Here is a 288358-nt window from a genome sequence, read left to right on the forward strand (position 1 = left end):
TGGGTTGTGGGGAGGAGAGAGGAAAAAGTAAGAAGTGTGTGCTGACACCGTCTGCAGCTTGTGAGTCAGTAAAGATTGTGGGATGGGGGAGAATTGGGAGGTGAGAAGGTTTGCAGAGACCCTCATCATCGATCCCTCCAGCACCACCACTGGCCACGGCCTCAGCGATGCCCCTTCCCATCATGGCCAGCACTGTCTCCTCTATGGGAGTTACGACGTGTAGGCGTGCCTGTCCTCCTCCAGTTCTTTCTCGCTGCCTCCTGTTGTGCGCCACCTTCTTCTGCAAGAAAGAGGGAAGTGGGTCAGTCAGTGTCCTGCAAGATGTTTGGGTGAGGTGGCTGCCATGGTTGAATAGCTGCCATTGTGTGAGACCCGTGAGTTGCGGGTGTGAGGCTTACAACAGTGCTAAGTGTGTGAGGGTGAGATAAAGCATCTGATTCGATTGGTTGAGTACTGATTGATAGTGATTGTTGGTAGGTGGGTGATGGGGGGTGTAGTGAATTGAGCAGTGGGTGATGGGGGTGTAGTGAATTGAGCAGTGGGTGATGGGGGTGTAGTGAATTGAGCAGTGGGTGATGGGGGGTGTAGTGAATTGAGCAGTGGGTGATGGGGGTGTAGTGAATTGAGCAGTGGGTGATGGGGGTGTAGTGAATTGAGCAGTGGGTGATGGGGGTGTAGTGAATTGAGCAGTGGGTGATGCCAGTGGTGCAGTTGGTACGATATGCCACTTGAAACTTGAACTCACTCATCTTGACAACTCGTGTTAAATCATTGAACTCCTTCCTGCACTGCATCCATGTTCTTGGAGCTATGCTCCTGGCACTGACCTCGTCTGCTACTTCCTCCCACTGCCTCTTGAGCATATGTCTGGAGGGCCTCCTGCCCCCCCCGCAGATACAGGATGTCCCTCCTTCTCTCCGCCTCTCGCACCAAGGCCTTCAGTGCATCATCACAGAACCTCGGTGCATGCTCTATCCCAGGCGCAGCCATTCTTCAAAGTATTACACCATTGGATCACTTCACAAATGACTCCTGCCACTTCTTGGAGCCACAATGAACCTCCCCTTTAAGAGGTACAGGCTGCCTTTAAGAAGCGCGGGCCACTCGTGACATCGGGGCCCCTGCTGATGCGTGCAGCCAATCAACAGCGCAGGTGGTGCTGGCTGCACGCAGCAATCATTTGAAACAGCAGGCAGCACGAATGGAACGTACTGACTGCATCATAACGACCGGGCGGGGGTTTTCAGGGGCTGTCCGATTTAACCCCCGATGTCCCTCCAAGACTTTGCTGAGAGAAGCTGCAAGAACGATGGACTCTTTTAAACAGTTGTGCGTGGTGGTATATATGACTGGTTTTCTGTATAGTATTTTGCCTGTGTTTTTCCTCCTGTGAATCATTTTATTTGCAAATAAATCTGGTCAGTGGTTTAATCTGCACAAAGTGGACTAACTGTGTCACACTTTCTACTGTCTGAATTGACGGGAGATGTAGTGGCCGTGCTCTATATTCGTGGGATGAATCAGCCCTTCAAGGCCCAACTTTCCGGTTCATGACCTGTTGTGTTCAGGGTGTAATTATCAGGGTGATTGTTGCATTTTGGGATTTGTCACTATTTGACTTGGCAGGAATTTTGGGGTAATTTATAGTAAGATGTTTTTATTAAGTTAAATTTAGCCCACAGGGTTACCCATGCCTTTGTCACCTCCAGACTTGTACAGTCCAATGTTTCCCTCGCTGTCTCCCTTACACCACCCTCTGTAAATAAAAAAATCTGCTGCTGTATCCTATCCCACAGCAAGTACTGCTCGCCCATTGCCCCCCCCCCCCGCAGTCCTCACTGACCCACATGGGCTCCCGAACCCCCATCACCTCTAATTTAAAATTCTCATCCTTTGTTTAAAAGAAAGAAAAGAAAGAACTTGCATTTATTTAGCGCCTTTCACGTCCCAAAGCACTTTACAGCCAATGAAGTACGTTTGTATCGTGTGGTCACTGTTATAATATAGGGAACAGGGCAGCCAATTTGCGCACAGCAAGATCCCACAAACAGCAATGTGATAATGACCAGATAATCTGTTTTTTTAATAATGTTGGTTGAGGGATAAACATTGGCCAGGACACCGGGGAGAACTCCGCTGCTCTTCTTCGAAAATAGTGGCCATGGGATCTTTTACATCCACCTGAGAGAGCAGAGGGGCCTCAGTTTAACATCTCATCCAAAAGGCGGCACCTCCGACACTGCAGCACTCCCTCCGTCCTGCGCTGGAGTGTCGGCCTGGATTATGGGCTCAAGTCTCTGGAGTGAGACTCGAACCCACAATTTTCTGACTCAGAGGCGAGAGTGCTACCAACTGGCCTTGCCCCTCCCTATCTCTGTAACCCGAGCTCCCCACTGCTCTGACTCCATTCTCTTATGGACCCCAACCCCCTCTTTGCTCCAATATTGGCGGCCGTGCCTTCAGCCAACTAACCCCTAAGCTCTGGAATTCCCTCCCTAAGCCCTTCCACCACTCCGCCTCCTTCTACTCTTTTAAGACCCTCCTTGAAACCCATCTCTTTGACCCAGCTTTTATTCACCTCTCCCAATCGTTCCTTCTTTGGCTTGGCATCCAATTTTTTCGCCATGCCTCTGAAGTGTCGGGATGTTTTTCTATGTTAAAGGTGCTGTGTGAGTGCGATCTGTTGTAGCAAATCCACAGAATACCCACGCTCTGGGAATGCAAACTAGACCCAGTCAAAGTGTCTGTGTAGAATGGTGTTTCCTGCGTACCACATCAGCCTGGGGCAACGGGGGTTTGTTAAGACATTTCGGTAAACTTTCAAACCTATGGTGTCAGCCTTGGCTCAGTGGGTAGCACTCTCGCCTCTGAGTCAGGAGGTTGAGGGTTCATAATCCTACTTCTGAGACTTGGGCACATAATCCAGGGTGATACTCCAGTGCAGTACTGAGGGAGTGCTGCACTGTGTGTCAAAGGTGCCTTCTTTCAGATGAGACGTCAAACTGAGGACCATCTACCCTTTCAGGCGGACGTAAAAGATCCCAGGGCACTATTCTAAGAGTTTCCCCCAATGTCCTGGTCAATATTGATCCCTCAACCAACATCACTAAAATAGATTACCCGGTCATTATCGCATTGCTGTTTGTGGGATCTTGCTGTGCGCAAATTGGCTGCTGCGTTTCCTACATTACAATAGTGACTACACTTCAAAAGTACTTCATTGGCTGTAAAGCGTTTTCAGACGTCCTGAGATGGTGAAAGGTGCCATGAGAGTGCAAGTTGTTTATTTCTTTCTATATTATGTTTGAACGGCTTCACTCATGTGAGACCAGTGATGGGGAGCAGGGTGCAACTGCCAGGAGCCCACACCTAGGAGGGTGGTAGTGGGTCGTCTTCAGGATGTCCCAAAGCGTTTTACAGCCAATTTACTTTTGAAGTGTAGTCACTGTTGTAATGTAAGAAGCGCATCAGCCAATTTGCGCACAGCAAGATCCCACAAACAGCAATGAGCTAATGACCAGATCATCTGTTTTAGTGATTTTGGTTAAAGGATGAATATTGGCCCAGGACACTGGGGAGAACTCCCCTGCTCTTAACTAATAGGTGGACCGCAAACTGGTTTTACATAGGAACAGGAGGAGGCCATTCAGGTCCTTGAGTCTGTTCCACCATTCAATTAGATCCTGGATAATCTGTACCTCAACTCCATTTTACCCGCCTTTGTTCCATATCCCTTGATCCCCTTACCCAACAAAAATCTATCATTCTCAGTCTTAAAAAATCCAATTGTCCCAACACCCACAGCCTTTGGAGGGGAGAGAGGTCCAGATTTCTTTGTGCGAAAAAGTGCTTCCTGATTTCACTCCTAACTGGCCTCGCTGTAATTTTAAGATCACACCTCCTTGTTCTAGATTCCTCCACCAGAGGACATAGTTTCTCTATATCTACACTATCGAATCCCTTTATCATTTTAGGTACCTCAATTAGATCATCCCTCAACTCTCTAAACTTGAGGGAATACAAACCAAGTTTATGAAACCTGGCCTTACAATTTAACCCTTTAAGCCCCGTATCATTTATATAATTGGCGGTGCATGCACGCTGTGGTGTTAATCTAGGTTATGTGCTGAAGTCCTGGAGTCGGGCTTCAACTCACAACCTTCTAAATAGAGGTGAACATGTTATGAACTGAACCAAGCTGATACCTAAATGAACATAATAACAGACACCGGCCTTCAAAGGAATTAAATATTTGAAGTCCTGATGGATGTGATAAGGAACATAGGAACAGGAGGAGGCCATTTCAGCGCCTCGAACCTGTTCCGCCTTTCAATTAGATCACGGCTGATCTGTGTCCTAGCTCCAAATTACCCACCTTGGTTCCATAACTCTTGATACCCTTACCGACCAAAAATCTATCAATCTCGGTTGTGACATTTTCAATTGACCCCCAGCATCCACAGCCTTTTGGGGGAGAGAGTTCCAGATTTCCACTCCCCTTTGTGTGAAGAAATGCTTCCTGATCTCACTCCTGAACGGCCCGGCTCTAATTTTAAGGTTATGCCCCCTTGTTCTGGAATGCTTTGAATGCAAGCCTTTCTTTTTCACATCCAGTTTTCTCTCCTTTCCTGCTGCATAATAGTTCCACGTGCGCTGGCATCCCTCTACTATCTCAAGTAGTTATTTTTTTCCCCAATGGGTTGGCAGGCTATTCAACTGCAGGGGATCAGGTTTAATCTTCAGAAAGAAAGAAACCCAAAATGAGTATAATTCCCAATGAGTGGCACTTGACAGGTTTGGGTGACATCATTGCCCCGCCTGAAATGGAAATTGGGGGCAGGCTGTTTTGGGGGGGGGGAGGAGGAGAGAGGGGGTCAGGAGTCAAGGTCTCTCTCTTCCCCCGGCTGCTTCCTGTCTGCGCGGAACCCGAGTGTGAGGGGCGGGTGTTCCAGTGGGAGCGCTTGATGTGTGAGGCCGAGTTCCGGTGCGGGCTCAATGGCGGCGGCGAGTACCTGTGAGGAGATTTAAAATCAGAGAAGAATTTAATTCGGATTTTAATCAAATCCCCGAGCGAACGGAGCGGGGCCCCCGCCGGGGATCGAGCGGCTTCCAGTCCCTCCCTCGCACCCACCGTCCCAGCGGGCCGAGCGGGGCCCGCAGGCCGAGGCCCAGGCGCCATGGCCGGGGACAGGCCCTCGCTCACCGTCGTCTACCAGGCGGTCAAGGCGCTTTACCACGACCCGGACCCGGCCGGCAAGGAGCGCGCTTCCGTCTGGCTCGGCGAGTTCCAGAAATCGGTAAGGAAAGAAGTGGGTGGGGTGGGGTGGGGGGGGGGGGGGGTTGGCGCGGTAATCGAGCCCCAGGCTTCAACCCGGGGCCTGCGGGGCCTCGCTCAGTGGGGCAAGAGGGGAGGGGAGGCCGAGCCCCAGAGAGCCGGCAACAGGCACCGCGGGGCGGGCGGGCGGGGGGGAAATGGGGACGGCGAGTTGCGAAAGTTTATTAAATTTGACACAACTTCACTTTAATGTCAAGGATTCGAGATCAAAACCCGGTTCAATGAATTAAAAAGGAAACTTGTCACCGAGTGGAGGTAAAGCGGGATCGTTCCGAGCGCGGAGCCGCCGAGCTCCACCTTCATCCCCATAACTTCATCGTTAATATTTATCTAAACTTATCACCAAGTGAATATCAGCTGGACTCCTGATAATGGAGCCCGAGGAGAGGGAAACACTTTCAAACAAATCCCCGCCTGCACTTTTAATATCAGTGATTTTAGATTTCATATTTAATGTGAAGGTTTAAAGTTGTCACGAAGTGAAAATTAAACCGGGATCTTTCTAATACTGGAGCCGGAGGAGAGAAGGACAGGTTTTAAAAAAAAAACTTCACTCTCAGTCAGCTCCACTTTAATATCCGGAACCTTATAGTTATTATTTGTCTAAATCAAGTGACAATCACCTGGGGATCGTTCTGATACCAGAGGAGAGAATATCAGTTTTAAAATTCAGTGAGCTCCATTCTGATATCAATAACTTCATAGTTTAATATTTATTTAAAGGGTTAAACTTGCAACAAAGAGAGCAATCTAGGTTTATTTTCAAATAATGGAGCCAGAGGAGAGGAAAACAGTTTTAAAAACTTCACTGCATTCAGTGATCTCCACTTCAGTAAAAGTAATTTAATATTTAAAGGGTTAAACTTGTAATGAAGTGAAAATAGACTAGGGTCGTTTTAATAAAGGATCCAGAGGAGAGGAAATCAGCAGAGCCTCAAACTTTGAGTTCAGTTCTTCCAGTTTCACTTCCAGTAATTTTATATTTTAATGTGTGGAAAAAAATATCAACTTGTAATAACATGAGACACTTGGTTATTTTGAATAATTAGGATCCAAGAGGAGAGGAAACAGTGTTTTAAACCTTTCCTTTGTTTTTAAATTTTTTGTGTCAAGACCTTTTGATTAAAATCTTTAAAAAGAAATCCGAATGATATAATCCGAGGGGTTGCACTCCCAAAGTCTGCAGTATTTCCAAACTTTAAAAAAAAATTGATTTAAACAAACCCAGCATTAAACCTGCTCCCCTTTTTAATAATTTCCTTGTTTCAAATCTTGGATTGAAATATTGATGACAAAATGGAGGATCAATGAGACTGTGCATCTCTTTTTAAAAAAAAATTGATTTAGTCTATTAGAAGTGAATAATTATTTGGATTCTTTCAGATCTAACTGGTAATGGGCTCACAGTTTCACTATAGTTTAATGTGTGTTGAGTTCAATTCCAAGCCTTTTCATTTGTTTTTGGGAAGTTGATAATGCTGACAAGGCCACATTAGTTGTCTTGAGGTAATGGCAGCCTTGTGCTCAAACTGCTGCAGTCCTTGCGCCAATGGTACTTCCTCAAGGGTGTTGGGTAGGGAGCTCCAGGATTTTGACCCAGCGATGATGAAGGAACAGGGTACATGTCCGAGTCAGGATTGTGTGATAATGGCCGATCTCCAATTGGATGGATAATGTTTGTGTTGGCAGGAGAGTTGGTTGCCCTGTTTTGGCCTGACGTGTTGCAGGGTGCACAGATGGCGGGAAGTGGTAACATTTTTAGCCGTCAGCCTTCATCTCTGAGTTAGAAGGTCGTGGTTTCAAGCCCCACTCCAGAGACTTGAGCACATAATCCAGGCTGACACTCCACTGCAGTACTGAGGGGAGTGATGAACTGTCAGAGGTACCGTCTTTCAGATGAGACGTTAAACCAAGGCCCCCTCTGCCCTCTTGGGTGGATAGTTGTAAACAATTTTACAACACCAAGTTATAGTCCAGCAATTTTATTTTAACTTCACAAGCTTTCGGAGGCTTCCTCCTTCCTCAGGTAAATGTTTGGATCTTTTACATCCTCTTGGGATCTTTTACATCCTCTTGGGTGGATGTAAAAGATCCCACGGCACTAGTTCGAAGAGGTGGGGAGTCCTGGCCAATATTTATCCCTGAACCATTACTAAAACAGATGATCTGGTCGTTATCACATTGCCGTTTGTGGAATCTTGCTGTGTGCAAATTGGCTGCTGCTTTTCCTACAATACAACAGTGACTACGTTTCAAAATTACTTCATTGGTTTTGAAGCGCTTTGGGACGTCCTGCGGTTGTGAAAAGTGGTATATAAATGCAAGTTCTTTCTTTTGAGTGTTCTAAAGGTTTAATTTATCCAAAAATAATATAAACGTTAAGAATATTTGCTAAAAGATAACCTAATTCAGGTTATGTAATAATACAAAGTTAGTTAGGTTTAATTTTGAGTTTGGGAGTCAGAGAAAAGCAGCATTAGAGTGTGTAATCAGGTAGCATTCTGGGCACTTCACATTGCTACATGCGATGTGATGCAATTAAGGGTTTACTTTAACTTGCCTTTCCCTTAAAGGGTTTTGAGATAGAGAGGCTTAAATTAATTTCTCCCTGCCTGTAGCAAAGGAATTCAGTTTTGAGTTTTCTAAGGAAGCAATAAAGAATGTTCCATGTCTACGATATTGGTGGTTTATCCCACCTCGATTTGCCTGCCAGCGAGATGTGTCCACTGCCCTACTCTGTACAGCTGTTGGATCATCTCTTCTGGGCGATGGGTTGGCTGGTTCTGAGCCATGCAGAGCAGGGACGGTCTAGTTTCGTTCCCCAGTTTGTGCTGATCTCCGGGGTACAGCAAATGGACCAGGGAGGGTAAAATTAGCCAGGGTTCATGTTCCTGATTATCATCCAGGGAATTCTGTCATTAAATCTGATGTCCTGAGCAGGTTTCTGGGGGAATTGGAAGGCCCTGAGCAGGTTTCTGGGGGAATTGGAAGGCCCTGAGCAGGTTTCTGGGGGAATTGGAAGGCCCTGAGCAGGTTTCTGGGGGAATTGGAAGGTGTTCAACAGGCTCCACAGGAATTGAAAGGTCCTGAGCAGGCACGGCAGGGCGCTTGAAGGACTTGCAGAGGAGAGATTCTCTGTGGGGCTTAAGACAGCAGATGAATGGTTGATACCATCGTACACTGCAGTAAAATGCTTTTAAAACATGTTTTTTAAGGTTCTTACAGCAGTTGTCTGTCACCTGTAATGTGCATGTAATCTTGAGTATGAGACTTTTGCAGTGACTTGCTAAGCTGCTACAATGTTCGCCATGAGTCAGAACTGCTCATGCCAGATCTTTGAACAGGTTAAGAACAAACATGACCTGGCTTGCTGGGCACTGCTCCTAGTGCGGTGTTCTCACATGGGTTTTACTGAAGTGTAATGGGTATGTAAACTGTGTTCATTTGAACAATGAAGAATACCTTTCAGTTTAACAGTACATTGTCCTTCCAAACTTGGCTGATGTCTGGAGAGAACACTTTAAGCTGTGTAATATGAGTGAGAACGGGTCTTTCAGCGATGCTGGGACCAATCTGAGATGATAACTGATGAGCATCACATAAGACACCTATTGCATGTTAAAATGGTGAAATTTACCGTGCTACACATTGGTATCGATGTAGTAAGGTTGATGGGACAGCGTAGAGGGAGGTTTACTCTGTATCTAACCCATGGTGTACCTGCCTTGGGAGTGTTTGATGAGCCAGCGTAGAGAGAACTATACTTTGTATATACAACAACAGCTACTTGCATTTATATAGCACCTTTAATGTAGTAAAACGTCCCAAGGTGCTTCACAGGAGTGTAATCAAACAAAATTTGACATGAGCCAGATAAGGAGATATTAGGTCAGGTGACCAAAAGCTTGGTCAAAGAGTCAGGTTTTAAGGAGCGTCTTAAAGGAGGAGAGAGAGGCGGAGAGGTTTAGGGAGGGAATTCCAGAGCTCAGGGTCTAGACTATTGAAGCCACAGCCGCCATTGGTGGAGCGATTAAAATCAGGGATGTGCAAGAGGCCAGAATTAGAGGAGCGCAGAGATCTTGGAGGGTTGTAGGACTGGAGGAGGTCACAGCGATAGGGAGGGGTGAGGCCGTGGAGGGATTTGAAAACCCATTATATACTTGCCCATGTTATACAATGTGGGAGCGGTGTGATATGCGGGAGGGTGGGGAGGGGGTGTTGTACAGTGGGGAATGGAGTGAGGTGGGGAGGGGGTGTGTTGTACAGTGGGGAATGGAGTGAGGTGGGGAGGGGGTGTGTTGTACAGTGGGGAATGGAGTGAGGTGGGGAGGGGGTGTGTTGTACAGTGGGGAATGGAGTGAGGTGGGGAGGGGGTGTGTTGTACAGTGGGGAATGGAGTGAGGTGGGGAGGGGGTGTGTTGTACAGTGGGGAATGGAGTGAGGTGGGGAGGGGGTGTATTGTACAGTGGGGAATGGAGTGAGGTGGGGAGGGGGTGTGTTGTACAGTGGGGAATGGAGTGAGGTGGGGAGGGGGTGTGTTGTACAGTGGGGAATGGAGTGAGGTGGGGAGGGGGTGTGTTGTACAGTGGGGAATGGAGTGAGGTGGGGAGGGGGTGTGTTGTACAGTGGGGAATGGAGTGAGGTGGGGAGGGGGTGTGTTGTACAGTGGGGAATGGAGTGAGGTGGGGAGGGGGTGTGTTGTACAGTGGGGAATGGAGTGAGGTGGGGAGGGGGTGTGTTGTACAGTGGGGAATGGAGTGAGGTGGGGAGGGGGTGTGTTGTACAGTGGGGAATGGAGTGAGGTGGGGAGGGGGTGTGTTGTACAGTGGGGAATGGAGTGAGGTGGGGAGGGGGTGTGTTGTACAGTGGGGAATGGAGTGAGGTGGGGAGGGGGTGTGTTGTACAGTGGGGAATGGAGTGAGGTGGGGAGGGGGTGTGTTGTACAGTGGGGAATGGAGTGAGGTGGGGAGGGGGTGTGTTGTACAGTGGGGAATGGAGTGAGGTGGGGAGGGGGTGTGTTGTACAGTGGGGAATGGAGTGAGGTGGGGAGGGGGTGTGTTGTACAGTGGGGAATGGAGTGAGGTGGGGAGGGGGTGTGTTGTACAGTGGGGAATGGAGTGAGGTGGGGAGGGGGTGTGTTGTACAGTGGGGAATGGAGTGAGGTGGGGAGGGGGTGTGTTGTACAGTGGGGAATGGAGTGAGGTGGGGAGGGGGTGTGTTGTACAGTGGGGAATGGAGTGAGGTGGGGAGGGGGTGTGTTGTACAGTGGGGAATGGAGTGAGGTGGGGAGGGGGTGTGTTGTACAGTGGGGAATGGAGTGTGGTGGGGAGGGGGTGTGTTGTGTTTAATTATGGGGTAATGTGAAGTAGGGAGTAACATTGTTGTCCTATTTGACCCTGAGATGAGCTTCCGACCACATGTCCGCTCCATCGCCAAGACCGCCTACTTCTACTTCCATTACACATTGCCTGTCTCCGCCCTTTCCTCAGCTCATCTGATGCTGAAATCCTCATCCATGCTGTTGTTATCTCCAGACTGGGATATTCCAATGCTCTTCTGGCCGGCCGGCCTCCCATCTTCCACCCTCCATAAACTTGAGATCATCCAAAACTCTGCTGCCCATGTCCTAACTCAAACCAAGTCCCGTTCACCCATCACCCCTGTGCTTGCTGACCTACATTGGCTCCCGGTCCGGGAACGCCTCGATTTTGAAATTCTCATCCTTGTTTTCATATCCCTCCATGGCCCCCCCCCCCCCCCCCCCCCCCCATCTCTGTAACCTCCTCCAGCCCTACAACCTCCGAGATCTCTGCTCCTCCAATTTTTGTCTCTTGCGCATTCTCGATTTTAATAGTTTCCGCTTTGGTGGCCATGCCTTCAGCTGCCTAGGTCCTGAGCTCTGGAATTCCCCCCCATAACCCCTCTACCTCTCTTTCCTCCTTTTAAGACGCTCCTTAAAACCTACCTCTTTGACCAAGCTTTTTGTCATCTGTCCTAATATCTCCTTATGTGGCTCGGTGTCAAATTTTGTTTGATAATCGCGCCTGTGAAGCGCTGTGGGACGTTTTACTACGTTAAAGGCGATATATAAATGCAAGTTGTTGTACGCTAGTGCTGTGTTTCTCCTGTTTGATTGTGGTCAGATAACTTTGGACTCGTTTCCTCGAAATTGATTCATCACTGAAGAATATATCCAGCTGTAGAGACTCCCATCTCTCACCGCTGGCCATATGACTCCTTGTCTACAGTTTGAGCCTCACCGTTGTATGTGAGTGATGTGCAAGATTCCGAAGACTGATGGCAGTGTGGAAAAGAAAATGTTCTTTATGACATGAACAAAATGAAACGATGAATCAATTTGTATCAGAGGGCATTGTGCGGAGCAGAATTTTATAGTTTGTCTGAAATTGAAGTTAGGTTGGGAAGGTGTCAAAACGGACAGCACCGTAAGTTGAACGTTGGTTACTGCTATGTAACCCCGCGATTGAAATAGACACGCTGCTTGGGGAATCTCCACAACGTTTTAAGTTGTTGACAGGACACTGAAGAAAAGAGGCACTTTAGAAGGGGCATGTGTTGCTGGCCCCTTTTGGGTCAGACGAAGGATCAATAGGGTGGAGGCCTACAATCAATAGGGTGGAGGCCTACAATCTGCATTAATTCTTAATGGCTGCTGTCAAAGCCCACCAATCCTTGGGCTCTGTATGCTGTCGTACTGCCTGCATTGCTGCTCATGGTACAACCATTATGGATGTAAGACCCTCACCCTGGTGTGAACTTGTCTCACCTCTTTGTGGTAAGCATTGCTGGATCCAGCTGATGGCCCGCTCCCCTGGTGTCTATTGCAGAAGAGGATGCAATGTCAATTTTCTGATCTGTTCAAATCACGCCCTCATTTATTTTTTTTAAGTTGTAGGTTGAGTAATGCGGCGAAGCCAACCTAGAAGGAAGTATCAGGAGAAGTTCTAATGCTGGACGAAAGAATTTTAATTAATTTTCCTCCAGCTTATTTTTGTCTGTTGTTCCCTTCAACAACTCTTTCTGAAGCCGATCGCCCTCTGCTCCCATAACCGAGGAGGCTGATGGTCCCACAAACACAGTGATGTTTTGGGCGGAAGAAGGTCATTGGGCCGCTTGGTCTGCTTCCAAACCTCCGATCAGGTTCCTTTCAGTGATTTCTGGGATGAATCTCCTTTCCTAATAGGAATTCACCCCATCTTTTTAAACCCTGCCCCGGTTTTCTGTTTTACCAGCCCTGCTGCTAATCCCTCTCGCCCCCCCCCCCCCCCCCCCCCACCACTAAAACAAAACTGTTGCCAAAATTTCCAAATTTCTTTTGACGGCCTTAATTTTAAACTCCCAAGTTCTCGAATCCTGTGCCCGTCTTTTCCTGGATCTTCACACCTGTGGGAAATCTTAACGATTTCTATCAGATCCTTCCTCAAAGTTCAGGAATCGCCCTCATAGTTCTCCCTCGCTATCCCTTCGATAATGCTACAGCTTTCCTCGAATATGAGACACCAAAACGGTGTGGCCTCCCGATGTGGCCTCACCAAGACCGGATGCAACTTCAGCATCACCTCGTTAGCCCCCAGCCATACACCCTAACATTTTCTTTACTTTCTTGGCCACCTGCCAACACTGCACCACTTCTTTAAATTATTTACTCAGCAAACCCACCTGATCTTGTCCCTGTTCTTACCTGAAACACGTTGACGTTTAAGGTGTAATCTAAACTGTTGCTTTACTCTTTACTCATTTGCCATCTTACCACCCATTCAACTAGCCTGCCCTGACTCCTTTGAATTATTGTACATTGGTTGGCATCGTTGGTGCTGAACCCAATTTGTTGTCTGCAAGCATAGACAACTTGGGACAACTATAAACACCCCCATCACTGACTCCACTGGCACTGGTGTCCAGTCTGACACCTCCCATGTGCCACTGCCTTTCGCTGTCTACTTTCCAGCCATACATCAATCCAGCCTATTACTTTGCCATCTATCTCATGGGCTCCCAACTTGTGAATCAGAATGTTACATGGGACAGTGTCAGATGTCTTGATAGCAAACATCCACTGCCTCACCCTTGCCCACCAGATCTGTAACCTTCTCAAACAAAACCAGTAAATCGGTCAAACACAACCTACCTCATCCAAACCCATTTTGGCTCTCTAACCGGAACCTGACCTTCCAGCTGATCCCTTATACTGTCCCTCATCAATGTCTCAAGCATTCTCCCCACAATTGACTTCAGGTCTGTAATTTGATGGGTCATCACTAAAGTTGGGGATCCCATTTCACATATTCCAATCCATGGGGACGTTTCCTGATTCCAATGAGCTTTTTAAGGATGTCGATGAGGGGATTTGCAATCTCCTCATCCAGTTTCACCAGCACCCTTTGATGGAAATTGTCCGAGCACAGAGTCTTGGTACCCTCCAGCTTTCACCCTTTAATGTTGAAAACGTTCCATGGTGCTTTAGAGAGGGGAGTTAATAATAGATAAAAATTTCCCTGCTTAATGTTATAGCTGTCCCTCTCCTGTTTCATCGCTGCATGTATCAGGATTTTAGAATATTTGTTCTTGGGATGTGAGCGATATTCACAAGGTGGGCAACATTTATTGCCCATCCCTAGTTGCCGTCAGGGCATTAAGAATCAGCCACACAATATGGGACTAGAGTCAGTTCAGGTCACGGAAGCAGGTTCCATTCCCTGAAGGTCACTTTCAAGATTTATTGAATTCAATTTAATAACTGGCCATCATTGGATTTGAACTCTCGACCTCCCGGTTGCTAGTCCAGCACTGTAATCACTAGGCTATCTGAAATCTGTTTCTTTCCGTTTTTCTTAACTGCTCTGTCCTCGTTGGTCTAATGTCCTCTTGTGATGCCGCTTAGTGATGTTTATGTTGCACTGTGCAACTAGTTACAAAAGTCTAGGGTGGGGTGGCATGGTGTGGACTGTAATATGTGGGTGGCATGGTGTGGACTGTAATATGTGGGTGGCATGGTGTGGACTGTAATATGTGGGTGGCATGGTGTGGACTGTAATATGTGGGTGGCATGGTGTGGACTGTAATATGTGGGTGGCATGGTGTGGACTGTAATATGTGGGTGGCATGGTGTGGACTGTAATATGTGGGTGGCATGGTGTGGACTGTAATATGTGGGTGGCATGGTGTGGACTGTAATATGTGGGTGGCATGGTGTGGACTGTAATATGTGGGTGGCATGGTGTGGACTGTAATATGTGGGTGGCATGGTGTGGACTGTAATATGTGGGTGGCATGGTGTGGACTGTAATATGTGGGTGCAGCTCTGATATTACAAATTGCCCATCCCTGTCCTGCCCTTGGGTGGGACCATGTAGGGTAAACCTCCCTGTACTCGGCCCAAAGAATGTACCTCAGTCCTCATCTTTGAACGAACCCCTCCCCATCTTTTCAGTTTCTGCAACAACTCTCCTCCTTGTCTTTGAGTGAGACTGTTTATTGCTGTCTTGTGTTTCATATCTGAGCCTGTGCTTAGCAGGGGCCTGGTTGAATGCACCCCAAGGTCATTCCGTGTAGGAGCCGTCCAGCTGGCAGTGAGAGAGACTTTCATCCCATTAGTAGTCTATGTTCCCAGTACTGTTGAGTTTACAGTGTCATTTGCAAATGTAGCTTCACCTCTGGGCTGTCAACTCTTGAAAGGGAATCTTGCCTTCAGTACCTGCTTTTTATAGCAACTGAAATGAGTTGTTTTCCCTCAACATCCTTTTTCTTTCTTCATGCTCTCAATATTTTGACAAAAGCAATGCAAATAGCCTTGTTGGAAGAATTGGCTGGTGGGAGGTACTGAGCCCGATACAATGAAGGAGTGGAATTATCCTGCATACCCTGAATGGCTCGGTGATTCTGCACTTTCACAACTGACGACCATCTCCGTCGATCAGTTATCGGGAGATTTTGGGCTAGCATCATCCCAGCCAGTGGCCTGTGCAATGCCTGTATCTCTGATTGATGTTAATCCAGCTTCCAAACATCTGGCTTGGGAACTCCTTCCAGCCAGCACACTGCGTTACTGATTGTCTGTACTGACGCCAATCCAGCTCCTTTGTACTAAATGGGCTCCGTATCCCTTGCTAGTATTAATGTCTATCTCTGGGTGGGACAGTGGCAGTGCAGGTTGGCAGTTTCACGTTGAAGCCAGGCACCTTACCCTGTGTGGGGAAGGGGAATGTTTAAAGGAGAGTGAGAAAATGAGATACTGTTGGCAGATGCCCAAGTATTAGCCATTTGCTTAAGGGATGTGGCCGATGAGACCTATGCAGGGAGAATGAAGGTATTTCACAGAGCCATAAAAAACACACATCCTATGCGTACCAATGTTCAGCTTCCTCCTGTTCTCAGTTCCGTGGTCGTCTTCACCGTTGTATTGGTATATTCTGAAGGTAACTCTGGAGCACTGTTTTGTGATGAAAACCTATTTGACTGATAAAGACCTGCATTTATATAGCGCCTTTCATGACCTCAGGGCGTCCCAAAGTGGTTTACAGCCAATGAAGTAATTTTGAAGCATAGTCACTGCTGTAGTGCAGGAAACACGGCAGCTAATTTGTGCACAGCAAGATACCACACAGAGCAATGTGATAATGACTGGATAATCTGTTTTTAGTGATGTTGGTTGAGGGATAAATATTGGCCAGGACACCGGGGAGAACTCCCCTGCTCTTTTTCAAAAAAGTGCCATGGGATCTTTTACGTCCACCCGAGGGGGGCAGACGGGGCCTCAGTTTGACGTCTCATCCGAAAGACAGCACCTCCGACAGTGCAGCACTCCCTCAGTACTGCATTGAGGTATCGGCCTGGATTGTTGGCTCAGGTCTCTGGATGTTGGGAAGTTCTGCTTCACACACAATGTGGACAGCTCATGGAAGGGGCTCCCAGGTAAGGCCGAGGAGGCAAAAAGCCTGGGATCATTTAAGGAGCAGGTGGACGCTGTGACTAGGTTTTTGCAGATGGATGAGCTACGATACGGCAGAATGCCCTTCCTCTTTAACGTGCATATTTCATAAACCTGGGCCGGTAGCACCAGTGAAGTGTGAGTCTGTCCTCCCTGAACTTAATGCCCTTTCTCCTCGGCACAGCGTTGTGTAAACTGGTTCCTGTTAACAGGTTTTAGATTTTAAGAGGGGAGGTTGGTTTTTCACCGAGTTATTCGGCTATATCGGCTTGACAGCAAGCGGCAAGTGAAGCAGAGTCAATCGGGACATTTACAAGGGAGTTAAATATTCCATCCATTGGGGCTGTTGGCACAGGGACAAGGGACTGAATGGCAGCCTTGTGCTGAAAGTTTTGATTGTGTATGAAAGGGTAGTGCTTTATATATGCTGCATTTGGGTATTCTCCCAATGGCTTTACTTTCGTTGGCATCGTGTCCATCCGTTGTTGCAAACATAAAAGTCCACAGCAATGCCACATCGATATCTAGTTAAATGGCACAGATTTGTCTTGAGCTTCTTCCTGTGAAAATTAAGCCCTGCAAATAATCCAGTTTATTTTATTGTAAATACTTGTTACAGTATAGTTGGGACAAAATGGAAGGAGTTATCCTGAAATTTATGTCTACACACCGAAACTACAGTGTGATGGGTGCCTTTGGGAGGGCCCTGACTGAACTGGGCACCCCACAATGCCTGCACAGTATGACCCCATTGATGATATTAAAATCTCTCACTCTCTATCTCTTTCTCTCTCTCACTTTCTCTCACTCTTTGTGTCTCTGTCTCTCGCTCGCTCTCGTTCTCTGTCTCTCTCGCTCGCTCTCGTTCTCTGTCTCTCTCGCTCGCTCTCGTTCTCTGTCTCTCTCGCTCGCTCTCGTTCTCTGTCTCTCTCGCTCGCTCTCGTTCTCTGTCTCTCTCGCTCGCTCTCGTTCTCTGTCTCTCTCGCTCGCTCTCGTTCTCTGTCTCTCTCGCTCGCTCTCGTTCTCTGTCTCTCTCGCTCGCTCTCGTTCTCTGTCTCTCTCGCTCGCTCTCGTTCTCTGTCTCTCTCGCTCGCTCTCGTTCTCTGTCTCTCTCGCTCGCTCTCGTTCTCTGTCTCTCTCGCTCGCTCTCGTTCTCTGTCTCTCTCGCTCGCTCTCGTTCTCTGTCTCTCTCGCTCGCTCTCGTTCTCTGTCTTCTCGCCTCGCTCTCGTTCTCTGTCTCTCTCGCTCGCTCTCGTTCTCTGTCTCTCTCGCTCGCTCTCGTTCTCTGTCTCTCTCGCTCGCTCTCGTTCTCTGTCTCTCTCGCTCGCTCTCGTTCTCTGTCTCTCTCGCTCGCTCTCGTTCTCTGTCTCTCTCCGCTCGCTCTCGTTCTCTGTCTCTCTCGCTCGCTCTCGTTCTCTGTCTCTCTCGCTCGCCTCTCGTTCTCTGTCTCTCTCGCTCGCTCTCTCGTTCTCTGTCTCTCTCGCTCGCTCTCGTTCTCTGTCTCTCTCGCTCGCTCTCGTTCTCTGTCTCTCTCGCTCGCTCTCGTTCTCTGTCTCTCTCGCTCGCTCTCGTTCTCTGTCTCTCTCGCTCGCTCTCGTTCTCTGTCTCTCTCGCTCGCTCTCGTTCTCTGTCTCTCTCGCTCGCTCTCGTTCTCTGTCTCTCTCGCTCGCTCTCGTTCTCTGTCTCTCTCGCTCGCTCTCGTTCTCTGTCTCTCTCGCTCGCTCTCGTCTCTGTCTCTCTCGCTCGCTCTCGTTCTCTGTCTTCTCTCGCTCGCTCTCGTTCTCTGTCTCTCTCGCTCGCTCTCGTTTCTCTGTCTCTCTCGCTCGCTCTCGTTCTCTGTCTCTCTCGCTCGCTCTCGTTCTCTGTCTCTCTCGCTCGCTCTCGTTCTCTGTCTCTCTCGCTCGCTCTCGTTCTCTGTCTCTCTCGCTCGCTCTCGTTCTGTCTCTCTCTCGCTCGCTCTCGTTCTCTGTCTCTCTCGCTCGCTCTCGTTCTCTGTCCTCTCGCTCGCTCTCGTTCTCTGTCTCTCTCGCTTCGCTCTCGTTCTCTGTCTCTCTCGCTCGCTCTCGTTCTCTGTCTCTCTCGCTCGCTCTCGTTCTCTGTCTCTCTCGCTCGCTCTCGTTCTCTGTCTCTCTCGCTCGCTCTCGTTCTCTGTCTCTCTCGCTCGCTCTTCGTTCTCTGTCTCTCTCGCTCGCTCTCGTTCTCTGTCTCTCTCGCTCGCTCTCGTTCTCTGTCTCTCTCGCTCGCTCTCGTTCTCTGTCTCTCTCGCTCGCTCTCGTTCTCTGTCTCTCTCGCTCGCTCTCGTTCTCTGTCTCTCTCGCTCGCTCTCGTTCTCTGTCTCTCTCCGCTCGCTCTCGTTCTCTGTCTCTCTCGCTCGCTCTCGTTCTCTGTCTCTATCGCTCGCTCTCGTTCTCTGTCTCTCTCGGGCTCGCTCTCGTTCTCTGTCTCTCTCGCTCGCTCTCGTTCTCTGTCTCTCCCGCTCGCTCTTCGTTCTCTGTCTCTCTCGCTCGCTCTCTGTTCTCTGTCTCTCTCGCTCGCTCTCGTTCTCTGTCTCTCTCGCTCGCTCTCGTTCTCTGTCTCTCTCGCTCGCTCTCGTTCTCTGTCTCTCTCGCTCGCTCTCGTTCTCTGTCTCTCTCGCTCGCTCTCGTTCTCTGTCTCTCTCGCTCGCTCTCGTTCTCTGTCTCTCTCGCTCGCTCTCGTTCTCTGTCTCTGTCTCGCTCGCTCTCGTTCTCTGTCTCTGTCTCGCTCGCTCTCGTTCTCTGTCTCTGTCTCGCTCGCTCTCGTTCTCTGTCTCTGTCTCGCTCGCTCTCGTTCTCTGTCTCTGTCTCGCTCGCTCTCGTTCTCTGTCTCTGTCTCGCTCGCTCTCGTTCTCTGTCTCTGTCTCGCTCGCTCTCCGTTCTCTGTCTCTGTCTCGCTCGCTCTCGTTCTCTGTCTCTGTCTCGCTCGCTCTCGTTCTCTGTCTCTGTCTCGCTCGCTCTCGTTCTCTGTCTCTGTCTCGCTCGCTCTCGTTCTCTGTCTCTGTCTCGCTCGCTCTCGTTCTCTGTCTCTGTCTCGCTCGCTCTCGTTCTCTGTCTCTGTCTCGCTCGCTCTCGTTCTCTGTCTCTGTCTCGCTCGCTCTCGTTCTCTGTCTCTGTCTCGCTCGCTCTCGTTCTCTGTCTCTGTCTCGCTCGCTCTCGTTCTCTGTCTCTGTCTCGCTCGCTCTCGTTCTCTGTCTCTGTCTCGCTCGCTCTCGTTCTCTGTCTCTGTCTCGCTCGCTCTCGTTCTCTGTCTCTGTCTCGCTCGCTCTCGTTCTCTGTCTCTGTCTCGCTCGCTCTCGTTTCTCTGTCTCTGTCTCGCTCGCTCTCGTTCTCTGTCTCTGTCTCGCTCGCTCTCGTTCTCTTGTCTCTGTCTCGCTCGCTCTCGTTCTCTGTCTCTGTCTCGCTCGCTCTCGTTCTCTGTCTCTGTCTCGCTCGCTCTCGTTCTCTGTCTCTGTCTCGCTCGCTCTCGTTCTCTGTCTCTGTCTCGCTCGCTCTCGTTCTCTGTCTCTGTCTCGCTCGGCTCTCGTTCTCTGTCTCTGTCTCGCTCGCTCTCGTTCTCTGTCTCTGTCGTCGGCTCGCTCTCGTTCTCTGTCTCTGTCTCGCTCGCTCTCGTTCTCTGTCTCTGTCTCGCTCGCTCTCGTTCTCTGTCTCTGTCTCGCTCGCTCTCGTTCTCTGTCTCTGTCTCGCTCGCTCTCGTTCTCTGTCTCTGTCTCGCTCGCTCTCGTTCTCTGTCTCTGTCTCGCTCGCTCTCGTTCTCTGTCTCTGTCTCGCTCGCTCTCGTTCTCTGTCTCTGTCTCGCTCGCTCTCGTTCTCTGTCTCGCTCGCTCTCGTTCTCTGTCTCGCTCGCTCTCGTCTCTGGTCTCGCTCGCTCTCGTTCTCTGTCTCTGTCTCGCTCGCTCTGTTCTCTGTCTCTGTCTCGCTCGCTCTCGTTCTCTGTCTCTGTCTCGCTCGCTCTCGTTCTCTGTCTCTGTCTCGCTCGCTCTCGTTCTCTGTCTCTGTCTCGCTCGCATCTCGTTCTCTGTCTCTGTCTCGCTCAGCTCTCGTTCTCTGTCTCTGTCTCGCTCGCTCTCGTTCTCTGTCTCTGTCTCGCTCGCTCTCGTTCTCTGTCTCTGTCTCGCTCGCTCTCGTTCTCTGTCCTCTGTCTCGCTCGCTCTCGTTCTCTGTCTCTGTCTCGCTCGCTCTCGTTCTCTGTCTCTGTCTCGCTCGCTCTCGTTCTCTGTCTCTGTCTCGCTCGCTCTCGTTCTCTGTCTCTGTCTCGCTCGCTCTCGTTCTCTGTCTCTGTCTCGCTCGCTCTCGTTCTCTGTCTCTGTCTCGCTCGCTCTCGTTCTCTGTCTCTGTCTCGCTCGCTCTCGTTCTCTGTCTCTGTCTCGCTCGCTCTCGTTCTCTGTCTCTGTCTCGCTCGCTCTCGTTCTCTGTCTCTGTCTCGCTCGCTCTCGTTCTCTGTCTCTGTCTCGCTCGCTCTCGTCTCTGTCTCTGTCTCGCTCGCTCTCGTTCTCTGTCTCTGTCTCGCTCGCTCTCGTTCTCTGTCTCTGTCTCGCTCGCTCTCGTTCTCTGTCCTCTGTCTCGCTCGCTCTCGTTCTCTGTCTCTGTCTCGCTCGCTCTCGTTCTCTGTCTCTGTCTCGCTCGCTCTCGTTCTCGGTCTCTGTCTCGCTCGCTCTCGTTCTCGGTCTCTGTCTCGCTCGCTCTCGTTCTCGGTCTCTGTCTCGCTCGCTCTCGTCTCGGTCTCTGTCCTCGCTCGCTCTCGTTCTCGGTCTCTGTCTCGCTCGCTCATCGTTCTCGGTCTCTGTCTCGCTCGCTCTCGTTCTCGGTCTCTGTCTCGCTCGCTCTCGTTCTCGGTCCTCTGTCTCGCTCGCTCTCGTTCTCGGTCTCTGTCTCGCTCGCTCTCGTTCTCGGTCTCTGTCTCGCTCGCTCTCAGTTCTCGGTCTCTGTCTCGCTCGCTCTCGTTCTCGGTCTCTGTCTCGCTCGCTCTCGTTCTCGGTCTCTGTCTCGCTCGCTCTCGTTCTCGGTCTCTGTCTCGCTCGCTCTCGTTCTCGGTCTCTGTCTCGCTCGCTCTCGTTCTCGGTCTCTGTCTCGCTCGCATCTCGTTCTCGGTCTCTGTCTCGCTCGCTCTCGGTCTCGGTCTCTGTCTCGCTCGCTCTCGGTCTCGGTCTCTGTCTCGCTCGCTCTCGGTCCTCGGTCTCTGTCCTCGCTCGCTCTCGGTCTCTGTCTCGCTCGCTCTCGGTCTCTGTCTCGCTCGCTCTCGGTCTCGTCTCGCTCGCTCTCGGTCCTCTGTCTCGCTCGCTCTCGGTCTCTGTCTCGCTCGCTCTCGGTCTCTGTCTCGCTCGCTCTCGTTCTCTGTCCTCGCTCGCTCTCGTTCTCTGTCTCGCTCGCTCTCGTTCTCTGTCTCGCTCGCTCTCGTTCTCTGTCTCGCTCGCTCTCGTTCTCTGTCTCGCTCGCTCTCGTTCTCTGTCTCGCTCGCTCTCGTTCTCTGTCTCGCTCGCTCTCGTTCTCTGTCTCGCTCGCTCTCGTTCTCTGTCTCGCTCGCTCTCGTTCTCTGTCTCGCTCGCTCTCGTTCTCTGTCTCGCTCGCTCTCGTTCTCTGTCTCGCTCGCTCTCGTTCTCTGTCTCGCTCGCTCTCGTTCTCTGTCTCGCTCGCTCTCGTTCTCTGTCTCGCTCGCTCTCGTTCTCTGTCTCGCTCGCTCTCGTTCTCTGTCTCGCTCGCTCTCGTTCTCTGTCTCGCTCGCTCTCGTTCTCTGTCTCGCTCGCTCTCAGTTCTCTGTCTCGCTCGCTCTCGTTCTCTGTCTCGCTCGCTCTCGTTCTCTGTCTCTCTCGCTCTCGTTCTCTGTCTCGCTCGCTCTCGTTCTCTGTCTCGCTCGCTCTCGTTCTCTGTCTCGCTCGCTCTCGTTCTCTGTCTCGCTCGTCTCGTTCTCTGTCTCGCTCGCTCTCGTTCTCAGTCTCGCTCGCTCTCGTTCTCTGTCTCGCTCGCATCTCGTTCTCTGTCTCGCTCGCTCTCGTTCTCTGTCTCGCTCGCTCTCGTTCTCTGTCTCGCTCGCTCTCGTTCTCTGTCTCGCTCGCTCTCGTTCTCTGTCTCGCTCGCTCTCGTTCTCTGTCTCGCTCGCTCTCGTTCTCTGTCTCGCTCGCTCTCGTTCTCTGTCTCGCTCGCTCTCGTTCTCTGTCTCGCTCGCTCTCGTTCTCTGTCTCGCTCGCTCTCGTTCTCTGTCTCGCTCGCTCTCGTTCTCTGTCTCGCTCGCTCTCGTTCTCTGTCTCGCTCGCTCTCGTTCTCTGTCTCGCTCGCTCTCGTCCTCTGTCTCGCTCGCTCTCGTCCTCTGTCTCGCTCGCCTCTCGTCCTCTGTCTCGCTCGCTCTCGTCCTCTGTCTCGCTCGCTCTCGTCCTCTGTCTCGCTCGCTCTCGTCCTCTGTCTCGCTCGCTCTCGTCCTCTGTCTCGCTCGCATCTCGTCCTCTGTCTCGCTCGCTCTCGTCCTCTGTCTCGCTCGCTCTCGTCCTCTGTCTCGCTCGCTCTCGTCCTCTGTCTCGCTCGCTCTCGTCCTCTGTCTCGCTCGCTCTCGTCCTCTGTCTCGCTCGCTCTCGTCCTCTGTCTCGCTCGCTCTCGTCCTCTGTCTCGCTCGCTCTCGTCCTCTGTCTCGCTCGCCTCTCGTCCTCTGTCTCGCTCGCTCTCGTCCTCTGTCTCGCTCGCTCTCGTCCTCTGTCTCGCTCGCTCTCGTCCTCTGTCTCGCTCGCTCTCGTCCTCTGTCTCGCTCGCTCTCGTCCTCTGTCTCGCTCGCTCTCGTCCTCTGTCTCGCTCGCTCTCGTCCTCTGTCTCGCTCGCTCTCGTCCTCTGTCTCGCTCCGCTCTCGTCCTCTGTCTCGCTCGCTCTCGTCCTCTGTCTCGCTCCGCTCTCGTCCTCTGTCTCGCTCGCTCTCGTCCTCTGTCTCGCTCGCTCTCGTCCTCTGTCTCGCTCGCTCTCGTCCTCTGTCCTCGCTCGCTCTCGTCCTCTGTCTCGCTCGCTCTCGTCCTCTGTCTCGCTCGCTCTCGTCCTCTGTCTCGCTCGCTCTCGTCCTCTGTCTCGCTCGCTCTCGTCCTCTGTCTCGCTCGCTCTCGTCCTCTGTCTCGCTCGCTCTCGTCCTCTGTCTCGCTCGCTCTCGTCCTCTGTCTCGCTCGCTCTCGTCCTCTGTCTCGCTCGCTCTCGTCCTCTGTCTCGCTCGCTCCTCGTCCTCTGTCTCGCTCGCTCTCGTCCTCTGTCTCGCTCGCTCTCGTCCTCTGTCTCGCTCGCTCTCGTCCTCTGTCTCGCTCGCTCTCGTCCTCTGTCTCGCTCGCTCTCGTCCTCTGTCTCGCTCGCTCTCGTCCTCTGTCTCGCTCGCTCTCGTCCTCTGTCTCGGCTCGCTCTCGTCCTCTGTCTCGCTCGCTCTCGTCCTCTGTCTCGCTCGCTCTCGTCCTCTGTCTCGCTCGCTCTCGTCCTCTGTCTCGCTCGCTCCTCTCGTCCTCTGTCTCGCTCGCTCTCGTCCTCTGTCTCGCTCGCTCTCGTCCTCTGTCTCGCTCGCTCTCGTCCTCTGTCTCTGTCTCGTCGTCTGTCTCTGTCTCGTCGTCTGTCTCTGTCTCGTCGTCTGTCTCTGTCTCGTCGTCTGTCTCTGTCTCGTCGTCTGTCTCTGTCTCGTCGTCTGTCTCTGTCTCGTCGTCTGTCCTCTGTCTCGTCGTCTGTCTCTGTCTCGTCGTCTGTCCTCTGTCTCGTCGTCTGTCTCTGTCTCGTCGTCTGTCTCTGTCTCCGTCGTCTGTCTCTGTCTCGTCGTCTGTCTCTGTCTCGTCGTCTGTCTCTGTCTCGTCGTCTGTCTCTGTCTCGTCGTCTGTCTCTGTCTCGTCGTCTGTCTCTGTCTCGTCGTCTGTCTCTGTCTCGTCGTCTGTCTCTGTCTCGTCGTCTGTCTCTGTCTCGTCGTCTGTCTCTGTCTCGTCGTCTGTCTCTGTCTCGTCGTCTGTCTCTGTCTCGTCGTCTGTCTCTGTCTCGTCGTCTGTCTCTGTCTCGTCGTCTGTCTCTGTCTCGTCGTCTGTCTCTGTCTCGTCGTCTGTCTCTGTCTCGTCGTCTGTCTCTGTCTCGTCGTCTGTCTCTGTCTCGTCGTCTGTCTCTGTCTCGTCGTGTGTCTCTGTCTCGTCGTGTGTCTCTGTCTCGTCGTGTGTCTCTGTCTCGTCGTGTGTCTCTGTCTCGTCGTGTGTCTCTGTCTCGTCGTGTGTCTCTGTCTCGTCGTGTGTCCTCTGTCTCGTCGTGTGTCTCTCTCGCTCGCTCTCGTCGTGTGTCTCTGTCTCGCTCTCGTCGTGTGTCTCTGTCTCTCTCTCTCTCCGCTCGCTCTCGTCGTGTGTCTCTCTCTGTCTCTCTCTCGCTCGCTCTCGTCGTGTGTCTCTCTATGTCTCTCTCTCGCTCGCTCTCGTCGTGTGTCTCTCTATGTCTCTCTCTCGCTCGCTCTCGTCGTGTGTCTCTCTCTGTCTCTCTCTCGCTCGCTCGCTCTCGTCGTGTGTCTCTCTCTGTCTCTCTCGCTCCGCATCGCTCTCGTCGTGTGTCTCTCTCTGTCTGTCTGTCTCCAGATGTATGCCTGGGAGATCGCGGACCAGTTGCTTCAGCTGCAGCAAGAGGTGGAGCTCTGCTACTTCGCAGCGCAGACGATGAAGATGAAAATTCAGACGTCTTTTAATGAACTTCCCCCTGAAACACATTCGTCTCTGAGAGACTCGCTGCTCACCCACATTCAAAACTTGAAGGACGTGTCTCCTGTGATTGTTACACAGGTGAGTTGTTGACTAAGGAGGGGTAGACAAGTCCTCGTCCCTCGAATCTATGGTACAAGATATCTACGTGTAAGTACTAATGGGGGCGGTACTAAACTGAAAGACGATCGCCACGTTTATTTAAAAATTGCTTTATTGCTTTTCTACCTTGCTCGTGTGAAGACCCTGATTGATGCAGGGCGCGCGCTTTCCACTGGCACCTCACCCAAGTTTCCATTCTCCGTGTGTGAACATGGGCAGTGCCAAAGGGTTATTTGACTGTGGTGGGCACCATGACCTGATGCCGTCCTCGCCCAGCACGGCAATTTCTCAAAGGTATAAACAAGTGCCATGTGGTGGTGAACTGCGTGTTGCACCAGCGTCTCTAACTACAGCTGCATTAAGACGTCCTTTTGAAAATGATTTAAAGAGCTAGATTTAAGGAGATGTTGATTGCACCAGACGTGTTAAGGGAACAGTGTTTCACACAAAGGCAAATGGTTCCAGCGTGAATTGTTTCTGTAAGTTTCCTCCCCCCCCCACCCCTCCCAAATTTCCGTTAGCAGATACCGTGACCCTCACCCTGCTAAATTATGCGAAATTATTTACATTTCAACAGTAAGCAACTGTTACCCCCATCGAGCATACCGTGACTCTACAGTCACAAAGACAAACCCGTACCCTGCTGAATTATCCTTTCAACTTCTCTCCAAACCCCTGTGGATGCAGCTGGCCACAGTTTGGGAGCTTTCGCCTGCCCTTGCGGTGAGATTGGGAATTTGCCATATGGTGAACTGCAAACTAGAACCCGTGTCAGTGGACTGTGAGCAGTGAAGATGGTTAAACCATTGCCACTCCTGAGAGAGTCTCTACAGAATTAGAGAACTGACGAGATTTTATGCTAGATTATAGTTTCTGAATCACAATTTCTTTCTTCTCTTCAGCTGGCCCTGGCGATTGCGGATCTTGCCCTGCAAATGGCCTCGTGGAAAGGATGTGTGCAAATGCTAATTGAAAAGTAGGTGTCTATGGGTTTGGGGTATGTTAATGTAAGAGCTGAAGGAGCCGTGTCTCTCCTCGGCAGCGGTGGGAGAAAGATGATGCCCATTACTTCTAGTCTTGTTTCTCGCGGTTCCTTCCTGCATCCATGTACCATTTCACTGGAATGGTGGTGGGTGTACAGCTACCTGTCCCTGCATCCTATTTCAGCTACACCAATGACCCAACTTCCCTTTAATTTCAGGTATGGCAATGACCCGTCATCTCTTTCCTTCCTGTTGGAAATCCTGACTGTGCTCCCAGAGGAGGTGCACAGTCGTTCCCTTCGAATTGGAGCCAACCGTCGCACTGAAATAATCGAGGACCTGGCCTACTCCTCAAGCACAGTGGTATCCCTGCTGGTATGTATATAACGTCAATACCTGGAGGGGAAGGAATGTTTAGAGGGAGTACTTCTTATTCATTTTCTTTTTCTGCTCATTTTCTCCCCCTCCACTCCTGAAGGGGCTCTCTGGCACCTCACCCAAGTGACCATTCTTCATGTGCGAGTGTAGGTGGTGTGTATCAGCAGGCTGCTCTCGACCATGGTGGGGAGGGGGAGGCCAATCAGAGTCGTACCCAACCTCCACCTATAACTGCAGCAGGAGTCACTGGGTCGAGATCAGGAGAGGGAACCTTGCCCGATTTTTCCCACCTTCCTCGCACTGGGGCACTGAGGCCAATTTTACCAACTCAGCTGGCACTCTGGCTGAGATCAGCTAACTCAGCACAGACCGGGATGGAACGTGGGGGTTTTCTCATTAGTATGGCTCAGCGTGAAAGGTAAAGGGAGAGTGATTTAAGTTGCTTCTTTTATCTAATTTCTGCACAATAGCTGAGCTGTCGACGATTAGCCCCAGCATGCATTCTTCCGAAGGAGGTGTCAGTCGAATACAAAGGCATCTTGCATCCATGCAGTTTTATATTGAAGGAAGAAGCTGCATTAATATAGTGGCTTTCATGTCTTCGGGGTGTCCCAAATAACGTCACAGCCGATGAATTACTTTGAATAGTTACTATGTAGGGAAACAGCGAGGTCCTACAAACTACATTGCTGCATTGGGAGCCAACGTAGATCAGCAAGCACAAGGGTGATGGATGAGCGGGACTAAGTGCGAGTTAGGATACAGGCAGCTGAGTTTTGGAAGAGCTCATTAATGATTTTAACATCATTATCAGGTCCCTAGTCAGTCACCTCGTCTCAAGGCTAAAGAACACTGGCTTCTCCAATCTTTCCTCATAATTCAGTCCTCAAGCTAAGGAGTTGTGTAGCCCTCGGTGAGCAGGAAATACGTGTTACTTGCAGAGATGTTTGTGATAAATTAGCTTGGGCGGTTCTCTCTCGGCCTGTAGGTTGTTGCACAGTGTAACTGTTGTCAAATGTTTGCGTGACTGAATTTGAATATGCTCGCGTTTTGTTTATTTGCCTGTTGAACTGAGGCTAGTCTTAAAAATAGTGTCAGAAGATACCTGGCGAGTATTGTGCCCCTCAGCGCAGTGACCGGTGCAGAGCGTGTGCCTGAGAGTGTTGCCCCTCCTGTCCCAGATATAGCGGGTTCTCCAGCCCTGGCACAAATACTTTGCCTCCAAACAAAATTTGTTCTGAAAATAGCTGTTCATATCCCCTTATTGCCACTTCTTTGGTGCTAAAATGCTTGTCCTTCTGAATTTAAATCTTTTAACCTTATTAACTTCAAATAATAACTAATGAGTTCTTAAAACAATTGTGTCCAAAGATTTAAATCATTACACAGTGCACTCTGGATTCCCTTCTGCCAGTTTTCTTACCTCTCCTGAGGCTGTCTCTTGCTGGGTGAGTTAGTCCTTCTGGTTCACTGACTTTATTTCAAATGCTTTGTATATTTGCATATAAACACTGCAACTCTGACTTATCATACTGCTCAGTTACCCTTTTCCCTTCTATTAGTCCCATCTTTGTAAACTCACTATTATATGCAGTAAGGTAGCTTTCTTTATTTGCCAATCCCCCATTCTGCCCCCCTTGAACGTACTATATTAAACTGCTTTGCCCATCACTATACTTATAAACATCACTATAATGGACTATCTGCTCATTATCTCATTGCTGTTTGTGGGACTTTTCTGTGTGCAAATTGGCTGCCGCATTTCCTATTACAACAGTGACTACACTTCAAAAGTACTTCATTGGCTGTGAAGCACTGTGGGACGTTGTGAAAGGCCCTAAATAACTGCAAGTTTGTTCTTTCCTTCCATCCACCCTTCCTTCCTGCCGTCTTCCCCCAGATGGGGTGGCCATCTCCCAGCTGTACGCTTACAGATGCTGTCCTTCCAAACTCGGGTTTGTCTGGTGAGAGCATTTTGTGCTGTACAACGCTCGACTGCTGTTACATTTTTGTTGGGGGCCACATTGTTTTGCCCAAGAGCCACCCTGAAGCATATTGAGGGATGCAGCATGAAGCAGTGAGACACAGGCCTGTGCCCACGAGTCCGCACATGGGGAGTTGCTGCGAGCAGTGTGAAGTCGGCCACTTCCCCAAAGGAAGAGAGTAAAAACCATACAACCAATACTTCTATCTTAATAGGGCCCTTCACTTGGCGTGTAGAAGCTGTGTTAACCCTGCCTCGCAATAATCTTCGTTCTCTTTTCTTGCTGGAGAGCACGAAAGAGGGAACAGCTCTAAATTCCATTATGGTCAACACCCGAAGGCCACATAGGCCAAGAATGAAGGATGAAACTCATGGGAGGAGACAGATTTCTGCTCAGAGCCGTGGTGATGAATTGAGTATCACACTATCAATTCATTTTAAATGTAAAGCTTGTGGTCAGTGTAGTGTCCGTATTGCTGGAGGTCCTTGAGAGTGACATAAGAACATAAGAAATAGGAGCAGGAGTAGGCCATATGGCCCCTCGAGCCTGCTCCGCCTTTCAATCAGATCATGGCTGATCTTCAACCTCAACTCCACTTTCCTGCCTGATCCCCATATCCCTTGATTCCCCTAGAGTCCAGAAATCTATCCGTCTCAGCCTTGAATATATCCAATGACTCAGCATCCACGGCCCTCTGGGATAGAGAATTCCAAAGATTCACAACCCGAAGAAATTCCTTCTCATCTCAGGCTTTGAATGGCTGCCCCCAAGTTCTAGACTCTCCAGCCGGGGAAACAATCTCTCAATATCTACCCTGTCAAGCCCCCTCATAATCTTGTGTTTCAATGAACTCACCTCTCATAAGAACACAAGAAGTAGGAGCAGGATCCGGCCACTCAGCCCCTGGGTCTGCTCCGCCACCCACAGGGCCTTGACCGATCCGAACTCAGCTTCATGTCCAATTTCCTGCCCGCTCCCCGTAACCCCTAATTCCCTTTACTTCTAGGAAACTGTCTTTTTCTGTTTTAAATGTATTTAATGATGTAGCTTCCACAGCTTCCTGGGGCAGCAAATTCCACAGACCTACTACCCTCTGAGTGAAGAAGTTTCTCCTCACCTCAGTTTTGAAAGAGCAGCCCCTTATTCTAAGATTATGCCCCCTAGTTCTAGTTTCACCCATCCTTGGGAACATCCTTACCGCATCCACCCGATTAAGCCCCTTCACAATCTGATATGTTTCAATAAGATCGCCCCTCATTCTTCTGAACTCCAATGAGTAGAGTCCCAATCTACTCTACCTCTCCTCATATGTCCACCCCCTCATCCCCGGGATTAGCCGAGTGAACCTTCTTTGTACTGCCTCGAGAGCAAGTATGTCTTTTCTTAAGTATGGACACCAAAACTGTATGCAGTATTCCAGGTGCGGTCTCACCAATACCTTATATAACTGCTGCAATACCTCCCTGTTTTTATATTCTATCCCCCTAGCAATAAACACCAACATTCCGTTGGCCTTCTTGATCACCTGCTGCACCTGCATACTAACTTTTTGATTTTCTTGCACTAGGACCCCCAGATCCCTTTGTACTGCAGTACTTTCCAGTTTCTCGCCATTAAGATAATAACTTGCTCTCTGATTTTTCCTGCCAAAGTGCATAACCTCACATTTTCCAATATTGTATTGCATCTGCCAAATCTCTGCCCACTCACCCAGCCTGTCTATATCCCCTTGTAGGTTTTTTATGTCCTCCTCACTCTCTACTTTCCCTCCCATCTTTGTATCATCTGCAAACTTTGATATGTTACACTCGGTCCCCTCCTCCAAATCGTTAATATAGATTGTAAAGAGTTGGGGACCCAGCACCGACCCCTGCGGAACACCACTGGTTACTGGTTGCCAGTCCGAGAATGAACCATTTATCCCAACTCTCTGCTTCCTGTTAGATAACCAATCCTCCACCCATGCCAGAATATTACCCCCAATCCAGTGATTCTTTATCTTGAGCAATAATCTTTTATGTGGCACCTTGTCGAATGCCTTCTGGAAGTCTAAATACACTACGTCCACTGGTTCCCCTTTATCCACCCTGTACGTTATGTCCTCAAAGAACTCAAGCAAATTTGTCAGACATGACTTCCCCTTCGTAAAGCCATGCTGACTTTGTCCTATTAAATTATGTTTATCCAAATGTTCCGCTACTGTCTCCTTAATAATAGACTCCAAAATTTTGCCCACCACAGATGTTAGGCTAACTGGTCTATAATTTCCAACCTTCTGCCTACTACCCTTTTTAAATAAGGGTGTTACATTAGCAGTTTTCCAATCTGCCGGGACCTTTACTGAGTCCAGAGAATTTTGGAAAATTATTACCAAAGCATCCACAATCCCTACTGCCACTTCCCTCAAGACCCTAGGATGTAAGCATCAGGTCCAGGGGATTTATCCGCCTTGAGTCCCATTATTTTACTGAGTACCAATTCCTTAGTGATTTTAATCGTATTTAGCTTCTCCTCCCCCCCCCCCCCCCCTACCTGGAGCCCCCTGTTTGTCCAGTGTTGGGATATTCTTAGTGTCCTCTACCGTAAAGACTGAATCAAAATATTTGTTCAGCAATTTTGCCATCTCCATGTTTCCCACCATTAATTTCCCGGTCTCATCCTCTAAAGGACCTACGTTTGCCTTAGCCACCCTTTTTCTTTTTATATAACTGTAGAAACTCTTGCTATCTGTTTTTATATTTTTTGCTAATTTATTTTCATAATCTATCTTCCCTTTCTTAATCAATCCTTAAGTTACTTTTTGCTGTCTTTTGAAGACTGCCCAATCTTCTATCCTCCCACTAAGTTTGGCTACCTTATATGTCCTTGTTTTTAGTCGGATACTATCCTTCATTTCTTTACTTAGCCACGGATGGCTATCAATTCTTTTACACCCTTTTTTCCTCAGTGGAATATATATTTTTTGAAAGTTGTTAAGTAACTCCTTGAATGAACACCACTGCTCATGTAACGTCTTACCCTTTAATTTATTTTCCCAGTCCACTTTAATCAATTCCGCTCTCATACCATCATAGTCTCCTTTATTCAAGCTCAGTACGCTTGTTTGAGAACCAACCTTCTCACCCTCTAATTGGATATGGAATGCTATGGTCACTCATTCCAAGGGGATCCTTAACTAGGACATTATTAATTAATCCTGGCTCATTACACAGGACCAGGTCCAAGGTTGCTTGCCCCCTTGTCGGATCAGTTACATACTGCTCAAGAAATCCATCCCTAATACACTCAATAAACTCTTCCTCAAGGCTGCCCTGCCCAATTTGATTTGTCCAGTTAATATGATAGTTAAAATCCCCCATAATTATAGCTGTTCCCTTATTACATGCCCCGACTATTTCCTGATTAATACTTCTTCCAGCAGAGTTGCAACTATTAGGAGGCCTATATACTACGCCCACGAGTGTTTTTTCCCCTTATTATTCCTTATCTCTACCCAAACTGTTTCATTATCCTGAACCTCATTCTTCTAAGCTCCAGAGATTATAGGCCCATTCTACTCGACCTCTTTTCATGGGACAACCCTCTCATCCCAAGAATCTAGTGAACCTTCGTTGCATCGCCTCCAAGGCAAGTATATCCTTCCTTAGATAAGGAGACCAAAACTGTACACAGCACTCCAGGTGACGTCTCACTAAAGCCCTGTACAGTTGCAGCAAGACTTCCTTACTCTTGTACTCTAACCCTCTTGCAATAAAGGCCAACATGCCATTTGCTTTCTTAATTGTCTGCAAGATAAGATACAGATCAGCCATGATCTAATTGAATGACGCAACAGGTTTGAGGGGCTGAACGGTCCATTCATGTTCCTATGGTTTGCAAAGTGTGTGTATGTGAACATTGGGTGAGGATAGGGTGGCCCACCCTCCAATGTTGAACAGCTTGCCCATCAAGAAGTGTCGAGCCTCCTACATGAGTAACGACCACGATGAAGGTACTGTAGTACAGGCAACAACTGTAACCGTAACCCTGCATGGATCACCAGCTTCAGCCCAGGAGGAAAAAATGTTGCTTTGTAAAGAAAATCCATAATGGCCGTTTCTTTTTCCCCAGACAGCCTGTACAGAACGTAGCGGCAACGAGGAGAAGACTCTGATGAAGGTGTTCCGGTGCTTGGGGAGCTGGTTTAACCTGGGTGTTTTGGACAGCAACTTCATGGCAAATAACCGACTGCTACTAATCCTTTTTCAGGTTTTGGTGAGTGCCTCAGGACAAGCTGCCCAGTCGTAATCTGTACGGTTCACTGACGCAGAGCAAGTCTGAAGGACCCGTGTGTATTAAACTGAGACCCCGTTTTCATTGTTTGAAAATTAGTGTAATAGGAAGCAATATTTAAACAAGTGATTTCACAAGGCTGTAATCGTTAAGTAATGGGATCTGAGTAGGCTGTAATCATTAAATAATGGGACCTGAGTAGGCTGTAATCATTAAATAATGGGACCTGAGTAGGGTGTAATTGTTAAATAATGGGACCTGAGTAGGCTGTAATTGTTGAACAGTGAGACATTAGGTTCGCAATGAGGTAGCTGACAAAGCAAATTCACTGAGAATTGCTTTACGAGGTGTGATGCTCGTGGGCATTTTGAATATTGTTTACCAACCCAGGTTCAATGCCCAATTAGCCGATCTGAGTTAGTGTGCACATTTGGTGCTACAATTGGCCTCAGTTTTCTTGGGTTAGGAAGGGTCCCTGACTGCTCTCCAGTGGCTCCTGCTGGAAAGTGGTGTATGTGGACAGGACTAGATTCACCAGTCAAAGGGCTCATTGATGCTTAACTGTTTAGACTCATTCACAGCAACTGGCTGCTGGCGTAGTACTGGAACACCTGGTGATTGTAGAACTGTACCCCAGTGAGAGTCCGCTCGTCAGAAAACTTGGGGGAATTTGTTTAAAATATTTGTCTTTGGTTGTCAGAAGTTCCTCCTGATTCTAGTGTTTCTTTGATAAGAACATTAAAAAGTAGGAGCAGGAGTAGGCGATACGGCCCCTCGAGCCTGCTCCGCCATTCAATCAGATCATGGCTGATCTTCGATGCCTGTGTTAAAGGGAAATGTCTCGCATTGCCCTGTTAGCTGCCAGGGTCAATTTGACCTTTTTTTATTTTGCTCTGCTCCCTCTTTACCCTCAGGTGCTTGGCTGAGATCACGAGCGTTCGTGCAGGTGATGCACTTAAGCCATGTAACGTAAGCATGTCAGCGGATAGTAGGTTCACAGGGTAGGTGATTGAGGCACATTGCCTGTGTAGTTTGTGATTTGTCCTTCCTTCCACTCCCAATGTTTTTGTTTCTCTGTTCTGACCTGTGCAGGGGACACTTGCCAGGGAGAGCATCACAATCCTGTTCTCACCCGGCTCCCCCCCTCAACAATTTTTCAGTGAGGGTCACTGTTCGTTAATCAGGAGTGGGAACGCTGGCTGATTTCTCCCATGCTAACCCAGGAATGCTGATGCGGTGTCTTTTTTGTTTCAGCAACGTGATGATACCTCGACAAACCTGCACGAGGCTGCGTCTGACTGTATCTGTTCAGCGCTTTATGCCATTGAGAATGTAGAGACAACCCTACCTCTGGCTCTGCACCTGTTCCAGGGCGTGCTAACTCTAGAATCTGCATATCACATGGCTGTGGCACGTGAGGATCTCGATAAGTAAGGACCCCGTAAACGTAATCATTGTAAGGCTCTGCTATAACATGACACATTGGCACCAGAGCTTCCTGTGACCCTCAGACACTGGCCTGTCCTGATGTGAATTGTGTTGTGGGCATGGTGGCAAGTAAAAGCAGACTTGAATTTCTTGTCCTGTACCTGTACTGCAGAGCTGGTGTTGGAGGCAGCACTGAAATATAGAAGTTGTGTTGCTTGAGCCTTCGGGACCGTGAGGCTTACCTCCGGAGGGGGTGTCTCCCAACACTGCTGCAAACGAGCTGTCACCGACAGCAAATACAAACGATTGCTGCCTCCCACAGTTTGATCTGGCCGAGTGTCTGAACTGTCAGCCCGTCTGTATCAGCCTACAAACTGGTGCCTCTGTTCCTGCTTTGAACAGACCTCCCTCTCAACTTAAGAGGGCCCTGCTTAATCGCCAGATCACTTAAAAGATTTCTCCGTTGTCTTTCTGGTATGAGGAGAATTTTGAAAGTGGGGAAAGATGTAATAGGGTGGCGAGGTTTAGGAAAGCCCCACGGTGTGTGACGCTGAGATGGGTAAAAGAGTGTGGGGACAGCTGTTAGAGAGAAGGGGGCACACAGTAATGCAGAGTGATGGGTATGAGCTGGGATGTAAGGCTGGAGGAGACTGCAGTGATGAGGTGGACAAAGGCCTTGGAAGGATCAGGGTGATGGGGGATATTGTGAAAGCGGTTACTGAATGTGGTAGTGTGCGGGAGGTGAAGGTGACAGCAGGAGACGCTCTTGTCAGTGCAAAGCAACTCTGAAATGACTCCCCCCACCCCCCCCCCCCCAAATTCAAGTCCCCGCACCACTCTGTGCCACTTTTCCTAAACTTTGCATGTTCAGAAAAGTGAATTCAGAAAATTTGAGTCAAGAATGAAAGGGAAAACAATCTGAATGTTGGAAATCTGAAATAAAAATGTCAGGCTGGGCATACAGAGCAGGTGCAGCAGCTCCTGAAAGTGAAAGACAGGTTCATGTTTCAGGTGTAGATCCTTCATCCGAATGAGAAACTGGGAAATGAGCACACCCTCTTGAAAAAGGGCTACATCTGAAATATTAACCCCTCCTTTTCAGATGCTGACAGACGTGCTCTGCAGTTCCAGCACTTTCTCTTATAAACTTCAGTCAGTTTGAAAGGGATTCTCTTCTCTGAGGTTTCCCGCTCATATTCATACAAAATGAGTTTGATCTCGTGTCTTTCTGCATGGCTACGCAATTTGGTTACAAACGCTTCCTGGGTTCTTCCTCTATCACTGACTCAGTCTGTCTCTTTTTTATATTCTTGGGATGTGGGCGTTGCTGGTAAGGCCGGTATTTTATTACCCATCCCTGGTTGCCCTTGAGAAGGTGGTGGTGAACCTCCTTCTTGAACCGCTGCAGTCTGTGTGGTGAAGGTGCTGTTAGGGAGGGAGTTCCAGGCTTTTGACTCAGTGACCGATGAAGGAACGGCCGATATATTTCCAGGTTGGGATGGTGAGACCTAGGGAGGGTATCCATAAAACACTATAAAATGTGAAGTGTAATAACATTTTCTTAGGGCCAATATTATTTCATCTCTCTCTTTGCCTGTGCTCTCTTTGTCACGTGATAAATTTTGCTTGTTCTCTTGCACTCCTTCACACGAAGTAGCTCCCACTCTTTCCCGCCCCGCCCCCCTCCCCCACCCCTCCCCCTGCGCACCCCTCCTCCCCCCCCCCCCCCCCCCCCGCCTCGCGCGTCAATGGGGAGTGAGGAACTTTGGCTGATTTTCACCACCCTAGCCCATAGGCACTGAATGAATTGTAGCTTCCTGGGTTGAGATCAGCTCAGGACTTAGGACAGACTGGGGATCACATCTGGGACCTTGTGGTTTGAATGGCCTCATAGTTTACCATGTAAGGTTTTCAATTAGTCAAGGATCAGAATGCTGAAAATGCCACGTTGCTCTCTAGAGTGTGATTGGCTTTCCACTCTCTGTCCATCCCTGATTTAATGGATTCATTTTTTTTAAAAAGAGAGAACCGAAAGGACCAGATTTTACTGTTCTGATTTCTAGCCATCCTTCCTTTGCACAGGGTTCTGAATTACTGTCGGATTTTTACCGAGTTATGTGAGACCTTCCTAGAGATGATCGTGCAGACCCCTGGACAGGGGCTCGGAGACCTGCGGACACTGGAACTACTACTGATTTGTGCAGGGCATGCGCAATATGAGGTAAGGAGGGCGGGCAGATCCTGGCAGCGGTTTTACTGCTTCAATTTTGAAGGGTCGCACTACACTTTTTTCCCCCCTCCCCCCCCCCCCCCCCCCCCCCCCCCCTTCTGAGGGCAGGGACTTGTGATGGACATATTTCCTCTGGCGTCAACTGCCCTCCTGTTCCCCAGCCAAGGTGCAGCGCTGCATGGGTGAGCCTGGAAGCAAAGTGTTGGGACGATCAGCCCTAGTTACAGCCTGATCCGGTCTTCACCTGATGTGCAACCCCCTGGGGTATCCCTGGTTGACGACCCTGCCGAACTCCTTATCTCTCCTCAGCATGGCGATGCTGAGATGAGTTGTTGTGCACTGAGATCAGCTAACTTGCCAAGGACCAGGGACTGACTCCCTCACTGAGTCCCATGACGGGCAGTGCAATTAAACACTGAGCCATTGGAATCTGAATTGCTTTTTTTGAAGAAAAACTGTGCGTGTGTGTGAGACCCTGAGTACTCAGGTCACAAACAAACTTGCATTTATATAGCACCTTTCATGACCTCAAGACACCCCAAAGCGCTTTACAGCCAATGAGTTACTTTTGAAGTGTGATCACTGTTGTAATGTAGGAAATGCTGCAGCCAATTTGCGCACAGCAAAGAGATAAGTGACCTGATAATCTGTCTGTTTAGTGATGTTGGTTGCTTAGCAGGACAGGAAGACTTAGCACAAACATGGAAATTCACAGAGATTAGAAAGAACATGTGTTCTTTTGTGAGTAAACTGTAGTATTATAGTGACTGGTGGAATGATGTGCAGTAACTCATCGGTGTGTCACACACAGTTTAGCAGGTTGCTGGAAAATTTGCATGAATATGACATATATTGGACCAATGATAGTGTTGTTACCAGGATAGTAAAATACAATGATGGGCGCTGAGACATTTTCGTACAGTGTACTGTGGGGGTGAAAGCATCAGTACAATTATAAATTGTGGCCTGCTAAACTTGCTTTGTATCTGGAGAGAGCATTTTGAGATGTTTCACACTGCGTTGAAAGAATGAAGAATACTTGCATTTATATAGTGCCTTTCACATGCTCAATATCCCAGAATGTGTTGCAGCCAATGAAGTACTTTTTGAAGTGCAGTCACTGTTATGTCTGAAACTGCAGTAGCTATTTTGAGCACAGTAAGATCTCAGACAGTGAGTGAGACATGACCAGATAACCTGCTTTTGATTGAGGCAGGAATGTTCACCAGGGCACTCTGGGTAAACGCTTCGCTCTCTGTTGAATAGTTCCAAGGGATTTCTTGCATCTACCTGAACAGGCCGCTGGAGGCCTAGGATTGACATCTCGTCTGAAAGACAACGCCTCCGACAATGCAGCACTCCCTCAACACGGTCCTGGATTGTAGGCTGAGGTTGTGCTGAAGTCCTGGAGTAGCATCCCAGGTGGTTACAGGTTTGTCACTGGTGGTAGTGGTAGGAGCAATTTGAAGGGGCGTTGAGGGCATTCTGGTAGTGTTCAGGAGGAATGTATGTCCGTTTAAGTAATGTTCCCAGCTCCTTGGCTAGTTTTTCTGTGTGATACCTGTCAGTATTGTCTCAGTTGTTTTTTTGGAGGACCTGTGAACTGTATAGAAGCAGTCACTGTCCTGTTTCTCTGATTGCTGAATCCTCTCTCTCTTTACCCAGGTAGCGGAGATCAGCTTTAACTTCTGGTACAGATTGGGAGAGCATCTCTACAAGATGAGCGACCCGACACGTCACGCTGTCTTTCGCCCATACATCCAGCGGCTGCTTCACGCCCTGGCCCGGCATTGCCAACTAGAACCAGATCACGTAAGTGTTTCAGGGAATCACGTGTGACCATTTTAGCCTCCTGAGATGGGATATTGGTGTGATCTTGGTGTGGATGCATTGGAGTGACAGGGTGTGTTCGTAACCAGGAGGTGTGGGTAACCTGGAGAGTGTAGCCTGGAGACATGAAAGCTTTGCAGCATTAAAGGAACTAAATATGATTGGTTTCCAGTTATATTCCCTCCCCGTCTCTTGAAGCCCTTCCCAAATTGATCCCTCTATCTGTGTGTGTCTTGACCGTGAGTGTTGGTAGGCTGGTCAACTGTGGGGGGCATAGCAGCCCATCTGAGCTCGATCTTGTGCTCACCCAGTATGTACATTTGGTGAGTTTCCAGCAAGGGTCACTGGAGTGATCAGAGCAGGAACACATTTTTATTTTAAATGGGTGGGTAGAGTCCACCATAGGGTAGAAGTGTACATGGGCAGTGGAAGGAGCAGGTGTGAAAATAAAATCTCAGTGCTATCGATATCTCTAACCCTCAGTCCCCTTCTCAACAGGTGTTGATTTTGTTGACCCTGAATCAGCTCCCTCCTCTGGGAGCCTGTTCCACTCTTTCACTATCCTACAGGAGCAAAATGAGGTTTCTTCCTGTCTGTAGCCCTAGTGAAGGCTTGTGAATTTTATCCTTGTGTCTAGCCCTGTGCTCATTGTCTAAGCTTGTATATTTCTACCTCATCTGCGTCGTCATTATTTTGAAGTCCTGTCCTATGTCTTATCTGCAGGAAGGAATTCCAGAAGACTCTGATGACTTTGGGGAGTTCCGGATGAGGGTGTCGGATCTTGTGAAGGATGTGATATTCCTGGTTGGGTCAATGGAATGTTTCACACAGGTGATAAACCTGGTTCTCTAGGTTCAGAAAGAGTCTGAACGTGGACTGTAATTTAAGGGGAATATTGTGTGCGTGCTTTAGGTTTGACTCCAAAAGGTACTGATTCACGCTGAGGTACAGTTTTCTGGGTGTGGCACAGGCTCGAGTACTTTTCCCGATCGATCATCCTTCATCTGTGAACCCAGATAGTAGTGGTGAGGCCATCATGGCTGAACCGGATCCTGCCCTCACCAGATGTCCACATCTGTCCTTTCCAGCAGGGGTCACTGGATGGTCATCAGCAGAGAAACCTTGACTGATTTTATTCTTCCTGAGCCAGAGACACTGAAGCTATTGTATTGAGATGAGCCAACGCAGCACTGACATTCCTGGTCTGTGACGGTTCCTGTTGCATTGGGAGGTTCCTTTCCCTCCTGAACCATAGGTTTAACAGGAACAGGTAAGGGTGCGGTATCCTAGTGGTTATAGTACCGGACTAGAAACCCCCGAGTTCCACTCCCATCATGGCCAGTTGTGAACTCAAATTCAATAAATTGGGCACTTTACGGGCTAGCACGAGAAAAATGTTCATGAGAGCTACTGGATTGTTGTAGAAACCCAACTGTTTCACTAATGTCCTTCAGAAAAGGGAACCTGTTGCCCCTACCTGTGACTCCAGTCTCTCACTGCTTGGTTGACTCTTCATGCTCTCAGGGTCAACTAGGGATAGATAACAAGAACAAATCATCAAAAAAGCAATTTAGTCAACCACTGTTAATAATCTTTAGTGTACCCTTGGTTGGAACCCTAGGATGTGCAGGTTGATGGGTTTTGTTGTGTAACACTGTTTGTATAAATCTCTGATCTGCAAACGTTATTCAAAGTCCAGAATATTCATTCATCCTCAGATCTCCACTGCTCAACCTGACCTCCTGCCCTCCATGGAAGGTGTTACACATGATATCACCAAGCACATCATCAGAGCTGCCTGGGGAGTTACTGAGTTACGCAGACAAGGAAGGTTCCCCTGATTCCATCCCTAGTCGGTGCTGAATTAGTTGATGCAGTGGGCCTCAGTCCCCCTGCATTAGGGAGCGGGGGAGAAACAAAATCAGCCATTGTTCTCGCTTCTGATTGCTATCCAGCAAGCCTTGCCGGAAAGCTCATGTGTGGCTAGAATTGCATTATACTGTGGAGTTCCTATAGTGCTCTGGGCTCACACGAGGAGAAAGGTTCTGCGGTGAGGTACCAGTGAAAGGCGGGCACCATTGGAACTAACCTGGCAGGATTCAGAACGTTCAGGAAAAGAGAAAATTGGGACTGTAAAGAGAGAATTCTCCCTTGAGATTAAAGCCTAGAAATAACACACTGCAAACATGGGTGTATGAACACTTGATGTGTTTGTACGAAGTTCTTTTACCTGCTATTTTAGCAGCCATTAACCCATTTATAATAGAGATTAATGCCCCTTTTATTACGCAGACTGGGAAATCAATATGAAAGTACAGTGCCATTCCAAGGTCCAAGTGTTTTGAAGAAGAGTGTACACGGGCTATGGAAAGACATAAATCGGTGGGTAGTGTGTACATGGGCTGTGGAAGGAGATTAATTGGGTGGGTAGAGTCCACGATAGAGTAACAACTTGCATTTATATTGCGCCTTTAACGTAGTAAAATGTCCCATGGCGCTTCGTAGGACAGGTGACTAAAAGAACAGTCAAGAGGTAGGTTTTAAGGAGTGTCTTAAAGGAGGAGAGAGAGACGGGGAGGTTTAGGGAGGGAATTCCAGAGCTTGGGGCCTAGACAGCTGACAGGTGGGGCGAAGGGAATTGGGGATGCGCGAGAGACCAGAATTGGAAGAACACAGAATTTTCGGAGGGTTGTAGGACTAGACTTTAGATGTGAAAGGTGATTAAATGGGTGGGTAGAGTCCATGATAGGGTAGAGCGTATACGGCCTGTGAAAAGATTGCATTTGTGAGTGGAATACCCTTCACCTGTTCCATTTTTTTTAAATCATAAAATAATTTTTTGGGTTATATGCTGAATAGTTTTTTTGTGTAGGTTTTTATTTGATATTGTAATGTCTTATTTATCTTCAAAGCTCTATTCTACACTGAAAGGCAGTGGGCCATCCTGGGAGATCACTGAAGCTGTCCTCTTCATCATGGCTGCCATAGCAAAGAGCGTAGATCCGTAAGTAGTTGCAAAATGGCAAGATTTAATAGAATTATAGAAATATCATTGCAGAAAGGACTGCATTTTGGGCCATTGTGTTGCTCCCCATCAAGCTATCCATCATTTCAACGTTCTTTCCTCATCCTCTTCAATATTTTTCTTTGTCTTTTTTATTTCCCCCTTAAATGTGATTGACTCTGCTTGAAGCCGCTTGTAATATATTTCAATTACCCGTTGGATGAAAAAATTCTTTCTCTTAACCCAACCCCCCCCCCCCCCCCACCTTTTATGTTTTTAGTACTAATCCCGAGTTCATGCCCCTTGTCATTGATTCACCAATCAGTGGAAATAATCTTTCACTATTCTCGAGCCCTTCTCTTGTAAACTTATTCCATGACTCGGTGAATCTTTGGGTGACAATTTTTTGCATTTCTCCTAACTTTAATTTTTAACTTGTGTCTCCTGGGATTTGAACCCTTTGCCCCAGTGAGCAACTTGCTAAGATCGGCTTTGTTAAGACCCTTCGCAATCTTTAAGATCTTTATCAGGTTACCTTGAAGAAAATAAAAGGGAAGTTGAGAGAGAGAGACCTTTTTGTTCAAAGCTCACCTGTAATTATAGGGATAAGATTACATTGTTACCTAAACACACAAAAATCAGCCCTGATCATATTCCTGATCGCTGTCTCCTGATTCCCTGTTGGATTAGTTGAAGATAGGATCGCACTCAGCTGTTAAGCCTTCTGGTCAAAGTGAAGTTGTGGGTGTTTGAGTTGGTTCACTTTAAATTGGCCTGATAACCATTGTGAAGCTGCCCACCCCTTGGATACCAGGCTACCGGCTGTGAGGTTTACTCAGTTTCTGGGTTCAGGCAGCTCAGGCGCTGCTTTCAGGCTGGTGAGAAGTTGCAACCCCTGGAACAACAACTTGCATTTATATAGCACCTTTTAACGTAGTAAAACGCCCCCAAGGCGCTTCACACGAGCGATGTCAAACAAAATTTGACACTGAGCCAAATAAGGAGATATTGGGAGTGGTGACCAAAAGCTTGGTCAAAGAGGTAGGTTTTAAGGAGTGTCTTAAAAGAGGAGAGAGAGGTGGAGAGGATTAGGGAGGGAAGTATTGGGACTTTTTAAAAAAAAACAATCAAAGAAATTTGAGCTATTTTCTAATCGTCAGATTGGCTCAGTTGGTATTGCGCTCTCACCTCTGAACTCAAAGGTCGTGGCTTCAGGTTCCAATCCCAAGACCCGAGCACACAATCTACGCTGACCCAGTATTGAGGGTGTGCAGCTTTGTCACAAGGTCCACTCTTGGGATGTTATGTTATTGCAGAAGGCCTTGTCCTATCCGCCTGTTCAGGTGGACATTAAAGATCCCATGACACTATTCGAATAATAGCTGAGAGTTCTCTTGGTGTCCTCCCACAACCAAGACCACCAAAAACAGATTAACTGGTCATTCATCCAATTGCTGTATGTGGGATCTTGCAGTGCACAAAATGGTTGCTGCATTTCCCTACATAACTGTTACTGCGCTTGAAAGTGATTCACTGCATCTGATGGGCTTTGGGTAGCTTTTGAGAGACGTGATGAGGTACTTTATAAATAGTCTTTAAGAATACTCGTATAACTATCGCAAGAGATTATAATGTAGCAAAAAAAAATTCCTTGTTTGCTAACACAATTCTTTCTGTGCGTTTTCTTCTTGTTGCAGTGACAATAACCCTACCTTGGCTGAAGTGCTTGAAGCTGTGGTTCAGCTCCCAGAAACTGTGCACATTGCAGTCCGATACACTAGCATTGAACTGGTCGGAGAACTGAACGAGGTTGTTGATAGAAATCCGAGATTCCTAGGTGAGTAAAATCATTGTACAGTAGAGCAGCAGCGATGGGTGTAATAAATTGGATAGCCAGGTGGTGAAGGATAGAATACTTGAGCCTGATCTTCAGTTGCTTCCAAGCCTTTATTCATAGAGATCCACACGGTCCACACCCTAGATAAGCTCTCATATAAATGGATACAAGAGAAGTCCCCAAATGATACGCACCACCTGAATACAGTTAACACTATAAATCACATATAAATCACATGGATACAATCAACAGTGAGTAAAGTTTTGTTTTTGTGTGCTGTGCCTGTCTTTGTCACAGTATTGGATGCGAAGTCGTTTGTTGGGGCAGGTCGTGGGTTTGGAAGGTGCTGCTGCAGAGCAGGGAGTTCTCCTGTTTTCCCTCAACCAAAACCTGCCATGAAACAGGTTAACTGGTAGATCACATTTAGCACTATCACCGTGCTAAATGGGATAGATTCAGAACAGATCTAGCAGCTCAAAACTGGGCATCCATGAGGTGCTGTGGGCCATCAGCAGCAGCAGAATTGTATTCCAGCACAATCAGTAACCCCATGGCCTGGCATATTCCTCACTCTACCATTACCAACAAGCCAGGGGATCAACCCTGGTTCAATGAGGAGTGTAGAAGAGCATGCCAGGAGTAGCACCAGGCGTACCTAAAAATGAGGTGCCAACCTGTTGAAGCTATAAACTCAGGACTACATGCATGCTAAACAGTGGAAGCAACATGTTATGGACAGAGCTAAGCGATTCCACAACCAACGGATCAGATCAAAGCTCTGCAGTCCTGCCACATCCAGTCGTGAATGGTGGTGGACAATTAAACAACTAACTGGAGGAGGAGGCTCTGCAAACATCCCCATCCTCAATGATGGCGGAGTCCAGCACGTGAGTGCAAAAGACAAGGCTGAAGCGTTTGCAACCATCTTCAGCCAAAAGTGCCGAGTGGATGATCCATCTCGGCCTCCTCCTGATATCCCCACCATCACAGAAGCCAGTTTTCAGCCAATTCAATTCACTCCACGTGATATCAAGAAACGGCTGAGTGTACTGGAAACAGCAAAGGCTATGGGCCCCGACAACATCCCGGCTGCAGTGCTGAAGTCTTGTGCTCCAGAACTAGCAGCGCCTCTAGCCAAACTGTTCCAGTACAGCTGCAACATTGGCATGTACCCGACAATGTGGAAAATTGCCCAGGTATGTCCTGTCCACAAAAAGTACGACAAATCCAATCCGGCCAATTATCGCCCCACTTCCTTTAAGACCCTCGGATGCAAGCCATCAGGTCCAGGAGACTTGTCAGCCTTTAGTCCCATTAGTTTACCTAGTACTTTTTCTCTAGTGATGGTGATTGTTTTCAGTTCCTCCCTCCCCTTTGCCCCCTGGATTTTCTACTATAATTGGTATATTATTAGTGTCTTCTACTGTGAAGACAGATACAAAATATCTGTTCAATTCCTCTGCCATTTCCTTGTTTTCCATTATTATTTCCCCAGTCTCATCCTCTAAGGAGCCAATGTTTACTTTAGCTACCCTCTTCCTTTTTATATACTTGTAGAAGCTTTTACTGTCAGTTTTTATATTTCTTGCTAGTTTACTCTCATTTATTTTCTCCCTCTTTATTCTTAAATCGACGTCCTCTGGTTGCTGACCCTCCTGCCAGTTGTAGAGCCATTTTTTCGTCTGAGATCAGAGAGCTCGGCACAGATGGAGGAACTGACGCTGGGACTTTGGCCTATGGGTCAGCTATTAGCTGGCTGAACTCGGAGACTTCAGGGAGCACTTTCAGCTCGTTTTCCTATCTGTTAAATCTTCTTTCAAAAAGATCTCTAGAATAGAGAAGGCTGAGGGGTGACCTAAAAGAGGTCTTTAAAACTATGAAAGGGTTTGATAGGAACAGGAGTAGGCCATTCAGCCCCTCGTGCCTGCTCTGCCATTTGATAAGATCATGGATGATCTGTGATCTAACTCTATATTCCTGCCTTTGGCCCATATCCCTTAATACCTTTGGTTGCCAAAAAGCTATCTATCTCAGATTTAAATTTAGCAATTGAGCTAGTATCAATTGCCGTTTGCGGAAGAGAGTTCCAAACTTCTAGGGTAGACATAGAGAGGATATTTGCACTTGTAGGGGAGTCCACAACTAGGGGCCATAAATAATCACCAATAAATCCAATAAAGAATTCAGGAGAAACGTCTTTACCCAGAGAGTGGTTAGAATGTGGAACTTGCTACCACAAGGAGTAGTTGAGGTGACTAGCAGAGATGCCTTTAAGGGGAAGCTAGATAAACACATAAGGGAGAAAGGAATAGAAGGGTATGTTGATGAGGGTTAGATGAAGTAAGGTGGGAGGAGGCTCATGTGGGGCATAAGCACTGGCATGGACCTGTTGGGCCGAATGGCCTGTTTCTGTCCTGTAAATTCCATGAAATTTTATGTAAATTTTTTTTTAAAATGCAGAAGTAATCTTGTGTTTTGCTGCCCGTCCCAGATCCGGTGTTAAATTATTTAATGAAGGGACTGCGGGAGAAAACACTCGCATCAGCGTCAGCCAAAGCCATTCAAAATATCTGCTCCTCCTGCCGCGATCACATGACTCAGCACTTTGAGGGCCTCCTGGAAATTGTTCGTTCCCTCGACACCTTCAGCCTCTCGCACGATGCTGCTATTGGCCTCCTGAAAGGTATTTTAAAATCTTAATCTGGAGAATGACTCGCATCGTGTACACTGGGCATCGCGTTGGATAGTGGCTGTTGCAGTAGAAGTGCTCGCAGCCTGACCGAAGTCCAAAAACTATATGTACGTACGCTGTCAATTCCCTCTTTCCTCTTCTTTCTCGTCGCTCCGATTGTCTGGATAAATCTAGTAAGTCTCCCAATAAGGTGAGTGAGTTTGAGCGGTGGATTTAGCGGTCGGGTGTGGAACGAGAGAAGAGGGCTTAGCGTTTCCCCTGGTGTTTCAGATCAATCAGTTGGAAAGGACTAACCTTCCACTGCAAAAAATTACACGAATTATCAGTTGATTATGGTCAGGAGTTCACTTACTTAGCAGTGGAAAGATTAAATTGAAAGCAGTGCTGTAATTAGAATTTTATTCAAGTGTGACGGTGGGTGTGTGAGATCGTATTTCCACTGGGAAGATATCTAGCAGCACAATTTACAGGTTTTATACTTTCAGATTCATCTGTAAAGAGTATTGAAAGCGCTAGGTAAGAGTAAGTGAAATAAGCTTAGTGACAACATTGTTCAGCGTTCAGGCAATGCCAGTGAGCACAGGCTGTGTTTGTGCTTATGTTTGGTGTTCAATTTATTTTTAAACTGAACGAACACATTATCATGTGTGTGTAGTCGTGGCTCAATGATAGCACTCTCGCTTCTGAGTCAGAAGGTTGTGGGTTCAAGGTCCCGCTCTAGAGACTTGTGCACATAATCTAGGCTGACACTTCAGTGCAGTACTGAGGGAGTGCTGCGCTGTTGGGGGTGTACCGTCTTTCGGATGAGTTTTTCGAAGCCCCGTCTGTGCTCTCAGGTGGACGTAAAAGTTCCCATGGCACTATTTCGAAGAAGAGCAGGAGAATTCTCCCCGGTGTCCTGGCCAATATTTATCCCTCAACCAACATCACTAAAAACAGATTATCTGGTCATTATCACACTACTGTTTGTGGGATCTTGCTGTGTGCAAATTGGCTGCCGCATTACAACAGTGACTACACTTTTTTTTTAAAAGTACTTAAATGGCTGTAAAGCGCTTTGGGGCGTCCCGAGGTTGTGAAAGGCGATATATAAATGCAAGTCCTTTTATTTGCTTCGGCATCTGTCGGGGGCAGGCGACGAATTCAATGTTGCACTATTGTAGAGCAAACCCCAGACTCTCACTGATGTAACTGAGCAGCTTTGACCTAACTCTGTCTTCAAGTACTTCCCTGTGTCAGTCCGGGCCCAAAGTCGAGGGGGCGGAGAGGAGGGCCTCGGCCACCTGCTACGAAATAATAGGGAGCAAAAGGCAGTGTTTATGGAGAGAGCGGAGTTTGAGGGACCTCGAAGGATGGTAGATGGGGTTGAGATCAATCCACTGAGGGATGTGATTTGTTGGGCTTGATTACCTCCTTTTGTGCCTTTTAATAAAAAAATACTGACGGTAATTTTAGTCTCACCCGCCGGGCGGATTCAATGAGAGTAAAATGGGGCGTGGTGTAATATGGACGTCCGAGCTGAACCTGCCCGGCAGGTTAGGTTAAAATGACTTCCACTGTTTTTGTAACTTCCACATGTATCTTTACTTGGTGTATTTAAAGGACCCAAAACCACTAATACCTGGGCAGAGAGCTGGTTATTATGCTGTGTATTGTTCGATGTGTAGCCGTAGTTTATTTATTATTATATCAATTTTCTTGCTACAGGTACAGCACTTGTTCTCTGTCGGCTTCCCCTGGATAAGATCACCGAATGCCTCAGCGAGCTGTGTGCCGTACAGGTCATGGCACTGAAAAAGGTAAGAGAGCAGTGTCAGAAAAACGCCAACGGCCAGCAGGTTAGCACACTGTCCCTCCCCCACCCCACCCCCCCCCCCCCCCCGCCGCCAAGACTTGCGTCCAACCCAAACTCATGGCACAGAGCTTTGCCCCTCCTCTCTGCTGGCTGCTGGTGTTCTGTGTGAAAGGAGCTGGGGGACAGTCCCGACCCAATTTCTGGTGGGCTTTCCATGTTCTACTGTCTCTCCTGTGCGAAATAATGTCTTCAGACTTCCCTCCCTTTTGCCTGTTCAAGCCCCGGCTCTTCGTGTTCTAAGCACTGTTTCTTTACTTGCAGCTCCTGGCACAAGATCCCGGCAATGGCCTCGCTACGGACCCTACCATATGGCTGGATCGGCTGGCTGTTATTTTTAGGTACGGCATTGGTTTAGTTTTCTAAAATGTTCCCTTTTGTAATGGTGCAGTTACATTCCCGGTCGCCCTTTTGTAATGGTGCAGTTACATTCCCTGTCGCCCTTTTGTAATGGTGCAGTTACATTTCCTGTCGTCCTTTTGTAATGGTGCAGTTACATTCCCTGTTGTAATGGTGCATTTATATTCCCTATCGTGCTCTTGTAATGGAACAGTTACGTTCCCTATTGTGCTGTTGTAATGGCGCAGTTACGTGCCCCGTCGCCCTGTTGTAATGGCGCAGTTACGTGCCCCGTCGCCCCGTCGCCCTGGCGCAGTTACGTGCCCCGTCGCCCTGGCGCAGTTACGTGCCCCGTCGCCCTGGCGCAGTTACGTGCCCCGTCGCCCTGGCGCAGTTACGTGCCCCGTCGCCCTGGCGCAGTTACGTGCCCCGTCGCCCTGGCGCAGTTACGTGCCCCGTCGCCCTGGCGCAGTTGCGTGCCCCGTCGCCCTGGCGCAGTTGCGTGCCCCGTCGCCCTGGCGCAGTTGCGTGCCCCGTCGCCCTGGCGCAGTTGCGTGCCCCGTCGCCCTGGCGCAGTTGCGTGCCCCGTCGCCCTGGCGCAGTTGCGTGCCCCGTCGCCCTGGCGCAGTTGCGTGCCCCGTCGCCCTGGCGCAGTTGCGTGCCCCGTCGCCCTGGCGCAGTTGCGTGCCCCGTCGCCCTGGCGCAGTTGCGTGCCCCGTCGCCCTGGCGCAGTTGCGTGCCCCGTCGCCCTGGCGCAGTTGCGTGCCCCGTCGCCCTGGCGCAGTTGCGTGCCCCGTCGCCCTGGCGCAGTTGCGTGCCCCGTCGCCCTGGCGCAGTTGCGTGCCCCGTCGCCCTGGCGCAGTTGCGTGCCCCGTCGCCCTGGCGCAGTTGCGTGCCCCGTCGCCCTGGCGCAGTTGCGTGCCCCGTCGCCCTGGCGCAGTTGCGTGCCCCGTCGCCCTGGCGCAGTTGCGTGCCCCGTCGCCCTGGCGCAGTTGCGTGCCCCGTCGCCCTGGCGCAGTTGCGTGCCCCGTCGCCCTGGCGCAGTTGCGTGCCCCGTCGCCCTGGCGCAGTTGCGTGCCCCGTCGCCCTGGCGCAGTTGCGTGCCCCGTCGCCCTGGCGCAGTTGCGTGCCCCGTCGCCCTGGCGCAGTTGCGTGCCCCGTCGCCCTGGCGCAGTTGCGTGCCCCGTCGCCCTGGCGCAGTTGCGTGCCCCGTCGCCCTGGCGCAGTTGCGTGCCCCGTCGCCCTGGCGCAGTTGCGTGCCCCGTCGCCCTGGCGCAGTTGCGTGCCCCGTCGCCCTGGCGCAGTTGCGTGCCCCGTCGCCCTGGCGCAGTTGCGTGCCCCGTCGCCCTGGCGCAGTTGCGTGCCCCGTCGCCCTGGCGCAGTTGCGTGCCCCGTCGCCCTGGCGCAGTTGCGTGCCCCGTCGCCCTGGCGCAGTTGCGTGCCCCGTCGCCCTGGCGCAGTTGCGTGCCCCGTCGCCCTGGCGCAGTTGCGTGCCCCGTCGCCCTGGCGCAGTTGCGTGCCCCGTCGCCCTGGCGCAGTTGCGTGCCCCGTCGCCCTGGCGCAGTTGCGTGCCCCGTCGCCCTGGCGCAGTTGCGTGCCCCGTCGCCCTGGCGCAGTTGCGTGCCCCGTCGCCCTGGCGCAGTTGCGTGCCCCGTCGCCCTGGCGCAGTTGCGTGCCCCGTCGCCCTGGCGCAGTTGCGTGCCCCGTCGCCCTGGCGCAGTTGCGTGCCCCGTCGCCCTGGCGCAGTTGCGTGCCCCGTCGCCCTGGCGCAGTTGCGTGCCCCGTCGCCCTGGCGCAGTTGCGTGCCCCGTCGCCCTGGCGCAGTTGCGTGCCCCGTCGCCCTGGCGCAGTTGCGTGCCCCGTCGCCCTGGCGCAGTTGCGTGCCCCGTCGCCCTGGCGCAGTTGCGTGCCCCGTCGCCCTGGCGCAGTTGCGTGCCCCGTCGCCCTGGCGCAGTTGCGTGCCCCGTCGCCCTGGCGCAGTTGCGTGCCCCGTCGCCCTGGCGCAGTTGCGTGCCCCGTCGCCCTGGCGCAGTTGCGTGCCCCGTCGCCCTGGCGCAGTTGCGTGCCCCGTCGCCCTGGCGCAGTTGCGTGCCCCGTCGCCCTGGCGCAGTTGCGTGCCCCGTCGCCCTGGCGCAGTTGCGTGCCCCGTCGCCCTGGCGCAGTTGCGTGCCCCGTCGCCCTGGCGCAGTTGCGTGCCCCGTCGCCCTGGCGCAGTTGCGTGCCCCGTCGCCCTGGCGCAGTTGCGTGCCCCGTCGCCCTGGCGCAGTTGCGTGCCCCGTCGCCCTGGCGCAGTTGCGTGCCCCGTCGCCCTGGCGCAGTTGCGTGCCCCGTCGCCCTGGCGCAGTTGCGTGCCCCGTCGCCCTGGCGCAGTTGCGTGCCCCGTCGCCCTGGCGCAGTTGCGTGCCCCGTCGCCCTGGCGCAGTTGCGTGCCCCGTCGCCCTGGCGCAGTTGCGTGCCCCGTCGCCCTGGCGCAGTTGCGTGCCCCGTCGCCCTGGCGCAGTTGCGTGCCCCGTCGCCCTGGCGCAGTTGCGTGCCCCGTCGCCCTGGCGCAGTTGCGTGCCCCGTCGCCCTGGCGCAGTTGCGTGCCCCGTCGCCCTGGCGCAGTTGCGTGCCCCGTCGCCCTGGCGCAGTTGCGTGCCCCGTCGCCCTGGCGCAGTTGCGTGCCCCGTCGCCCTGGCGCAGTTGCGTGCCCCGTCGCCCTGGCGCAGTTGCGTGCCCCGTCGCCCTGGCGCAGTTGCGTGCCCCGTCGCCCTGGCGCAGTTGCGTGCCCCGTCGCCCTGGCGCAGTTGCGTGCCCCGTCGCCCTGGCGCAGTTGCGTGCCCCGTCGCCCTGGCGCAGTTGCGTGCCCCGTCGCCCTGGCGCAGTTGCGTGCCCCGTCGCCCTGGCGCAGTTGCGTGCCCCGTCGCCCTGGCGCAGTTGCGTGCCCCGTCGCCGTTACGTGCCCCGTCGCCGTTACGTGCCCCGTCGCCGTTACGTGCCCCGGCGCCGTTACGTGCCCCGGCGCCGTTACGTGCCCCGGCGCCGTTACGTGCCCCGGCGCAGTTACGTGCCCCGGCGCAGTTACGTGCCCCGGCGCCCTGGCGCAGTTACGTGCGATCAATCCTCGTTACAACAACTGCAATTAAAGAGGGAAAAGCAAATGGTAGAAATCTGAAATAAAAGCAGAAAAGAGTATTAAAGCAAGGAAGTTATGCTAAACCGTTATAGATCAGTGGTTAGGCCTCAGCTGGAGTAATGTGGCTAATTTTGGGCATCACATGTTAGGAAGGATGTCAAGGCCTTGGAGAGGGTGCAGAGGTTCCAGGGATGAGGAGTTATGTGGAGAGACTGGAGAAGCTCGGATTGTTCTCCTTAGAGAACAATCCCAGAGAAGGTCAAGGGGAATTTTAATAGAGGGTTCAAAATGGTGAAGGGTTTTTATAGAGTAACTAAGGAGGATCTGTTTCCACTGGCAGGAAGGTTGATAAACAGAGGACACAGATTTAAGATAATTGGCAAAAGAACCAGAGAGATGAGAATTTTTTTGCACATCGAGTTATGATCTGGAATGCACCGGGCAGTGGAAGCAAATTCAAAAGTAACTTTCAAAAGGGACTTGGATAAATACTTGAAAAGGAAAAATTTACAGGGCAATGGGGAAAGAGCAGGGGGAGTGGGTCTAATTGGATAGCTGTTTCAAAGAACCAGCACAGGCACAGTGGGCTGAATGGCCTCCTGTGCTATAAGGTTCTATGAAATGGTCACTGAGCATCCGAGAGAGAAACCAGGTTCGCAGTTTGAGTGTGGACTTCCAGCACACTGGTTCTGATTAACTGAGGCAGGTCCCACCCAAAGTGTTAATGATACTCTTTCAGATGGTGAGCAACTTGCTGTGCATTTGCACTATTTTTGGCTTCTGTTAAACCTTTTGTAGGCTAGCCTGGTGGAGTCTCAGGAGTTCAAATGTTCATAAGATGAGCTGTTTTAAGTTTCTTCCCCTCCCCCCTCATAGTTTCTAATGACTGTGTGTGACGTTGTGTTGGGGGAGAAGGCGCTCATGCAGCCTGTTATATAATGTGCTGTCTCAGTGATGGCCAGTTTATATTGGGCAGTAGCAGCAATGCTGTAAACCTCCACCTTTCTGAAGTAGATGGCAGAAGGAAAGCTTTTGTATATTACAACTCTGTCCTTCAAATTAAACTTCCAAAAACACATCAGTATTCTCTCCGAACTGGTTTAATACATCGGCACCAGTAAAGTGCAGGAAACAGATTGAAACACTACACTTCAGGCCAGTACATTTCAGTGATATGGAATGTGCTTAATCCATCGTCTGGGATTTCTCCCACCACCAGTTACAGACCTGTACCCATACTACACCATTCAAAATCCCTTCTCTAGATACAACTCACATTTACAAGACCAAAATCTACAGTTGTGTTTCTTACACATTTAAACGACCATGGTATGAAAATTTCTACCTGCCATCGTTATGCTATACCGAGATCCTAGTAATCATTGTCCGTGGTGCATGCCATTCTGTACCCACGTGGGTTGTACCAGCCCCTGATGTTACACCTGCCCATTCCATTGTATCGTTTTCCCATGTTCTTGGTCTGATGCCGTCAACTCTTCCAGATACTAAAATCCCAACGCCTTTCCCGACTCCCAATTAACGTGCCCACGCGCTTTCTCATGGTAATCGGCCTCGTCGCTTCCCCCTTTCCTTGTGTTAGTTCAGGGACCGATTCGTGGGCCACTCTTCTTGTCCAGCCAATTTGAAGTCTCTGTCTGTAGTACCAGAACTCGACCATAATCCAGTTGTCTTAGTTCAACGTTCACGATCCCGCTGTCTCATCCGTGCAAAACTAATCAGTGTCAAGAACGTATCATCCACATTATTGATTTGTGAGCTGCTCTACCATCGCCGTTATCACAAGAAGCTGTCTCATTGTTTTTCAAGGTGCAGGAATGCGCTTCCCCCTGTAATGAAGATGTTTCTCCCTTTTCTGTACTGCGGGTAACCCACATGCAGGTCTCTGCTTGGGGCAGTCGATAAGAGGCACGAGAGTGTAGCTCCGTCATGGTGCCCGCTACAATTATCGCTTCTCTGGAGGTGCCCATCCAGTTCTCCGAGCCTTTCCACAGTGACCTGGAGATGGAGCCAGCTCCCACATTGGCACAGCTCCCATACCTTCTAAGGTCGGTTTCTCCTCTTCCTTTTCTCTTGGTCTCCACGTGTTAGCAGCTCTCCTGCAGTGTGGCTCCGGTACACAGTCACCAACAGGTGGCCTGGGAATGGTACTCCATTCTGTGCTCCCAGCACCCACTGTAAATGCCGTGCCTCCCCAGGGCAACAAGGCTGAAGTTGGGACCTCGGCTCCTGGAACTATGAATCCACATCCCTGCCCTGCGTGCTGCACTGAGCTTCATTCTTATTCAGTCCCTTACAGCCTCGCAGTTACTAGTTTTACGTTCCTCCGTAGTCCTTAATGAAACAGCCAGTGATTCTTCCCCTACTCCGACACTATCACAGCCAGACTGATGGTCTTATCAATAATAGGATGAAAGTGATTCATTTCTCTTCCCTTCTAATTCCCTTCCCCTCTCCTGATGGAGTTAACTCTTGCAAGCTACAGTTCTATGGATGCTGATTTCCCTGCCGCTGTAATTCTTCGTGTGTAGTTGATGAAGTGATCTTGAACTGTGGGGGGTATCACATGTCTTTATCTGCAGACTACATGTACGCGCGCACACTGTTCCCAGCAGCGGGCACGAGCATTGTGGCTCGTCGCTACACCCGGCGGAGATCAGCTAACCCAGCACAAGAGTGCCGATTGAACCTGGCGCCTCCCTGGTCTGTAAGACTCAGCGACTCACAGCCCGAACCAGCTGAACCATCATGGGAACGCCGTAATAAAAATCATCTTTATAAATCATGTGCCCGCGTTTTGCACATTCTCGGGCATCTTGCCAGCATTCACTGCCTTACAAAACAGGAACTACGCAGAATGATTAACCCTTACCCTGCTGTGCAACGGGGCACAGTGATTAACCCATACCCTGCTGTACAAACTGTGGAACGGAGCACGGTGATTAACCCTTACCCTGCTGTACAAACAGGAACTATACACTGTGATTAACCCTTACCCTGCTGTACAAACTGTGGAACGGGGCACAGTGATTAACCCTTACCCTGCTGTACAAACTGTGGAACGGGGCACAGTGACTAACCCTTTCCTTGCTTTGGCACTACACACTGTTCCACTCTCTGCAGTAGCTAGCAGTTTAAATGACTGTAGAAGTGAAATGACTTGGTGGCGTTGAATTTTATAACTGATTTATACTGTATAGTGCGACCAAGGCCTCACTGAGCTGCCTCCTCTCAGCCGGGCATTTTGTTGGTTGTGCGTAAGGTTTCACTTCCTTTTCTTTTAGCAAATTTCTTTTGCCCCGCTTGCATACGATTGGCTCAAATTTTATATTCATAAAACAGCCACAAATCGCGATGAATCAACAACACCACCCTGCATTTACATAGCGTCAATAACATAGTAAAACGTCCCACGGTGCTTCACAGGAGCGATCATCAAACAAAATTTGACACCAAGCCACATAAGGAGATATTAGGACAGGTGATCAAAAGCTTGGTCAAAGAGAGAAGTTTTTAAGGAGCGTCTTAAAGGAGCAGAGAGTGGTGGACAGGTTTAGGGAGAGAATTCTAGAACTTACGGCCTAGGCAGCTGAAGGAACGGCTGCCAGTAGTGGAGCGATTAAAATCAGGGATGGCAAGAGGCCAGAGAATCTAGCGATGAATTAGCAAGCAGGGATGTTAGCCACCATTTTTTTTTAAAAAGAAAAGATTTGAATCAAAAATCAGTAGTTAGTAAAGCTGCCAATAGAAAAAAGGGAGCAAACTACTCAAATTGTTCACAGTACGTTTTGAAAATCCTTTTTATCCTTCTTGGGCTCTCCATGTAACTACCGGAAGTAAAGTTTGTAACATAAAGACTTAAGTGGCTGGGCCTTGTGCCTAACACGTGGGAGTGAATCTGAGCTGCAGCTATGTATTAGGCAGACGATTTCTGTTCAGCGTATTAACCATCCTTCGTATGGGTGCCCTTTTTAAAAAAAAAAACAACTTGAATACATATTGCTTTCAAAACCCAGCTTTAAAAGTAACTCTTTCCCCCCAAATCCTTTCTGTGGAAAAGTGGTCAAATAGTCCTGAAACGCAACAGTTGGATTTAAATATACTAAATAAATGTTGCAGAGATATTTGGTTTAAAAAGTAAAGATTATAGTAAAGTTTCATATATTTCTGGGGCTTTTCTATGAAGAGCTACTTTCTACAGAAATGGACGGCAAAGAACTCCTTCTCATATTGAGCAAAAGATTTATCTATATAAGTATTGCTGATGAAGGAGTACATTTATTTATATACCGGCTGTTGGTAAGGAAAATGCTATTCATTTTCCAGGAGCTAATTTTTTTTAAAAAAACACTAACTTCAATATCTGGGCGATCTCTTTGAAACTTCTTTCCAAATTCTTTCTCTCGTGCACACTTCTGGACTTGTGACTCCATGTCACTAGTGTGAGTGTGCACTTGCATACCTGGCCTTATGACTCTGAACACTCACACTGGTGACACTATGAGGTAAAATGCTAGGTGTCCACATGGGGCAGTGCGATGATGCTGCCATCTTGCCATCATCACCATTGATTTTGGCAAGATGGCAGCATCATCACACTGCCCCTCAGATAATGAAGCAGTCTGTGCCCGCATGCAGCAAGATCTGGACAACATCCAGGCTTGGCCTGATAAGTGGCAAGTAACATTCGGGCTGGACAAGTGCCAGGCAATGATCATCTCCAACAAGAGAGAGTCTAACCACCTCCCCTTGACATTCAACGGCATTACCATTGCCGAATCCGCCACCATCAATATCTTGGGGGTCACCATTGGCCAGAAACTTAACTGGACCAGCCACATAAATACTGTGGCTACAAGAGCAGGTCAGAGGCTGGGTATTCTGCGGCGAGTGACTCACCTCCTGACTCCCCAAAGCCCTTCCACCATCTACAAGGCACAAGTCAGGAGTGTGATGGCATACTCTCCACTTGCCTGGATGAGTGCAGATCCAACAATACTCAAGAAGCTCGACACCATCCAGGACAAAGCAGCCCGCTTGATTGGCACCCCATCCACCACCCTAAACATTCATTCCCTTCACCACCGGTGCACTGTGGCTGCATTGTGTACCATCCACAGGATGCACTGCAGCAACTCGCCAAGGCTTCTTCGACAGCACCTCCCAAACCCGTAACCTCTACCACCTAGAAGGACAAGAGCAGCAGGAACATGGGAACAACACCACCTGCACGTTCCCCTCCAAGTCACACACCATCCCAACTTGGAAATATATCGCCGTTCCTTCATTGTCGCTGGGTCAAAATCCTGGAACTCCCTTCCTAACAGCACTGTGGGAGAACCTTCACCACACGGACTGCAGCGGTTCAAGAAGGCGGCTCACCACCACCTTCTCAAGGGCAATTAGGGATGGGCAATAAATGCCGGCCTCGCCAGCGACGCCCACATCCCATGAACGAATAAAAAAAAATCTGCGGCAAGCCACGGTAACTCGGTGTGAGCTGGGCTTCTGACTACAGACCTCAAACACTATTACTAATTTCTCCTCTCCGTCCGCGATTGTCTATTTTTCTTCTCCCTATATTTAACACTTGCATAGAATGTGAGATGTTTCACTAATGATTTAATTTGGTCATGTTTCAGACACACAAATCCTATTGTCGAAAATGGACAGACTCATCCATGTCAGAAAGTGATACATGAAGTAAGTGCATGTGTCAGAACGACACAGTCAGTGCTACCGATGGGTGAGTTGTTTCTTGGGGGTAGGGGATGTGTTTTTGGGTTGTTTGACTTACTACCTTCTAATTCCTCCCCCCCAATCTCATCTTGGAATTGATTCCTTCCTGACATAGTCCGGGGGGGGGGGGGGGCGGAAGACTGTGGTGTGACATGTCCATGTTGAACAAAGACCCCTATCTGCCTGTTCGCTGGTTCAGATGGATGTCAAAGATCCCATTATATTATTTGAAGAACAGGGAGTTCCTCTGATGTTGTGACCAACCTTCACCCACACCACCAAACATCAGATTAGCTGATCATCCATCTCACTGCTCTTTGTGGGATGTTGCTTGTGCAGATTGGCTGCTGTGTTTGCTTTATTAACACAAGTCACTGCACTTGAAAAGTAATTCATTGTGTGAAGCGATCTCATGCTTTGACTCGATAAAGGCACTCTATAAATGAAAGTATTTACCCCTTTGTTTCTCCCACAAGCCGAAATGCGTGTATAAATAAAGCAGACAAAGGCTCTGCAAGCCCAGGTTTGCTCAGACACCGTGTCCTGACAGTAGATGTGAGTAGCCCACTCGAGCACTGCAGGCCTCTGCGCTCTACTCTTCATTGTTACTGTGGGAAGAGTTTTGTGCATCTCATAGGAACTAGGAGTAGGCCATTCAGCCCCTCAAGCCTGTTCCGATGTTCAGTTAGGTCATGGCTGATCTGTATCTTGGGGGGGGGGGTGGGGGGAGTTCCAGATTTCCATTCCCCTCTCCTAGCACAAAAGAGAGAAACATTATCAGGAGCTATCCTTATTATCAGATGCCTTATCCCAGTTTTCTCACCTCTTTTTCCCTGAAGACCTTGGCTCTAGCTGACTGCTGGGCACTTACCCGATACCTTGCAGGGACGCGAGCCCCGTCTGAATTTCTGCCCCCCCACCCCACCTCCAATCTTATCTAGGGACACCAAGGCCAGATGTCGAAACCGCAGAGCCACCCTAATGGAGATTAGCTAACTCAGCATGGACCGGGGATCAGGTTTAGGCTCCTTCCTGTCTGAATGGCTCAGCTGCTCGTTGAATAAATTGGCTGAGCTGTCAGGGAGCTCCTTTTGTCTTTCTGAAAGAGCGTGCCGATTGTGTGGCATGTTGCCAAACATACTGAAACACCAGTACACGTTCCCACAGAGTGCATTCACAATCTGGATCTTTCCCTTCACTATCTCTCCATTCCCTCCCACCCTCAGTCTCCGCTGAGTTCCCAATGTACACTATGATGCCGCGGGGAGGCGCTGAGCAGAAGCTATTGGGAGATGAAGGCCTTTCATTTCTGAGACCTTGGCTTCAATCCAGCCCAGATGTGATAGGATGAAAGTGTCTACGTTCATTTTTTTTTGTTCTCAGGATGTTGGCAAGGCTGGCATTTATTGCCCACCCCTAGATTCCTTGTTTACACTTAAGAGGGCGTTAAAAGTCAACGATATCCTATGGCAGTAGAGTTGTGTTTAGGCCAGACCTTGTAAGGGTGAGAGATTCACTTGCCTGAAGGACATTAGTGGCCCAGTTGGGTTTTTGTAACAATCCGGCAGCTTTCATGGTCATTTTTCTGGTTATCAGGCCCAACGAGCCTATCCCTTCAATTGACTAAACTCAACCCCACCTACTCACCTTCCCATCATATCCCTCAACCCCGCCTACCCGCCACCTCACCGTATCCCTCAACCCCGCCTACCCGCCACCTCACCGTATCCCTCAACCCCGCCTACCCGCCACCTCACCGTATCCCTCAACCCCGCCTACCATCCACCTCACCGTATCCCTCAACCCCGCCTACCATCCACCTCACCGTATCCCTCAACCCCGCCTACCATCCACCTCACCATATCCCTCAACCCGCCACCTCACCGTATCCCTCAACCCCGCCTACCCGCCACCTCACCATATCCCTCAACCCGCCTACCCGCCACCTCGCCGTATCCCTCAACCCCGCCACCTCGCCGTATCCCTCAACCCCGCCACCTCGCCGTATCCCTCAACCCCGCCACCTCGCCGTATCCCTCAACCCCGCCACCTCGCCGTATCCCTCAACCCCGCCACCTCGCCGTATCCCTCAACCCCGCCACCTCGCCGTATCCCTCAACCCCGCCACCTCGCCGTATCCCTCAACCCCGCCACCTCGCCGTATCCCTCAACCCCGCCACCTCGCCGTATCCCTCAACCCCGCCACCTCGCCGTATCCCTCAACCCCGCCACCTCGCCGTATCCCTCAACCCCGCCACCTCGCCGTATCCCTCAACCCCGCCACCTCGCCGTATCCCTCAACCCCGCCACCTCGCCGTATCCCTCAACCCCGCCACCTCGCCGTATCCCTCAACCCCGCCACCTCGCCGTATCCCTCAACCCCGCCACCTCGCCGTATCCCTCAACCCCGCCACCTCGCCGTATCCCTCAACCCCGCCACCTCGCCGTATCCCTCAACCCCGCCACCTCGCCGTATCCCTCAACCCCGCCACCTCGCCGTATCCCTCAACCCCGCCACCTCGCCGTATCCCTCAACCCCGCCACCTCGCCGTATCCCTCAACCCCGCCACCTCGCCGTATCCCTCAACCCCGCCACCTCGCCGTATCCCTCAACCCCGCCACCTCGCCGTATCCCTCAACCCCGCCACCTCGCCGTATCCCTCAACCCCGCCACCTCGCCGTATCCCTCAACCCCGCCACCTCGCCGTATCCCTCAACCCCGCCACCTCGCCGTATCCCTCAACCCCGCCACCTCGCCGTATCCCTCAACCCCGCCACCTCGCCGTATCCCTCAACCCCGCCACCTCGCCGTATCCCTCAACCCCGCCACCTCGCCGTATCCCTCAACCCCGCCACCTCGCCGTATCCCTCAACCCCGCCACCTCGCCGTATCCCTCAACCCCGCCACCTCGCCGTATCCCTCAACCCCGCCACCTCGCCGTATCCCTCAACCCCGCCACCTCGCCGTATCCCTCAACCCCGCCACCTCGCCGTATCCCTCAACCCCGCCACCTCGCCGTATCCCTCAACCCCGCCACCTCGCCGTATCCCTCAACCCCGCCACCTCGCCGTATCCCTCAACCCCGCCACCTCGCCGTATCCCTCAACCCCGCCACCTCGCCGTATCCCTCAACCCCGCCACCTCGCCGTATCCCTCAACCCCGCCACCTCGCCGTATCCCTCAACCCCGCCACCTCGCCGTATCCCTCAACCCCGCCACCTCGCCGTATCCCTCAACCCCGCCACCTCGCCGTATCCCTCAACCCCGCCACCTCGCCGTATCCCTCAACCCCGCCACCTCGCCGTATCCCTCAACCCCGCCACCTCGCCGTATCCCTCAACCCCGCCACCTCGCCGTATCCCTCAACCCCGCCACCTCGCCGTATCCCTCAACCCCGCCACCTCGCCGTATCCCTCAACCCCGCCACCTCGCCGTATCCCTCAACCCCGCCACCTCGCCGTATCCCTCAACCCCGCCACCTCGCCGTATCCCTCAACCCCGCCACCTCGCCGTATCCCTCAACCCCGCCACCTCGCCGTATCCCTCAACCCCGCCACCTCGCCGTATCCCTCAACCCCGCCACCTCGCCGTATCCCTCAACCCCGCCACCTCGCCGTATCCCTCAACCCCGCCACCTCGCCGTATCCCTCAACCCCGCCACCTCGCCGTATCCCTCAACCCCGCCACCTCGCCGTATCCCTCAACCCCGCCACCTCGCCGTATCCCTCAACCCCGCCACCTCGCCGTATCCCTCAACCCCGCCACCTCGCCGTATCCCTCAACCCCGCCACCTCGCCGTATCCCTCAACCCCGCCACCTCGCCGTATCCCTCAACCCCGCCACCTCGCCGTATCCCTCAACCCCGCCACCTCGCCGTATCCCTCAACCCCGCCACCTCGCCGTATCCCTCAACCCCGCCACCTCGCCGTATCCCTCAACCCCGCCACCTCGCCGTATCCCTCAACCCCGCCACCTCGCCGTATCCCTCAACCCCGCCACCTCGCCGTATCCCTCAACCCCGCCACCTCGCCGTATCCCTCAACCCCGCCACCTCGCCGTATCCCTCAACCCCGCCACCTCGCCGTATCCCTCAACCCCGCCACCTCGCCGTATCCCTCAACCCCGCCACCTCGCCGTATCCCTCAACCCCGCCACCTCGCCGTATCCCTCAACCCCGCCACCTCGCCGTATCCCTCAACCCCGCCACCTCGCCGTATCCCTCAACCCCGCCACCTCGCCGTATCCCTCAACCCCGCCACCTCGCCGTATCCCTCAACCCCGCCACCTCGCCGTATCCCTCAACCCCGCCACCTCGCCGTATCCCTCAACCCCGCCACCTCGCCGTATCCCTCAACCCCGCCACCTCGCCGTATCCCTCAACCCCGCCACCTCGCCGTATCCCTCAACCCCGCCACCTCGCCGTATCCCTCAACCCCGCCACCTCGCCGTATCCCTCAACCCCGCCACCTCGCCGTATCCCTCAACCCCGCCACCTCGCCGTATCCCTCAACCCCGCCACCTCGCCGTATCCCTCAACCCCGCCACCTCGCCGTATCCCTCAACCCCGCCACCTCGCCGTATCCCTCAACCCCGCCACCTCGCCGTATCCCTCAACCCCGCCACCTCGCCGTATCCCTCAACCCCGCCACCTCGCCGTATCCCTCAACCCCGCCACCTCGCCGTATCCCTCAACCCCGCCACCTCGCCGTATCCCTCAACCCCGCCACCTCGCCGTATCCCTCAACCCCGCCACCTCGCCGTATCCCTCAACCCCGCCACCTCGCCGTATCCCTCAACCCCGCCACCTCGCCGTATCCCTCAACCCCGCCACCTCGCCGTATCCCTCAACCCCGCCACCTCGCCGTATCCCTCAACCCCGCCACCTCGCCGTATCCCTCAACCCCGCCACCTCGCCGTATCCCTCAACCCCGCCACCTCGCCGTATCCCTCAACCCCGCCACCTCGCCGTATCCCTCAACCCCGCCACCTCGCCGTATCCCTCAACCCCGCCACCTCGCCGTATCCCTCAACCCCGCCACCTCGCCGTATCCCTCAACCCCGCCACCTCGCCGTATCCCTCAACCCCGCCACCTCGCCGTATCCCTCAACCCCGCCACCTCGCCGTATCCCTCAACCCCGCCACCTCGCCGTATCCCTCAACCCCGCCACCTCGCCGTATCCCTCAACCCCGCCACCTCGCCGTATCCCTCAACCCCGCCACCTCGCCGTATCCCTCAACCCCGCCACCTCGCCGTATCCCTCAACCCCGCCACCTCGCCGTATCCCTCAACCCCGCCACCTCGCCGTATCCCTCAACCCCGCCACCTCGCCGTATCCCTCAACCCCGCCACCTCGCCGTATCCCTCAACCCCGCCACCTCGCCGTATCCCTCAACCCCGCCACCTCGCCGTATCCCTCAACCCCGCCACCTCGCCGTATCCCTCAACCCCGCCACCTCGCCGTATCCCTCAACCCCGCCACCTCGCCGTATCCCTCAACCCCGCCACCTCGCCGTATCCCTCAACCCCGCCACCTCGCCGTATCCCTCAACCCCGCCACCTCGCCGTATCCCTCAACCCCGCCACCTCGCCGTATCCCTCAACCCCGCCACCTCGCCGTATCCCTCAACCCCGCCACCTCGCCGTATCCCTCAACCCCGCCACCTCGCCGTATCCCTCAACCCCGCCACCTCGCCGTATCCCTCAACCCCGCCACCTCGCCGTATCCCTCAACCCCGCCACCTCGCCGTATCCCTCAACCCCGCCACCTCGCCGTATCCCTCAACCCCGCCACCTCGCCGTATCCCTCAACCCCGCCACCTCGCCGTATCCCTCACTTTCCTCCACAAATTACCAGATTTATTGAATTCAGTTTCATAGCTTGCCACGGTGGGATTTGAGCTGGTGACCTCTGGGTTGCTCATCCTGTACCATAATCGCTAGGCTACTGATGTAAGGGTCCCACATGAAATGGGTGTGGATATTCTAAGCCCAGTTCCTAGTGGGCACAGGCCCACAGCACAGAGATGCCCCAATTCAGTGCTAATGTGCAACCTTAAGAATTCCAGAATGAGGTGGGGCAGTGCAGAAACAATTGTACTTTCTATCTAATCCATGCTGCTACAGACTTGGGAGTGTTTGACCCTGATACTGAGTGTCCAAAATGGAAAGTGTTCTGTTGCTCAGCACTAACATCCTCTTGCCTCACTGAGCACGAAAGTCCCCTTAAAGAAGCTGGGTTTGAACAGTCATGCTTAAATTCTATGAATCAGCAATGGTGGGTGATAGGGGAAACATGCCAGGCTGCTTCAGAATCGAAATTTGCACTCTTTCGAAATAAACAGAAAGCGATAGAAATACAGAACAGGTTGATTAGCGTGAGAGCGAAGGGTCAGCATTTTCAACGCGAGTCCCTGGTGCTGATCAGCCTGCAGTGCATTTCCGCAATCACGGTTTTACATTATTTGTTCTCTAAAGGCAGTTTATTTCGCCTTCTTTTCCCCCCCTCCCTTTTTTTATGTAAGATCTGGCCTGTCTTATCCGAAACCTTGAACAAGCACCAAGCGGACAATCGGATCGTGGAGCGCTGCTGTCGGTGTTTACGTTTTGCTGTCCGTTGTGTGGGGAAAGGGTCCGCTGCATTACTTCAGCCTCTGGTCACCCAGGTATGTTGGTCTGTGGACCCTTCTCAATGCTGGGGTGGGGGGTGGATGTTGGGGGCTAGAGGCGGGTGGAGAAGGAAGGAGAATTTTAAAGATGGATCTTCTCATGATCGTAAACAGATTTCTTTGCAAGGTTACAGACCGGTGGAATAAGTTACCTGGGAAGGGCATTGAAGTGGACAGTATAGAGGGAGACAATTTCTGGGGAGAGAAGAGAGTGGTGGGGTGCGATGAGACGGCGGGCTGGTGGGGTGCGATGAGACGGCGGGCTGGTGGGGTGCGATGAGACGGCGGGCTGGTGGGGTTGAGTTTAGTGAATTGAAGGGATGGGCTTGTTGGACCTGATGGCCTTTCCCAGTCCCTAATTCTTATGTTCTGATATCTGTCAATGTGGTCGCAGGGTTCCCTCTAATACAACAGAGTTTCAATTCTTTATCTCTTCAACTGAGACTGAAGTCTCCTATATTTTCTCCCCTCCTTACTTGAATTTCTCAAGGCCGTTTGCCTTCTGAGGGCCAAGGAGTGACCTCCTCCCAGTCTCCCAGCGGGCAACACACTCAAACAGGCAGTAGGACTTGGGTGATCCTCATCCTTCCCTCTCCTGTTCAACACTTACAGTGGCATAGCTGGAATTGGTTAATGTCTTGTGGAGAATTGATTGAGGGAGGAATGTCAGTCAGCACTCCCTCAGTACTGCTCTGGAGTGTAGGCCAAGATTGTGTGTTCAAGTTGTGGAGCAGGGCTTGAGCCTGCAACCTTCTGACTGAGAGGGAATTGGTTACCAACTGAGCCAAGTTGACACTTACCAGAGGTATAAAGGTTGATCCTTGCAACTTCTTGCACGTAGAAAGGATCTGTAAAGAGGTCACAAATGGGACGACTCTGCAGATTCCTAGGATCCCTAAGATGGTTGTCCTAGATCTGTCACTGACCACGGCAGCAGTGGATCACCATGTTCTGATCCTGCCCTCTAATTGCAGTCATGTTGCAAATATTGAAATGCCAAGTTACAAGCCTTTGATGCACGTAGAATCACAGGTTACAGCACGGAAGGCGGCCGTTCGGCCCGTTGAGTCCGTACCAGCTCTATGCAAGAGCGTTCCAGCTGGTGCCACTCCCCTGCCCTATCCCCGTAGCCCTGCTTTCAAGTATTTATCCAGTTCCCTTTTGAAGGCCATGATTGAATCTGCCTCCACCACCCCCTCGGGCAGTGTATTCCAGATCCTAACCACTTGCAGTGTTTAAAAAAAAAAGTTTTTCCTCATGTCACCTTTGGTTCTTTTGCCAATCACCTTAAATCTACGTCCTCTGTTTCTTGACCCTTCCGCCAATGGGAACAGTTTCTCTCTATCTGTTCTCTCTAGACCCTTCATGATTTTAAATACCTCTATCAAATCTCCTCTCAATCTTCTCTGTTCCAAGGAGAACAACCCCAGCTTCTCCAGTCTATCCACGTAACTAAAGTCCCTCATCTCTGGAATCAAAGTAGTAAATCTTTTCTGCACCCTCTCTAAGGCCTTCGCATCTTTCCTAAAGCGTGATGCCCAGAACTGGACACAATACTCCAGTTGTGGTCAAACCAGTGTTTTATAAAGGTTCATCATGACTTCCTTGCTTTTGTACCCTGTGCCTCTATTTATAAAGCCCAGGATCCCGTATACTTTCCTAACTTTCTCAACCTGCACTGCCACCTTCAACGATTTGTGCACATAAAACCCCAGATCTCACTGTTCCTGTAACCCTTTTAGAATTATTGCCTCTCCTCATTCTTCCTACCGAAATGTATCACTTCACATTTTTCTGTTAAATTTTATCTGCCATGTGTCCACCCATTTCTCCAGCCTGTCTATATCCTCTTGAAATCTATCACTATCCTCCTCACTGTTCACTACACTTCCAAGTTTTGTCATCTGCAAATTTGGAAATTGTGCCTTGTACACCCAAGTCCAAGTCATTAATATATATTAAGAAAAGCAGTGGTCCCAGCACTGACCCCTGGGGAACACCACTGTACACCACCCTCCAATCCGAAAAACAACCGTTCACCACTACTCCCTGTTTCCTGTTACTTAGCCAATTCTGTATCCATGCTGCTACTGCCCCTTTTATTCCACAGGCTTCAATCTTGATGACAAGCCTATTATTCGGCACTTTATCAAATGCCTTTTGAAAGTCCATATACACCACATCAACTGCATTGCCCTCATCGATCCTCTCTGTTACCTCATCAAAAAACTCTATCAAGTTAGTTAAACACAATTTGCCTTTAACAAATCCGTGCTGGCTTTCCCTAATCAATCCACATGTTGGATTGAGACATAGATTGGCCTTGGGAAATGACTCCTCTTGGGTCCGAGTGAACAGCTTCTGTTCCATTTATTTCCTTCCTGTGGTGAGGTGTCATTTCTCTGTCACTCCCTCATCACAGCCCAGCAAATTGGCAGCTCATTTTGTGGGTTAGTGATGAGCACCAGCTGTGTTCTACCTTCCTGGAGAATGCAGTTGTGCCATTAGCTACTTCAGAGCAATGGTGTAGCATTTTCCCCTTTGATTCTTTGTTAGATCACTTGTCATGATGGGTGAGAGCACAAGAACGTAACCCTGCTCTTGAAATGAAGAGGGGTCAGTCCTTCGGGAATAAACTGTTCATTTCAAGAACTTACTACCTTCCCCACTGTGCCTGAAGATGGAGTGATTATGATCCGGCTCATGGACACTAGGTATATTGCATGTGTCTTATGTGTATCAAATCCACAGGGAATTTCAAAAGCAATAGCCGCCACCGTGCTTGGATGTCTCCATGTACAGTTTTGGTCTCCTTATCTAAGGAAGGATATACTTGCCTTAGAGGCAGTGCAACGAAGGTTCACTAGATTGATTCCTGGGATGAGAGGGTTGAACTATAAGGAGAGATTGAGTAGAATGGGCCTATACTCTCGAGTTTAGAAGAATGAGAGGTGATCTCATTGAAACATATAAGATTCTGAGGGGGCTTGACAGGGTAGATGCTGAGAGGTTGTTTCCCCTGGCTGGAGAGTCTAGAACTAGGGAGCATAGTCTCAGGATAAGGGGTCAGCCATTTAGGACTGAGATGAGGAATTTCTTTATTCAGAGGGTTGTGAATCTTTGGAATTCTCTCTCCCAGTGGGCTGTGGATGCTCAGTCGTTGAGTATATTCATGGCTGAGATATAGATTTTTGGACTCTAAGGGAATCAAGGGATATGGGGATCGGGCAGGAAAGTGGAGATGAGGTCGAAGATCAGCCATGATCTTATTGACTGGCGGAGCAGGCTCGAGGGGCCGTATGGCCTACTCCTGCTCCTCCTATTTCTTATATTCTTATGTGCTGTGATATCCTCAGTCGCCGTACTGGGATAACCCTGTCAGTATCATCTTTGTTGCTTGCCACTGTAAAACTGGAACTCCTTACCTTCCTCTGCCTCCTATTCCTACAGTTTTCAGGCATTAGCTTCACCTAACCACTAGTTTCTGATGCATCTTATCTCTCCAGCTCTTTTCAACCGTGGTGGTGTTCACTGTGGGCCTTGGTCCTATGCTCGGGTTCAACAATAAATAACAAACACCCACCAAGGCAATGATACTCTGATAGTGCACAGTGAGAACATGATGCTCTTGCCATATTTTATGCCCACCACTTGAGGGTGGTATTGTGTAACGTACAGCATTCCTGCTGCTAAGTTTGTCAGTGATGGTGAATTGCCGTGCTGCATGCGATTCCTACCACCAGATTGGGGCATTGTACTCTTGCAGTGTCTGATTGTGCCACTAGCTGGCAGCAATGTAAGTGCTGAATGCCATTGTGCTGTGCAGCCACCTTGGCACTACGTAATGGTAAAGTGCAACGTTGGGGGAATGTTAGGAGCCCGATCTATAATCAAAACATTGACCGCAAACATGCAGACCTGCTCATTTATCAGAGTGAGACAAGTCAATGGCTAAAACCAGCCTTCCTCTCTCAACCGCCACCAAAACTAGATTAGCTGGCCATTCATCTCGTTGCTGTTTGTAGGATGGTGCTGTGTCCAAAATAGCTGCTATGTTTGCCTCCATTAGTCTCTCTACTTCAGGATAATTAATTATTTGCAAAACACTTTGGGGCATATATAAATACGAGTCTTTTCGACAGCAGCAGCAAAATTAAATCCATTATTGCGTATTGTGATATGATTTGCTTTGATAATGCAGTGTGTAAGTATTCTACAGGCCTATTTCATCATGCATTTTACTACACGGTTGTGTTTTAATGGATTGGGGTGGGGGGGATGAATGAGGAGAGACCCACAGCTCCAAGAATTCTTAGTCAGGCTGTGACTAAATTTGAGGTGAGCGATAGCTAGCTGAGCTGACTGTGTGAGACAGGAGCCACAGAGCTCCAGCTGTGCTGTCAGGAACTGTCTAACACATCGGGTCCTGTGCGTGGTGATCAGAAGCTCTCAAGGTGGATACTAATGAGGACGGTCATGTGGCCCGTGTTGGCTCATTCACCTGGAAAAGACCATACACCTGGACTTCCCCCTCCCCCCGGCCCAACTCCACACACAGACATACCAAAGCATCTGTTCCTTAATTTTAAAAAATTCGTTCTCGGGATATGGACGTCGCTGGCAAGTTCGGCATTCATTGCCCATCCCCGAGTTGCCCTGAACTGAGGGGCTCACTCACTAGGCCACTCCAGAGGCAGTTGAGAGTCAACCACGTTGGGTGAGGGACTGGAGTCACATATAGGCCCAGACCGGGTAAGGACGGCAGGTTTCCTTCCCTAAAGGACATTCGTGAACCGGTTGGGTTTTTACGACAATCCGACAGCTTCACTTTTACTGACACCGGATTTTTCTTCAAACCTGAACTCAAATTCTCAAACTACCACAGTGGGATTTAAACTCGTGTTCTCTGGATTATTAGTTCAGGCCTCTGGAGTACTGTTCCAGTAACACATAGACACTGACACTACTGTTTCAGCATTTTTGCCTCCACTGCCCTATCCTGAAGACCACACGAGGTGTTCAGTGGAGAACTTCCTGACACCAGTCCTGAATATGCCCGAATTTGACCTGTATCTCTGGCCCTAGTTTAAGAACATAAGAAATAGGACTATTTCATACGGCCCCTCGAGCCTGCTCCGCCATTCAATAAGATCATGGCTGATCTTCACCCTCAACTCCATTTCCCGCCTGATCCCCATATCCCTTGATGCCCGAAGAGACCAAAAATCTATCCATCTCAGCTTTGAATATACTCAATGACTCAGCATCCATAGGCCTCTGGGGTAGAGAATTCCAAAGATTCACAACCCTCTGAATTAAGAAATTCCTCTTTATCTCAGTCTTAAATGGCTGACCTCTTATCCTGCGACTATGCCCTCTAGTCCTAGACTCTTCAGCCAGGGGGAAACAACCTCTCAGCATCTACCCTGTCAAGCCCCCTCAAAATCTTATGTTTCAATGAGATCTCCTCTCATTCTTCTAAACTCCAGAGAGTATGGGCCCATTCTACTCAATCTCTCCTCATAGGACAGCCCTCTCATCCCAGGAATTAATCTAGTGAACCTAAGTTGCACCGCCTCTAAGGCAAGTATATCCTTCCTTAGGTAAGGAGACCAAAACTGTACACAGTCCTCCAGGTGAGGTCTCACCAAAGCCCTGTACAATTGCAGAAAGACTTCCTTACTCTTGTACTCCAGTCCCCTTGCAATAAAGGCCAACATGCCATTTGCTTTCCTAATTTCCTGCTGTACCTGCATGCTAACTTTTTGTGTTTCTTGTACCAGGACACCAGTCTCTCTGAACACCAACATTTAATAGTTTCTCACCATTTAAAAAATATTCTGTTTTTCTATTCTTCCTACCAAAGTGAATAACCTCACATTTCCCCACATTATACTCCATCTGCCACCTTCTTGCCCACTCACTTAACCTGAATATATCCCTTTGCAGATTCTTTGTGTCCTCCTCACTGCTTACTTTCCCACCTAGCTTTGTATCGTCAGCAAACTTGGATACATTACACTCGGTCCCTTCATCCAAGTCATTAATATAGATTATAAATAGCTGAGGCCCAAGCACTGATCCTTGCGGCACCCCACTAGTTACAGCCTGCCAACCTGAAAATGACCCGTTTATCCCTACTCTGTTTTCTGTCCGTTAAGCAATCCTCTATCCATGCTAATATGTTACCCCCAACCCCATGAGCCGTTATCTTGTGTAACAACTTTTTGTGTGGCACCTTAATCGAATGCCTTTTGAAAATCCAAATATACTACATCCACTGGTTCCCCTTTATCTACCCTGCTAGTTATATCATCAAAAAACTCTAATCAATTTGTCAAACACGATTTTCCTTTCATAAAACCTTGCCGACTCTACCTAATCATGTTATGATTTTCTAAGTGCCCTGTTACCACTTCCTTAATAATGGATTCCAGCATTTTCCCGATGACCGATGTCAGGCTAACTGGCCTGTAGTTTCCTGCTTTCTCTCTCCCTCTTTTCTTGAATAGCGGTTTAACATTTGCTACCTTCCAATCTGCTGGGATCGTTCTAGAATCTAGGGAATTTTGGAAGATCATAACCAATGTGTCCACTATCTCTGCAGCCACCTCTTTTAGAACCCTCGGATGTAGGCCATCAGGTCCAGGGGATTTATTGGCTTTTCGTCCCATTAGTTTGTCCAGTGCTTTTTCTCTACTGATATTAATTGTTTTAAGTTCCTCACTCTCATTTACCACTATTTCTGGTATGCTTTTTGTGTCTTCTACTGTGAAGACGGATACAAAATATTTGTTTAATGCATCTGCCATTTCCTGATTCCCTATTATAATTTCTCTTGTCTCAGCCTTTAAGGGATCAACGTTTACTTTTGCTACTCTCTTCCTTTTTACATACTTGTAGAAGCTCTTACAATCCGTTTTCATATTTCTCATTCTATTTTCTCCTTTTTTATCAGTTTTTTGATTGTCCTTTGCTGCTTTCTAAAACTCTCCCAATCCTCAGGCTTACTGCTCCTCTTGGCAGCATTTTAGGCCTCTTCTTTTAATCTAATACTATCCTTAACTTTCTGCATTTATCTTTCTTGCTCCGTTTGCTGTTTTATATACACTTGTAAAGTCTAGACAGAGTAGATAGACAGAAACTGTTCCCATTGGTGGAAGGGTCAAGAACCAGAGGACGTACATTTAAGGTGATTGGTAAAAGAACCAAAGGTGACATGAGGAAAATCTTTTTACACAGCGAGTGGTTAGGGTCTGGAATGCACTGCCCGAGGGGGTGGTGGAGGCAGATTCAATCATGGCCTTCAAAAGGGAACTGGATAAGTACTTGAAAGGAAAAAAAAATGCAGGGCGAGAGGGATAGGGCGGGGGAGTGGGACTAGCTGGATTGCTCTTGCATAGAGCTGGCACGGACTCGATGGGTCGAATGGCCTCTTTCCATGCTGCAACCTTTCTATGATTCCAAGTCACCTCAGATGCCTTCTTTCAAGGGTGAAGAGCCCAATTTTCTTCAGTCTCTCCTCGTAACTGAGACCCTCTGATGCTGGGGATCAGCCTCTTGTTTCTTCTATTGCAGAATAATGAAAATAAAACTTTGAACGGTAGAAGAGACTGGGGTGTGGAGGGTGGGCCACTGTAATGGTGGGATGTTGTCGTTGTGGGTGATTTTGTCTGATGGATTTTAAAATTCCACGTGCTTATTGAAGTGAGTTGTGCCTTTTTGTTTTAAATGAAAAGACACCATAAATTTGAGTGAGAGAAATCCAGGTGAAGCTTGGCTGCGGGGGCGCAGTAGCTGACAGTCGTCCTGAGAAGAAAGCAGGAACTTTTTGTTCCGCATTGCTCAGGGCCGTACACGGTCAGTATTGGGTTGCAATGTTGGTTATCGTCCCTCTCACATTCTCCCGCCTCTTTCCCCACCCACTGTATAGATGGTGAACGTGTATCGAGTGCACCCACATTCCTGCTTCCTCTACCTCGGCAGTATCCTGGTTGACGAGTACGGGATGGAGGAAGGATGCCGGCAGGGACTTCTGGACATGGTGCAGGTAAGTCACGGCAGCCAGAGCCCCGAGTGACCTCGGCTGGAGGTGCAGCAGGAGCTGGATGTGCGGAAGGAATTTGATGAGCAGGAAAAGATCAGCTCGGGTTCCCACCCGTGACCACTGTTCAGGAACCCCTGCTGGGAAGTGTGTGTTGGGGAAGGACAGGATTAGACTTTGTCGTGATTCCCTCCACGGTCAAATAGCCGGCCGACACTCGCCAACTAGGTGTGTATTAAAAAATTGGCATGTGGGTGAGGTATCGGAGGGTGGCTGGGGCCCATGGGATAATACTCCATTGGCATCTCAGAGGAGAGAGGGAAGAGAGAGGGGGATGGCGAGAGAAAGATGAAGTAGATAGCAGTTATGAGCCATCCTTTGGTTGCCCAGCAGATAATGTGTCCTTAACTCTCGGCTTTCTTTGCAGGCCTTGTGTATGCCAACTTTTCAGCTGCTCGAACAACCAAATGGTCTTCGGGATCACCCAGACACAGTGGATGATCTTTTCCGCCTAGCAACCAGGTATGTTGATGGCTGTGTGGGGTGTTTTCATATCGGGGGTGGGGGGGGGGGGGGGTTTACCTGGAACAGTCGCCCAGTTTCGATGTTTTGCATATCTCGCACTGCCTGAATCTCCTGAACGCTGACACTTCTTGGGGAATGGGTCTCTGTCACCTCATCTGCCCCAAGTCATTTACAGTCTTCCCTCTTGGGCTTAAGGCCTGGTGTGGAACTGAGTCATATAGATCAGAAGGTCCCTTGTCTGATCCCCAGCCTGGGCTGGGTTAGCTGGAATGGCGATGGGGGAAACGTCAGCTGGTTGCAGTTTCTCCCCCCCCCCCCCCCCCCCCTGTAGACACCATTTCCTGCATGACTGCATTTCAAAAGTACTTCATTGGCTGTAAAGCGCTTTGGGACATCCTGAGGTTGTGAAAGGCTGCTCTATACAGTAAATGCAAGTCTTTCTTTAAGTGAGATGGATACATGGAGCAAGAACTCTGGGCATTTTCTGCTCCCTGTCTCCGGCACTGAGACCCAATATGAAGAGCCCTTATTCCCCCTGCACGAGAAATCAGTGGGCTTGACACAGACCAGGGATTGAGCCCGGGATAGGAAAGCTTGCGAAACGGAGAGTGGGGCTGCTCTTTGTGAAGGGGAAGTCATGTCTGACAAATTTGCTTGAGTTCTTTGAGGATATAACGTATAGGGTGGATAAAGGGGAACCAGTGGACATAGTGTATTTAGACTTCCAGAAGGCATTCGACAAGGTGCCACATAAAAGATTATTACTTAAGATAAAAAATCACGGAATTGGGGGTAATATTCTGGCATGGGTGGAGTATTGGTTATCGAACAGGAAGCAGAGAGTTGGGATAAATGGTTCATTTTCGGACTGGCAACCAGTAACCAGTGGTGTTCCACAGGGGTCGGTGCTGGGTCCCCAACTCTTTACAATCTATATTAACGATTTGGAGGAGGGGACCGAGTGCAACATATCAAAATTTGCAGATGATACAAAGATGGGAGGGAAAGTAGAGAGTGAGGAAGACATAAAAAACCTGCAAGGGGATATAGACAGGCTGGGTGAGTGGGCGGAGATTTGGCAGATGCAATATAATATTGGAAAATGTGAGGTTATGCACTTTGGCAGGAAAAATCAGAGAGCAAGTTATTTTCTTAATGGCAAGAGACTGGAAAGTACTGCAGTACAAAGGGATCTGGGGGTCCTCGTGCAAGAAAATCAAAAAGTTGGTATGCAGGTGCAGCAGGTGATCAAGAAAGCCAACGGAATGTTGGCTTTTATTGCTAGGGGGATAGAGTATAAAAACAAGGAGGTATTGCTGCAGTTATATAAGGTATTGGTGAGACCGCACCTGGAATACTGCATACAGTTTTGGTCTCCATACTTAAGAAAAGACATACTTGCTCTCGAGGCAGTACAAAGAAGGTTCACTCGGTTAATCCCGGGGATGAGGGGGCGGACATATGAGGAGAGGTTGAGTAGATTGGGACTCTACTCATTGGAGTTCAGAAGAATGAGAGGCGATCTTATTGAAACATATAAGATTGTGAAGGGTCTTGATCGGGTGGATGCGGTAAGGATGTTCCCAAAGATGGGTGAAACTAGAACTAGGGGGCATAATCTTAGAATAAGGGGCTGCTCTTTCAAAACTGAGATGAGGAGAAACTTCTTCACTCAGAGGGTGGTAGGTCTGTGGAATTTGCTGCCCCAGGAAGCTGTGGAAGCTACATCATTAAATAAATTTAAAACAGAAATAGACAGTTTCCTAGAAGTAAAGGGAATTAGGGGTTATGGGGAGCGGGCAGGAAATTGGACATGAAGCTGAGTTCGGATCGGTCAATGCCCTGTGGGTGGCGGAGAGGGCCCAGGGGCTATGTGGCCGGGTCCTGCTCCGACTTCTTGTGTTCTTTAGATTTGGGGTTGGGATCAGATCAGCCATGATCTTATTGAATGGCGGAGCAGGCTCGAGGGGCCGATTGGCCTACTCCTGCTCCAATTTCTTATGTTCTTATGTTGTTCAGAGACCGAAGCAAATCCATAATGAGAAAAAGGCCATTGAGCCCTTCACACACCCTGTGATGCAGAGACACTCGATCAGCTGCCCCTCATCCTGTCTCCGTGTCCAATCCACGTTCCCTGCTGTTTGAACTGAAACCCAGGCCAATTTAGGGGGGGTGGGGGTAATCTGGAGCATTCCCCTCCGACCTCTTGATTGATTAACTGGTGCAGAGCTTAACCCGGACACTGTGCATGGACCGGTGAACGAGGCTGCCTGCATGTCATCACTCCTTCTCTGCTCCTTTCATCGAATGATGCAGCACAGGAGGGAGGCCGTTTGGCCCATCGTGCGTGTTGTGGCTCTTTGAAAGAGCCCCCCCCCCCCTCCCCCCCCACTGTTCTTTCCCCATAGCTGCAAATTTTCTCCCCTTCAAGTATTTATCCAAATCCCTTTTCTCCCCGTGCAGGTTTATTCAGCGGAGCCCGACCACACTCCTGCAGAGCCAGATCATCGTGCACATCCTGAACTGCGCCATCGCAGCCGTCATCCTCGACCACCGGGACGCCAACTGCAGCATCATGAAGTTCTTGCGGGATCTTATCCACACCGGGGTTGCCAAAGACGTAAGTTTGTGCCGCGACTGAGCCCAGAGTTTGCAAAACAACGTGGGCGCCTGAAACTCGATATGCCTGCCTGTGCTGGTTTGGCAGCGCTCTGACCTCCGACTTGGAAGGTTGCGGATTCAAGCCCCACTCCAGGACTTCAACGTGCGTTCCCGGCCGGAAACAACGAGGGAGTGCTGCACTGTCGGAGGTGCCGTCCCTTCGCACGAGCAGAGCTCTGAGTCTTATCTGTTCGGGTGAATGTTATAGATCCCACAGCACTATTGGATCACGTGCTAGGGAGTTCTCCCAGTGTCCTGGCCTCTCTCGACCAACACCTCCAATGGTCATTCATCAAGCAAAATGGCTGCTTGCTTTACTAATACAGCTTCAAAGTAATTCCTGTATGAGAAATGTTCTGAGATATTTGACAGATGCGATGAGGTGCTATATAAACCTCCACTGTAGGTGCAGATCTCTTGTTTGTACGTGTACTGGCGCTTTATGTATGGACACCCACATATGGTATATGTACATACTGTCGCCTTGATAAACTCAAGAAACAAGGCTCATCGCACTGTCCCGTACTCAAACTCATTCTTCTCCATAACCCCAAAACTGGATGCTCTCATCTCTAGTCTTCCGTTAACCTCTGCAATCTCCAGGCTCTTAAAACCCAAGCTTGGTGTCACAGTCTAAAGCCTTACAAAAGCCAAGCTTGGTGTCACCCTCTGCAGGCTTTCAAAACCCAAACTTGACGTCAACCTAAGCATCAATTCCTGGCTTGGCGTCCTGTAACGCAAAACTTGGTCCTGCATCTAGGTTTCTCAATTTTTTTTTTAAAAAAAGGAGTTTTCAGATCTGTGCACAGCTGCAGGCACGTCTCAGTACGGTGACTGAAGGGCTCGAACATTTGCCAGGAAATATGTTTTAAAAAAAAATAATAACAATTGCCCCCTTTGTTTCCACAGCACGAGGATGACTTTGAGCTGCGGAAGGGGCTGATCAAGCAGGTGATGGCCCAACACGGGCAACAACTGGTCAACCAGCTGCTCCAGGCTGTGTGCTTCTGCCTCCCCCCATACACCTTGCCGGATCTAGCGGAGGTTATATGGGAAATCATGCAAATCGACAGAGCGGTAAGATAACGGTCGGGTCTGTACACGGCCAGGCGCTTGATCTTGTTAATCGAGGTGGGGGAATGTTAGCAAAAGGTAAACTGAACGGTGTTGGCACAAAGCACTCATTCAGTCTCAGCCCATGTCGATGCAGAGTAGTTTTTACTACCTTTTAAACTGCTCCAATAATGTACGTCCGTCTTAACCTCAGAAAAGTACTCCTACTCTGGCAGTGTGACATTTTCCATTTGCTTCGTTGGCCATCCTGTGGCCTCCAAGTTAGATTGGCCGGTCATAGAATCTTACAGCACAGAATGAGGCCATTTGGCCCATTGTGCCTGTGCTGGCTCTCTGAAAGAGCTATCCAATTAGTCCCACTCCCCCTGCTCTTTCTCCATGGCCCTGCAAATTTCTCCTTTTCAAGTATTTATCCAATTCCTTTTTGAAAGTCATTATTGAATCTGCCTCCACTGCCCTTTCAGGCAGTGCATTCCAGATCATCACAACTCGCTGTGTTAAAAATAAATTCTCCTCATTTCCTCCCACCCCAGTTCCTTTTCCAATTACCTTAAATCTGTGTCCTCTGGTTACTGACTCTGCTGCCAGCGGAAACAGTTTCTCCTTATTTACTTTATCAAAACCCTTCATAATTTTGAACCTCTCTATTAAATCTCTCCTTAACCCTCTCTGCTTTAATCCCAGCTTCTCCAGTCTCTCCACGTAACTGAAGTCATTGCTGAATTGGGGGCAATTTTGCACAATTGGCCTGTCTTCCTCTCGGGTAGCTTACTCCCCTTACAGCCTGCCCAGAGAGGGAACCTCTGTCCCACCCATCTGGGCGGTTCCAGAGCTGAAAGGCCAGTCAGCGTTTAAATATTAAACACCCACATGTTAACAGCTAGCTGAGCAGCGCTTTCCAATACCAGCGATGTATTGATGGAGCAGCTCTGCAGTAATTACACTCGGAGAACAGCTTTTCTCACCCACAGTACGTTGCACAGCAAAAGTGGAATTTAATGTCTGGTTTATTTTGCAGGATCAGGGGACCAGAGAGTGAAATTTTCAGTTTTGTGGGGCCTTAAGATTCTTAATTCAGTATTTAATTCCCAGGTTCCTGGATGCACAGAATAAGTGTTCAGCCTGTTTGGCGTTCTATAAATCTTTGGGTGTTTCTTTGCTCTTGTTCCCTCCAGACCTTTTGCAGATGGTTGGAAGTTTCACTCAAGTCATTACCTAAGGAGACGGCAGGGGGCGCTGTCACAGTGACACACAAGCAGCTGACTGACTTCCACAAGCAAGTCACCAGGTGAGAGAGGGGAGGGGTGGGGAGGGGGGAGGGAGGGGGAGGGGGGGAGGAGGAGGAGGAGGAGTGGGAGGGGGAGGCTCCTCCGTGGGCTTAAAAAACTTTACTACTCTGCATCGACATGGGCTGAGACTGAATGAGTGCTTTGTGCCAACACCGTTCAGTTTACCTTTTGCTAACATTCCCCCACCTCTGTACTTTCAGGAAGGTGAGGGATGTCAGTGTTGGGGAATAAATAGCTCATCCCCCATCTTTGAGTCCTAGTGTCCGCAACCAGCTCTCCTCGGGCGATTACCTCGCTATTTGGGCTCAGTATTGACCCTTTAATACACCCTGTTTGCTTTCCGACGGTCCTCTGGTACGGTAGAATGGTGGAGTGGAGCTCGGAGATTGCGGCTCGCTGCTCGCGCAGCACATTCCCGGAGACCTCCCATCAATGGAAGAGCCTAATCCTGTTTCCGGGGAGGGGCTACAGGGAAGGAAAACCTTTAATGAGTTACCGATTAGCAACATGCTCAGACCTGTACAGGAGCTGACTCTTCGGAGGTGGAAGCCAGTCGTGAAGTCCCCGCAGTGGGAGAACTGCTGGCAGTGAGCAAGTTCCGACTTGAATCATACATTATGGTCCCGAGCAGTCTGTGAGCTCACACCCTCCTGAGTCAGGGAAGGTTTGAACTGAAACCTGTGTCTCCTGTATATTCTGAGCTCTGAAACTTCCTTCCACGTTGCTCAATTCTGAATAGTAGAGATTTGTTTCAAATGGTTGAGATTTCACTGGCGTTAACAACAGTTTCATCAAACTGACTGGTGGAGAAGGGTCAACGATTCCTTCTCTGTGACCTGGTTTTTGAATCCAGTATTGCACCTAAGCTGGATTCTGGCATCACCCGTGCTGAACAGGGATCAGGAGTGCGGATCCTGGCTGCTTTTATTCTTTTGCTTCCTTACTCCAGGAACGTCGGGTTACTGACTCACTACTATTCAGGAAAGGGGTGATTAAAGTCGAGACGCACTGCGGCCCCACTACCCCCTCACCCAGAAACACGGCAGTGCGATAGTTTCAGAAATTAAGCGTGAATCATATCTCTCTACATTTCAGCTTGAACCTGTGGTTCTTTCAGTTTGACAATCAGCGAGAGTTTTTACTGAATAGTGACTCTCTGGGTTCTGACTTTAACTTCACTCGTGTAGACTCGTGATTGAATTGGTCGAAACATGACGTGCTTCCTTGTGACATTTATCCACTTGCCAAATTAAACATAACCTTTTGTGTAGCAGGATGTCTTACACAAAGCTTTTATTTCTTCTCTATGTACATTGAGATTTCCTTTTCAGTACAGTGAGTTTTGCAATCAGATTATCCTTTTTAATAAACTGTACAGAAGACTCTCCCAGTGGCTAGGTGGGAAACACACCAGCCCCAGTTCATTTGAGTGACATGGACCAGGGAGCCCCAAGGTTTGATCCCTGGTCTGTGTAGGGGTTAGACTAACATCAGTCAGAGCAGGCGCAGTAGTGCTGGAGCTGGACTCGGTCTCTCTGGGTTTAAGAGGCCACAATTAGCCGGGGTTCCTGATCCAGTGAGCCTTGCCGGAGTGTAAATGTGTGTGCAGACAGGGTCGGGTGCGGCTCCCGTCGATTGGTCCACACGTGACGAGTGGCCACAAGGTGCTTGTAAAAGCCGTAACCCCCACCCAGCTACCCTCAGCAGGATTCAGCGCCTTAGAGAGAAAGGAGAAAAGGAAAGGGAATTAGAGAGGGGGAGAAAAAGCTTTGTATAGAGCAAGTTTGACCATCTTGGTTCCTTTTATATGTTAAATAAATGCAGGAGATCTCCTTGGGCAGGAGGTTTGTCCACGAGGAGCAGGTGAACTCAGACTCGTTCACCCGAGAATACGGTCACCGCTGGTGGTTCCTGGCACTTGCCTTTATTGGCTGTTCTTTAGAGCTGAACATCACCACCATTGAACCTTTGTACAAGTCCCTCTGTCTGTATGTTACGGGAGTTAATGTTTTATTTTGTGTTTTTTCCCTTGTCTCCTAACTAATAGTCCCTGAGGCCCCATGTGATTCAGTGCCCATTCATGATGTGTGAGCCCAGAGAGAGAAAAAGACTAGCATTTATATCGCGCTTTCAATGACCTCGGGATGTCCCAAAACGCTTTACAGCCAATGAAAGTACAATTAAGTGCAGTCACTGTTATGTGGGAAACGCAGCAGCCAAATTGCACACGGCAAGGTCCCACAAACAGCAATGTGATAGTGACCAAATAATCTGTTTTAGTGATGGTTGAGGTATAAATATTGGCCTGGGCACTGGGGAGAACTCCCCTGCTCTTCTTTGAAATAGTGCCATGGGCCCTTAGAGGCTGAGACAGGAGAAATTATAATGGGGAATAAGGAAATGGCAGGGATGTTAAACAAATATTTTGTATCTGTCTTCACAGTAGAAGACACATAAAAATACCAGAAATAGTGGGGAACCAAGGGTTTAATAAGAGTGAGGAACTTAAAGTAATTAATGTTAGTGAAGAAAAAGTATTGGAGAAATTAATGGGACTAAAAGCTGACAAATCCCCTGGACCTGATGGCCTACGTCCTAGGGTTCTAAAAGAGGTGGCTGCAGAGATAGTGTGTGTATGGTTGTGATCTTCCAAAATTCCCTAGATTCTAGAATGGTCCCAGTGAATTGGAAGGTAGCAAATGTAACCCCGCTATTCAAGAAAGGAGGGAGAGAGAAAGCAGGGAACTACAGGCCAGTTAGCTTGACAGTCATCGGGAAAATGCTCGAATCCATTATTAAGGACGTAGAAATGGGGCAATTAGAAAAATCATCATATGATTAGGCAGAGTCAACAGTGTTTGACAAATCTGCTGGAATTTTTTGAGGATGTAACTAGCAGGGTAGATAAAGGAGAACCAGTGGATGTAGTATATTTGGATGTTCAAAAGGCATTCGATAAGGTTCCACACAAAAGGTTGTTACACAAGATAAGGGCTCATGGGGTTGGGGGTAATATATTAGCATGGATAGGGGATTGGTTAACGGACAGAAAACGGAGAGTAGGAATAAATGGGTCATTCTCAGGTTGGCAGGCTGTAACTGGTGGGGTGCCACAAGGATCGGTGCTTGGGCCTCAGCTATTTACAATCTATATTAATGACTTAGATGAAGGGACAGAGTGTAATGTGTCCAAGTTTGCTGATGATACAAAGCAAGGTGGGAAAGTAATCTGTGAGGAGGACACAGAGTCTGCAAAGGGATATATTCAGGTTAAATGAGTGGGCAAGAAGGTGGCAGATGGAGTACAATGTGGGGAAATGTGAGGTTATTCACTTTGGGAGGAATAGAAAAGCAGAATATTTTTTAAATGGTGAGAAACTATTAAATGTTGGTGTTCAGAGAGACTTGGGTTCTTGTCCATGAAACACAGAAAGTTAGTATGCAGGTACAGCAAGCAATTAGGAAGGCAAATGGCATGTTGGCCTTTATTGCAAGGGGGTTGGAGTACAAGAGTAAGGAAGCCTTGCTGCAATTGTACAGAGCTTTGGTGAGACCTCACCTGGAGTACTGTGTACAGTTTTGGTCTCCTTACCTAAGGAAGGATATACTTGCCTTGGAGGGGGTGCAATGAAGGTTCATTAGATTGATTCCTGGGATGAGAGGGTTGAACTATAAGGAGAGATTGAGTAGAATGGGCCTATACTCTGGAGTTTAGAAGAATGAGAGGTGATCAGGGTAGATGCTGAGAGGCTGTTTACCCTGGCTAGAGAATCTAGAACCAAGGGGATTAGTCGCAGGATAAGGGGTCGGACATTTAGGACTGAGATTGAGGAGGAATTTCTTCACTGAGGGTTGTGAATCTTTGGAATTCTCTACATCAGAGGGCTGTGGGCGCTGAGTCGTTGAGTATATTCAAGGCTGAGATCAATAGATATTTGGAATAAGGGAATCGGATATGGGGATAGGGCGGGAAAGTGTAGTTGAGGTCGAAGATCAGCCATGTTCTGATTGAACGGCGGAGCAGGCTCGAGGGGCTCCTATTTCTAATCTTTTACAAACACCTGACGACTTGTCCGAAAGATGGCACCTCTGACACTGCACTACTCTCTCAGTACTGCACTGGGAGTGCCAGCCTGGATTATTGTGCTCAAGTCTCTGGTGTGGGACTTGAACCCACGACCTTCTGACTCGGGCGCGAGTGCTGCCCACTGAGCCACGGCTGACACCTGTATGCACTGATAGTCGGAGGACTATCTCGCCTTTGGGAGTCGTACCTGATCTCGAGCTGAGCTGTACCGTACAGACCAGGACGGTCCCAGGTTCAAGCCCCAGTTTTTGCTTAGTCTGCCATGGCAGATGGTACAATGCTATAATTGGCCTCTCCGCTCCTATGGGTCTAATATTCGGAAAATTAGCCAGCGTTCCTGCTTCTAATCATTATCCAGAATCCACGGCTGGAAAGCTCGGGAGCATGGATATTGTGGACAGATCTCAGCTCAGATGAAGTGTCCACTGAGGTTAGAGAGCCTGCCAAGGCCCACTGTCAAACCCCACAGGAACATCAGACCCTTGCACAAGGGTGTCCCCTGCAGGTGGACCTGTGGCCCAGCAAGGAGCTGGGCTTCAGGAGAGGAAGGGAGAAAGGAAAGGGGGCAATGGACAAGGTGGAATACGAAGGAGCAGTAATGTGGGCAAAAATTGGTGCTTTGTTGGTCTGGTTTTAAAGGCAGGGCCAGTAGTTTATGCAGACTGGCGCTCGGTGCTGATTGAACCTGGCGCTGGGCTGTTTTTTAACTCCTCTCTTGCACCTGTTGCAGTGCGGACGAATGTAAGAAGGTTTGCTGGGCTTTGAGAGATTTCACACGCCTCTTCCGATAGCTGTGTTCACAAATCCATGACTTGCATCAGTCTCCCAGGTAAGAGCTGTCCCTGTATCTGTAAAATGCAACTGTACATATCTTGGAATCAGCCAGTGGGAGCAATGTATACCTTCTATGTGAGGAACTAGGGTGGAGCTGTCCCTGGGACGATCGACCTTGTTTCAGGTGTTTCTTGAGTATAACTGTCTCTGTTCCCCTCCCTCCCCACAGAAATAAACCCTTCAGTTTCATTGAACCTCTCGCAGGAGAGCGTGCTGCGATGGATATGTAGAATCCTTAACGTCCTTCCAGGCTGAGCCTGGTGTGTGGGATTATGGACCGTGCATAAAGCAGTCTGTCTCCCTCCCACTTTCTTTTCTCTTCTCTCCGCGCCCCCCACCCCCCGACACAGTCTTTCATCCCTTGTCTCTGAACTGGGTTTACACCAAGGCCCCTGAGGTGAAAGGTCAGTGTCTGGCCCATTGCCCCCCACCCTGGCCCCCTCTTAAATTTCTACTCAATGTATTTTTTTTTTCGCTCTTCTTAAATCTGCCGCTTGTTCTTTCCGCAGAGGACCGTGTCTCAACAAAAAAAAGGACCGGAAATGCGAATCAAAAAAAAACCAAAATGCCATGGCCGCAAACCAGTGAGAGCAAACGGGGCAAAAAACAATCACAAGCAGAGGTCTGTAGCCTGGGAGAGAAGTGCCAAAACGCCCTACTGCATAACGCCACACGGGTGCAGCTTCCCTGGCATTGTGCATCAGGGCATGCAAAGGGGTGGGGGACGATCCAGGATTTATATCCCCCTCCCAGCGTCAAGATGGCTTCAGCAGGGACCGACAGCACGGACGAGCAGCTGCCACGTGTACTGGCGGCGAAAATCAGTTGCCTCGAGCTTGTATGTAAAAGGGAGGATCTGGAATAAACCAGCTTTTAATCAGCCAGAGTTCCTTCAGGGAGGAGTTTGTTTTGTTTTTTTTTGGGGTAGGGGTGGGTGGGGGGGGGAAGGGGGAGGGGCGGCGGGGGGGGCGGCGGGGGGGGGGGAGATTATTGTGCACAGCACAAGAGACTTTCTTAAGTGATTTTTAAAATGAAAATCATATTTAGCGTCCATGATTAATGGACAAAGGACAGAACGGGCTGCGTAACCTCAGCTGTGTCGCAACTTTAAAAAAAATAATATCCAGGAAGAGCGTTAATATTAAAAAAAATAAAAACAATATCCAGAATTCCTAAAATGGAGCCATGGATCTCTGGGACGTGGAGTTGTGGATCTGAGTCCGACCTTTAGTGAGGAGGAGGAGTTCCCCCCCTCCCCTGTTGGTTGTGAAGATTTCGACTGAGACTGAGTAACAGGTCAGAAAAAAAAGCGAGCAATGGGGTGGGTGGGTACTGGCTGTTTACAGCAGCGCACCAGCACTGCGCTGCCGAGCTGGGTGGGAGGGTGGGGTCCCGGGGGGGGGGGAAGGGGGGTTCCTGGGGTTGGGGGGGCGGGGGGGTGAGGGTGTGCAAGTGCTGTTCCGTCTGGTGTTGTAGCCATCTCGAGAACAATTAAAAAATGAATAACAATAAATGTGTGTGTGGCTGTTTTTATAATGAAAGTTCGGGTAGCAACAGCTTACTTGGAATTTATAGCACCGAAACAGGCCATTCGGCCCAACTGGTATGTGCTGGTGTTTATGCTCCTCACGAGCCTCCTCCCCACTTCATCTCATCCTATCAACATAACATTGCAAATAAAAAATAAGGAAATGGCAGACTTGTTGAATATTTACTTTGTGTCAGTCTTCACCATAAGAGTAAGAACATAATATACCTGACATTCCAGGGAAACCGATAACAAATCGAGAAGTGGAACTCACTAAAGTTAACGTAAGCAAGAAAACCAGTATTAGAAAAAATGGCAGTAAAGACTGACAAATCTCCAGGACCTGATGGTTTCCACCCCAGGATTTTAAAGGAAGTAGGTGAGGAAATTGCAGATGCTTTAGCCTTAATCTCCCAAAACTGTCTCGATTCAGGAGCTGCCTCTTTAGTTTGGAAAATTGCAAATGTAACTCCATTATTTAAGAAAGGTGAGAGACCAAAACTAGGAAATTATAGACCTGTTAGTCTAACATCTGTTGTGGGGAAGTTATTGGAATCTATAATTAAGGAAATTTGAGCTGTTTAGAGAAAGCCACCATGGATTTGTAACGAGTAGGTCAATGGATGCAGTTTATATGGACTTCCAGAAGGCATTCAATAAGGTTCCACGTAAGAGACTGTTAGGTAAAATTAAAGCTCATAGAATTGAAGGCAAAATATTGCCCTGGTTAGGAGATTGGTTAGGTGGTGGTAGAAGACAGAGAGTAGGGATAATGGGTACGTACTCAAATTGTAAAGAAATGATTGGTGGTGTCCCACAAGGATTTGTGCTGGGGCCTCAACTATTCACAATGTTTATTAATGAGTTTGATAATATAATAGAGAGCCATATATACAAGTTTGCCGATGACACAAAGATTGGTGGTATCGTAGGTAGTGTAGACGGGAGCATAAAATTACAAAGAGACATTGATAAGTGAGGTACAAAACTGTAGCAGATGGATTTCAACGCAGGTAAGTGAGATCACCCATTTTGTACCAAAAAAAATAGAACCGAGAATTTCTTAAATGCTGAAAAGCTAGGAACGGTGGATGTCCAAAGAGATTTAGGGGTCCATGTACACATCACTTAAAATTTAGTAGGTACAAAAAAAAATCAAAAAAGCTAATGGAATGTTCACCTCTATAGCTAGAAGGCTAGAATATAAAGGGAAGTTTTGCTACAGCTATACAAAGCCCTGGTTAGATGATAATTGGAGTAATGTGTACAGCTCTGGGTACCACACCTTAGAAAGGATATATTGGCCTTGGAAGGGGTGAAGTGTCGACTCCCCAGAACATTACCAGGGCTCCAAGGGTTAGATTAGGAGAGATTACATAAACTAGGCTTGTATTCCCTCAAATATAGAATGTTAAGGGGGTGATTTGAGATTTTTAGGATTTTTAAAGGAATTGATAGGATAGATAGAAACTTTTTCTGCTGGTGGGGGAGTCTAGGTAAGGGGATATAACTTTAAAATCAGAGCCAGGCCATTCAGGAGAGAAGTTAGAAAACACATCACACAAAGGGTGGTAGTAATGTGGAACACTTTCCCATAAAAAGCAGTAGATGCTAGTTCAATGATTTTAAATCTCAGATCGATAGATTTTTGATAGCCATCGGAATTAAAGGGTATGGAGCCACGGCAGGTGGATGGAATTAGGATACAGATCAGCTATGATCTCATTATCTAGCAGAACAGGCTCGAGAGGCTGAATAGCCCACTCCTGTTCCTATTATCTTATGTTCCCTTTTCCCTCGTACTTATCTAGCTTCTGTTTAAATGTATCTCTGCTATTCACCTCAACTACTGCATGTGGGAGCGAGTTCCACGTTCTCACCACTCTCTGGGTGAAGAAGTTTCTCAATGTGACCCTGAGCCCCAGCTGGGGTTGGGAGTCGCAATATTAATTTCAAATCTTTGAGTCACCTGCAGGATTCATTGAAGATCGCATCACTCTCCCTGTTCTCTCTCTGAGTGAGATGGTTGGCAAATGCTCTCCCAATGGGTTGAGAGAGGAAGGAAATTAAATTGGACTGCTCTGAGGAGGGGGTCTCCAAGAGCCTGGCTGTTCATTTCAAACACCTCCCACCCCCCACACGCACACACCCCAGACGTGTTCATGGGTGTCACTTGACTGGTAAAGGGAGTCTCCTTCCTCAAGATTCGGAATAGGTGGTTCACTTGCCGCTTCCTTATGACTCAGCAATTCCACTTCCACAATTGAATTTTCATTACTAGAACCAGGTTTAAGCTGCCTCTTACAGAAATGGTTTTTGAACCGTACAGATATCGGGGGTGGGACTTGCTCACATTTAAGATTTTTTTAAACAGAAAAGACAACGCAAGAAACCCAGATTTTGGGTCTATATAATAAATGATATCTATGTCTTTCAAGGAACGCAAGTCATGAGGAAAAGTTGGGCTTGTTTTCTTTGGAAAAGGGAAGACTTCGAGAGGGACTGGTTGTTGGAGTTGGTCATTCATTTGTGCTTTCGTCCCTGGGACCTCGATTGAACCCGAGCTCAGGTTGATGGGATGTAAGATTGCTCTATCCACTGGCTGTCAGGATTGTGTGTGTGATAAATGTGGGATGGTTTCAATGTAAGTCTCTTACACCATGAGTGGGGGGTGGGGGTGCATTTGAGGGGCAGAACTGCTTCATTGAGAAAATTGGTGCACTTTATGATTGGGACTAAGGGTCTTGTGCTGGTCAGGGGTGTGTGCTGTAACTGGGCTCAATGCCTCTGTACTAGGGGCCATTCAGTCAGGTTCCCGCTTCACCAGCCTCTGCCGGATGGGCACCCGTGTGTGGGTGTTGGGCAAGGACAGAATTGAGCTCAACTGTGATGCCCCCTGTGGTCAAACAGCCAGTCCCAAAAAATCGTTGCCTGGGATCACACGTGGATAACGAGCACTGGGTTGAGATACGTCCCGACCAGGAGAACCTGCTGGATGCGCTGGGGGTAATCAGCCCACTCCCATTGTACACGGGTACGCTGCTGGACATCAACCCAGCATTCAGCAACCGGAGCTCCGGTCTCCACTTGCTGGGACTGTCTGGAGTGGGGTTCAAACCCTGCAACTTCTGACTCAGAGGCAGGAATACTACCACTGAGCCAAAGCTTGCTCCAGTGACACGTCTACCTGATTATATTTTTGAATGATCTGAAGGCAAGTGGTTCAGATGTTGAGAATATTTTGCCTGTAGGGCTGGTGTCTAATACTCTGAACTAATTCTGTGCTCTTTCTGTGGTTCCTACTTGAGAAATTCTTCACTAATAGTTTTTCTTGTACATGCCATCACTGGTTGAGTATAACTCCCTTGAGATAACCCGTGGGACTGGAGTTTAAATCCAGCCAATGCTCTGAGTTGGGGGGAGGGGGAATCACACCCAGGCCTGATCCTGTACTCACCTAACACACCCCCGGCCGTACAGGCAGGGGTGTGAACTCTATGCAAATCACATCACATTGGCTCGTAGAGGGATTTTTTTTCTGGCCTTTGCTTGTCCTTTTACTCTGGCTGCCTCGTGGCTGCGTTCTGCCCTTCACCCCACCATTGGCGGCCGTCCTTCAGCCACCCAGTCCTCATGCTGTGTCATTCCTTCCCTTAACCTTTCGGCCTCTCCACCTTTAAGACCCTCTGCATTCGTCCTGTTCTGTAGAACGGAGCGCAGTTGGTCAATTTTTAAACCAACACCAGCTGTTCATTTAGTGTTATTTTGAATCCTGTAATGGGATACGAGGATGTGAATACCATATGGGGATATTCTTTTTTTAAACACAAGTTTCTAAGATGCCTGCCCCGCTCATCGATAACTAATTTCTCCCAGGGGGTCCTTCATCAGGCATTAGGCCCCTAACTAACATATTCCAGAGGTCTAATGCTTTTTTTAGACATCCGTCCAGGCAAAAGAAATTGGCCCCGCGAATTTAGCAGTGGGACCAATGCCAATGCAGATTGGCTGCAGGCCGTTCCACTGCGAAAAACAAGTGCATCATATACCTATTCTACCCCAGCCTCCAGCCTCTTCCCTTCACCCCACCATTGGCGGCCGTGCCTTCAGCCACCTAGGCCTCACACTGTAATTCCTTCCCTAAACCTCTCGGCCTCTCCACCTTTAAGACCCCCCTTATATCCCACCTCTTTGATCACCCCCTCCTAATATCTCTTCCTTCAGTTTATTTCCTTACATCTCTGTGAAGCATCACGGGACATATATAAATAAAAGTTATTGTTTACACTCCTTTGTTACTGATTCACCAAACTGTGGAAACAATATTTATTTATTTACCTTCTCAAACCTTTCATTATCGTGCTTGTCTTTTCCTGTTCCAGTGAGGGGAAAAAAAGCTCCATTTTATTTTCTTCCTAACTGCGACCTCTAATTTCTGGTATTGTTCTGGTGAATCTTTGCTGACCCCTTTCCGTGACTCCAATATCCTTCCTATAAATGAGGGGCCTCGAACAGTCACACGTAGCACCCAACCCATATCTTGCAGAAACTCCCCTCTCCGTCATTTTACCTGTGGATAAAGGGGAGCAAAAGCAGGGCCCCCACAGCGCTCGAGTAATTATGATATACAATCCTCACTCAGTGTGTGATAATATTACACATGTTTTGCAGGTTAACGTGTGTATGAATAGGTTATAAAGGGGTATAGTTGGCTGGTTTGAAGCTGCCATGTTCCCGATTCCTTGATCCCTGATATTGACTCTCTTCTGTCTGTAGGATCATTGACAAAAAATTTTAATTTTAGACACTGATCTAACCTGAAATACAAGAGGTGCCTGTTGCTGTGGATACAAGTCTAATTAAACGCCTGAGGCAATACTGAGGCTCTGCTCCCCGGCTAGTTAGATATTTTATCAAGTTCAGACAATATAGATTGTGCATTTGCAGTTTAGTGTTGAATATACAGGGAGATATTCTTCAGTGACCTTCCCACCCACCCCAAAAAGCCCCACTAGCACCAAACAGTCCTGGGTCAGGCAAACACTGTCAACACGCCCTAGGTCTGGATCGAAAGGGCTGCCCGTTTCATACCTCGTCCGGTTTTCCTTTCTGTTTAAGGTGAATGGAGAGTAAATCGGGCAGTCAATCCAATCGCCTGTGTCCCGGCGGAAGGGCTAGGTTAAAATCAACCCCACGGGTTGCACAGAGTAATGAAGGTTCCACACTGCCCTAATATTGGACAATAATGGATCAAATACACCAGTCAGGTGCAGAGGTGGTAAAACTGTAACAGTCTCTCCGCACGGTCTCTGACCCTGCAGAATGAGAGTGTGTGGGATAGAATGGGTCGCACTGTGTAAGAGTCTCTCCGCACGGTCTCTGACCCTGCAGAATGAGAGTGTCTGGGATAGAATGGGTCGCACTGTGTAACAGTCTCTGACCCTGAAAAACGGGCGTAACATGTTACAATTTCTACTCTAGAATCTTCCAAAGGGGAGTGCGGCACAGGCCGGAACCAGCGCAGTTGAAAAATGTTTTTCTTTGTGAAAACCTTTTTTAGATCAGCCCCTGAAATGACAAAAAACAAACACAGAAAGGACCAGATGTTCAGTAACACAGTGACTAAATAAAAGAGGAAGTTAAGAAATCCCCTGCTGTAATACAGACTAAGTGAATCGGCATTGTGATTACAACAGAAAATAGCCAAGTAACTTGTGGAATAAAACTAATGGTGCCAGGAGGAGAACTATACTTTGTTGGCGAGATTGATCGATGCTCCCAGAGGCAGGACCCAGGCTTAGAAGAGGAAAGGTGAACAGTTTAGATTTAACTACTCAGAGAGAGTGGGGAATGTGTGGAACAGACGGTCCAAATGTCGTCAAATTCAAGTGAGCTACTGGTGATTCATAGACTCTTACAGCACAGAAGGAGGCCATTCGGCCCATCGTAGCTGTGCTGGCTCTTTGAAAGCTATCCAATTAGTCCTGCTCCCCTGCTCATTCCCTATTGCCCTGCAATTTTCTCCTCTTCAAGTATTTATTCAATTGGATTTTGAAAGTTATTATTGGCTCTGCTTCCACCACCCTTTCAGGCAGCGCATTCCTGATCATAGCTCACTTCGTCAATCATACAATTTAGGGGTACAAGAGAGAATATAGTATAGGATTTCTTGAGGCTTTGGGACAGGTCAAACAGACAGCACTAGTCCCTTCCAGGCCTGTGTATTACTACAAGACCAAAGGGCCCATCAAGCCCATGTACAATCTGCACCGTTAACTCTACTGGTGTCAGCTGTGGCTCGCTGTCTCGCCTCTGGAGTAAGACTTGATCCCATGACCTTCTGACTCAGAGACTTGAGCACAAAATCTAGGCTGACACTCCAGTGCAATACTGAGGGAGTGCTGCATTATTGGAGGTGCCATCTTTCAGATGAGACGTTAAACCAAGACCTTGTCTGCCCTCTCAGGTGGACATAAAAGATCCCACAGCCATTATCCAAAGAGCGGGGGAGTTCTCCCCGGTGTCCTGGCCAAGATTTATCCCTCAACCAAAATCACTAAAACAGATTATCTGGTCATTATCAAATTGCTCTTTGTGGGATCTTGCTGTGCACAAATTGGCTGCCACGTTTCCTACATTACAACAGTGACCACACTTGAAAAGTACTTCATTGGCTGTAAAGCACTTTGGTGAGGTCCTGAGGTTGTAAACAGAGCTATAGAAATGCAAGTCTTTCTTTCTTTACCCCATTTATATAACCTGAGAGAACGTATAAGCACAGAGGAGACTTTCAAGAATAGAAACCTCCAGGGGGATTGGGTGACGCGGATGGGTTAACACAGGTTCAAGTCCAGCTCTGACAGGAGGGATGAACTGCTCCACCAGTTGAGATAAAATGAGTTTGGTCAGGATCCAGTTCCAAGGGGAATAGATCCACGGAAATGGGCAATGGGAGGCCTTCAAGGAGGAGATAGTTTGAATGCAGACGAGACACTAAACCTGGCAGTTCACATTCACAAATCTTTGAAGGTGGCAGGAAAAGTTGAGGGGGCTGTTAAAAAAAGCACATGGGATCCTGGGCTTTGTAAATAGAGGCATAGTGTACAAAAGCAAAAAAGTCATGGTAAACCTTTATAAATCACTGGATAGGCACCAACTGGAGTATTGTGTTCAATTCACAGAATCTTACAGCGCAGAAGGCAGCCATTTGGCCCGTTGTGCCTGTGCCGGCGAGGCTTGGCGAGGGTGCAGAGGAGATTTACTAGAATCGTACCAGTACTGTACCCCAGTGTTATACAGTGACAGATCTGTACCCACCAATACTGCACCCATTATACAGTGACAGACCTGTACCCACCAGTACTGTACCCATTATACAGTGACAGATCTGTACCCATCAATACTGCACCCATTATACAGTGACAGATCTGTACCCACCAATACTGTACCCCAGTGTTATACAGTGACAGACCTGTACCCACCAATACTGTACCCCAGTGTTATACAGTGACAGACCTGTACCCACCAGTACTGTACCCCAGTGTTATACAGTGACAGACCTGTACCCACCAATACTGCACCCATTATACAGTGACAGACCTGTACCCACCAGTACTGTACCCATTATACAGTGACAGATCTGTACCCACCAATACTGCACCCATTATACAGTGACAGACCTGTACCCACCAGTACTGTACCCATTATACAGTGACAGATCTGTACCCACCAATACTGCACCCATTATACAGTGACAGATCTGTACCCACCAATACTGCACCCATTATACAGTGACAGATCTGTACCCACCAGTACTGTACCCATTATACAGTGACAGATCTGTACCCATCAATACTGCACCCATTATACAGTGACAGACCTGTACCCATCAATACTGCACCCATTATACAGTGACAGACCTGTACCCACCAGTACTGTACCCATTATACAGTGACAGATCTGTCCCCACCAGTACTGTACCCATTATACAGTGACAGATCTGTACCCATCAATACTGCACCCATTATACAGTGACAGACCTGTACCCATCAATACTGCACCCATTATACAGTGACAGACCTGTACCCACCAGTACTGTACCCATTATACAGTGACAGATCTGTCCCCACCAGTACTGCACCCATTATACAGTGACAGACCTGTACCCACCAGTACTGTACCCATTATACAGTGACAGATCTGTCCCCACCAGTACTGTACCCATTATACAGTGACAGATCTGTACCCACCAGTACCGTACCCCAGTGTTATACCAATGATAGCACCCAGCACCCTCAGTTCCAGCTCCACTCAGGAAGATGAGCCATCAGCTATTCTCATGTGTTGACGAGCTGCACTCTGCACACTTGAGGATACATTGATCTTGGAGATATAAATAATCCTGCAGTTCTAAATTTACCAACAGACTAATCCAGAAAGAAGTGTACAAAAATATTTTTAAAAAACAAAAGATTTATATTGCAGAAGCGTTCCAATGAAAACGTGGAGAGAGTGTAGGAGGTTGGAACGGTGGAGGGACATGGATAGCGATGGGTGTTGTCCGATTCAGCTGTTAGCAGTTCTGGGAGGCTCTCAAACTCAACCCAAATCGATGACCATAAGAGCAGGAACTGCTGAGGAAATCTGGTTACACAATGAATGACACACAGGGTTCCCCACCCCCTCTGGAGGATACCGTCAGTGTTTCTCCCATCGTCCTCAGAGAGAGATTTTGCAATAAGAGGCAAGTTACTGCGGAGATTAAAGATCGCAATATGTACAGACCGAGGAGCTGACCCCCCAAATAAAAAGGAGCCAATAATCCATAAACACACAATCCCAGGCCTTAAAACCAGAGGCAGGTGCTGTAAGTATAAAGGATAAGTATGAGTTGACTCTGAGCAGTTGGTGTGGCATCCATGTTATTGCAATCCGATAGAAGCAGGAGGAAGCAGCCCTTTAATTCTTTAAAGGGAAGGTAATAATAAAATGCGAAATGCATCAATCCATGCTGAGGGAATAAGAGCAGCTGATTGTTCCTGGACACGCCCCACTCTCTGAGTTCCAGCATAAAGCTCTAGGGTTCATCTTACTGTCGGTCTGGGTTCCAGCTCTCAGTTGTCCCATCGAAAATCGTCAGCAGCAGGTTTAGAGCCACAGCCCGAGACACACGTCAGGTTTAATTCCTCTTATGGTGCGCCGCTTTGTAAGCTCACTGTAGGTTGGCGGGCTGCATGGGCCACTGCCCCTGGCCCTGTTGGGACTGAAGTAATCGATGGAGTTCTTTGAACTGAAACACCACGTTGTCCTTGAGGTCCGGGTTGGAGATCTGCAGACGGATACTCCCACTGTCAAACGAGAGCTCCCCCGAAAACATCTCGAACATCATCCGTGCCACGACCGGAATCACCTGAACCCCCGGGGGGAAAAGGAAAAAGATACGCATGGCACATCACACATGGCACATCACATCACACATGGCACACCACACGTGGCACATCACACCACACGTGGCACATCACACCACACGTGGCACATCACACCACACGTGGCACATCACGTGGCACATCACGTGGCACGTGGCACATCACATCACACGTGGCACATCACATCACACGTGGCACATCACACCACACGTGGCACATCACACCACACGTGGCACATCACACCACACGTGGCACATCACACCACACGTGGCACATCACGTGGCACATCACGTGGCACGTGGCACATCACATCACACGTGGCACATCACATCACACGTGGCACATCACATCACACGTGGCACATCACATCACACGTGGCACATCACACCACACGTGGCACATCACACCACACGTGGCACATCACGTGGCACATCACGTGGCACGTGGCACATCACATCACACGTGGCACATCACATCACACGTGGCACATCACATCACACGTGGCACATCACATCACACGTGGCACATCACTTCTTAAAAGAGGGAGTTCACCACCAGAAGGAGTTTCTTCATCGGAATCTCCTTTAAAGTAGGAATCTCACCATTAGGACCTCCCAAAAAGGCAGTGTCACCATCACACACCACCATTAGACAAGAAACGGTCCCAGTGCCGGGACTCCTCCCGGGGAATGAGTTTTGCAATTTGACTACACGTTGAAGAAAATTATTCGATCGTTGGGCATCTCACTTGGAATTCTGGGCCGAATACTGAGGCAGGTTTCCCTCTGGAGTTCCATCAGCTCCCAACACAATTCCAGCGGGAAGGGGTGGAAAAATTGGCAAAGTGGCACTCCGCCAGCGAGTGTGTTCACTCCGCCAGCGAGTGTGTTCAATTTAAAAACAATTGCTTCGATAAAAATAACCTGTTGGATATTAAACATGGTGAGTGCGCCCAACATTCTAATGGAACTGCACTGCGAAGGTAACGTTATGTGACCCATTCAATAAAGTGGGATTTCCCCCTAACGTTACGTGACAGGCTGTCGCACCATCCCCCATCTATTGGAAGTGCCATTTATCCTTCCTGAAATTATCTCACCTTAGCTTAAAATTCATCCAGCCCACAAATAAAAAATGGAACCTTGCCAACATTTTCAAAGAGATTTTTTTACCTCAGACGCGGCCGGTGTAACTGCCAAGACCTCCCAGCAGCAGGGCCCGTGTTAAACTGGCCCTGTCGCGAGCAACACTGAGCTGCAAATGGAGCAGAAATACCCAGCAGTGACAGCAGGTGAAGACTCCCCTCCTTCTCTCCAGTAGCTCCCAACAACCCCACAAACCAACCACCATCCTGCCCCCTAGTGTTTTGGATCCAATGCTCATAAGGCTGCAGATGCCCACCTTGGCATTCAACTTGTCCTGCTCAATTCTACAGGATCTTAGCAGCTCCATACTTTACCCCATTGTACATCCAATGGAAAAACGAGCCATATTTCAAAGTCTAAAATAGCGCTCCCAGGATGACCATGGATCGATGTTTCTACACACACACATCTTGCTGATCAGCCCCCTCCAATTTTCCTCTCCTGAGGGTGTGGGGGGGGGTGGGGTGGGGTACGATTCTATGGTGACAGTGGCCTCACCCAAGCTGACATTCTTTATGTATGAGCCCAGACAGTGGGTGTCAGCAAGCTCCAACCAACACGGTCCTTCCTCAGGATCCACAATCGCTTTCCATTGATCGGGTGTGGTCCCCAGCCCACAGCTCCTGACCGCCCGCCCTGCCCTGTTACCTGCACCATGATGAGCTTCTTTTCCTTGGGTTTGCCGTCTGGCCATTCCTCGCCAAAGCAGAGATGGATCTCGTACAGTGGGGCAACACTAGCCTGTCCCTTCTGGTACATTATCAATTCTGTGGAAGGGGCAACATTGAAAGTTAAAAATACATTGGCCAAGAGAAAACTTATATCGTGTTTGTGTCATATAACTGTTCCGTCGGAAGGGGTTCTCATCACACCATCTTACGCCCGCTGTAAAATAGACATGGCTGGTGAACTCAGGGCTCAACAGGCACCAGAAGAGTCCTTCATCCTTTGGTCTGGGCTAGATTTGAACCCAGATGCCAGAGTTGAAAGAACAATGTCTGCTCCACTGCCCCACCCGATAGAGATGGTCATCATCTCCACTTTGAACACTGATCCCAGAGGTGAAAGGTCATTCAGGGGTGAAATCAGAAAGCATTTGTTCACACAAAGGGTGATGGAAATCTGGATCTCTTCTCTCTCCCCCTCTCGATCTCTCTCCCACCCCTCTCTCTCATTTATTTTGCACTGGCACCATTGCCCTGTCCTTTAAATCTGCCATCATCGCCCCAGACACAAAATAAACCCCCCCCCACCCCACAACCTTCGACCCACTCCATCCTCTCTAACTACTGTCCCATCTGGGGGTCAACTGAAAATTTAGAAACTGAGATTAATAGATATTTGTTAGGTAAGGGTTACAAAACCCAGGAGGGTAGATGGAGTTAAAATACAGATCAGCCATGATCTAACTGAATGGTGGAACAGGCTCGAGGGGCTGAATGGCCTCCTCCTGCTCCTATGATAGTGGAACCTGTGGAAATGTGCATTTTGCCATGGGGCAATGGAAATTTTTACTCTCAGTCTGGGCTTAAATTACAGCCAAGGCTTCTTGGACCTAACTGGTAATGTTCTGGAACCAGTCCCTGATAATGAAAGTTATTTCTTTAAACTGAATAGCCGTATAAAGGTCTTAATGAATCATACCTGATTGTTTGGGAGAAATTCTTCTCACTTGTCAAATTGAGACGTACTGGCTGCGTTGGGTAAGCAAGAATTGAACAACAAGTGATCCAAGGAGCTGAACCTTGAAAGGGAGGTGATGGAACAGCATGCAGTAGTTGAAGGCATAAAATTCCGTGGAGATGTCAAGAAGTGATAACACGTCACAGTCACGGAGGATTCAATTGGTGACTTCAACCAGATCAGCCTCAGTGCTGTGGGCACGGCAGAATCTGAACTGTGGGAAAGGCGAGTATGGAATTGGGGACAAACGACTCCTTCGAGGACCATTGAGAGGAATGGGACGTTGCAGATGGGATGGTAGTTAGAGAGGATGGAGTGGGTTGAAGATTGTGGGGGGGCGTTATTTTGTATATGGGGTGATGATGGCAGATTTAAAGGACAGGGCAATGGTGTCAGTGCAAAATAGATGAGTGGTCACAAGTTGGGTGGGGAGGGGATGGGGGAAGCAGGTTGCGCGTCTCATTGGAAGAGATGAGACTGCTGAGGGTTGGGGGTGTGGGGAGGTGGGGGGGAGGAGGATGCTACAGTCTAGTCTGGGTTGAAAGTCTGGGGATGGGAGGAGATTGCTGCGGGAGCTGAGGCATCGATAGCCTCAATCTTTTGAGATGAAAACATCCATAAGCTCCTTGAACTTTGCATTGAAAGGGAGGAGGGAAAGGGCTAGACAAATGGAGGATTGGAGTAGTTGGTGGATCATTGAGAAGAGGAGTCCGAGATTGTCCTTGTTCTGTAGGGCGATCCTGGAGTAGGAGTTGACCATGATAGTGCTCAAGATAGTCAAGTCAGAAGTGGCGATGGACGATCAGGCCAATTTCCTACAAGTGCGCTCAAGACATAAGGGTATGGAGGTGGAAACTGTACTGGGGAAATGGAAAACCGTGAGCGACTTGATGGAGACAAATGCATCAGAAGCAGAACCAAGGGAACTGTCGAGCAGGTCAGTAGGGGCAGTGGTGTCATGGCAGGTGGAGGGACGAAAGAGAGGGCCGAAGGAGTTGGTGAAGGGGCTGGCACAGAGTTTGTTCATTTTAAATAAACGAATTAACACCAAAATAGTAGATAGAGGAATGTTTTATCAACGCATTAGACATTCGCACCCTTATATTGCTAACTATATCTAAGCTTATATATTTCTTTGAGGTCCCCCTTAACCTTATTTTCTGTTGAGATGTAGAAAACAAAGTGTCCAGGAATAGACAATCCGGTACAGTCCAATGTATCTCTCCCACAAAAAGCTCCTTATACCAGACAGGACCCAGGACACCCAAAGCAGCAGCTCTCCCACTCTCTAATTTTCTCCCCTTCTCTCCTGTCCTGAGACACTGATCCATACTGGGGTGTGACTCTACAGGCACTGAGAGCCCTCTGGTACCTTGCCCACAGCCTAGGCAGTGAGTGTTTCTATTGGGGATATCACAATCAAGCCTGATCCTGTCCTCATCTGGTGTCCACACACATGGACAACTGGAGCAGGCAGCACCCAGGAGTCAGGGCACCTTGTGGGGACAGTTTTAACACTTACAACTTTTCTTCAGCTTAGATTAAGTAAATCAGAAAAGATCCAAGGGATTGAACCTGGATATTCAACCAAACCTTTCCCCATTCACTTTCACTGTATGGACCGTGGCCCATTCTATTCAATTGCTAAATGTCAATGGTCCAAATCCTCTCCCATTCATCCCCATTATACTAAATGCCAATGGATCAAACCACATTCCATTCTCACATGGCCTCCAGATTACAATGGTTTCTGCTCTGTGATGTCCTTCAACGATCAATGGTAGGGTAGTGGTTATTGATCTGGAAAATATTTTTTTTATTATTCGTTCACGCGATGTGGGCGTTGCTGGCACGGCCAGCATTTATTGCCCATCCCTAATTGCTCGAGAAGGTGGTGGTGAACCGCCTTCTTGAACTGTGCTGCAGTCCGTGTAGTGAAGGTTCTCCCACAGTGCTGTTAGGAAGGGAGTTCCAGGATTTTGACCCAGCGACGATGAAGGAACGGCGATATATTTCCAAATCGAGATGGTGTGTGACTTGGAGGGGAACGTGCAGGTGGTGTTGTTCCCATGTGCCTGCTGCTCTTGTCCTTCTAGGTGGTAGAGGTCGTGGGTTTGGGATGTGCTGTCGAAGAAGCCTTGGCGAGTTGCTGCAGTGCATCCTGTAGATGGTACACACTGCTGCCACGGTGCGCCAATGGTGAAGGGAGTGAATGTTTAGGGTGATGGATGGGGTGCCAATCATGCGGGCTGCTTTGTCCTGGATGGTGTCAAGCTTCTTGAGTGTTGTTGGAGCTGCACTCATCCAGGCAAGTGGATAGTATTCCATCACACTCTTGACTTGTGCCTTGTAGGTGGTGGAAAGGCTTTGGGAAGTCAGGTGGTGAGTCACTTGTCACAGAATACCCAGCCTCTGACCTGCTCATATAGCCACAGTATTTATATGGCTGGTCCAGTTATGTTTCTGGTCAATGGTGACCCCCAGGATGTTGATGGTGGGGGATTCAGTGTTGGTAATGCCATTGAATGTCAAGGGGAGGTGGTTAGACTCTCTCTTGTCGGAGATGGTCATTGCCTGGCACTCGTCTGGAGCCAATGTTACTTGCCACTTAGCAGCCCAAGCCTGGATGTTGTCCAGGTCTTGCTGCATGCGGGCTCGGACTGCTTCATTATCTGAGGGGTTGCGAATGGAACTGAACACCGTGCAATCATCAGCGAACATCCCCATTTCTGACCTTATACTGGAGGGAACATCATAGATGAAGCAGCTGAAGATGGTTGGGCCTAGGACATTGCCCTGAGGAACTCCTGCAGCAATGCCCTGGGGCTGAGATGATTGGCCTCCAACAACCACTACCATCTTCCATTGTGTTCGGTATGACTCCAGCCACTGGATACGATAATGAAAGCTGCCGGATTGCTGTAAAACCCAACTGGTTCAATAATGACCTACAGGGAAGGGAACTTGCCACCCCTACCTGATGTAGCCTACACATGAATCCAGTCCCACACTATGTGGTTAACTCTTAATGCTCTCTGAAGTGACCCAACATGCCACTCAGTTATACAGCAATCTCTTCAAGTCCACCACCTTTGAGAATGGGCAGCCTTACCAATGCTGCTCACGTCTCAGGAACAAAAAAAAATTGGAGCTTAGGAGGAATGAGAGGGTAAAGTTCAAGCCAACATTTCTATAGCACCTTATCACACCTGCAATACTTTTGCAATGCAGTGACTGCTGAGCACAGGCAGATCCCACAAACAGCAATAGAACGAATGAGCAGCTAATCTGTTTTTGGCGATATTGGTTGAGGGATGAATATTGGCCCGGGACACTCGGAGAACTTACTGCTCTTCAGTGCCCACCTGAACAGTCAGATGGGACCATGGTTTAACGTGAATGATGACACCTCCGACAGTGTACTGCATTGCAACGTCAGCCTAGATTATGCTCTTAAGTCCTGCGGTGGGGCTTGGACCCACAACCTTCCAACTCAGAGGGGAGAGCTCTACCAACTAGGCCAAGCTGATAATTAGGAGGGAGGAGAAAAAAATAGAATATTCTTCCCTCTAAACCAGCTGGGAACATGGCTTAAGTGGAGACCAGACCCCAGCTCTCTGAATCTGCACCATTCGAGGAGAGAGTCAGTATTCTTTTTTTTAAAAACAACTCACACTTTACTGCTGTCTCCTCCTCTCATGTGTACAAGATATTACTACATCCATAATCGAAATATTTAAACTAAAATATTTTAATGTTATGTACTTTAGTTACGTGGATAGACTGGTGAAGCTGGGGTTGTTCTCCTTGGAGCAGAGAAGGTTGAGAGGAGATTTGATAAAGCTGTTCAAATCATGGAGGGGTCTAGACAGAATAGATAGAGAGAAACTGTTCCCATTGGCAGAAGGGTCAAGAACCAGAGGACATAGATTTAAGGTAATTGGCAAAAGAACCAAAGGTGACATGAGGAAAAACTTTTTTACGCAGCGAGTGGTTATGATCTGGAATGCACTGCCCGAGGGGGTGGTGGAGGCAGATTCAACCATGGCTTTCAAAAGGGAATTGGATAAATACTTGAAGAAAAATAAATTGCAGGGCACAGGGAAAGGGCGGGGGAGTGGGACTAGCTGGTTTGCTCTTGCAGAGAGCTGGCACGGGCTTGACGGGCCGAATGGCCTCCTTCTGTGCTGTAAGCATTCTACGATTCTGTGACCATTATAAGAATGAAAGAAAGACTTGCATTTACACAGCGCCTTTCACAACCTCAGGACATCCCAAAGCTCTTTACAGCCAATGAAGTACTTTTGAAGTGTAGTCACTGTTGTAATGTAGGAAACGCGACAGCCAATTTGTGCACAGCAAGATCCCACAAACAGCAATATGATAATAACCAGATAATCTGTTTTAGTGATGTTGGTTGAGGGATAAATATTGGCCAGAACACTGGGGAGAACTCCCCTGCTCTTCTTCGAATAGTGCCCTGGGATCTTTTAGATCCACGAGAGGGCAGACGGGGCCTCGGCTTAATGTCTCATCCAAAAAACAGATACCGTGAACCAGTTGCCATGATGACTGTAACCATTTCCTGTTGACGGTATACCCACCATATGTACACACACCAAAGATTTGCCCTTGTATTACGTAGATTAGTTTTGTTGACTTTCAATACTTTGAAACTTGCAGACTTAGTTACGTCCCTGGAGTAGGCTATCTCCACTGGAGTACCTCGCGATACAAGCCACAGTTCTGACGATATGGTGGACACCTTCGTTCAAGAGTAAGGAAAGTACTGAATCCTGGTAAGACCGCACTTGGAGCACTATACACAGTTCTGGTCTCCATATTATAAAAAGGATATAGAAGCAATGGAGAAGGTGCAAAAAAGATTTACAAGAATGATAACAGAACTGAGAGGTTATAACTATCAGGAAAGATTGAACAGGCTGGGGCTCTTTTCTCTGGAAAAGAGAAGGCTGATGGATGATTTGATGGAGGTCTTTAAAATTACGAAAGGGTTTGAAAGAGTAGACGGAGAGAAGATATTTCCACTTGTGGGGGAGCCCAAAACTAGAGGTCATAAATATAAGATAGTCACCAATAAATCCAATAAGGAATTCAGGAGAAACTTCTAAAAAGAGAATGTGGAATTTGCTACCACACGGAGTAGTTGAGGCAAATAGCAGAGATGCATTTAAGGGGAAGCTGGATAAACACGAGGGAGAAAGGAATAGAAGGATATGCAGATAGGGTTAGATGAAGAGGGGTGGGAGGACGCTCGTGTGGAGCATGAACAGTTGGGCGGAATGGCCTGTTTCTGTGCTGTAAGTTTCATGTAATTCTATGAAAGTGTACGGGGAGTACCATGGTTCTGTATTTACAATAGAAAATGTTACTCGTACCCACAGGTTTAGAAACTGGATTTCCTGGTCTCTCAGGGGTCTACAAGGAAATCCTAGGATCCTCAAGGTCATCAGAATTTCTCATTAATTGACTCGCTAACATGATATTTATGTTGCTGTATGTTAACGAAAGACACTTTCTGCAATGATTACGCTGTAATCCTTTGCAGAGTTAGTATCTGTCTTTCAGAAATTAGATCAGGGTTTGCAGGGGATTTTATTTTAATTAAGTCTCAGGATGTGGGCATTGCTGGCAAGGCCGCCATTTATTGCCCATCCCCTAGTTGCCTTGAAAAAGTGGTGGCGGTGAGCCTTCTTGAATCAGCGGTTAGTAGTTTGATACAACTGAGTGTCTTGTTAGCCATTTCAGAGGGCAGTTAAGAGTCAACCACTTTAGTGTGGAACTGGACTCATATTTAGGCCCAGACCGGGTAAGGACGGCAGGTTTCCTTCCCTAAAAGGACATTAGTGAACCAGTTGGGTTTTTACGACAATCCGACAGCTTCACTTTTACTGACACTGGAATTTTATTACTTGATTTTAAAAACTGAATTGAAATTCTCAAACTGCCATGGTGAGATTTGAACTCACATTCTCTGGATTGTTAGTCCTGTAGCCCCCGGGATTGTGACAATATTTGCAGGGGTGGTGGGGGGGGGGGCGGGGGGGTGTCCCCAGGATTCAGTTAATATTTGCAGAGTGTTCCTGGGAAAGTGGCAATATTTAAAAAGGTAACTTTGACAACCCCTACTTTTAACCCAAAATCTCTTTCCCATTTCTTAAAAACATGAATTTTGTTGCCACATGGAGTTCATTGATTCGGGTCTCCTCCCGGCCCGGCTTCTGCAGTGCGGGATTGCGAGGTTTCCTTCAAAGAAGAGCTGGGGGTTCTCCCGTCGTCTTGGCTAATATTTATCCCTCAGCCAACCTAACTAAAACAGGTTATCTGGTCATTATCTTATTGCTGTTTGTGGGACTTTGCTGTGCGCAAAATAGCTGTCAGATTTCCTACATTATAACAGCGACCACCCATCAAAAAAAAAGTACTTAATAGGCTGTAAAGCACTTTGTGACGTCCTGATGATGTGAGAGACGCTGTATACACACTGGTGCGGTCGGGACTGAAGCCAGTTGTTGGGATGAAGTGGAGTGTGAGCTGTACACTGTATTTAGCTGCATTATACCCGAGCTGGGATTGCTTGATGCCGACACCGAGTGCCCAAAGTGGGAAGTATTCCATTCCCAGCTCCAACATCCCTTACCTTGCTGAACACAAAATTCACACACAAATAATAATCAACAGTGTTTTAAAGATGGCCAACTCACCACTGAGGAAGTTCTCCAAACTGAAGAGCTTGATCTTCTTCTCCCTCTCGATGGGGTTGGGCCCCACAACCCCACTAGCACAGGGTCCCGACCAATACACTTTACACTGGCACAGGCGGATGGCGTAAATATCCTGTCCGTTGATCTCCAGGATCAGACCCCGGTCCATGACATCCAGCAGGTGGTTGGTGTAAAAGCGTTGCTTCTGGTGGGAGACCTGGTCTGTGCTGGGGAAACGGACCTGCTCCAGGGTGATGGGCCCGAAGAGCTCCACTTGGTCTGGGATGGGCCCTAGGTCCCCATAGTACAAGCGGCAGCCGTGAGGGTTGCTGACCGTGATCATCGATCCCATCTGTTTGCCGCGGTATTGGAACTTTACGTCCAGGTCAGTCACTGCCTCGGGGGAAGAGAAAAAGAGACAGTGAGAACTATGTGGGGTTAACGAGGCTCATTCTGCAGGAGCGACAGCAACCAAATTATTATATAATGTTCAGCCGTGGCTCAGAGGGTAGCACTCTCTCCCCTCTGAGTCAGAAGGACGTGGGTTCAAGTCCCACTCCAGAAACCTGAGCACAAAATCCCAGTTCAGTACTGAGTGCTTCACTGCCGGAGTTGCCGCCTTTCGGATGAGACATTAAACTGAGGCCCCAGTTTAATGTCTCATCCAAAAGGTGGCAACTCCGGCCCTCTTAGGTAAAAGATCCCATGGCACTATTTTAAAGAATATTTGGGGAGTTCTTCCCAGTGTACTGGCCAATATTTATCACTCAACCTACATCACTAAAAAAGATTTATCTCATTGCTGTTTGTGGGATCTTGCTGTGTGCAAATCGGCTGTCATGTTTCCTACATTACGACAGTGACTAAACTTTAAAAAAGTACTTCATTGGCTGTAAAGTGTTTTGGGACGTCCTGAGATTGTGAAAGGCGCTAAATAAATACGTCCTTTCTTGGAGTTGGGGGAAGGGGTTAAAAAAAACCCAGGGTTCTGAGTCCTGCTGGCTAGTTACTTGTACAGATGTTCAGTCAGGGCAGGATGAAGCTCAGCTGTGATGCAAACAAACTCTCTGTTTCTTAACGGCTTAAAAAGGGGTAAAAATGTGTCTTGGACGGTTAATCATAGAATTACACAGAATGTACAGCATGGAAACACGCCATTCGGCCCAGCTGGTCTGTGACGGTGTTTATGGCCCACACGAGACTTCGTCTAATCCCATCAGCTTATCCTTCTATTCCTTTCTCCCTCAACGGGCGGTATCATATCAGCCACCGGCTATACTCCCAGCTCGAGAGTCAGTCCCACTGTCTTGAATAGGACTCACTACCAAATGGCGGGTATAACAGGCGGCCCTGCAATAACGCCCATTTAGCACTGCTGCCCGAGTATTTCTACCCCTAAATGTTTTAAAGAGACATGGAATGATTCTTTACAAAGTATTGCCCCTCCTGAATGCAGAGTCAGGCGGAAATCTTTATGATCACTTGTCCTCCATCCTCCCCGACCAACAAAAAGAAATAACAACTTACACGGCAGAGAGTTGATAAACATTTCTGACGTCGTCAGCGATGGGAACTGGTCGACTTGCTGCGCTGGGAGTGGATTGAGAGTTCCTTGAGCGATTTCTCCTGGAGGTACATTTGGTTGAATGAGGCCTCCATGAGCGAGGTTGGGCTGAGAGTGTTCGCCATGACCAAGGTTTCTGTGGGAGAGGTCCCCCTGTGGGAGCGTCGGGTTAGCTAGTCCTCCGTTCATGCAGGAATCAGGCACTGTAACCTCCTGTTTCGGCCAAGTCTGGGTTGGGTATGGCGGTAGGCTGACACTGCCTGGTACTGGCTGTTCTATATGGGACAAATCAGAAAAAAAAGAGGAAAAATAAAACTGAAAATACTCTTCTTAAAAACAAAGTCAAGGACCCAGTAGAGCAGTGGGTCAGACATTGGCCTTTGGGAGTGTTTGATGGGACAGTGTAGAGGGAGCTTTACTCTGTATCTAACCCTGTACCTGCCCTGGGAGTGTTTGATGGGACAGTGTGGAGTGAGCTTTACTCAGTATCTAACCCTGTACCTGCCCTGGGAGTGTTTGATGGGACAGTGCAGAGGGGGCTTTACTCTGTATCTAACCCGTGCTGTACCTGCCCTGGGAGTGTTTGATGGGACAGTGTAGAGGGAGCTTTACTCTGTATCTAACCCGTGCTGTACCTGCCCTGGGAGTGTTTGATGGGACAGTGTGGAGTGAGCTTTACTCAGTATCTAACCCTGTACCTGCCCTGGGAGTGTTTGATGGGACAGTGCAGAGGGGGCTTTACTCTATATCTAACCCGTGCTGTACCTGCCCTGGGAGTGTTTGATGGGACAGTGTAGAGGGAGCTTTACTCTGTATCTAACCCGTGCTGTACCTGCCCTGGGAGTGTTTGATGGGACAGTGTAGAGGGAGCTTTACTCTGTATCTAACCCGTGCTGTACCTGCCCTGGGAGTGTTTGATGGGACAGTGTAGAGGGAGCTTTACTCTGTATCTAACCCGTGCTGTACCTGCCCTGGGAGTGTTTGATGGGACAGTGTAGAGGGAGCTTTACTCTGTATCTAACCCGTGCTGTACCTGCCCTGGGAGTGTTTGATGGGACAGTGTAGAGGGAGCGTGTTCCATTCCCCAGCAGTAACCTCTCCACCTCAATCAAGTCAAAATAATTCACCTCCCCGTGATCCCCTGCCAAACAAACAAAAGCCAATGGTAAAGCCAGTTCTCACCTTCCAACGTCATTGATGGGAACAAAACTTGGAGCTGCTGCTGGAAAGAAAGAGAAACAATCGGTCAAGGCGATAAGGTTTGTTAAACATTGTGAAACTTTCATTTTATACAACAAAGGTGTGTGTGCCTCTCTTGCTCTCTTGGCTAGGAAGAGGAAAAATCACCCTGGCTTCATAGGAACAAGAGGAGGCCATTCAGCCCCTTGAGCCTGTTCCAACATTCTATTACATCATAGCTGACCTGTACCTCAATTGCATTTGCATGCTGTTGCTCCATATCCCTTAATACTTTTACCCAGCAAAAATCTACTCATCTCAGTCTTGAAAGTTCCAAGCGACCCCCAGCGTCCACAGCTTTTTTTGGAGGAGGGGGTGGGGGGAGTTCCAGATTTCCACTCCCCTTTGTGTGAAGAAGTGCTTCCTGACATCATCCCTGAACGGCCTAGTTCTAATTTTAAGGTTATGCCCCCTTGTTCTGGACTCTCCCACCAGAGGAAATAGTTTCTCTCCATCTACCCTGTCAACTCCTTTAATCATCTTAAACACCTCAATTAGATCACCCCTTAATCTTCTAAATTCAAGGGAATACAAATCAAGATCATGCAACCTGCCCTCATCATTTAACCCTTTAAGCTCAAATGTCATGGCTTTTTCTGGAAAGAGTCGAATAATGACAGAATGGGGCATGTTGCAATACCCTCCACAGTTCAATAGCCGGCTAGCACTCTGGGTCAGCTGTGACAGTGGGTAGCACTCTCGCCTCTGAGTCAGAAGGTCGTGGGTTTGAGTCCCACTCCAGAGACTTGAACCCGTAATCCAGGCTGACACTCACAGTGCAGCACTAAGAGAGTGCTGCACTGTTGGAGGTGCCGTCATTCTGACGAGACATTAAACCGAGGTCCCATCTGCCCTCTCAGGTGGACGTAAAAGATCCCATGGCACTATTTCAAAGGACAGCAGGGGAGTTCTCCCCAATGTCCTGGCCAATATTTATCCCTCAATCAACATCAGAAAATCAAATTATCTGGTCATTATCACATTGCTGTTTGCGGGATCTTGCTGTGCACAAATTGGCTGCTGCGTTTCCTACATCACAACAGTGACTACACGTCAAAAAGTACTTTGTTGGCTGTAAAGCGCTTTCGGACGTCCTGAGGTCGTGAAAGGTGCTAGATAAATGCAAGTCGTTTCTTTCAAGGTTCGCACATGGAAATGGAATTCTCTACCCCAGAGGGCTGTGGATGCTCAGTCATTGAGTATATTCAAGGCTGAGATAGATAGATTTTTGGGGTCTAGGGGAATCAAGGGATATGGGGATAGGGCAGGAAAGTGGAGTTGAGGTTGAAGATCAGCCGTGATCTTATTGAATGGCGGAGCAGGCTCGAGGGGCCGTATGGCCGACTCCTGCTCCTAATTCTTATGTTCTTAAGAAAAATGGCGAGGTAAAGTATGGTGGGGGAAATGGGCTACCAATACCCCAGGACCGTCAGCACTGTCAGTGGGGGCGGGGGTGAAATCAGATTTAAACTGGCCAAGTGCAGTGTTGGAAACTCAATGCTGACCTGGGAGAACAAACCCCCGAACCATCAAGAATATTTTGAGCCCCATGGGTGGATGCTGCGGAGGTTAGAAGGGATCTTACTCCCGGAGACAGAGTGTACTCTGGGTATCAAACGTTACAAACCGCAGGTCAAGACTCTACGGAATGTCAGTTTCTTTCAGATGCGCATGCAAATCAAGGGATCTTACAGCACAGGAGGCCCTTCAGCCCATCATGCCTATGCCTACTCTTTGGAAGAGTGGTAAAACGCACCTACCTCCTCCTCATTGTCCCATTCGCAGTCATTGGCCTCTGAACGCAAAAAAAAAGAGAAAGAGACGTCAGATAATAATTAAAGGAATATTGGGATTCAGTCACTCGTCCCAGAAAAGAATTCTAATTCTGACAAAGGGTCAGATCCAAAACATTTACCCCGTCCTTTCTCTTTCCCCTGCTGTGTACTTCTAACATTTGCAGGTTTTTTTAGAAAAAATTTCGCAGCAAGTTGTTATGATCTGGAATGCACTGCCTGAAAGGGTGGTGGAAGCAGATTCCATAGTAACTTTCAAAAGGGAACTGAATAAATACTTGAAGGGAAAAATTTACAGGGCTATGGGGGAATAGCAGGGGAGTGGGGCTAATTGGGAGCTCTTTCAAAGAGCCAGCACAGGCATGATGGGCTGAATGGCCTCCTTCTGTGCAGTTCATTCCATGATTCTATGAGAGACTTTCAACAAGGGATAGCAACAAGCTGGCTCGCTTTCGAAAATATCATAAGAACGCTGGGTTTTATTTTATACATCCGATTACACAGCAACAGGGATACAGCCTGATACAACTGTAACCTGACAGATGTCGCACGAGATTGATCCTGGTACTTGCTGATAGCACAGAACGGGTTGGAGATGGTGCAAAGATTTGTACCGCTTAATGCAGCAACCTCGCATTAGCAAGTGATGCTTGGTCTGCTTTTGAACTTCAGTGTAGAAAGGATAAGGAACCAGGTAATTAAACTACCCAGGAGAGGGTCGCACAGGCAGGAGAACGGGAGTGAAGAGTCTCACCCACACTGTCTGGGGGGGGGGGGGGGGAAAGAGAGAGAGAGATAGATAGATAGATAGATAGATAGAGACCCACAGGCAGGAGAAGGGGAATATGAGGTTTAGTCCCAGTATTCCATGCAGATTTTTTGGATGTTGAAGTACAGCACAGTTCTTGTGTTCCAGGTATTACATTTTCTGGGTGCTATTCCAGTCAATATCTTGTTGAGAACTGGCCACGTCACAAAGATAAATCTAGATGATGGAGGCCATTCATCCCATCTAGCTCATCCTTCCATTAGAAACCTACAATCCCCCCATCACAATGTCTAACTGCCCCTTGAATGACTCCAGAGTTTTTCCCTCCGCTGTACTCGCCTGCTCAGAGCCCATTCCAGGTAAGTAATCACTCTGTGTACTTCCTGATATGAGCGCTGAACTTGCCTCTTCCTAGTTTGTATTTGTGCCCCTCACCCTGCGGCTGCGATTTAACTGGAGATGGTGGAACTTGCCCAATTTTTTTATTCCATTGATTTGATGGGAAGACACGGACGAGGCAGAAATCCCTACTTGCCCCGATGACATTCAGAGTCAAACTCGTAATGTGGAACTGGAGTCCCGTGTAGGCTGGATTGGATTAGGTGTGGCTGGTCAGAGAACCAGTTGGGTTTTCACTACAATCCGGCAGCTTCTGTGGTCATTTTGTTTCTGGCGTCAGCCCACAACTAATCACGTTTATTGACTTCAACATCCCCTCTTGCCGCGGTGGGATTTGAACTCACAATGTTTAGGTTGCTGGCTCAGTACCATAACCATTAGGCTAACCGTACTTGCACATCATTCATAAGTCATAAACTTTTGCACTAATGCCAGGGAGGGGTTAGAAAATGGCAAGCGGGAGGAATTTACGGTGCAAATGAGTCTTATGTTTGGGGGCTGAATAAAACATGGCGAGGAGGCCATGGGACTCGGGGTTTTTCCCGCGACCCTCACCTGGAGTGATGCTTCCTCCATTGGACTGCTGAATGTCACACACTAGGTAGATCTTGTATGGCTGCATGGGGGTCTCCTTGGTGCCGTCGTAAATCAGTTTGAACTCCCGGCTCTTGTTGAGGGCACAGCGAAGGTTTGCTTTCCATTTTGCAGGGTCCGGCCCATCAATCCCCTGGTGATACTTCCCCGTCTCCACCGCCCAAGCCTGGGTTCGGAAAGAACGCAAGGTCACTCACAAAACAACAACAATAACTTGGATTTATATAGTGCCTTTAACATAGTAAAATGTCCCAAGGCGCTTCACAGGAGCGATCATCAAACAGAAATTTGACACCGAGCCACACGAGGAGATATTAGGACACGTGACCAAAAGCTTGGTCAAAGAGGTGGGTTTTAAGGAGCGTCTTAAAAGGAAAGAGAGGCGGAGAGGTTTAGGGAGGGAATTCCAGAGCTTGGGGCCTAGGCAGTTGAAGGCACGGCCGCCAATGGCGGAGCAATGAAAATCGGGGATGCTCAAGAAGCAAGAATTGGAGGAGTGCAGAGATCTTGGAAGTTAGGGAGATAGGGAGGGGCGAGGCCATGGAGGGATTTGAAAACAAGGATGAGAATTTTAAAAGCGAGGCATTGCCGGACCAAGTGCCAACATAGGTCAGTGAGCACAGGGGTGATGGGAGAACAGGACTGGTGTGAATTAGTATAAAACAAATACAACTTACCTGTCAGCCGTGGTTCAGTGCCAACACCCTCACCTCTGAGCTTCTCCATTAAAACCTATCTCTTTGGCCAAGCTTTTAGTCACCCCTCCTAATATCTCCTTCTCCGGCTGAGTGTCAATTTTTGTCTGATTAACTCCCATGAAGCGCCTTGGGATGTTTTCCTACGTTAAAGGCACTATATAAATGCAAGTTGTTGTTTTGAGTCAGAAGGTCGTGGGTTCAAACCTCACTGCAGAGACATGAGCACATAATCCAGGCTGACACCTTAGTGCAGTACTGAGGAAGCGCTGCACTTTCAGAGCTGCCGCCTTTCGGATGAGATATTAAACCAAGACCCTGTCTGCCTAGGTGGATTTAAAAGAATTCCACGGCTCTTTCTGAATAAGAACCAGTTGTCCTGGCCAAGATTTATCCATCAACCTACATCACAAGATACCAACATGAATTGGGAGAAGAGTTAAGGGAGGTGACCAAAGATGAGGTCGCAGAGGCAAGCAGAACAAATCTTGTTTTTAGTTTCGACAGATCCCTGTTTATTATCAGTGTTTTGTAATTGCTCTTGTGGCTCTTTGTGAAGACGTATCGGTCTGTACTGAACAGGACACTTACTGAAGAAAGGACGCATTTATAAATGCTTGTACTAGATCACTGTACCTGCCTCTCCCCAGTCCAGAGTCCTAGGGGGACAATTTTAATCTAACCTGCCTGTCGGGAAACTGACGGGATCGGGTGCAACGCTGGTTTTGGAGAGTAATATTGGCCGTGGTGTAAAACCAGCAATGCAACCGATCCCATGGGTTTCCCGCCCGGCAAGTTAGGTCAAAATTACAACCCCTTCAAGTCACCCTGTTAAATGGACGTGCTCTCGGAAGCAAAGGAAACGGAACGATTTACAACAAAAGCACTCGGCACAGAGCAAACCAGAACACAGGAACATAGGCCATTCAACCCCTCGAGCCTGTTCCGCCATTCAATTAGATCACGGCCGACCTGTATCTTAACTCCATCTACCCGCCTTGGTTCTGTAACCCTTAAGCTACGGGTTTTATCAGAGTTGCCCACTTCACCTTGAAAATGGTGTTGTCGTCCTCCTGTGTGGGGACATGCCTGGTGGCGTGCCTCCACGGGATCTGAAAGTGTTTCCGCTCGTCATCCAGCCACTGAAGCCCAGGGTAGTGTCCACTGTCCACCTGCGCCAAGAGCCATGGTTTCAACCGGATCCTCCGTGGGTGCATGGCCATCGTTCTACGCTCCTCGGGCCAGCAGACCTGAAACCAAAGACGACAATGAGGCTGCACCGTCTGAATATTACAACAACCTGCATTTATATTGTGCCTTTAACGTAGTAAAACATCCCATGGCGCTTCACAAGAGCGATAATCAGACATAAATTGATACCGAGCCACATGAGGGGGTGTTAGGATAGGTGACCAAAAGCTTGGTCAAAGAGGTGGGTTTTAAGGAGCGTCTTGAAAGAAGAAGGCGAGAGAAGAGGTTTAAGGAGGGAATTCCGGAGCTTAGGGCCTAGGCGGCCGTGCCATCAGTGCGGCGATTAAAATCAGGGATGCGCAAGAGGACAGAATCGGAGGAGCGCGGAGACCGGGTACGGTAGCATTGTGGTTATGTTACTGGACGAGTAATCCAGAGGCCTGGACTAATAATCTGGAGTCATGAGTTCAAATCCCGCCACGGCAGTTGGGGAATTTAAATTCAATTAATTAAATAAAATCTGGAATTAAAATACTAGTATCAGTAATGGTGGCCATGAAACTACTGGGTTGTCGTAAAAACCCATCTGGTTCACTAATGTCCTTTAGGGAAGGAAACCTGCCGTCCTTACCCGGTCTGGCCTATATGTGACTCCAGACCCACAGAAATGTGGTTGATTCTTAATTGCCCTCTGAAATGGCCTAGCAAGTCACTCAGTTGCAAAATCTCGCGAAAAAAAGTCATAATAAGAATAAAACCGGACGGACTACCTGGCATCGGACCACTAGGCACCAGACACGACAAAGGCAAACCAAGCCCAGTCGACCCTGCAAAGTCCTCCTCACTAACATCTGGGGAATTGTGCCAAAATTGGGAGAGCTGTCCCACAGACTAGTCAAGCAACAGCCTGACAAAGCCATACTCACAGAATCATACCTTTCAGCCAACGTCCCGGGCTCTTTCATCACCATCCCTGGGTATGTCCTGTCCCACCGGCAGGACAGACCCACCAGAGGTGGCGGTACAGTGATATACAGTCAGGAGGGAGTGGCCCTGGGAGTCCTCAACACTGACTCTGGACCACATGAAATCTCATGGCATCAGGTCAAACATGGGCAAGGAAACCTCCTGCTGATTACCACCTACCGTCCTCCCTCAGCCGATGAATCAGTCCTCCTCCATGTTGAACACCACTTGGAGGAAGCACTGAGGGTAGCAAGGGCACAGAATGTACTCTGGTTGGAGGACTTCAATGTCTATCACCAAGAGTGGCTCGGTAGCACTACTACTGACCGAGCTGGCCGAGTCCTGAAGGACACAGCTGCCAGACTGGGCCTGCGGCAGGTGGTGAGCAAACCAACACGAGGGAAAAACTTACTTGACCTCGTCCTCACCAATCTACCTGTCGCAAATGCATCTGTCCATGACAGTATTGGTAGGAGTGACCACCGCACAGTCCTCGTAGAGACGAAGTCCCATCTTCACACAGAGGACACCATCCAACGTGTTGTGTGGCACTACCACCATACTAATTGGGATAGATTCAGAACAGATCTAGCAGCTCAAAACTGGGCATCCAGGAGGTGCTGTAGGCCATCAGCAGCAGAATTGTATTGCAGCACAATCTGTAACCTCGTGGCCTGGCATATTCCTCATTCTACCATTACCAACAAGCCAGGGGATCAACCCTGGTTCAATGAGGAGTGTAGAAGAGCATGCCAGGAGCAGCACCAGGCATACCTAAAAATGAGGTGCCAACCTGGTGAAGCTACAACTCAGGACTACATGCATGCTAAACAGCGGAAGCAACATGCTATAGACAGAGCTAAGCGATTCCACAACCAACGGATCAGATCAAAGCTCTGCAGTCCTGCCACATCCAGTCGTGAATGGCGGTGGACAATTAAACAACTAACAGGAGGAGGAGGCTCCGTAAACATCCCCATCCTCAATGATGGCGGAGTCCAGCACGTGAGTGCAAAAGACAAGGCTGAAGTGTTTGCAACCATCTTCAGCCAGAAGTGCCAAGTGGATGATCCATCTCGGCCTCCTCCAGATATCCCCACCATCACAGAAGCCAGTCTTCAGCCAATTCAATTCACTCCACGTGATATCAAGAAACGGCGGAGTGCACTGGATACAGCAAAGGCTATGGGCCCCGACAACATCCCGGCTGTAGTGCTGAAGACTTGTGCTCCAGAACTAGCTGTGCCTCGAGCCAAGCTGTTTCCAGTACAGCTACAACACTGGCATCTACCCGACAATGTGGAAAATTGCCCAGGTATGTCCTGTCCACAAAAAGCAGGACAAATCCAATCCGGCCAATTACCGCCCCATCAGTCTACTCTCAATCATCAGCAAAGTGATGGAAGGTGTCGTTGACAGGGCTATCAAGCGGCACTTACTCGCCAATAACCTGCTCAGCAATGCTCAGTTTGGCTTCCGCCAGGACCACTCGGCTCCAGACCTCATTACAGCCTTGGTCCAAACATGCACAAAAGAGCTGAATTCCAGAGGTGAGGTGAGAGTGACTGCCCTTGATATTGAGACTGCATTTGACCGAGTGTGGCACCAAGGAGCCCTAGTAAAATTGAAGTCAATGGGAATCAGGGGGAAAACTCCAGTGGCTCAAGTCATACCAAGCACAAAGGAAGATGGTAGTGGTTGTTGGAGGCCAATCACCTCAGCCCCAGGACATTGTTGCAGGAGTTCCTCAGGGCAGTGTTCTAGGCCCAACCATCTTCAGCTGCTTCATCAATGACCTTCCCTCCATCATAAGGTCAGAAATGGGGATGTTCACTGATGATTGCACAGCGTTCAGTTCCATTCGCACCCCCTCAAATAATGAAGCAGTCCGAGCCCGCATGCAGCAAGACCTGGACAACATCCAAGCTTGGGCTCATAAGTGGCAAGTAACATTCGTGCCAGACAAGTGCCAGGCAATGACCATCTCCAATAAGAGGAAGTATAGCCACCTCCCCTTCACATTCAACGGCATTACCATCGCCGAAACCCCCACCATCAACATCCTGGGGGTCACCATTGACCAGAAACTTAACTGGTCCAGCCATATAAATACTGTGGCTACAAGAGCAGGTTTGAGGCTGGGTATTCTGCGGCGAGTGACTCACCTCCTGACTCCCCAAAGCCTTTCCACCATCTACAAGGCACAAGTCAGGAGTGTGATGGAATACTGTCCATTTGCCTGGATGAGTGAAGCTCCAACAACACTCAAGATGCTCGACACCATCCAGGACAAAGCAGCCCGCTTGATTGGCACCCCATCCACCACCCTAAACATTCACTCCCTTCACCACCGGCGCACAGGATGCACTGCAGCAACTCGCCAAGGCTTCTTCGACAGCACCTCCCAAACCCACGACCGCTACCACCTAGAAGGACAAGAGCAGCAGGCACATGGGAACAACACCACCTGCACGTTCCCCTCCAAGTCACACACCATCCCGACTTGGAAATATATCGCCGTTCCTTCATCGTCGCTGGGTCAAATTCCTGGAACTCCCTTCCTAACAGCACTGTGGGAGAACCGTCATCACACGGACTGCAGCGGTTCAAGAAGGCGACTCACCACCACCTTCTCAAGGGCAATTAGGGATGGGCAATAAATGCCGGCCTCGCCAGCGACGCCCACATCACATGAACGAATAAAAAAAATTTTGGCGGGTTGTAGGCCCGGAGACCAGAGATTTTCCATTTGAAACCCTTTTTCTTCTTCAAATACAAAACATATTTTAAAAGGAAGTAACAACTTCCTGAGCAGTGATTCGGGCAGTCTAAAAAAAATACTATTTACCCAGAAGTGACTTCTTCGCGGCAAAACAGCTAATATCTGCAAGCCCCCCTGAGATTTAAGTTGTTTATAGCAAGAAACATATAGTAAACGCTCCGTTTGAGTAATCCGTTCACCTCAAACTTCCATTCTTGCTCCGCACCAAGAAAATTAAACCAAAACTTTTCTTTTTTAAAAAAAAATGAAACTGTCTTTTTCTGTTTAGAAGACTACAGCACAGGACACCAATAAGGAGACAGGACGAGGACGAGGTAAATCAAGAAGTCGTGCTTAAAATGATGCTGAAGCTTGGGTATTACAAAAAGATTTGCAATGATATAATGCCTCATCACATCGCTCAGAAACAGCTCAACAGTGCTTCAAATCCAATGAATTACAGAGAAATCACAACACGGAAACAGGCCGTTCGGCCCAACCAGTCCACGTTGGTGTTCATCCTCCACATGAGCAGTATCCCAATCCCACGTACCCGTCCCGTTTCCATATCCCTTTATTCCCCTTTCCTTCAAAAACCCGTCTTAACCTGTTCTTAAATATTGATATGGTCTCTGCTTCAATCACTAACTCTGCTAGTATTTTCCACAGTTTCAAAATACTGTGTAAAAAGGTTTCTCCTGCTCTCTGTCCTAAATTTCTTACATTTAATCTTATATCTATGTCCCCTAATTCTAGACCCCTCAACCACTGGAAATAGTCTGTTTCTATCTACTCTGTTACAATCCTTCATCATTTTAAAGACTTCCATCAAATCATCCTGTAATCTCCCCTGTTCTAACAAAAACAGCCCCGATTCTTCAAGTCTTTTCTTGTATTTGTATTTCCTCACACCAGGCAGCATCCTAGTGAATTTGTGCTGTACCCTCTGCATTGCCTCAACCTCCTTCCTATAGTGTGGAGACCAAAACTGCACACTGTGGTCTTACCAAGGTTTTATATAGAATCACCATTACATCTTGACTTTTACATTCTACACCTCTTGCCATAAAATACAGGATTCCATTAGCTTTTTTATAGCCTGATCCACTTGAGCTGCTGCTTTTAATGTCCTGTAAATCTGAACCCCTAAATCCCTCTGCTCTTCCACATCACTCAACCTTCCCCCATTCAGAGTAGAATTTTACTTTTATTTAAATGTACTTCCTCACATTTACTGACATTGAATTCCATCAGTCACTTTTTGCCCATTCCACCATCTTATCTATATACCATTGGAGCTTCCTTTGGTCCTCAGAATTATTTACTCTGCCTATTTTATCATCTGCAAATTTGAACACCCCAATCCCTCTAGCCCTAAATCCAAATCAGTAATGTTCACAGTGAACAGAAGTGGTCCCAGAACAGGACCCTCTGAGACACCGCAATCCACTTCCAATCATGCTGAGAAACTGCCCTTAACTCCTACTCTCTGTTTCCTCCCTGCTAATCAGTTCTTAATCTAATTTTCAACCTTCATCTTCTCAAAGTCCATGTACACCACATCCACTGCATTTCCTCCATCCACCATATCCGTCACCTCCTCAAATCAAAGAACTCTATCAGGTTTGTCAAGCACGATCTTCTTGTCTGCAGTCCTTGTTGGCTGCTGCTTCTCATTAAATATCTAGATGAAAAGAAAATAAAGATTCCAAAGTTCTCCCCACCACAGATGTTAAACTCGCTTGGTCTGTAATTACCTGGATTAGCTCGGTCTCCACTTTTGAAACTGAGTATTACATTGGCCACTCTCCAGTTCTCCAGCACACGCCCACTCTCAATAGGACTCTGAAATATAATTTCTAGGGCCGCCACTATTTTCTTCTTCCCTTCCCCTCAGGATCCTTGGATGTTTCCCATCAGGTCCTGGCATTTTGTTCTCCTTTAGATGAACTAACTTCTGATACTTTCCTTTTATTTAATATAGTATCTCTCATCTCACTTTAACCAATTCAGGGTTTACTCCCTGCCCATTATCCTCCTCTTTTGTAAACACTGAAGTGCACCATTACACTGTTATTCAGGCAAAAGTAGTATTTTCCTCACAGTGAGATCCCACAAACAGCAATGATATAATTTACACATAAATCTGTTTTTAGTGGTATTGGTTGAGGGAGGAATGTTGGCCCAGGCACCGGGACAACTCAATATTCTTCCTAACATAGCGCCATGGGATCTTTAACATCCACCTGAATCACAGGGACAGGCAGACGAGGCCTCAGCTTAACACCTCAACCAAAGAACAGCACCTCAGACAATGCAGCAATCCCTCAGTACTGTTAAAATTGGATAGCCAGGTGGTGAAGGATAGAATATTAGAGCTGGTCTTCAGTTGTTTCCAAGCCTTTATTCTCCTTACACACACACATACACACCACACCCTAGATAAGCTCTCCTATAAAAAGGACACAAGAGAGTCCCCAACTGATACCCATCACCTGAATACAATTAACACTCTGATAGAAATCATACAATTAACAAGTACTGCCCCAGAGTGTGATTCTAGGAGTGGGGCTTGAACATACAACTTTCTGTCTCAAATGTGAGTGCTACAAACTAAACCAGGCTGACTAGTATGAGATAGAGGGCTAAATAAAGGGAAGGAACAGGTAAATAGGAGGAGCTAGAGAGAGCGCAAGTGTAAAAAGGGATGTGAAAACCAACCCAGGATAATGGAACATCCTTGTGGGTCTTATCAGTGTCTCTGAGAGATGACAATGAGAGTAGTACTACCCCTTCCCAGGTATGTTAGTGTAGTAGTTATGGTACTAGACTAGCAACCCACCTGCCACCTTGTCAGATAGCGGTGGAAACCCAACTGGTTCAATAGTGTGAAGGGAACCTGCCACCCCTACCCCTGGACTGGCCTACACGTTTCACGATCTACTTTACATGGTTAAGAACATAAGTAAGAAGGAGTAGGCCATATGGCCCCTCGAGCCTGCTCCGCCATTCAATAAGATCATGGCTGATCTTTGGCCTCAACTCTACTTTCTCGCCCAATCCCCATATCCCTTGATTCCCCTAGAGTCCAATAATCTGTCTCTCTCAGCCTTGAATATACTTAATGACTCAGCATCCACAGCCCTTTGGGGTAGAGAATTCCAAAGATTCACAACTGTTAATGAAGAAATTCCTCCTCATCTCTGTCTTAAATGGCCGCCCCCTTATCCTGAGACTATGCCCTCTAGTTCTAGGCTTGCCAGCCAGGGGAAACAACCTCTCAAGCCCCCTCTATTGGATGACTCGTTTCCCTACATTACTACACCAACTACGTTTCAAGAAGTACTTAACTGGCTGTGAGTTGCTTTGGGACGAGCGGAGGAGGTTAAAAGCGCTCTATAAATTCTTTTATTTTTCTTAATGCCCTCAGAAGTGGCCCAGCAAGTCCTTCATTTGTAAAAACAATTGTTATGGCACCCCAACCAGGAATGAGCAATACAGTCCCCACCACTTACAAGGTGCTATATAAATGCAAGTCTGTCTTTCTTTCAACCATTTGCCATTACCATTGAAGTCAATCACAAAGTACATCACTATTTCAGGCAATATGAGAGGTAGGAGCTTTGTCATCTTCATGCTCATAAGTTGCCACCAGCCCCTTTTTAATGCTTTTGAATTGATTAGCTCTTTGTATACATCGCACAACAGTTTTACCGTCCACTCCTTATAGCTGGCAAATCGGCACCGCACCTGCTATAGGCGGTGGGGACTGTACATGTGGCTTTGCCAGCGTCACTCACATCCCAAGAACATAACAAGTCCATCATTGAGGCCCCTCCCACAGTCACAGGTCCTGCCCACTCACACTATGACTCTCCGGAAGCTGATGACACATGCCGTTGATAATATGGAAATATCATTTCCTACATTTATAGAAAAATAACTTCCTTTGGGCTTCAGTTGGTCAAGGCAGTGTGTTTCCGAGTCATACGGATGGATTCTCAGTCTGTGCCCAGTTAGCAGACCTTAGACTGAGTGGCACGAGGAGAGCCACACTTGGCCTTAGCAACTCTACATTAAGGAAGGGAAATCACTGAGTTCCTGCTCTCTACACAGTGACAATTTCTGGAAAAAGCTTGTGTGTACGTGTTAAACGAAGACAGGATCAGGATTCACTGTGATGCCCTCCAAGATTAAGCAGCTGAGAGGAGTTACTGAGTCCGACAGTGCTGGTTTAACATCAGTAGGGACATTGTCATTACTTGTTCCCAGGTCCAGTACAAGACAGGTTCGCTTTGCCCTGAATATATCACATTCTGTACCTCACCTGACCAGTGATAGAGCTGGGAACAAAATATTTTACTGTCAGTTCTCACTTCGATAAGCATAATATTTCTCGAAAGAGAGATCCAGGGAGATAAGACCAGCCAAACAGCTTCATGCCTGATGTATTTTTAGATGGAAAGAGTTGGTCAACAATTCATTCATCAGGTCTGACTCACGTTCAGCTGAACCATCTCTGTACACACTGAAAACATAATGAGACTATCACGTTCCAATTTGCACTGCTCCCCTCTTTGCTAGGGTACAGTTCCACCCATGCCAGGAAGTACCTCACCCAAGAGGGTTTTATTCACGGATGAGCCAGGATTGAGTGTCAAGGGGTAACACCCCCAATTCCCATCTTACCTGATATCTTTACTGGAAAGCGATTCAGGACCAGGAACCTGAACTGCATTTTCTCACTCAACTTGTGGTGGGAGGGGAGGGGACGGGGGGTTGTCCGAGGCCATTGCAACCCCCCTACCATTGCAGTGGTAGAGATCAGCTAACTCAGCACAGACTGGGGCTTAAACCTACGACCTTCCCTTTCCATATGGCTCAGCTAATCATTGGACAATCTCACTGAGTTATCGGGGAAACAATGTTTTTATAAAAAGTACAGAACGATACAAAGCTAGGTGGGAAAGTAAGTTGTGAGTATGCAAAGGGATATAGACAGGTTGAGTGAGTGGGCAAGAAGGTGGCAGATGGAGTATAATGTGGGCAAATGTGAGGTTATTCACCTAGGTAGGAAGAATAGAAAAACAGATTTTTTTTTAAATGGTGAGAAATTATTAAATGTTGGTATTGAGAGAGACTTGGGTGCCCTTGTACAAGAAACACAAAAAGTTAGCATGCAGATACAGCAGCCAATTAGGAAAGCAAATGGAATGTTGGCCTTTATTGTGAGGGGGTTGGAATATAAAAGTAAGGAAGTCTTACTACAATTGTACAGGGCTTTGGTGAGACCTCACCAGTTTTGGTCTCCTTATCGAAGGAAGGATATACTTGCCTTAGAGGCGGTATAGCAAAGGTTCATTAGATTAATTCCTGGGATAAGAGGGTTGTCCTATGAGGCGAGGTTGAGTAGAATGGGCCTATACTCTCTGGAAGAATGAGAGGTGATCTAATTGAAACATAAAAGATTCTGAGGGGGCTTGACAGGGTAGATGCTGAGAGGTTGTTTCCCCTGGCTGGAGAGTCTCGAACTAGAGGGCATAATCACAGGATAAGGGGTCGGCCATTTAAGACTGAGATGAGGAGGAATTTCTTCACTCAAAGGGTTTTGAATCTTTGGAATTCTCTACCCGAGAGCTGTAGATGCTGAGTCGTTGAATGTGTTCAAGGCTGAGACAGACAGATTTCTGGACTTTAGGGGAATCAAGGGATATAGAGTCATAGAGTTATACAGCACGGATAGAAGCCCTTCGGCCCATCGTGTCCGCACCGGCCATCAGCCCTGTCTACTCTAATCCCATATTCCATATGGGGATCGGGCAGGAAAGTGAAGTTGAGGTTGAAGATCAGCCACGATCTTATTGAATGGTGGAGCAGGCTCGAGGGGCTGTGTGGCCTACTCCTGCTCCTATTTCTTACGTTCTTATGAGATAAGGCCATTCAGCTCACGAAACACACTTCCTTCCAACAGACCCTGTACCAATTGCACCATCAGGGACTCTACTCAACTTCCTTAATCTGCAGAGAGGGATAACGAACTACAGGGAAAACTGCCAAGAAGGGAAAACTCTGGGATATCACACCCTGATCCAAAAGCAATGGAGCGACAACTCCAAGATGTCTAGAATCTACATTACCCAACCTTGATCAGCTGCTTTCAATCAAATGCATTCCCATCGTTCTAATAGAACCATTGTTCCATTGTATTGCATTATTCCACAGGGTTTCTTAAGTTGAGAAGCTAGATGATGCAAGTGCAAGGCACCACCAAGATTCAAAAGAGTAGGAGGGAAGGTCAAGGCAAATTAGGAGGTAGTGGCTAGCTGACACCAAGTTTGGGTTTTGAAAGCTCGTAGACTGTAGGAGGAATTGAAAAACGAAGGAGACAAGAGTTCCATAGTTCGAGGAAAGAATGAAATGTTGTAATGAGTTTTGATGTCAACACAAGATGCAGGAAAGAGTAAGAGGACAGTATGGGACAAAGTATTTCAAGCTTAGGTAGAACAAGAAATGCAAGTTCAGAGGAGCACTGACCGTAGTGGTTCTGATAAAGATTTCAGCCGTGACTCAGTGGTAATGCTCTTGTCTCGGAGTCAAAAGGTCGTGGGTTCAAGCCCCATTCCAGGACTTGAACACATAATCTGAGTTGGCACTTCAGTTCAGTACTGAGGCAGTGCTGCATTGTCGGAGGTGCCTTCTGTCGGATGAGGTGTTAAACCGAGGCCCCGTCTGCCCTCTCAGGTGGGTGTAAAAGATCCCATGGCACTATTTGAAGAGTTCTCCCATTGTCCTGGCCAAACATTTATCCTCAATCAACACCACCAAAAACAGATGAACTGGTCATTCATCTCATTTACAGTTGGTGGGAGTTTGCTATGTGCAATTTGGCTACCGTGTTTGCCTACGAAACATTCTGAGGATGTGATTAGATATAAATGCAAGGTTACTCTTTATGTGGCTTATAATTCATCTTACTCACAGACTTGAGCTCAGGAATGATCCATAAATTGAACAAAAATCGCCTCCTAATTTTAACAGAATATCACCGTGCCATAGAAACAAAAAAAACACAAATACTGTAAATCTGAAATAAAAACAGGAAATGCTACAAAGACACAGCATCACATGTGAAGAGAAAAGACAGGTTAACATTTCAAATGGGGGCCCTTTGTCAGAACAGATATTCAGCAGAGGCACATAAGAACATAAGAAATAGGAGCAGGAGTAGGCCATCCGGCCCCTCGAGCCTGCTCCGCCATTCAACAAGATCATGGCTGATCTAACTAGTAGTTTATTTAAGTAAAGGTTACCTTCTCTCTCTCTCATGGATAATGCACCAGGAGTGGATAAACCGACAAATTGTACCCTAGCCTCTTTGAAGCCCATTTTACAATTAAGTAAGGATGTGATACACCTCCAATTTTCCCTCACTCCCCTTCCCTGCACTATGAAAATGGTTCAAACCCATCTCCATCTGGAGCCTTCCCACAACAGACCAGGTCATATCACTAGCTCATTTATGAAATGGACCCCAGGCAGAAATGCATAACGTACTGCTCTGTGATACCATACTCTGGAGCAGCAAACGCTGCTATAAAGCATGAAACGTCCTTTAAAAGGTTTAGTTTTTAAACTTAGTGATGCTACCTACATCACCTAAACCCTTTGATTAGATTCCAGCCTGTAACTCACTCCCACGTATCTGTTGTTCTATATATAAACCACCCGATCCCCTCGATTAGATTCCACCCAGTGACTCACTCCCATTCATGTAATTGCTGGAAATGTGCACACCTACCACAACAGGAAAGTCCTCTGTTATTGTGTGGACAGGATGGGAGGCCTGGAATATGAGCACAGGAGTGTGTGGAAATCCCCCTTACAACACTCACCACTCAGAGTTTGGTAGGAGGGTTTGCTTTGGACTTTTATTTGAGTCTGAAATATGTGCTTGATTGTCACCTGGGATGTCAGTGATCGGCAATGGAGCACTTTCCGTTTTGGACACCCAGCGTCAGCATCAAGCACTTCCAGGGCAGGTTTAACACTCTTAAGTGTGGTGTTAAACTTCCTTCCCTCTGCCCCAGCACTGCGCTCCTCCTCCTTCACCAGGTTGACATTTTTCCACCTGCCACAGCAAGTCTATCTCCTCTCTGAGTAAAATTAACCATTTGGAACCAATTTGAGGGCCATTTTGTGTTTTTTTTAAACTACAAAGTGAACAGGGATCATATCATAGTAGGTACAGCACAGGGGGAGGCCATTCTGCCCATCGTGCCTGTGCCAATGTCTAAACTCATTTCACATAGAGTCCTTACAACTAGGAGGAATGACAGGTGAGTTGTGGTACAAGAACAAACCAACACTGACTTTGATATTAACAAGCATCAGTGAAAATAGTCTGACAACGTGATTCAGATCCAACAGGTGAATTCTCAGACATGGTCACGTCAATTATAATGGGCAGAGGTACTCAGTGCGGTTATATACACTACAGGGATACCCAGTGCGGTTATATACACTACAGGGATACCCAGTGCGGTTATATACACTACAGGGATACCCAGTGCGGTTATATACACTACAGGGATACCCAGTGCGGTTATATACACTACAGGGATACCCAGTGCGGTTATATACACTACAGCGATACCCAGTAAGGTATAATGGGGTCAAACTGCACAGGGATACTTAGTGAACGTTATACTCCGACTAGACATCTCTAATGTTAAGAAATCCAAACTATCACTGAGGGTATACCAGAGACCACATTTTCAGTATAAGGAGGAAAACAATTTGCCTCTACATACAGAGATAGGAAGAATGTTTTAATGGGCCACTTCAATCAACTAAGTATAAACTGGGAAAACCCGTGGTTTAGAGTCAGAGTTGGCCGATGAAATGCATGACTGGTTCTTGGCCAATGTGTCAAGGGAGCCACGAGAGACAGTGCTCATCTTGATCTGGTATCAGTAAATGACCCTGAAAATGTACAAGAAATTGAAGTCGTAACACCCTAAGGGACAACAACCAAAGAAAGATCACGTTTAACGTGATCTGGGAGTCAGAAATACCCAAGACTAGGAGCCAAGTATATCATTTTAAAAGGGTTAAATTCAATGAAATGAGAGAACTAAAGCAAATAGTGTCCAACAACACTTCAGTAGAAGACAACGGGAACATTTGTAAAGGTATAAGGCTGAGCTATATAACTATATTCCCACAGCCAACAAGCTCCAACTAAGCAAACGTGACCCTAAATAGATCAGGAAACAAATTAAAAATGAGATAGAGGAAAAATGGCATGTTCAAATCCTGCAGGGAGAAAGGCGAAGGTACTCACTGATGTAAATGAAAGAATTTCAGTTACTTGTTAAAATGATGATCAGAAAGACAAAGAAAGACCTAAAAAAAGCAACTGGGGCTCAGCAAAACAGTAAAATAATCTTTCAGCAGCACAACAGCAAGAGGGCAGTCAGAGAAGAGATGAAAGCCATAAAAGATGCAAATAAGCTTGAAACTGAGGACGAGCACAAGGTACCAAGTATTCTGAACGATTACTTCCTCCAAGTATTCACAAGGGAAGATATGAGCAACATGCTTTCTCCAAACAAGGAAAATCAATGACTTTGTTACAACAGAGATGGAATCCTCGACAGGCTAGAATCATAGAATCATAGAAGTTACAACATGGAAACAAGCCCTTCGGCCCAACATGTCCATGTCGCCCAGTTTATACCACTAAGCTAGTCCCAATTGCCTGCACTTGGCCCATATCCCTCTATACCCATCTTACCCATGTAACTGTCCAAATGCTTTTTAAAAGACAAAATTGTACCCGCCTCTACTACTGCCTCTGGCAGCTCGTTCCAGACACTCACCACCCTTTGAGTGAAAAAATTGCCCCTCTGGACCCTTTTGTATCTCTCCCCTCTCACTTTAAATCTATGCCCCCTCGTTATAGACTCCCCTACCTTTGGGAAAAGATTTTGACTATCGACCTTATCTATGCCCCTCATTATTTTATAGACTTCTATAAGATCACCCCTTAACTTCCTACTCTCCAGGGAAAAAAGTCCCAGTCTGTCTAACCTCTCCCTGTAAGTCAAACCATCAAGTCCCGGTAGCATCCTAGTAAATCTTTTCTGCACTCTTTCTAGTTTAATAATATCCTTTCTATAATAGGGTGACCAGAACTGTACACAGTACTCCAAGTGTGGCCTCACCAATGCCCTGTACAACTTCAACAAGACATCCCAACTCCTGCATTCAATGTTCTGACCAATGAAACCAAGCATGCCGAATGCCTTCTTCACCACCCTATCCACCTGTGACTCCACTTTCAAGGAGCTATGAATCTGTACTCCTAGATCTCTTTGTTCTATAACTCTCCCCAACGCCCTACCATTAACGGAGTAGGTCCTGGCCTGATTCGATCTACCAAAATGCATCACCTCACATTTATCTAAATTAAACTCCATCTGCCATTCATCGGCCCACTGGCCCAATTTATCAAGATCCCGTTGCAATCCTAGATAACCTTCTTCACTGTCCACAATGCCACCAATCTTGGTGTCATCTGCAAACTTACTAACCATGCCTCCTAAATTCTCATCCAAATCATTAATATAAATAACAAATAACAGCGGACCCAGCACCGATCCCTGAGGCACACCGCTGGACACAGGCATCCAGTTTGAAAAACAACCCTCTACAACCACCCTCTGTCTTCTGTCGTCAAGCCAATTTTGTATCCAATTGGCTACCTCACCTTGGATCCCATGAGATTTAACCTTATGTAACAACCTACCATGCGGTACCTTGTCAAATGCTTTGCTGAAGTCCATGTAGACCACGTCTACTGCACAGCCCTCATCTATCTTCTTGGTTACCCCTTCAAAAAACTCAATCAAATTCGTGAGACATGATTTTCCTCTCACAAAACCATGCTGACTGTTCCTAATTAGTCCCTGCCTCTCCAAATGCCTGTAGATCCTGTCCCTCAGAATACCCTCTAACAACTTACCCGCTACAGATGTCAGGCTCACCGGTCTGTAGTTCCCAGGCTTTTCCCTGCCGCCCTTCTTAAACAAAGGCACAACATTTGCTACCCTCCAATCTTCAGGCACCTCACCTGTAGCGGTGGATGATTCAAATATCTCTGCTAGGGGACCCGCAATTTCCTCCCTAACCTCCCATAACGTCCTGGGATACATTTCATCAGGTCCCGGAGATTTATCTACCTTAATGCGCGTTAAGACTTCCAGCACCTCCCTCTCTGTAATATGTACACTCCTCAAGACATCACTATTTATTTCCCCAAGTTCCCTAACATCCATGCCTTTCTCAACCGTAAATACCGATGTGAAATATTCATTCAGGATCTCACCCATTTCTTGTGGTTCCGCACATAGATGACCTTGTTGATCCTTAAGAGGCCCTACTCTCTCCCTAGTTACCCTTTTGCCCTTTATGTATTTGTAGAAGCTCTTTGGATTCACCTTTGCCTGATCTGCCAAAGCAATCTCTCATCCCCTTTTTGCCCTCCTGATTTCTCTCTTAACTCTACTCCGGCAATCTCTATACTCTTCAAGGGATCCACTTGATCCCAGCTGCCTATGCATGTCATATGCCTCCTTCTTCTTTTTGACTAGTGCCTCAATCTCCCGAGTCATCCAAGGTTCCCTACTTCTACCAGCCTTGCCCTTCACTTTATAAGGAATGTGCTTACCCTGAACCCTGGTTAACACACTTTTGAAAGCCTCCCACTTACCAGACGTCCCTTTGCCTGCCAACAGACTCTCCCAATCAACTTCTGAAAGTTCCTGCCTAATACCATCAAAATTGGCCTTTCCCCAATTTAGAATTTTAACTTTTGGGCCAGACCTATCCTTCTCCATAGCTATCTTAAAACTAATGGAATTATGATCACTGGTCCCAAAGTGATCCCTCACTAACACTTCTGTCACCTGCCCTTCCTTATTTCCCAAGAGGAGGTCAAGTTTTGCCCCCTCTCTGGTCGGGCCTTCCACATACTGAATGAGAAATTCCTCCTGAATACACTCAACAAATTTCTCTCCATCCAAGCCCCTAATGCTATGGCTGTCCCAGTCAATGTTGGGAAAGTTAAAGTCCCCTACTATTACCACCCTATTTTTCTTGCAGCTGTCTGTAATCTCCTTACATATTTGCTCCTCAATTTCCCGTTGACTATTTGGGGGTCTGTAGTACAATCCTATCAAAGTGATCTCTCCCTTCTTATTTTTCAGTTCTACCCATATAGACTCAGTGGGCGAACCCTCGGATATATCCCCTCTCACTACTGCCGTGATGTTCTCCCTAATCAAGAACGCAACTCCCCCTCCTCTCTTACCTCCTGCTCTATCTTTCCTATAGCATCTGTACCCTGGAACATTGAGCTGCCAGTCCTGCCCCTCCCTTATCCATGTTTCAGTAATAGCTATAACATCCCAGTCCCATGTACCCATCCATGCCCTGAGTTCATCTGCCTTGCCCATCAGACTTCTTGCATTGAAATAAATGCAGTTTAATCTAGACTTCCCTTGGTCTTTGCCCTGCTTTCTCAGACCATCTGTCCGGTCATGTTCTGTACACTCTCCCTTACTGCCTTTTGTTTCTGTCACCACTTTACTTCCCACTGGCTTCCTGCATCGGTTCCCATCCCCCTGCCACATTAGTTTAAACCCTCCCCAACAGCACTAGCAAACACTCCCCCTAGGACATTGGTTCCAGTCCTGCCCAGATGCAGACCGTCCAATTTGTACTGGTCCCACCTCCCCCAGAACCGGTTCCAATGGCCCAGGAATTTGAATCCCTCCCTCTTGCACCATCTCTCAAGCCACGTATTCATCTTAGCTATCCTGTCATTCCTACTCTGACTTGCCCGTGGCACTGGTAGCAATCCTGAGATTACTACCTTTGAGGTCCTACTCTTTAGTTTAACTCCTAACTCCCTAAATTCAGCTTGTAGGACCTCATCCTGTTTTTTACCTATATCGTTGGTGCCTATATGCACCACGACAACTGGCTGTTCACCCTCCCCCTCCAGAATGTCCTGCAGCCGCTCCGAGACATCCTTGACCCTTGCACCAGGGAGGCAACATACCATCCTGGAGTCTCGGTTGCGTCCGCAGAAACGCCTGTCTATTCCCCTTACAATCGAGTCCCCTATCACTATAGCTCTGCCACTCTTTTTCCTGCCCTCCTGTGCAGCAGAGCCAGCCACGGTGCCATGAACCTGGCCACTGCCACCTTCCCCTGGTGAGCCATCTCCCCCAACAGTATCCAAAACGGTATACCTGTTTTGGAGGGAGATGACCGCAGGGGACCCCTGCACTGCCTTCCTACTCTTCCTCTGTCTGTTGGTCACCCATTCACTATCTTCCTCAGTAATTCTTATCTGCGGTGTGACCAACTCACTGAACGTGCTATCCACGACTTTCTCAGCATCGCGGATGCTCCAAAGTGAGTCCATCCGCAGCTCCAGAGCCATCAAGCGGTCAAACAATAGCTGCAGCTGGACACACTTCCCGCAGGTGAAGGAATCAGGGATACAGGAAGGAGTCCTGAATTCCCACATCTCACAAGAGGAACATGACACGGCTCTGGGATCTCCTGCCATGACTTAACCCTTAAGTTAGCTTAACAACAACTGCAATGTCAAGAGAAAAAAAAAGAAAAACTACTTACCACTCCCTTTAAGGAGTTTACTCCTTTAAATTGTTCTCAATTTAGAGAATGTTAACTACACTAGGGACCTTGATTCACTAAAAAATAAACGCTACTTCCTATAAGACCAGCAGACCTTCCCTTTCCTTTTACTTCAGTTACTGTCGATAAGTAGAAATACTCACCTGAACCTACTCACCAATCAGGTGCCTCCCCTGTGAGGCTAATCGGGCTCAAAACAAATAATCCCCAGGGATTGATGGTATTTATCCCAGAGTGCTGAGAGAGACCAGGCAGGAGATTCGCGAGGGGGGGGGGGGGGCGAGAGCTCAGAGATACTCGAGTAAGGGGGGGAACAAGAGGACAGAGATACTCGAGTAAGGGGGGGGAACAAGAGGACAGAGATACTCGAGTAAGGGGGGGGAACAAGAGGACAGAGATACTCGAGTAAGGGGGGGGGAACAAGAGGACAGAGATACTCGAGTAAGGGGGGGGGAACAAGAGGACAGAGGTACTCAAGTAAGGGGGGGGGGGGTGAGAGCTCAGAGATACTCGAGTAAGGGGGGGGGGAAACAAGAGGACAGAGATACTCGAGTAAGGGGGGGGGGGGGAAAGAGAGGGCAGAGATACTCGAGTAAGGCGGGGGGAACAAGAGGACAGAGGTACTCGAGTAAGGTGGGGGGGGGGGGGAACAAGAGGACAGAGGTACTCGAGTAAGGTGGGGGGGAAAGAGAGGACAGAGATACTCGAGTAAGGTGGGGGGGAAAGAGAGGACAGAGGTACTCGAGTAAGGTGGGGGGGGGAAAGAGAGGACAGAGGTACTCGAGTAAGGTGGGGGGGAAAGAGAGGACAGAGGTACTCGAGTAAGGTGGGGGGGGGAAAGAGAGGACAGAGGTACTCGAGTAAGGTGGGGGGGGGAAAGAGAGGACAGAGATTATCGAGTGGGGGCGGGCGAGAGGACAGAGATACTCAAGTAAGCCTGTTCTTATTCACAAGCTGATGAACTGATTTGTTTTGCAGCCTCGATGAAGCTGGAGAGGAAACCACTGCCAGGTTAGTTAGTGAATGGGACTATCTAGCTCTGCTCTGTCGTGCAGTGGCAGCTACGAGCATTCCTGTACATCGACGCTGAGCGTAGAACTGCCACCGTTTGCCCAGTCCAATACGGGGTGAGATAGGGCATTCAAAAAAACAAGAGGGTTCGGCAGCACAGGCGTGAACACCAAAGAACTCCATTGTGTGTATGTACCATCTTTTCTGTACTGCTTCAAATTAAACTGGACTTTTGATAATCAATGTCTGTCAAAAGTTGCCATGTGGCCATCTGTGAAAACTGACAATTGGGTTTAAAACTGGCTGGGTGGCCCCTCTCGCTGACCGAGAGCAATCAAACCCCACTTGGAAATCGATGTGAGTATTTAACCATGTTTGCAAACAACATATTTCAATGTGAGCAATCCATCTTGAAAAAGAAAAGGTAATCTTCCCCTTCTCTTTACTAAAGGGAACTGAGTGATGCAATGGATTAAAGACTGGTCTACGCACCTGTAGGTGAATCCAGCGTAGATGATGGCTAACGTGGAATTTTTCATGGTGGTTACTGTAGCGCTGGTTGTGTTGGAAGCATTAAGAGCATCGGACAAGAAGCGTGATAGTTTAAATGTTCTTCGCCTCTCCCCTCACAACGTACAATATAAGCCAATGTCAACAGTAGCGTTGCAGCCAACGGGAGTTGGATATGCCAGCTTGCTTCAGTTGATTGCATCCCTTCCTTGAGATTAGATTCAGGACTTGCACATGCAACCTAGGCCGACATCCCTGAGAAGTACTGTTTAGTTAGAGGATCATCCTTCAGTTGAGATGTTAAACCAAGCTTTACATAGATTTTACAGCACAGAAACAGGCCATTCGGCCCAACAGGTCTATGCTGGTGTTTGTGCTCCACACGAGCCTCCTCCCATCCCACTTCATCTAACCTTATCTGCACATCCTTCTATTCCTTTCTCCTGCATGTACTTATCTAGCTTACCCTCAAAGGCATCCATGCCATTCGCCTTAACTACTCCATGAGGTAGCGAGTTCCACATTCTAACCACTGTCTGGGTAAAGAAGTTTCTCCTGAATTCCCTATTGAGACCATAAGACCATAAGAGATAGGAGCAGGAGTAGGCTATTTGGCCCCTTGAGCCTGCTCCGCCATTCAATGAGATCATGGCTGATCTGATTTTTACCTCAACTCCACTTTCCCGCCTTTTCCCCATATCCTTTGACTCCCTTGCTGATCAAAAATTTGTCTAACTCAGCCTTGAATGTATTCAATGACTCAGCCTCCACAGCTTTTTGGGGTAAAGAATTCCAAAGATTCACGACCCTCTGGAAGAAGAAATTCCTCCTCAGTTCCGTCTTAAACGGGCAACCCCCTTATTCTGAGACTATGACCCCTGGTTTTAGATTCACCCATGAGGGGTAACATCCTCTCAGCATCTACCCTATCGAGTCCCCTCAGAATCTTGTATGTTTCAATAAGGTCTCCTCTCATTCTTCTAAACTCCAGTGAGTATAGACCCAACCTGTTCAATCTTTCCTCATAAGGCAACCCTTCCATACCCGGAATCAACCTAGTGAACCTTCTCTGAACTGCCTCCAATGCAAGTATGTCCTTCCTTAAATAAGGGCACCAGAACTGTACGCAGTACTCCAGGTGTGGTCTCACCAGCACCCTGTACAGTTGTAGCATGACTTCCCTGCTTTTATACTCCATCCCCCTAGAAATAAAGGCCAATATTCCGTTTGCATTCCGGATTACCTGCTGCACCTGTATGTTGACATTTTGTGTTTCATGTACGAGGACACCCAGATCCCTCTGTATTGTATTGGATTTATTAGTGACACTCTTATATTTATGGCTCCTAGTTTTGGACTCCCCCACAAGTGGAAACATCTTCTATAGGTCTACCCTATCGAACCCATTCATAATTTTAAAGACCTCTATCAGGTCACCCCTCAGTCTTCTAGAGAAAAGGACCTCCTCAGCCTATTCAGTCTTTCCTGATAGTTACAGCCTCTCATTTCTGGTATCATCCTTGTAAGATCTCATGGCACTATCTGAAGGATAGTAGGAAGTTCTCCCGGTGCCCTGCCAACATTCCTGCCTCAACAAGATCAACTCAGACACCACGCACACACAGTTGGTCATTCATCTCTCTAGCAGTTTGTTGAACGTTGCTAGGGAATGGACTCAGCGTTCACCTACCTAACGGCCACTGCCGGACAGAAATAAAGATGTTTTGATAACAATGCAAGTATTTTTCTTTCTTTCTCGGGTCTCTCCACCTCACGCATCACACACAATGGAGAGGGTTGGCGCTGTGCTTCTCTTCAGTGACCGCCAATGGTGCTCTGAATCTGGCTACCCGTCTGGCTACACGGGACTGGCCTGGATGACTCATCCCTCAATTTTCCTTCCCTGCTTGGACCAATTTGGGGCCTGGGGGTGGGGGAGAAACAAGGAGAAAAACACCCAAGTTCCACTTAGCCCCTCTTCATGGGGTACATGGTTGGGTTAGGAACTCAGCCCGTGGAGGATTGTAGCTGCAGATTCATGTCCTATGGCACAACACATTAAGGCTGCAACGTCAATGTTGGCTTCTTTAGTGAGTTAGGAACATAGAAATAGGAGGAGCCCATTCAGCCCCTCGAGCCTGTTTCACCATTCAATTAGATCTTGGCTGATCCGTATCTTAACTCCATCTACCTGCCTTGGTTCCGTAACCCTTAATACCTTTGCCTAACAAAATTCTATCAATCTCAGTTTTGGGACCAATACGCTGCAGGGGAAAAAAATTACACTTCACCCAACGCACTTAATTCATCACCTCAGATTGCTCCCAGCATGACCAACACCAGTGATAGATCTGCAACCATCAGGATTTCATCCTGGAGTGATATGGCTCAAATACTCACTCCAGACATAAACCAGGTTTGGAAAGACAGAATCCATAATCCTACTAACGTGTGTTCGAGTGAACACAGTAAGAAAATGTCACACACCCATCATTATGCTTCACTGAAATCGCAGCGACAACACTGAATCACTCCTGCTGCCAAGTCAAATTACCAATGTAAATATTGTCAATAGGTAGTGTGCCAGACTGCCGATCTCCCCAGTCTCCCTTGCACCCCTAGAATGACACCCTTTCACTCCCAGCCATTTACTGCCCCTTTTCTCCCCTTTACTCGTGAAGGTGCTGATTCCACAGGCACCGTGGTGCAGCCTTATGGTACTCCCTCCAAATGGTCATTCTTTAAGAAAGAGCTGAAAGGCTATTCAACCACAGACATCATTAAAGCCGAGGCCAAACCTGCCATTGTGTCCACCTCCACACTTTCCAGGGAGTGTCAGTGGACAGTGAATGGGAATCCTGGCTGAACTGGGGTGCTACATTTTGCCTCGATGCCACTAACCCAGAGATGCTGAGGCCAATTATAGCTCACCTAATTCAGCACAGACTGACATTGAATCAGGGACCTTCTGGTCTGTATGGCTTAGGTATGACCAGGCACCATTATCTAATAGGGCAGTGAAGAATATTCCCTAAGATCCATTGTTTTTTGTGGCTAAGGAAGAGATATACCAAAAGCTCTAGAAATTAAAACAAAATTGAAATCATTCCCTGACCTGTATGAAACTGAATGTCAAGAGATGCATTTAAGGGAAACCTAGATAAACACAAGAGGGAGAATGGAATAGAAGGTTATGCAGACAGGGTTAGATAGAGTAGGAGCAGGCTCGTGCGGAGCATAAACACCGGCATAACCAGTTGGGCCGAGTGGCCTGTTTCTGTGCTATAATTCTATGTAAGAGATTGCCCTCACAGAGAATTCTATGCGGACCCTCAGGGATTTGCTGAACTCCCAATTACTAAGCATTGGATCCATTTACATGCCACAAAAGATATTGGAAGAGATCCTGCATCTAATTCCGTGTAGTGGGTCTGTGACAGCCCACACAATGATGTCTACTTATCTCAATCTGATAGATTGGGGAAGACCAGGGGTCATGTGTATAAGTTGCGGAAGGGTAGGGTTAGGTTAGATGTTAGGCGGTTCTTTTTTCCTCCCAGAGGATAGTGGACCTATGGAATAAGTTGTCAGTTTGTGCGGCGAGTGCTGACTCTCTGCACACCTTCAAAAGAGAGCTGGATTGGTTGCTGGCTGAGACGGAGACCAGGTCTTATGTTACCTGGTATTTCACTTACCTTTTATAAGCATGGTCAATGTGGTCTTCTAGACTAGTCTCCATTGCCTAAGGGGGTCGGAGATGAATTTTGCAGTTTTATTTTCTACAACTGGCTGTGGGATTTTATTGTTTCTTTTGCTTCTCCCAAGGGATATCATGCCTATTGCTGGCTGGGGGGGTGGGGGGGAAGGGGGTGTCTAATCACGAAGCTTCAGGCAACAAGATTGCATGGGGCAGGTTTAATGGACCAAAAGGTGTTTTCCTGCCTGTTATTTTTGCATGTTCATATATCTATATTCCATACCCCTGAAAACAGCACATGACAGGGAGAGATGCTACATTAATTGGTTCAAAGGGGTAGTTTTCTCAATTCGTGGAATAGGTCGAGTCCATCTTGATTTGCTGGGGGAGGGGTAGCACCAACCATCACTCTTGTAAATACAGCTGAGTCCCACAAGGATTCTCAGTCTCCTTGAATGATTGCTAAACCCTGCTTTTCCTCTCCCTTCCCATGCACATTTACCCCTCATTCTTACAATCAATCACTCTCTTGAACCTTCCTGTCCCCCATCCCCCACACACAACCCTTCTGGTTCCTTGTTTATTATGCTTTGCCCTGTTCTTTTCTTTCTCAGGATCTCAAAACTGTTAGTCCTTACCACTCTCGACAAGCAACAGGCCTTAAAAACTCAAGCTTGGTTTTACTTCAACTGCATCTTGATTTAGTTCATCTTCTCTCCTACACTTATTAAGCGTGATGATTCCCTGCACCATGGGGCTTGACCTATCACCTGAGTAGCTGATGCATCAAACACCCTACCACCTTGGTCACCAGCAAACATTTACCATACACTGTTTGCTGGCTGTGTAATTTTGGGGATAATTTCCCCCCTTGGAATAAATCTACAGGAAGTATTATCACAGATAGGTCCAGTCAAGATAGGGTCTTACAAGGTCCAGCACAGACAGGATGTAGCCACCTATGAACTCAGTGTCTCAACGAACCAGTAATCTGGACCTTACTGCCTCCCCCTTAATGCATTTGTAAAGCAATTGAAATAAATAATCCCAGACGAGCCCCACAGTCCAACAGAACTAGAGCTCGATACCCCCCAGACAAGCTCATCAACAAAACTGGAGCTAAACAGCATCTTTAATGTAGTAAAATGTCCCGAGGTGCTTCACAGGGGCGTAATCAGACAAAAATTTACACCGATCCAAAGGAGGAGATAGTATGACAAGTGACCAAACGCTTGGTCAAAGAGGGAGCTTTTAACCAACATCTAAAAGGAGGTGAGGTGGAGGAAGTGAGTGATGTTAAAATTGGATAGTCATGTGGTGAAGGATAGAATACATGAGCCTGGTCTTTAGTTAATTCCAAACTTTTACTGAGATTTTCCTTACATACACACCATACTTAGATAAGTTCTCCTATAAAAAAGATACGAGAGAGTCCCCAATTGATACCCACCACCTGAATACTCTCAGATATTGATTCTCACTTATTGATATAAATCATACACTTAACAAGTGATGCACAAAAGGCTAGAGTCAGAGGAACTGAGGGTTCTCGGAGGGTTACCCCCAACATGAGCCCAGTAATCCAACAGAATTGGAGCGCAATGCCCCCAATATGAACCCAGTAATTAATAGAATTGGAGTTTTGTGTGCCAATCAAATCCCCTTGGCAGGCATTATATATAGAAGGCATGTTAGCAGTACTCAAAAATTAATATCAAAGTGACAGATTATTCAAACTTTTAAAAAATGAATTTTTAAAACATGAATTCAAAACATTTTTTACCCCTCCCCACAAAAGGAAAGTGACAAGTCCCAAAATTTACGAACTAGCATCGTGATGTGATTTTAAAATGTGACAGGTACAGCCCACCATACACAATGATGCAACTTCAAGGCACTTGAATGAAAAAGTGAAACAAACGCGGAAGCTGCTGACTTTGGCTGCAAAAACAAACAACTCATTTGAAGCCAAACTCCCAACTTTCTTTTTAAAAGTTGGGACTGAAGTTCTCTTACCGCGAATCCTGACTTGAGGACCAGAAATTGACAAGCTGATCACAAGTCTATTGATTCAATCGATTCCGATCCCTGCTCCAGTGTCCGGTTTTTTTCGGGACCAGGGATTTATCTCTCGTCTCCTGGATTTTTCTCCGTGTTTTTTCTGGAAAGACGAGCTATCTCCCCACCCTCTGCATCTCAGACTGATTCGAATCTCGACCGACCAGTGACAGTCAGAACGAAAGTTTATATGTTGCTCCTTCAGCTCCCAGATAGAGGATGTGAGAGAGACAACCTCACTTCCTGAGTTTCAAGCTGAGGAATAATAATTTAACCGTAAAATGACGCCGAGCCTACAGCTGTTCCTTGCACAGTCCCCCTGCCCTTCCGGGTTCCCGAGTCACTCCCTTCTAGGACAGGTGAGAGGACTCACCTGGAAAAAGAGCAGGAGAGACAGAGGCAAATACTGATCCCCACAGAGAATTTCCCCCAGAGCCAGTCCTTATAGGGGTAGAGAAAGATCTCCCAAAGGAAACTTACAAAGAGAGAGCATATTAAGAAAAGGGAGGAGGTACAGAGCGCACTTGGTAAAGTGGCAGCCCAAATACGAACTCACACCCATGCATAGCCTATCTCCCCAACCCCCCCCCCCAAATGTTTTTAAAAAATAAACACGCGACAAAACGCTTCATTACTTTTTGAAGTGCAGTGCCTTGTCATGTAGGCAACCGCGACTGCCACTCCCCACACAGTAAAGCTCCACAAACAACGTTGAGAAGACTGACCAGTCAACCTGGTGTTGGTTGTGGGAGGAATGTTGGCCAGGACAACCAGAGCACTCCGTGTTCCTCTTCCAATAGTGCCAGGGGATCTTTAACATCCACCTGAACCATCACAGAATAGAATTTTACAGCATAGAAATAGGACCTTTGGCCCAGCAGGTCTATGCCAGTGTTTATGCAGCCCTTCAACCTTTACTGTTGAATTATCTGTTCAACCTTGAACAGATAATTCAAGACAAAGTCTGCATAGGTCCATCACAGTAAACTGGACATCCTAGACCCTAGGGTGGCTGGTGTGGGAAATGGAAAAACATCAATAGGGGGTACTGTTCTCAACTTGAGGTTGGGACAAAGTAGAGGGAGCTTTGGTACTGGCACTGTTCCATTCCATAGCTCTAATATCCTTCCGCTTGATGATATTAACCCGCTAACACCTAAAATGGAGCCTCGTGGAAGAAATGAGAAGTCGGGTGGAAATGAAACCTAGAAGTGTGGTATATGGGGGCAAGGTGAAAAATTGAAGCTGGGCTACAGTGGCAAAACTGATTTATTTTCTTCCAAATTTTCTCCACCCCTTTTCCTTTTCATGCTGACTAGCCACTCTTGATTACCTCACCCCAGTGGCCATTTGTGAGCTTAGACAGTGGGTAGTGGGCTAAGTCTTGGAACAGCCAAGTCTAATCATGTCCCAATCTTTGTTTCATATAAGTACAGTTTCCAGCATGGGTCACTAGCTGAATTTTCCCTCCCTAGCACCAGGGTACTTAGACCAATCTTAATGCCACCTCAGATCAGCCAACTTAGCATAGAGCATCGATTGAACCTGGGATCTTTCTAGTCTGTATAGCTCAGTTCCACACCAACCAATCACTCTCACCCATTGAGATACTAGAAAGGGGTGAAAATGAAAATGCAACACATCTTCAGAAAAAGAAAAAAGACTGCCTGCTCTCTCCTACATTCTCTTGCATTTCTTTTTGTATTTATTACTCTTGCTCTTTATTAGCCTTTTTCAGTCATTGATGTGCTTTGTACAAGAGTTCCTCTTTTGTGGTCTTCCCTTGAATAAGTTCCTCTTCTTAGATTTGTTTCTTCAAATTCCTTAGTGTCTCGATTTCTCGCTGGATCTGTTCCGCCACCCATTTTGTTTTTACTCCTCCTCAATCTAAGCATTTTCTTTTTTTTATTCCCCTCTTTTGGCTGGTTTATTGACAATGTTGAAATTCCCCCTTAGCCGCCAGTGGCTGTGAGCAGGGTAAGACAGAGAACTTGCTTTTGGGCCTCATTAGGAGACACAAGTGTATGATCTCAGGAACAAGTCCTCCTCTGCTTTTTGTATGGAATCTGTTTGGAACCTTGCTACAGCGAGGTTAAAAAGTAAGAATTAATAAAAAAGTGCAAATGTTGAACATTTGAAAAAACAACAGAAAATGCTGGAAATGAGGGTTCTGACAAAAGGTCTACCCTTGAATCAATAACATGTCTCTTTTCAAATACTGACAGTCCTGCTGAGTATTTCCAGCATTTTTAGTATTTAATGTGGAATGTAAAGTTGAACTATTATTGTGGAATTTTGCTTGATCTACCTTTCGATGATAGGGAATAACTTTGCAGAACCTTTTCTCAAGAGATACAATGTCTTGGACTGAATCCATAATAGGGTGGATTGCACAAATAGTATGTGGAAAGAACAGTGACGATGTGACATGTCTTGATTTCAACACAGTGACTATGCTGGATGGGGGAAGAGTGTGTAGGATGACATAATTGGAGCATATGGGGATCATCTTTTTTTAAAAAAAGGTCCAGTTGGAGCAGTCTTAAGTACTTAAATAACTGATAAGACTTTTGAAGGAATATCCAAAATTGGGATTCCAGTTATAGTTTCCAAAATTTTTTAAAGCCCTCAGCTCAAACAATTTCAGAAGTTAAAAAAGTGATTAAGTAAAGCATGAGTTACCCCAACAGAGAAACACAGAGGAAAGGAGCACATGAAGGAGCAAGATCTTTCTGAAGGAGCATGTTTGGCCACACAGGCAATTGTTTATTGAGGCTTATAAAGGTCATCCATCAGCTGATGCCCCAAGGAACTGATTGAAGCTTCTTCACTGGCAGTCTGGTGGTGAGGTGTGGATTTGTGCTTTTTACATCTACACAGGCACACTTAAGGTTGCTAACTCTGGTTGGGTGTATTTCTGGAGGTTTTATCACATGACCTCCTGCCCCAACACGCTCCCACACTCCTGCCATTGGTCCATCCTCCAGGCGCAAGGCCTTCCCACACCAATTGGAAAGCGAACAGACTCCTTGTTAACTGATTGGATTAATCTTGATTGTTAGTCAACCAGCCATTTTTCCCCATCTCCAGTATTTTTATAACTGATAAATGAAAGTGTTCAAAGAAGATGAATAAACACTTTTATTTTTAATGCCCCTATGATTTTTCACCCAGGTTGCTTACAGGAGTGTCCTTGGAGATTAATCTTCAGTTCCGGGTAACTCCAGGACCATCCTGGACGATTGACACACTTACTTCTGGTCTCAGCCATAGTCTCTGTGGAAAAGTGCTGAGCAGGAATCAGGTGCTTCTCAACAGTGAGGTAAAATCACCACCAGGCTGCTCACACACACCTGTTTTGAGCTGGCTCAGAAGTGGTGCCAGTGGGAGCACATTGTCTGCTACAGCTGATGCCTGGCCTGGAGAGAGCAAGGAAGAGGAGGGAGTAAAACATTACTTGAAAAGAGTATCTCTTCACAGGATTCGCTTTCATTAATAACACAGCAATGCAGCACCATGAAGGGCAGTGGTGCAACACAATGAATCATGTGGCCCTTCATGACTATTCAGTGCAAAATTTCAGAATAATCTGCTTTTAGAGGAATAGGAAACACAGCGTCATCATCACACAGAGAGGCCACAAAAGAAAGGATATGAGAAGTAAGGAAGTTGTGGCTTAATGCCGACTTCTCTTCGGAGGTCGGCAAGCAGAACTGAAGAAGGAAGATTTCCTCTGAGGCACCCTGCCTCTCATCTTGAATATGTCTGATTTATTCCAGTTTTGAGTATTGTCGCTCAATACTTTAAAATTAGCATCCTTTCTCTTTTATCAATATACGATCAGTAAGATAATTTGTACACATAGATATCAATTAAATCCTCAGTATATATGGGGAGATACATTTACACTTGTGACTCATACACCTCTGCATTATTTTTAGCGCACGAAGAAAGAAAACTTGCATTTATATAGCACCTTTCACGACCTCAGGACATCCCAAAGCACTATACAACGAATGAAGTACTTTTGAAGTGTAGTCACTGTTGTAATGTAGGAAACGCGGTAGCCAATTTGCACACAGCAAGATCCCACAAACAGCAATGTGATAATGACCAGATAATCTATTTTAGTGATGTTGATTGAGGGATAAATATTGGCCAGGACACCGGGGAGAACTCCTCCGCTCTTCTTCGAAATAGTGGCGTGGGATCCACCTGAGAGGGCAGACAGGGCCTCGGTTTAACATCTCATCTGAAAGATGGCACCTCTGATAGTGCAGCAATTCCTCAGTACTGCAATGAAGTGCCAGCCTAGATTTTGTGCTCAAGTCGCTGGAGTGGTGCTTGAACCCACAACCTTTTGACTCAGAGGCGAGAGTGCTACCAAAGCCACGGCTGTACTGGTTAACAAGTCATGCATGCAAAATTTTAACTAAATCATTAACTCATATCTAGAGTCTAACACAATTGCAGTCCTTTGCTTCTGTGTTTTATGCTTTAGGTATGATAGAGTCAGACTGGAAGCAATGTGAAGTTCCTCTTAACAGTACCTCCTAAATTTGTATTCCAGCAATATCATGAATAGAAAGTGCTGCTCACAGCCCACTCTTCCCATTTATAGTGTACCTACAGAGGAACTTCACATTATTCTATTCAAATCATCTGTTCCAGGCTGCCTCCAACCAACCATTTAACCCAGTAGCAAGAAATAACTGAGAGGCACTATTAAGTGCACACTTCTCCTTTCATAACACTAAGGCCATTCATTTTTTTTAGTGTGTAGTTCATCAGGTGATGGATATGCACCGCCTGAAGGGGGGTGGAAACAGAATCAATAGTAACTTCCAAAAGGGAATTGGATAGATACTTGAAGGGAAAAAATTTACAGGGCTATGAAGAAAGAGTAGGGGGGTGGGGCTAATTGGATAGCTCTTTCAAAGAGCCAGCACATGCACGATGAGGCAAATGACTTCCTTCTATGCTGGATCATACTTACTCTGCCCCAACAATGTCCCTTAGTGCCAACAGCGAGAGGTTGCCTCCTACTGCTTCTTGTCATGGTTTCCCACCAAGCATCCTGTGGTCTTTTAGTTAATTTAGCACCATATTAGGGGTAGTTTGTGCACTGGCCCGTGTCTACTGTGAGCTAGGTTGAGACCAATTTCATGTAAAACCCTTACAGCCAGTAAACTAGGGAGAAATTGCCTGGGCTGAGATTTGAACCCAAGACCCAAATGTGAATGACTAGTGTCTAACCCACTGCTGCACACACTCCCTCGCTAATTGGCTGTTCATACTTTCTCCTTTAAGCCTTGATACAGTAAGTGAGTAGGTACAGAAATTTTGCCATATGTGAAGTTAATGAAGTAGGCCGTAGTTATGCTTATAAAGCAATTTGCTAGTCTACAGAAATGTTATCCTGTCTTCCAAACCCTTCCAAAAATGGGCATCAGTGAGGACAGGGCTGACGTAAGAATTTGCAAATGACAGTAGAAGAAGAAAGTTTGTGAAAAGAGGACGGTCTGTCACATAACGTTATAGCTATCCCTAAGAACATAAGAAATAGAAGCAGGAGTAGACCATAAGGCCCCTTGAGCTTGCTCCGCCATTTAATAAGATCATGGCTGAGCTTCGACCTCAACTCCACTTTCCCGCCCAATCCCCACATCCCTTGATTTCCTTAGAGTCCAAAAATCTATCGATCTCAGTCTTGAATATACTCAACAGATGAGCATCCACAGCCCCCTGGGGTAGAGAATTCCAAAGATTCACAACTCTCTGAGTGAAGAAATTCCTCCTTACCTAAGTCCTAAATCGCCCACCCCTTATCCTGAGACTATGCCCCCTAGTTCTAAACTCTCCAGCCAGGGGAAAAGCCTCTCCCGCATCTACCCTGTCAAGCCCTCTCAGAATTTTATACGTTTCAATTAGATCACCTCTCGTTCTTCTAAACTCTAGAGAAGATAGGCCCATTCTACTCAATCTCTCCTCATAGGATGACCCTCTCATCCCAGGAATCAATCTAGTGAACCTTCGTTGCACCGCCTCTAAGGCAAGTATATCCTTTCTTAGGTAAGGAGACCGAAACTGTACACAGTACTCCAGGGGAGGTCTAACCAAAGCCCTGTACAATTGTAGCAAGACTTCCTTACTCTTGTACGCCAACCCCTTGCACTAAAGGCCAACATACCATTTGCTTTCCTAATTGCTTGCTGTACCTGCATGTTAACTTTTTGCGTTTAATGGACAAGGACACCCAAATCTCTCCGAACACCAACATTTAATAGTTTCTCACCATTTAAAAAATATTCTGTTTTTCTATTCTTCTTACCAAAGTGAATAACCTCACATTTTCCCACATTATACTCCATCTGCCGCCTTCTTGCCTATTCACTTAACCTGTTTATATCCCTTTGCAGACTCTTTGTGTCCTCCTCACAGCTCACTTTCCCACCTAGCTTTGCATCGTCAGTAAACTTTACACTTGGTCCCTTCATCTGTCATTAATATAGATTGTAAATAGCTGAGGCCCAAGCACTGATCCTTGCGGCACCCCACTAGTTACAGCCTGCCAACCTGAGAATGACCCGTTTATTCCTACTCTCTGTTTTCTGCCCGTTAACCAATCCCCTATCCATGCTAATATATTACCTCCAACTCCATGAGCCCTTATCTTGTGTAACAACCTTTGGTATGGTACCTTATTGAATGCCAAGCCTTTGGCCAACCAGAGTTGGACCGTACCTGGGCTTAGCAGCTGTACATTGACTGTCATGAACACGGAAAGCTTTTCTGGTAACATAAGCAAGCAAGGAGCGAGAAAAGGACTATAATCGCATTCATTTAATGTCTGGAGGAAAGACTGTCCCGAACTGGTAAATCAAAAACAAATCCAGATATGCTTACATATCCTTGAATGACTGCCTTCCTTGGCGTGACACTTCCATGGTCCCAACATGTTTCATAAAGTATTTAATCATCTCTATCTGTACATATCCTTATAGCTCTCGATGCTCTCGCTTCCCCAATAGCTCAAGTAGGTGAATTTCCCCCTCATATAGTTAGGCCAGGGTATTGAGGGCCAACTTCAGCACCCTGACTGCTGCCTTGCCTGAGATCAGCTAAAAGAAAGAGAGAAGGACGTCCCAATACGCTTTACAGCCAATTAAATACTTCTGAAGTATAGTCACTGTTGTGATGTAGGAAACACGGCAGCCAAATTGTGCACAGCAAGGTCCCACAAACAGCAATATGATAATGATCAGATAATCTGTTTTAGTGATGTTGGTTGAGGAATAAATATTGCCCAGGACACTGGGGAGAACTCCTCTGCTCTTCTTCGAAAAATAGTGCCATGTGATATTTTATGTCCACCTGAGGTCAAACGGGGCCTCGGTTTAACGTCTCATCCGAAAGACGGCACCTCCAATAGTGCTGTACTCCCTCATTAGTACACGTGCTTAAGTGCTCAAATCCCTGGATTGGGACTTAAACCCACAAACTTCTGATTCAGAGGCGAGAGTGCTACCACTGAGCCACAGCTGACACTTAACTCCAGGTATCAAACTTGATCCCTTCTGACCTGTATAATTTAGTACTATGCCAGGGACGTTTATCTCCTTTTACTGACGCCACATAAACTGTTTTAATTGGGAAACTATTCTACATATCCACTACTCTGTTACTTTACGCAGGAAAAAAATCTTCATCTGTATTCTAATCTCATAGGTATTAAATGCTTACTGTATTTATTCTGATTTGGCCTTGTGCTGGGATCATAGAATCATTGAAAGTTACGGCACAGAAGGAGGCCATTTGGCTCATGGTGTCCGTGCCGGCTGAAAAAGAGCTATCTAGTTTAATCCCACTATCCAGCACTTGGTCTGTAGCCCTATAGGTTACGGCACTTCAAGTGCACATCCAAGTACTTTTTAAATGAGGTTTATGCCTCTACCTTTCAGGCAGTGAGTTCCAGATCTCCACCACCCTCTGGGTGAAAACATTTCTCCTCAGCTCCCCTTTAATCCTTCTACCGAATGCGTTGAATCTAAGCCCCCTGGTCACTGACCCCTCTGCTAAGGGAAATAGGTCCCCCCATCTACTCTATCTAGTCCCATCATAATTTTATATATCTCAATTAAATCTCCCCTCAGCCTCCTTTGTTCCAAAGAAAGCAAGCCCAGCCTATCCAATCTTTTCTCATAACTAAAATTCTCCAGCCTTGGCAACATCCTTGTAGTCATGATGTGGAGATGCCGGTGATGGACTGGGGTTGACAATTGTAAACAATTTTACAACACCAAGTTATAGTCCAGCAATTTTATTTTAAATTCACAAGCTTTCGGAGGCTACCTCCTTCCTCAGGTGAACGATGTGGAATGTATCACCTGAGGAAGGAGGTAGCCTCCGAAAGCTTGTGAATTTAAAATAAAATTGCTGGACTATAACTTAGTGTTGTAAAATTGTTTACAAACATCCTTGTAAATCTCCTCTGTACCCGCTCTCGTGCAATCACATCTTTCCTGTAATGTGGTGACCAGAACTGTACGCAGTACTCTAGCTATGGCCTAACCAATATTTTATACAGTTCTAGCATAACCTCCCTGCTCCTATATTCTATGCCTCAGCTAATAAAGGAAAGTATCCCGTATGCCCTTTTAACCACCTTATCTACCTGACCTACTACCTTCAGTGATCTGTGGACATGCACTCCAAGGTCCCTTTGTTCCTCTACACCTCTCAGTATCCTCCCCTTTATTGTGTACTCCCGTTGTTTGCCCTCACCAAATGCATTACCTCACACTTCTCTGGATTGAATTCCATTTGCCATTTTTCTGCCCACCTGACCAGTCCATTCATATCTTCCTGCAGTCCACAGCTTTCCTCCGCACTATCAACCACACGGCCAATTTTTGTATCATCTGCAAACTTCTTGATCAAGCCCCCCACAGTCAAGTCCAAATCATTAATATATACCAGTGATATATATCTAGTGCACCAACACTGATAACCAAGCACAATGAATGAGATTATTCCACATTCAGACACATGACCATCAACAGTATTTTCACCTTAAAGGTGAAAGTCAATTCATTCTTAACAGCAATGTAACTGTATACATGTCCCAGCATGTCTTTATAGATGGGTGGGTGCCTTTTCAGTCACTCGTGCAGGTTTCAACAGAACATAATCGGCAGTGTGTACAATTTTCCTGAAGAGATATTTTTCTGAAAAAAAATTAAGTTTGCTCTGTTTAATGTTACAGAAAGTCAAGAGATTTTGATTCCTTTAAAGGCACTCAAGTACTTCACCATTTTCTCACCCATGTGGGTATTCTTCATTTGTGAGTTTAAGCAAAGGGTTGGGTTTCTATTGTGGAATTTTGATATACTGGCGTTTAGACCGTGTAGTGATGAGATCTGCTGTTCGGCTGCATTTACACTGCAACTCGGTGCAAAGTGATTTTATAAGAAGTTGTGTAAATCTGGAGTCAGGGCCCAATCTGACTCTGGAGTGTGGAGACAAGGGCAATTCTCCAGAGAGGGAGTGAGACAGACATGTTGGCCCTTCCCTTGCAAACCGCCTAGTGCCGGTTAATAGAGCAAATTTCACCTGCTTGTCAAAGAGTTTGTTACTTGTTTGCCATCAATTTGATTTGGAATCAGGCCCGGCCCTGACTCCAAGTTTACACTAGAACGTTGGTGCAAAGAAAAACCGGTTCTCACCAACACTACAATTGTAATGTAAATATGGCCTAAGATTCCAGGAAGGCCTCATCTGGTTTTACATTTTTCATTCCCTCTGTATGTGTCATACTGCAATGCTCAGCAGCCACAAAGACAAGCTCTTAAACATCTGTGGAAGCTGCTCTGTACACCCATTCTAGTAGGTTTGCAAGAGAAAAGTCAGGGTGACTGTCTCGCTCCCTCGCTGGTGAAATGATCTTGTCTCTTCTCTGCACCTCTCTTCCTTGCATTAGCACTGGTGAAATCGAAGAACATCTAGCATGAGTAATTGTGGTCAATGGACTTACCTCCTGACACATCTTTATTTTCAACCTTTGAGGAACATTTTAAAAAATTTGTTCTCATGATGTGGGTGACGTTGACCGGCCTCACTTATTGCCCATCCCTAGTTGCCTTGAGGTGGTGTTGGTCGTTTGCTTTCTCCTTGAGTCCTGATTTAGGCCTCAACAATGGAGAGCCAGCAGCAGAAAATCCAGGCCTGAGTCTCGGAAGGCTATTTAACCATTGGCAAGAGGTGGGGCACCTCAGCCAAACCCAGTCATGTGCTGTCGTTTATTGGATAGTAATCAGGAGCAGTAACCTTGGCCGCTTTTCCTCCACCTTGGCCCCAAGGTTAGTTCAAGACGCTTAGGAGCTCCCTCAAGAGTTGTTCTGTGACATCCATCCCCCAATTAAAGGAGTGGACTATTATTTAACAGGGTTTACGCAGAATTCAGAGATGCTCATATAAAATATTGCTCATATAAAATATTACAATTGTCAACCCCAGTCCATCACCGGCATCTCCACATCATAAAATATTGTGATCTAGCGCATATTCAGGCACACTTATGGAAAACTGCAATCTGTTCAATTCATACACAGTCCTCATACATACTCTCTGAAACACATTTGCACAATCCTCTTGCATACTCTCACACTCACTCTTAGTCTTCTTACATACTCTCTCATACATTCTCACAATCCTTCTCTTACACACTCTTTCAAATGCACATAATCCTTACATACTCTCACACACTCAATCCTTCTCTCACCTATTCTCGCACACTCAATCCTTCTCTTACATACTCTCTCACCACTTATAATCCCTTTCTTATATTAGCTGATTTCCAGTGACATTGCACATAGACAGTCTGGTGTCTGGAGCACAGTTGAGGTCTTAGCTGCTAAACGAACCTGTCTCTTTAAGGTCATTGATCACATACTCCCTCTATGGGGAAGTGATCCAAACTGGCACACCCTGAGGTCAATTAAAGGCTACTGTTGTTACTGTTGGAAATTTTCCTTAGAACGGCAGCTGCTTGATTCCTCTCTGGGAGCGGTCGGGTTGAAGGTTAAAAAGGAATAGCAAGAAATAACTAACTTTCCTTCTCTAAAAATTATTCAGTTGTGATTTATTGGTGATTCATACAAAGTGTGACGGATGCGAGGATAAATATAACAGGGGAACTGTTAAAGTAGTTTAGTCACAAAGGCATTTCTGGGAATGTATCATTATTTGCAGGGAATCTCCTGCATAGAACTGCTTCAAAGCCCCCGGTTCAGATGGATGTTAAAGATTGAAGAGGAGCAAAGTCCTTATGGTTTCCTGTCCAATATTCACCATTCAACCATCAAACGTCAGATTATCTGGTCATCAGTATTGTCGCTGTTTGTAAAATGTCACTGGGGCAGAATGGGTGTTGTGTTCACCTACATAAAAACAGTCATTGCACTTCAAAAGTAAGACATTGAGTGAAAAGGTTTGATATGTTGTGGCACTATGTAATTACTAATACTGTATTTATTAATTATCAGTGAAACTGATACTTGCTACAATTCAATAACCAACTATTCCTACATTAGAGTTACCTACATTACAACAGTGATTACACTTCAAAAAAGTACTTCATTGGCTGTAAAGCGCTTTGGGACGTCTTGAGGTTGTGCAAGGCGCTATATAAATGCAAGTTCTTTCTTACTCTGTAGTCCTGTGGCTCAAAACCTTTAGAGATAGAAGCATTGAGAGTTATAGTGGCATCATGAATAGTTGGACATAAGTGCATTGTCCCATGTGGCTGATTTCAAATCTCTGTACCGTCACTGTGGAAAAGCATCTGATGACAGCCAGATGCTCCCCAGTAAGAAATTTTCCTTCAATCACTCCTGTATACTTCCTGGCAGCCAGTTCAAAGTAGCATAGACAGAAGCCTAGGAGCAGATTGTGCCTGTTGCCTTCTAAGCCACAGTTGGTGTGGGGGCTGTGGAGTGAAAAATGGGCAGCAAAATAGAGTTAATCTCAAAATAAAATTGTATCGTTGTTCGAGCGAGTTGGCATTCCAGCACATTGCAGATTTGGTAGATGTAGCTTTGTGACCATGAATTCAGATTATGGCAATGCCCTCTGCCGCAGAGCAGATGAAGTGCCTTCTTATGGGAGGGGAATAATATTATAGGGGAGTCACCACAGGCCACTCTTGCTCACTTTCTCTACCTCAAGAAAGCACAGGTGGAGAGAGGACTGGCAGCAGGTTGCCTGAATGTTCTCCTGGTTAGAAAATGGCATGTGGTACAGGAAAACTAACGGCGAGGAGGCAAAAATTCAATTATTTTAAAAGGTAATGCTCCACATGGCAGTGCTTTTGGGAAATTTAACCCACAATTTAAACAACCTTGTCTCCCCCAGCAGGTCGGTCGTACCACGTGCCTGAACGATCACTGTACTAATATCCAATTAATGAATGAAAGGTCAATCTGCATAAAGGATGTAAAATTTTACAGTCAAAAAGTTGAATCTAATGACATGGCTGTGGCTGCAATGCTGAAATCGAAGTTCACTGGCTTCTTGTGTTGTCCTGGAACAAATTGTGGGATACAAACTGCACCTGATCTGTGCATTGGACGGAGAGCAAAATTGTCCATGGTGTTTGCAAGGAATTTAACCAGAGTTTTGCAGTCTACCTTCAGGTTACAACAACAACAACAACAACAACAACTTGCATTTATACAGCGACTTTAACGTAGTAAAATGTCCCAAGGTGCTTCACAGGAGCGATTATCAAACAAAATTTGACAACGAGCCACATAAGGACATAGTAGGACAGGTGAGCTTGGTCAAAGAGGTGGGTTTTAAGGTGCATCTTAAAGGTGGGGAGAGAAGTGGAAAGGTGGAGAGGGAATTCTAGAGCTTAGGGACCAGACAGCTGAAGGGACGGCTGCCAATGGTGGTGCAAAGGAAATCAGGGATATGCAAGAGACAAGAATTGGATGAGCGCAGAGATCAGGTGGGTCGAGGCCATGGAGGGATTTGAAAACAAGGATGAGACTTTTAAAATCAATGCATTGCCAGACAGGGAGCCAATGTAGGTCAGCGGGCACAGGGGTGATGAGCGAACGGGACTTGGTGCAAGTTAGGATACGGGAAGCGGAGTTTTGGATGAGTTCAAGTTTACAGAGGGTGGAAGATGGGGGGCCAGTCAGGAGAGCATTGCAATAGCCGAGCCTGGAGGTAACAAAGGCATGGAGAAGGGTAGAGATCAGAATGGAGACTGGATCATTGCAGCAGGTCTTTCTCCTCTCGGTATCGAGTATTAAGGTAATTTACACAGCACCCGTGCATTTTCTAATGGCTTTACATCTCACCAAAGTCATTTGAAAGCACAGGTGTTGTACTGATGTTTATTTGATCCTGTGTAGAACAGCAGAACTTGATACAGAATCAATCCATTCGTTAATAACCCCCACCCAAAATGGCTTTTGAGTTAAACCTCCCCAGATGCATTCAAATTAACCCAACTGACCATTCTGGTGGGAAAACATCTGGGTTGTCCGCTCAAGAAGAGTTATCGCCCTTCATCGGTTCCGAGAGTCCTGATAGGCCATCGCGGTTCCACGTGACCTCGAAGCGCGAAGCCGATTCGTCAGATTCTGCCATGCCGGGCGCTCGGTGGAGACGGGCTGGAAAAGGCGCGCGTTTCCCGGGGTAACGGGCCGCAAGGGGCAACGGAAGAAATATTCCCCAAACGACGAGATGTAAAGCCACCGAATTCTTATATATTTTACAGTTGTAAGTAATTTACGACAGAAACGCGTCGTGTTTTAACGTTTATTATCCATCTAAAACTATTTTTGGGGCTGAAGAGAAATAAGCAAGTGGAGGCCAATTTTATTCCTGATCCTGTTTTTTAAAATTTAAAATGATTTATTAATTTGGTTTTTTTTTGAATCGATGGTCCTTGTTCCCAGACTTGAAACAAAACAAAACCCTTGGCCTAGTTTGCAGCCTTTGGATCAAGGTAAACCTGGTGCCTTTAACTCTCAGAGTCCTTTACAGGAATTTGCAGTACAGGGTTGATAAAGTGAATCCTCTACAAATTGTTGTCATTCTGAGGGATCCACTACCGTTTCTTGCAGTCAGGTGAATCCTATGACTTGGGATTTAAACTTCTGAAAAAAGAATTTTGCACTAAGAATGCAGACAGAATAATTGGTGTTTGGACTGATTGCAGGTGATAAATCTCATTGAAGGATTCAGATGGCATTGTTATGGAGAAAAATGTATTTTAATGAAATGAAAAAGAATAACTTGCATCTATAAACACCTCATAACATCTCAAAGCACTCATACAATGAATTATGTTGACTGGTCACTTGCTATGTAGGCAAATGCACATGATGAATGACCAATTATTGTATTTTTGGTGGTGTTGGAAGAGGAAGTAATGTTGGCCAGGATACTCAGCTCTTCTTCAAATAATGGGATCCTTAACACCCACCTGAACCGCCAGACATCCGCTTGGTTTAACATCCAAGAGGCAACGGCTCCAACAATTCAGTACTCCCTCAGAACTGTACTGAAATAGTAGTCTAGTTTATTCTCTGAAATCCTGGAGGGAGGCTTGAACCCACAGCCGTCCGACTCTGAGGTGAGAGTGCTGCCAACTGAACTAAGCTGATATGAAATGCCAAAGGTGTGAAACATTGCCAAATTAGTTGGGGATTCAGAGGGCTTTAGACTCCCCCCCCCCCCCCCCCCCCCGAGGCTTTGGTTGTCACAAACCCTTAATTTATTCATATTCGTACACAAAATAGTCCAGTAAGCTAATAAGATCAGTGTATGAGCTGTGCTTCAAACCCCACATTACTTCTACTCCCTTCTCCATAATCACTTGACTCCATTTTCGATCTCACTGCTGTCACTCTTATCCACACCTTTGTCACCTTCAGGTTTGACTTCTGTATCGCTTCCCTTTCTGGCCTCCCAAACTTCCACCCCACATAAACTCCTACTGACTCAGAACCCTTGCCAGCTGGATTCTATCCGTGCTCCATCTCAATGGCCCAGAAATTGTTGGAATGGCGCTTCTCAAGGTGAACGACGTGAATTGGACTTTTTTACTTACCCTTCAGGTCACACTATATTTGTGCTGCAAATTGCTGAAAATGCGAATTGATAATGGCGCACCAATGTTAACATCCCATCTGGGACCTCATGATCGTCGTGCCCATTGGTCTATCTCTACCCAATGAAATTTAAGGATAGAGAAAGAAACAGCGAACAACAGAGAAGGAAATAGGGTGAATTAGAGTGAAATTAGATACAGAAAAAGGGAAAGAAAGAGTGGAATAAGAGAGAAAGGAAAAGTAAGAATTTTTTTAAAAGAACAAGCAGAAGAAGAGGACATTGTAACCCAGTTATATTTGGGAATTGTTGTATTGGTCCTTGAGATGTTAATAATGAGTGAATGGCAGAGTACACTGTATCCCAAAATTATTTTCTGAAAGAAATCTATCTAATTTGCATTTCCGAGTGTCAAAACAGCTTTGCATCCTGAGAATTATTGCCTTCCGACAGTAACAGGAATGTGGATGGCAAGACTGTCACAAAAGTACTGCCAAGACTTTTTAAAAAGTTTAAAAAACCTCCACTTCACTACCTGCTGAAGTGAGACTCCACAGCTTCATTTGTCCCCTTACTGGGCTTCCAAGGTTGAGTTTTATGTCAGGCCCATATATCCCATCATTATGACATGAATTATCAGCCCTAAATGGCAGCGGCGAGATTAATTCGCATTTACAGTGCAAATACAGCAATTTCATCGAGTTACATCGAAGCTACAGCACAGAAACAGACCATTCGGCTTCGGCCCAACTGGTCTACGTCGGCGTTTATGCTCCACATGAGTCTCCTCCCTCTCACTTCATGTAACCCTATCAGGATACCCTTCCATTCCTTTCTCCTTCATGTGTTTATCTAGCTTCCCCTTAAATGCAACTATGCTATTTGCCTCAACTACTCCTTGTGGTAGCGCGTTCCACATTCTTACCACCCTTTGGGTAAAAAAGTTTCTCCTGAATTCCCTATTGGATTTATTAGCGACTATTTTATATTTATGACCTCCAGTTTTGGACTCCCCCATAAGTAGAAACATTCTCTGTACGTCACCCCTATCAAAGCCTATCGTTATTTTAAAGACCTCTATCAGGTCACTCCTCAGCCTTCTCTTTTCTAGAGAAAAGAGTCCTAGCCTGTTCAGCCTTTCCTGATCAGGATATCCTCTCAGTGCCTTTCATGGCATTAAATTAATTTCAGTGGAGAGGCTCACAGCGAGGTTGCAATCTTTTCGGTTTTGTCGAGGCTAATGGCGGAGCGGCACAAATCGCCCAGCAATTTGTGGAGAATCGGAACTCATGGCGTATCTCTTCTTTGCCACAAATTGCTGGATTTTTTGAGAACTAATAATGGCGGGCGCCGTTAATTGGCTATTATTTTCCCAGCAATTTCTGGGCCGTTCGGGCATTGCACCTGTCCTTGCCGGCCTCCACTTTTCAGAAATGATGGTCAGTTGGAAGGTTTGTATTAGCAAATCAAAAAGTGGACAGGGGTTTGAGATCATGCCTTCAGTTCTGAGATCTGCTTTGCCGATGATGAAAATTGAAAACCGTAAATGGGAAAGCGAGTCCAGGGAGCAGGACTTTAGATTCCCTGATGGTCTAGTGGTTAGAATTCGGCGTTCTCACTACCATGGCCTGGAGTTCGATTCCCGGTCAGGAAACATGACTTTCTCGGTGCTGTCTGAACAACAACAATCAAAGTCCCCCTACTGAGTGCAAAGCTCGCTTTGGATCAACCCTAGCCTCATTTTAAAAAAAATATTTTTAGATAGGTATGGTAGCCTAATGTTATTGGTACTGGACTGGTAACCTAGAGACAATGGATTCAAATTCTACAATGATGAGTTATGAAACTGAAATATGCATGATGGGCCGAATGCCCTCCATCTATGCTGTTTCATACTATGATACTATGACTGTGTATATTGACTGACCTTCTGGATCTTAGGCTGAGAACTCCGTATCCCCAGCCAGCATGGTGGTTTTCCAGGATTAGGCACCTCTCTGGTTGGAATTAAGTCATGGCTCCTGCTGTTCCCAATGGAGTTGTTGCATGAAGCATTCAGCTGCAACTCATGGCTGATATCATGGAGTGGTTTAGTGGAGAGGCCAGCCTGATTGGAGGACCTCCCTGCAAGTCGTAAAATCTATATTTTTGAATCAGATCCTTGCCGATAAATTATTTTTCTTTACATAAAATGGGGGAGTACTTTGAAATAAATTTACTCCGCCTAGACTTTCCCCATTTCCAAGGTGTCAGCCGTGGCTCAGTGGCAGCACTCTAGCCTCTGACTCGGAAGGTTGTGGGCTCAAGCCCCACTCTAGTGACTTGAGCACATAACCCAGGCTGACATTTCAGTTCAGAACTGAGGGAGCGTTGCACTGCTGGAGGTGCTCGATTTCGGATGAGATGTTAAAACCGAGGCCCTGTCTGGCTTCTCAGGTGGACGAAAAAGATCCCATGGCACTGTTTCAAAGAATAGCAGAGGAGTTCCCCTGGTGTCCTGGCCAATATTTATTCCTCAGCCATCATTGCTAAAAAAAACATGACCAGATAAATTATCTGGTCATGTATCTCATTACTGTTTGTGGGACTTTGCTGAACACAAATTGGATGCTGTTATCCTACGTTACAACAGTAACTACACTTCAAAAAGTAACTCATTGGCTGTAAAGTATTTTGTGATGTCCTGAGGTTGTGAAAGACGTTATATAAATACAAGTCCATCCTTCATTCCCTTTATTAAGTAGTGCCTCCATACCATGATGTTAGGAATGTGAATTTTGTAATAATATAGACAAAAGGCTGCAGTCCTGTGCCTATATGCCAAGAATGAATTCAACACACAGTCAAAACGCTTGAAGTTTTATTAAAAGTTAAATATTACATATATACTCATGACAAACACTGAGATTACAAAGGATGCTTTGCCGCAGAAGATATACACATTACAGTGGGGTGAGTTCAACCCTCCTGATGACTCCCTTCTTCATCTTCCACCCTTTGTGATTATGATCCCACTTCCTTCATACTGTTTCTAAGCTGTGCTAATCCATAGCCTTTTGCATACTCTACCCACTTTCGCTAGCATCCCACATAAAAATGTCCTAGGTCTATATGTTCCCAAAGCGCACAAAACTCGTGAAGTACCTACTGTCAGCCTTAAATTGTCCCAGGTCGGATATGGTGTAGTTATACGCAGAGTCAATCTCCTTGGACTCTGCCTCAACAATGTGCCATTTTCCATACCAGTTTCTCTGAATGAGATTGCCATTTTGAGTCAGTTTTGTGCCATTGGCCTGTGCCCTGTAGAAACTGGATTAAGAATGACCATTTCAGATATGACACTTACACCCAGCAGACGGAGAATGCTTTTACCCAAATCTCTGAGGTAATTTTGTTATATAAAGGTGATCATTTTTCTTTTAAAAAGGTAGAAGCCGATTCTTTGAATGAATAAATAAGTAATATTTCTTTTCGACTTTTTAGTTCCAATAGACATCTTACGAAGAATATCTTACATAAAAATATGCCCTTAATTAATACACAACATTATTTGGATTGTTACAGACAAAGCCAGATGGACAACTCAGTGCTGAGTCCTTGCACACTACTTTTTCAGACACAATGACGCACAGAGAGACAGACCGGAGCAACGTAGTCAAGCAGTTTTCATCCCTCTCTAAACCAAGTGGCCTGGTGAGTATTTACCAGACCCATTTCTCATTCCCAAACATGTAACGTGGTGCCCAAGGGATATATTTTTTCTTTTTTTCTCCTCACATCCTCCAATTTTCTTCACTCCTCCTGAAGGTGCAGTTTTTTGATTCCATGAATGCTGACAACCGTCCAGTATCTTGCTCAAGTGGGCATTCTTCATGTGTACATCTAGACAATGGGTGTTGAACGTCCATATGGCTATGTGGTGCACCACAGCTCTACCCATTCTTGTCCTCCCCCGACATGCACACTTTCCAGCAGGAATCACAGAGTACCGATCGGAGCAGCAGCCCTGTCTGATTTTCCCTCCAGTCCAAAGGCACTGAGGCCAATTGTAGTACAATCACCCTGCTGAGATCAAAATCCTGGAACTCCCTTCCTAACAGCACTGTGGGAGAACCGTCACCGCACGGACTGCAGCAGTTCAAGAAGGCGGCTCACCACCACCTTCTCGAGGGCAATTAGGGATGGGCAATAAATGCTGGCCTCGCCAGCGACGCCCACATCCCATGAACGAATGAGGAAAAAAAAAGATCAGTTAAATTAGCATAGACTGCATCCATGCACTTGTATACTTTGTCAAATAGCCTGGCAATCTCACTTTCTAGGCTCACACATAAAGAATAGCCACCAAGGAGAGGGACTGGAGAATAACTAGAGGCCATGGAGCTATATCCAGTGAAGAATCAGTGCCTGCAAGAGATGGGAGGGGGTGGGGGAGTGAGAAAATTTGCAGGGGAAGGGGATTTTATCACTTCTATATTTTAACTTTATTGGGTCTTTTTGTTTAAACAGTACATCTTAACAATGATATCAGGGGTACTGGTTTGGGAAGTACTGTTGTGCAAAGGAGCTGAATTAACCTGTATGGTTAATGCTGAAAAACCGTTAAGTTAATGGCTATAACAATGGGAACCAGCTCCCTCCCACTGTCTCAGTATTTCCCCCCTTATCAGTGCTCAGCGTTACTGTCTAATTGCTAGTTCAGTTTCTTTACACTGTCAGAGTCAGTGACTCCTGCCAAACAGCATCTTGTGATAGCCAATATGGGGCAGTTTTTTATGTCTTTGTAAAGGTGCCAATAGCTTTCATCTTGAAGCTTGTGCAACAAAAAAGCTGATGTGGACAATTTCTGACAGGTATAAAATGGCACCATTCTCAAAATTGTCACAGAAATGGCTATTAATCTTATTCAGTGGAGACATCCAATTAATCGTAACTGCACTACATTTTCTGTACGCAGAAGTGACCGGCGCACATGTTGGAGCTCAGCATTGGTATAAACAGACTGCATAACACAGCAAATGGTATATGGAGGTAGTACACAAGCCATACAGTACAGTTTATCTGTCCTCCTTGAATCTAGGTTCAATGTTGAAATGTTCCTCCTCAAACTCATTGTCCCCCAACAAAGGAATACCAATGATGAAGCTTTGTACATTGTGACTGTTGCCTGGGATATTTTCTTCCAGACACTATCACCTAGAATGCTGTGCCTTGAATGCAGAAATTCATAACCAGTCAACCATTACTGCAGAATTTGTGAGCCATTGGACCCACAGTACAATTTCTAGGTGTTTCTGTGTTCTCAGCAACTACCAAAGAAAATTTGTCTTGTTACAAGGTACTCATATGCCATCAGCAGTGGTTGCACAGCATGCCAAGTAATAACAGCAGCTGCATTTTATGTAAGACTCCTTATGTAGAATAATGCCTCAGAGGACTTTACAAATGAAAGGGGATCATAATGAGGAAGAGAAGGAATTTGGAGAGCACTGAAGATGCAGTTGAAGAGAGGTTTTTTGAGGAGGTTTTTGAAGACACAAAGAGATGGCAAGTCAAGGTGGTCTTGGAAGAGAATTTCAGAAGGTAGGGGTGCAGTGGCTAAAATATCGACGTTAGAATGTGGAGTGAAAGAAGCGGGAAGTGAGCAGTAATCCAGAGTTAAAAGAACAGAGGATGCGGGCGCGACACTGAACTCCATGCTTCCAACAGTGTCAGATCCAATTTTTCAATAGTCCCAAGAGTGCAAGTCGAAGGCACGGAAGATGTAGACTCATCCTATTGGTCCTCTAACATGAAGCAGTGATAGACAAGCCAAGTTAAAAGAGGAGAATGGGTTCAAAGGTTGCTGGTGTGCACTTGACTGTTATGCTGTCCCAGAGCCCTAGTACAGGATGCAACCATCTTCAGCCAGAAGTGCCGAGTGGATGATCCATCTCAGCCTCCTCCCGATATCCCCACCATCACAGAAGCCAGTCTTCAGCCAATTCGATTCACTCCACGTGATATCAAGAAACAGCTGAGTGCACTGGATACAGCAAAGGCTATGGGCCCTGACAACATCCCAGCTGTAGTGCTGAAGACTTGTGCTCCAGAACTAGCTGCGCCTCTAGCCAAGCTGTTCCAGTACAGCGACAACACTGGCATCTACCCGACAATGTGGAAAATTGCCCAGGTATGTCCTGTCCACAAAAAGCAGGACAAATCCAATCCGGCCAATTACCGCCCCATCAGTCTACTCTCAATCATCAGTAAAGTGATGGAAGGTGTCATCGACAGTGCTATCAAGCGGCACTTACTCACCAATAACCTGCTCAGCAATGCTCAGTTTGGCTCCAGACCTCATTACAGCCTTGGTCCAAACATGGACAAAAAAGCTGAATTCCAGAAGTGAGGTGAGAGTGACTGCCCTTGACATCAAGGCAGCATTTGACAGAGTGTGGCACCAAGGAGCCCTAGTAAAATTGAAGTCAATGGGAATCAGGGGGAAAACTCTCCAGTGGCTGGAGTCATACCCAACACAAAGGAAGATGGTAGTGGTTGTTGGAGGCCAATCATCTCAGCCCCAGGACATTGCTGCAGGAGTTCCTCAGGGCAGTGTCCTAGGCCCAACCGTCTTCAGCTGATTCATCAATGACCTTCCCTCCATCATAAGGTCAGAAATGGGGATGTTCGCTGATGATTGCACAGTGTTCAGTTCCATTTGCAACCCCTCAAATAATGAAGCAGTCCGAGCCTGCATGCAGCAAGACCTGGACACCATCCAGGCTTGGGCTCATAAGTGGCAAGTAACATTCGCGCCAGATAAGTGCCAGGCAATGACCATCTCCAACAAGAGAGAGTCTTACCACCTCCCCTTGACATTCAACGGAATTACCATCGCCGAATCCCCCACCATCAAGATCCTGGGGGTCACCGTTGACCAGAAACTTAACTGGACCAGCCATATAAATACTGTGGCTACGAGAGCAGGTCAAAGGCTGGGTATTCTGTGGCGAGTGACTCACCTCCTGACTCCCCAAATCCTTTCCACCATCTACAAGGCACAAGCCAGGAGTGTGATGGAATACTCTCCACTTGATTGGATGAGTGCAGCTCCAACAACACTCAAGAAGCTCGACACTATCCAAGATAAAGCAGCCCGCTTGATTGGCACCCCATCCACCACCCTAAACATTCACTCCCTTCACCACCGGCGCACTGTGGCTGCAGTGTGTACCATCCACAGGATGCACTGCAGCAACTCGCCAAGGCTTCTTTGACAGCTCCTCCCAAACCCGCGATCTCTACCACCTAGTAGGACAAGGGCAGCAGGCACATGTGAACAACACCACCTGCACGTTCCCCTCCAAGTCACACACCATCCCGACTTGGAAATATATCGCCGTTCCTTCATTGTCGCTGGGTCAAATTCCTGGAACTCCCTTCCTAACAGCACTGTGGGAGAACCGTCACCACACGGACTGCAGCGGTTCAAGAAGGCTGCTCACCACCACCTTCTCAAGGACAATTAGGGATGGGCAATAAATGCCGGCCTCGCCAGCGACGCCCACATCCCATGAACGAATAAAAAAAAAGTGCCTGCAGTTGTCTCTGGCTACAAACTTTTATGCCCCTTATATACAAAACAGTCAGTCTTTTACCATGTTTTTGAAAAAAGTTAAAGCGCTTAAGGAAGATGCTGGAAGCCATTATAAGAGATGTGATTTATGATCTGAGTGTTTGGCAGTTTTTAGGGAATTCTAGAATAGCTTTAGGAAACAGAGGTTCTGCCTTACTAACCTGATTAAGTTCTTTGACCAAATTGGTGGATAATGGCACGTCAGTAATTGTTATATTTGAGATATAGGAACTATTTCCACTGGAGCAGAGGAAACTAAGAATAGATTTAATAAGGGGTTTTGATAGGATGAATAGGGGAAGACTAATGCCTCCGGTTAGGGAGTTAGTGATGAGGGATCATCAATTTAAAGTTGTCGCTAAGAATGTCAGAAGGTTAGGAGAAATTTCTTCAAGTAAACAGTTTTTGGAGCTTTGCCAGCGGGAGAGATTAAGGCAGGCTGCAAATATTTATCTAATTTCCTTTTTTTAATAAACAGCAGAGAAAGACACAAGACTATAGGGAGAGAGGGCAGGACAATGGGATAAGTTTCGGCTTGCTTTCGCAAAGAGCCGACACAGAAATGATGGGCTGATTGACCTCCTTCTGTGCAGTAAACTTCTGTGGTTTTATGAGTTACACGGGTTTCCTTGAACTTTTCTTGCTTGCCTGAAGGGAAGGGAGAAGAATATTCCAGAGTTTTTCCTAGATTAGAGTCAGGTCTTTTTCTCTTTTTTTTGTATCTCCCAGGAGATTGTGCGGATCAATGGTGTACGTGCCATTATCATATCTGGATGGGATGAGCATGATGGACCAGATGTTTGTAGTTGTCAATTTCTAATAATTATAAAACTATTTTTTGCTTCTAAACCAGGACAGTGAAATTGAAAGCACCTCGTTGGATAGTCCAATTTCCAGCAAGCAGAACATAGGGCTGACAAATGAAAAAACCTCTGGACTCCAGGTATGGAAAGTTCAAGCACTGATGATTAATAACCTGTTGTGGCATTTTGACTGCTTCTGACTCATTTTATTCATTATAACCCTCTTGCAAATGGGTACGAATGAAGTGTAGCCATTGTTGCTTTGTTGGCAAATACAGCAGCCAATTTGTGCACATCAAGGCTCCACAAACAGCAGTGAGATGAACCAGTTAATCTGTGTTGGTTGAGGAATGAGTGTTGGCCAGGAGAACACTGACTAGTGCTATTTGCATCCATCTCGAGACAGATGAGGCCTCAGTTTAATATCTCATCTGAAAGACAGCGTCTCCAGCAATCCCTCAGTTTTTTTTTCAAAAAATATACTTTATTCATAAAATTTGCAGCAGTACATACAAAACAGTTGTCATATCACTTTCCAAACGTACACAATACAGATTATACAATTTGCAGGTTACGTTAAGTGCAGTACAATGAACACATTGGACATCATTGCAGTTCATGACACTCTAGGGTGTCTCATTGCATCATACTCAACACAGATTATTGCTTACAGATTCATTTCTGGTCCATTTCAGATTCATTACAGGTACATTACAGCAATTTGAATTTTACATTCTGCCCGAGGGGGTTTTTCCCTGATTGCAGCCCCTCGGTTTACAATGGCGGGAAGGCTCTAAACGGTTGCCTTTCCCCACAGGGCCTTTGCGGCGGCCGCACCCATCCTCAGTGCATCCCTCAGCACGTAGTCCTGGACCTTGGAATGTGCCAGTCTGCAACACTCGGTCGAGGACAGCTCCTTGTGCTGGAAGACCAGCAAGTTTCGGGCAGACCAAAGGGCGTCTTTCACCGAGTTGATGGTCTTCCAGCAGCAGCCGATGTCCGTCTCAGTGTGCGTCCCCGGGAACAGCCCGTAGAGCACAGAAACCTGTGTTACAGAACTGCTCGGGACGAACCTGGACAGATACCACTGCATCTCTCTCCAGACCTTCTTTGCAAAGGCACATTCCATAAGGAGATGGGTGACGGTCTCGTCTCCACCGCAGCCTCCTCTGGGACAGCGCGCGGTGGCGCTGAGAGCCCGGGAGTGCATGAAGGATCTGACGGGAAGGGCCCTTCTCACCACCAGCCAAGCTAGGTCTTGGTGCTTGTTTGAAAGCTCTGGCGATGAGGCGTTCTGCCAAATGACATTGACAGTCTGCTCGGGGAACCAACCGACAGGATCCACCATCTCCTTTTCCCGCAGGGTCTCGAGGACGTTACGTGCGGACCACTTGCTGATCGCCTTGTGGTCAAAGGTGTTTTCCTGCACAAACCTTTCCACGAAGGACAGGTGGGGCGGAACGGTCCAACTGGACGGAGCGTTCCGTGGCAGCGTGGCCAGGCCCATCCTTCTCAACACCGGGGACAGGTAGAACCTCAGCACGTAGTGACACTTTGTGTTTGCGTACTGAGGGTCTATGCACAGCTTGATGCAGCCGCACACAAAGGTGGCCATCAGGATAAGGGCCACGTTGGGCACGCCTTTCCCCCCTTTCTCTGGAGATTTGTACATCGTGACCCTGCGGACACGGTCCATTTTTGATCTCCAGACAAAGTGGAAGATGGCTCGGGTGACTGTCGCAGCGCAGGAGCGAGGAATGGGCCAGACCTGCGCCACGTACAGCAACACCGAGAGCACCTCGCACCTGATGACCAGGTTCCTGCCCACGATCGAGAGGGATCGTTGATGCCACAGTCCCAGTTTCTGCTTAACCTTGGAGATACGCTCCTCCCAGTTTTTGGTGCACGCCCCGGCCCCCCCAAACCAGATCCCCAGCACCTTCAGGTAATCCGACCTGACGGTGAAGGGGACAAAGGATCGGTCGGTCCAGTTCCCAAAGAACATGGCCTCGCTCTTGCTACGATTTACCCTGGCCCCCGAGGCCACTTCGAACTGGTCGCAGATGCTCATCAATCTGCGGACCGACAGCTGATCCGAGCAAAAGACGGCGACGTCATCCATGTACAGGGAGGCCTTGACCTGAGTGCCTCCGCTGCCTGGGATCGTCACCCCTCTTATGCCCGCATCCCTCCTGATGGACTCGGCAAAGGGTTCGATGCAACACACGAACAAGACGGAGGAGAGAGGACAGCCCTGCCTGACTCCAGATTTGATCCAGCAATCCCTCAGTACTGTATGAAATAAGAGCCTATATAATATGCCTCTGGAGTAGGGCTAGAATCCATGACCTTCTGACCCAGAGGCAAGAGTGCTACTAATGAGCTGTGGTGACACTTTGTTTAACTGGAGTTAATTGAGTGCTAATTTGTAGTGATGTGTTTTTAAAAGAAATAACTTTTAAAAATTACATTTATCTTTGAGAACTAGGTTTGATTTCAGCCCAGACTGATAGAATGAAAGTATCCTTTTGTAAGAATTCTCTGTAAATTAAACTTGGGCAATTTGAATCTATTTCCTAGTTGGCAGGAGCCGATAACACAAGACTACCCCTAACTTGGTACTAAATTTGCAATCTCACTCAGGTTACTGGTTGGGTTAGAAACTGGAAAAATGCCAGATTGATGCTCTTCTGAGTATGGGACTATAGCACATTGGTGGAAGATTTCAGTGTGTTCTATGTAGCAAAGTCATAAACCCGTTCTTTACAAGTGGGTTTATGATATCATTACACATAACATACTAAGAAAATCTCCTGTAGTTGGGATAAAGTTGAGGGAATTTTACTCAGTATCTTACAGTGTACTATATCTGATTTGAGAGGGCACATTGTTGACATTTGATGCCTGAAATGGCAAGAATTCTCCAGCACCAAGATTAATCATCTCGGATGAGCAGAAAATTAACCAGAAAAAAAGGAACAGTGAGGCCTTGAATTTATTTATGAATAAATATAGTGTCCATGACTAAAGTATGTAGACATCACAAAAATAGTTGCTGTCCAAACTGAAATGAGTTAACAGAGGAAGTTGGAAATAAGAAGTACTCGGAGTAGAAATGCTGAGCCAGGCAGGTTTGGGTTTGTGAGGGATTGAGCCACTCTTTGTTAAGAAGAAGTCTTTCTTTTCCCACTGAGATACAATAAGCCTGGGTATATAACCAATGCAGTGTTTTGGTTAAGAGTCATACAATAATACTGGTGTGTATAATGGGAGGAACTGATATTGGGGGATGTTGATTTTCATTTTTTAAAAGTGATTAATTTAGTGATTTTTACTTTCAAAAACTAAAAGAGGCTTGTGATGGGGATTATTATGGCATTCCTGTCTGTGATTGCTTTTAGGGAAGTTCTGTTGATTCAAGCCCCTGGGACAGTGAAGAAGAGGGGCTTTCTAAGCTTAATGAGGTTAATGAGCAGACGAGGTAAGAATGTTATGTAATGTTTAGATGAGCTGGTAAGATGCAAATAAATACAGATAAACAGTGCTGAGTAGGGAACATGTGTATATCCATTTGTTTTTTATTTGCCATTTTGCTTCCCTCTCTTCCCCGAAGCTGCTGACTCCTGGGGTTGGTTCCGTGGATATTGGCATACTTGGTATCTGCCTCAAGTACCCATTCTTCATCTGTGATTCTGAACTGTTGAGTATCAGTAGTCTATTCAGGTGTGAGAGGGCATCACAGCCAGGCTCAATCCTGTCCTCACCTGATGTGCACTTTCCAGCAGGAGCCTCTGCATAGTGATCAGGAGTGGAAATCCTGACTGATTATTCCTCTCCCTATCCTGGGGCACTGAGGCAAATTATAGTGCACAGATTGCTGCCCAATTGAGATCAGCTAGCTCCACAAATATTGGGGATTGAAGCTAGAACTGTACCACAGACTTGGTATTTAGTACCACACTGGACAATGCCGTTACCCATTAGGCCATCGGGGAGCATATGTGTATCTTTACTGAGCCCAACAGCCCAAGGGGCAGGGTGCAATCCCAAATACTGTTTTGGGTGAAGAGTAAATTTCCACTCTACGTTGTGATTATCTTGATGCTGATAACTCTGGGGACCTACGCTTATGAGACATAACAAGAATCCTTCTGGATGAAATAATAATGACATTATATATAATCCTTTTTAGAACTGGAGAACTATGGTCTAAAGCAGATGATATTCACTGTTTACCCTGATGCAGTATTTTGACATCTCATGGTCCTCATCAGACATAGCCTTTGTTGTTGATGTGTTACATAAACACTAATCCAACCACATCACATGTGTAGCCTATGGGTATATTGTTTTCTATGGTGATAGTGCTAGTGGAATTGAGTGGTGTAATTGGTTAGAACAGGATGTCCAAGGTTTTGTCCTTGTGAACTGCAGAGTTGTATACCATGGAGCCTTGAGGCTGAATATATAAAGTTTAAATCCATATTCCCATTAGTTTGTATGTAGCTCAAATTGCTGATACTAACAGATCTTGGTCTTCTGATTTATGATTTGTATCCCTTTCCAAACACCAAGTACCACCAAACAGATCTTTTTTTTTATTCGTTCATGGAATGTGGGCGTTGCTGGCGAGGCCGGCATTTATTGCCCATCCCTAATTGCCCTTGAGAAGGTGGTGGTGAGCCGCCTTCTTGAACCGCTGCAGTCCGTGTGGTGACGGTTCTCCCACAGTGCTGTTAGGAAGGGAGTTCCAGGATTTTGACCCAGCGACGATGAAGGAACGGCGATATATTTCCAAGTCGGGATGGTGTGTGACTTGGAGGGGAACGTGCAGGTGGTGTTGTTCCCATGTGCCTGCTGCTCTTGTCCTTCCAGGTGGTAGAGGTCGCGAGTTTGGGAGGAGTTGTCGAAGAAGCCTTGGCGAGTTGCTGCAGTGCATCCTGTGGATGGTACACACTGCAGCCACTGTAGCCACTGTGCGCCACTGGTGAAGGGAGTGAATGTTTAGGGTGGTGGATGGGGTGCCAATCAAGCGGGCTGCTTTGTCCTGGATGGTGTCGAGCTTCTTGAGTGTTGTTGGAGCTGCACTCATCCAAGCAAGTGGAGAGTATTCCATCACACGCCTGACATGTGCCTTGTAGATGGTGGAAAGGCTTTGGGGAGTCAGGAGGTGAGTCACTCGCCATGGAATACCCAGCCTCTGACCTGCTCTCATAGCCACAGTATTTATATGGCTGGTCCAGTTAAGTTTCTGGTCAATGGTGACCCCCAGGATGTTGATGGTGGGGGATTCGGCGATGGTAGTGCCGTTGAATGTCAAGGGGAGGTGGTTAGACTCTCTCTTGTTGGAGATGGTCATTGCCTGGCACTTGTCTGGCACGAATGTTACTTGCCACTTATGAGCCCAAGCCTGGATGTTGTCCAGGTCTTGCTGCATGCGGGCTCGGACTGCTTCATTATTTGAGGGGTTGCGAATGGAACTGAACACTGTGCAATCATCAGCGAGCATCCCCATTTCTGACCTTATAGAATCATAGAATCATAGAAGTTACAACATGGAAACAGGCCCTTCGGCCCAACATGTCCATGTCGCCCAGTTTATACCACTAAGCTAGTCCCAATTGCCTGCACTTGGCCCATATCCCTCGATACCCATCTTCCCCATGTAACTGTCCAAATGCTTTTTAAAAGACAAAATTGTACCCGCCTCTACTACTGCCTCTGGCAGCTCGTTCCAGACACTCACCACCCTTTGAGTGAAAAAATTGCCCCTCTGGATCCTTTTGTATCTCTCCCCTCTCACCTTAAATCTGTGCCCCCTCGTTATAGACTCCCCTACCTTTGGGAAAAGATTTTGACTATCGACCTTATCTATGCCCCTCATTATTTTATAGACTTCTATAAGATCACCCCTTAACCTCCTACTCTCCAGGGAATAAAGTCCCAGTCTGTCTAACCTCTCCCTGTAAGTCAAACCATCAAGTCCCGGTAGCATCCTAGTAAATCTTTTCTGCACTCTTTCTAGTTTAATAATATCCTTTCTATAATAGGGTGACCAGAACTGTACACAGTACTCCAAGTGTGGCCTCACCAATGCCCTGTACAACTTCAACAAGACATCCCAACTCCTGCATTCAATGTTCTGACCAATGAAACCAAGCATGCTGAATGCCTTCTTCACCACCCTATCCACCTGTGACTCCACTTTCAAGGAGCTATGAATCTGTACTCCTAGATCTCTTTGTTCTATAACTCTCCCCAACGCCCTACCATTAACGGAGTAGGTCCTGGCCCGATTCGATCTACCAAAATGCATCACCTCACATTTATCTAAATTAAACTCCATCTGCCATTCATCGGCCCACTGGCCCAATTTATCAAGATCCCGTTGCAATCCTAGATAACCTTCTTCACTGTCCACAATGCCACCAATCTTGGTGTCATCTGCAAACTTACTAACCATGCTTCCTAAATTCTCATCCAAATCATTAATATAAATAACAAATAACAGCGGACCCAGCACCGATCCCTGAGGCACACCGCTGGACACAGGCATCCAGTTTGAAAAACAACCCTCGACAACCACCCTCTGTCTTCTGTCGTCAAGCCAATTTTGTATCCAATTGGCTACCTCACCTTGGATCCCATGAGATTTAACCTTATGTAACAACCTACCATGCGGTACCTTGTCAAATGCTTTGCTGAAGTCCATGTAGACCACGTCTACTGCACAGCCCTCATCTATCTTCTTGGTTACCCCTTCAAAAAACTCAATCAAATTCGTGAGACATGATTTTCCTCTCACAAAACCATGCTGACTGTTCCTAATTAGTCCCTGCCTCTCCAAATGCCTGTAGATTCTGTCCCTCAGAATACCCTCTAACAACTTACCCACTACAGATGTCAGGCTCACTGGTCTGTAGTTCCCAGGCTTTTCCCTGCCGCCCTTCTTAAACAAAGGCACAACATTTGCTACCCTCCAATCTTCAGGCACCTCACCTGTAGCGGTGGATGATTCAAATATCTCTGCTAGGGGACCCGCAATTTCCTCCCTAACCTCCCATAACGTCCTGGGATACATTTCATCAGGTCCCGGAGATTTATCTACCTTGATGCGCGTTAAGACTTCCAGCACCTCCCTCTCTGTAATATGTACACTCCTCAAGACATCACTATTTATTTCCCCAAGTTCCCTAACATCCATGCCTTTCTCAACCGTAAATACCGATGTGAAATATTCATTCAGGATCTCACCCATCTCTTGTGGTTCCGCACATAGATGACCTTGTTGATCCTTAAGAGGCCCTACTCTCTCCCTAGTTACCCTTTTGCCCTTTATGTATTTGTAGAAGCTCTTTGGATTCACCTTTGCCTGATCTGCCAAAGCAATCTCATATCCCCTTTTTGCCCTCCTGATTTCTCTCTTAACTCTACTCCGGCAATCTCTATACTCTTCAAGGGATCCACTTGATCCCAGCTGCCTATGCATGTCATATGCCTCCTTCTTATTTTTGACTAGTGCCTCAATCTCCCGAGTCATCCAAGGTTCCCTACTTCTACCAGCCTTGCCCTTCACTTTATAAGGAATGTGCTTACCCTGAACCCTGGTTAACACACTTATGATGGAGGGAAGGTCATTGATGAAGCAGTTGAAGATGGTTGGGCCTAGGACACTGCCCTGAGGAACTCCTGCAGCAATGTCCTGGGCTGAGATGATTGGCCTCCAACAACCATTACCATCTTCCTTTGTGCTAGGTATGACGCCAGCCACTGGAGAGTTTTCCCCCTGATTCCCATTGACTTCAATTTTACTAGGGCTCCTTGGTGCCACACTCGGTCAAATGCTGCCTTGATGTCAAGGGCAGTCACTCTCACCTCACCTCTGGAATTCAGCTCTTTTGTCCATGTTTGGACCAAGGCTGTAATGAGGTCTGGAGCCGAGTGGTCCTGGCGGAACCCAAACTGAGCATCGGTGAGCAGGTTATTAGTGAGTAAGTGCCGCTTGATAGCACTGTCGATGACACCTTCCATCACTTTGCTGATGATTGAGAGTAGACTGATGGGGCGGTAATTGGCCGGATTGGATTTGTCCTGCTTTTTGTGGACAGGACATACCTGGGCAATTTTCCACATTGTCGGGTAGATGCCAGTGTTGTAGCTGTACTGGAACAGCTTGGCTAGAGGCGCAGCTAGTTCTGGAGCACAAGTCTTCAGCACTACAGCTGGGATGTTGTCGGGGCCCATAGCCTTTGCTGTATCCAGTGCACTCAGCCGTTTCTTGATATCACGTGGAGTGAATCGAATTAGCTGAAGACTGGCTTCTGTGATGGTGGGGATATCAGGAGGAGGCCGAGATGGATCATCCACTCGGCACTTCTAGCTGAAGATGGTTGCAAACGCTTCAGCCTTGTCTTTTGCACTCACGTGCTGGACTCCGCCATCATTGAGGATGGGGATGTTTGCAGAGCCTCCTCCTCCCGTTAGTTGTTTAATTGTCCACCACCATTCAGGACTGGATGTGGCAGGACTGCTGAGCTTTGATCTGATCCGTTGGTTGTGGAATCGCTTAGCTCTGTCTATAGCATGTTGCTTCCGCTGTTTAGCATGCATGTAGTCCTGAGTTGTAGCTTCAAGCAAATAAGAAATACAAGCACAAATAGCACTGAGCTTCAGGGGCTGGATTGCTAGGGCCTGGGGACTGCATTAACTTTCGAGTTGCAGGTTGGGCACCCCTGGGTTGGAATACTATCCTATCACCTCAAGGACCTGCCTTTAAATCCAGTCCAGGTTTATAGGGTATTTTATTTTGCTCTGTTGGCTCAAACGTCAGTTTGTTACAGCAGTTTAAATGTCACACTGGTGCTCTTCTGAGGATAGGTTTAAGGCTCCTTGTCAAACTAGAGTAGAAGTTTTACTCTGCATCTAACCTATGCTATATCTGGGAGTGCTTGTTGGGGCAACATGGAAGGGAGTGTTGTACTGCATCTAATCCAGTGCTATTCCTGACCTAGCAGTGCTGAGAGAGCTTTACCCGGCCTCTTGCTCATGCTGTAATTGTCCTGGGTGTGTCTGTTAGGGCAATGCAGAGGGAGTGTTATTCTGCATCTAACCCTGTGCTATTCCTGACCTGAGAGTGATTGATGGGGCAGTGTGGAGGGAATTTCATTCTGCATTTAAGCTGTGCCGTTGTCATGCTGGCTATAAGCTCAGGGTAGCTCTCCCGTTAAATTTTCACACTTCCGTCTGGTGACCTCCTCGTCACTGACCCCGCTGACTCTCAAAATCACCCCAGCTCGATCCTGAGAACTTTTTCCCTCATATGAGCACACAGGTCTCTTACTAGCATTGTGTTAAAAAGTAATTGATGTTTCTTCAATTGCCTTCCCTTTTTTCACACAGCACTGTTGTTTTCTCAGATCCACCAAGTTTTTGTCCCATTTGGATCCTGAACTCGAATATGTTTTACAAATTTGCTTCAATGTCCTGATCACTAATTCATGCCAGTACCAAGTTTTAATAATTGTTTCAATTGCCACAGAGCCTTTCTTCCCAGTATCGGACATCCACAGTTTCCTCCCATGCCTAATCTTTATTCACATTTCATAGTGTATATCAAGCCTACAGAAAACATAGAACTCGGGCTCGCAAAGATATTAAAAACTGGTAAAGAGGAATCTTGCATCTCTTACGGGGAAGCGAGTGCAACACTTATGTCTCTAAAGCATTGCTATAGTGCCAACATAAAATTGTGACAGAGACAACTGATTATCAGCATGGGTTTCGTGCAAGAAGCATGGTAGGGGGATGGGAACCTGAGCAGGGAGACAGAGGAGGAGGAAACAAGGATAGAAACAAAAGACAGAAAGGGAAGAAGCAATAGTGGAAGGCAGAGAAAACAAGGGCAAAAAACAAATAGGGCCACAGTGCAAAATAAAACTAAGATGACTAGCAGTCTTAAAAAGACAAGTCTAAAGGCATTGTGTCTTAAAGCGCGGAGCATTCGCAATAAGTTAGATGAATTAACAGCGCAAATAGATATTAACGGTTATGATATGGTTGAGATTATGGAGACATGGCTGCAGGGTGACCAAGGATGGGAACTGAACATCCAGGGGTATTCAATATTTAGGAAGGACAGGCAAAAAGGGAAAGGAGGTGGGGTAGCGTTGTTAGTATCATAGAAGTTACAACATGGAAACAGGCCCTTCGGCCCAACATGTCCATGTCGCCCAGTTTATACCACTAAGCTAGTCCCAATTGCCTGCACTTGGCCCATATCCCTCTATACCCATCTTACCCATGTAACTGTCCAAATGCTTTTTAAAAGACAAAATTGTACCCGCCTCTACTACTGCCTCTGGCAGCTCGTTCCAGACACTCACCACCCTTTGAGTGAAAAAATTGCCCCTCTGGACCCTTTTTTATCTCTCCCCTCTCACCTTAAATCTATGTTCCCCTCGTTATAGACTCCCCTACCTTTGGGAAAAGATTTTGACTATCTACCTTATCTGTGCCCCTCATTATTTTATAGACTTCTATAAGATCATCCCTTAACCTCCTACTCTCCAGGGAAAAAAGTCTCAGTCTATCCAACCTCTCCCTATAAGTCAAACCATCAAGTCCCGGTAGCATCCTAGTAAATCTTTTCTGCATTCTTTCTAGTTTAATAATATCCTTTCTATAATAGGGTGACCAGAACTGTACACAGTATTCCAAGTGTGGCCTCACCAATGTCTTGTACAACTTCAACAAGACATCCCAACTCCTGTATTCAATGTTCTGACCAATGAAACCAAGCAGGCCGAATGCCTTCTTCACCACCCTATCCACCTGTGACTCCACTTTCAAGGAGCTATGAACCTGTACTCCTAGATCTCTTTGTTCTATAACTCTCCCCAACGCCCTACCATTAACGGAGTAGGTCCTGGCCCGATTCGATCTACCAAAATGCATCACCTCACATTTATCTAAATTAAACTCCATCTGCCATTCATCGGCCCACTGGCCCAATTTATCAAGATCCCGTTGCAATCCTAGATAACCTTCTTCACTGTCCACAATGCCACCAATCTTGGTGTCATCTGCAAACTTACTAACCATGCCTCCTAAATTCTCATCCAAATCATTAATATAAATAACAAATAACAGCGGACCCAGCACCGATCCCTGAGGCACACCGCTGGACACAGGCCTCCAGTTTGAAAAACAACCCTCTACAACCACCCTCTGTCTTCTGTCGTCAAGCCAATTTTGTATCCTATTGGCTACCTCACCTTGGATCCCGTGAGATTTAACCTTATGTAACAACCTACCATGCGGTACCTTGTCAAAGGCTTTGCTGAAGTCCATGTAGACCACGTCGACTGCACAGCCCTCATCTATCTTCTTGGTTACCCCTTCAAAAAACTCAATCAAATTCGTGAGACATGATTTTCCTCTCACAAAACCATGCTGACTGTTCCTAATCAGTCCCTGCCTCTCCAAATGCCTGTAGATCCTGTCCCTCAGAATACCGTCTAACAACTTACCCACTACAGATGTCAGGCTCACCGGTCTGTAGTTCCCAGGCTTTTCCCTGCCGCCCTTCTTAAACAAAGGCACAACATTTGCTACCCTCCAGTCTTCAGGCACCTCACCTGTAGCTGTCGATGATTCAAATATCTCTGCTAGGGGACCCGCAATTTCCTCCCTAACCTCCCATAACGTCCTGGGATACATTTCATCAGGTCCCCGAGATTTATCTACCTTAATGCGCCTTAAGACTTCCAGCACCTCCCTCTCTGTAATATGTACACTCCTCAAGACATCACTATTTATTTCCCCAAGTTCCCTAACATCCATGCCTTTTTCAACCGTAAATATCGATGTGAAATATTCATTCAGGATCTCACCCATCTCTTGTGGTTCCGCACATAGATGACCTTGTTGATCCTTAAGCGGCCCTACTCTCTCCCTAGTTACTCTTTTGCCCTTTATGTATTTGTAGAAGCTCTTTGGATTCTCCTTTGCCTTATCTGCCAAAGCAATCTCATGTCCCCTTTTTGCCCTCCTGATTTCTCTCTTAACTCTACTCCGGCAATCTCTATACTCTTCAAGGGATCCACTTGATCCCAGCTGCCTATGCATGTCATATGCCTCCTTCTTCTTTTTGACTAGGGCCTCAATCTCCCGAGTCATCCAAGGTTTCCTACTTCTACCAGCCTTGCCCTTCACTTTATAAGGAATGTGCGTACCCTGAACCCTGGTTAACACACTTTTGAAAGCCTCCCACTTACCAGACGTCCCTTTGCCTGCCAACAGACTCTCCCAATCAACTTCTGAAAGTTCCTGTCTAATACCATCAAAATTGGCCTTTCCCCAATTTAGAATTTTAACTTTTGGGCCAGACCTATCATTCTCCATAGCTATCTTAAAACTAATGGAATTATGATCACTGGTCCCAAAGTGATCCCTCACTAACACTTCTGTCACCTGCCCTTCCTTATTTCCCAAGAGGAGGTCAAGTTTTGCCCCCTCTCTAGTCGGGCCATCCACATACTGAATGAGAAATTCCTCCTGAATACACTCAACAAATTTCTCTCCATCCAAGCCCCTAATGCTATGGCTGTCCCAGTCAATGTTGGGAAAGTTAAAGTCCCCTACTATTACCACCCTATTTTTCTTGCAGCTGTCTGTAATCTCCTTACATATTTGCTCCTCAATTTCCCGTTGACTATTTGGGGGTCTAGTAACGGAGGAAATCAATGCAATAGTGAGGAAGGATATTGGCTCGGAAAATCACGATGTGGAATCTGTATGGGTGGAGCTAAGAAACACCAAGGGGCAGAAAACGTTGGTGGGGGTTGTCTCTTGGCCCTCAAACAGTAGTGGAGATGTAGGGGAGGGCATTGAACAGGAAATGTCTTCACAAAGGAGGACACAAATAACCTCCCGGAAATGTTAGGGAACCAAGGGTCTAGTGAGAGGGAGGAACTGAAGGAAACCAGTATTAGTAAAAAAAGAGTGCTAGGAAAATTAATGGGGCTAAAGGCTGACAAATCCCCAGGGCCTGATAATCTACATCCCAGAGTACTAAAAGGAAGTGGCCTGGAAATAATGGATGCATTGGTGGTCATCTTCCAAAATTCTATAGACTCCGGAACAGTTCCCACAGATTGGAGGGTGGCAAATGTAACCCCACTATTTAAAAAAGGAGGGAGAGAAAAAACAGGGAATTACAGACCAGTTAGCCTAACATCAGTAGTGGGGAAAATGCTAGAGTCTATTATAAAGGATGTGATAACAGAACACTTGGAAGGCATTAACGGGATTGGACAAAGTCAGCATGGGTTTATGAAAGGGAAATCATGCTTAATAAATCTACTGGAGTTTTTTGAAGATGTAACTAGTAGAATTGATAGGAGAGAACCAGTGGATGTGGTGTACTTGGATTTTCAGAAGGCTTTTGATGAGGTCCCACACAAGAGGTTAGTGTGCAAAATTAAAGCACATGGGATTGGGGGGAATATACTGGCATGGATTGAGAATTGGTTGACAGACAGGAAACAGAGAGTAGGAACAAACGGGTCTTTTTCCGGGTGGCAGGCAGTGACTAGTGGGGTACCGCAGGGATCAGTGCTTGGGCCCCAGCTATTCACAATATATATCAATGATTTGGATGAGGGAACTGAATGTAACGTTTCCACGCTTGCAGATGACACAAAACTGGGGTGGAATGTGAGCTGTGAGGAGGATGCAAAAAGGCTCCAATGTGATTTAGACAAGTTGGGTGAGTGGGCAAGAACATGGCAGATGCAATATAACATGGATAAATGTGAGGTGATCCACTTTGGTTGTAAAAACAGAAAGGCAGATTATTATCTGATTGGTGATAGATTGGGAAAAGGTGAGGTGCAACGAGACCTGAGTGTCCTTGTACACCAGTCGCTGAAAGCGAGCATTCAGGTGCAGCAAGAAGTTCGGAAGGCGAATGGTATGTTGGCCTTCATTGCAAGAGGATTTAAATACAGGAACAGGGATGTCTTACTGCAGTTATACAGGGCCTTGGTGAGACCACATCTGGAGTGTTGTGTGCAGTTTTGGTCTCCTTATCTGAGGCAGGATGTCCTTGCCATGGAGGGAGTGCAATGAAGATTTACCAGACTGATTCCTGGGATGGCAGGACTGACATATGAGGAGAGATTGGGTCGACTAGGCCTATATTCACTAGAGTTTAGAAGAATGAATGGTGATCTCATCGAAACATATAAAATTCTAACAGGACTAGACAGATTAGATGCAGGGAAGATGTTCCTGATGGCTGGGGAGTCCAGAACCAGGGGTCACAGTCTCAGGATATGGGGAATGCCATTTAGAACCGAGATGAGGAGAAATGTCTTCACTCAGAGGGTGGTGAACCTGTGGAATTCTGTACCACAGAAGGCAGTGGAGGCTAAGTCATTAGATGTATTCAAGAAGAAGATAGATATATTACTTAATGCTAAAGGGATCAAGGGATATGGGGGAAAATGCGGGAACAGGGTACTGAGTTAAACGAACATCCATGATCAATTTGAATGGTGGAGCAGGCCCGAAGGGCCGAATGGCCTCCTATTGCTCCTATTTTCTATGTTTCTAAGCAGTCATACACCCTTCCCTGTAATAAAGGTCATGATGTGGAGATGCCGGTGATGAACTGGGGTTGACAATTGTAAACAATTTTACAACACCAAGTTATAGTCCAGCAATTTTATTTTAAATTCACAAGCTTTCGGAGGCTTCCTCCTTCCTCAGGTGAACGTTGTTGGAAATGAAATCCTCGAAATGAAATCGCATTTATAAATCACAGAACAATGCTTGGTGATTACAGACAGTTTTTTCAACTGCCCGTTGCCAAGGCAATCAGTGTGCAGACAGACAGGTGTTACCTGCAAGGTCTCCGAATATACAAATCACCAAAAAAAACCAAAAAAAAACAGAGATAGAGAGGTAGAAACATAGAAAAGACAGCAACTGACCCGTTATATTAAAAACAGATAACATTTGTTCGCTGGTGGGGTAACGTGTAGCGTGACATGAACCCAAGATCCCGGTTGAGGCCGTCCTCATGGGTGCGGAACTTGGCTATCAATTTCTGCTCGACGATTTTGCGTTGTCGTGTGTCTCGAAGGCCGCCTTGGAGTACGCTTACCCGAAGCTCGGTGGCTGAATGTCCTTGACTGCTGAAGTGTTCCCCGACTGGGAGGGAACCCTCCTGTTTGGTGATTGTTGCGCGGTGTCCGTTCATCCGTCTGCATGGTCTCGCCAATGTACCATGCTCTGGGGCATCCTTTCCTGCAACGTATGAGGTAGACAACGTTGGCCGAGTCACAGGAGTATGAACCATGCACCTGGTGGGTGGTGTCCTCTCGTGTGATGGTGGTATCTGTGTCGATGATCTGGCATGTCTTGCAGAGGTTACCGTGGCAGGGTTGGGTGGTGTCGTGGACGCTGTTCTCTTGAAAGCTAGGTAATTTGCTGCGAACGATGGTCTGTTTGAGGTTGGGTGGCTGTTTAAAGGCGAGTAGTGGAGGTGTGGGGATGGCCATAGCGAGGTGTTCATCGTCATTGATGACATGTTGAAGGCTGCGGAGAACATGGTGTAGTTTCTCCGCTCCGGGGAAGTACCGGACGACAAAGGGTACTCTGTTGGTTGCGTCCCGTGTTAGTCTCCTGAGGAGGTCTACGCGATTTTTCGCTGTGGCCCGTCGGAACTGTCGATCGATGAGTCGAGCGTCATATCCCGTTCTTACGAGGGCGTCTTTCAGCGTCTGTAGGTGTCCATCGCGTTCCTCCTCGTCTGAGCAGACCCTGTGTATTCGCAGGGCCTGTCCATAGGGGATGGCCTCTTTGACGTGGTTAGGGTGGAAGCTGGAAAAGTGGAGCATCATGAGGTTGTCCGTGGGCTTGCGGTAGAGTGAGGTGCTGAGGTGCCCGTCTTTGATGGAGATTCGTGTGTCCAAGAAAGAAACTGATTCTGAGGAGTAGTCCATGGTGAGCTTGATGGTGGGATGGAACTTGTTGATGTTATCGTGTAGTCTCTTTAGTGATTCCTCGCCGTGGGTCCATAGAAAGAAAATGTCGTCGATGTATCTGGTGTATAGTGTTGGTTGGTAGTCCTGTGCAGTGACGAAGTCCCGCTCGAAATTGTGCATGAAAATGTTGGCGTATTGGGGTGCGAATTTGGTCCCCATGGCTGTTCCGTGTGTTTGGGTAAAGAACTGGTTATCGAAGGTGAAGACATTGTGATCCAGGATGAAGCGGATGAGTTGTAGGATGGTGTCTGGAGATTGGCTGTTGTTGGTGTTGAGTATTGATGCTGTCACAGCGATGCCGTCATCGTGGAGGATACTGGTGTAGAGTGCCGAGACGTCCATCGTGGTGAGAAGTGTTCCTGGTTCAACTGGTCCGTGGGTACTGAGTTTTTGTAGGAAAAAGTGTTCCCAGCCGGGGAACATTTCAGCAGTCAAGGACATTCAGCCACCGATCTTCGGGTAAGCGTACTCCAAGGCGGCCTTTGAGACACACGACAACGCAAAATCGTCGAGCAGAAATTGATAGCCAAGTTCCGCACCCATGAGGACGGCCTCAACCGGGATCTTGGGTTCATGTCACGCTATACGTTACCCCACCAGCGAACAAATGTTATCTGTTTTTAATGTAACGGGTCAGTTGCTGTCTTTTCTATGTTTCTACCTCTCTATCTCTGTTTTTTTTTGGTTTTTTTTGGTGATTTGTATATTCGGAGACCTTGCAGGTAACACCTGTCTGTCTGCACACTGATTGCCTTGGCAACGGGCAGTTGAAAAAACTGTCTGTAATCACCAAGCATTGTTCTGTGATTTATAAATGCGATTTCATTTCGAGGATTTCATTTCCAACAACGTTCACCTGAGGAAGGAGGAAGCCTCCGAAAGCTTGTGAATTTAAAATAAAATTGCTGGACTATAACTTGGTGTTGTAAAATTGTTTACAAGTAATAAAGGTCAGCCGCAAAATACCACCAAATTAAGCTGCAGCACCCAGGGACATTAGCAAAGTTTTAAAAAATTCTCACATTTTCTCCCTTCCCCTTCTGAAGGCGTTCGCTGCTTGCTGGGATTGGTTCTGGGAGCTGGCGGCCCTCCATTATTTTGCCGAAATGCCCACTCTTCATGTGTGAGCATAGATAACTGGATAGGAGCAGGAACTTTGGTTTGTTGTGTCCCCTGACAGTCAGTTTTAAAATAGCACCTGGGTGCTGAGGCTTATTTCATTGCCTCAATTTCTGCCCAGCTGAGATCAACTAACTCAGCATAGTTCAGGAATCGTATCAGGGACCTTTTGGTCTCTATAGCTCAGTCACATACTGCTTTTACTCGCTCTGGCTGCCTGCGTCTCTTCCACGGCTTTGTCCGCGCCCTGGTGGACCTGGAGAAGGAGCACGCGGTGTCCGCCGGTACGCTTGAGGCCTTCCGCAACCAGTGGGCACCGCAGGGATTGGAGTGTGTACTGGACACGCTGTAATAAATTGGATACCCTGGTGGTGAAGGATAGAATACTGGAGCTTGGTCCTCAGTTGCTTCCAAGCCTTTAAAATGTGAGTGAGAAAAGATTACGGATTGAGTTTGCTGACTTGAAACTACATAAGCTCTCATATAAATGGATACAAGAGTGCCCCCAATTGATACGCACCACCTGAATACAATTAACACTAATCAATATAAATCATATGAATACAATTAACAGATTCCCTGCTCTCTCTTGTGTATATATAAAGTTTTTAATATTTAAATACAAACAAAAATTTCAAAAATCAAAAGCTTCCATACTCTGTACAACTTGTACTAGTCAAAGCATTACATTGTGAGGTGACCTTCTCCAGGACTCCTAATAATTTCTTCGTACATGTACTTCTTTTAGTAAAACAATCCAACAGTTGATATCTTGAATCCACCCATTTAATTTTAGAGATTTCCTTTCTCTCCAGAATTTGTTTCAAGCCAACAAGGTCAATCCGTAATCTTTTCTCACTCACATTTTTCATAGAGTGTACATTATCCTACAATGAACGATTGTCTACATAACATTCAGTGGGTATACTATCTTCAGTACTCCTATTGTACAGGATGTCACTTAAAATATTTGCCAAATAGAATCCCATATCCACTGTGTCTACAAGCTGTGTTTCAGCAGTCAGAGTACTTTTAACAACCCTTTTATTTTCTTAGTTTCCCAATCTAAAGGACAACATTTCCCATTTTCACCCATAAGAAACACTATGAAACCAGCTGCATTAGAATACCCATCAGGAAGATTAGCATGTGAAGCATCGCTAAAGATAACTAGCTTCATTTTCTTTGGGTCACCTAACGATGAGAACTTAAGTACGCATTTATCTATTTAATTTTCGTAATGTTTTATTTGCCCTTAAAACATTCTTTACTATGGGGTGTTTCATTGAAGTACTTAACTCTAACACATCAAAACTAGCATCTGGTCTAGTCTGAGTCCGCAACCAGTTCAACTGACCAATCAAGCTTCGTAATTGTTCTGTCTTTTCTTTGGATATAACATCACCTTTCTGTGATGACCTAGTACGATTGGTCGGGATGGGAGTAATACTCTCTAAACAGGTTTGTTGATTTAAAGTTATACCAGACCCACGGTAGCGTAGTGGTTATGTTACAGGGCCTGGACTAAAATCCAGAGTCACGAGTTCAAATCCCGCCATGGCGGCTGGCGAATTTAAATTCAATTAATTAAATAAAAAATCTGGAATTAAAATACTAGTATCAGTAATGATAGCCATGAAACTACCGGATTGTCGTAAAAACCCATCTGGTTCACTAATGTCCTTTAGGGAAGGAAACCTGCCGTCCTTACCCGGTCTGGCCTATATGTGACTCCAGACCCACAGCAATGTGGTTGATTCTTAATTGCCCTCTTAGGGATGGGCAATAAATGCTGGCCTTGCCAGCGATGCCCACATCCCGTGAACGAATAAAAAAAAAACTCTGCTTAATATCTAAACCAGTATATTTAATGATAGTGGTTGTTGGAGGCCAATCATCTCAGCCTCAGGACATTGATGCAGGAGTTCCTCAGGGCAGTGTCCTGGGCCCAACCATCTTCAGCTGCTTCATCAATGACGTTCCCTCCATCATAAGGTCAGAAATGGTTCGCTGATGATTGCACAGTGTTCAGTTCCTTTCGCAACCCCTCAGATAATGAAGCAGTCCGCGCCCGCGTGCAGCAAGATCTGGACAACACCCAGGCTTGGGCTGATAAGTGTCAAGTAACAATCGCGCCAGACAAGTACCAGGCAATGGCTATCTCCAACAAGAGAGAGTCTAACCACCTCCCCTTGACATTCAACGACATTACCATCACCGAATCCCCCCGAATCAACATTCTGGGGGTCAACATTAACCAGAAACTTAACTGGACCAGCCACATAAATACTCTGGCTACAAGAGCAGGTCACCCTAAACATTCACTCCCTTCACCACCGGCGCACTGTGGCTGCAGTGTGTATCATCTACAGGAGACACTGCAGCAACTCGCCAAGGCTTCTTCGACAGCACCTCCCAAACCTGTGACCTCCACCACCTAGAAGGACAAGAGCAGCAGGCACATGGGAACAAAACCCCTCTAAGTCACACACCATCCCGACTTGGAAATATATTGCCATTCCTTCACCATCGCTGGGTCAAAATCCTGGAACTCCCTACCTAACAGCACTGTGGTACCAATAAAACATTGTGAGGATCTGATTTTAGTTGAACACAACCTATTTTCAACAAAACAGATCTCACCGAAAAATACCATATCCTGGAAGCATCATTTGTTGATTGTATCCATGTGATTTATATCAATTAGTATTAATTGTATTCAGATGGTGCGTATCAATTGAGAACTCTCGTATCCATTTTAATAGAGTTGATCTAGGGTGTTGGGGGGGTGTAATGTGGAGCTCTGTGAATAAAGGCTTGGAAGCAACTGAAGACTTGGCTCTAGTATCCTATGCTTCACCACTTGGCTATCCAGTTCATAACATCATTCAGGCCATAGATGCATTTGTTTAGTTTCCATAGTTTTCTTTCCGCATCTGCTGCCTCTTTAGGCGGTTTCAGAAACACTTCTCTCTGAAAAGTATCGCCCTACAGAAATGCGGTTTTTATGTCAATTGACCTACACTCCCATGAATATGTTACCAAAAGAGCCAAAAAGATTTTTAAGATTACCTTGACAGCAGTGGGAGAAACCATTCGAACATCTGTATCACCCAGTTTCTCTTCAAAACCCCTAGCTACCAACCCCGCTTTAGCCTTTTAAGTCCCATCTGCAAGGACTTTTTCAGTATAAACCCGTCTATGCGACAAAGCTGGTTGACCCTTATCCATTACCTCAGAATAAACTCCAAATTCTTTCCAACTATCTAACTCCCTTTGTTTTGCCTCTCTTGCTCGTTTATCCTCAAGTTTATTGACAGCCACCAAAACTTCACGATCATGAGGACTTCTGCTTCTAGTTCTGTTACATGACTGTTCTGTGGTCTTTGTTTCATCGTCTTCTACTTCCACTTCTATGTCTGTAGGGACTACGACTGCGAGATCTCCCTCTTTCATCTCTAGTTCGTGATCATTTTCTGACGTGAGATTCACTTCTGGACTCCCTATCGCTACTTGTACTACGCTTTCGTACTCTCCACTCTTTTACCTCATTCTGCCAGTCCATGGACCTTGTTTCATATAATCTAATTATATTAGCATGTAATATAGTAGCATAGATAGAGGATTGGTTAACGGACAGAAAAACAGAGAGTATGGATAAACGGGTCGTTTTCAGGTTGGCAGGCTGTAACTAGTGAGGTGCCACAAGGATCGGTGCTTAGGCCTCAGCTATTTACAATCTATATTAATGACTTAGATGAAGGGACCGAGTGTAATATATCCAAGTTTGCTGATGATAGGTGGGAAAGTAAGCAGTGAGGAGAACACAAAGAGTCTGCAAAGGGATATAGATAGGTTAAGTGAGTGAGCAAGAAGGTGGCAGATGGAGTATCATGTGGGGAAATTTGAGGCTATTCACTTTGATAGGAACAATAGAAAAACAGATTATTTTTTAAATGGTGAGAAACTACTAAATGTTGGTGTTCAGAGAGACTTGGGTGTCCTGGTACAAGAAACACAAAAAGTTAGCGTGTGGGTACAGCAAGCAATTAGGAGGGCAAATGGCATGTTAGTCTTTATTGCAAGGAAGTTGAAGTACAGGAGTAAGGAAGTCTTACTACAATTGTACAGAGCTTTGGTGAGACCTTACCTGGAGTACTGTGTACAGTTTTGGTGTCCTTATCTAAGGAAGGATATACTTGCCTTGGAGGCAGTGCAATGAAGGTTCACCAGATTGATTCCTGGGATGAGAGGGTTGAACTATAAGGAGAGATTGAGTAGAATGGGCCTATACTCTCTGGAGTTTAGAAGAATGAGAGGTGATCTCATTGAAACGTGTAAAATTCTGAGGGGGCTTGACAGGGTAGATGCTGAGAGGTTGTTTCCCCTGGCTGGTGAGTCTAGAACTGGGGGGCATAGTCTCAGGATAAGGGGTCTGCCATTTAAGACTAAGATAAGGACGAATTTCTTCACTCAGAGGATTATGAATCTTTGGAATTCTCTACCCCAGAGGGCTGTGGAGGCTCAGTCGTTGAGTATATTCAAGGCTGAGATAGATAGATTTTTGGACTCTAGGGGAATCAAGGGATGTGGGGATCAGGCGGGAAAATGGAGTTGAGGTAGAAGATAAGCCATGATCTTCCTGAATGGCGGAGCAGACTTGAGGGGCCGTATGGCCTGCTCCTGCTCCTATTTCTTTTGTTCATGGCCATCATCCTGAACATTCAACCAAAATTTAAACCTACCAGTAGCTTTGCCTGCACGTCCCAAAATTGTTGCATCCCTCCATTCATTAGTTCCTTCTGGATCATATGTCACCTGTATATCCATTTTGGGTAATTGTTCTGTGGATGTGATAGCTCTGACATGTGTTTCTTGATCCCTGACATTACCACTGTCCAGTCTTTGATCGACCTCAGTCTATTCCTCAGGAACCTCATCAAAAAAATTATGAACGTCTGGGCCACAAGGTGCCTCGTTTACTTCTATCAACTGCTCAGAGTCCGAGATTTTATAATTAATTCCAATTAATCGTGAGGAATGAACCTTAACAGTTTGATTGCCATGTTGGACAAGTACTATCTTACCATCACGACCTATTAACTTACCAGGGCCTTTCCATTCCCTATGACCCTCTTCTTTGACCAAATCTCCTGAATTGAACTCTGTCTCAGATGGTCTAATATGATGCCTCAGAGCTCTATGAATTTTCTCTGATACCTCAGCCTTGATAAAAGCCAGTCTCCCTACATACAAAGCATTTAAATGCTCAGAAAAAATGGCACTAATTGTAGAACCTTTAGAGCAGGAGGATTATCACAAAGAACAGTAGGTAATTTGGGATAGCGCCCAGAGACTAGTTGGTAAGGACTACATCCTCCAACTATCTGAAGAGAATTCTTTGCATGAACTGCCCATGCTAGGGCAGTTGATAATTTACATTCTTTGCGATCAGCCAAAATTTTATGCACCATGCTATCAATCACAGCATGAATCCTTTCACAAAGAGCACTGCTAAAAGGCCTCTCAGCTACTGTATTCATGACAATTATATTCATAGTCTCACACGTATTTCTGAACTCCGCGTTAGCAAATTCACCTCCATTATCGGTCAAAAACTTTGCTGGTGTCCCAAGTCCAGTCCCTATCCATTTTTCCATAATTTTATCAAGAATAACCTTCTTCTCCTTACTATATATTAGTGTAGAAATACTAAATCTCGTAGCTAGGTCAACAAAATGTAAGATGAAAACATTTCTGTCTTTGTCCCATACCTTTAGATCCACGGCAACTATACTTCTTACAGATTTCACAGTTCTCACTAATCTCTTCTATTAGCTTCGTATATTCCTCATCAGCTACATCTTCATCTTTTAGCGGGATTGGATTTTTAAACGTTGACAAGTAGGGTGGGCAAAATGTCTGTGTAACCTTAAGACAATTTGTTTTTTTTCTCTCTTTTCCTTATCGCCTGATGCCATTAATACATGCCTAACACGCTGATGAGAAACATCAGGTTTTATTAAGGGGATACAATAATGCCCTGACTGGGTAAACTGCAGATTAACTGATTTCCCAAAAATGATTGCCTCATCGTGTTCCATGTTAAGTTTCATTTTTACCTTTCTCCTGGAAAATTTACCCAAAAGCATAGATATCTCGTTAGAGACTACATCCGTACTTATAAAATAGCTTATTCCAGCTATCTTACATGGAATTACCATTCTTTTGAGTGACCTCAAGGTATTGTCATGTCCAAACCTAAAACATGTAGAACTTTTATATTCCTTAACCTTGCTTCGATCCTCACTACTTAGTGAATCAAGATAACATTTTAACCAATCTATCCCGCATACAGTTAAAGTACATGCACTATCAAACACTGCACAATTAAAGGAATCCGCGACGAATACATTCATCACAGGATTAAAACTCCTTGTGACCAGTATAATCTGTTCATATTCATCATTATCTTCATCCTCTTCCTCAGAACTACTTTCTTCATGCAACATTTCAAAGACCCTGCGTCTTTGCTCTGGGCAATTCGCCTCATAATGATACTTAGAGTCACATCTAAAGCATCTACTGATTTTTCCTTGGGCATTCCTGGGATTCATTTGCCCGTTATTACTGTCTCAATTTTGTCTTCTGTTGATATAACTGGATTTGCTGTACCTGCTTTCATTACCAATCTGGTAATCCTTCCGTCATATTGACGCCTCCGGTCTTTTGAAAATTTTGAAACCTAGTCTGGCGCCTGCGTTTAGTATCTGGAACATTTCGAAAACTGGTAACCATCGAATCTTCTATTCTTTGTGTCACAGCAGAAGGCCTCATTTGTTCCATGAAGGCTGAAGGGAATGACTGTTTCCCCAGGAATTTTTTTAATGCAGCAGACATTTGATACAACAGAGTCTGCTCTTCCAAGAACTGGACGCGAGTTAGGACCATTTGCCTGTCCATATGAAGCACCTTAGCACAATCTATTAAGACAGGGATTCCCAATTTGAACTTTATCAACCTTGTGTACAGTTTGTTAAAGTCCATGATATACTCCTCCATTGAATGACCGTCCATTTTCCGAAATCTATCAAATGTTGACCAGGCCCCATGGGCATTTAACAGGTCATCTTTCTTGTAGATTTGATCCAGAAATTTTGTTAGAAAGATAAAACCTTCATCATTATGCAAAAGATCTGCATCCATCTCAGAAAATACCTTACTTCTGATTTTACTTCGTTCAGGAAGTGACAACGCCAAGGCCATGCCTTGTTTTTTCTTTGGTAGAATAGTAACCCATGTCCACATATCAACCTCATTCTTTCACTGGTCATAGAAATATAGAAACATAGAAAATAGGATCAGGAATAGGCCATTCGGCCCTTCGAGCCTGCTTTGCCATTCAATATAATCATGGCTGATCCTCTATCTCAATACCATATTCCCACTCTCTCCCCTTATCCCTTGATGCCTTTTGTGTCTAGAAATCTATCTAGCTCCTTCATGAATGTATTCAGTGACTTGGCCTCCACAGCCTTCTGTGGTAGAGAATTCCACAGGTTCACCACCCTCTGAGTGAAGAAATTTCTCCTCATCTCAGTCCTAAATGTCCTACCCTGTATCCTGAGACTGTGACCCCTCATTCTAGACCCCCTCAGCCAGAAGAAACATCCTCCCTGCATCCAGTCTGTCTAGCCCTGTCAGAATTTTATATTTCAATGAGATCCCCTCTCATTCTTCTAAACTCTGGTGAATACAGGCCTAGTCGATTCAATCTCTCCTCATATGACAGTCCTCCCATCCCAGGAATCAGTCTGGTGAACCTTCGCTGCACTCCCTTTGGAGCAAATATATCCTTTCTTAGGTAAGGAGACCAAAACTGCACACAATACTCCAGGTGTGGTCTCACCAAGGCCCTGTATAACTGCAGTAAGACATCCTTGCTCCTGTACTCAAATCCTCTTGCAATGAAGGCCAACATACCATTTGCCTTCCTAACTGCTTGCTGCACCTGCATGTTTGCTTTCAGTGACTGGTGTGCAAGGACACCCAGGTCCCTTTATACATCAACATTTCCCAATCTATCACCATTTAAATAATACTCTGCCTTTCTATTTATCCTTCCGAAGTGAATAACTTCACATTTATCCCCATTATACTGCAACTGCTATGTATTTGCCCACTCACTCAACTTGTCTAAATCGCCTTGAAGCCTCTTTGCATCCTCCTCACAACTCACAATTCCACCTAGTTTTGTGTCGTCAGCAAACTTGGAAATATTACATTTGGTTCCCTCATCTAAATCATTGATATATATTGTGAATAGCTGGGGCCCAAGCATCGATCCCTGCAGCACCCCACTAGTCACCACCTGCCACCCCGAAAAAGACCCATTTATTCCTACTCTCTGTTTCCTGTCTGTCAACCAATTTCCAATCCATGCCAGTATATTACCCCCAAACCCATGTGCTTTAATTTTGCACACCAACCTCTTATGTGGGACTTTGAAAATCCAAATACACCACATCCACTGGTTTGCCCTTATCTATTCTACCAGTTACATCCTCAAAAAACTCCAGTAGGTTTTTCAAACACGATTTCCCTTTCATAAATTCATGTTGACTTTGCCTAATCCCGTTGATATTTTCGAAGTGTCCTATTATCACATCCTTTATAATAGATTCTAGCATTTTCCCTACTACTTTTTTTTAGTCGTTCATGGGATGTGGGCATCGCTGGCAAGGCCAGCATTTATTGCCCATCCCTAATTGCCCTTGAGAAGGTGGTGGTGAGCCGCCTTCTTGAACCACTGCAGTCAGTGTGATGAAGGTTCTCCAACAGTGCTGTTAGATAGGGTGTTCCGGGATTTTGACCCAGCGACAATGAAGGAACGGCGATATATTTCCAAGTCGGGATGGTGTGTGACTTGGAGGGGAACGTGCAGGTGGTGTTGCTCCCATGTGCCAGCTGCCCTTGTCCTTCTAGGTGGTAGGGGTTGTGGGAGGTGCTGTCGAGGAAGCCTTGACGAGTTGCCACAGTGGATGGTACACACTGCAGCCACTGTGCGCCAGTGGTGGAGGGAGTGAATATTTAGGGTGATGGATGGGGTGCCAATCAAGCAGGCTGCTTTGTCCTGGATGGTGTCAAGCTTCTTGAGTGTTGTTGGAGCTGCACTCATCCAGGCAAGTGGAGAGTATTCCATCACACTCCTGACTTGTACCTTGTAGATGGTGGAAAGGCTTTGGAGAGTCAGGAGGTGAGTTACTCGCCGCAGAATAACCAGCCTCTGACCTGCTCTTCTAGCCACATTATTTATGTGGCTGGTCCAGTTAAGTTTCTGGTCAATGGTGATCTCCCAGGATGTTGATGGTGAGGGATTCGGCGATGGTAATGCCATTGAATTTCAAGGGGAGGTGGTTAGATTCTCTCTTGTTGGAGATGGTCATTGCCTGGCACTTGTCTGGCACAAATGTTACTTGCCACTTATCAGCCCAAGCCTGGATTTTGTCCAGGTCTTGCTGCATGCGGGCACAGACTGCTTCCTTATCTGAGGGGTCATGAATGGTACTGAATACTGTGCAATCATCAGTGAACATCCCTATTTCTGACCTTATGATGGAGGGAAGGTCATTGATGAGGCAGCTGAAGATGGTTGGGCCTAGGACACTGCCCTGAGGAACTCCTGCAGCAATGTCCTGAGGCTGAGATGATTGGCCTCCAACAACCACTACCATCTTCCTTTGTGTTGGGTATGACTCCAGCCACTGGAGAGTTTTCCCCCTGATTCCCATTGACTTCAATTTTACTAGGGCTCCTTGGTGCCACACTCGGTCAAATGCTGCCTTGATGTCAAGGGCAGTCACTCTCACCTCACCTCTTGAATTCAGCTCTTTTGTGCATGTTTGGACCAAGGCTGTAATGAGGTCTGGAGCCGAGTGGTCCTGGCGGAACCCAAACAGGGGCGGCTAGTTCTGGAGCACAAGTCTTCAGCACTACAGCCGGGATGTTGTCGGGGCCCATAGTCTTTGTTGTATCCAGTGATCTCCGCCGTTTCTTGATATCACGTGGAGTGAATCGAATTGGTTGAAGACTGGCTTCTGTGATGGTGGGGATATCGGGAGGAGACCGAGATGGATCATCTACTCGGCACTTCTGGCCGATGATGGTTGCAAACGCTTCAGCCTTGTCTTTTACACTCACGTGCTGGACTGTGCCATCATTGAGGATGGGGATGTTTACAGAGCCTCCTCCTCCCGTTAGTTGTTTAATTGTCCATCACCATTCACGACTGGATGTGGCAGGACTGCAGAACTTTGATCTGATCCGTTGGTTGTGGAATCGCTTAGCTCTGTCTATAGCATGTTGCTTCCGCTGTTTAGCATGCATGTAGTCCTGTGTTGTAGCTTCACCAGGTTGGCATCTCATTTTTAGGTACGCCTGGTGCTGCTCCTGGCATGCTCTTCTACACTCTCGTTGAACCAGGGTTGATCCCCTGGCTTGTTGTAATGGTAGAGTGAGGAATATGCCGGGCCATGAGGTTACAGATTGTGCTGGAATACAAATCTGCTGCTGCTGATGGATGCCCAGTTTTGAGTTGCTAGATCTGTTCTGAATCTATCCCATTTAGCACGTTGGTAGTGCCACACAACACGTTGGATGGTGTCCTCAGTGTGAGGACGGGACTTCGTCTCCACAAGGACTGTGCAGTAGTCACTCCTACCAATACTGTCATGGACAGATTCATCTGCAGCAGGTAGATTGGTGAGGACGAGGTCAAGTAGGTTTTTCCCTCATGTTGGTTCGCTTACCACCTGCCGCAGGCCCAGTCTGGCAGTTATGTCCTTCAGGACTCGGCCAGCAGTGGTGCTGCCAATCCACTCTTGGTGATGGACATTGAAGTCCCCCAACCAGAGTACATTCTGTGCCCTTGCTACCCTTGCTTCCTCCATGGAGGAGGACTGATTCATCAGCAGGAGGTTTCCTTGCCCATGTTTGACCTGATGCCATGAGATTTCATGGGGTCCAGAGTCAATGTTGAGGACTCCCAGGGCCATTCCCTCCTGATTGTATATCACTGTACCGCCACCTCTGGTGGGTCTGTCCTGCCGGTGGGACAGGACATACCCAGGGATGGTGATGGAAGAGTCTGGGACATTGGCTGAAAGGTATGATTCTGTGAATATGGCAATGTCAGGCTGTTGCTTGACTAGTCTGTGGGACAGCTCTCCCAATTTTGGCACAAGTCCCCAGATGTTAGTGAGGAGGACTTTGCTGGGTCGACTGGGCTTGGTTTGCCAAGAATTACCCTCTGAAATAGCCCACAAGCTATTCTGGAGTCACATATAGGCCAGAGCAGGTAAAGACGGTAGGTTTCCTTCCCTAAAGGACATTAGTGAACCAGATGGGTTTTTGCGACAATCCGGTAGTTTCATGGCCACCATTACTGGTACTAGTTTTTTTTTTATTCCAGATTTTTATTTAATTATTTGAATTTAAATTCCCCAGCTGCCGTGGTGGGATTTGAACTCATGACTCCAGATTATTTGTCGAGGCTTCTGGATTGCTAGTCCAGTAACATAACCACTATGCTACCATACCCTGATGTTAGACTAACTGGTCTGTAGTTCCCAATTTTCTCTTCCTCCTTTTTTAAATAGTGGGGTTACATTTGCCACCCTCCAATCTGCAGGGACTGTTCCGTAATCTATAGAATTTTGGAAGATGACAACCAATACATCCACTATTTCCTTGGCTACCTCTTTTAGTACTCTGGAATGCAGATTATCAGGCCCTGGGGATTTATTGGCTTTCAGTCCCATTAATTCCTCTAGAACGATTTTTTTACTAATACTAATTTTCTTTAATTCCTCCTTCTCACTCGACCCTTGGTTCCCTAGCATTTCTGGGAAGTTATTTGTGTCCTCTTCCGTGAAGACAGAACCAAAGTATTTGTTTAATTGCTCTGCCATTTCTTTGTTCCCCATTATAAATTCTCCCATTTCTGACTGTAAGGGATCTACATTTGTCTTCACAAATCTTTTTCTTTTTACATACTTGTAGAAGCTTTTACTGTCTGCTTTTATGTTCCTTGCAAGTTTACTCTCAAACTCTATTTTTCCCCTCTTGGTCTTTTTTTGTTGAATTCTAAACTGCCCCAATCCTCACTGCTCCAATTGCTACTTTTTCTGGCAACTTTATATGACTCCTCTTTGGATCTAATACTATCCTTAATTTCTTTTGTTAGCCATGGTTGGGCCGCTTTTCCCTTTGTGTTTTTGCGCCAGAAAGGAATGTATAATTGTTGCAATTCATGCATTCATTCCTTAAATGTTAGCCATTGCCTTTCCACCGTCATGCCTTTTAATGAAACTCCCCAATCTATCATAGCCAACTCACTCCTCATACCTTCGTAGTTTCCTTTGTTTAGATTTAGGACCCTAGTTTCGGATTGGACTACTTCACTTTCCGTCTTACTGGTCATTCCATGTTACGGTCACTCTTTCCTAAAGGACCCCGCACGACAAGATAATAAAATCCTTCTCATTGCACAATACCCAATCTAGGATAGCCTGTTCCCTAGTTGGCTCCTCAACATACTGGTCTAAGAAACCATCTCGTACACACTCCAGGACAATGTTATTGTCATACGGTTCAAACTTCGAGAACATTGGAGGGAAATCGTACCTCGACGATTTGAACTTGCTTTCTTCCATTTTCCACAATGGCCACTAGGCTTTCAAGTTTTTTTTAATGTCCAAAAAAAAAACGTAGTTTCCAACCTCCACCTTTAGGCAACCATTCTCTGCTACCATGTAGTAAGTTGGATAGCCAGGCGGTGAAGGATAGAATACTAGAGCCTGATCTTCAGTTGCTTCCTAGCCTTTAGTTACAGAGATCCACATTACCCACTGTCCACCTCCTAGATAAGCTCTCATATAAATGGATACAAGAGTCCCCAATTGATACGCACCACCTGAATACAATTAACACTAATTGATATAAATCATATGGATACAATTAACACACGGGTGGAAACATTATTATTTAATTTGTTATGTTTCCTTAGTCTTTTTTTTATGATTTGGGCTTTAGTTGTGCCCCTCTAAAAAGGGGGCACGTTTGTTAGATTTTTTGTTTGATGACACTGGGGCAACCCAGTGTCTCCTAATGGGTGTTTTAGAAAAGGCATACTGCTTTTACCAAATGACCCACTGTGGGACTAAAAAAATCTAATCTAATATATCATATTTTGTTATTGCATTCAGAAGGATTTAATAGTAAGAATATATTTGTGTGGGAAAATGGTTTAATAATCCTCAATTGGTTTAATAATACTTAATCTCACTCCGAAATTTTCCTTTCTGCCTGGGGGGCCAAATATACCTATGTTTACCACTTGTCCTGTTTATCCTTACTTCTGAAGATATTTGCCAAATCAATGTGCTATCCCTATCTGTCTCTGTCTCTCAGCAAAAATTAATCACTGAGCATGAGACAGAAAATGCATTTGTGGTGCTCGCTTCTCTCTTTCTCTGCTGCTCTCAGGATATGGAGCTCCATGAAGCTTTCTGGCCATCAGATGCTTAAGCCACAATCGTCATCCAAAGCTACACTCCCTCCATTCGAAGGTTTTAAAGAGACTTTGAAAGGTAATAGAGATTTTTTTAAAATTGGGAATGGTGGAAATATAAAATAAATGGAAAATTTAGAAAATGCATAGTAGGCGAATCAGCGTCTCTCAAAGAAAGAATCGATCGATAATTCCAGTGTGATTCCATCAGGTGATATCCCTCCATATAGATAGTGGTGTTAAATTACATAGTTTATTTTACAGATTTATTTATTTACCCCGAGTGTGCTGAATTCATGAGATATGCAGTCTTGTGATTTTTAATATTACTTTGTTTAGGTTCTCTGTCTGCCCTACCTCCTCGATTACATTGACACTCAGCCATTAAAAGTTTGCTGCCATGTGTCTGCGGTTGCAGTTGGGACCGTGATATGTCTTCCACATGGTTTTAATTTTTTTAAGTCTGTCCTCTCCAGTTACATCCAGGAGCTCTAATTTCCATGTTTGCTAATTTTAGTAAAAAAAAAGTAGCCAGTACAAAGTGGGGATGTACAGGTTTTCTGCACAGTTTGCCGACATTAATGGTGTCAGCCTTGGCTCGTTGGTAGCAATCGCTCGTCTGAGTCAGAAGGTCATAGGTCAAGCTTCACTCCACAGTCTTGAGCTCATAATCTAGGCTGACAGTTCTGCGCAGTACTGAGAGAGTGCTGCACTGTCGGAGATGCCTGCTTTCAGATCAGAAGTTAAACCAAGGCTCTGTCTGCCTTCTGAGCTGGCCTTTATATCTAGAGGATTAGAGTACAAGGGGGCAGAAGTTATGCTGCAGCTATACAAAACCCTGGTTATACCACACCTGGAGTACTGAGAGTAGTTCTGGGCACCGCACCGTCGGAAGGACATATTGGCCTTGGAGGGAGTGCAGCGTAGGTTTACTAGAATGATACCCGGACTTGAAGGGTTAAGTTACGAGGAGAGATTACACAAATTGGGGTTGTATTCTCTAGAGTTTAGAAGTTTAAGGGGTGATCTGAAGTTTATAAGATATTAAGGGGAACAGATAGGGTGGATAGAGAGAAACTATTTCTGCTGGTTGGGGATTCTAGGAGTAGGGGGCACAGTCTAAAAATTAGAGCCAAACCTTTCAGGAGTGAGATTAGAAAACATTTCTACACACAAAGAGTGGTAGAAGTTTGGAACTCTCTTCTGCCAGGGGCAATTAATGCTAGCTCAATTGCTAAATTTAAATCTGAGATAGATGGCTTTTTGGCAACCAAAGGTATTATGGGATATGGACCAAAGGCAGGTATATGGAGTTAGATCACAGATCAGCCATGATCTTATCAAATGGCGGAGCAGGCTCGAGGGGCTGAATGGCCTTCTTCTGTTCCTATGTTCCGATGACATGAGAGATCCCAAGGCATTATTTCGAAGAAGGGCAGGGGAGTTCTTCTGGTGTCCTGGCCAATATTTATCCCTCAACCGACATCATTAAAAACCGATGATCTGGTCGTTTATCTTACTGTTGATTGTGCGCAAATTGGCTGCTGTGTTTCCTAATTTACAACAGTGGCTACACTTCAAACAGTACTTCATTGTTGTGAAGTGACTAGAATGTCCTGAGGACACGAAAAGCACGATATAAATTCAAGTTCATTCGTTAGAAAAAACATTTGAACTCTTGTTTTGTGTGTATTTATTTTTTAAACTGATGACATATTTATTCTCACTCATCCAGATACAGAATCCATAGACAAGCGTCTCCAATCACATAGTAAATCTCGGATAAAGAATCGCCATGATCTATCTTCCGTCTCCCGCAGTAAGACCACAGCATTGGATCAAGTGACTCAGTCAAGTAAGTATTATTTAGGAGACCTAGTGATTAGTCAGCCTATTTCATACTGTTTCTATACTGAACACAAGATTACTTAGGAATAGGAGAACTCCAACAATCTGGTCCGTTTTTGATTAATCTCAAACCCTTCTACCTGCCTCTCACCATATCCATCAATTCCTTCTTTCTCTGGAAATCCATTCAGTTGCCTCTGGAATCTGTGTATATTGTTTGCTTCAATGGCATTCCTTGGTACAGTTTTTTTTTACATAAAGGGTAATAAATTGTGAAATAACATTCATCTAACTTCTTTGCTTGCTCCTAATGTTTGACTTGTGCCCCTGGTAGTTGAGCCCATCACTATAGTGGACATTTTGTCCCGAAGCTCAGCTCGGGGTCAAATAGGAAGCCAAGGTTGCAAATAGTCTGGTTCAGCTTGGGAGTGTGTTCAGGTAGGGGGATGGAATCGGTGGCTAGGGAACGGAGTTTGTGGCAGGGGACTGAAGACAGTGGATTCCATCTTCCCATTGTTTATTGAAGGAAGTTTCAGCTCATCCGGGATTGGATGTCGGACAAGCAGTCTGACAACACCTAAGACAGTGGAGGGTTCGAAAGAGGGGGTGGTGAGGTAGAGCTGGGTGTCATCAGCTTACATGTGGAACCTGACTTCATGTCTTCAGATGATGTCACCAAGGAGCAGCTTGTAGATGAGAAATAGGAGGGGGCCAAGGATAGACCCTTGGGGGACTCCAGAGGTAACAGTGCAGGAGCGGGAAAAGAAGCCATTGCAGGAGATTCCTTGGCCATGACCATGGATAGTTAAGAGTGGAACCAGGCGAGGGCAGTCCCACCTAGCTGGACGATGGAGGAGAGGCTTTGGAGGAGGACAGTATAGTCAACTGTCAAAGGCTGAAGACAGGTCGAGAAGGATGAGGAGGGATAGTTCACCATCGTCACAGTCACATAGGATGTCATTAGTGACTTTGATTAGGGCTGTTTCTGTAGTGCGGCAGGGGCAGAAACCTGATTGGAGAGGTACAAACATGGACTTGCGGGAAAGATGGGCAGGAATTTGGGAGGCGACAACATGTTGAAGGACTTTGAAGAGGAAAGGGAGGTTGGAGATGGGGCCGTAGTTTGCAAGGATAGAGGGGTCAAAGGAGGGTTTTTTAGGAGGGTGGTGATGATGGCAGATTTGAAAGGGAGGGAACCGTTTACAATATCAGCTAGCTTGGGGGCCAAGAAGAGAAGTTGAGTGGTCAGCAGTTTAGTGAGAATAGGGTCGAGAGAGCAAGAGTTGAGTCTCATGGGCAAGATGAGCTTGGAGAGGTTGTAAGAGAAGATAGGAGAAACTAGAGAAAGATGCGAGTTCAGGGCTAGGGCAGGGGGGCTAGGGGAAAGGAGGGATGCTGCAGAAGCAACTGAATGGATGGTCTCAAACTTAGTCACAAAGAAGTCCATGAGATCCTCGCACTTGTTGTTAGAGGTGAGGGTGGAGGGAGCAGTGGAGAGGGGTTTAAGTAGACGGTAGTGGAGAAAAGAAGCCAGGATTATTCTTGCATTCTAAGATGATCCTGGAGTATTGAGCAGTTTTAGAGTCATAGAGTCATAGAGTTATACAGCACGGATAGAGGCCCTTCGGCCCATCGTGTCCGCGCCGGCCATCAGCCCTGTCTACTCTAATCCCATATTCCAGCATTTGGTCCGTAGCCTTGTATGCTATGGCATTTCAAGTGCTCATCCAAATGCTTCTTGAATGTTGTGAGAGTTCCTGCCTCCACAACCCTTTCAGGCAGTGAGTTCCAGACTCCAACCACCCTCTGGGTGAAAAAGTTCTTTCTCAAATCCCCTCTAAACCTCCCGCCTTTTACCTTGAATCTATGTCCCCTTGTTATAGAACCCTCAACGAAGGGAAAAAGCTCCTTAGTATCCATCCTATCTGTGCCCCTCATAATTTTGTACACCTCAATCATGTCCCCCCTCAGCCTCCTCTGCTCCAAGGAAAACAAACCCAATCTTCCCAGTCTCTCTTCATAGCTGAAGCGCTCCAGCCCTGGTAACATCCTGGTGAATCTCCTCTGCACCCTCTCCAAAGCGATCACATCCTTCCTGTAGTGTGGCGACCAGAACTGCACACAGTACTCCAGCTGTGGCCTAACCAGTGTTTTATACAGCTCCATCATAACCTCCTTGCTCTTGTATTCTATGCCTCGGCTAATAAAGGCAAGTATCCCATATGCCTTCTTTACCACCTTATCTACCTGTTCCGCCGCCTTCAGGGATCTGTGAACTTGCACACCAAGATCCCTCTGACCCTCTGTCTTGCCTAGGGTCCTCCCATTCATTGTGTATTCCCTTGCCTTGTTAGTCCCTCCAAAGTGCATCACCTCGCACTTTTCCGGGTTAAATTCCATTTGCCACTGTTCCTCCCATCTGACCAACCCATCTATATCGTCCTGCAGACTGAGGCTATCCTCCTCGCTATTTACCACCCTACCAATCTTTGTATCATCAGCGAACTTACTGATCATACCTTTTACATTCATATCCAAGTCATTAATGTAGACAATCATCTGGAAAGTTAAGTCACCTTGAAGTCTCTTTATCAAAGAGAACAAGTCTGACTTCTATAACCTCTCCCATAAGTTAGATTCTTAAAATCGTCTTTGATACTCACCTCTGTACCTTCTCAACAGCAATAATATCCTTCCTACGAATGGGAAATGACCAATGTCTTATACAGCAACAGTATCACCTCTTTTTATTGATTTCTTGTACCTTTGCTAATGTAACCAAGTATCTTTTTTTGCCAAGCACTGGCCTGATGGTTTCATAGATTCATCCACTGCAACTCCTAGATCTCTTTCCTGATTAGCATGTTGTTTCACCATTCCATTTAGCAGCGACTGCCTTTTGGCTCCCTTCTCCGTCTGCCTGTCTTTTTTCCATGATTTCTAACATAATACAAGTCCTTTGAGTATTTTTCCTGTAGCGGCTTGTTTGCTGAGTACGTGCACTGTACCAGGAAAGGATATTGCTAACTACACTATAATGGACACCTGTGTCAATTAAAGAGAAACTTACATTGCTTCTATGTTTCTGTTAATTATATATTATCTTCCCCCGATTTCTAAAAACATTTATTCTTGATCTTCAATACCATGGCGCTGGTCACTTGCAGTACCTTGCTGTAGTGGCTGTTTGCCAGCCTAAACAGTGAATGTTGACAGGTTATTTGACAATGGAGGGCATCACTGTTGAGCCCGATCCTGCCTTTGCCCTATGTCCCCACATGCACTTACCAACAGCTGGCACAGGATGGCAAACAGGAGTGAAACCCTGGTTATTGCAATGTCTTACCCGCACCCCTGCAGAGAGCAGTCATTAAACCTGATCTGTATGGTTCTGTACCACACTGAGCAGTTTATTTGCCAAATAAGCTATTGGGAGAGTTCATCCTTTTGCTTTCTTTTGTTATCAGATATCAAACACCTCTAATAATTTAGGCATATTGTAACTTGCCAATTTTATCATGTGAAATGATAGTTTTTTTTACCTGATGTGCAATCTTTGCAAAGAAGCTGGTTCTGAGTGAGACCTGCAATACTTGATGAAACCAATTTTACTTTCTGTGTACTGTACATGTATGGTAGTGTAACAGGCACACAAGCTACATAGTCCTATTGATAGTAATTGGTTATTTTTCATCCATTGAGTACTGTAAGTGTTTTACTGGTTTTCCCCCAAATTTCTGTGTGTTTTGTAGTGGGGAAATACTATCACAGCCCTCAAAGCTTTAATGAAATATCTTTACATATGGTTTGAATAAAATCTGAGTATTTGACTTTCTATCAGTTCAGCTGTTGATAATTGCTGGTAAAGCTGCTTGGATTGAGCAGCAAACTCCATAAATCTTAAACTATCAGCAAAATGAAAATAAAATTGCCTAAAGCAAGTATAAAACTGGCTGTGTGGAACAATGACCTTGCGGCTAATAAGTTAATGACTTTTTATTGATTGTGGAGAAATGAACTGATTAAACCCCGTGGGAAGTGTTGAGTTGTTTGATTAACTCTATAGTATGTATATAATCTAAGAGACCTTTAGGTTCTAATGCCTGATGCTTCTCCATCAGCAAATGGGCTGTCCAATGCCTCATCCATTTGTAATGTCACATTTCTTATATCCTTTAACAATTACTTTGCAGGATAGTTTGGAAATAATAGAGATTAAAATTTTAAGAAACATAATATGGCAATTTATCCTGAGCTATATCTTCTACACAAGCAAAACAAAGTTGCTTGCAAAAACATTTAATTTCAAATTCAACCATTTTTAAAAAAATACTTCTTTTAAAAAAAAATTCTGGTAGGAATTGATAACTGGTAGTGGAAAGCAGAGTTGTGCACTTGTAAATGCTGGCCATTTGGAGGTCAGTGATTCATGTGCTCAGACCGTGCATTTCTGATCTCATTGACAAGGTAGGCGTAGGGAATTCCTGTGCGCACAGAGACCCTGGCACAGACTAATATCCTGTTTCCGTTACATAGGAAGTTTGTTGTACAGTAAGTTTGAATTTTCTGGCCGCCTTTTTATTTCTTAAATTTGATGGGGTTGGTTTGGTGGTGAAGGAGGTAAGCTCCGAAAGCTTGTGATTTTCAAATAAAACTGTTGGACTATAAACTGGTGTTGTAAGATTCCTTACATTTGTCCACCCCAGTCCATCACCGGCATCTCCACTTAACAGCAGTGGTGGGTAGTGAGTTCATACCTGTGATTACTTGCATGCACAATGAGTTTATCATTGTCTGTCAGTGGGGAGTGCAAGCAGAGATTTGACACCTGTATTCTCACTTTAAATGTAAGGAATCTTACAGCACCAGGTTATAGTGCAACAGTTTTATTTGAAAATCACAAGCTTTCGGAGGCTTTCTCCTTCGTCAGGTGAGTGTCGAGATTCATTGAAAATTACCGCAATTTTAGTCATAGAACAATGCCTGGTGATTACAGATAATCTTTCCAACTGCCTGTTATCAAGGCCATCAAATTAATTGAATAGTGTTCAGACAGAGAAACCTTAGATACCCCAGACAACTGAATGTACAAAGGGCAAGAACCAAAGAAAGAGAGAGAGAGAGAGAGAGAAACATCCGAAAGGAAGAGAAAGAGAGAGAATGACCAGTTGTATTAAAAAACAGATAACGTGTAGCGCGACATGAACCCAAGATCCCGGTTGAGGCCATCCTCATGGTTGCGGAACTTGGCTATCAATTTCTGCTCGACGATTTTGCGTTGTCTTGTGTCTCGAAGGCCGCCTTGGAGAACGCTTACCCGAAGATCGGTGGCTGAATGTCCTTGACTGCTGAAGTGTTCCCCGACTGGGAGGGAACCCTCCTGTCCGGCGATTGTTGCGCGGTGTCCGTTCATCCGTTGTCGCAGTGTCTGCATGGTCTCGCCGATGTACCATGCTCCGGGGCATCCTTTCCTGCAACGTATGAGTATGAACCATGTACCTGGTGGGTGGTGTCCTCTCGTGTGATGGTGGTATTTGTGTCGATGATCTGGCATGTCTTGCAGAGGTTGCCGTGGCAGGGTTGTGTGGTGTCGTGGACGCTGTTCTCCTGAAAGCTGGGTAATTTGCTGCGAATTATGGTCTGTTTGAGGTTGGGTGGCTGTTTGAAGGCGAGTAGTGGAGGTGTGGGGATGGCCTTCGCGAGGTGTTCGTCATTATCGATGACATGTTGAAGGCTGCGGAGAACATGGCGCAGTTTCTCCGCTCCGGGGAAGTGCTGGACGACGAAGGGTACTCTGTTGGTTGCGTCCCGTGTTAGTCTTCTGAGGAGGTCTATGCGATTTTTCGCCGTGGCCCGTCGGAACTGTCGATCGACGAGTCGAGCGTCATATCCCGTTCTTACGAGGAACACGATGTAGGTGTCCATCGTGTTCCTCCTTGTCTGAGCAGATCCTGTGTACTCGCAGGGCCTGTCCATAGGGGATGGCCTCTTTGACGTGGTTAGGGTGGAAGCTGGAAAAGTGGAGCATCGTGAGGTTGTCCGTGGGCTTGCGATAGAGTGAGGTGCTGAGGTGCCCGAATTTGATGGAGATTCGTGTGTCCAAGAAAGAAACCGATTCTGAGGAGTCGTCCATGGTGAGTTTGATGGTGGGATGGAATTTGTTGATGTTATTGTGTAGTCTCTTCAGTGATTCTTCGCCGTGGGTCCATAGGAAGAAAATGTCGTCGATGTATCTGGTGTATAGCGTTGGTTGGAGGTCCTGTGCAGTGAAGAAGTCTTGCTCGAACTTGTGCATGAAAATGTTGGCATATTGGGGTGCGAATTTGGTCCCCATGGCTGTTCCGTGTGTTTGGGTAAAGAACTGGTTGTCGAAGGTGAAGACGTTGCGATCCAGGATGAAGCGGATGAGTTGTAGGATGGCGTCTGGAGATTGGCTGTTGTTGGTGTTGAGTACTGAGGCTGTTGCAGCGATGCCGTCATCGTGGGGGATACTGGTGTAGAGTGCCGAGACGTCCATCGTGGTGAGAAGTGTTCCTGGTTCAACTGGTCCGTGGGGGCTGAGTTTTTGTAGGAAGTCTGTAGTATCGCGACAGAAGCTGGGGGTTCCCTGTACGATGGGTTTCAGGATGCCCTCGACGTATCCAGAGAGGTTCTCACACAGGGTTCCGTTGCCTGATACGATAGGACGTCAGGGTGTGTTGGCTTTGTGTATCTTTGGGAGGCAGTAGAAGTCTCCCGCGCGGGGAGTACATGGGATGAGAGCGTGTAGAATGCTTTGAAGGTCTGGGTCGAAGGTCTTGATCAGTTTGTTGAGCTGGTGGGTGTGTTCTTTGGTCGGATCTGCGGGTAACCGTCTGTAGTGTTCCTGGTTGTCCAGTTGTCGGTATGCTTCTTTGCAATAGTCCGTTCTGTTCTGTATGACGATGGCTCCTCCTTTGTCTGCTGGTTTGATGACGATGTTGCGGTTGGTCTTGAGAGCGTCGATGGCGTTGCATTGTGCTCGGGTGACATTCTGGACTGTCTTGTGAGTGCGGCTGCCTCTGCAAGACATGCCAGATCATCGACACAGATACCACCATCACACGCGAGGACACCACCCACCAGGTACATGGATCATACTCCTGTGACTCGGCCAACGTTGTCTACCTCATACGTTGCAGGAAAGGATGCCCCGGAGCATGGTACATTGGCGAGACCATGCAGACACTGTGACAACGGATGAATGGACACCGCGCAACAGTCGCCAGACAGGAGGGTTCCCTCCCAGTCGGGGAACACTTCAGCAGTCAAGGACATTCAGCCACCGATCTTCGGGTAAGCGTTCTCCATGGCGGCCTTTGAGACACAAGACAACGCAAAATCGTCGAGCAGAAATTGATAGCCAAGTTCCGCACCCATGAGGACGGCCTCAACCGGGATCTTGGGTTCATGTCGCGCTACACGTAACCCCACCAGGGGAAAAAAAAGTTATCTGTTTTTTAATACAACTGGTCATTCTCTCTCTTTCTCTTCCTTTTGGATGTTTCTCTCTCTCTCTCCCTCTCTTTCTTTGATGTGGAGATGCCGGTGATGGACTGGGGTTGACAAATGTAAGGAATCTTACAACACCAGGTTATAGTCTAACAGTTGGACTATAACCTGGTGTTGTAAGATTCCTTACATTTCTCTTTCTTTAGTTCTGGCCGTTTGTATATTCAGTTGTCTGGGGTATCTAAGGTTTCTCTGTCTGAACACTATTCAATTAATTTGATGGCCTTGATAACGGGCAGTTGGAAAGATTATCTGTAATCACCAGGCATTGTTCTGTGACTATATATGCGGTAATTTTCAATGAATCTCGACACTCACCTGACGAAGGAGAAAGCCTCCGAAAGCTTGTGATTTTCAAATAAAACTGTTGGACTATAACCTGGTGTTGTAAGATTCCTTACATTTGTACACCCCAGTCCATCACCGGCATCTCCACATCATATTCTCACTTTAAACAAGGAAAGAGGGAACTGGTTGGGCAAGTCATTCCCAGGTTGCACTGATGTACCACTTAGCAGTCTGATTATGGAGTGGCGTTGTTAGAGGCTTGTGTTAGGTTGTCTGCTGTCCTTAGGACAGGAAATGGCGTGTGTAGTGGTTAGCAACATTTGCAGGTTATTTTGGTTGATCACCTAAAACAATTAGAGCAACCTTTCTCTCTACAGGCTATCCTGTGTGGAGTGATTCATCCAGCGAGACACAGCCAATATACTCTTCTTACAAAGGAGCTAATAAGGACGACAATGAGAAGAAGCAAGTTCAAGTTGTAAAAGAGCAAAAAGAGGAGAGGAAAAGAAGGAAAGGAAAAATTAAAGGTGAGATGTAATAGCACTGATGTAAAGAGTCTTCAGGAGTGACTTACCATTCGAAATTTCACATTTGTTTTGCCTACCCACCCAGCAAATTATTTTGATCTTTTGCCTATTTATTGCTTTACATTGCTGTAATTCTGTGTTTAAATCACAGTCACGGTGGGGTTGGAAAGTTGGTCCCACAGCCATTCAGGTGCTTTACTTAACAGGTCGAAACTTTCAAACCATAGGATCTTACAGAACAGAAGGAAGCCATTCGGCCCATCGTGCCTGTGCCGGCTCTTTGAAAGAGCTGTCCGATTTAGTCCCACACCCCAGCTTTTTCCCCATAACCCTTCAAATTAGTCCTCTTCAAGTACATGTCCAGTTGCCTTTTGAAAGTTCCTATGGAATCTGCTTCCACCACATTTCAGGTAGTGCGTTCCAGATCTTAACTTTCTGTGTGAAAAAATTTCTCCTTATTTCCCCTCTTGTTCTTTTGCCAATTATTTTAAATCTGTGACCTTTGATTATCGACCCACTTGCCAGAGGAAACAGTTTCTCCCTATTTGCTATATGAAACCCCCCTCATAATTTTGAATACCTCTATTCGATCTTCCCTTAACCTTCTCTGCTCTAAAGAGAACAATCCCAGCTTCTCCAGTCTCTCCATATAACTGAAGTCCCTTATCCCTGGTATCATCCTGGTAAACCTCCTCCGTACCCTCTCCAAGGCCTTGATATCCTTCCTTAAATGTGGTGCCCAGAATTGTACACAAATCCTTGTATACAAGGGTATACTTAGAAGCTGGCTAGCTACCAGATTAAAATACTGCTAACCGAGGGCCTCGGTGAGTTGTTAATATTAGAACACGTTCTAGTGATATAAAACTGGTATTGCAACATCTCAGTGTACTCCACAGGTTTTACAGTAGGGACGCTCCAATTGACCCCAGTTCCCTTGGTGAGTAAAAGACAAAAAAAAACAGCCAGGATTCCTGTCCCTGATCAAAATTCAGTGATTCCTGCTGGAAAATCTCCAGAACCTTCCAATCCCCAAAATGTCCACATTTACAAGGCTTGACACTTGTGTGCAACGACTGTGATTAGTTTTCAGTGAGATAGTAACTAGGGTAAACACCTTTTGCCAACACAAGAAACAGGTTCCAATCATACATGCCCAAAATGGTCTATTAAAACTGGACACCCCACTCCACCTGAAACTGAAGTATCCAGCTTGGAATCAAAGAGCTAGTCACCCTGGCTGCAGCTGCAGTTTCTTACTGCTGGGCTTGTGTATAGATCTGCTTCCTGTTGACAAAATCTGAGTTAAAAATGAGCACACATTTATTCATTCTAATTAAAAATGAAAGAAAACTTACCTTGGCTAAAACGGGAACCGGTACAAATTTTATTAGTGTCGCTGTTTTGTGGTATTTACACGAGGTTTTTTGGAGGGAAGGGGATTCACCAAAGAATGAATTAGTTTCAGGAGATGAATTAAATCTTGATACAGATACCATTGAGTAATAATAATATAGCAAATTATAGCTGCAAATTGAAATGCACATGTATGTGAACCCAATCGAGACAAAGTTCGAGTGATAGTCATGATTTGATACTGAATCCCATTTTCTTACTTATGTAAGGAGTCGCACAACACCAGGTTATAGTCCAACAGCTTTATTTGAAATCACAAGCTTTCGGAGCTTTGCTCCTTCGTCATGTCCTGGATGAGGCAGGGAGAAAAGTGGAAGGGGGAAAAATGTTAACTTTGATCCGATCAATAAAAACTACACGAGCTTAACAAGTGTAAACAGTGAGTGTCCGCATGTTGCTTGAGCGTGGAGAGCTCCCGACTGTCCTCACCTGATGTCCAGCAGGAGTCGGTGAGTAGCAATCAGGCAGGAACCCTGGCTGTTTTCTGCCTTCTCTAGCCTGGGGAACTGAGGGCAATTGGAGCAATTGCCCCAACTATGAATAAAGCTAATGGAGAGATCTGCATTTATATGTTTTTAAAGGAACTCATCTTGTGTATTAAGCTGGATTCCTACACCAGGAGAAGGTACAGGGGGAGAGGGGGTGAGGAAGTCACATCTAGCCAATATCGTGTCAGGCACCAAAAGATGTATGTCTGTCGACTCAGAAGTTATTTTAATTGAATCGAGGGAAGTTTTATGACAGCTGATCCTTGACTTAGTTCCTCATTTTATAGAAATATATTTTTTTTTAAATTCTGTTTAGAAACCTTAAAGAAGAACATGAAACGCCTCAACATCCGGCACAAATCAAGCCAAACGTCCACCCACATGCTCAGCAAGCAGAACTCTGTGTCCAGCCAGCAGCTTGTTGGGGAATGGGAAAAAGAAAAAAAGAAGACGAATAAGACGCAGTCTGAGGCAGGAGATTCTGTGACAGAGGTACTACACTACCATTTGAGGAAACTTGTTTTTCATGCTTATCAAGCTGATGGATGTTAGTGTTGGGAAATGAAGCACTTTTCCCATTTCAGGAACCCAATATCTAGTATCAGAAACACCCGGGTCAGGTATAGCATGGTTAAATGCAGAGTAAACTCCCTCTATTCGGCTACAACAGGTTTGCCTCAACCCAACCTCAGAGTGCCTTGTACTGCACCAATGTGACATTTTTTCCGTTTCTTGTGCTAGCCATCCTGTAGTGAGATGCCATTAAATACCAATTAAAGGGCATTTTCTCACTAGTAACTAAATTGAAACTGCACCCATCTCAGAAGAACGTCCTCTTTCATTTCCTGCATTGGCCTCTTTGACTCAAACTGTACATTTGATGCCAAAAAAGATATAGGTTTGCCTTTAGGCCAATACCTATTTGGAACTGGGTTGAGACAGCCCCAAACTCATTTCATGTGGAATCCTTAAACAGATCAAGGAAACATTCATCCCACAAATCTGGTCTCAATTTGAAACGGTCCTAGAGGTAAATGAAAGACCAGAGTCTAATCTAAAATGTGCTGTTCACACTTAGAAGTGTCACACTTGCACCTGAAAAGAGTTAACAGACCTTCTTTGGCATTGTTCATATTGAGTCAGATGATATGATGGTATTATAAGGACTATGTAATGCAGAATGTATTATTCTGCTGCAAAGCTGAAGTTGTGTCCCTTAGGATCACAAACTCTAAATATTGTTAAGTAAACACTGGGTGAGGTGCGAGTTTTTAATTGCTCTTCAGACTGCATGTCACAACCCTGACTTACTTTCTCTCCTTTTTAAGTCTCATTGGTAAGATCACTCAGATTGCAGACATTCTGGCTCTTATGTCAAATGAATGCCTTTGTTTCTTTATACTTTGCTTTGAAATATAACACAGGAATTTGAGTGTGACTCTTGAAGATTGATGGATAGGAAAGAAATCTGATGGACAGAAAACGTGCACTAAATGTATAGCTTTTATAATTATAGATATAAAATTTCAGCCACGAGTAGATCATTGGTCCATCTAATCTACAAGGTTACCTTGATGCATTTCTAAAATCTAATGACCCTAAATCCTTTTTCCTGATGGAAACTTGTCTAGCCCCTTTTTGTACCCCATCATAGATTCTTGTACCACCATCCTGGCTGGTAGTGTGTTCCATGTGTTCATCACCTTTTGCTGAAATAATATTACCCCAATTTTCAATTTTTTTTGTCATTCTAAACTCGATACTATGACCTCTTGGTCCGACAAAGAGCAGGGGAGTTTTCCTGGTGTCCTGGCCAATTTTTATCCCTCAATCAACATCATGAAAACAGATTATCTGGTCGTTATCTTATTGCTGTTTGTGGGAGCTTGCTGTGCGCCAATTGGCTGCCACGTTTCCTACATTACAACAGTGACTACACTTCAAAAGTACTTCATTGGCTGTAAAGTGCTTTGGGATGTCCTGAGGTCATGAAAGGCACTATATAATGCAAGTCTTTCTTTTAAAAGTTTATGGACTCTATTTCAACACCGGTTTGTGGCAGAAAACAGTTTTAACAACCCTCCGTGTTAAAAAAACGTTTGTACTCACTGCATACCATCTTGTCAACCAGTGGGAACAATCTACATTATTGTCTTTTTTTGAATGACATGCAGCATACGCATCCCAAAGTAATCACGGATGGAGTTCTTTGATCCTTTATGCAATAGTAAGACCGTGTACCCAGTTCCCATATGAAGAAAGAAAAACGGTCCTGATCAGACTGAGAATCAAGAACAGATGATTGGAAAAACTGCTACCTCTGCTCCAATTGCTACAATGTCCCGAACAACACACCAAAGTTTCTGTTGTTCCTGGGTATGGACTTCAGTACCAAGTCAACTCTCGTTTTGAAGATCTCAACGTGTACAATGGTACAGAAGCTGTCACTTGAGATGTTGACTAATCCTAAATGTTGACTGCAGCCCAACTTAATCAAAGGGGTCCCAGAATGTGTGGTGATAACTTCTCAGAACCATTTCCCCATGCCCCTCTGCCTCTCTATCTCCCACCAAATCTTTAAAACTCTCAAAATTCAACCAAGCTTTTTCTCACCTCTCCTACCTCTCCCAAGAAAAGACTCAACATCTGCTCTTCTTTTCTGTCAAGCATCTTGGAACATTTTTCCATATTAAAGATGCTATATAAATATAAGTTGTTCTTTGCCACTTCTACGTTCTCTGGATCCATGTTCAACGTTCTAAGGCAGGTCCATGCCTATGCTATTGTAAAACTAAATTCATTGGCCATTTGAAGTGTCTGCCTAGATTATGTTAAGTTCTGGAGTAGGGCTTGATCCCAGAACCGTTTAACTAAGAAGTGAGAGAAATTGTGTGAAATGTACAACTATGAGAAATGCTTAGCTGTACAATTATAGATTTTGTCCCTGCAGGCATTTTGAGTTATGGGGTGAAATACTGGCAGTTATGGGTTCCTCGGTAGTGATGGGAGAAATTTGAGGTGATGAATTTATTTGAGTATTAATTGAAGTGTATTGGGATAACATTAAATTACACTAGGTTAAGGGCATCTTTTCCTATTGCATTTTGGTACCTGTATGTAAAATAAGCCTGCTGACAACCCTGCTTTCTCATTCTATGAATGTAGTTAACCTTCACAAACACGATTCCCTCACTTCTATACCTCTTCTAATCTAAAGGGCTTGGAAATTTGTCATTAAGTCTAAGCATCAAGAGAATAAAGCATACACAACAGAGCAGCACACTGTATCTGTGTTTTATGCTTTGTTCTCATGATGCTTCCACTGCCTTCAAAATAACTGAAGCATATTTCAGACTTAGGCTTTATGTGCAGCATGGGCTGGTGACGGTATGTGGCTTGCATGTTGCTGTAAGAATTTAAAACCCTTTTGTGTCTCCAAATCTCTTCCCTTTTTTCCTGAAGATCCTGATTCCTCAGGCATCCTCTCCTGGCACATACTTTTCAACAGGACTCACTAAAGTGGTATTCCCAGTTTATTTTTTTCTCATAATTAGCATGGGGCATAGCCACCAGTTATCACACCCTTGTCACTAACCCCAACACCAACACCAAAATCAGGTAATTCAGCACAGACCAGGAATTGTATCTGGGGCTGTCCTGGTCTGTATGGCTCAGTTTCACTCCAGGCAGCAACTTAACCAACTGAGCCATCAAGGAAACTGGGATGTAAAAATCTTAAAGGGCCTGAGTCCCCATTATTACCCTAGTTAATTTGTTTGTACGGTTGAATATTCCAGTCCCCTATCTCACCCTCCCATTTTACAATGCTGGATCTTGATTGTAAATTTGTGGACTTGTTTTAAGAAAGCATCCTTCTGTTTTTCTTGCACAGCTCGGACAGGCAAACATTGGTTTTGCTGAGGAACCCACTGATCCCATGAACATTGGGGTAGCCTCAGAGGAAAATATAGTGGTCGGAATCGTGAAAGATGTTGCTAGTTATAAAGACAACAGGTGAGTCGATCCTTTTGTTGTGCTCTGCTTGTTTACATCAAGGAAAGGGACTAAGTATCATCCAAACTTCCTCGTGCTCAGGCAAAACTACCAGTCCAGTGCTCAAATGATTGAGGTAAAGAGATGGAAGATTCCACATAGTGAAGCACTCGATACCATTCTAAACACGAGGGCAACATTCTCATACAAGTAATTTAACTGCAGGCCAATTATTTAGTAATCTTTACTTTGCACTGTTGCATTAATTTATTTTGTATAGCAAAAGACATAAAAATGTTGGCCTCAAATTTCCTGGATTGTGCACACACAAATTACACCGAAAGTTACATCAGTTTCTGCGCCGGTCTTGCCGACAGGACCTTCTGCCGAAATTTCCTGTAAAGCTCACCTGCATAAAACAAGTGCAAGTGCAGAGCCACTACTTGCTGCTCATTTGTGTTGCAACTGTAGATACTTTATTCTTAAAATGGTGTTTTCTCGCAGAAAATACTTGCTGTGTGTGCCTGTATTGCTGTTTAGTGGAGTTAAATCTGGGTTTGAACTCACAGTTGTCCAGTTGAAATTCCTGACGTACCACCAGGTCTCAGTATAGTATAGGATAGGTCTCTTTTTTTCTTTTAATAAAATCACTAGCCAACTTCAGAAACCTCAGTTGCGCTGTTATCAGGTGACCTCTGGCTGTGCTTTGCCTAAATATTTGGGTGTGGATCTATGCCAGCGCATAATTTGCGTAAATCCAGGAAAATTGCCCAGGCTAGTCTTTTGCATTGGGGTGGAGCTATCTAAATGAGCGGCAGAGAGTTTCAGCGAACCTATCTCGGAATCAGTGTAAACGATTGAGGAAATTCACGTGTTACTGATGTTTCAACGTAAGACCGGCATAAATCAGTTATGCGCAAATTTCATCGATTTTAAAAAAGCAGCGTAGCGTCACTCTTACACTGTAGTCACTTGGAAACTCTCCAGGAAATTTGGGCCCATTAAAACTTCTCAAATCTATTTCTTTTAAAAAATCGTGGAAGTATTGTGTTTTGGAACCATAGTGGAACTTGTCCCAAACACATTGCAATTAGAACAATGATAAACAAACATGACTATTGTATAGGCTAACATAGCAACCATTTTGTGCGCAGCAAATCAATTAAATTGACTAATGAATATGTTTTGTTAGTGTTGGTTAAAGGGAGGAATGTTGGCTAGGATACTAGGAGAACTCCTTGCTCTTCTTCAAATAATGCCATGGGATGTTTTTATATCTACCTGAATAACTAGATGAGGCCTTGGTCTAATATCTCATCCAAAAGTTGGCAGCTCCACCATTGCAACACTCCCTCAGTAATGCGCTCACGTGTCAGCCTAGATTATGGGCTCAAGTCCTGGAATGAATCTTGAACGCACAACTTCTGACTTAGAGATAGTGATGTTACCAGTTGAGCCAACTTGATGCTACATTTAGTGTCCTTAGGAATTAGGACCTTTACAAGGGTTGACAATCTTCACTTCATCAGTCTGGGCTAGATTGGAATCAAGTTGAAGAGATGAATGGACAGTAGGCAATGACAAAATGGATTTTTGCTTGTGTTCATTTTTTTAACTTAATATTTCTGTACTGTTGGAATAAGCATTTAGGATTAATGCCCACAGTCTTACAAAACAGCTTGTTAGCAGAAACTATCAGCTGAAAACGGACAGTTCTCTGGGATAGGTCCATTCAAGATGTAAGTTTTTTTTTTAGCCATGCAGTGCGGGTCTGAAGTTTTAATTAGTTAATCATTCCCACCCTACCGCAGTTAAAATCAGGAGCTCAGCATTCTGGGGACACCGTGATACAACATATTGATGCTCAAGTGCTATACCTCCCCATGATCTGTTAATACTGGAGTAGATCTAGCCTGAGGGCAGCCCATATAGTTTGTAACTTTCTCTTCCTCTGTTTTTGATTCCTCAGGCAAGTGTACCACTTTGATTTTGGACATCAGTACTTCTATGAGACCAGGAAGGAATATAACGAAGCTTGCATTAGTAACCTGGCAGACTGGTAAGGAAAGGTCTTTTTTTAGATATAGTAGTAACCTGGGATAATGCAATGTATTCCCAGTTAAACATTGGGAAGACCAAAGCCAATGTCTTTGGCTCCTACCACAAACTCCATACCTGAGCCACTGATTCCACCCATCTCCACAGCCTCGGATTGAAGCCAATTGTTCACAGCCTTGGCGTCCTATTTGACCCCAAGCTGAACTTCCGACCCCATATCCTCTCCATCACAAAGACCACCTACTTCCACCTCCGTAACATTGCCCATCTCCTCCCCACCTCAGCCCAACTGCTGCCGAACCACTCATCCATGCCTTTGTCACCTCCAAACTCAACTATTCCAATGATCTTCTGGCTGACCTCCCATCTTCCACCCTCCATAAACTTCAGCTCATCCATAAGTTTTGCTCACCCATCACTCTTGTGCTCGCTGACCTACATTGGCTCCTAGTTCCCCACTGCCTTCAGTTGAAAATTCTCATCCTCGTATTCAAATCTCCTTCGTGGCCCTCACCCCTCCCTATCCCTAACTTCTTCCAGCCCTACAACTCTCCAAGAATTCTGCGTCCCTCCAACTCTGGCCTCCTGTGCAACCCCTACTCTCTTTGCCAGACCATTGGCAAATGTGCCTTCAGCTATCTAGGTCTTAAGCTCTGGAATTCACCCCCTAAATCTCTCTACCTGCCTCTCCTCCTTTTAAGACCCTCCTTAAAACCTACCTCTTTGACCAAGCTTTTAGTCGCTCCTCCTTCTTTGGCTCGGTGTCAAGTTTTTTACCTATTAGAACATGGGAAGAGCTCCCGCAAGTATTTCAAAGTTGAATTATTGTGGTTTTATCTATGAATGATGTGTGAAATCTTACTCAGTTTACGTATACCATAAAATCTCTCTTCCTATTGAAATCAAGGATCATTGCACCATCTTATTATCCCCCTCAGTCTTCCCGTTCTGCTACAATTGACAGGATTTTAAAGCCCAAACTTGGCATTACCTTCAGTCTTAATGGAAAGAAAGAAATTTGTGTGTGTATATAATACCTTATCACATATCTCAGAAATATCTCAGAAGTGCTTTATGTACAGTGCATGATGTATGATAGCAGTCAAGACAGTATAACACAACCATATTTCCACACAAATATATTGATTAACAGATTTCCTGTTGCAGTGCTCATGGTAAGTCAGATAATAAGAAAGAAAGAACTAGCATTTATAGAGCGCTTTACACGATCTCAGGACGTCCCAAAGCGCTTTACAGCCAATGAAGTACTTTTGAAACGTAATCACTGTTATAATGTAGGGAAACACAGCAGCCAATTTGCACACAGCAAGGTCCCACAAACAGTAATGAGATAATTACCAATTAATCTGTTTCAGTGATTTTGGTTGAGGGGTAAATATTGGCCCAGGACACCAGGAGACCTCCCTGCTGTTCTTTTACATCCACCTGAGAGGGCTGACAAGGCCTCAGTTTAACGTCACACCTGAAAGGCGGCACCTCCGACAATGCAGTACTCCCTCAGTACTGCACCGAAGTGTCAGTCTAGATTATACCCTCAGGTCTCTGGAGTGGGACTTGAACCCACGACCTACTGACTCGGAGGGGAGGGTACTACCATTGAGCCATGTAATACGCTGCTTTATACGGTCAGGAATGTTATACATTTCAGTGCTCAATGTATTATTCTGCTAAAGCGAAACTTCTTTTCCATTATGGTCAACTATTAAGTAAACACAATCTGAGGTTCAGTGTTTAATTTTGCAGATTGGAACCTGCTCATCAGTTTCAGGTTGCAGCTCAGAAGCCCGTAGCATTTTAAGATTGTTTTTGCATCTGTAATGAAGTATGGCGTCTGCACTGCACTGAATTTCCTTGGGAGTTCTCCCATGGAAGATTGGCGGAACCCTCTGAGAAACGGCATAAACAGCTAAACAGTCCATTTGCACCGTCCCTGCAGGGCTACCGCTGAATTACAGCGAGAGATTGGCAGAACCTCGCAGGTCTTCTCCCCCATTGCTTTTAATATATTAATAAAATGAATAAACGAGTCGCTAACAACTTGCTCTCTAACTTTTTTAGGTCTGATGACGCGATTCGGCAATGTTGGAGAGAGCTGTTTGCGGTGGTAAGGATACTGGTAAACATGGTCACTTTATTTTTGATCGAGCTGGTAAATTTCTTAAGTCGGTCGCTCTTCCAGATCCTGTTGGTGGGCCTCTTGACGGTAATCGGAGATCACCTGCTGAAGCCGCTCCTGGTGGCCTTGTTCAACAGCCTGCTGCAACCCACCATGATATTCCTGCTGAACATTTTCACTGGCATAAGAAACCTCTTGAACCCTTTAATTGACATCTTCAGGAGACTGTTAATGCAAATAGCTACTGTGTTGCATGCCTTCAGGCTAGTGGAGGTGAATTTGAATAGAGCTCCATCCAGCTATCGGGAGGTGTAACCAAGCAAATTGCCTTTCCAGGATGAATGTGAGAAGCCTTGAAGATGAGGGTGAAGGATGGCTGGAAGTGGGAATCCTTGTGCTGGATTGTTCAGTGACTGGTACCTATTTTTGCCACTCTGGTCAGTTCAAATGCAGTTTTTACTCACTGTTGGTTCAGAGCCGGTGGTACCAAAGGCACATTCTACTAAATAGGAGTTTACACTTTAAGTGAGTGCTCCTTCTCCCAAGCCCCATTATTAGACGAAGCTTGGATAGTACTTATGCTCAGTTGCTCTGTTGTTCGAGCTTTGGTCATTGCTTGCACTCGTACTCTCTTCTACAAGGTGCTGAGTGTTTGCACTTGCACTTCCTCTTGCACAAGGCTTTTTGAGTGTTTACGGTCACGAGTCTTGGTCAGTAGTTGCATTCGTGCTTTCTTTCGTACAAGTCATGATCAGTGCTTGCACTCACACTCTTGTTCGAGGCTTGGTCATTGCACTCATGCTGTCTTGCATACAGCTTATTGAGTGTTCTTGTACAGTATTCTTCCGAGTGTTTGCACTAATGTGCCCTCTTATACAAGACTTGCCGAGTGTTTGCACTAATGTGCGCTCTTATACAAGACTTGCCGAGTATCTGCACTCATGCGGTCTTATAGGAACCTTGGTGGGTACCTATTATACAAGGGTTGGCCAGTGTTTGGGCTTACATGGTTCCTTATATGAAACATTGCAAGTGCTATTGAGTGAAAGTGATCTCCAGATTTTGTGTGGATAAGTGTTACTGTCATTCCTCAGGGATATGGTGACTACTGGCACTAATCTGTGGAATCAAGGTTGGAGGCTTCCCGATGATTCATCGGATAAATCCACCACCTGGTATGATACTGAACCATTAAGAACAGTAAAGTCACATATGTTTAATATATGGTCTGTGTTAAGTTAGCTGATCGCAACCAGAATGCCAATAGGCTACTACAATTAGCCTCAGTTTATCTATGCTTGGCAGGGGGAGAATTACCCTGGGTTCCCACTCTTGATTGCCATCCAGTGGAAAGTGTGGGTGTATTTGTATGTCTGTGTGTGTGTGTGTATTTGTATATATGTGTATTTGTATGTGTGAGTGTGTGTGTGTATTTGTATGTGTGTGTGTGTATTTGTATGTCTGTGTGTGTGTGTATTTGTATGTCTCTGTGTGTGTGTATTTGTATGTGTGTGTGCGTATTTGTATGTGTGTGCGTATTTGTATGTGTGTGCGTATTTGTATGTGTGTGCGTATTTGTATGTGTGTGCGTATTTGTATGTGTGTGCGTATTTGTATGTGTGTGTGCGTATTTATGTGTGTGTATGTCTCTGTGTGTGTGTGTATTTGTATATGTGTGTGTATTTGTATGTGTGTGTGTGTGTATTTGTATGTCTCTGTGTGTGTGTATTTGTATATGTGTGTGTGTATTTGTATCTGTGTGTGTGTATGTCTCTGTGTGTGCGTATGGGGAGGGCATCACATTTGCAGGGGTGCATTAGCGGCACCTGTTCCAAATAGACAGCTGGAATGACAGAGTGGTGCCATGGCACCCTGACGGCAGAGAAGGTGGCCTGGTGATATCCTTTGGAAGCTCCTGTAAAGGAAGCTGGCATCTCTGGGAAGGTAATAGATGGTTTTGATTACCTTTCCCCAATAAAGATTTGGGGCCTTATTACAAGCTTCAATAAAGCTCACACCAACTCTCAATTGATGCGAGTTATACTGAGGCCCACCGAAAGTGTAAAGGGTGGAATTTCCAGGGTAGCCCAGGAACTCCCCCAGACACGTCCCTTTCATGCGGGGCTGTGAACACAAGATCTACTCACAGCCCTGCCCACTGGAATTTAAAGGGTGACAGGAAATGGGACGCAATCCAAGTGTAACTGGTTTCTGTCCCACATTCCTGGTGCCCTGAGATGGAAATCGGGCTTTCCGTGCTCTGCAGCCCCTAGAATGTTGGGGTCTGAGAGTCTAAGCTCACATGAAGAATGATCAAGTAGGTGATGTAGTGGAACCTCAAAGCCAATTTTACCATTGTGATTTTTAAGGAAATGTATATATTGCGCCATTAAAATGGAAGCTGTGCTAAATCTTGTTTATGTTGCATTGTCTAAAGGTTGTGAGAAACTATTATTTCAGGAACATCTTAAAGCACTTCACACATTAGTTACATTGATGTGCAGTGGTTGTTGTTATGCAAATAAATATTTTTTCATACACAGCAAGATCCCACACTAGCAAAGAGATGTGTGATCAATTAGTCTGTTTCTGGTGAGGTTGGTTGAGGGAGGATTATTGGCCAGGACACCAGGAGAACTCCCTGCTGCTCTTCGAATAGTGCCATGGGATCTTTATCAACCATCTGAACAGGCAGATGGGGCCTTGGTTTAACATTTTACTAAAGCACAGCACTTCCAAGAGTGCACTATTTCCTTATTACTGTGCTGAAGTGTCAGTTTTGATGATGTGCTCAAGTGCTGCATTAAGGCTTGGATCCATAGCCTTCGAACTCAGGCACAAGAATGCTAACAATATAGGAACAGGAGTAGGCCATTCAGGCCCTCGTGCCTGTTCCACAATTCAATTAGATCATGACTTATCCAATTGATCTAATTACCAACTGAGCCAAACTGACACATTGATAGGTTAGTGCATTTTCTAAAGACAGTATCAAGTCCTGGGGAGAGGCTCGCTTCTGGATGTCGATTATCTAATATATATAAAACCATCCAAATCCCTTGATTAGATTCCACTCCTAGGTAGTCATTCTGGATATCTCTTCCTTCTAGATTTTGCTGTGCACAATAATGTTAACTTTTCTTCATAGATTACCTGTAACTTTAGGATTTTTATGGCTTGGATTACATGTGCCTATGTTTGTTTTTCCAGCCTGGAGCTTTTCTGTTTCTGTGTCCCACTAAGACCCTGTAATGTGATTCACAAAGGCCAAAGTTTGGAATGCTCACTACCAGCAGGGAGCTCACCTGCTGGCTGCTTATTGGAAGATCACGGATATACTGCCCATTCTCCTCCCTCCACCACCAGCACCAAATTAATTTGGTCATTCATTATGCATTCACGTTTAAGGAATCTTGCTGCACAGAATGGCTGCAATGTTTGCCTACGTAGCAATAGGTACTGCACTTACCTAGTTGTAACGCTATTCGTTCAGATGTTTCTGAGGGACGTCGTACGATGCCATATAAGTACAAATCATTTTTCTTTTTCATTAAGGAATTTAACATCTCAGACTGCAATGTTGTCTGTACCTTGCTGATGTGGCTCGCACAGGGTCCATAGGAAAATAGGAAGTGTGTCTTCTCCAGCTGGGTTCAGATCTGCTCAAATTGAAATGTTTAATCTTGGGCAGCCATTATAAAAATGATCTTCCTCCCAGTATATCTAGTTGAGTACTTTACATCGAAGTTCCTTCCCTCTCTGCCCCCGAGAGATGTTCCCCTTTAAACATCGTGGTTCATATTTCTATTTTTAGACATTCTTGCTAATCAGTTAGTTGTTCTTCTAAACTGGTCAGTTCTAAGCTGCACTCACAAAACAAAACGATTTAAAAGCCTTGCATTAAATAGTCACTTTCCAAAAATTGCCTTTTTAGAAAGTTTAACGTTGAAGGTAAGTTAGCTTGCTCTGTGGCTACACAGCAATTAAAATTGTACTGTACTCAGTTCTCACATGTATTGCAACAGAGTCAATCATGTTGTCCTGGGCTCTCCAACATTTAATTTTTTGGGGGAGGGAATGAAATCCATTTCAGATTATAGCCCCATATCTAAAGAACATAAGGAAGCAGCACAGACTAAGAACATGAGATGTTTAGTTGGCCACTAATTTTTATCACTGTTCTTAACTTTCCAATATACTCCTACCAAATGCAGGAAAGACATGATACAACAGCATGAATTGAGCTGTAGTGACCCACGAGGCGAGACTTCTGAGGAATGAGACAAGTAAAAGTCCACACTACTTTTTAGATGCTGAAACAGAGTAAAGCTCCCTCTACACTGTCCCATCAAACACTCCCAGGGCAGGTACAGCACGGGTTAGATACAGAGTAAAGCTCCCTCTACACTGTCCCATCAAACACTCCCAGGGCAGGTACAGCACGGGTTGGATACAGAGTAAAGCTCCCTCTACACTGTCCCATCAAACACTCCCAGGGCAGGTACAGCATGGGTTGGATACAGAGTAAAGCTCCCTCTACACTGTCCCATCAAACACTCCCAGGACAGGTACAGCACGGTTTAGATACAGAGTAAAGTAGTTAGTATTGATACATTCAAATGCAAGTTAGATTTCTTTCAGAAAATAACATTTTGGGATGCTCATACAAATGAGTAATTTGAGACATTACATGTGATAATTGTGGCATGCTTGGGAGGAAAAATGTGACTGGCCCTGCAGTACTGGCGTTTTCCTCATGTCATTTCTGGGTCTGTTGTAATCTCTTTTTTTAAAAACAAATTTAGTTTTATCTTTGAGCGTTTCATCCATTTTGGCTGCAGCACAGATTACACTGAGCCTTTCCACAATTTGGGAGCAAACAGGTCTTTCAACAGCACTAAATCTGCAAAAGAGGTCAGAGGAACAGTGAGGGTTTGTAAGAGATAGGCATTTCATGCCCCGCTGAAGTCTTAGAGATGAACACAGGAGATCTTCACGCTGCAAATGGTGAGGACTTTGCACATTTTACTCACAGGTATCATGGGGAGAGGGGGTGGAGACTCTTCACAGTTACACAGTTTTAGTTTCTTGTTTGATCCATGTTGGGAAAGTTCTACATCATCCTCTTCGTACAGTGGCTGACTGGGCAACATTCTCAAGTTAGGGTTTCTCTGATAAAGAGGCAGATCTTCCAATTCTTAATCTCTTCGATGCTTGCTTTCCTCATCCTGTGTTCTCTTAAAGCATCACAAATTCTGCGGTGCTCTGCACTAGAGTTACAGAACTGTCTCCTCTTCCAGCATCTGCCGAGTAATCTGTGGCTGCTGGACCCTCTAAAGCCACTCCTTCAGCCACTGGACATTCTGCTCCTCCTGCTGCAGGGCACTCTTTAGCTTCCATTGAACCCTCTGCAGGTGCTTCTTCCTCTGGGCCCTTTATGGTCGATCCACCTGCTGCTGGATTCTCTGCAGCCACTTTTCCCACTGGCTGGCCCTCAATGGCCAGTCCTGCTGCAACTGGACTCTCTGTGGCCGTTCCTTTTTCTGGACCCTCTGGGACCATTCCTTTTTCTGGACTCTCTGCGGCCGCTCCTTCTACTGGGCCCTCTGCGGCCGCTCCTTCTACTGGGCCCTCTGCGGCCGCTCCTTCCACTGGGCCCTCTGCAGCCGCTCCTTCCACTGGGCCCTCTGCGGCCGCTCCTTCCACTGGGCCCTCTGCGGCCGCTCCTTCCAATGGGCCCTCTGCGGCCGCTCCTTCCACTGGGCCCTCTGCGGCCGCTCCTTCCACTGGGCCCTCTGCGGCCGCTCCTTCCACTGGGCCCTCTGCGGCCGCTCCTTCCACTGGGCCCTGTGCGGCCGCTCCTTCCACTGGGCCCTGTGCGGCCGCTCCCTCCACTGGGCCCTGTGCGGCCGCTCCTTCCACTGAGTCCTGTGCGGCCGCTCCCTCCACTGGGCCCTGTGCGGCCGCTCCTTCCACTGAGTCCTGTGCGGCCGCTCCTTCCACTGGGCCCTCTGTGGCCGCTCCTTCCACTGGGCCCTCTGCGGCCGCTCCTTCCACTGGGCCCTCTGCGGCCGCTCCTTCTACTGGGCCCTCTGCGGCCGCTCCCTCAACTGGGCCCTCTGCGGCCGCTCCCTCAACTGGGCCCTCTGCGGCCGCTCCCTCCACTGGGCCCTCTGCGGCCGCTCCTTCCACTGGGCCCTCTGTGGCCGCTCCTTCCACTGGGCCCTCTGCGGCCGCTCCTTCTACTGGGCCCTCTGCGGCCGCTCCCTCCACTGGGCCCTCTGCGGCCGCTCCCTCCACTGGGCCCTCTGCGGCCGCTCCCTCCACTGGGCCCTCTGCGGCCGCTCCCTCCACTGGGCCCTCTGCGGCCGCTCCCTCCACTGGGCCATCTGCGGCCGCTCCTTCTACTGGGCCTTGTGCGGCCGCTCCCTCCACTGGGCCCTCTACGGCCGCTCCCTCCACTGGGCCCTCTGCAGCCGCTCCTTCCACTGGGCCCTCTGCGGCCCCTCCCTCCACTGGCCCTTCTGCGGCCGCTCCCTCCACTGGGCCCTCTGCGGCCGCTCCTTCTACTGGGCCCTCTGCGGCCGCTCCTTCTACTGGACCCTCTGCGGCCGCTCCGGCTACTGGGCCATCTGCGGCCGCTCCCTCCACTGGGCCCTCTGTGGCCGCTCCCTCTGCGACCGCTCCCTCCACTGGGCCCTGTGCGGCCGCTCCCTCCACTGGGCCCTGTGCGGCCGCCACTGGACGCTCTGCAGCCGCTCCCGCCACTGGCCACTCTGAGGCCGCTCCTTCCACCGGACCCTCCGCGGCCGCTCCTGCTGCCAGAACTTCTGTGACTACCACTGGAATCTCAATGGCTGCTTTTCTTGTTGCTGGGTCTGCTGTGGCTTCCACTTGGACCTCTATGGTCACTCCTGTCATTAGACACTCTATGGCTACACCTTCTGCCACTGGACGCTGTGTGACTGCTGGATACTCGACTGCCATTTCTCCTGCCACTGGCTGCTCTGTAACCGCTGGATGCTGTATTTCCACTGGATGCTCAGTGGATGCCGGATACACTACTGCCAGTGAATGCTCCACTGCCACTTTTTCCACTGGCTGCTTTGTAACTGATGGATGCTTCCCTGCTGCTGGCTGCTCTGTGGTCACTGGATAATTTGTGGCTGCTGCGCTCTCTATGATTGCACCTCCTGCCACTGGATCCACTGCACCTGCTCGTTTTTCTGAACCCGTTATGTGCACTCGTTCTCCTGCCATGGTCACTGAGTGTCCTCGTTCTGCTGCAGGCACTGATTGCTTTTTTCCTTCTGCAGTCACCGGGCCCTCTAGTTCTCCTGCTGCAGACACTGAACACTTTAGTCCTCCTGCCGCGTTTGCTGACCACTCTTGTTCGGCTGCGGACACCGAGCACCTTATTTCCCCTGGTGCAGTTCTTGACGGCCCTGCTGCTTCCTTTATGAATTCAGAAGGCTCTGCCTTATTTTCACAATGTGGCCTGTTCTCCATGCCAGTCTTGCCTGGCTCATTCTCCATCATAACTCCTAATGGGCCATCCCCATTGCCTCTATGCTCCTCATTCTTACATTCTGAATATTGATATCTGGTATCAGTACTAATTCCTTCTGCCATTGCATCACCTTTGATGCACACGGACTTGCAGTCAGCGAGAAGCGGTGGTTTTCCATTAGTCAAGATGGGTTTAACGGCACATTCTGGTTCTGGAAGCGGTGCAGCATCGAACGGTTCATTAGAGGTTCTCCCCCAATCGCTCGTGGCACCATCCTTGTTCGATTCCTCATTGCAGTTACTGAACCCCTCATTTATATAGGCCAGATTATTGCACAATGGTTCTGGTTTGCTGGTGTTAACCTGAATTATGGAGAGAAAACAATGAGGAGATGTAAGTCAAGTGAGAAGGTCATTTTTCTGTTCAGTTTTTTGTCTTTGGTAATTTTTTTTATTTCATCAATTGGAAATTTACAGGTATGTGTATCACCTTCACACAGAAGTTAGACTCAGAGTAAAGTTCCTTAAGCACTAACATGGAAACTGCTCCCTGGTCAGGTATAGCACGGGTTAGAGCCAGAGTAAAGTTCCCTCAACACTGTCCCATCAAACCCTCTCAGGTTGGGTACAGCACGGGTTGGATACAGAGTAAAGCTCCCTCTACACTGTCCCATCAAACACTCCCAGGTCAAGTACAGCACGGGTTGGATACAGAGTAAAGCTCCCTCTACACTGTCCCATCAAACACTCCCAGGGCAGGTACAGCATGGTTTAGATACAGAGTAATGCTCCCTCTACACTGTCCCATCAAACACTCCCAGGGCAGGTACAGCACGGGTTAGATATAGAGTAATGCTCCCTCTACACTGTCCCATCAATACACTTTTACTGCAACTTCAAAACAATAGAGTAAACAATCTCATTGGATGGAGTAAAATCAGGAAATCACTTACACAGCGCATGGTTTCCCATCCATTCCTGGAATCATCCCCAGGGTCCCCAAGCCAGAATCTTTTAATTGACAAAGTTGACCCGGGCAAATCTGTTTACTATGGCAAAGGGTTCAAATAACGTTCAAAATGGGAAGTTAGGGGTAAGGGGAGGACATTTTCACCCATAGGGTAATGAAGTTGTGGAATAAGTTACTGGGGAAGAACTCGGATAGTATAAATGGGTTCAAGAGACAATTGGATGGATGGAGCGGGACGATGGGCTGAATGGACTTTTCTCACTCCAGACTTTCTTACAGGAATGTACAGGACTGGAAAAGACCATTTTGGTCCATCTGACCAACCCTGGTGTCAAAAACAATACTGAGTTCTCAATTGATTTTCTCACCAAATGCCTGTTCAATTCTCTCTTAAAATTGTTGATGTTATCAGCCTCAATCACCAGCCTTCCCAACATTCACCCCCCTCTTTGTGCAGTTGCGTTCTTGTCTTAATTTGGATTCAGTGACTTATTTGCAACTTTGCTGCAGAAGAAAATTCAGAAACCTTTCACAATATAAATTGATCTGATTCCAAGTTGCGTTCTGCTGTGTCCAAAACCACTGACCCAACAGCGAAATGAACAGCTGCAATCGAACTGAGACAGGAGAGCCTGTGTTATGGGTAGCCTCTCGGCTCAAACTCGCAGCCCACTGGATTTGGCAAGTTAGACATACGGCCACCCAACCTATTAGGGCCCCTAAGGTGATCAGCTATGGTCAATTTGAGCCCACTGAAAAGGCAGAGAGTCGAATACACACAACGATCCCGCACACTCACCAGCTGGAACCACTTTAAGCTCTGAGAACAGCGAGCGGTGAACAAAAGGAAAATGAAGCAAGAAAGAGAGAGAGAAAATTAGTCAGTTTTTCAATGTAGATACAGCATTGCACCTTAACTGAAATAAATTTTCGACAAAGGTTTGAACGGTCACATACGGACATGGAGTTTGGTGTTTTCCCAACACCTGCGGAGCTGGTTACCATAAGTGATCTGTGTCACTTGCAGGCCTTATTTAGCCTTGAGGCCAGCATGACCTACTGAGATCTGTGCTACCCATAGCCAGCCTATGGTTAGATTCACAGGCCTTAGCCAATTTCCAATGTTATGATGACCACACGCACACACCTAGTTAACTTGTGGGCTGGATTCAGTGACACCCACGTGTTCCTAGTTATCTTGTGGGACAGGGTTCAGTGATGCCCATCTGGTCCTAGTTAACTTGACTGGTTAACGGGTTTGTGTCGAATTGCTGTGTGCTGTTTTAATGCAGCCATTAACCTGCTTATTTTAATTGTGTTGATAGCACACACAGGGATTTTAGATGAACGTGTTAACCAGTTCACTCAAAATAGCAAGAGAGAGGATTTTCAACCCCCAACATGGGGTGGTGCAATAATAACCACTTGTTCTTAGTTACCATGTTCTTTATGGGTCAGTGATGCCCTTAATTACCATATGGCCTCTGGTAAACATAGGAACAGGAGTAGGCCATTCAGCCCCTCGTGCCTGCTCCGCCATTTGATAAGATCATGGCTGATCTGTGACCTAACTCCATATACCCGCCTTTGGCCCATATCCCTTAATACCTTTGATTGCCAAAAAGCTATCTCAGATTTAAATTTAGCAATTAAGCTAGTATCAATTGCCGTTTGCGGAAGAGAGTTCCAAACTTCTACCACCCTTTGTGTGTAGAAATGTTTTCTAATCTCACTCCTGAAAGGTCTGGCTCTAATTTTTAGACTGTGCCCCCCAAGTCCTAGAATCCCCAACCAGCGGAAATAGTTTCACTCTATCCACCCTATCTGTTCCCCTTAATACCTTATAAACTTCGATCAGATCACCCCTTAAACTTCTAAATTCTAGAGAACACAACCTCAATTTGTGTAATCTCTCCTTGTAATGTAACCCTTGAAGTCTGGGTATCATTCCAGTAAATTATTACCAAAGCATCCACAATCCCTACTGCCACTTCCCTCAAGACCCTAGGATGTAAGCCATCAGGTCCAGGGGATTTATCCGCCTTGAGTCCCATTAATTTACTGAGTACCAATTCCTTAGTGATTTTAATCGTATTTAGTTCCTCCCCCCCTAGAGCCCCCTGTTTGTCCAGTGTTGGGATATTCTTAGTGTCCTCTATCGTAAAGACTGTTGGGGTGGCTATGTTAATAAGGGAAGGAATCACTGTAATACAGAGAAATGATATTGGGACAATGGATCAGGATAATGAAACAGTTTGGGTAGAGATAAGGAATAATAAGGGGAAAAAAACACTCGTGGGCGTAGTATATAGGCCTCCTAATAGTTGCAACTCTGCTGGAAGAAGTATTAATCAGGAAATAGTCGGGGCTTGTAATAAGGGAACAGCTATAATTATGGGGGATTTTAACTATCATATTAACTGGACAAATCAAATTGGGCAGGGCAGCCTTGAGGAAGAGTTTATTGAGTGTATTAGGGATGGATTTCTTGAGCAGTATGTAACTGAACCTACAAGGGGGCAAGCAACCTTGGACCTGGTCCTGTGCAATGAGCCAGGATTAATTAATAATGTCCTAGTTAAGGATCCCCTTGGAATGAGTGACCATAACATGGTTACATTCCATATCCAATTAGAGAGTGAGAAGGTTGGTCCTCAAACAAGCGTACTGAGCTTGAATAAAGGAGAGCGGAATTGATTAAAGTGGACTGGGAAATAGATTAAAGGGGAAGATGGTACATGAGCAGTGGTGTTCGTTTAAGGAGTTATTTTACAACTTTCAAAAAAAATACATTCCACTGAGGAAAAAAGGGTGTAAAAGAAATGACAGCCATCCGTGGCTAAATAAAGAAATTAAGGATAGTATCTGACTAAAAACAAGGACATATAAGGTAGCCAAACTTAGTAGGAGGATAGAAGATTGGGAAGTCTTCAAAAGACAGCAAAAAGTAACTAAGGGATTGATTAAGAAAGGGAAGATAGATTATGAAAATAAATTAGCAAAAAATATAAAAACAGATAGCAAGAGTTTCTACAGTTATATAAAAAGAAAAAGGGTGGCTAAGGCAAACGTAGGTCCCTTAGAGGATGAGACTGGGAAATTAATGATGGGAAACATGGAGATGGCAAAATTGCTGAACAAATATTTTGTTTCAGTCTTTACGGTAGAGGACACTAAGAATATCCCAACACTGGACAAACAGGGGGCTCTGGGGGGGGGGGGAGGAGCTAAATACGATTAAAATCACTAAGGAATTGGTACTCAGTAAATTAATGGGACTCAAGGCGGATAAATCCCCTGGACCTGATGGCTTACATCCTAGGGTCTTGAGGGAAGTGGCAGTAGGGATTGTGGATGCTTTGGTAATAATTTTCCAAAATTCTCTGGACTCGGCAAAGGTCCTGGCAGATTGGAAAACTGCTAATGTAATACCCTTATTTAAAAAGGGTAGTAGGCAGAAGGCTGGAAATTATAGACCAGTTAGCCTAACATCTGTGGTGGGTAAAATTTTGGAGTCTATTATTAAGGAGACAGTAGCAGAACATTTGGATAAACATAATTTAATAGGACAAAGTCAGCATGGCTTTACGAAGGGGAAGTCATGTCTGACAAATTTGCTTGAATTCTTTGAGGACATAACGTACAGGGTGGATAAAGGGGAACCAGTGGATGTAGTGTATTTGACTTCCAGAAGGCATTCGACAAGGTGCCACATAAAGATTATTGCTCAAGATAAAGAATCACTGGATAGGGGGTAATATTCTGGCATGGGTGGAGGATTGGTTATCTAACAGGAAGCAGAGAGTTGGGATAAATGGTTCATTCTCGGACTGGCAACCAGTAGCCAGTGGTGTTCCGCAGGGGTCGGTGCTGGGTCCCCAACTCTTTACAATCTATATTAACGATTTGGAGGAGGGGACCGAGTGTAACATATCAAAGTTTGCAGATGATACAAAGATGGGAGGGAAAGTAGAGAGTGAGGAGGACATAAAAAACCTACAAGGGGATATAGACAGGCTGGGTGAGTGGGCGGAGATTTGGCAGATGCAATACAATATTGGAAAATGTGAGGTTATGCACTTTGGCAGGAAAAATCAGAGAGCAAGTTATTATCTTAATGGCGAGAAACTGGAAAGTACTGCAGTACAAAGGGATCTGGGGGTCCTAGTGCAAGAAAATCAAAAGGTTAGTATGCAGGTGCAGCAGGTGATCAAGAAGGCCAACGGAATGTTGGCTTTTATTGCTAGGGGGATAGAATATAAAAACAGGGAGGTATTGCTGCAGTTATATAAGGTATTGGTGAGACCGCACCTGGAATACTGCATACAGTTTTGGTGTCCATACTTAGGAAAAGACATACTTGCTCTCGAGGCAGTACAAAGAAGGTTCACTCGGCTAATCCCGGGGATGAGGGGGTGGACATATGAGGAGAGGTAGAGTAGATTGGGACTCTACTCATTGGAGTTCAGAAGAATGAGAGGCGATCTTATTGAAACATATAAGATTGTGAAGGGGCTTGATCGGGTGGATGCGGGAAGGATGTTCCCAAGGATGGGTGAAACTAGAACGAGGGGGCATAATCTTAGAATAAGGGGCTGCTCTTTCAAAACTGAGATGAGGAGAAACTTCTTCACTCAGAGGGTGGTAGGTCTGTGGAATTTGCTGCCCCAGGAAGCTGTGGAAGCTACATCATTAAATAAATTTAAAACAGAAATAGACAGTTTCCTAGAAGTAAAGGGAATTAGGGGTGACGGGGAACGGGCAGGAAATTGGACATGAATTTAGATTTGAGGTTAGGATCAGATCAGCCATGATCTTATTGAATGGCGGAGCAGGCTCGAGGGGCCGATTGGCCTACTCCTGCTCCTATTTCTTATGTTCTTATGTTCTAAACCTACGCTGCACTCCCTCCAAAGCCAGTATGTCCTTCCGAAGGTGCGGTGCCCAGAACTGCTCACAGTACTCCAGGTGCGGTCTAACCAGGGTTTTGTATCGCTGAAGCATAACTTCTGCCCCCTTGTACTCTAGTCCTCTAGATATAAAGGCCAGCATTCCATTAGCCTTATTGATTATTTTCTTCACTTGTTCATGACACTGCAATGATCTATGTACCTGAACCCCTAAGTCCCTTTGGACATCCACTGTTTTTAACTTTTACCATTTAGAAAGTGCCCTGTTCTATCCTTTTTTGATCCAAAGTGGATGACCTCACATTTGTCTACATTGAATTCCATCTACCACAGTTTTGCCCATTCACCTAATCTATCAATATTGCTTTGTAATTTTTTGTTTTCATCTACACTGCTTACAATGCAAAGAGTCAAACTGGACTCCTCCGGAGGGTCGCTGCCCTCAGCTGGACATGTATGCTCAAGCTGTCAGGAAATGCGTCAATGCCAGATTCATCAGCCGCACTCAGAAGACAGTCCAGAATGTCACCCGAGCACAACGCAACGCCATCAACGCTCTCAAGACCAACCGCAACATCGTCATCAAACCAGCGGACAAAGGAGGAGCCATAGTCATACAGAACAGAACAGACTATTGCAAAGAAGCATACCGACAACTGGACAACCAGGAACACTACAGACGGTTACCCGCAGATCCGACCAAAGAACACACCCACCAGCTCAACAAACTGATCAAGACCTTCGATCCAGACCTTCAAAGCATCCTACGCATTCTCATCCCACGTAATCCCCGCGTGGGAGACTTCTACTGCCTCCCAAAGATACACAAAGCCAACACACCCGGACGTCCCATCGTATCAGGCAACGGAACCCTGTGTGAGAACCTCTCTGGATACATCGAGGGCATCCTGAAACCCATCGTACAGGGAACCCCCAGCTTCTGTCGTGACACTACAGACTTCCTACAAAAACTCAGTACCCACGGACCAGTTGAACCAGGAACACTTCTCACCACGATGGACGTCTCGGCACTATACACCAGTATCCCCCACGATGACGGCATCGCTGCGACAGCATCAATACTCAACACCAACAACAGCCAATCTCCGGAAGCCATCCTACAACTCATCCGCTTCATCCTGGATCACAATGTCTTCACCTTCGATAACCAGTTCTTTACCCAAACACACGGAACAGCCATGGGGACCAAATTCGCACCCCAATACGCCAACATTTTCATGCACAAGTTCGAGCAGGACTTCTTCACTGCACAAGACCTCCAACCAACACTATACACCAGATACATCGACGACATTTTCTTTCTATGGACCCACGGCAAGGAATCACTAAAGAGACTACACGATAACATCAACAAGTTCCATCCCACCATCAAGCTCACCATGGACTACTCCTCAGAATCAGTTTCTTTCTTGGACACACGAATCTCCATCAAAGACGGGCACCTCAGCACCTCACTCTACCGCAAGCCCACGGACAACCTCACGATGCTCCACTTTTCCAGCTTCCACCCTAACCACGTCAAAGAGGCCATCCCCTATGGACAGGCCCTGCGAATACACAGGGTCTGCTCAGACGAGGAGGAACGCGATGGACACCTACAGACGCTGAAAGACGCCCTAGTAAGAACGGGATATGACGCTCGACTCATCGATCGACAGTTCCGACGGGCCACAGCAAAAAATCGCATAGACCTCCTCAGGAGACTAACACGGGACGCAACCAACAGAGTACCCTTTGTCGTCCAGTACTTCCCCGGAGCGGAGAAACTACGCCATGTTCTCCGCAGCCTTCAACATGTCATCAATGAGGACAAACACCTCGCTATGGCCATCCCCACACCTCCACTACTCGCCTTTAAACAGCCACCCAACCTCAAACAGACCATCGTTCGCAGCAAACTACCTAGCTTTCAAGAGAACAGCGTCCACGACGCCACACAACCCTGCCACGGTAACCTCTGCAAGAAATGCCAGATCATCGACACAGATACCACCATCACACGAGAGGACACCACCCACCAGGTGCATGGTTCATACTCCTGTGACTCGGCCAACGTTGTCTACCTCATACGTTGCAGGAAAGGATGCCCCAGAGCATGGTACATTGGCGAGACCATGCAGACGCTGCGACAACGGATGAACGGACACCGCGCAACAATCGCCAAACAGGAGGGTTCCCTCCCAGTCGGGGAACACTTCAGCAGTCATGGACATTCATCCACCGACCTTCGGGTAAGCGTACTCCAAGGCGGCCTTCGAGACACACGACAACGCAAAATCGTCGAGCAGAAATTGATAGCCAAGTTCCGCACCCATGAGGACGGCCTCAACCGGGATCTTGGGTTCATGTCACGCTACACGTTACCCCACCAGCGAACAAATGTTATCTGTTTTTAATATAATGGGTCATTTGCTGGCTCTCTCTGCCTTCCGGATGTTTCTGCCTCTCTCTGTGTTTTTTTTCTCTGTTTTTTTTCCCTGTTTGTTTTTTTGTTGAATGTGTATTCGGGGGTTCTGCAGGTGACACCTCTCTGTCTGAACACGGTGATTGCCTTGGCAACGGGCAGTTGCAGGGGCAGTCTGTAAACACCATGTATTGTTCTATATGTATAAATGCGTAGGCTTCAAGGAGCTCTTGAAACATTTGCCTGAGGAAGGAGAAAATCTCCGAAAGCTTGTGAATTTAAAATAAAATTGCTGGACTATAACTTGGTGTTGTAAAATTGTTTACAATTACCAATCTTTGTGTCATCGGCAAACTTAGATGAGACTTTCTATGCCTTCATCTAAGTCGTTAATAAATATTGTGAATAATTGAGGCCCCAAGACAGATCCCTGCGGAACTCCACTAGTCACATCCTGCCAATGTGAGTACCTACCCATTATCCCTACTCTCTGTCGCCTTTTGCTCAGCCAACTTCCTAACCAAGTCTGTACTTTTCCCTCGATTCCATGGGCTTCTATCTTAGCTAACAGTCTCTCATGTGGGACCTTTTCAGATGCCTTCTGGAAGTCCATATAAATAACATCCATTAACAATCCCCTCTCCACTACTTTAGTCACCTCTTCAAAAAATTCAATCAGGTTTGTCAGGTACGACCTACCTTTCACAAATCCATGCTGGCTCTCTCTGATTAACTGAAAATTCTCGAGGTGTTCAGTCACCCTATCCTTAATTATAGACTCCAGCATTTTCCCCACAACAGATGTTAGGCTAACTGGTCTATAATTCCCTGGTTTCCCTCTCTCTCCTTTCTGAAAAAGCAGAGTGACATGTGCAATTTTCCAATCCAGAGGGACAGTTCCTGAATCTAGAGAACTTTGAAAGATTATAGTTAGGGCATCTGCAATGTGCTCACCGACTTCCTTTAAAACCCTGGGATGGAAACCATCTGGTCCTGGGGATTTGTCACTCTTTAGTGCTATTATTTTCTTCATTACTGTTGCTTTACTTATGTTAATTTTATTGAGTCCCTGTCCCTGATTCAATATTAGTTTTCTTGGGATTTCCGGCATGATACCTACTTTACCCTCTGTTACCACGTGGCAGAGTGTCACCCACAGCTCTAATCCAATCTCCCCGCACTCTGCGGTCACTTTTTAATTGGCTGCTTCCAACTAAGTCGGACCCCAACATGGCAAGTGCTCTGACACGTGAGAATTTTAAATTGAACGAGTAAAACTGTAATGATGGGACTGTAGTTGGCCAAGTACCCGGGACTGTAGCTACTCTAAAAGGAGAAGGAAAGTCCAGGGAAGTACTTTTTGTTCAAAGACCCATTGGCTTAGAAATTCAGTGGCACCACGCCCGTTTCTCAGGCGCAAAATGGGTGCCTAAGCATCCAACGTGGTGGGCGGAGTGCGCTCATTTCACACCGGAAGTGTGCGCTCACCATACTGTTAAAGGCAGAAAATGAGGCGTCCGGGTGCTGCGTCTGAAACAGGAGTTAGTCCCTTTGCATATGCAAATAGGCCATTGTCTCTTAAAAAAATATATATATATTACAGGGGTACTTTAATGAGATTCCGATCCCAGTGGGGCATCTTGCTGGTTGTGGTAGCAAAGCAGGAGGTGGGGGGTTACAACACTCAAACCCCTGTTTTCTGACACATGCCCACCAGGGGCAAAGGCTCACAGAATTACTCTCTATTCATACAAAATGTCCCTTGATCTAGGAAACTTGCAATTTTGTGTCTCCTCACCCCAAGTCATTATTGTGACATCAGGCATGAGTCGACAGCCATCGGACGGTGAGAAAATACGCTGGACAAAGGGAGAACATTTAGAACAAAAAGTACCTCCTTTCAACTCTTCGACCATTCCAGCTAAATGTATAAATGTGGAAGTGTAGATTGTTTGATAGTAACTGCAAGCCACAAGTTCTTTGACAGCAGAAAATGCTTATTCCTTGCGGGAACTTCCCACCTAAATAAGTTTGGGGATGAGCAAAGATCTCTGGCCCATCGAGCCCTCTCCTTCCAGAGTCTTCTATGACTATCCCAATTATCCCTCTCCACCCAACATCTCTATTATCTCTTCTGAAACCCCATGTGAGAACCGTCACCACACGGACTGTAGCGGTGCAAGAAGGCGGCTCACCACCACCTTCTCAAAGGCAATTAGGGATGGGCAATAAATGCCGGCCTCGCCAGCGACGCCCACATCTCATGAACGAATTTTTAAAAAATGTGAATCAAACAAATCTATTAATATCTCTATAATCCTCTTAAACAGATCAACTGGAACTGTTAATTTAAACTCTGCCGTACCCTAGTATTTACTAAACCAAGTAAAATGGATGTGACGGCTGGGTTGGAGAATCACTCTAGGAAAGCACCTATTTTTTCCCTTATTGGCTCTGGGTTTTTTCTCTTTTTTTTGCCTCCCAGGAGATTACATGGCTGGGGAAGGGGGGAGGGGAGAAGAGGAGGGGGGGGGAGAAAGTATTTAGCCACGATGCTCCAGCCATCATGGTGTGGGGCAGGCTTGATGGACCAACTGGTCTTTTCTTGCCCGTCAGTTTCGTATGTTCGTAATATTACTTCTTGATTTACATTTTCATCTTTCTTACTTCACCTCGGTATTCTCAATTTATAAAAAGATAATGGACCACAGTAAGAGATCCCTTTGGTTCATCTCTTTTCCATGTACACAGACACGCTCGGGTTCTGGGCATCTTACCACGTTGGTGTTTCGTTCTGCCGCGACAGTGCCCCTGCGTCTTTGTTGCCTGTGCCGTCGCCTCAGGGTACCAGTGAGTAGAGCGCATGCGACAACAAGGAAGAGGAGTAATATTCCAATGATTCCTCCCAATAATCCCATTTCCCTGAAGCTGTACTTCCTGCTTTCTTTGAGAAGTCCAGATGGAACTGCAGATTAATTAGGAAAAACAGGCACTGGATCACATAGATTGACATTGGGTGAGTCTGATGGCCTGGGAGCAGTGCTAGAGCTTCTATAGGTAAGAATGTTGTGTTTTTTATTACATGCAAGCCGAGTAATACCTGATGGTGAACCGCTGTGGTTGTAAAGTCCGTACTGCTCGTAGGGGTAAGTTTTTGGGCCCAGACTCGGCGCCGCGGAGACAGAGCGCGGCCAAAGTTGGAGTCCCGCGGACCTCGTCCACAGGCAGCTCGTTCGAAGGAAGAATCCAATTTTGGCCTTCAGGTGAGTCCCGCGAGGGGGTTGGGGGGGAGGGGAGGGGAGGTGCCAATTGCGGCCGGCAGGGGTACCGTGAAGCCGGGACGACCGTTCCTGCCCTTCCCGCCCGGCACCGCTGAGGGCAGCCCAATTTGGCCCATGGGTCCTTCAACAGGCGCTCGGCCCTGAAACGCCTAAAAAAATGGGCTCGACGAATTTAGCAGTGGGCCCAATGCCTGTTCAGATTGGGCGCGGACCATTCCACTGCTAAATTGGTCGGCATTGCGCCTGTTTCACATCCGAAATAATGGGCACAACGCACACCAATTTCTAGATTATTAATGACAATCAAGTCTGCAGTACACTTTGGGGGAATAAACTTTTCTTTGGTTGACTTCAATGAGGGGTTATGTAAATATGTTCTATGATGATCCTTCTGTTGAGATTGTCCAATAAGACTAGATTCGAATTATTGTGTTCCAGGCTTTCTTATAATAATACTAATAATGATATTTACATTTAAATAACACCTCACCACATTGAAACATCTCAGAACACTTTACGCTATGAAATGCGGGGACTGTTGATTAAGCAAATGTGCCCCACGCTCAGCCATTAAATTAATATTTTTGGTGATGTAGATGCGGGAAATAGGCAGCTCTCCCTGCTCTTCATCAAATGTTCCCGTGGGATTTTATATGTCCACCTGAGCTGGCAGACAGATCCTCCTCGGTTTAACATCTCGCGCACAGACTGGCATCCCCAGCAATGCAGCACTTGCTGAGTACTGCACGGGGCTGCCAGCCGAGATCATGCCCACGAGCCCTGGCATGGTTCAGTGAAAGCCTTACCGCGCCTACCTTGGCCAAAGATCTTGTCTTATTTCTGCAAGAGCCACCCACCCTCTGGTACTTCCACATGTATCAGATAGATTGTGAGCTACATAACTGTTTGCTGTAATCAGTGGGAGGGGAGTGGGAGGTATGCCCTTTCTATAGCTGACACATGGAAGTGTTTATTGAGGGAAATACATGTTTGTGATTCCACTTATTACAAATGTTTTTTTCGGTTGAGAGGGAGGATCTTTCTTATTCAAACTCTGTCATAATCGGGGAGCTTTGAATTGGTGCCTTTCCCTGGTAGAACTGATCTCGCTCGCCCTGTCTGGTATCACCGATCTCTTCCTTCTCCCCCCACCCCACTTTGATGCCACCAGTCCCTCTCATTTAAGTAATCTCTCTCTCTTGCTGTCTATCTGCTCCTCCACTGTTTTCGCCTTCTGTTTTTCTCTCTCCTTCTCCCTCGAGGGTGATTCCACAGTCCAGCACTCCCAGCGAGAAACATCAGTCGCACACAGCACAGATTACCCGTGAACAGTCCGAATTTCTGAGCACAGGAACATGCAACCACTCCTCCTTTCCCCCTCTGCTCTCTCTCTCTCTCTCTCACACACGCACACTTTCACATTCTCTCACTTTCCCTCGGTGCTGAAAGAATTTAGTCATTTTCTAGAGGACATTAATTCCAACCCATCTATCTATCTGTCACCAGCCGCTAACTAATCACCAGTTACTGTAACATCCCAGTCACCTGTTCCTGCAGACATGTGACCGTTACCATCCCGCCCCCTCGCACCGCAGTTCAAGAGCAGCTGACGTTGAGTCAAGGCACCTGATTGGAGATTAACATCATTAAATAGCTTTGGTCAGGATTAGAACCCTCCCATAAAGCCCGGAGTAATAATTCCCAATCCGTGCTGCCAATTAATCAACAAAATCTTTTTGAACTCCATGTGTCCTCTCTTTCAATAAGAACCTTCCTTTCCTGAATCCATCAAAGAAAAAGCAGTTTATAAATATCGGCAGTGAAGAACATAATACACAGAGGGTCTGCTATTACCCATAATACGGGGGCCAATTATCTGACGTTAAGCACGCGAAGTCTGTCCGTCAGGCCTGTATTACCAGGGGCGGAGGCGCGAGGCTTACATGCCCGACGCACACCGCACATGCCTCTGTGCTGGAGAAGCACGTAGTGCACCGAGCACCTCAGCACAAACCGTGCAAAGCTCATCATGACCCAATTTGTAAGCAGGTATGGGGACCTCCTGTGACCGAGCAACACTCCAAACACACAGCACACACTTCAGACAGGGGCTTAAAGGGGAGGCCTGCCGAGAAATGTTCCGTTGACTCCTGGGTGGCTCCCCTGTTCCCTACAATATACACGGAGTCTGTTCTTTATAATATACCAAGGGGGAATGGGATCGGAGTAGGGAGCTCTGGTGTGGAGCTGGGACTGGCAAAAACACAATGGACCAACACTCAAACCAGTCATGATATTTTTTTACAGCAGTAACCTGTTGGTTTGTGGTGCAATTCCCCTCAGTGGTAAGACACGGGATTTGGTGAAATACGGCCGCCCATGGCAAAGGCCGCAACAAATCCTGCGAGTTTCTCCCCTCACCGCATATAGCAAGATTCGCCGCAGTTTTGCATAACAAGTTCCATTGAAATAGCTTCTGAGCGATAACAGATCACTCACTCTATTACAAAGGAATTGCTGGATGAAAGAAGACCAAGGTCCATCTAATTTGCCTTCTACCACCCTGGTACTCTCATGATACAACGATAGTGGAGTCGTTGACTAATCAGAGCAATCAATCTCCATCAATGAGTCTCCAACAGACCCAGACATGAGGTGAAGAAACCCCAGTGATGGAGAGCTTTGGGAACCAGAGGTCCAAAGTCACCTGTTCCTCCCCGGCCTGTTGCACTGAGCACATGTCATGTTTCATTTGGGATTATTACCAGGCTGACAGTGTTGTGGTACGATCGATGGGGTGGGAGAGGAGTATATTTTGTTGATCGGCCTACCTTGCTGACTTGAGTGTAGAACCTCAACGTTGACCCAAGTGCTGACCATGTTCCCCGATTCTTTGTCAGTTCCAACAATCTGTACACAAAGGTCCAAACCAAAGTTTAATATCTTTTTTTTGGAATGAATCATCAAAAGGGTTTGAGAGAGGAAATGGGTGAAAGATTCCTTCGACTGGGCAGTGAGTCAGTGATAAAGGAGCACAGATGCAGGACAGTACTGGAGGCATAAAGAGGGAGGGGAGAAGGAATGTTTCAGACGAAGGGTTATAGGAACACAGGATCCATTACCACGAGGGGCTGTTGGAGGCAAGTCAGCCACAGCATTGGAGGGAATTAGAGACACTCGAAGGGAAAATATTACAGGGTTTAGGGAAAGACCAGGGGAATGGGATTGGAGTAGAGGGCTCTGGTGTCGACCTGGGACTAGCATAGGTACAATGGGCTGAATGGCCTTCCGTGCTGAAAGTTCTAAACTTGTAATTCTATAAAGAAGACGGCACCTAGGAATGGTGACTAAGATCATTGCATCTTCCATCCTGTTGCTTGGGATTTTATATACATTCTAGAAATAGGAGAAACTTTTGAAATATTTTGCTCTAATTTTTATAAATTCAATTTATGAATAAATGTCCATCTGTATAGGAACATAGGAGCAGGGGGAGGCCATTCAGCCTCTCGAGCCTGTTCTGCCATTCAATTAGATCAAGGCCCATCTACCCGCGTTGGCTCCATATTCCTTGATGTCCTTACCCAACAAAATCTATCATTCTCAGTCTTGAAAGCTCCAATTGACCCCCAGTGTCCACAGTCTTTTGGGGGATTCCGATTTCCACTCCCCTTTGTGAGAAAAAGTGCCTCCTGGTTTTGCTCCTGAATGGCCTGGCTTTAATTTTAAGATTATGTCCCCTTATCCTGGATTTCCCCACCAGAGGAAATAGTTTCTCTGTATCTACCCTATCAAATCCTATTATCGTTTAGATCATCCCTCAACCTTCCAAACTCAAGGCAATACAAGGAAAGTTTATGTGACCCGGCCTTAAAATTTAACCCTTTAAGCCCCGGTATGTAGGCGGCCCTTCCTGAGCTCTCCCGGTGTAATTCCAATGGGAGTGCAGCACAACGGTCAGATAAGGGTTTCCGCCTGGCCCTGTGGGAGTGGGGGTGGGTCCCCTGTCCCCGACAAGGCAGAAGGGGCTGGGAGTTCCTGCCTCCCACTTGTCTCTCAGAGCTCTGGTGAATTATCGGTGGCTGGTACACCTGGTGAAACCAGGCCAGAGAGTGACAGCTGGTGGGCCCACCTTGGGGTGGGGATATGGCCTGGACCGATGATGAAGAGGACGGCCCATTATTTTGGCGTACCAATGCTTAGGCGACCCTCTCACAAAGGGACACTTCTTATCTTCCTGGTGGACCTGACCTACATGAACCTCTCCAGCCTTCAGCTGGGACTTCAATCCTCCCCACCATGGCCAGTGCCTCTAGTAATATGGCTGTCTGCCATTGGCATAGTAATGAGGGACTAGCCCCCCCCCCCCCCCCACCTTACCAACCTCCCCCCCAGAAAGCCCCCAGAGTCAGTTGTGGAGATTCCCTGCGGGCGCGATCCTGGTGTAACTCCTGTGGACTTTTGGCTCCACCTACTTTGAATTAGTATATTTGATGCTCATTAAGATGAAGGATGTCGGTGCTGGGGAATGGATTATTTTACTTGAGTCACCAGTGTCAGCATTAAGCACTCTGAGAGCAGGTACTTGTTAAAAATGATTAATTCTTGAGATGTGGGCGTCGCTGGCAAGGCCAGCATTTATTGCCCATCTCCTAGTTGCCCTGAGAAGGTGGTGGTGAGCCTTCTTCTTGAATTGTTGATAGTGGGTTTCAAACAGCTGAGGGGCTTGCTAGGCCCACGTTAGAGGGCAGTTTAGAGTCAACATTGGTTTGGGACTGGAGTCACATATAGGCCAGACCGTGTAAAGAGGGCAAATTTCCTTCCCTAATGAACATTGATGAACCAGTTGGGTTTTTACGACAATCTGACAGCTTTTACTGAGACCAGCTCTTTATTTCCAGATTTCTTCAAAACTGAATTCAAATTCTCAAACTGCCTTGGCTGGATTTGAACTCACATTCTCCGGATTATTGGCCCAGGTTTCTGGATTACTGGTCCTGTAAAATAACCACTGCACTACCGAACCCTACAGCATGGGTTAGCTATGGAGTAGAAGTTCATTTCAATCTAACTCTCGCTCGGCCCATGAATATAACCCCGGGCTCTGCTCTTACCTGTAGCTTGTATTTCTCATGTGCGTGCAGTCTATCCGTTCGAGCAAGCAGCAGCCCTTCCTGTGTGACCTGGAATAGCTGTGTGTGATTGGACCGATGTGACAGGGTGTAGACAAGGTTCGGGTTTCTGCCCTGGGGCAACACAAGGGCACAAAGTCAGGCAGAAGCATTCACGTCAATCTATAACACGTTCGCTTTCCCACTGCTGCCGATATCTCCTTTTCTTCGCATTCCGTGCTCCACTCATTTAACCTACGAGGGGACATATCCTGCGCTGTGGATTGGAATGGACCAGGGTGATAGGTCCATGGTGAAGTATCTCAGGATTGGCATGGGTCAGGGTGATAGGTCCATGGAGAAGTATCTCGGGATTGGAATGGACCAGGGTGATAGGTCCATGGAGAAGTATCTCGGGATTGGAATGGGTCAGGGTGATAGGTCCATAGTGAAGTATCTCGGGATTGGAATGGGTCAGGGTGATAGGTCCATGGAGAAGTATCTCGGGATTGGAATGGACCAGGGTGATAGGTCCATGGTGAAGTATCTCAGGATTGGCATGGGTCAGGGTGATAGGTCCATGGAGAAGTATCTCGGGATTGGAACGGACCAGGGTGATAGGCCCATAGTGAAGTATCTCGGGATTGGCATGGGTCAGGGTGATAGGTCCATGGAGAAGTATCTCGGGATTGGCATGGGTCAGGGTGATAGGCCCATGGTGAAGTATCTCGGGATTGGAATGGACCAGGGTGATAGGCCCATAGTGAAGTATCTCGGGATTGGAATGGGTCAGGGTGATAGGTCCATGGAGAAGTATCTCGGGATTGGCATGGGTCAGGGTGATAGGTCCATGGTGAAGTATCTCGGGATTGGAATGGACCAGGGTGATGGGTCCATGGTGAAGTATCTCGGGATTGGAATGGGTCAGGGTGATAGGTCCATGGAGAAGTATCTCGGGATTGGAATGGGTCAGGGTGATAGGCCCATGGAGAAGTATCTCGGGATTGGCATGGGTCAGGGTGATAGGTCCATGGAGAAGTATCTCGGGATTGGAATGGACCAGGGTGATAGGTCCATGGAGAAGTATCTCGGGATTGGAATGGACCAGGGTGATAGGCCCATAGTGAAGTATCTCGGGATTGGCATGGGTCAGGGTGATAGGTCCATGGAGAAGTATCTCGGGATTGGAATGGACCAGGATGATAGGCCCATAGTGAAGTGTCTCGGGATTGGAATGGGTCAGGGTGATAGGTCCATGGAGAAGTATCTCGGGATTGGAATGGACCAGGGTGATAGGCCCACAGTGAAGTATCTCGGGATTGGAATGGGTCAGGGTGATAGGTCCATGGTGAAGTATCTCGGGATTGGAATGGGTCAGGGTGATAGGTCCATGATGAAGTATCTCGGGATTGGAATGGGTCAGGGTGATAGGTCCATGGAGAAGTATCTCGGGATTGGAATTGGTCAGGGTGATAGGCCCATAGTGAAGTATCTCGGGATTGGCATGGACCAGGGTGATAGGTCCATGGTGAAGTATCTCGGGATTGGAATGGGTCAGGGTGATAGGCCCATAGTGAAGTATCTCGGGATTGGAATGGGTCAGGGTGATAGGTCCATGGAGAAGTATCTCGGGATTGGAATGGGTCAGGGTGATAGGCCCATGGAGAAGTATCTCGGGATTGGAATGGGTCAGGGTGATAGGCCCATAGTGAAGTATCTCGGGATTGGCATGGACCAGGGTGATAGGTCCATGGAGAAGTATCTCGGGATTGGAATGGACCAGGGTGATAGGTCCATGGAGAAGTATCTCGGGATTGGCATGGGTCAGGGTGATAGGTCCATGGTGAAGTATCTCGGGATTGGAATGGACCAGGGTGATGGGTCCATGGTGAAGTATCTCGGGATTGGAATGGGTCAGGGTGATAGGTCCATGGAGAAGTATCTCGGGATTGGAATGGACCAGGGTGATAGGTCCATGGAGAAGTATCTCGGGATTGGAATGGGTCAGGGTGATAGGCCCATGGAGAACTATCTCGGGATTGGCATGGGTCAGGGTGATAGGTCCATGGAGAAGTATCTCGGGATTGGAATGGACCAGGGTGATAGGTCCATGGAGAAGTATCTCGGGATTGGAATGGACCAGGGTGATAGGCCCATAGTGAAGTATCTCGGGATTGGCATGGGTCAGGGTGATAGGTCCATGGAGAAGTATCTCGGGATTGGAATGGACCAGGATGATAGGCCCATAGTGAAGTGTCTCGGGATTGGAATGGGTCAGGGTGATAGGTCCATGGAGAAGTATCTCGGGATTGGAATGGACCAGGGTGATAGGCCCATAGTGAAGTGTCTCGGGATTGGAATGGGTCAGGGTGATAGGTCCATGGAGAAGTATCTCGGGATTGGAATGGACCAGGGTGATAGGCCCACAGTGAAGTATCTCGGGATTGGAATGGGTCAGGGTGATAGGTCCATGGTGAAGTATCTCGGGATTGGAATGGGTCAGGGTGATAGGTCCATGATGAAGTATCTCGGGATTGGAATGGGTCAGGGTGATAGGTCCATGGAGAAGTATCTCGGGATTGGAATTGGTCAGGGTGATAGGCCCATAGTGAAGTATCTCGGGATTGGCATGGACCAGGGTGATAGGTCCATGGTGAAGTATCTCGGGATTGGAATGGGTCAGGGTGATAGGCCCATAGTGAAGTATCTCGGGATTGGAATGGACCAGGGTGATAGGTCCATGGAGAAGTATCTCGGGATTGGAATGGACCAGGGTGATAGGTCCATGGTGAAGTATCTCGGGATTGGAATGGGTCAGGGTGATAGGCCCATAGTGAAGTATCTTGGGATTGGAATGGACCAGGGTGATAGGTCCATGGAGAAGTATCTCGGGATTGGAATGGACCAGGGTGATAGGCCCATAGTGAAGTATCTCGGGATTGGAATGGACCAGGGTGATAGGTCCATGGTGAAGTATCTCGGGATTGGAATGGACCAGGGTGATAGGTCCATGGAGAAGTATCTCGGGATTGGAATGGACCAGGGTGATAGGTCCATGGTGAAGTATCTCGGGATTGGAATGGGTCAGGGTGATAGGTCCATGGAGAAGTATCTCGGGATTGGAATGGACCAGGGTGATAGGCCCATAGTGAAGTATCTCGGGATTGGCATGGGTCAGAGTGATAAGTCCATGGAGAAGTATCTCGGGATTGGAATGGACCAGGGTGATAGGCCCATAGTGAAGTATCTCGGGGTTGGCATGGGTCAGGGTGATAGGCCCATAGTGAAGTATCTCGGGATTGGCATGGGTCAGGGTGATAGGCCCATGGTGAAGTATCTCGGGATTGGAATGGGTCAGGGTGATAGGTCCATGGAGAAGTATCTCGGGATTGGAATGGACCAGGGTGATAGGTCCATGGTGAAGTATCTCGGGATTGGAATGGACCGGGGTGATCGGCCCATAGTGAAGTATCTCGGGATTGGCATGGGTCAGGGTGATAGGCCCATAGTGAAGTATCTCGGGATTGGCATGGGTCAGGGTGATAGGTCCATGGAGAAGTATCTCGGGATTGGAATGGACCAGGGTGATAGGCCCATAGTGAAGTATCTCGGGGTTGGCATGGACCAGGGTGATAGGCCCATAGTGAAGTATCTCAGGATTGGAATGGGTCAGGGTGATAGGTCCATGGAGAAGTATCTCGGGATTGGAACGGACCAGGGTGATAGGCCCATAGTGAAGTATCTCAGGATTGGCATGGGTCAGGGTGATAGGTCCATAGTGAAGTATCTCGGGATTGGAATGGACCAGGGTGATAGGCCCATAGTGAAGTATCTCGGGATTGGAATGGGTCAGGGTGATAGGCCCATAGTGAAGTATCTCGGGATTGGAATAGGTCAGGGTGATAGGCCCATAGTGAAGTATCTCGGGATTGGAATGGGTCAGGGTGATAGGCCCATAGTGAAGTATCTCGGGATTGGAATGGGTCAGGGTGATAGGCCCATAGTGAAGTATCTCGGGATTGGCATGGACCAGGGTGATTGGTCCATTTCTTTTTCAAATACTTATCCATTTCCCCCTTTAAAACCTATCCTAGATTCTGCTTCTGCTGTTTTTTCAGTTAGCTCATTCCCTGTCCCAACAACTCTCTGCATAAACGAAAATTCTTCTAAACTCTCCCTTCATTCTTGCGGTAAATCAATGCCCTCTCGTTACAGATTCACTAACCAATGGAAATAGGTGTTCCCGGCTTACCTCATTAAAACCTCTCATATTTTTCAACACTTCAGATCTTCTCTTAACCTTCTCTGCTCTAATGAAAAGAGCCCCGGTTTCTCTGGTCTCCTCTCATAACTGAAGCCTCTCATCTCTGCTATCATCTCTCAACTGAAGGAAGCTGTTTACTTCAACAATAATCAGAGGAAAAAGTTTCTCCGTATCTACCCTATCAAATCCTTTTATTATCTTAAACACCTCGATCAGATCACCCAACTATCGAGGGGACACAAGACTAGTCTGTGCAACCTGTCCTCAGAATTTAACCCTTTCTGGTGAATCCGCGCTGCACCCCCTCCAAAGCCATTATATCTTTCCTTCAGGTGCGGCGCCCAGAACTGAACACAGTACTCCAGAAAAAGGGGGGGAAATTGCAGGGCTATGGGAAAAGAAACAAGTTTGGAGTGGGACTAATTGGATAGCTCTTGCAAAGAGCCAGCATGGGCACGATGGGCCGAATGGCCTCCTTCTGTGCTGTATGATTCTGTGAGATAGGGTCTCACCTAGGTCCTGTACAACTGAAGCATAACTTCCTCTCCCTTTTTTGTATTCCAGACACTTGAGATAAAGGTTGCCCAGGAGACCGGGGAGAACTCCCCTGCTCTCTTCTAGTCAAAAATAAGAAGGAGGCATATGACATGCATAGGCAGCTGGGATCAAGTGGATCCCTTGAAGAGTATAGAGATTGCCGGAGTAGAGTTAAGAGAGAAATCAGGAGGGCAAAAAGGGGATATGAGATTGCTTTGGCAGATCAGGCAAAGGTGAATCCAAAGAGCTTCTACAAATACATAAAGGGCAAAAGGGTAACAAGGGAGAGAGTAGGGCCTCTTAAGGATCAACAAGGTCATCTATGTGCGGAACCACAAGAGATGGGTGAGATCCTGAATGAATATTTCACATCGGTATTTACGGTTGAGAAAGGCATGGATGTTAGGGAACTTGGGGAAATAAATAGTGATGTCTTGAGGAGTGTACATATTACAGAGAGGGAGGTGCTGGAAGTCTTAACGTGCATCAAGGTAGATAAATCTCCGGGACCTGATGAAATGTATCCCAGGACGTTATGGGAGGTTAGGGAGGAAATTGCGGGTCCCCTAGCAGAGATATTTGAATCATCCACCGCTACAGGTGAGGTGCCTGAAGATTGGAGGGTAGCAAATGTTGTGCCTTTGTTTAAGAAGGGCGGCAGGGAAAAGCCTGGGAACTACAGACCAGTGAGCCTGACATCTGTAGTGGGTAAGTTGTTAGAGGGTATTCTGAGGGACAGAATCTACAGGCATTTGGAGAGGCAGGGACTAATTAGGAACAGTCAGCATGGTTTTGTGAGAGGAAAATCATGTCTCACGAATTTGATTGAGTTTTTTGAAGGGGTAACCAAGAAGATAGATGAGGGCTGTGCAGTAGACGTGGTCTACATGGACTTCAGCAAAGCATTTGACAAGGTACCGCATGGTAGGTTGTTACATAAGGTTAAATCTCATGGGATCCAAGGTGAGGTAGCCAATTGGATACAAAATTGGCTTGACGACAGAAGACAGAGGGTGGTTGTCGAGGGTTGTTTTTCAAACTGGATGCCTGTGTCCAGCGGTGTGCCTCAGGGATCGGTGCTGGGTCCGCTGTTATTTGTTATTTATATTAATGATTTGGATGAGAATTTAGGAAGCATGGTTAGTAAGTTTGCAGATGACACCAAGATTGGTGGCATTGTGGACAGTGAAGAAGGTTATCTAGGATTGCAACGGGATCTTGATAAATTGGGCCAGTGGGCCGATGAATGGCAGATGGAGTTTAATTTAGATAAATGTGAGGTGATGCATTTTGGTAGATCGAATCGGGCCAGGACCTACTCCGTTAATGGTAGGGCGTTGGGGAGAGTTATAGAACAAAGAGATCTAGGAGTACAGATTCATAGCTCCTTGAAAGTGGAGTCACAGGTGGATAGGGTGGTGAAGAAGGCATTCAGCATGCTTGGTTTCATTGGTCAGAACATTGAATGCAGGAGTTGGGATGTCTTGTTGAAGTTGTACAGGGCATTGGTGAGGCCACACTTGGAGTACTGTGTACAGTTCTGGTCACCCTATTATAGAAAGGATATTATTAAACTAGAAAGAGTGCAGAAAAGATTTACTAGGATGCTACCGGGACTTGATGGTTTGACTTACAGGGAGAGGTTAGACAGACTGGGACTTTATTCCCTGGAGAGTAGGAGGTTAAGGGGTGATCTTATAGAAGTCTATAAAATAATGAGGGGCATAGATAAGGTCGATAGTCAAAATCTTTTCCCAAAGGTAGGGGAGTCTATAACGAGGGGGCACAGATTTAAGGTGAGAGGGGAGAGATACAAAAGGATCCAGAGGGGCAATTTTTTCACTCAAAGGGTGGTGAGTGTCTGGAACGAGCTGCCAGAGGCAGTAGTAGAGGCGGGTACAATTTTGTCTTTTAAAAAGCATTTGGACAGTTACATGGGGAAGATGGGTATCGAGGGATATGGGCCAAGTGCAGGCAATTGGGACTAGCTTAGTGGTATAAACTGGGCGACATGGACATGTTGGGCCGAAGGGCCTGTTTCCATGTTGTAACTTCTATGATTCTATGATTCTATGATTCTATAATCAGTGCCATGGGATCTTTTACATCCACCCTAGCAGGCAGACGGGGCCTCAGTTTAACGTGAAGTGGGAGAGGAGAGGTAAGGGGGAAGAAGTACAAAAACTAAACGCAACATTTAACTCACGTTCTTGAAATCGTGATCCACAGCTTCCACCAGTAAGGGTTTATTGCCAAAAGTGACGACCAGCGCAAGGGGATTTGGTTGTTGCTGAACGAATCCCTTGTACTCTGTGCTGTTAAACCGCGGCCGAAAGCGATTCTGGGCCAAGACGTGAATCAGCACCGTGGTCACCGTGTATTTACTGGGGTCGTCCACCTGGGAGGCCTGGAGAGAAGGACATCAAGATAATCCAGCTGTACTCACCCCCCCGTCTGGTAGAACCCCTATCCCTCTTATTACTTCCTGCCTGCACTTCATTCTTAAATATTAAATACATTATCATAGTAGGTACAGCACAGGAGGCCATTCAACCCATCATGTCTATGCCGGCTCTTTGAAAGAGCTATCCAATTAGTCCCCTTCTCCTGCTCTTTTCCCAGAGCACTGTAAATTTTTTCCCTTCAAGTATTTATCCAATTCCCTTTTGAAAGTTATTATTGAATCTGTTTCCACCGCCCTTTCAGGCAGCGCATTCCAGATCATCACAACTCGCTGCGTAAAAAAATGTTTCCTCATGTCATCTCTGGCCATTTTGCCAATTCAACAGTAATTTTCAAAACTCACTCTCTGGGCAAAGAAGTTTCTCCTGAATTCCTTATTGGATTTATTAGTGACTATCTTATACTTATGACCCCTAGTTCTGGTCTCCCCCACAAGTGGAAACATCTTCTCTACGTCTACCCTATCAAACCCCTTTGTAATTTTAAAGACCTCTATCAGGTCACCCCTCAGCCTTCTCTTTTCTAGAGAAAAGAGCCCCAGCCTGTTCAGTCTTTCCTGATAGTTATAACCTCCCAGTTCTGGTATCATTCCTGTTCATCATTTTTGCATCTTCTCCAGTGCCTCTATATCCTTTTTGTAATATGGAGACCGGAACTGTGCACAGTGCTCCAAGTGTGGTCTGACCAAGGTTCTATACAAGTTTAACACAACTTCCCTGCTTTTCAAAGTGGGAAATCTCAGCCACAGTAATGGTAGAGGTGTCCAGGACAAAAAAAATCAATATCAGGGTTCCTGTTCCTGATCGTTACCCATTGGGAATCGGGGGTGAGTTTCAGGACAGGTCAGTCTTGTCTGTGATGCCTCCCTGTGGTGGAATATCTGCCAACGATCACTGTCTAAGCTCACAATTGAAGAAGGGCTAGTTAAGCTACGTTAGAGCCCATGGAACTAAACCCAATTGTGCCTTCAAGACAAGAGGGGAGTTAAACTGTTGGAGGGGGAAGAAAGATTAGTAACCCATCAATCGGTCATGCGAGGAAGAAGTATGCAGAGAGATAATACAAACAGAGAGCAGAATCTCCCAGGGCATTTGGAGATGTTTTTTGTGTCGGAGGACAATGTGAAAAGATGTTGCAGAGGGACACAGGTTACGGGAGAAAATACTCTTAAAACAGCTGGTTTGATCAACCCTCTGACCTTTACTCCCTCACAACGAGAAGCATCTCCCTCTGCTCAGACCCACCCTCTGACAGTACAGCTGAGGGGGGGGGGTCTCTTTATGCAGCAGCACCTCTCAGTGTCTGAGGCTTGGACTGCTGCTGAATGGCCTCTTCGCACATTGTACACAGATTTATTTTCAAACTATAATTTGCTGTTGATGGTGTTTTCTTTACCATGACTGTCAGGGGGAACGATGGGGTCTGCAGAGAGCTCCACACAGGCCATCTCATCATTATCGCCCCGGTAACACTGTTGATTTCAAACCTGCCGTTATTGCCACCTGCAGAGGAGAAGGATGAAGCAACAGTGAGTCCCGGCCCCAGCCCCACCCCAGTGCCCCCCGACCCCAGCTCCCCGCGATCCCAGCTCCCCCCGACCCCAGCTCCCCACCCCAGCGCCCCCTGACCCCAGCTCCCCCCCCCCCGACCCCAGCTCCCCCCCGAGCCCAGCGCCCCCCCGACCCCAGCTCCCCCCCGACCCCAGCTCCCCCCGACCCCAGCTCCCCCGACCCCAGCGACCCCGACCCCAGCTCCCTCCCGACCCCAGCTCCCCCCGACCCCATCTCCCCTCGAGCCCATCTCCCCTCAAGCCCATCTCCCCCCGACCCCATCTCCCCCCGACCCCATCTCCCCCCGACCCCATCTCCCCCCGACCCCATCTCCCCCCGACTCCATCTCCCTCCGAACCCAGCGCCCCCCGACCCCAGCTCCCCCCCAACCCCAGCTCCCCATCCCAGCTCCCCCCGACTCCATCTCCCCCCAACCCCAGTGCCCCCCCCGACCCCAGCTCCCCCCCAACCCCAGCTCCCCATCCCAGTGCCCCCTGACCCCAGCTCCAGGAAACACTGAAACGCCTGATCAATACTCTTTATTAAATCGTCAATGAGATAATAAACCACAATCCCTGACATACAGCGTATGATTATCACCCACCCACAAAGACTCCTCATCAAGAGGTCACAAGCCTGTCACCTTGACTACTTACACTGGTCTCAGCAAGACAAGGTTAAGGTCCCCAAGGAGCTCCAGTGTGTTGTATCTTTTGTGTGGTTTTCGCATATGTCTGGTTCAGTATAAGACTCTCAGTTATAACACTCTCTCTGTTACACCTCACCCTCAGTATAAGACTCTCAGTTATAACACTCTCTCTGTTACACCCCACCCTCAGTATAAGACTCTCAGTTATAACACTCTCTCTGTTACACCCCACCCTCAGTATAAGACTCTCAGTTATAACACTCTCTCTGTTACAAACCCCACCCTCAGTATAAGACTCTCAGTTATAACACTCTCTCTGTTACACCCCACCCTCAGTATAAGACTCTCAGTTATAACACTCTCTCTGTAACACACCCGACTCTCAGTATAAGACTCTCAGTTATAACACTCTCTCTGTTACACCCCACCCTCAGTATAAGACTCTCAGTTATAACACTCTCTCTGTTACACCCCACCCTCAGTGTTTTCATATATTGGGATTTTTTTGCTGTTTTATTTCAAGCTGAAGAGTGCCCTCTTGGACTGATTTGTTTGTCATTTCGAGCTCCGACCTGTGAGGATTGAGTAGGTGACTGGAGTCTGAAGTCCCTTGTCTCCATCCTCTGCTAATACAGGGCCCGGGGAGAACTGGAGAGCACGATACTGTAACAGAAGGGAACTGAAATCAGCACACATTGGGAACACCTGCAGACTTTGTAGTGACACAATCGAACTCCATCAACGCAATGAAGCCAGTCAGTGTCGGGGAATGGAAAACTTTCCTGTTTCAGGTGCTCAGTGTTAGGTCAACTGCAGCATGTGTTCGGTACAGAGAAAAGCTGCCTCTCCTCTAGCCCTAAACACAATGCCTGAACCCCAGTCTCGCAAGAGCACCTCCTATTGCATCAGTGTGGCAGAGTCCAATTCTCACACCTGCCTCACCGTGGTCTCTGAGTGAGATTACCAGGTTTATGCTGAATTAGGAGCGGTTTTGTGCAATGAAAAATGATCCGGACTCATTCACACGGAGAGTCCTCACAACCAGCAAATGGAGGAGAACTTCATCCATCCATCAGGGCTGAATTTGAAGGCAGGGCCCTGTGGTGAATGATGTCCAGGGTACACTGCACTAACCCAGGGCCCTGAGGTGAATGATGTCCAGGGTAAACTGCACTAACCCAGGGCCCTGAGGTGGAGGTTATCCAGGGTACACTGCACTAACCCAGGGCCCTGAGGTGGAGGTTATCCAGGGTAAACTGCACTAACCCAGGGCCCTGAGGTGAATGATGTCCAGGGTACACTGCACTAACCCAGGGCCCTGAGGTGAATGATGTCCAGGGTAAACTGCACTAACCCAGGGCCCTGAGGTGGAGGTTATCCAGGGTACACTGCACTAACCCAGGGCCCTGAGGTGGAGGTTATCCAGGGTAAACTGCACTAACCCAGGGCCCTCTGGTGGAGGTTATCCAGGGTAAACTGTATTACCCCAGGGCCCTGAGGTGGAGGTTATCCAGGGTACACTGCACTAACCCAGGGCCCTGAGGTGGAGGTTATCCAGGGTAAACTGCACTAACCCAGGGCCCTGAGGTGGAGGTTATCCAGGGTAAACTGCACTAACCCAGGGCCCTGAGGTGAATGATGTCCAGGGTAAACTGCACTGACCCAGGGCCCTGAGGTGGAGGTTATCCAGGGTACACTGCACTAACCCAGGGCCCTGAGGTGGAGGTTATCCAGGGTAAACTGCACTAACCCAGGGCCCTGAGGTGGAGGTTATCCAGGGTAAACTGCACTAACCCAGGGCCCTGAGGTGGAGGTTATCCAGGGTAAACTGTATTACCCCAGGGCCCTGGCAGAATCTAACTCCTTCCACAAGATGTCACCCACCAGCAACTCATTTTTTTTAACCCAGAAAAACACATCCTCCAACTTTAAAATGCTTTGACTTCATGGGCTGGAAAATAGAGGGAAATCTATCAGTGAGAATTCCTGCTGTGTCCCTGCCCAGACCAACAGTTTCCTCCCCCCTGCCCCCTTCCCTGCCCCCCTCCCCTGCCCCCTGCCCCAGTCAGGTAGGCCGCTGGCCACCCCTTCAACTCCGTGTCCTACGGAAAGGACAACAGGAAGGAGGAGTCTGGCAACTTGCTCAAATTTCCTACTTCGCACCAACCCCAGAGATCGCCAGGGAAGAATGGCGTTGGACGCTGGGAAGCCCCCTAATTGATTGGAGGGATGGGGACTCAGCAATGGCCTCCTTGCCCTCCGTAAAGACCCCATTCTTCAAGGCCTCGGGTTTTACTAGTGCATTCTCCAGGGGGACTTCCACCCACTTTGAAATGGGCTTCCCCCATTCTGGTGGCCTCCCGCAGCCCCCCTCTAGGTTGTGGATGTTCCACCTGGAGCCGCCCTGCTTGGGTTGCCAACTCTGGTCGGATGTTGGGGATTTCATCACACAACCTCCCGCCCCCCACGCTCCCGCCATTGGCCGCCCGACATGTCCATCCTTGCAGCACAGCGCCTTCCCACGGCCAATTGGAAAGCGAACAGACTCTCTGTGACCCGATTGGATGATGGTTGATGATCAATCAAACAACCTTTTTATCCCAATCTCCAATACTTTTATAACAACAACAACAACTTTTATACATTGTCTTTAACGGAGTAAAACGTCCAGAGGCGCTCCACAGGAGCGATTATCAGCCCAAATCTGACACCGAGCCACATCAGGAGCTTTTAGGACAGGTGACCAAAAGCTTAGTCAAAGAGGTAGGTTTTAAGGAGGGACTTAAAGGGGGATAGAGATGCGGAGAGGTTTAGGGAGGGAACTCCACAGCTTAGGGCCCAGACAGCTGAAGGCACGGCCGCCAATGGTGGAGCGAAGAAATCGGGGACGTGCAACAAATGAAACAAAATGAAAAAAATCACACACAATTTTTCAAAGTATCCCGATGACTTTTCTCCCGGGTGTTGCTTGCAGCAGTGTTCAGAACATTAATCTTTAATTGCTGGAGACTCCAGGACAATGCTGGAGGGCTGGGCTCTGCGTGAGTAACGAGGAGGAAACTGGGCCGAGATCACGGTGGTCTTGGGCCAGTCGGCTGGATGATGCAGTGGTGGGATTACTAATATCCAGCCCCTGACATCTCATTTTTTACCAATGATAAAGACTCTTCCCCGGATTACATGGAGACACCTCTGAATATTTCCCATGACTGCCCCCACTTTTACCGGTAGCTTTGTCTCGGTGACGTTCCCTGTGTAGATCGGGTTGACACAGACTCTGGTCTCCCCATGTGACATGAAGTTGCACGGAAGGAATCTTGGGTACTGGTCATCTCCATCCTTCACACTGATGGCCACCTTCGCTGTGGTGTTGTATCTCTCCTTGGTGTTCATTTCCTGTGTGGAAGGTCACTGTTAGATCGGTGAAGGACTGCTTAAGTAGCAAGATGGCTGAGCCAACCAAGTGAGGAGGGACATGGTGAAAGGTTACAACAGAGGTAACCCAGACAATAAACAAGGCTGCGGGATCTCCTTGGACCTGATCTCCCGTCGCTCCCGTGTAGCCAGTGAAGTTATGCTGGCGAAGCAGGAACAACTCCAAGGAAATTACGGGCAACGTTTAGTTGATAAAGAAATTTAAAAACCCTGATGGTAACTCCAATCTCTCTCTCTCTCTCTCTCTCTCTCTCTCTCATGTTCTTGTCTCTCTCAATTTTATTGATAGAACTGTGGTCATTGTTTCTCTCAACTAGCCTCTATTGTTCTTCCTAAGGCCCGAGTAATCCATTCTCCCCGCAAAATCACCACATTGAAATCCAGACTCATCGCACCAGCAAATATTCCAACTCATTCTATCCCAGGACCTCAAAACTGTGGAATTCCCTCAGTCATTCTTTCATCATGGGGGTGAATTTCCCCAGGGTTGTTCACACTGTTTTCCTGGGGTTACCACCACTCTTCCCACAAAGGAACAGCAAGTGAGCAGGAGAACCCCACAGATATCACCCCCACCATCTCAAACTCACCGCTAATATCACCCCCACCATCTCAAACACACCGCTAATATCACCCCCACCATCTCAAACACACCGCTAATATCACCCCCACCATCTCAAACTCATCGCTAATATCACCCCCACCATCTCAAACTCATCGCTAATATCACCCCCACCATCTCAAACACACCGCTAATATCACCCCCACCATCTCAATCTCATCGCTAATATCACCCCCACCATCTCAATCTCACCACTAATATCACCCCCACCATCTCAATCTCATCGCTAATATCACCCCCACCATCTCAAACTCACCGCTAATATCACCCCCACCATCTCAAACTGATCGCTAATATCACCCCCACCATCTCAAACTCACCGCTAATATCACCCCCACCATCACCAACTCATCGCTAATATCACCCCCACCATCTCAAACTCACCGCTAATATCACCCCCACCATCTCAAACTCATCGCTAATATCACCCCCACCATCTCAAACACACCGCTAATATCACCCCCACCATCTCAAACTCATCGCTAATATCACCCCCACCATCTCAAACTCACCGCTAATATCACCCCCACCATCACAAACTCACCGCTAATATCACCCCCACCATCTCAAACTCATCGCTAATATCACCCCCACCATCTCAAACTCATCGCTAATATCACCCCCACCATCTCAATCTCACCACTAATATCACCCCCACCATCTCAAACTCATCGCTAATATCACCCCCACCATCTCAAACACACCGCTAATATCACCCCCACCATCTCAAACTCACCGCTAATATCACCCCCACCATCTCAAACACACCGCTAATATCACCCCCACCATCTCAATCTCACCACTAATATCACCCCCACCATCTCAAACACACCGCTAATATCACCCCCACCATCACAAACTCACCGCTAATATCACCCCCACCATCTCAAACTCACCGCTAATATCACCCCCACCATCTCAATCTCACCGCTAATATCACCCCCACCATCACAAACTCACCGCTAATATCACCCCCACCATCACAATCTCACCGCTAATATCACCCCCACCATCTCAATCTCACCACTAATATCACCCCCACCATCTCAAACTCACCGCTAATATCACCCCCACCATCTCAAACTCACCGCTAATATCACCCCCACCATCTCAATCTCACCACTAATATCACCCCCACCATCTCAATCTCACCACTAATATCACCCCCACCATCTCAATCTCATCGCTAATATCACCCCCACCATCTCAAACTCACCGCTAATATCACCCCCACCATCTCAATCTCACCACTAATATCACCCCCACCATCTCAATCTCACCACTAATATCACCCCCACCATCTCAAACTCATCGCTAATATCACCCCCACCATCTCAAACTCACCGCTAATATCACCCCCACCATCTCAAACTCACCGCTAATATCACCCCCACCATCTCAATCTCACCACTAATATCACCCCCACCATCTCAATCTCATCGCTAATATCACCCCCACCATCTCAAACTCACCGCTAATATCACCCCCACCATCTCAATCTCACCACTAATATCACCCCCACCATCTCAATCTCACCACTAATATCACCCCCACCATCTCAAACTCATCGCTAATATCACCCCCACCATCTCAAACTCACCGCTAATATCACCCCCACCATCTCAATCTCACCGCTAATATCACCCCCACCATCTCAAACACACCGCTAATATCACCCCCACCATCTCAAACACACCGCTAATATCACCCCCACCATCTCAAACACACCGCTAATATCACCCCCACCATCTCAATCTCACCGCTAATATCACCCCCACCATCTCAAACACACCGCTAATATCACCCCCACCATCACAAACTCACCGCTAATATCACCCCCACCATCTCAAACTCACCGCTAATATCACCCCCACCATCTCAATCTCACCGCTAATATCACCCCCACCATCACAAACTCACCGCTAATATCACCCCCACCATCACAATCTCACCGCTAATATCACCCCCACCATCTCAATCTCACCACTAATATCACCCCCACCATCTCAAACTCACCGCTAATATCACCCCCACCATCTCAAACTCACCGCTAATATCACCCCCACCATCTCAATCTCACCACTAATATCACCCCCACCATCTCAATCTCACCACTAATATCACCCCCACCATCTCAATCTCATCGCTAATATCACCCCCACCATCTCAAACTCACCGCTAATATCACCCCCACCATCTCAATCTCACCACTAATATCACCCCCACCATCTCAATCTCACCACTAATATCACCCCCACCATCTCAAACTCATCGCTAATATCACCCCCACCATCTCAAACTCACCGCTAATATCACCCCCACCATCTCAAACTCACCGCTAATATCACCCCCACCATCTCAATCTCACCACTAATATCACCCCCACCATCTCAATCTCATCGCTAATATCACCCCCACCATCTCAAACTCACCGCTAATATCACCCCCACCATCTCAATCTCACCACTAATATCACCCCCACCATCTCAATCTCACCACTAATATCACCCCCACCATCTCAAACTCATCGCTAATATCACCCCCACCATCTCAAACTCACCGCTAATATCACCCCCACCATCTCAATCTCACCGCTAATATCACCCCCACCATCTCAAACACACCGCTAATATCACCCCCACCATCTCAAACACACCGCTAATATCACCCCCACCATCTCAAACACACCGCTAATATCACCCCCACCATCTCAATCTCACCGCTAATATCACCCCCACCATCTCAAACACACCGCTAATATCACCCCCACCATCTCAAACTCATCGCTAATATCACCCCCACCATCTCAATCTCACCACTAATATCACCCCCACCATCTCAATCTCACCACTAATATCACCCCCACCATCTCAAACTCACCGCTAATATCACCCCCACCATCTCAATCTCACCACTAATATCACCCCCACCATCTCAATCTCACCACTAATATCACCCCCACCATCTCAATCTCACCGCTAATATCACCCCCACCATCTCAAACACATCGCTAATATCACCCCCACCATCTCAAACTCATCGCTAATATCACCCCCACCATCTCAAACACACCGCTAATATCACCCCCACCATCTCAAACACACCGCTAATATCACCCCCACCATCTCAAACACACCGCTAATATCACCCCCACCATCTCAATCTCACCACTAATATCACCCCCACCATCTCAATCTCACCACTAATATCACCCCCACCATCTCAATCTCATCGCTAATATCACCCCCACCATCTCAATCTCATCGCTAATATCACCCCCACCATCTCAAACTCACCGCTAATATCACCCCCACCATCTCAATCTCATCGCTAATATCACCCCCACCATCTCAAACTCACCGCTAATATCACCCCCACCATCTCAAACTCACCGCTAATATCACCCCCACCATCTCAATCTCATCGCTAATATCACCCCCACCATCTCAAACTCACCGCTAATATCACCCCCACCATCTCAAACACACCGCTAATATCACCCCCACCATCTCAAACACACCGCTAATATCACCCCCACCATCTCAATCTCATCGCTAATATCACCCCCACCATCACAAACTCATCGCTAATATCACCCCCACCATCTCAAACACACCGCTAATATCACCCCCACCATCTCAATCTCATCGCTAATATCACCCCCACCATCTCAAACTCACCGCTAATATCACCCCCACCATCTCAATCTCATCGCTAATATCACCCCCACCATCTCAAACACACCGCTAATATCACCCCCACCATCTCAAACACACCGCTAATATCACCCCCACCATCACAAACTCATCGCTAATATCACCCCCACCATCTCAAACACACCGCTAATATCACCCCCACCATCTCAATCTCATCGCTAATATCACCCCCACCATCTCAATCTCACCTCTAATATCACCCCCACCATCTCAAACTCATCGCTAATATCACCCCCACCATCTCAAACTCATCGCTAATATCACCCCCACCATCTCAAACTCATCGCTAATATCACCCCCACCATCTCAAACACACCGCTAATATCACCCCCACCATCACAAACTCATCGCTAATATCACCCCCACCATCTCAAACACACCGCTAATATCACCCCCACCATCTCAATCTCATCGCTAATATCACCCCCACCATCTCAAACACACCGCTAATATCACCCCCACCATCTCAATCTCATCGCTAATATCACCCCCACCATCACAAACTCATCGCTAATATCACCCCCACCATCTCAAACACACCGCTAATATCACCCCCACCATCTCAATCTCATCGCTAATATCACCCCCACCATCTCAAACACACCGCTAATATCACCCCCACCATCACAATCTCATCGCTAATATCACCCCCACCATCTCAAACACACCGCTAATATCACCCCCACCATCTCAAACTCATCGCTAATATCACCCCCACCATCTCAAACTCACCGCTAATATCACCCCCACCATCTCAATCTCACCACTAATATCACCCCCACCATCTCAAACTCATCGCTAATATCACCCCCACCATCTCAAACTCACCGCTAATATCACCCCCACCATCTCAAACTCATCGCTAATATCACCCCCACCATCACAAACTCATCGCTAATATCACCCCCACCATCTCAAACACACCGCTAATATCACCCCCACCATCTCAAACACACCGCTAATATCACCCCCACCATCTCAAACACACCGCTAATATCACCCCCACCATCTCAAACTCATCGCTAATATCACCCCCACCATCTCAAACTCATCGCTAATATCACCCCCACCATCTCAAACACACCGCTAATATCACCCCCACCATCTCAAACTCATCGCTAATATCACCCCCACCATCTCAAACTCACCGCTAATATCACCCCCTCCATCTCAAACACACCGCTAATATCACCCCCACCATCTCAAACTCATCGCTAATATCACCCCCACCATCTCAAACTCACCGCTAATATCACCCCCACCATCACAAACTCATCGCTAATATCACCCCCACCATCACAAACTCACCGCTAATATCACCCCCACCATCTCAATCTCATCGCTAATATCACCCCCACCATCACAAACTCATCGCTAATATCACCCCCACCATCTCAATCTCATCGCTAATATCACCCCCACCATCTCAAACTCATCGCTAATATCACCCCCACCATCTCAATCTCATCGCTAATATCACCCCCACCATCACAAACTCACCGCTAATATCACCCCCACCATCTCAAACTCACCGCTAATATCACCCCCACCATCTCAAACTCACCGCTAATATCACCCCCACCATCTCAATCTCATCGCTAATATCACCCCCACCATCACAAACTCACCGCTAATATCACCCCCACCATCTCAATCTCATCGCTAATATCACCCCCACCATCTCAATTTCATCGCTAATATCACCCCCACCATCTCAAACTCATCGCTAATATCACCCCCACCATCTCAAACTCACCGCTAATATCACCCCCATAAATTATGTTGGAGGTCCCATAAGAAAATAAATTATGAGAGTAAACTAGCAAGAAATATAAAAACTGACAGTAAAAGCTTCTACAAGTATATATAAAGGAAGAGGGTAGCTAAAGTAAACATTGGTCCCTTAGAGGATGAGACTGGGAAATAATAATGGAAAACAAGGAAATGGCAGAGGAATTGAACAGATATTTTGTATCTGTCTTCACAGTAGAAGACACTAATAATATACCAATAATAGTAGAAAATCCAGGGGCAAAGGGGAGGGAGGAACTAAAAACAATCACTATCACTAGAGAAAAAGTACTAGGTAAACTAATGGGTCTAAAAGCTGACAAGTCCCCTGGACCTGATGGCTTGCATCCGAGGGTCTTAAAGGAAGTGGCTACAGAGATAGTGGATGTATTGGTTGTCATCTTCCAGAATTCACTAGATTCTAGAAAGGTCCCAGCGGATTGGAAAACCACAAACGAAAGGGCATTATTGCACCAACCAGACAAGATTCGCAAAGATGTGGCTGTAGTGATGACAATATAATATATAATGTGAGTTGATCAGAGATTAAATATAGGTAAAAACCATGACAAACCCTCAAACACCCTTGTGCATCCCCTTCATGCTCACGACACGTTTGCCTTACGCTGCCTAATGCACATATGTGATGCATGCCCTGTGGCTGCAGCACAGGTAGTGGCAGGTTGAGTGAGGCTGACCGTGAAAGAGATTCATGAGAGGGTGAGTATGAGACAGAGCCATGAGATTGTATGAGGATTGGGTTGAGTGGTAGTGGTGGGATGAGTACTGGCGAGGTGAGTAAGTGCAGGTAAGATGAGAATGAGCTTTGAGTGGGTGTGAGGAGTGATGTGACAGAGTAGTGTTGGCTGTGCAGAAGGAGATGTGGGGTGGGGGCAGTGATGTGGCAGACGGAGTGTAGGGGAATGAGTAAGTGTACTCACTTTGGCTGACCTACTTAGGTCATTGGAGCGCCTCCTGCACTGTATGCAGGTGTGCGATATGTTGGTGGTGCAGGTGACCTCCTCTGCCACCTCGAGCCAGGCCTTCTTGGTGGCAGAGGCAGGCCGCATCCTCCCGCCCGCCGGGGGGAAGATCTCTGTCCTCCCCCTCCTCCTCACCCCATCCAATGATACCTGGAGAGAGGCATCATTAAACCTGGGAGCAGTCTTCCTCCTGGGCTGCTCCATGCTGTAATTTTTCCTATTTCCTGCAGCATCAGTCAGTGGAGGACTGCCCCTTTAAATAGGGCTCCTCCAGCTGACAGCCTATGCTGCGCATGCGCAGTCCGCCCGCTGCGCAGCTTTCCAGCGTGAAACCCGGAAGCACAGGTAAGTGGCTCCAATCAAGCTGCAGTCGCGTGCGGAGCACCCCGATTTCACTGGGCGTGTTACCCACGTGCCCAGTCGACCCCCCGCTGCAAACCCCCCGCCCTCCTAATATCGGGCCCAAAGTGTCTGCAAAGGGATATTGACAGGTTAAGTGAATGGGCAAAAATTTGGCAGATGGAATATAATGTGGGAAAATGTGAAGTCATCCACTTTGGGAGGAAAACTAAAAAAGCAAAATATTATTTGAATGGAGAAATACTACAAAATGCTGCGGTACAGAGGGATCTGGGTGTCGTCGTACATGAAACACAAAAAGTCAACATACAGGTGCAGCAGGTAATCCGGAATGCAAATGGAATATTGGCCTTTATTTCGAGGGGGATGGAGTATAAAAGCAGGGAAGTCTTGCTACAACTGTACAGGGTGCTGGTGAGACCACACCTGGAGTACTGCGTACAGCTCTGGTGCCCTTATTTAAGGAAGGACATACTTGCATTGGAGGCAGTTCAGAGAAGGGTCACTAGGTTGATTCCAGGTATGGAAGGGTTGCCTTATGAGGAAAGATTGAACAGGTTGGGTCTATACTCACTGGAGTTTAGAAGAATGAGAGGAGATCTTATTGAAACATACAAGATTCTGAGGGGATTTGATAGGGTAGATGCTGAGAGGATGTTACCCCTCATGGGGGAATCTAAAACTAGGGGGCATAGTCTCAGAATAAGGGGTCGCCCGTTTAAGACGGAACTGAGGAGGAATTTCTTCTCCCAGAGGGTCGTGAATCTTTGGAATTCTTTACCCCAAAAGGCAGTGGAGGCTGAGTCATTGAATACATTCATGGCTGAGTTAGACAAATTTTTGATCAGCAAGGGAGTCAAAGGATATGAGGAAAAGGCGGGAAAGTGGAGTTGAGGTAAAAATCAGATCAGCCATGATCTCATTGAATGGCGGAGCAGGCTCAAGGGGCCGAATGGCCTACTCCTGCTCCTACCTCTTATGGTCTCATGGACCCCACTATCTCAATCTCACCGCTAATATCACCCCCACCATCTCAAACTCACCACCGAGATCACCCCCACTATCTCAATCTCCTTAGTTGTATTTTCTGTTTATTCGGAAACTGCAGGCAATGTCTCACCAAAAAATCTAACAGCTCAGTGTGAAAGTGAGTTTCCGTACCATGGCATAGACCACGAGCTCCAACTCCTTCTTCATCTCATAATCCAGGCGTTGGGCCAATAGGACCTTTCCGCTGCTCGGCAAGTTAATCCTGAAGAATTCTGCGTCACTCTACAAAAGAGAGACAAAGTTCTAAAGTACGAAAGGCATCACTGACCCACGGGCAGGCCAGGAGACAGAAAAGAGCTTCTCATCTGATATTCAGTCTTCACCCCTCTAAACTCGCCCTCTCTCTCATTCTCTCTCTCTATCCATTGCGACCTTTCCTGTCGCTCTTTCTTTGATGTAACTGGAGTCATTTCTCCTCTCAACTTTCCTCTCTTGCTCCCCCTAAGCTGCAAATAACTCTTCCTTCAGGGGCAAGACTGGCTCCCGCTCCCTGTTCCCGCTTCCCGTTCCCGCTCCCCGCTCCCCACTCCCACTCCCAGCTCCCTGCTTCCCGCTCCCGCCTCCTGCTCCCCACTCCCTGAACCCGCTCCCATTCCCGCTCCCGCTCCCCACTCCCTCTCCCATCTCCTGCTCCCCAATCCCTTTTCCTGCTCCCGTTCCCCACTCCCCACTCCCTCTCCCACCACCTGCTCCCCACTCCCTGTTCCCGCTCCCGCTCCCCACTCCCTTTCCCACCTCCTGCTCCCCACTCCCTGTTCCCGCTCCCGTTCCCACTCCCCACTCCCTCTCCCACCTCCTGCTCCCCATTCCCTGTTCCCATTCCCCACTCCCCACTCCCTCTCCCACTTCCTGCTCCCCACTCCCTGTTCCCGTTCCCACTCCCCACTCCCTCTCCCACCTCCTGCTCCCCACTCCCTGTTCCCGCTCCCACTCCCCACTCCCTCTCCCACCTCCTGCTCCCCACTCCCTGTTCCCACTCCCTGCTCCCCACTCCCTCTCCCACCTCCTGCTCCCCACGTCCTGTTCCCGCTCCCGCTCCCCACTCCCTCTCCCACCTCCTGCTCCCCACTCCCTGTTCCCGCTCCCGCTCCCATTCCCACTCCCCACTCCCTCTCCCACCTCCTGCTCCCCACTCCCTGTTCCCGCTCCCGCTCCCATTCCCACTCCCTCTCCCACCTCCTGCTCCCCACTCCCTGTTCCCGCTCCCGCTCCCATTCCCACTCCCTCTCCCACCTCCTGCTTCCCGCTCCCGTTCCTGCGATGTCCAATTTTCCAGAAAGGGCCTAATGCCTGTTTTAGACGGCTTCTAGGGCTGCCTGAGAAACGGCCCTTTCCAATGTCAGGTCAGACGCCTTTCAGCTGTACTTTGGCCTTGAAATAGGCCCTCGTTGAGCCTGTTAAATGGGCTCAATGAAGTCCAACTTCTACCCCCAACGTTCCTCCCTGCCCCCCCCCCCCCCCCCCGTCCTTATTTTTACTCTGTCAGCGCAGCGATGAAAAGTGGGGAGTGCAGCTTATCTGGGGGTCTCTGCCAGTGCCACTGGTGGAGTAGATCACCAGTCTCTACTCCCTCCCTCTGACCCAACTTGCCTCATCTTTCGGCCTCCTCTTAGCCCCAATCCAACTGAGACCTAGAACCGACTGTGATTCAGACCACCACACAATGTGTTAGCACACCAACTAAACCACACCCACTGGGCCGCCCAAATATGGGAGAGCATATTTAAATGAGGCGGTTATGACATGGTGATTTGAGATGCCCTCATTTATGCCAGTCGTTAATCGTTAAGTCGTTAATCGTTAACCCCGTCCGTGTAAAACGGGTCTCCAGCGTTGCTCGGCGCTGAGTTAAAGGCAGTATTGCATTTAAAAGGTCACAGCAAGTCCGCTGCTCCATCGGCCTGTCACAGCACCTTCCACCCTGGGATCTGAAACTAAACTCCAGAATATCTATCCAGCCTCACATCTCCTCCATTAAACCTTCACCAGTTCCCCTTCATGTTCATCATCTTCCTGCCCCAGAAACAGAGGAGCTCAGTGTCTCCCCTGGAGTATTACACCGTCTGAGGGATGAGGGACTTTGGTTACGTGGAGAGACTGGAGAAGCTGGGATTGTTCTCCTTAAGGGGAGATTTGATAGAGGTGTTCAAAATTATGAGGGGTTTCGATAGAGCAAATAAGGAGAAACTGTATCCACTGTAACCAGAGGACTCAGATTTAAGATAAAACGACCAGAGGGGAGATGAGGAGAATGTTTTTTACGCAGCGAGTTGTGATGATCTGGAATGCGCTGCCTGAAAGGGCGGTGGAAGCAGATTCAATAATAACTTTCAAAAGGGAATTGGATAAATACTTGAAAAGGAAAAATTTGCAGGGCTCTGGGGAGAGAGCGGGGGGAGTGGGACTGATTGGACAGCTCTTTCAAAGAGCCGGCACAGGCACGATGGGCCGAATGGCCTCCTTCGGGGCTATGAGATTCTATCTCATTCTGTACCATTCCGATTCCCAAACAGATATTTGCCCAACTCTTCTACAAAGCACTTGACTCCGCCTCTACTCTCTTAAACTTTGACCTACCGACACTCTGTCAATCATGTAGATGAGGTCATCACCGTCCTTGTCGTGTGCCTGCAGTGTGAAGAGAATTTCGCCCACTGCTGTCAGCTGTGGGGGGGGGGTGGAGGAGGGGGTGGGGGGAGGGGGGAGGGGAGGGAGGAAGTGGGAGAGGGGGTCGGAGGAGGGGGGTGGAGGGAGGGGGAGGGGTGTGAGGGAGGGAGGGAGGGGGAGGGAGGAAGTGGGAGGAGGGGTGGTGGAGGGGGTGGAGGGAGTTGGGGGAGGGAGGGTGGAGGGGTGGAGGAGGGGGAGGGAGGGAGTGGGAGAGGGGTCGGAGGAGGGGAGGTGGAGGGAGGGGGAGGAGGGAGGGAGGGGAGGGAGGAAGTGGGAGGAGGGTGGTGGAGGGAGGGGGGAGGGGGGAGGGAGTGGGGGGAGGGATGGAGTGGGTGGAGGGGGGAGGGAGGAAGTGGGAGGAGGGGTGGTGGAGGGAGGGGGAGGGAGGGAGTGGGGGAGGGATGGTGGAGGGGTGGAGGGAGGAGTGGAGAGGGGTCGGAGGAGGGGGTGGAGGAGGAGTGGGGGGAGGGAGGAGGAGGGTGGAGGGAGCGGGGGAGGAGGGGGGAGAGGGGGAGGAGGTGGTGGAGGGAGGGAGGGAGGGGGGGAGGAGGTGGTGGAGGAGGTGGGAGGGGAGGAAGGAGGGAGGGGGAGGTGGTGGAGGAGGTGAGGGAGGGAGGTGAACAAACAAATAACAAAAGTTTAAAGATGTTTCAGATGCATCGGGGGCTTGAAACCCAGAAATGCCAGAGTGCACGGAGTAGTTAGTTTGAAGAGTTTTCAAACACTGGCAAAGCCTGAAGAAGAAGGAAAGAACTTGCATTTATATAGTGCCTTTCCCCACCTCAGGACATCCCAAAGCACTTTACAACCAATGAAGTACTTTTGAAGTGTAGTCACTGTTGTAATGTAGGAAACGCGGCAGCCAATTTGCGCCAGCAAGATCCCACAAACAGCAACGAGATAATGACCAGATAATCTGTTTTTAGTGATGTTGGTTGAGGGATAAATATTGGCCCCAGGACACCGGGAAGAACTCCCTGCTCTTCTAATAGTGGCTATGGGATCTTTTACGTCCACCTGAGAGAACTGATGGGGCCTCGGTTTAACGTCTCATCTGAAAGTCGGCACCTCTGACAGTGCAGCACTCCCTCAGTACTGCACTGAGGTGTCAGTCTGCATTATGTGCTCAAGTCTCTGGAGTGGGCCCCGTCTGCCCTCTCAGGTGGACATAAAAGAGCCCATGGCACTATTTCGAAGAAGAGCTTTGCTATTTTTAGGACCTTGCAACACTGCGGTGTTTCCCTACATTACAACAGTGACTACACTTCAAAAAAGTATTTCATTGGTTGTAGAGTGCTTTGAGAGGTCCTGAGATTGAGAAAGGCATTATAATAATGTAAGCTCTTTCTTCATTTTTCTTTAATTTACGAGACATCAGACAGTCAGCCTCTCACCTCGCTGAAGTTGTGTGGCTGAACACTTTCAGTCAGGAATATTGGCGGGTTGTCATTCTCATCGAGGACCTGCACCACTAACCTGTGGTGGATCTGCAAAAAGACAAAAGCATCCATTTATTGTCGAAGTTACAGGTGGAACATCAGCATCTGCGTGAAACCGGGCAACGTGCAAACCACTCAAATCTACACCTGATCTTCCGTCCATCTTCCTTTGGTGTTTAGCTCATTTTCCCTATAAACCTGGGTCATGAGTTCAGGCCCATAGTGCAAGCTCCATCAATACTGTAACTACAAGAGCAGGTCAGAGGCTGGGTATTCTGTGGCGAGTGACTCACCTCCTGACTCCCCAAAGCCTTTCCACCATCTACAAGGTACAAGTCAGGAGTGTGATGGAATACTCTCCACTTGCCTGGATGAGTGCAGCTCCAACAACACTCAAGAAGCTCGACACCATCCAGGACAAAGCAGCCCGCTTGATTGGCACCCCATCCACCACCCTATACATTCACTCCCTTCACCACCAGCACACTGTGGCTGCAGTGTGTACCATCCACAGGATGCACTGCAGCAACTCGCCAAGGCTTCTTCGACAGCACCTCCCAAACCCATGACCTCTACCACCTAGAAGGACAAGAGCAGCAGGCACATGGGAACAACACCACCTGCACGTTCCCCTCCAAGTCACACACCATCCTGACTTGGAAATATATCACCGTTCCTTCATTGTCGCTGGGTCAAAATCCTGGAACTCCCTTCCTAACAGCACTGTGGGAGAACCTTCACCACTCAATCTTCTGCATTGAAGGGAATACAATCCTAGACTGTGTAACCTGTCCTCATAATTTAAACCTTAAGCCCCGGTATCATTCTGGTGAATCTGCGCTGCACCCCCTCCAAGGCCAATATATCCTTCCTGAGGTGCGGTGCCCAGAACTGAACACAGTATCTCCAGAGAAGGAGCAGGGTGTAGACTGGTCTATTTGCAGCTCAGTAGGGACAAGAGAAGAAAGTTCAGAGGAGATATTGACCATGATAAATCAATCAACGTGTTGTCACCTCTCCTCTCTGCCCTATTTAATCAAGAGTATGTTTGATTGATTCAACTGAAGCCACATTCACTGATTGACATGGCCGCCCATGCCACTGGTTGGCACCGATGTCGCAGGTACCAATGCATGGGGTCATGGGCTGTTGGGAGCTGGGTTGATACTCAAGTCCCTTGCTTGGCTGACTTCCTGATCAGAGTCACTGGGCTGGCGAGAGGGCAGGAAGATCAGAGGGAGGAGTATGCTTTGCCTGCTGCCTCTGGTACAGACCAAGGACCCACCCTCTCCGTCATGAATGGCATGGCACAGGAAGACCCAGTGGGAGGGGGGAAGCAGAGAAAATAACAAGAGGGTGCATTACCCTGACAAGGAAAGACAACAAATGGGAAGTAGTTACTCTTTAAGTTGCTTTTACCCTGAGCTTTCTTGACGTTATAATCATCCGATCTTGTTTAAAAATAAGAATAGCTTCAGAAGCAGTGAAACTTTAACCATACAGCTTGGCTCAGATGGTCTTGTGGGCTAATCGTACTTCACATCATGGGTCGATGTGAAACATGTTTGGGTTTTATATTAACGCAGGCCGTGTCATGTGATTAGAGTGTGTGATCACCCGTTGCTCTTTAGGCAAGTGGTGTAGGGCCATCTCCCTCAGGCAGATCCCAACACTCGGACTTCACACACCAGCGGCAGTATAACTCCAACCTGTTTAAACGTTCCCGGCCGGTACAATTTGGTTCACTACTAATGTAGAAATTTAAGCATTAGGAGGCTGGTGAGCAGATTGGAGAGCTCCTTTGTCCCTAACCATTGAGTTACACAGAGGCAGCAGTATAACTCAGGTCTACCCAGCCCTCTTTGTAGTTAGTAGTTACCGGTCTCAACCTGGTACCTTTAGTAAATGACACCCTTAGAGTCATGATTGAGTAGGAACAAGTAAGAGAGGGATATGTAACACTCTCCGTGTTCAGATTGACCCAATATCCTTGCAGCTGAGGGATGTGTAACTCCATTGTCACTGGACACTGGACATTCCATGTGGGCATATTCCTGCCCATGTATTGGTGGGTGATGTATTTCATAAAAAACGTTGGTCATGTTTATTTATTGTATTTCAATCCACAGACATCCATCAGTAACTTTCTGGATAGGCTTAGAATAAAATAATGTGACCTCCATGCACCTGAGCGGAAGAAGCAACATCTGTACAGGTTACCATGGCAAAGAGAAGGGGCGTGACCAGCAGCTGTGAAAGAAACACAATGTTCACAATGTTAGGGTAAGAGGAGAATTCACACACAATCGTCCTCATACTTTTTGTATATTATACTTTTTCTCCCTATAATCCTTAACTGGAGGACGTGTGGCAAATGACTTCTCAAAATATCCTGCTCTCAGCTCATGGAAAATGCACGAGGTTCCTGGACTCACTCCACGACTGAAGGACAATGTGTGATCACAAGGTTCCCAGACTCGCCGAACTGAACGAAACTGTGTGGTGAGAGATTTCCCAGACTGTCCCTCACCACCTGGACTGTCCCTAACTCCCAGACTGTCCCTCGACACCTGGACTGTCCCTAACTCCCAGACTGTCCCTCACCACCTGGACTGTCCCTAACTCCCAGACCACCCATTGCCACTCTGGACTGTCCCTATCTCCCAGACCACCATCACCACCTGGACTGTCCCTAACTCCCAGACCACCCATCACCACCTGGACTGTCCCTAACTCCCAGACCACCCATCGCCACCTGGACTGTCCCTAACTCCCAGACCACCCATTGCCACCTGGACTGTCCCTAACTCCCAGACCACCATCGACACCTGGACTGTCCCTAACTCCCAGACCACCCCTCACCACCTGGTGTCTCCATTTCATCCCAGACAATCCCTCGCCACTCTGGACTCTCCATCTCCTCCCAGACAATCCCTGACCACTCTGGACTCTCCATCTCCTCCCAGACAATCCCCGACCACTCTGGACTCTCCATCTCCTCCCAGACAATCCCTGACCACTCTGGACTCTCCATCTCCTCCCAGACAATCCCCGACCACTCTGGACTCTCCATCTCCTCCCAGACAATCCCTGACCACTCTGGACTCTCCATCTCCTCCCAGACAATCCCTGACCACTCTGGACTCTCCATCTCCTCCCAGACAATCCCTGACCACTCTGGACTCTCCATCTCCTCCCAGACAATTCCTGACCACTCTGGACTCTCCATCTGCTTCCAGACAATTCCTGACCACTCTGGACTCTCCATCTGCTTCCAGACAATTCCTGACCACTCTGGACTCTCCATCTGCTTCCAGACAATTCCTGACCACTCTGGACTCTCCATCTCCTCCCAGACAATCCCTGACCACTCTGGACTCTCCATCTCCTCCCAGACAATCCCTGACCACTCTGGACTCTCCATCTCCTCCCAGACAATCCCTGACCACTCTGGACTCTCCATCTCCTCCCAGACAATCCCTGACCACTCTGGACTCTCCATCTCCTCCCAGACAATTCCTGACCACTCTGGACTCTCCATCTGCTTCCAGACAATTCCTGACCACTCTGGACTCTCCATCTCCTCCCAGACAATCCCTGACCACTCTGGACTCTCCATCTCCTCCCAGACAATCCCTGACCACTCTGGACTCTCCATCTCCTCCCAGACAATCCCTGACCACTCTGGACTCTCCATCTCCTCCCAGACAATCCCTGACCACTCTGGACTCTCCATCTCCTCCCAGACAATTCCTGACCACTCTGGACTCTCCATCTGCTTCCAGACAATTCCTGACCACTCTGGATTCTCCATCTCCTCCCAGACAATTCCTGACCACTCTGGACTCTCCATCTCCTCCCAGACAATCCCTGACCACTCTGGACTCTCCATCTCCTCCCAGACCACTCCTCGCCACTCTGGACTGTCCCTAACTCCCAGAGTCTCCTCTCCCACATCTGTACCTCTCGATCCAACGCTCTGGTCCGCAGTACATTCAACCTGATGATTTTCTCCTCCAATCGAAACCACTCCACATTGGTTCCAGTCAGATACAAGTTGATTTCTCCGGTAGATGGGTCCCCATTTACGGTAAGCTGTGCGATGAATGTGCCATCCGGACTATTCTCTCTAATGTCAACGTAAAGGTCACGACCTCCAGAGCACAGGTCACCTAGTGGAAACGGAGAGGAAAAGATGCTGAGTTAAATGATTCATCGTTCACATTATTGCAGTCAGCCATTCGGGCACCAACCCAACGATTGGCCTCTCAATTCTGGATCACCCTGCCTAATAGGTGTCAACTGACCGGAAAGTGAAGGCACCCCATAATAAGCAAACTAGTGCGAGGCTCACTACTAACTACAAGGTGCATCCCGCGGAGGTCGTGGAGTGAAGTGGATCCAGGGACTAGAGGAGGGTCCAGGTTAGTAAACTTCAAACATTTTTGAAAGGTTTCCTTGTGGGCCAGGAGGAATGGGAGATTGTCCAGAAGTCATTTCACTAAAGGTCTACACAGGCAGGTAGTGAGAGGAGGTTTTCATTCCCATCGATGAGGGAAGGATTTGAACCCAGGTTCAACAAGTGAAAAGACAAAGACACAAAGTAACTGAAGCAAAGAGGTTCTCAGAGCTTTTAGTTTTCAGTGAAAAACGAAGATTAGTTGGTTCCATTTAGCAGTTGGATTGAATTATTTGCAATGAATCCCCCAGCCCCTATTGGCTTGTTTCAGAGAGGCTGAGGGGGAGCTCCGGTAATGGGTCTCCAGGACATCCCCCCAACTGCGTTGGTGTGTCCTGGAGGGAGGAAGAAGAGGCAGCAGAGGAATACTGTAAACAAACATGGAGATAACCTGAGTTCCAGAGCTTTGGAACTCCCTCCCTGAACCTCTCCACCTCTTTCTCCATCTTTAAGACCCTTCTTAAAACCTACCTCATCGACCAAACTTTTGTTCACCTGTCCTACTATCTCCAGGGTTGTGAATCTTTGGAATTCTCTACCCCAGAGGGCTGCGGATGCTCAGTCATTGAGTATATTCAAGACTGAGATCGATGGAAATTTGGACACTAAGGGAATCAAGGGATATGGGAATAGGGCAGGAAAGTGGAGTTGAGGTAGAAGATCAGCCATGATCTAATTGAATGGCGGAGCAGGCTCGAGGGGCCGAATGGCCTACTCCTGCTCCCATTTCTTATGTGGCTCGGTGTCAAATTGTGTCTGATAATCACTCCTGTGAAGCACCTTGGGACATTTTACCATGTTAAAGGCACTATATAAATGCAAGTTGTTATTGAGAGATGTTTAAACTCTGGAGGCAGTGCAGAGAAGAGCCACAAGGCCTATGGTTAGAGATAGAATTTCCACGGGAAGTCCCCGATCTTCTGCCGTAACTCCATTTCTGCCGATCCTCCGCCAAAGTTACATCGGAAGAGTCCCCGTGGAAATTCCAGACGCTAGCGTCCGAGAACTCAAATATAAGGAAAGACGTGGGCTCCTTAATCTTGGAAAGAACGATCTTATAGAGGTTTGTAGGATAGTAAATGGCATTGAATCCAGAACATTCCTTCAAATTAAACCTTGACAGTAGGACAATGAGACCCAGGGCTAAACTGGGGAACAGCAAATTTAGGACAGGTATCCTGAAATTTTTCATTGCACGAAGAGTGATCACCACACAGAATGGACTTCTGGGCTGGGTGGTGGAGGCAGAAACCCTGGAATCATTTAAGAGGCAGTTGGGTGGTGTGATTGGAGATCGCTCTCTGAATGGATGAGCTCGGATGGGCATAATGGCCTTCCTTATCCATTTCCACCTTGTGATCTGCCCTGGCTCAGTCGGCAGCACTCACTCACCTCTGAGTCAGAAGGTCGTGGGTTCATAGACCCACGCCAGAGGCTTGAACACACAATCCAGGCTGACACTCCCAGCGCCGTACTGAGGGAAGGCTGCACTGTCGGAGGTGCCGTCTTTCGGATGAGACGTTAAACCGAGGCCCCTTCTGCCCTCTCAGGTGGAAGTAAAAAAAAATCCCATGGCCACTATATTGAAGAAGAGCTGGGGAATTCTCCCTGGTGTCCTGGGGCCAATATTTATCCCTCAACCAACATCACTAAAACAGATTATCAGGTCATTATCTTATCGCTGTTTGTGGGATCTTGCTGTGCACAAATTGGCTGCAGCGTTTCCCACATTACAACAGTGACCACACTTCAAAAAGTACTTCATTGGCTGTAAAGTGCTTTGGGCCGTCCTGAGGTGGTGGAAGGAGCTATATAAATGCAGGTCTTTCTTTCTTTCTTGCCGTTCAATGTAGCAAAACATTACCGAAAAGGAGAAAGTGAATGTTACCCTCGAGGAGGCCTGGTGTAAACCTGGCGAGCAGCAGGCTTACAATCAATGTGCGAGTCTTCAGCATGGTGTGAGGGTTCATGGGCTGGGGGGGTGGTGGTGGAGAGACCCCTTCCCCACCCGCTTCTCAGAATCCCTCTCAAAAGTTGGGCAGGGAGGCCTCAATCTGTGGAGAGAGAATTGAAAGAGCAATCTGGACAAAAAAAAAACCTGAGAAGCAAAGCAGATTTTCTCTCTCTCGTGCTGTGAGGTCTCGAAACTGAAGGACCCCCTGTCGATGCTAAATCCTCCCTTACCTTCGATCCCCTGTTTCTGCACCAGCTCTGTTCTCACTTCACCAATTTAGGTCATTCATGGAGTTGTACTGAGCCTTTCACACAGTTTGTACACAGTGCCCCCCACCTCCACTCACCCCCCTCCCCCGGGGCAGGAGATCGGGGGTCAGGGCGGTGGGTTTGGGCCCGGGGTGGGGAGTCAGGGTTGGGGGGGTTGGGGTCGGGGGGATCAGGGTCGTGGTTGTTGGGGGGGTCGGGGCGGATGGGGTGGGGATTGTCGGGGGGGGGTGGCGGTGGGTATTTTGGGAGATTGCAGCAGCGTTTTCAATATGTGGGTGATGTATTATTGGGGGGGTGGTGGGAGGGAGCCTGAGAAGTGCAGTGTAGTTGACTAAGGGATATACATGATATATTATGTTATATATACCGTATATTATACACTGGTGTGAGGGAATAAGTTGGTAGAATTAGATAAAGTAGGGTGGCACAGACCTGATGGGCCAAATGGCCTGTTTCTGAGCTGTATATTCTATATAATCCATATAAATACAAAGAAAGGTTTAAAAAAAATTCCACTAGAACAGTGGGACAATATAATACAAGTGTTTGAAATGATTCAAGGTGGTGGGTAGATAGAAACAGACTGTTTCTGGTAGTTGAGGGATTGAGAATGAGTTGCCATAGATACAAAATTAAATGTAATAAATGGAGGAATGTGGGAGCAGAGTGGGTACAAATGTGATTGGGACTATTTACTTGCTTGGAGAGTGAATGCCAACAGGTTGGGCCGAATGGCCTGTTTCCATGTTGTGACATCTATGTTTGTCTAAGTGGTTCGTTGTACAATCTACGTTACAGAACACACATCGCACATTAATCGTGCAGTTTTCCACCTACCTGGAGTGAGGGCTACTGAAGATTCTCTCCACAAACTACGGCTCGGTTCATTTATAGCATCACCGCTCGACCTTCGAACCAGCTGTAATATCGAGCTGTAGGAAGAGTTCGACAGCTGAGTGTGGAGGCAGTTGCCATGTGTATACTGAAGCAAGGAAAAGCCAACCTATGGGCATTGGGTCAGGGCTCCCTGTTTTGTTGGGAGTATGACCTCTTCGACAGCACCTCCTAAACCCGCGACCTCTACCACCCAGAAGGACGAGGGCAGCTGGTACATGGGAACAACACCACCTGCACGTTCCCCTCCAAGTCACACACCATCCCGACTTGGAAATATATCGGCCGTTCCTTCATCGTTGCTGGGTCAAAATCCTGGAACTCCCTTCCTAACATCACTGTGGGAGAACCGTCACCACACGGACTGCAGCGGTTCAAGAAGGCGGCTCACCACCACCTTCTCAAGGGCAATTAGGGATGGGCAATAAATGCCGGCCTCGCCACTGATGCGTATAACCTGAGGACTACAATGCGTCTGAGGAACCTGGAGCAGCTCATCAGCATTTAGGACCCTGGAAACTGGCTCACAAGCTCTGCCCCAGGCTCAGTCAGGCCCGGAAAAAAAACCGGGTGAATTAGGGGACCTCCCCATAACGTGACTGAAAGGCCTGAGCATTGGTCCAGTCACTGAGTGCTTTTGGAACGGGGACTTGAGGGGAAGTCTTGGTGAGGAGGGACGGGATCTTTGCGACTGAGTGTCACTCTTCCTAATATAGGGCCGCACTTTACCCAATCAAACAGCCTGATCCATCGGAACAACTTCATTCTCCGGTGGCTGCAACAATAAACCAAGATGGCGGTAGTGATTGGGGCAGATTGACCGCCAGCTGGCGCCCAACATTCTGACTCCCGACCCTCTGAACCCTGACCTCCGAACCCACTCCCAGCACGAATTTTAAGGATTCAGCTCAATGGGCCTTCTTGTGAGGACCCAGACCCTGCCACTCATCCTGGTGTGTGTCAGCATTTACAGGGGGTCCCCGGGAGTGTGTCAGTATTTACAGCGGGTCCTCGGGAGTGTGTCAGTATTTACAGAGAGTCCCCGGGAGTGTGTCAGTATTTACAGGGAGTCCCCGGGAGTGTGTCAGTATTTACAGGGAGTCCCCGGGAGTGTGTCAGTATTTACAGGGAGTCCCCCGGAGTGTGTCAGCATTTACAGGGGGTCCCCAGGAGTGTGTCAGTATATATAGGGAGTCCCCGGGAGTGTGTCAGTATTTACAGGGGGTCCCCAGGAGTGTGTCAGTATATATAGGGAGTCCCCGGGAGTGTGTCAGTATTTACAGGGGGTCCCCAGGAGTGTGTCAGTATATATAGGGAGTCCCCGGGAGTGTGTCAGTATTTACAGGGGGTCCCCGGGAGTGTGTCAGTATTTACAGGGAGTCCCCGGGAGTGTGTCAGTATATATAGGGAGTCCCCAGGAGTGTGTCAGTATTTACAGGGGGTCCCCAGGAGTGTGTCAGTATATATAGGGAGTCCCCGGGAGTGTGTCAGTATTTACAGGGGGTCCCCAGGAGTGTGTCAGTATATATAGGGAGTCCCCGGGAGTGTGTCAGTATTTACAGGGGGTCCCCAGGAGTGTGTCAGTATATATAGGGAGTCCCCGGGAGTGTGTCAGTATTTACAGGGGGTCCCCGGGAGTGTGTCAGTATTTACAGGGAGTCCCCGGGAGTGTGTCAGTATTTACAGGGAGTCCCCGGGAGTGTGTCAGTAATTACAGGGGTCCCCGGGAGTGTGTCAGTATTTACAGGGAGTCCCTGGGAGGGTGTCAGTATTTACAGGGGGTCCCCGGGAGTGTGTCAGCATTTACAGGGGGTCCCCGGGAGTGTGTCAGTATTTACAGGGGGTCCCCGGGAGTGTGTCAGCATTTACAGGGGGCCCCCGGGAGTGTGTCAGCATTTACAGGGAGTCCCCGGGAGTGTGTCAGTATTTACAGGGAGTCCCCGGGAGTGTGTCAGTATTTACAGGGAGTCCCCGGGAGTGTGTCAGCATTTACAGGGAGTCCCCGGGAGTGTGTCAGTATTTACAGAGAGTCCCAGGGAGTGTGTCAGTATTTACAGGGAGTCCCCGGGAGTGTGTCAGTATTTACAGAGAGTCCCCGGGAGTGTGTCAGTATTTACAGGGAGTCCCCGGGAGTGTGTCAGTATTTACAGGGAGTCCCCGGGAGTGTGTCAGTATTTACAGGGAGTCCCCGGGAGTGTGTCAGTATTTACCGGGAGTCCCCGGGAGTGTGTCAGCATTTACAGGGGATCCCCAGGAGTGTGTCAGCATTTACAGGGGATCCCCAGGAGTGTGTCAGCATTTACAGGGAGTCCCCGGGAGTGTGTCAGTATTTACAGAGAGACCCTGGGAGTGTGTAAGTATTTACAGGGGGTCCCCGGGAGTGAGTCAGTATTTACAGGGGGTCCCCGGGAGTGTGTCAGTATTTACAGGGGGTCCCCAGGAGTGTGTCAGTATTTATAGGGTGTCCCCGGGAGTGTGTCGGTATTTACAGGGAGTCCCCGGGAGTGTGTCAGTATTTACAGGGAGTCCCCGGGAGTGTGTCAGTATTTACAGGGAGTCCCCGGGAGTGTGTCAGTAATTACAGGGGGTCCCCGGGAGTGTGTCAGTATTTACAGGGAGTCCCCGGGAGTGTGTCAGTATTTACAGGGAGTCCCCGGGAGTGTGTCAGTATTTACAGGGAGTCCCCGGGAGTGTGTCAGTATTTACAGGGAGTCCCCGGGAGTGTGTCAGTAATTACAGGGGGTCCCCGGGAGTGTGTCAGTATTTACAGGGAGTCCCCGGGAGTGTGTCAGTATTTACAGGGGGTCCCCGGGAGTGTGTCAGCATTTACAGGGGGTCCCCGGGAGTGTGTCAGTATTTACAGGGGGTCCCCGGGAGTGTGTCAGCATTTACAGGGGGCCCCCGGGAGTGTGTCAGCATTTACAGGGAGTACCCGGGAGTGTGTCAGCATTTACAGGGAGTCCCCGGGAGTGTGTCAGTATTTACAGAGAGTCCCTGGGAGTGTGTCAGTATTTACAGAGAGTCCCCGGGAGTGTGTCAGTATTTACAGGGAGTCCCCGGGAGTGTGTCAGCATTTACAGGGAGTCCCCGGGAGTGTGTCAGTATTTACAGGGAGTCCCCGGGAGTGTGTCAGTATTTAAAGGGAGTCCCCGGGAGTGTGTCAGCTTTTACAGGGAGTCCCCGGGAGTGTGTCAGCATTTACAGGGAGTCCCCGGGAGTGTGTCAGTATTTACAGGGAGTCCCCGGGAGTGTGTCAGTATTTAAAGGGAGTCCCCGGGAGTGTGTCAGCTTTTACAGGGAGTCCCCGGGAGTGTGTCAGTATTTACAGTGGGTCCCCGGGAGTGTGTCAGCATTTACAGGGGATCCCCAGGAGTGTGTCAGCATTTACAGGGAGTCCCCGGGAGTGTGTCAGTATTTACAGAGAGACCCTGGGAGTGTGTAAGTATTTACAGGGGGTCCCCGGGAGTGTGTCAGTATTTACAGGGGGTCCCCGGGAGTGTGTCAGTATTTACAGGGGGTCCCCGGGAGTGTGTCAGTATTTATAGGGTGTCCCCGGGAGTGTGTCAGTATTTACAGGGAGTCCCCGGGAGTGTGTCAGTATTTACAGGGGGTCCCCGGGAGTGTGTCAGTATTTACAGGGAGTCCCCGGGGGTGTGTCAGTATTTACAGGGAGTCCCCGGGTGTGTGTCAGTATTTACAGGGAGTCCCCGGGAGTGTGTCAGTATTTACAGGGAGTCCCCGGGAGTGTGTCAGTATTTACAGGGAGTCCCCGGGTGTGTGTCAGTATTTACAGGGAGTCCCCGGGTGTGTGTCAGTATTTACAGGGAGTCCCCGGGTGTGTGTCAGTATTTACAGAGGGTCCCTGGGAGTGTGTCAGTATTTACAGGGAGTCCCCAGTAGTGTGTCAGTTTTTACAGAGGGTCCCTGGGAGTGTGTCAGTATTTACAGGGGGTCCCCAGGAGTGTGTCAGTATTTACAGAGAGTCCCCGGGAGTGTGTCAGTATTTACAGAGAGTCCCCGGGAGTGTGTCAGTATTTACAGGGAGTCCCCGGGAGTGTGTCAGTATTTAAAGGGAGTCCCCGGGAGTGTGTCAGCTTTTACAGGGAGTCCTCGGGAGTGTGTCAGTATTTACAGGGGGTCCCCGGGAGTGTGTCAGTATTTACAGGGAGTCCCCGGGAGTGTGTCAGTATTTACAGGGAGTCCCCGGGAGTGTGTCAGTATTTACAGGGGGTCCCCGGGAGTGTGTCAGTATTTACAGGGAGTCCCCGGGAGTGTGTCAGTATTTACAGGGGGTCCTCGGGAGTGTGTCAGTATTTACAGGGGGTCCCCGGGAGTGTGTCAGTATTTACAGGGAGTCCCCGGGAGTGTGTCAGTATTTACAGGGAGTCCCCGGGAGTGTGTCAGTATTTACAGGGAGTCCCCGGGAGTGTGTCAGTATTTACAGTGGGTCCCCGGGAGTGTGTCAGTATTTATAGGGAGTCCCCGGGAGTGTGTCAGTATTTACAGGGGGTCCTCGGGAGTGTGTCAGTATTTACAGTGGGTCCCCGGGAGTGTGTCAGTATTTACAGGGGGTCCCCGGGAGTGTGTCAGTATTTACAGGGAGTCCCCGGGAGTGTGTCAGTATTTACAGGGGGTCCCCGGGAGTGTGTCATTATTTACAGGGGGTCCCCGGGAGTGTGTCAGTATTTACAGGGATCCCCCGGGAGTGTGTCAGTATTTACAGGGGGTCCCCGGGAGTGTGTCAGTATTTACAGGGAGTCCCCGGGAGTGTGTCAGTATTTACAGGGGGTCCCCGGGAGTGTGTCAGTATTTACAGTGGGTCCCCGGGAGTGTGTCAGTATTTACAGGGAGTCCCCGGGAGTGTGTCAGTATTTTCAGGTGATCCCTGGGTGTGTGTCAGTATTTACAGGGAGTCCCCGGGATTGTGTCAGTATTCAGCGGTGGGTTGGCTGGGACCAAGGGAATTCCAACCCCCTTCAATGTCATGGAGCATGATTGGTAGCAGATCGAGAGTCTGTAAATACTGACACACTCCCGGGGACCCCCTGTAAATACTGACACACTCCCGGGGACTCCCTGTAAATACTGACACACTCCCGGGGACCCCCTGTAAATACTGACACACTCCCGGGGACCCCCTGTAAATACTGACACACTCCCGGGGACCCCCTGTAAATACTGACACACTCCCGGGGACCCCCTGTAAATACTGACACACTCCCGGGGACCCCCTGTAAATACTGTGGGCTTCAAAGCCCGTTTAACAGAAGACATTTGAAGGGAAGGGTTAACTGTGGCCCCTTTTAAAACAAGACGTTTGAAACCCTGTAAACTCAGTAATGTGGGTAAACTCTGTTCTCACAAATCCTGCTTTTGCCTCACTGAGGCTGATTTCATTGGAGAATAATGAGTTTAGGGATCGGAGACAATGTCCTGTGGAAAGATATCTCGATTATTAAATAAATAAGCTCGATGGATAACATTGAGCTTAGAACTTTGTCAGGCTTTCAAAACACACGGGCTCTTGGAAACACAAGCTTTTCGACACAGCAGGGGGTAATGTACGAAAAGGCAGCAAGGGCATCGGTCAAAGGCTTCGGATCAGGAAAGTGATGATAGGTGGGAAAAGCAGGGGCCTCTCATTCCTGTCTGGGAATCTGTTCAAAGAACTGGAATTTGTAAAACATCAACTAGTATTGCACCCAGCACATGGTCAAATGGTGTAAGGGATGGATTTGAAGCAATCAAAATTAGAGACACAAGGACCATTAAGAATGTCTGAGCGTAGAAATGTAAGGAGCTATCTCCAGATGAAAGGCCATAAACAGAGAGAGTAAAGGGGCCTTTTACAACCCAGGGTTCGAACACAGGGGGCTCGATTTTCGCGTCGGGTTACCTGCGGGTTTCCAGCGGGGGGGCCCCGAAAATCCCGATATCCGGTCACGTGACCGGATCGCGCCGAAATCCCGCCCACTTCCGGGTACCGCGCTGACGTGCGGGGCTGCGCGCGCAAGCCCCGCTGGTGGGAATCCCGCAGGCAATTAAAGCCAGCGGGGTTCCACTTGAGAGTACTTACCTTGCTTGTTGAGGTCAGTTAATGAGCTGAAAAAACAGTCTCCCTCCAACCAGGCATGTTGCAGCCAGCAGCCTGTGGCAGGTGCCAAGGTGCACTCCACGGGGGAGAGCCCTCACCCACGCAGGAGGCCACCGCGTCACATAGGGCAACCCCTGCCCTCCACCACCCCCCGCCAAGCCAGAGGACAGACCGACACGAAACCGCAGCCCCAGTCCGAGGAACCACCCACCTACCCTGCACAACCCCTCAGACCAATACCTGCCAGATGGGTGGTGCGTGGACACCCTCGGAGGACGAAGAGCATGACCAGCCCCAGCAGCCTCGCAGTCCACGCCGTCCGCCGCAGAGACGTGGAGCCCCCCAACATGGTGTTGTTCCACGCCCACCTGCACAGCAGGAGGGAGGGCTACCGCAGAGAGAGACGCGTCGCAGAGGGCACTACCCTCGCCACAGGGTCCACAGACCGAGGCGCAGCTACCCGGACCTCTCCGAGCAGCAGTGCACAGGGAGGCGCAGATTCGCTCGACATGTAGTCGTGGAGATCTGCAGGCTCTTTCATGCCGAGCTGCTCCTGGCTGGCCCCAGCACCAACTGCTTACCTGTCGCTGTCAAAGTCACCACTGCCCTCCACACCTCCTCCTCCGCATCCTTCCAGGGTGCAGCCGGCTACACCGCCGATGTCTCTCAGTCGTCTGCGCGGAAGAGCCCTGCAAATACACCTGCACCTACTCTGCAGTAACACGATGGGTGGCATCAGTGGTGGGTCCTCATAGTGATACCCAGGAGCGGGCATTATTGGACACAACGGACAGGATTCGCGGAGACATGGCAGTGGTGGTGTCAATATAATGTGTGCTGTTTGTTGCTCTGAAATTCAATATGGGTAACACCCATGACAAACCCTCCGACACCCTTGTGCATCCCCTTCATGCTCACGACACGTTTGCCTTACGCTGCCTACTGCACATATGCGATGCATGCCCTGTGGCTGCGGCACAGGTGGTGGCAGGTTGAGTGAGGCTGGCCGTGAGGGAGATGCACGAGAGGGTGAGTATGGGATGGAGCCATGAGATTGTATGAGGATTGGGTCGCGTGTTAGTGGCAGGGTGAGTACTGGCGAGGTGAGTAGGTGGAGGTAAGATGAGGATGGGGTTTAAGTGGGTATGAAGGGTGATGTGACAGAATAGTGTTGGCGGTGCCGAAGGAGATGTGGGGTGGGGGCAGTGTTGTGGCAGACGGAGTGTAAGGGAAAGACTTCGTGTTCTCACTGCGGCTGACCTACTTAGGTCATTGGAGCGCCTCCTGCACTGTATGCAGGTGGGCGATATGTTGGTGGCGCAGGTGTCCCCCTCTGCCTTCTCGAGCCAGGCCTTCTTGGTGGCAGAGGCAGGCCGCTTCCTCCCGCCCGCCGGGGGGAAGATCTGTGTCCTCCCCCTCCTCCTCACCCCATCTGATGATACCTGGGATGAGGCATCATTAAACTGGGAGCAGCCTTCCCCCTGGGCTGCTCCATGCTGCAATTTGTCCCATTGGTTGCAGCATCTGTCAGTGGAGGACTGCCCCTTTAACTAGAGAGCCTCCAGCTGACAGATCGTATTGCGCATGCGCAGCCCGCCCGACGCGCAGACCAGCGCCGTGGACCCCGGAGGAGCAGGTAATTGATTCCTATTAGTGTGTTGCCTGCTACGATCGCATGGGCAACCCACTAATTTCGCCGAGCGTGTTGACCACACTCCCGGAGGACCACCCGCTGGGAACCCACAGGCCTGCTAAATTCGAGCCCAGGGTCTTTCCTGCATCAAAGGGTCTCCGGTCACATGATCAAAGCCTAAACTGTCAATCATTGAGGTATGTTAATGATCGAGGCAGAGCAACAGGGAGTGATTGGACAAAAAGAATGACCTCAATCCTACATCCTATTGGTAAAAAGAACAATATAAAAGGAAGACTTTGAGAGAAGAACAGGCCCTTCACCACTCGGCAGGCACAAGGAACGCACACTGCAGTCGAACATCATGCACGAAGAAGAGGACCTCAAGTTCTGAAGAGCTGATCACCCTTCAGGCCCGATGAACAAAAGCCTTGGTTTGAAGGTTGTATGTGTATTAATGATTTGCCTGACATGTGTATGAATTGTTAAGTCATTACATCATAACACTGTGAATTATTAAGTGTATAACAGGATCGTATAAAGGAAAATCATATCTATGGTTTGATTTTGATTCATGAATTATAACATCATTAAATAATTACTTTTGATTAATGAAACTACCGTGAGTGAGGGGGACATTCTTTGCTTGACTATTCGTCCAGTGTCCAAGAATCACAGGAAATAAAGAATTTCCTACAATGCTGACACGCTCCTGGGATCCCCTGTAAATACTGACACATTCCCGGGGACCCCCTGTAAATACTGACACATTCCCGGGGACCCCCTGTAAATACTGACACATTCCCGGGGACCCCCTGTAAATACTGACACACTCCCGGGGACCCCCTGTAAATACTGACACACTCCCGGGGACCCCCTGTAAATACTGACACACTCCCGGGGGCCCCCTGTAAATACTGACACATTCCTGGGGACCCCCTGTAAATACTGACACACTCCACGGACTCCCTGTAAATACTGACACACTCCCGGGGACCCCCTGTAAATACTGACACATTCCCGGGGACCCCCTGTAAATACTGACTCACTCCCGGGGACCCCCTGTAAATACTGACACACTCCCGGGGACCCCCTGTAAATACTGACACACTCCTGGGACCCCCTGTAAATATTGACACAGTCCTGGGACCCCCCTGTAAATACTGACACAGTCCCGGGGACCCCCTGTAAATACTGACACACTCCCGGGGACCCCCTGTAAATACTGACACACTCCCGGGGACTCCCTGTAAATACTGACACACTCCCGGGGACCCCCTGTAAATACTGACACACTCCCGGGGACTCCCTGTAAATACTGACACACTCCCGGGACCCCCTGTAAATACTGACACACTCCCGGGGACCCCCTGTAAATACTGACACACTCCCGGGGACCCCCTGTAAATACTGACACACTCCCGGGGACCCCCTGTAAATACTGACACACTCCCGGGGACCCCCTGTAAATACTGACACACTCCCGGGGACCCCCTGTAAATACTGACACACTCCCGGGGACCCCCTGTAAATACTGACACAGTCCTGGGACCCCCTGTAAATACTGACATACTCCCGGGGACCCCCTGAAAATACTGACACAGTCCTGGGGACCCCCTGTAAATACTGACACAGTCCTGGGACCCCCTGTAAATACTGACACACTCCCGGGGACCCCCTGTAAATACTGACACAGTCCTGGGACCCCCTGTAAAGACTGACACACTCCCGGGGACGCCCTGAAAATACTGACACACTCCCGGGGACCCCTTGTAAATACTGACACACTCCTGGGGACCCCTGTAAATACTGACACAGTCCTGGGACCCCCTGTAAATACTGACACACTCCCGGGGACCCCCTGAAAATACTGACACACTCCCGGGGACCCCCTGAAAATACTGACACACTCCCGGGGACTCTCTGTAAATACTGACACAGTCCTGGGACCCCCTGTAAATACTGACACACTCCCGGGGACCCCCTGTAAATACTGACACAGTCCTGGGACCCCCTGTAAATACTGACACACTCCCGGGGACCCCCTGAAAATACTGACACAGTCCCGGGGACCCCCTGTAAATACTGACACACTCCCGGGGACCCCCTGAAAATACTGACACAGTCCCGGGGACCCCCTGTAAATACTGACACGCTCCCGGGGACCCCCTGTAAATACTGACACACTCCCGGGGACCCCCTGTAAATACTGACACAGTCCTGGGACCCCCTGTAAATACTGACACACTCCCGGGGACTCCCTGAAAATACTGACACACTCCCGGGGACCCCTGAAAATACTGACACACTCCCGGGGACCCCTTGTAAATACTGACACAGTCCTGGGACCCCCTGTAAATACTGACACACTCCCGGGGACCCCTGTAAATACTGACACGCTCCCGGGGACCCCCTGTAAATACTGACACACTCCCGGGGACCCCTGTAAATACTGACACACTCCCGGGGACCCCCTGAAAATACTGACACACTCCCGGGGACCCCCTGTAAATATCAGCAGATTCTGGGGATTCCTGCTAATATTGTCACTATGTAAGAATCCCTGGGAAATACTGAGACACTTTGGCAGAATGTTGTTGTCTCTCTTCCAGGAATTACCTCTCCTAATTTCCGCAGGACAATGTCAGAATCACAAAGGACGACAGTACGGCTATCGCCAAAGGATTTGTAGTGCCATAGACACAGGACACAAATACAGGAAAATATAGAAGACAGGATTCTTGCCACAATGTGCTTAGGGCCCCCCATACAGACAGCCCCTTCCCCTCGCCCCTCCCCCATACAGGCAGCCCCTTCCCCTCGCCCCTCCCCCATACAGACAGCCCCTTCCCCTCGCCCCTCCCCCATACAGACAGCCCCTTCCCCTCGCCCCTCCCCCATACAGACAGCCCCTTCCCCTCGCCCCTCCCCCATACAGACAGCCCCTTCCCCTCGCCCCTCCCCCATACAGGCAGCCCCTTCCCCTCGCCCCTCCCCCATACAGACAGCCCCTTCCCCTCGCCCCTCCCCCATACAGACAGCCCCTTCCCCTCGCCCCTCCCCCATACAGACAGCCCCTTCCCCTCGCCCCTCCCCCATACAGACAGCCCCTTCCCCTCGCCCCTCCCCCATACAGGCAGCCCCTTCCCCTCGCCCCTCCCCCATACAGACAGCCCCTTCCCCTCGCCCCTCCCCCATACAGACAGCCCCTTCCCCTCGCCCCTCCCCCATACAGACAGCCCCTTCCCCTCGCCCCTCCCCCATACAGACAGCCCCTTCCCCTCGCCCCTCCCCCATACAGACAGCCCCTTCCCCTCGCCCCTCCCCCATACAGACAGCCCCCTCCCCTCGCCCCTCCCCCATACAGACAGCCCCTTCCCCTCGCCCCTCCCCCATACAGACAGCCCCTTCCCCTCGCCCCTCCCCCATACAGACAGCCCCTTCCCCTCGCCCCTCCCCCATACAGACAGCCCCTTCCCCTCGCCCCTCCCCCATACAGGCAGCCCCTTCCCCTCGCCCCTCCCCCATACAGACAGCCCCTTCCCCTCGCCCCTCCCCCATACAGACAGCCCCTTCCCCTCGCCCCTCCCCCATACAGACAGCCCCTTCCCCTCGCCCCTCCCCCATACAGACAGCCCCTTCCCCTCGCCCCTCCCCCATACAGACAGCCCCTTCCCCTCGCCCCTCCCCCATACAGACAGCCCCCTCCCCTCGCCCCTCCCCCATACAGACAGCCCCTTCCCCTCGCCCCTCCCCCATACAGACAGCCCCTTCCCCTCGCCCCTCCCCGTACAGACAGCCCCCTCCCCCGGACAGACAGGATACAGAGGAGCTGCTGAACAGCCTGCAATTCTTCAAGGAGACTCTTGGATCCGGGGAACCCAGTTTGTGTTACAGGAACAGGAGGAGGCCATTCAACCCCTCATGCCCGTTCCTTCATTATATTAGATCTTGGCTGATCTGTATCTTAACTCCATCTACCTGAATAGGTTACGTTACCCTTAATACCCTCGCCTAACAAACATCTATCAATCTCAGTTTTGAAACTTTCAATTGACCCAGGGCTTCAGTTGACTCAGGGGTCATAGGCTCAGGGGTCGTAGTCTCAGGATCATAGGCTCAGGGGTCGTAGGCTCAGGGGTCGTAGGCTCAGGGGTCATACAAGGCACCTGCATTTCTAAGCGTTTTGTTGGGCAAGTGTGGATCAGGAATAACTGGGACTGAATCTCCATTCTCAGTGGCTGTGAATTTTGTGATTAATATTATGTTCGTCCCCTTCCTCCCTGGATTCTATACACACATAGATAACATGTATACATATATGTAGATAATATATAGATTACATGTATACATATATGTAGATATTATATAGATTACATGTATATGTATATGTAAATAATATATAGATAACATGTATACATATATGTAGATAGTATATAGATAACATGTATACATGTATGTAGATAATATATAGATTACATGTATACATATATGTAGATATTATATCGATTACATGTATATGTATACATAGATGGTATATAGATTACATGCATACACATATGTAGATAATATATAAATAACATGTATACATATCTGTAGATAATATATAGATAACATGTATACATATGTGTAGATAATATATAGTAACATGTACACATATATGTAGATAGTATATAGATAACATGTGTACATATATGTAGATAGTATATAGATTACATGCATATATATAGATAATATATAGATAACGTGTACACATATACGTAGATGGTATATAGATTACATGCATACATATATGTAGATAGTATATAGATAACATGTATACATATATGTAGATAATAGATAACATGTATACATATGTGTAGATAATATATAGTAACATGTACACATATATGTAGATAATATATAGATAACATGTATACATATACATAGATGGTATATAGATTACATGCATACATATATGTAGATAATATATAAATAACATGTATACATATGTGTAGATAATATATAGTAACATGTACACATATATGTAGATAATATATAAATAACATGTATACATATCTGTAGATAATATATAGATAACATGTATACATATATGTAGAAAATATATATAACATGTATACATATATGTAGATAATATGTAGATCATATGTATACCTATATATAGATAGAAATTTACATCAAACTTTACGCACAATCCGTGCCAAATTGAAAACGTGCATTTCTCTCAAATTAAACTTCAGGACAAGAATAATGAATCAGTTCATTCAGTGATGTTTCTTAAGGTTAAATCCATTGCTATATATTAAACTTACCCCTCACCGTCTCTCTTGGGGAGACCTGTTGAGCTGATTTTTAAACAGTTGGAGTAGAAATTCAAGCATTGGAATGTCCAGATTTTTTAAATCATTAATGATTGTTTCTCCTTTTTATGAACTGTGTGTAGATGCAGATTTACTCGCTCTGATTCCAAACGTTGGCTATTTAATGATTAAGATGCTTTCTCTGACCAACTGCAATAAGACCATCACGTGTGTGGAGACTGGAGGAGAAATCCCTACCCAAAGGAAAGGCTTAGAGGGAGTTTAATGAGGGATAAGATCGCAGGGAGGGAGTCTGTGCCAGGGAGAGAGATTTAAACAGGCTCAGCATCAACAAACTGCAGGCTTTTCAAACAGGGAGTCAGTGAAACCTGTGATTCTCTGAGAGGGTGTTGAGGGGTTGGATCATGAGACCATCAGATTTGTGTCTGTCTGGAGTTGGGTCAGAGTTCAGGGTACTGATTATTCTGCATTTCCACATTTATTCTCTGTTTGAATTATTTCTACGTTATATCTGTGGATATAAAATTAATTCCCTGAACGCTAGATCTGCTTTCCTTCAGTCATTTCACACTGTCTCCTGAAGGTTGGGATAGAGGGTCACTGGGACTGTGTCATGATCTATACAGGGGCATGGTGTTGGGAGAGAGAGACAGAGAGAGAGAGATTGATTCAGTGTTGGGAGAGAGACAGAGAGAGAGAGACTGATTCAGTGTTGGGAGAGAGACAGAGAGAGAGACTGATTCAGTGTTGGGAGAGAGATGGAGAGAGAGACTGATTCAGTGTTGGGAGAGAGACAGAGAGAGAGAGACTGATTCAGTGTTGGGAGAGAGACAGAGAGAGACTGATTCAGTGTTGGGAGAGAGACAGAGAGACACTGATTCAGTGTTGGGAGAGAGACAGAGAGAGAGACACTGATTCAGTGTTGGGAGAGAGAGACAGAGAGAGAGACTGATTCAGTGTTGGGAGAGAGACAGAGAGAGAGACTGATTCAGTGTTGGGAGAGAGACAGAGAGAGAGACTGATTCAGTGTTGGGAGAGAGAGACAGAGAGAGAGACTGATTCAGTGTTGGGAGAGAGAGACAGAGAGAGAGACTGATTCAGTGTTGGGAGAGAGATGGAGAGAGAGACTGATTCAGTGTTGGGAGAGAGACAGAGAGAGAGAGACTGATTCAGTGTTGGGAGAGAGACAGAGAGAGACTGATTCAGTGTTGGGAGAGAGACAGAGAGACACTGATTCAGTGTTGGGAGAGAGACAGAGAGAGAGACACTGATTCAGTGTTGGGAGAGAGACAGAGAGAGACTGATTCAGTGTTGGGAGAGAGATATAGAGAGAGAGACTGATTCAGTGTTGGGAGAGAGACAGAGAGAGAGACTGATTCAGTGTTGGGAGAGAGACAGAGAGAGACTGATTCAGTGTTGGGAGAGAGATATAGAGAGAGAGACTGATTCAATGTTGGGAGAGAGACAGAGAGAGAGACTGATTCAGGGTTGGGAGAGAGAGACAGAGAGAGACTGATTCAGTGTTGGGAGAGAGAGACAGAGAGAGACTGATTCAGTGTTGGGAGAGAGACAGAGAGAGACTGATTCAGTGTTGGGAGAGAGAGACAGAGAGAGAGACTGATTCAGTGTTGGGAGAGAGACAGAGAGAGACTGATTCAGTGTTGGGAGAGACAGAGAGAGAGACTGATTCAGTGTTGGGAGAGAGACAGAGAGAGAGAGACTGATTCAGTGTTGGGAGAGAGACAGAGAGAGAGACTGATTCAGTGTTGGGAGAGAGAGACAGAGAGAGAGACTGATTCAGTGTTGGGAGAGAGACAGAGAGAGAGACTGATTCAGTGTTGGGAGAGAGACAGAGAGAGAGACTGATTCAGTGTTGGGAGAGAGAGAGAGAGAGAGAGACTGATTCAGTGTTGGGAGAGAGAGACAGAGAGAGAGACTGATTCAGTGTTGGGAGAGAGACAGAGAGAGAGACTGATTCAGTGTTGGGAGAGAGAGAGAGAGAGAGAGAGACTGATTCAGTGTTGGGAGAGAGAGACAGAGAGAGACTGATTCAGTATTGGGAGAGAGACAGAGAGAGAGACTGATTCAGTGTTGGGAGAGAGAGACAGAGAGAGAGACTGATTCAGTGTTGGGAGAGAGACAGAGAGAGAGACTGATTCAGTGTTGGGAGAGAGACAGAGAGAGAGAGACTGATTCAGTGTTGGGAGAGAGACAGAGAGAGAGACTGATTCAGTGTTGGGAGAGAGAGACAGAGAGAGAGACTGATTCAGTGTTGGGAGAGAGACAGAGAGAGAGAGACTGATTCAGTGTTGGGAGAGAGACAGAGAGAGAGAGACCGATTCAGTGTTGGGAGAGAGACAGAGAGAGACTGATTCAGTGTTGGGAGAGAGACAGAGAGACACTGATTCAGTGTTGGGAGAGAGACAGAGAGAGAGACACTGATTCAGTGTTGGGAGAGAGAGACAGAGAGAGAGACTGATTCAGTGTTGGGAGAGAGACAGAGAGAGAGACTGATTCAGTGTTGGGAGAGAGACAGAGAGAGAGACTGATTCAGTGTTGGGAGAGAGAGACAGAGAGAGAGACTGATTCAGTGTTGGGAGAGAGAGACAGAGAGAGAGACTGATTCAGTGTTGGGAGAGAGATGGAGAGAGAGACTGATTCAGTGTTGGGAGAGAGACAGAGAGAGAGAGACTGATTCAGTGTTGGGAGAGAGACAGAGAGAGACTGATTCAGTGTTGGGAGAGAGACAGAGAGACACTGATTCAGTGTTGGGAGAGAGACAGAGAGAGAGACACTGATTCAGTGTTGGGAGAGAGACAGAGAGAGACTGATTCAGTGTTGGGAGAGAGATATAGAGAGAGAGACTGATTCAGTGTTGGGAGAGAGACAGAGAGAGAGACTGATTCAGTGTTGGGAGAGAGACAGAGAGAGACTGATTCAGTGTTGGGAGAGAGATATAGAGAGAGAGACTGATTCAATGTTGGGAGAGAGACAGAGAGAGAGACTGATTCAGGGTTGGGAGAGAGAGACAGAGAGAGACTGATTCAGTGTTGGGAGAGAGAGACAGAGAGAGACTGATTCAGTGTTGGGAGAGAGACAGAGAGAGACTGATTCAGTGTTGGGAGAGAGAGACAGAGAGAGAGACTGATTCAGTGTTGGGAGAGAGACAGAGAGAGACTGATTCAGTGTTGGGAGAGACAGAGAGAGAGACTGATTCAGTGTTGGGAGAGAGACAGAGAGAGAGAGACTGATTCAGTGTTGGGAGAGAGACAGAGAGAGAGACTGATTCAGTGTTGGGAGAGAGAGACAGAGAGAGAGACTGATTCAGTGTTGGGAGAGAGACAGAGAGAGAGACTGATTCAGTGTTGGGAGAGAGACAGAGAGAGAGACTGATTCAGTGTTGGGAGAGAGAGAGAGAGAGAGAGACTGATTCAGTGTTGGGAGAGAGAGACAGAGAGAGAGACTGATTCAGTGTTGGGAGAGAGACAGAGAGAGAGACTGATTCAGTGTTGGGAGAGAGAGAGAGAGAGAGAGAGACTGATTCAGTGTTGGGAGAGAGAGACAGAGAGAGACTGATTCAGTATTGGGAGAGAGACAGAGAGAGAGACTGATTCAGTGTTGGGAGAGAGAGACAGAGAGAGAGACTGATTCAGTGTTGGGAGAGAGACAGAGAGAGAGACTGATTCAGTGTTGGGAGAGAGACAGAGAGAGAGAGACTGATTCAGTGTTGGGAGAGAGACAGAGAGAGAGACTGATTCAGTGTTGGGAGAGAGAGACAGAGAGAGAGACTGATTCAGTGTTGGGAGAGAGACAGAGAGAGAGAGACTGATTCAGTGTTGGGAGAGAGACAGAGAGAGAGAGACTGATTCAGTGTTGGGAGAGAGACAGAGAGAGAGACTGATTCAGTGTTGGGAGAGAGAGACAGAGAGAGAGACTGATTCAGTGTTGGGAGAGAGACAGAGAGAGAGACTGATTCAGTGTTGGGAGAGAGACAGAGAGAGAGAGACTGATGCAATAACATGACTTATTTTAACCCCAGCTGATGTGACTGTAAGAGGATTTGGTGAAGTGGAGAATGTTAATCTTTGGCGTCATCCTGGTTGGTTTCAAAATCAGCGACGTCACACTGACCTTAAGTGTAAACTGGAATGTCACGGTGATAGAGACAGAGGAGAGATTTGCACCACTTTGAAGTTGAGCCGAAGTCCTGGATAGTGAAATAATCATCTGGTCCAGCGTCCCAGGGTCCAGGGTGAAGAATGGCCACCTGTTACTGGAGGGAGTCTCCTGTGAAACCAATCGTCATCCTTCAGGAGCGGAGAGAAGGGGAAAAAATACAGAACATCGGCCCAAGGGGAAAAAAGCATTGAGCAAGAAAAGGTCATTTGGCCAATCAAAGCCTCTCCTGCGACAGACCAGGTACAGTCTGGGGTTGGACTCTGCTCCGTCCGATTTCACCTCCCGAGGAAAGATTCTGGAATGTTTCTCCTTATCCCCCAAAAGGCAGCTTTGCCCTTCCATCCTACATTGTCCCAGTCTGGTCCAGTCCCTGTCCTTGTCCACAGGATCTGTCATGTTCCACGCAGTATTCAACCATCTCTGCTCGTGTTGTACCCTCAGTTCCGTGTCCTGCTCCTTTCTGGGCATTGAATTAACTCAAGGATTACCTGGGACTATCTTCCACATATAACATCACATTATTCAATCCACTTCATGTGACCCTCAATCGCCTTCTCTCCAATGAAAGGACATTTTGCTTCTTTCCTCCACTACCAACGGTCTGTTTAAACCCTTCTCCCCTGCTCCCTCCACCCTCACCTCCGGTGAAAAGTGCGAGGAGCTCATGGACTTCTTTGTCACTAAGATTCAGACCATCCGTTCAGCTGTCTCTGCCACTTCCCTCCTTTCACCTAGCCCACCAAGCCAAAGTTCCCCTAAGATTCCCCCCTGCCCTACCCTGAACTCACATCTTTCTCTAGTTTCTCTCCTTTCTCCCCTCATGCCCTCCCCGAGCTCATCTTGACCCTGAGACCCACTTCCTGCATCTTGACCCTATTCCCACCAAATTGCTGACCACCCAACTTTCTTTCCTGACCCCCATGTTAGCTGATATTATTATCGGTTCCCTCTCCCCAGGTACTGTCCCCCTCCCCTTCAAATCTACCATCATTACCCCCCTCTTCAAAAAAAACACCCTTGGAGTCCTCCATCCTTGCAAACTATCACCCCATCTCCAATCTCCCATTTCTCTCCAAAGTCTTTGAACATGTTGTCACCTCCCAAATCTGTACCCACCTTTTCCGCAACTTCATATTTGAATCACTCCAATGAGGTTTCTGCCCCTGCCACAGTACTGAAACAGCCCATATCAAAGTCACAAATGACATCCTATGTGACTGTAACCATGGTAAACTATCCCTCCTCATCCTTCTCGACCTGCCTGCAGCCTTTGACATTGTTGACCACACCATCCTCCTCCAACGCCTCTCCTCCATTGTCCAGCTGGGTGGGACTGCGCTCGCCTGGTTCCATTCTTATCTATCCAGTTGTAGCCAGAGAATCAGCTGCAATGGCTTCGCGTCCCGCTCCCACACCATTACCTCTGGAGACCCCAAGGATCTATCCTTGGCCCCCTCCTATTTCCTATCTAAATGCTGCCCCTCGGCGACATCATCCGAAAACACAACGTCAGATTCCACATGTACGCTGACGACACCCATCTCTACCTCACCACCACCTCCCTCTCGACTGTCTCTCATTTGTCACACTGCTTGTTCGACATCCAGTTCCTCCGACTCTGTCCTTTTGTGCATCCCCCCTCCCTCCCTATGCCCCACCACTCCCAACTGTGCTTCATCCGTGTCATCTGTACACTCTGGAATTCCCTCCCTAAACCTCTCCGCCTCTCCAGCTTTCTCTCCTCCTTTAAGACCCCCCTCGAAACCCATCTCTTTGTCAAAGCTTTAGCCCCCTCTGCTAATATCTCCTCCCGAGACCCGGAGTTTATTTATGTCTGAGTACACTCCTGTGAAGTGCCTTGGGACGTTTTTTGACATTAAAGGCGCTATATAAAGGCAAGGTGTTGTTTGTTTCACTCTGTGAGTCTTTCTTCGGACCCATGAGCCCTGAACCCTGATGGCAGCTTTGCTGAAAGGTGGAACAATCAAAGGGCAAATCAAATCATTGGGTTTTTCACTCTCATGTACCTCCTTGTATCACTGACAAGGTCTGGCAGCTGGTAATTGTGGATTTTAATGTATCTGTTCCTCACGTATCGGTCTTGCTAGTGAGTGTCAGTGGGGTATTCGACTGTGCAGGGCATCACACCAAGCTCAATCCTGTCCTTACCGACATTCACTTTACAGCAGGTGTCACTGGACAGTGCTCAGTGGTGGAAACACAGGCTGACTCTCCCCCCACCCCCCTCACTAACTGAGGAATACTGAGGCTAATTGAGGGGGAATCGAAGAAGATGGTGGCGAAGTCGGGACAATAAGATGGGGAGGTGGGACCGAGGGACACGGTGGTGTTGTGGGATCGACTTGTAAAAGACCAATGGGCGTTTGGCTGAAAATCCTTCGACTGTTGCTAAAAATTCTCACATTAAACCAATCTTGGCGTCTTTGGAATGTGAGTTTTAGGCCACCTGATGGAGGATGGAGAATAATATAAGAACTGCTTTACCCTGACCGTAACACATTGCCACAGGATAGGGTCAAAGTTCACAAGATAGGGTCAAGGTTCACAGGATAGGGTCAAGGTTTATGTTGTTTCTCTGGGATTTCTGTGGATCTTCCACCAAAGCTGCGATGGACAACCAGGAGAACCCTGGCGGAGGTTGAACCCTGACATGGCGACGGTGGTGCAGGTGTGAATGTAGATATGAGGGAGGAGTGGAGAGAGCTGTCTAACTATCTATGTTTGCCTATGTGTGGATCTGTGTGTGTGGAGGAGGCTTCTTTTGATGTGGGTGTCACTGGCAAGGCCAACATCTATTGCCCATCCCCAGGTGCCCTGAGAAGGTGGTGATGCTGGGCCTTCTTCTTGAACTGCTGCAGTGCTTGTGGTGATGGTGCTCTCACAATTGAATTCCAGGATTTTGACCCAGTGACGATGAAGGAACGGCGCTATATTTCCAAGTCGGGATGGTGTGTGACTTGGAGGGGAACGTGCAGGTGGTGTTGTTCCCATGTGCCCGCTGCCCTTGTCCTTCTAGGTGGTAGAGGTCGCGGGTTTGGGAGGTGCTGTCGAAGAAGCCTTGGTGAGTTGCTGCAGTGCATCCTGTGGATGGTACACACTGCAGCCGCTGTGCGCCGGTGGTGAAGGGAGTAGGCGTTGAATCCAGTGTCAGGGGCACTGATCGAGTGAGCTTCTCGGCCCTGGCTGGTGTCGAGCTTCTTGAGTGTTGTTTGGACTCTTCACCTTTCCAGGTAAGTGGTGAATGTTCCTGCACTTTCAGCCGTCACTTACAATTCTCACTTAAGAAAATATTCTAAAAGTCAGAGGCACTAATGGGTTAACAGGCACACACACACACATGTACACACGCACACATATACACACACGCACACATATACACACACACGCACACACGCACATATATACACACACACACATGTACACACGCACACATATACACACATGCACACATATACACACGCACACATACACACACACGCACACACACACATAAATATACACACACACATACACACACGCACACATACACACACGCACACACGCACACATATACACACACGCACACATATACACACACGCACACATATACACATAAATATACACACACACATACACACACGCACACACGCACACATATACACACATGCACACACACATATACACGCACACATACACACACGCACACATATACACACATGCACACACACACACATATACACACACGCACACATACACACGCACATACATATGCACATGCGCACGCACATACATACACACGGGCACACACATACATACG

General features: G+C 47.5%; 3 protein-coding genes across 7 annotated transcripts; 2 read left to right on the top strand and 1 right to left on the bottom strand.

Annotated features, from left to right (window-relative positions):
• The first annotated feature begins 4945 nt into the window (after positions 1–4945).
• tnpo3 (transportin 3) lies at positions 4946–83462 on the top strand. The gene is made up of 23 exons (XM_068005250.1): positions 4946–5297; positions 24844–25044; positions 25968–26041; positions 26267–26423; positions 32522–32665; positions 33938–34113; positions 36194–36332; positions 38007–38153; positions 38895–39002; positions 41084–41175; positions 42873–43012; positions 45504–45695; positions 47412–47503; positions 47821–47897; positions 56671–56731; positions 63292–63432; positions 71369–71485; positions 71907–72001; positions 74468–74624; positions 75575–75742; positions 76915–77027; positions 81846–81944; positions 82459–83462. The coding sequence occupies exons 1-22, from the start codon at positions 5178–5180 to the stop codon at positions 81904–81906; spliced, it is 2772 nt and encodes a 923-aa protein (XP_067861351.1). The 5' UTR covers positions 4946–5177; the 3' UTR covers positions 81907–81944; positions 82459–83462.
• On the bottom strand, positions 78305–135788 carry LOC137341768 (interferon regulatory factor 6-like). Of its 3 annotated transcripts, XM_068005256.1 has the most exons (11): positions 135392–135788; positions 110558–110758; positions 108775–108979; positions 107019–107053; positions 105202–105241; positions 103983–104294; positions 102456–102848; positions 94696–94814; positions 86935–92886; positions 83512–83605; positions 78305–78745 (listed from the first exon to the last, which is right to left on the bottom strand). In XM_068005256.1, the coding sequence occupies exons 2-9, from the start codon at positions 110729–110731 to the stop codon at positions 92689–92691; spliced, it is 1476 nt and encodes a 491-aa protein (XP_067861357.1). In that variant the 5' UTR covers positions 110732–110758; positions 135392–135788; the 3' UTR covers positions 78305–78745; positions 83512–83605; positions 86935–92688. The 3 variants fall into 3 exon arrangements, with proteins under 3 accessions (XP_067861357.1, XP_067861355.1, XP_067861358.1); XM_068005254.1 differs by lacking the exon at positions 83512–83605; XM_068005257.1 differs by lacking the exons at positions 78305–78745; positions 83512–83605 and having other exon boundaries at positions 91932–92886; positions 105202–105238; positions 135392–135786.
• Positions 135789–149100: 13312 nt separating this feature from the next.
• On the top strand, positions 149101–212417 carry LOC137341770 (uncharacterized). Of its 3 annotated transcripts, XM_068005258.1 has the most exons (11): positions 149101–149224; positions 154124–154252; positions 159031–159120; positions 162382–162461; positions 189697–189800; positions 191457–191576; positions 199765–199914; positions 202135–202310; positions 205711–205832; positions 207781–207870; positions 209949–212417. In XM_068005258.1, the coding sequence occupies exons 2-11, from the start codon at positions 154181–154183 to the stop codon at positions 210319–210321; spliced, it is 1377 nt and encodes a 458-aa protein (XP_067861359.1). In that variant the 5' UTR covers positions 149101–149224; positions 154124–154180; the 3' UTR covers positions 210322–212417. The 3 variants fall into 3 exon arrangements, with proteins under 3 accessions (XP_067861359.1, XP_067861362.1, XP_067861360.1); XM_068005261.1 differs by lacking the exons at positions 149101–149224; positions 189697–189800 and having other exon boundaries at positions 154173–154252; XM_068005259.1 differs by lacking the exons at positions 149101–149224; positions 162382–162461 and having other exon boundaries at positions 154173–154252.
• Positions 212418–288358: the final 75941 nt, after the last annotated feature.

This window comes from Heptranchias perlo, chromosome 24, assembly GCF_035084215.1.
Source record: "Heptranchias perlo isolate sHepPer1 chromosome 24, sHepPer1.hap1, whole genome shotgun sequence".
Taxonomy (NCBI): Eukaryota; Metazoa; Chordata; class Chondrichthyes; order Hexanchiformes; family Hexanchidae; genus Heptranchias; species Heptranchias perlo.

Excerpts from the sequence above, each read along its gene's own strand:
- tnpo3 (XM_068005250.1), top strand. The coding sequence starts at position 5,178 with ATGGCCGGGGACAGGCCCTCGCTCACCGTCGTCTACCAGGCGGTCAAG. Across the intron at positions 36,333-38,006 it reads CAGGGCATGCGCAATATGAG|GTAGCGGAGATCAGCTTTAA; the intron begins GTAAGGAGGGCG and ends CTCTTTACCCAG. Across the intron at positions 72,002-74,467 it reads CTTTTCCGCCTAGCAACCAG|GTTTATTCAGCGGAGCCCGA; the intron begins GTATGTTGATGG and ends CTCCCCGTGCAG.
- LOC137341768 (XM_068005254.1), bottom strand. The coding sequence starts at position 110,731 with ATGGCCATGCACCCACGGAGGATCCGGTTGAAACCATGGCTCTTGGCG. Across the intron at positions 104,295-105,201 it reads CCCATCAATGACGTTGGAAG|AACAGCCAGTACCAGGCAGT; the intron begins GTGAGAACTGGC and ends TGTCCCATATAG. Across the intron at positions 102,849-103,982 it reads GTTTATCAACTCTCTGCCGT|TGACTGACCTGGACGTAAAG; the intron begins GTAAGTTGTTAT and ends CCCCCGAGGCAG.
- LOC137341770 (XM_068005258.1), top strand. The coding sequence starts at position 154,181 with ATGACGCACAGAGAGACAGACCGGAGCAACGTAGTCAAGCAGTTTTCA. Across the intron at positions 189,801-191,456 it reads TTTTAAAGAGACTTTGAAAG|ATACAGAATCCATAGACAAG; the intron begins GTAATAGAGATT and ends TCACTCATCCAG. Across the intron at positions 205,833-207,780 it reads GCTAGTTATAAAGACAACAG|GCAAGTGTACCACTTTGATT; the intron begins GTGAGTCGATCC and ends TTGATTCCTCAG.